Here is a 288,358-nt window from a genome sequence, read left to right as displayed (position 1 = left end):
TGCGCTGTGCAGTGTATAAAGAGGAGGCGTGTTGCAACTGAACATTGGTTGCAATTCGCAACGTGCCCTTTAGGACACACGTATACCCTTCTAGTCCCGGCAAGTGGCATGCAATGTGAACCTCCCTAGTTGCGCGAGGTGTCTTGACTACATCTTTTTTCTAGATACTTCTTTTTGGGTTAGCTTTACTCTTCCATTTATTGGTCTTTTGGCACTTCCCTAGATCTTCACCTAATCTGCTATCTTAATTGTTGTGCGTCGGAGGGGGTCGGAGAGCTTTTCCCTGGCCCTCATGTGCCTCTGATATTGTGGTGTCCGAGATTGGGGCTATTGCTTCCTCCAGACGGTCTATGTCAGGCCTTGTGTGTTTGCTGATTGCTATGCCTGATAGGAGGGTAAGCATATTTCCGTGTTCTATTCTTGCCTGGAGCTGTGATGGATCTTTTCATACTCCCTTTCCCCTGCTGCCCCTCCCTCGGACCACATCTTTCCTAGACTTTGAAAACTTTAAGAGAAAGGAGGAGGCTAAATATTGCTGAATGAAGAGTCCGGTGCAAGGCCAAGAACTCATGAAAATGTGCCCAAATAATAGGAATTAACTGGGACAGCTGGTTGTTCTGGTGAGCTTCCTCTACTGACTCTGCACTGTGCAGTACTTTGCAATCTGTCAGATTTTGTGCATGTACTATGGATGTTCTGGGGTCTTCACTATCCGAAGCTTGCAGAAAATCTGGCTCCTGATATTGGAGGACATCTTCATTTTGGAAATAAAAGAGGGTCTCCATTTGGCTGGACACTGCTAACTTTCGGGGGGTGCTGTTGGGACCACAAGCCATAAAGGAATTTTGGTCTCAGGCAAAGTGGCTGAGATTGGGACTTTCTTACCTGATGACCGAACCCATCCCAAATGACTTGTGAGTGCGGGGATCTGGCTGCCTGCTTTTAAGCGCTGGTCAGGGAGCTGCCCTGACCCCCCTCTTCAGATCACTGTCCCCCTGGGGTGTGGCCAGTCAACCCCACCTTGGGGTATCAGCAGCAGAGTGTGACCTAGGCTCCTGCTGGCACCCTCAATTGCAGACTCTAGTGAGGATACCTGATCGACAAAACACATACAGCAGCCTGAATGTAAGTAAATGCATTGTCTCCCTAATGTTGTCTCATTGGTCCTTCGTTTGAGTTTTGGCATTGTGAATTTTGAGGTGTGTGTGAAATGGATGCTTCGCCTTTGGGGTTTTAAGTTACTATACATTTGGATTCTGCGTTTAAGTGTAGGCATTACTTCCTCAAACAGTTACCACTCCCTGCCTTGGTTGTGGCCCCAGTTTTTGTTCAATTAATCAGTCAATATGTATTTGTTGAGCACCATTTATCACCCGTTAGGGTATCCAGGTATTATGCTCTGGAGTCCGTTGAAGAGTTAGGCCTTGAGTCCCTTCCTAAAGTGGTTCATCGAGGGTGAGGTGCGGAGGAGAAAGGAGGGGGTGTTCCAGTACTTGGTGGCAAGGATGTAGAAGGACCGTCCTCCAGTGCACCAGCTGCAGATGCATTGTACCTGTGTGAGTGCAATGTGAGCAGACCGGAGGTTTCCAGGAGCTGGGTGAAAATTCAGGTGGTGGTTCATGTAGGTGGCTCCTTTGTCATGGAGGACTTGGTCAGGAATTTCAATTGTCATCCTTTCTGGATGGGGAACCAGTGGAGGTCTCTCAGATGCTGGGTGATGTGGGTGCTCTTTGGCAGGTTGAGGATCAATCTGGTTGCTGCATTGTAGATCATCTAGAGTCTCCTCATGAGTTTGGTGTTGGTGCCTGCATAGAGTGCATTGCCGTAGTCTAGTTGGCTGGTAATGAGGGCCTGCGTCACCATTTTCCTAGTGCTGATGGGGAGTCACTTAAAGACTTTGCAGATTATTTGGAGGGTGTGAAAGCAGGATAAGGAGACAGCATTAACCTCAAGTTTCATTGAGCGTTTGCTGTCCAGGTTGATGCCGAGGTTTACGGGTGTGGTCTTTCAGAGTGGGGTTGGGTCTGAGTTCTGATGGCCACCAGGAGTCATTCCAGAGGGAGGTGCGTCTGCCAAAGATCAATACTTCGGTTTTGCCCATGTCGAGCTTTAGGCAGTTGTTTTGAATCCATGCTGATACATTCTTTATGCAGTTGTGGAAGTTCTCTTCATCGTTGTGTGGTCCGCTGAGAGCGAGAAGACGAGCTGTGTGTCATCGGCGTAGGAGACGATGTTGATGTTGTGGGCTCTGAAGAGTGTCTGCAAGTGGTGTCATGTAGATGTTGAAGAGGGTTGAGCCTTGAGGGATGCTGCAGATGGTACTCTTGGGTTGAGAGGAGAAGGGAGGTAGAAAGATTCTATGGGTAGACACCAGGAGGAAGGAAGCCATCCATTTGAGTATGTGGTTTGTGATTTCAATCTGGATGCTCGATAAGTGTGTGATGGGAGACGGTGTCAAAGGATGCAGATAGGGCAAGTAGGATGAGGGTGGCTGATTCTCCTCAATCAAGTAGGGTGCGTAAGTCATCTGTTGTGGTGATCAGGGCTGTTTCGGTGCTATTACTAGCCTTAAAATCTGATTGGGAAGAGTCCAGCAGGTTGTTTCTCTCCAGGTGTTCTACAAGTTGGAGGCTGTGGCCTTCTCCAGGACTTCGGTAGGAAACAGGAACAGTGGGATAGGACAGTAGTTCTGGAGCTCGCTGGGGTCTGTAGAGGGTTTCTTGAGGAGCAGTGTCTCCTCTTCGTGTTTCCAGGTGTTGGGAAAGGTGGCTGTGGTGATGAAGGAGTTAAGTATGTTGTTGGGCTCCCAGCTGATTTTGTCCCTTATGAGGTTGAAACGTTGGTGGGGGCATGGGTCTGTGGGTGCTCCAGAGAGGATGGAGTTCATTAGAGTGTTTGCGTTTGGAGTACTGAGTTGCTCCCATGTGGTGGGTGGATGGTCGTCGGCGGTGGTTGATGGGATGTGAGGGGGTTGGTGGGTTGGGGATTGTAGTTCTATCTTGCTGTGGAAGTGTTCAACAAGGATGCTGCAGAGTACTTGTGGGAAAGTGATCAACTTTTGGTGGCGGACAGGCAGGTGAAAGCTTTGACAATGGAGAAGAATTCCTTGGTTTTGTTGGTGCTGGTCTCGATCTGGTGTGTCAAAGCCTCCTTTTTTGTAGCTCGAGTTGGCTGTAATAAATTGTTGAGGGCCAACTTGAAGATGGCGCTGTCCATGTTGTTCCTGCTGGTTTGCAACTTTATGTTCAGTTGTTTGCATCTGTGTTTTGCTGTTCTACGTTCCGAGGTGTACCAGTTCGCTTGTTTGGTGGATCTGTGCATTCGGGTTGGTTTGATGGTAGTGACTTGGTCTGCAGCGTTTGTGATCCAGGTGTTGAAGTTCTATACTGCCAGGTTCAGGTCTGTGGTGAGGGTGGGATGGGTGGCACTGAGGGTGACAGCCCATTGGCACTGGGTGACCTTGGCCCAGTTGTGGGGATGCTATGGAGGTTGGGGATGGTGCACAAAGGTCCAGTGAGTTCAGTTGTGTGGCTGTACCTGATTCTGTTGTTAAACATGAATATAGGGTCAAGGGTGTGTTCTGTTTTGTGCATGGGGCCATTGACCAGCTTCTTGAGGCTGGTGTTTTCCAGTCATTCCAGGAGGATGGTGGAGATGGTGTCAATGGGGTCGTCCAGGTGGAAGTTGAGGTCTCCCAGAAATACAAAGTGTTGGCGAGCAGGGTGATGAATTCCATGATGGTGTCACTGAGGCCGGTTCGTGGTGCTGGGGTTCTCTAGACAAGAGTACCTTTGATGGTGTTTTTGTCATCAGTGCGGAGCTGGAAGTTCATGTGTTCCATGATCAGTGTGGGCTTGTCATCTGTAGTGGTGTCGGTGATTGATTCTTTCTGTAAGATGGCAATGTCTCCTCCGTGTCATTGGCGCTGTCGCAGTGTTTCATCTTGTAGCGGGATGGGTGTTGCAGTGGCGATGTCTGGGGCAGATGTGGGGGTGAACCAGGTCACTGTGATGAAGTTCACATCAAGGGCCAGGGTGGAGATGGCGACTTCAACAGAGTGTTTGCAGAGTGTTCTGGCGTTGATCAGGAGGCATATGACTTGTTTGGGTGAGGTCTCTATTGCCTGGGGTGGTGCAGGTCTGATTGCTGTGATGGTGGTTGGTGTCAGATTATCGGTGAACCGCCAGCGGCTGCAGGTGAAAAATCCCACTGTGGAGCGAGGTGATGCAAGGCAGCAGTTGTTGTTGCATCCAGGATACAGGGAACAGATCTCTGCTGTGGAGTAAATGTGGGCATGCCAAGGGCCAGTGTCCCTGGCACTGGGAACAGTCCAAGTGTGGACAGATACAGACGGGCTTGCCTTTGGTGTGCCTTTGTCAGGCCAGTGCTGCAGCAACACAGCATTCTCCATAAGTAGTCCTGGGAGGTGGGAGGGGATGTCAGGGGGGGTGGCAGGGCAAGGGGCTGGGAACTGCAGGAAAGTGGCATGGGGGAAAACAGTAAAGCACAATAACAATGGCCTCCATAATTAGTCCTGGGAGGGGCTGTCCAGGATGCGGGAGGCGCGGGGGCAGGAATTAGCAGGGAAGCAGCATGGGCAAAAACAGTAAAACACAATAACAACAAGCAGTGAGGGGGTAGGAGATACTGCAGAATAGTATTTTCAATGCAAACAATTCTAATTAAATTAAAAGCAAACACTCAGAAACAGACAATACCAAAACTGTAGGAGATACTATGACACAAACCACAGTTCGAGGAGAGCTCGAGGACCGAAACTGTGCCTATGGGCTACGAGGAGCAACATCGGGGGGAGTGGCATGCAGGACCTAAAAGGTCAAGGGCTACTCCAGGGCTGGGTTCCCTGTCTATGGTTGCTGTTTATCCAACTAATGACCCTCTTGCAATGGTTTGGCGGGGGACTGACTTCCCTGCAGTGTAAGGCGCATTCAAGTTTCCCTGGGCTTGGTTTCCTGGAAGGAGATTTTGCGGAGACTGGCCTCAGACTGGCCTCAGATCATCGACCTCCATTTGTGATATGCCTTTTGCCCGTATCTGTCAGTCATGTGACCCATTCTAGGGCAATAGTGACATTCTCTAAGATCTGGCTGCTGTCAAACCTCCCTGGTTTCTGCCATTGTAGAAAGGCTGAAACTCTCTGGGTTTTTGTGGTAGAGCTCCCTTCAGAACTGGTACCATTTACATGCTTGCGGCCCATGCTGCCCCTCAAGGGCAGTCTTTTTTCATTCGTATTGGACAAACTTAGCGGTGCCTCTCTGGGCTAGCTCCTGTCTTACCCTGACTGCTTCTTGTTTCATTTTATGATAACATAATATGTGAGCTTGTATCCTACACTAGGATTTGTTTTCTAGCCACATTACCCTGTCCAATCCACTTTGTATTTCGGTGGGCAGCCCTTCTTTGAGGACATTGGAAAAGAATACGACCTTGGGGCTCGTATCGGTCAATGGCTGTCCTGTCTCTTTTCCTATTCGTTCTCTCATCCTATCTAAAATATCGGTATGGTCTCCCTAGGTTTCATCGTTTTTGCCATTAATCCTCCTAAATCTTTGCTGTCAGGGAACATTTCCCTCAGGGCCGTCCATATTTGATGCCTGTTTGAATTGAATGTGGGCCATCATGCTCAGTGTTGGTCTGCGGGATTTCTGGGATGCAAGCTCAGACGAACACCCCATTAGTCTACTCTTTGATAAGACTACTTAGCAGATTTTTGACATCGTCTATCGCTAGGTTTATTCCTGTGGTGTTCTTCTCAAAACATGAGATACATTTCCCTTCCCCATTCAACAATGGTGGCAATTTGGTCCTTAGCCGTTCTTTATCCATCTGGGCCCATGGCAAATAGATGGGACCTGATATGCCATTCTGCAGTAGTGGCTACATTAAGGTTTTGGGTAGACTCCATGATAGGTTGGGCAGTTTTTAGGGGACAGATACACCTCTAGCTTTTTGGTTTTAGGGAGCCTTAAATTCTACTCTGGTCGTGGGGAAATATATACATGTAGATTGTTAGTTCTAACTACTTTACTATGAGCTCAGTGTTATTTACAGATGCATTAACATGAACATTTCACAAACACAAATAGAAATGCACATGAAGGGTCACAACCTAGAAGAAGGTGCAATTGTTAGTTCAAACAATATGAAATTTGGCAACAAATAGCAAACTTTACTTTGGGATTAAATAGCGATTGTGACAAATAGCAATGCCTTCATATAGCACGAGTCATTGACAAACACAATAATCAAGACAAAATACAGTTGCAATAATGTACCAGCACCACAAATCAAAGGTACATCAATTTTCAACATTAATAAATTTTAAAAAACTGACAGAGTAAAAATTATGACTTTGCCAAAAATACTTTAACCCGCTCCGAGTGCATGCTATCCTGTGGTCAAGAGAAGCTCTGTGCAATACACAGGACTCAGTAAGCCTGATTGTCTGTCAATATTGGCTCCGTACAGAGATAATAACAATTTATGCATAGAAAAGGAATAACTCGACAACCACAGGCCCTTCTTGGCTGAACACAAGGTACACCTAATCTCCAAGATCCAAATATTTTTCCTAACCGTCCAAATCACACCCTGCTTCATACCCAGGATCAGGCATACCATCTGTGTGATGCCCAGTGGTCCAGGCAAACAACATTTCTCACTTCTTTCAGATACCAACAGTGTTAAGAAACTGGTAGCACTGAGAAATGCCTTTTAGAGTAAAAGAATAAGATTGAGGTGCCGGTCCTATATCACACCCAGGGTCCATGGATACCATCTGCATTACTCCCAGTGGTCCAAGTGGTGAAACCTCAAACCCTATATCACACCCAGGGGACAAGTGTACTATCTGTGTCATGTCCAGTGTTAGGCCCAGCGGTCCAAGCGGTGAAATCTCAGTCCTGTATCACATGCCCAGCGGTCCAAGCGACAAACAACAATCACCTTTCTTAGCATGCTAACTATTGAAAAAGGATGACTTCTGCAGAAACACGTCTGAGGGTGCCTTGCCTTGTGACTGCTCAGTTTGAACACATAAAATAGGGAGCATGACAGATTTCTGTCAGTGTCAGGGTGCTCAGATTACATTTTTACACTTCTTCCTAGTTTGCCATATGCCAAATTCTGGGACTAAGGTCCTCATTACGAGTCTGGTGGTCACTTGACCACCAGACTCGGGATGGCGGTCAGACCACTGCCAATGCGGCGACGAGTGCCATATTAGGACCATGGTTTACTGTGCCACGTGGGACCGCCAGCTCCACCAGGATTGGAGATCCCAGCAGTCTGAGGATTGTGGGGGTCCTGCAAACAGCGCTGGCCTGAGAATTACAACCTTGTTCTTCACCAGTCCTTTTATTGCGGCAGCACCGCCATGAAAAGGCTGGCAGACAATGGGTGCAGGGGGGCCCAGGAGGGCCCCTGCATTGCACATGCACTTGGCATGGGAAGTGCAGGGCTCCCCTGGCCAGCACCCTTGCAATGTTCACTGTTTTCTTTGAAGACAGTGAACATTGCGAAGGTGCTGGTGCACCCTATATCCTACAGCATTGCTGCTGACTCGATTACAAGCCGGAGACAATGCTGTAGGATGTTTCCCATTAGGCCAGCAGGAGGAAAGTCAGGTTTCTGCCTGCTGATTTAGAAGGAAACCCTTAAGGGGCCTGGTGGGGAGGTAGCCACTATGGCGGCAACCTCCCTGTCAGACGTTTGGCGGATGGCCTAAACCATCCGCCGAGCTCGTAATGAGGCCCAAAATCTCTGACGTAGTCTCTTACCCTCTGACATTGACTTCAGGACAGACCTCCACCCCGTGGATTCAGCAGAACTTCCAATCAATTGCGGATTCTGCTCACCTTCCTTGTTGAGCAACTGTGAATGTGTCTGCGCAGGGTCCCCTTCCTTCGGCTGCAGTCGGTTCGAGGTACCAATCAACTCCAGGCTGGATGATTTAATTAAACACTAGGGCTGGGAGAACAGTAACAGGAACCGGGTTTGATACATTTCTCTGGGCCCCATAAAACATTTTCAGCATTCCTTTTTAGGTAAGGAATGTGGGCTGCTGTCTTGGAGTCGTAAATAATGGGTGTGATAACAAATGCAGGTGGGCCTCGACCTTGTGTGTATAGAATGATGGCCAGTGGTTAACATGTCCAGATGTCCGGCCTGAGCGGCGCATGATTGCTGTGTCCTGATTGGCTGAGCGTTCCTAACTTCCTGTGGCATCTTACTTTATGGTGTGCTTCATCGGGGACAATTTCCCTGACCATTCTTGTGTTGCTGTGCCTATCTGTGGGATTGATCTGAGTTTCCTGTTCACGCATTTGTCTGCTGGCTACGTGCCACCCCACCTGTGGCCTGTCAATCAGTAACCTAAGACATACCTACGTCAATTATTTCTGAGTCATGGTTGATGGAGAGTTCATGACTGGTGAATTCAATAACAGTGATGCAATTTTTTTTCATATATGAATGTTGACATCAACTTTTTCAACATATATATATATATATATATATATATATATATATATATATATAATACATATCTTTGCAAGCTCTAAAAATATGTTATGGAGGGTAGATGTACATAAAAGTGGTTTATTAATCCACCACAAGGAGTAAAACAACGAATGGGTCAGAGTAAAACACAGGTCCAATAATTTAAACCTGAGCAAAGCCCCCTCATAGATAGCTATGGGACAGAGTGCTCAGACTTCACTTTGGAAAAATATGTAAAGTAATTAGCAGTAATAAAACATCTATAAAGTCACAACACAACACAATAAAAACTCCACAATCGCTTTCTAAAAATAGAGAAAAATATAATGAGCAAAATAACATAAAAATAACAAAAATCCAATAAGGAAATCCACGATCTGGAAATTGTCATCACAACTTATGACTGTCTTTTTCTCTCTAGATCAGGGGTAGTTTCGTCTGTGTGTTAATTAAATTCGATTTAATTCACTAATTTATCCTAGCCATTTTCCATTCACATAATTCTCTCAGCCTCCTCATTATATCCAGCCAGCAAAGACCTATTGTCATTACAGCCATGCTGGTTCATGCTATTTCTGCTACAACTGCAGAAAGAGACCCGAGACTTAACAGGTCTGTGCTGAGTTGTCTTTAAGAGTCTCAGGCTGACACTGGAAAATAATGGAATCGTCTGGATGTTTATCCGTGCAATTTAGAGTGCATGGCGAGCGACTTAGGGGCCAGGTGTACGTAGCTATTTTCTGCTTGAAAACAGTCTGATTCACAGAATTGGGCCGTTTCCGACCAGAAAATATAATTTTTGGTATGTAACAAAGCTGTTTTGCTATTCTGTAACATATTTACCAAATCGCAAAAGAGGTCCGCAAGTCACTATTTGGAAGGGGTGTGCTGAGGGCGTACCTTCCAAATAGCGAGTTGCAATGCCATGCATGATTATTTTGTGATAGTGAATGCAGTCGCAAAACCTTCGCAGTTTCCACCAACTTCAAGTTGGTGGTAACCCACTCGCAAAAGGAAGGGTCCCCAAGAGCCCCCTTCCCCTTTGTGAATGGGACGCCAACATTTTTCAGACTAGGCATTGATTCCACGAACCACTGCTTGCTCTGAAAAAATGAAAAGTAAACGTTTCATTTTTTTGTTTGTAATGCAGCCTTTTTTCCTCCAAGGAAATCGAGCTGCCTTACAGCTAAAGAAATCCTGCTTTATTTCCAAAGCAGTCACAGACATGCTGAGGACAGCAGATCACCATCTCTGTGAGTTCAGCCATTCCCAATGGGGTTGCAAATTACGACCTACCTCATGAATATTAATGAGGTAGGTAATTTGCAACCTGACTGGGAACACTTTATGTGTCTGAGACACATTTGTACATTTAATTTCACATTTAATTCTGTGAGTCTCTAATTGCGATTCCCAATGAATGAGACTCTCAAAATGAAATGGTCGTACATCTGGCCCTAGTAGCTTTAGTGGTCCTTTCAGACATGTTTTAGGATGTAATTACAAATTAAGGACTACATTCTAGATTTAAAAGATGGGTCTAAATACATGTCACGATTTGTTTTGTTGGTTGTTAGGAAAGAGATATGACGTAAACAAACTCTTTCCCTTTTTATTTTAAACACTGAATAATTTTCCCATTGACTTTAGCACATATGGTTCCCTGAGCTCTCACCAGATGGCGCAGAGCAATTTATCAAATGTACTGACCGAATTTCTCCCTTTTTTATATAAATGGTTTTCTCAGTGTTGTGTTTGAGGTTGGTAAGGGAGTATTTCTACTTTTGTTGACAGTATTAGTCAATATCAGTTTTAGGTTATTACTGTAAAGACATTTTTAACATTTGTAAATGTATTTAAAGGGGACGAGTTCTGGGATTACATGAAAGGCCTGCGCGCTCCAGCTTTAGATAATTCCTGAGAATTTATTTTTAAAAACCGGTAATAAAGTGTTCTTATCAGGTAACATTTGTATTTGTAGAAGATAAACATTTATCTTTCGTACCCCGTCTTTATGTATTTGAAGCACAAAAGGCATAACAAAGTTTTCAAGTTATACCAAAAACTAATGCAGAAGTCGAGGACCAATGTTAAGTCAAAACTGCGTGACTGCGTGCTTGCATATATTCTTAGTATATGAGACAGATAGTGATATGAAGAACACATGGATGAGATTAAGGACTCTTGAAGAATATTGGGAATTTCAAATATGGTCACGGGGATTTCTGATTTGTCTTTCAGCGAGAAAAAATGTAAGTACTCGATGTACGGCTATTCACTGCACATCTTTTTGATTTTTTTACAGCCCTGTCCTATCTGTTGTAGCACGTGCAGTGCTGTAAAAATGATGTGCTATCAAATGTTGGAATCAATTACAAGTTATCTTGAGGAACTGTCTGTGGGTGGTACGCGATTATGACTTGTCCTACTTCAGGGGCTTATCTAAAAACAGGAGCACATCTGTGTTGTTTCACCCCTATGGTGCAGCACACAATCACCACTCACATACTCATTAAATAAATAATCCGCTTTCCTGCTTACCAATGCTGGAAGACATATCGGTGATTGATAGGCTTTTTGTCACTAAAGTGTTGAGAAACAGGCGAGATGTCAGTCCTCTGCCTTTGTCATTTTCCCATACACAATATTGGGACAACTGAGATGCTGTTGTTCGAAAGATGTATTTTTCTCCACCCAAATGGGGATGCAATGTTAGTGGTGTCAGTGGGCTATGGATCTCTTCTCACATACTTAACTCTATAACCTCATGAGTTTCATCCTTGTTTTGATGGTATTAACACGTTTCTTAAACAGTGTTTTTGTCTGCCTCAGTAATGTATATCATTCTGTTTTTTTCAAAAGAAAGATACTTTTGGGAGTGACACTAAACAACAAGTCCAGTTCAACCAGCATCCTTCCCATGAGCCAAAACACTGATAGTGAAGAGAAGGATAAGATAGAACAGCAAATGTTAACAGACCGCTTACTATGTACTAACCTGACAATCCCTCGACTCTTTATACCCGCTGGCTGGACCATAGGGCCCTTCACCTAAGATGAAGGAAGACAGAACTCTGCTTCCTGTTTTATGCAGTAGTTTCATGCTATATATCTGAGGACTGGTTTCTGAAACCTGCTAATATGTTATTGCAAATTTAGAGGAGTCCTCCAGCATTTGTGGGGCCTAATTGCATGGTTATACTATGGTGCACAATCTGAAAGTGTTCTCCTAAGATTCAAGCCATTAGGATTTACTAAAGTTATTTATTTAAATCTGGAACCTAGGACATTTGTAGCTCTGCATACTGTTTTAATCCTAGGGCAGAGTTGCTTGATGTACTGAAGTTTCTTATTAAATCTCTGGTAAGGGTGCTTGATGCAACAGTGTTGTCTGTCTCGAGGAAGAGGTGATGAATATACAACTCAATGTTCAAGGCTAGCATGTCTTACTGCTTTGAGATGTTTTTGCCTCAGGCTGAAACACCCTTTATAGCCCATATGAAGATACTATTTTCTGACATGTGTGCCTAAAGGTTTGAAAGAAGTTTCATATCATCTCCAATGAAAGAGTTCAGATAGAGAGAAATATTAAACTAGGAGGTTACAGTGCTGACAGTTTTTTCTGTATGCCTGGACTTTAGCATTTGCCACATCAGTTTCGGGAAACACAAAAGATGGTGTATTGTTTTAAAGAGAGGTTCTTTATGTGGTCGTCACTGGTGCTGCACTGGGCTTTGGTTGCCACTTGAATCCAGTTAAAAATGTGGGCCTACCTTTAGATTGGATTGATAGCGGAATTGGGTGGGCAATAATTTAAATGTTTTAATGTTTTGGGGCCTGATTAGGAGACTAGAGGTCCGACTGCCAGACCTCCAATACGGCGGTAGGGAGGCCACCGGCAAGTCAGTGGCCTTCCCACAGCTGTACTATGATGTTTCTGCCAGCCTAGCTGGCGGAAACTGTGGCAGGACTGGCCTAGGCCCTCAGGGAGAGCTGAAGACAATGCCACTGCACAGAGGGTGCTTCCTGTCAGCAACCTCAGAATGCGCACTCTCTGCCGTGGCAGACAGTGCACATTTCGAGGCTGCTGACAGGGGGGCTCCTGCTCTGCCCACAACATGGTCATGGCTCCGTCTCTGCCTTTCGGCTAGCCTTTTCATGACATTGACCCCATCATGGAATGGCTGGCCGAAAGGCAAGTTGTGATCAGCACGGTGGTGCAGACAGCGTCACCGCCTCGCTTGAGGACAACTTGCACCACCACCAACCTTTCAGGATCCATAATCATGGCAGTGGCGGTGGTGTGCTGGAGGTCCAACCACCAGCATCGTAACGTGGTGGTCTGACTGCCAACGTTGCGACGGTCCGACCGCCACTGCAGGGTATGGTCATACTCAAAATGAGGGTCTTAATTTTTATGTGTAAAATAGTTTTCTTTTTCTTTTTAATTTTTAAAGAATTTAACCTGTATATGTTTTATGAAATGATATTTTAAGTTATGTTTTATCATTATGTTTTTTAATTATGTAAATTTTATATTTTCATATTTAATATTTATTTGCTTTTTTGAAATTGTGTTTTAATAGTGTTACATGTTTGGAAATTCTAATGAGCGTTATAAATCATTTAATTTAAATATTTTGTTCCTTGACAATTATTTTTTTAATTTAATTGATGTTAATAATTTTATTGGGTTTAAATATGGGTGTTTTTATAATTTGTGTATTTTTTACATTAGCAAATTTAAATTATGTACTTTACATTTATAATGTTACATGTCAATCATTTCTTTTACATTTAACAATGTTTTTTCAGTTCATCATAGTTAATAATTTGAATGTTATAGCATTTTTTTGGGGGGGCAGCACTCTCAATTTAGTTTTTTGTGATGTGTGGTTTACTTTTCTGTTCCTAATTAAAATTGATATCTCAAATATATGCTGCTTAGTTTGATGTCTATTATAGCGTTGTAGTACTAGTTCAATTTGAAATAAAGAAGGTACATCAAGGTACTCAATGTGGTTAAGTTTGAGGAAATAATAGCAAATGTGCCCCTTGCCTCCCTCCCACCCAAAGTCCAACGCTTTTGCCAATGTGGTTAAGTTTTGAATGCAAGAATTAAATTAGACTTTTCCCAAGCTATAGCACTTTCTTCAACTTGGCTAAGTTTTTATTGGGAATCGTAAATATTATATCTATTAACTGGTACCATTTGTTTGTATATATTATTTTGTACATGTAAGTGTTATATACTTATTTACAGCATATGTTTGTTTAATAATATGGCATTATAAAGTATAATGTTTTACATTTTATTGTTATGTGCATCATTTAAACATCTCTTTTAATATATACCTTTTTTTATGATGAATTATTTTCCAATAAACAGGTTTGTTGTATTTTTTCCAAGAAAAAAAAATCAGAATAAAATGCAATCATGATATAGATGTAGTCTGCATACAGTTCTCCTGGTAGTTCTGCATATTATGTAGACGTGTTGTATGGTAATTTTAACAGACATGTAATTTTTTTTACATTACTTGCATTTTTTTAACATTATAAAATAGTGAAAAACGCTGAGAAAACTGTTATTATTTTTTAAAGTATTTTGTAATATGTATTTATACATAAAACATTTTGTACATTTTTTAAACACAATTTTTTTATATGCTGTTTATTATTTTATAAACATTATGAAAGTCTTCTTATTTTCCATTTTTTCAGTTATATGTGAATTTGTGGTGAATTTTTGGTTGTTTGTGGAGTTTTTGCATTTACGGTTTCCCATCGTTGATCTCCTCTTTAAGTAAAACTGTCTTAAACTCATTTTCTAAGCACTTATTGTTAGTATAGGATTCTTTAGACATAGGGCCTGATTTAGATCTTGAAGGTGTTAGAAATGGTGTCTCTGGTTAGCAGTCAATTTGTACTCTGTCCAAACAGGGACCCTGGTTCGAGTCAGGGCAAGGGAGATACTCACTTAAGAAAACCCCTGCTCACCCCCTTGGTAGCTTGACATGAACAATCAGGCTTATCTCAGAGGCAATGTGTAAACTATGTCTACCAACACACCGTAATACAGAGAAAACACTACCAAATGGACACCACACCAGTTTAGAAAAATACCCAATATAAATCCAAATCAAACAAGACCAAAAATGACAAAAATCCAACATACACAAGTAAAGTTGTGAATTTTCAAAGTAATAGAATCTTACTCCATGGAAAAAAATGGAAACGTTGTTGTTATACAAAGCAGCTGGTCTGCATAAAAAATAAAGCAGCACGGGCGAGCGTGCATCGAAAAAGTAAACAATACATCGTTCCTTACACACAAGTGAGGCCGTGTGTCGTTTCTTCTCCGGTCGGGTATGAGTTGTTTTTCTCTCCCGAAAGAGAGTGATGCGTTGATTTCTGAATGATGATGTGTGTGAAATCCAGCTGCACAGTGATGGAAAACCATGCTGCATGGGGTTTGTGTCATTTTCAGCAGCCGCAAGTGGGTGTTGAGTTAGTTCTCCAACAGCAATGTAGGAGACGCGTTGATTTTCCATCCGCGATGCAGATGGTGTGTCGATTTCAGCTCTGAGGCGGGCAGCGCATCATTTATACAACTGCATTGCAGGTGGTGCATCAAAATTTCCCCGTATGACTCCCTGTGCGTGGATTTCAGTCCTTCACCAGCTTCAGCTTTCAAGGGCTCAGGGACTGAATAGGGCACCACTTGGCAGGGGAGGAGTCTCAGCAGAGAGTCCAAGTGCTAGTATAACAAGTCTTTGATAGCCCTGAGACTTCAAAATAGGAGGCAAGCTCAGTCCAAGCCCTTGGAGACACTTCAAAAGCAGGAATATACCACAAAGACCAGTCTTTGTTCTCTTTCAGGTATAAGCACTAACTGCAGGCCAACCCTACAAAGCACAGCCACAAGCAAAGGGGAAATACTCCTCCTCCAGCTCTTCAGCACTTCTCCTTTGCAGAGGTTCCTTTTGATTCCGGAAGTAGTCTGAAAATCTGGGGTTATGGGTCCACTTCTTATACCCCTTTCTGCCTTTGCAGTAGGTAAACCTCAAAGGAAAGTCTCTGCTGTTCACAAGATCCGGCCTTGCCCAGGCCTGGCTCCAGACTCACACCATGGGGATGGAGACTGCATTGTGTGAGGGCAGGCACATCTCTTTCAGGTGTAAGTGACCAATTCTTTCTCCACTCTACCTAAGATGGCCCAACAGGATATGCAGACTATACACCAGCTCCCTTTGTGTCACTGTCTAGAGGGGTTTCACAAACAGCCCAACTGCCAGTCTGACCTAGACAAGGAATACAGAAGCCTGAAAATTAACACTTTCTAAAAGTGGCATTTTCAAACTGACAATCTAAAAACCAACTTTACCAAAAGACTTATTTTTAAATTGTAAGTTCAAAGACCCCAAACTCCATATCTCTATCTGCCCCCAAACATAAAGTGCACTTAAAAATATTGAAAGGCAAACTCCATGTTAGCCTATGAGAGAGATAGGCCTTGAAACAGTGAAAGAACAAATTTGGTAGTATTTCACTTTTAGGACATGTAAAAACATCAGTACATGTCCCATCTTCAACATACACTGCACCCTGCCCACAAGGGGTACCTAGGGCCTACCTTAGGGGTGACCTACCTGTGTAAAAAGGGAAGGTTTAGGCCTGGCAAGTGGATACACTTGCCATGTCGAATTAGCAGTTTAAAGCTGCACACACAGACACTGCAGTGACAGGTCTGAGCCAAGTTTATAGTGCTATTCATGTGGGTGACACAATCAGTGCTGCAGGCCCACTAGTAACACTTGATTTCCATGCCCTGGGCACCTCTATTACACTTTACTAGGGACTTACTAGTAAATTAGATATTGCAATCATGGATAAACCAATCACACATGTAATTTACACAAGGAGCACTTGCACTTTAGCACTGGTCAGTAGTGGTGAAGTGCCCAGAGTACCAAAACCAGCAAAAACAGAGTCCAGCACACAGTCAAAACATAGGAAGCAGAGGCAAAAAAGACAGGGGAGACAACGCCAAGGATGCCAGGTCTAACAGGCGGTAATGGTCCCACCGCCGTTTTTTGGAATAATAACCCTCCCGCCGCCATGACAGCCGACCTGTCAGATTTAGATGTGAGCAGGGGCATAGGTGAAAGATCGCCAATGGTCTGCCGTCACCACCAAGAATCACTGCCCCCATGGACAGGGCCATAGGCAAAAGTGGCTGGTGATGGACTCCAGCCCATTTTCCCACCACGCCTATCATGATTTGCAGTCCCACCAACGCAGATGTGGAGGTTAAACCTGAGTTGGTGGATTGAGGGGGATAAAAGGAGGAAACTCACCTTTTTTTTTGCATTTTTCTCCTTCCTGTCGAAATGAATCCATTATTGCTGCTGGTCCCATTGCTGGACCAAGATTACAACCCACACCGGCGTTGACAGAATGGGAGGTAAGTCTCCATCTTACCTGCCAACCTCAGACTTGCCGCAATACAATAGCATTGGACTGGAATCTCTTTACCAAAGGACCCCAGACAACAATATAATGACGTGTAATGTATACCCCTGCAGTTATACACTCATAGGTGTCTTTAGTACCCATCAATCTAGCAATAACTGCCTGCATAGCATGAAACACCCATACCATAAGGCACAACAATCACTATGATAATTCTGACCATACAGGTACGAGCAACAATCTTCCAAAATAATAGCCCCAAATATAAACGGTATTCCCTTTAGGAATTACTCTGCACCATGGCACTGTAGCAATTGCAGTACAAAATGCTACAAGGGAGTGTACACACAACTTACAATCAATTTCCCCTACAAACTGCAAATATGTCAGAGATCTTTGAAGCTTACATGTCTTCTTGGTGTCTGCAATTGATGCCAACATGACGTTGAACTCCAAATTGACATGTGCCCTGGGTAATACATATGTGCATATTATTGACAAAAGATTGCAAAATAAGCACACATGCATTCTCCAGTCACTATATCAGAACAACACATACGTTTGGTATAAGTGATCAGTAACATGATGACTGCTTACACCCAACTCACCCTGACAAACACTTATGTATGCATTTAGAAAGAAAAGTCAAATATGCAACCTGTATTTGTAACTCTCACAAATGAAAAGAAGTGCATGGCTCACACATTAGCAGAAATAACATTTTCAGCAATTAATCAGTAACAATCATAAATAAGGCCTGGACAAAGGAAGTGCCAAAGTTAAAATATTTTTATGTAGGCATGAGATACTTCTCTCAAATGTTTCAAATAAATTAGACAGAAATAAACAGCAAAAATATATACATGTGTACAATTTTGCAATGTCCAGGTTGACCCCAATGGCTGTCAGGTCACACTTGCCTCCTACACGCTCTGCCAGAAAGGAACCTCTTCAGGAAGGGGCATCTATGGGACAGGAAAGAGCAGGCACCTCAATGATCTCACTGGGGGGAGTCCTTGGGTTTGGGAGGGGTGGTTTTGGGTTTGGGAGGGGTGGGTTGAGATTTGGAAGGGGTGGTGTGGGTTGCAGAAGGACTAGGTTGAGATTTCAAAGGGGTAGTGTGGGATTTGGAAGGGGGGCAAAGATGTCAGGGTTTGGAGGTCTTAGGTTTGGGAGGGGTGGTCTGGGAGGTAGAAGGGATCAGGGAAGGGCAAACATTACTTTCTCCTTGGGGAAAATGGCAGGGTGATTAGGGGGGCATTTGGGTTAGAAGGTAGAGGTAGTGGCTGTTGTGCGTGTGTGTTCAAGTTGTGGGAGCATGAGGGTCAGGTGTATGTGCTATATCTTTTTATTTATGTCTCTTACTGATTGTCTGTTCGGTGGGTGATTGTGGGTGTTTGTCTTTAGTATGTGTGTATGTAGATGTGTCTGTTGTGGTTGTGGAGTGTGTGCAGTGGTGTCTGGTGGTCTGTTGGTGGATGTGATGACTGGGTGTGTGTTTGTGGTGTGTGGGTGTTGGGGTCATGGTGAGTGCAATGACTGGGGGAGTCCTGGTGGTGTGTGATGGTATGTAGTGGTGGGTGTTGTGTCTGTGGGTATGGTAGTGGTGGTGGTGGTTTTGTGTTTGTTTTTTTGGCATGCATGTGTCTGGATTATTTGCTTTGTCTGTGTGAGGATATGATGCATATTGCTGCTGTAGTGGGTGTGTGCAAATGTTTGTGTGTGCTTCAGGGAGGCCTGGGTTGAGGGATTGGGGAAGGAGTGGGAAGGTGGGCATGAGGTTGGGGTGGGTTGAAGGCAGTACTCAATGAGGAGGCCAAAGCTTGACCACTGTAGGCCAGACAGGGCACTGTGAATGCCTTCCAGGTAGGCCAGCATCTGTGTGTTCGGCCAGCCAGCCCCTGGACGGCATTCAGTAGTGCAGTCTGGCCTACAGCGATCGTTCTCAAAAGGTTCATGGCCTCCTGACTGAGCGCAGCCTGGGACACTGGGGTATGGGCAGAGGTACTTGCAGCAACGGTGACACTGCCCCATTTTGGAGGATGGATCCGGGCAAATGGGGAGAGCAAAAGGGAGGGTCGTGTTCACAAGGGGGGGTGGATGACGATGCAGGTGTCATGGTTGCTTCAGGATCTGCGCCCACTAGGGACTGGTCTTCATCGGAGCCCTTCGAAGATGGTGTAGAATCCATCATGACCTCCTAGCCAGTCCCCTCACCCTCTATGCCACTGGGTATCTTGATGACGATGGTCTCCACACCTGTTTCCCAGTGGCCTGCTTCATCCCCGTTGACATGGCCCTGTCACCTTCACCTTGCCCTGTTGATGCTAAAATGACAGATACAGCAGTTTGAGAGCATCTGTGCTAATACAATTATACATCAATGTCCATTACAAAACAGTTGCTCAAATGTCAAAAAAGCACTAGCCAAACTCCCAAAGCATGTGTGCCTTTATCTGGTATGCACTTGTAGTTCCCTGCATGACAAAGGATTACAACAGCATTAGTAAACACATAGGCCTAGAGACATTTCTGAACCACCGTAGTGCAGAGTTGACATTCTTTCACTTTTCCAAAAGGGCAAGTTGATAGGCTGGAAAGTGACTGATTTAGAGGGAACACCACAACATCTACATGATGTAACCTGCCATCTGTAAATGTCTCTTTAAGTACCACATTGCTCCCCATCATTATTTGCTCCTCTGGGCAGTACTAAGGACACCAAAATGTTGTTGGGAGATGTATAACACAATCACCAATGTGGATACATTCATGTTTTTTTTACAAACAAATACAGTTTGGCATACATATTGTCATTGTTTGACACAAACTGACTTACATGCACATTTGGGAATGACTAAGGACTCAACTCAACCTGCAACTGTCCACATGAAGCGTTAGAAGTTTGCAGGACAAATTGGTTTCTAACATGTTTCAGATAAGGACTAATGCCACTGTTCACAGAATTCCAGTACATTTGGTGCAGATGCACATTCACATAATGTACTTGCACCAGCTTACCAAGGTCAAGTCTGATATCTCACCTGAATCATGATTGTGATGTTTTTCACAGTTACTGAGAAGGGGGACTTCATTCATTCACTATTCACATTTGTTAAGAAGCATCCCACCTGATCCAATCATGATATGGCCCATGTTTCGTACAAGTGTCCCTCATGTAATAGAGAAAATGCAGGAAACCCCCTTATTTGTATGCAGCTATGTGTCTGTACTTGCCTTGTGAGTAGGAATCTACTGGCAACCTGAAGTACAAAGCATTACATAACACACAGCATCAGACACTGTCTGTTCAACTTACACCTCCAGAAATGCTCTTTGGTTTTGGATGTCTGCCATCGTCAAAGTTGATGGCATACAACATAGCAGGAAAGCAAATAGGTTAACTCACAACAATATCTACAGACAATCGTTCACCCCTTTGTTGCTACTGTAGGTACCTCAAATGGCCATCAAGCTCTGGGTGAGCCACTATCAGGACGCGGGCCATTAGGCAGGGTCAGAGTGCGGCGTACCCACCTAGAGCATTGGGAGAACTGCCTGACTTGGCCCTCAGCTGACTTCTTGGTTGAGAGGCGCAGGTCCTCCCACCTCTTCCTACAGTGCAAGCTTAGCCACTTGCAGGCCCCCAGGGTCTGCACCTTCTTGGTGATGGCATTCCATTTATCACGCTTCTGATTGATGTTGACCTGTATGGATGAAAGACAAGATGCACAAAAGGTTTTAGGCTGAATTTGTTTGGCAGTACTGCTGTGACATAAGAATTTGGCTATTCAAACATGCATTCACCAAATAGTGACTACATTTTTGCCGATAAACAGGTAGAGGGAGCTTGGAATTACTGATTTGCGGTGATCTATTTAATACAGTCAAAAGCTTCAGACTCCTCATGTAATCAAATCTTACCTGCCACTTCATCTAGACCAGAGCTATGAAACCTGTCCTGTTGTGAGAGTCACCCCTCATTATTTACAATCATTGTGAGCTACTAAAGGCTAATCAAAATGTCAATCCTTACACATAACACCACACACAGCTACATTGACTTCCTGCCCAAACACGTATAAGTCAGAACCCATGGTCTGCATCACATACATTGAGTAAGGGCAGTATAGGAGGGCAGCTCTGTGTTAGTGAGAGCAGGGACGTGGGCGATACATGGAGAAGTGTGTGTGGTAATGTGACATCTTGGGCTGCATGATTGTGAGCCAATGTCATCTGAACTTGCTGCACAAGACCTATGCATCCCTATATGTGGGTCCAGGACCTGTTTAAACCACAGGCCTGATATACATTATATACCATTTGACTGGACAGAATCAGTCAACTCCTGACTAGGCCTGGGCGGAAAACACTGCTCCACTGGGGGAGTGTGCGGAATCCGACAACTTCGCATTCCGCGGAAAACGCAGAGTTACCGATCGACTCCACACTCCGCAATGTAGCAGAGTTTTTTTCTGTTTTTCCCCCGTTGATGCACGCTTTCTATCATTTTGCGAATGTAAGAAGTGAAACAGGAGACTTCTGGTCTCTTGGAAGCACAAACAAGATTTTTTACATGCTCGCAAGAGTTAACACCATGCCAGAGACTTCCGGCGCATCTTTTGTGACGTAGGCGAGCGCGAGTGGGCGCGATCGACTTCTGAAGAAACCTGGTGAGGCTGAAGCAGCCAAAATCTACAACTTTGAGTGAAAAATCTTCTCTAATTGACCATTCACATTGATATTGTTATGCGACCAGTACTTTTTTGTCATTTTATTTTTCCAACAACAGGAAGTGACCCATAGGCTCCAACTTCCTGTTCCTGTCCAGCAGTGCTCCCACTGCTTTGTCCATCTACTGGTCACTTTTCACTTGGATTTCGAGCTGGAAGGTTCACTTATTTTTTGTCTCCTAGATATATCATTGGATTTAAGGACTGAGATTTCATTAGTAAGTTAAAAACACTTGTATAAGGGTATTGTACAACTTCTTTGTTTGGTAGGGGCATGCACCAGGATTTATCTGTACTTTCATTCAATTTTTTACATTTATTGTGGTGGGTGGCCTGCATTTCTGTCCTAGTTATAGTTTTGCTTGTAATTGTTGCTCTACAAAGGAAAAATGTTTTACACTTCACTACATTTTCTACATGTTTTGTTTTGTAAATTTGCAAATTAATTAAATTGAATGTTTGTGGGGTCTATGGAACCGAAACACCATGGATGGCATTGGACTAAAGATAACAAAATGTTGTTTGGTGGTATTTCACATTTCTTTTCTGCAAACAGTATATGGTGGGGTTATAGTACTTGATGCCTGCATATGATTTGTGTTGTTGTAAAATTTTTAGCCCCTTTAATTTGAGGTTTTGGAATTACTGACTTAATGCTTTTTTTCTCCTATACCAATGCCTTCTTTGTCTGGCCAGTGCATGAGAGTGTTTGTCATAGGCCTCCATCTGTCTTTGTTCCCCATGCCATGTGGCCAGGGACCTTTTTTGTATAGTCAATCATAGTCCTATACCTATATGTGTTTTTTGTTTTCTACTCATCCTGCTTGTTGTTTGACCTTGTGGCTGGTGGCCATTTTGTTTAGGCAGGCAGTAGTCCTGCATGTGTTCTTTGTTGTGGTGGCCATGCCTCCTCGTTGGTTGTTGTTTGACCATGTGGATGGCGGCCATTTTGGGTATGCAGTCAGTGTGCTTTAGGTCTACATGTGTTCTTTTTTATTGTGGTGGCCATGCCTCCTCGTTGGTTGTTGATTGACCATGTGACTGGTGGTCATTTTGTGTAGACAGCCAATGTGTTTCAGGCCTGCATGTGTTGTTCTTTGTTGTAGTGGCAATGCCTCCTTGCTAGTTGTTGTTTGACCATGTGACTGGTGACCATTTTGGGTATGCAGTCAGTGAGCTTTAGGTCTACATGTGTTCTTCTTTGGTGTGGTAACCATGCCTCCTTGGTGGTTGTTGTTTGACCATGTGCCTGGTGGCCATTTTGGGTATGCAGCCATAGCGCTTTAGGCCTGCATGTGTTCTTCTTTTTTGTGGTGGCCATGCCTCCTTGTTGGTTGTTGTTTGACCATGTGGCTGACGGCCATTTTGGGTATGCAGTCAGTGTGCTTTAGGTCTGCATGTGCTCTTCTTTGTTGTGGTGGCCATGCCTCCTTGCTGATTGTTGGTTGACCATGTGGCTGGCGGCCATTTTGTGTGTTAGGCCTAGTAGGTCAATGCTTATTACTAAATGAACTGTATGAGCAGTTTTTTATATTTTATTACATACTTTTTTGCATTTTTCACCTTCACCACTCCTTGCCTCCCACAGTCCAGTGGTTTTTCATGCTAGTCCCCTTCCCCTAGTGCATCAGCAATTGAAATCTATTTTTAAAAGTGTTTAGCCTTTTTTCTAATTTGTTTTGCAAACTTTATTTTATTTACATTTATAACAGTCTAATATTAATAATAATAATTAAATATTTGTACAACTTTTTTCTTGCTTTTAATTTTTTTTTAAATAAATTACAATAAAATAAAAAAAAACTCCCTTTTTCCCTTTACGCCCCATGTCTGCCATAGGCGTACAGTTGCACTACAATAAATAACATTGCACTATTCAATGATTATTATTCCATTTGTCACCAGCACCTCCCTGGGTGCCATATGCCAACTTGATGCAGACAGATAAAGCTAACAGTTACATTCTGTATGTTGTAGTTGTTGCTCTTTCTTATTCTTCATAACTGTACATGATAATGAAAGTTGATGTTGGTGTTGGGGTTTTACGAATGGATACATTGTATTTCATAATTATTTATAAGCTTATTTAAGTAACCATTAAATGATTTTGTATGTTTCTATTACTAATGCAACTGCAACAATTCCATGTTTCACTCTTTCTTCTTGCACGTCTGCTTTTAGGTGCACGAAGAAAAAGAGACATCACCCACAGTACTACCAGACAGAAGGTCTGTACACGATGTAACACGTGACCACACTCATGACGACACGGACATGTCTTCAGCTTGCGAAGCTAACTGTTACTGCCAACTGTCAGCTTCGAGATGGCCCCAAGAAAGGGGCCAGCGATAACAAGGAGCTTCTCACCACTTGTATGTCGCTCCAGAACTTTTTTGCGAAAAGACGTGTGCCTTCTCACCAGCATCTGGGGAGCAAGCTGGGGGCACCACTCCCACATCAGCGGCCTCATTCCAAACGAGGCCCAAGCCCATGTCTGGCACAGAGACAGCCTCTCTAATCACAGGAACGCCGTCGAGCAGTGATGCAGAATTGGACTCTTTCTCAAAGTAGTATCCAATCATTGCCGGAAACTCAGGCCAGTAGACAACAGCAGCTGTAGCCAGCAATAGCAGTTCCCCCCGAAGTAGGAGCACATCAGGATGTTCATGCAGAGGAAGCTGAAGTATGCCCTCTTTCACAAGATCCACTGTCTTCCAGATCTCTGCCACCTTCTTATTCAAGCCCCCCTTCTGATGATCAAGACTCCACTTGGATGCCACCTCAGTCTGAGGCATGCCAGGGGAGGCAAGGAGTGAAAAGGAAGGTTCCTGAAAGCCTAAGAATTATGGATGAAGAAGAAGAGGATGACAAGTCTGACAACTAGCCAGTCATTATGAATGCTAGCCCAGCCCCAGTGGAGTCAAACATTACCCCATCTTCTCAACCTTCTCCGAGGGATGTGGTACAGATGCCACCACCTCCACCTCCACCAGTTTCCATATTTACAAGGTCCCGGGTGTGATCTGCATCCACAGCTACCTCAGTAGAAGGGTCTGCAGAGAAGCAAACGTCATCAAAACAACATCCACCTACCACCCCATCTTCAGACATTGGCAGTGGCAGCAGTGTTAAAAAGTTGACCTCCCCAGTTTGGACTTAATTTACGGTTAGTGAAAAGGAGCCAAACATTTCCATATACTCCATTTTTCAAGCCAGTGTTAGTCAGGGTAAGCTTGGTACAAACGATGGAACTGGAGGCAAAACAACCCATTTGAGAAAACACAATGCAATCTGGTGGTAGGTGACCGTAGCGGCCAAAAAGGAAAGACTGCAAGTGATGTTAGTGAAGGTGTTGAAAGCAGGTAATCTGATCTGATCATGGTGAAAGGTGAAGGTGAAGAAGAGGGTGACATTTTTGTTACACAAATCAGCCCTGTCCCCAGCAGTGTAGTATTATCGTCGCATACATCAGCTACAGCACAATGGCAAGGAAGACTCAGAGTCAAGTCGAAACACCATGGCAATGACCTACAGTGGCTGCCCCCCCCGAGACTCTCATTGAGCCTACCACCACCTTCTAAATTGCCTGCATCAGTGACACCAGAAAAGAAAAAAAGTCTAGGCTACTATTACTGCTATGTTTAGGCAGGAGGGGCAGTATAAACGCATTCACCTAATGGCACGTTTGTACTACGGGAAGCTGGCTAAAATGTTAGCGTTGGACCTCCTCCCTTTTTCCTTTGTGGAAGGAGTGGGTTTTCTACAATTTGTGGCGCCTGTCCGCCCAAAATGGAAAGCTCCCAGCCAGACCTATTTTGCCAGAGCTGCTGTTGCAGCGCTACATCACGGTGTGCTGGAAATGGTTGGACAAGCTTTGCAGCAAAGTGCTGTCCACACAATCCACCGGACGACAGACATGTGAACCAGTTGCCAAGCCACTCAATACATGTGCGTCACTGCACACTGGATCTCTTTTGTTGGGTTAGAGAAAAGATATCTGCAGGTGTTGACACAGCTGAAATTTTGAATGGTGTTTGGAAGCATGCAACGGTAGCTGTGTCCGCCATGGAGAAATCCCATACAGCTGCAAACATCTTGGATGACTTTAACAACAAGTTCTTTGAATGGTTGCACGCGAGAGGGCTTAACATTGGATGTGTTGCAACGGACAATGGCAGTAATATAGTTAAGGCCATGTCAGATGGTGGCTATTTCAGGGTCCTGTGTTTGGCGCACTTCATAAACCACATTGTACAGGACTTCCTCAAAAAAGAACCCAGAGTCAGAATTTACTGTACACCTGCAGAAGAATTTGCACTCATTTTAGTCATTCTTTTAAAGCCCACAAGCTGTTGAGGATTGTCCATTGTGATAATATCATGCCAGTTAAAGCCCTCATACAGGAGGTGCCAATACATTGGAAATCTACTTATTATATGTTACAACGTCTATTTGAGCAGTGCACACCGATCAATGAATATGACATGCAAAGAGGGGATGCAACTGTGAAAGGCCTGATCATTGAAATGGACCAACGGGGCCTGGTCAAATGCGTGACAGAGATGCTTCTTCCTTTTGAAATTTTCACACTGGAAGTCAGCAAGGAGGACGGTACCATAGGCCAAGCTATCTCATTGGTGCTCATGCTGCAGAAACAGCTAAAGGAGGTGTCTGAAATGTACATGGATGTGGATGAAAAAAAAGATGCACGGAAGTTGGCGGAGAGCTTAATTCTTCACTTATCTGTTAATACAAAGCTTCAAAGAGACATTGTGTCATCCAAACATTACATCTGTGCCTCAATTCTTGACCCACGGTACAAACAATTAATGGCCACTTTCATTCCTTTTTCAAATGGGAACGTTTCAACCAAGACATGGATTGCTTAGCAAGCCAGAAGAGAATGGCTGGAAAATAGAGGCTCACTTACAGGCAGAATTTCAAGGGTGCAGCCTACACCTTCCATAAAGCCTGCGGACAGTGCTGCAGCAGCCAAAATCAACACCAGCAACAACAACAGGAACTGGAGCAGCAGGCCCAAAATCTGCATTTGATTGGTTTCTAAAGGCAGGGATTAAGTCCACTGCAGAGGCAAAGGCAAAAGAGCTTTAACAAGGTGGAGCATCAATGAATATTGAGAGGATGGTCCAGGCCTACCTGGATGACCCAACAGAGGTCTATCTGGATCAAAACCCATTGGTGTATTGGTATGGGAAGAGGCGCCAATGGCCAGTGCTCAGTATCTGACATGCCCTGTAGCCAGTGTATCTGCTGAGCATGTTTTCAGTGCAGCTGGTGCAGTTGTGACAGTGAGAAGGACCAGTCTCTTGCCCCAAATGTTGAGAGATTGACCATGATCAAAATGAATCAGCACTCTATACCACCAAATTACAGCACACCTGAAGTACAACAGGAGGTGAATGAGGGTGATGATTGGTTGGAATAAGCTCATGGTAGTGTGTTAGCTTATCAGCTTCTGGGGAAACCACCTGAGGTTTGAGAATCAACTCTACTTCCTTGAAAAGACCTGGGGCACCATAAAACTTTCTACTTTCTACTATTGATGAACTGCTTTGAGGAAAAAATAGCTAGATGGGGGAACCTTATTATTTTATATTGTTTGTTTCTCTCTAAATGACTAATGAACTGCAACTGTTTCAGTCACATGCAGAGCTGAATTTGAGTTGGACTAGTGTGCATTGAAGAAGCCCCCAAGCCCTCCAAAATCACGTAAAGGAGATTTGAGAGACAATGCCTGCCTCCATTCCGTGCCTATCCTTTCTTTTGTCCCCTAGCATTTGGACTGCCCCTGATATTTGATTTACAACTTACTGGCCAACGTGTGCTTTGTTTCCTGAATCAAAGAGGATCAGCAATGTGCCACTGTGCTTGACTGGAACAGGTAAGTGGTAATGCTGTGTGCCTCAACAATTGATATGAAGGATACTTGTTTCAATGTTGAGATGGTTTGTGTGACTCATCTCTAGTGCTGGCAGATAGTGAGAGTGGGTGTTTAATTTATATTGTGTAACTATATTATTATGCTGGCTTGTGTTTGTGTTGTGATCGATTTACAATGTTGGTGACATATTAATAATGTGTGATGATTTTTTTCCTGAAGGTGTTTTTTTCCCTTCCCCTTTGACACTTCACAAAACTTGTTTGTTGGCATTTTCACACTCCTTTGTATTCTGGTGTTTTTTTCGGGTTTACATTTGTCAAACAAGAGAAGACCTGACCAGTCAATTAAGCTAACAAACAAAATTCTAGTCCACAAAAAAACGACTCAATGTTTTTCGTGTTGTTCAACACAGCTATGCGCTAAGGTCGCTGTATCTCAATTGGGTCGAGAGATTGTGACTCTCAGGAGCTGTTGCTATGGAGTTGGATATAGTATTCTTTACAAGAGTCTAGAGGATGATGGAAAGAATCAGAGCATGATTTGACAACTTAAACAACTGCCAGAAGAAGAAAGTTATCAACTTCATGGAAATAAACATGGATGATGTGAGGATGAATCTAAGAGGCCTACTCCAATCTGTGGACTGGTGGTGAGAGGTGCGTCGATTACTTGATTAGGAAAATGCAATATTGCTGTGTGTGTCTGCTGGCTGGCACAAACTTGAAACTATGCGCAGGTTGGGTGGAGGGCCTGTTGCAGGAAACTGGAGGTGACAGAAATGTGATGGATGATAATGTCCCATTATGCTCGTGCTCCAGGCTAAATGTTATTTATGATGATCGTGCCAGTTGCGAGTTTGATCATCCCGAAACATGCTGCCACTAGTCTGTGACTGTTGGTTGTTGTAATTGCTCTTACTTAATTGATCAAAAATCAGTCATAAAATGAATGATCGCAAAGGTCTTTGTTCTTGCTCTGCCACCTCTGATTCTTCTTGGTAACGTACTCTTCATGAAGCTTACCTTCCATTCCATCCTTCTTGAATATGCAATATCATGATAATAATTCCTGTTTTACAATCTGCAGGCCTTCTCTTCTCTTACACACTAGCACTCATGCTTACCTTATGGGACTACTTCAGGCAGGCACTCAAGAAGATTGACGGGCCAATCCAAGAAGATTGCAGATGCACCACCCAATTTGGCAAGCTAGACTAGTATCATTTTTTTATTTCCATATTCTTGTTTTTAAAACTGTGGCCCTCATTACAACCGCCCGCCAAGGTTGGACCACCGGGCGGCCGCCAATGCAGCTGCACCCCTGCCACGTTCATTTTGAGATCTCTGCTGGGCCGGCAGGTGGAAACCTGGTATCTGCCCGCCGGCCCAGCGGGGATCACGGGCGCAACACAGGAGCCGGCTCCAAATGGAGCCGGCGGTGTTGCGGCTGTGCGACGGGTTCAGTTGCACCCGTCGTGCTTTTCACTGTCTGCTGTGCAGTGAAAAGCTGCACGGGGCCGTGGCAGGGCCCCACCCAGGGGCCCCGCGACTCCCCTTACCGCCAGCCTTTTCATGGCGGTTCAAACCACCATGAAAAGGCTGGTGGTAGGGGGACTCGTAATCCTCTGGGCAGCGCTGCAAGCTGGAACCAACGTGGCGGGAAACCGCCGGTCCCGGCGGTGCAACTGCGGCACTTCCACCACGGTCGTAATTCCCTGTGAAGCACCGCCAGCCTGTTGGCGGTGCTTCCTCCAAAACAGCCCTGGCGGTCTTTGACAGCCAGGGTTTTAATGCCCCCTGTATGTGCTAGCTTTATCCCAAGATTGATTATATGTACTATGTGGCAAAAGTAGTTGACCAAACATTTTTAACTATATACAGCTTGGGTCTCACTGGGGCTGGCAGAATGTAAAACTTATCTGCATGTCATACACATTCATGTTTTTCTATCCCTCCCACAACAGGCTGCTGATCATCCTTTCCCAGATAACTATTGTGTTTGTGAGGTGTTTGTCTTTTCATCACACCTTTCCTAAAATCCCTTTCCCATCCATTCATCAATTCCCAAACCCTCTTCACCTGGGCTGTGTGATTTATTGAGGTGTTAATTAATAATTTACACCATTGATTAATCACACACTTGGTGGGACGGTTGTGGTAGAAGCAACCTCAACTCAGGGTGCAGGATCTTCATTTGAGTTCATCAACATGGAGTGAGACCTTGCTTCCGATGCCTTCACTACAACTACACCATCATGGTACCTTGAGAAATCATGCAGCCCTCGCTTCATCCATTCAGGTAAGAGAATTATGGATCATTGTTACACTTTTAGTTCAGGCAATATAATTGTCAATGGCAAATCTCTCCCGCCCACTCTTATGAGTCAAAATTTGCAGAATGCACTACAGAGACTAGAAGAGTATTAGGACAAGGTTACCCATACCTAACCACATAAATAATTAGTATTCACTGTCAGCAGATTTTTAAAACGTGCTGTGCTAAAAGGAATCCACTATCAGCAGATTGGAAAAACACGCTGTGAGAAAGCTGCAATGTCAAGTTAAACACCCCAAAAAGATTGTAATCATAAAGAACTGTAAATGACTATTTATTTTCCCTGTCCCTAACAAAAAGAATAAATACCCATCCCTTCCACCCACAACTGGTCCACCCCATCCACAAACAATGACCCTTTCCCCAACCAATGTTCCAAAAACAACAACTGTCCATTTGTCCATGGTGAAAAAAAAAGAAAAGTCCCACAAAAAACATTCCCACCCTTTCAACCCACAGCAAGTCCCACCCACCTGAATAAAAGGTTACAAAAGGGGCAGAGGGGGGCACTTGACTAAAGGTGGGCCAGGATTTTTCTGAGGAGCCCCTCCATATTTGCCCGATGGGCCTCAATCAGTGCCAGCATCAGAAGGATGCAGCGTTTGAACACAGTGACCGGAAGGGCAAAAGGAATGATGTGATTGCGGGTGGCTGCCCTGGCACTGTGGCGTAGGTGTTGCTGGGCTGGAGGCGCTAGGTCCTGGCTGGGACCCTGAGTACTGCCAGCAACTGCTGCCACTTCCTCCTGCTCCTCCTCAAGGATCACCAGCTGCTAGTACTCAGCTCGTATGGCCTCCAGCTTCATCCACCACAGCTGGGCAGCTCTTTACTGCCATGATGGTGGACCAGCAGGAATAGCTATAGCAAGAAAGAAAAAACTGAAATTGTAAACAATGCTCAGAGCAAAACACTTGTTTAAAATTATGTAGTGTAGTGGCACAGTAGCAGCACATTTGGAGGTCACCTCAGGCCATTAAATTTTAAGGTGATTCTGTCACAGCCATAATATGGAGCCACTATGGAGTACAATTATTCTTCTGTCTCTTGTTGCTAAATTAATGGTGTCTGGCTCCCTAGTCGTACTCATCTGCAGCTGGGGCAGCTGTACTAGAAAATTATTTTATTCCAATGGCGCTGTTTCTCTTTGTATCTGGACTACAAGGCCGATGACTACTAAGAATGAACCACACCACATAATAAAATATAATCAAGCCATGAACGAGACTCTTCGGAGTTGAAATACGTTGGTATTTGTTGCCATGGATTAAATACTGTTATTCTTTTGGAGAAACGGATTGCAATGGTTTCCTTTTAGATTTATATTATAATCAATCATGCAGACATTCTGTCTGCCAGAAGTAGGCGGTGAGAAAAGCGATGTACTGCAGTACAGGGAAAGGATTAAGGAATGGGACATAGATTGTATTTGGCACATTCACATCGTCACGGACTATCCCATTATGGAAATTCAGACACTTACTTATGGACCACTTTACTCACTGGGCCGGTGCTCCTCCTTTACCACACTTTATAATAACTACTTTTTCCCCCAAAAAAATACATTTTCTTTGCAGTAAGAAAAGGAATGTTCTTAACGTACTCAACTGCAGGGTAAGGTAGCGGGGATTAGGATGGGAAGGTAGAATACACACTTTACTGATTAATCAATTCCTTATCATCATGTGCCTAAGGTTTGGCTAGTAATGTGACTCACTGTGGTTGGCAAATGTTGAAAGGGAAAACCTAGAACAGAAGTAAATCTGTTATGGAAGGCATAACGAATTATATTGATCACTTGGCTTGAAAAATGTGGAGCAAGCAAAGATTGGATTTTTCAAGTTATTCAAAGTCTAGGACAGAACTTAAGAAAAAGTAAAGGAGTCAAGTACTAGGAAGTGACTGACACAGTGGGCACTTGAAGGAAAGGGAAACACACCTTGTTTTTGCATTACCATGCATTGAAAAGTATTTGATACATTATCTTATCTTAAGCTGACAGACACACATTGCACAGCCAACACTGGAGTGCTGATTCTACCAAATTGAACCATGCAGCTGTTAGGTCATCATGAGCGGCACTGGGGAAAGGCCATAGTGAGGGAGGGAGGAGATGGTAAATTGATGCTGGCCTGGTATGCACATTACCTGCCTCGCTTGAAAAATACTGTGAGTCAAGGGAATATTCTGAAATACCATCCAAACCTTTGTGTCAAACCTTTGATAAAAACCATTTCAAGCAAGTAAAGTAGGTGAGAAGAATGCCCATATCCAGAACAGCTCCCCTATTTCTTCATTCCAAGCATTTATCTATTCATACAAATTGGTTCTTCTAGTACTCTTATGCTTCACCCTTGGCTTCAATACACACCATTTAAACTAAGCTTTACATTATCTCTTCAAGTCCTTCACCATTTAAAACTCTCCAAATTCCAAACATAGCTCTCTACTAACCTTTCACCAACATCCATTTACCCAATAACAACCCATGCATCCTGTCAACCATTCACCCATCCAGGAGCTCTAACCCACCCGAGGAGTCTGTTCACCCATCCAGGCATGGAATCCTTTCACCCATACCCTTTTACCCAACTGGGCTGGCATCCTTTCACCCGTTTACATTTTCATCCATCCTTTACCCACCCATGCATCCTATCATCCTCCTCATCACCCACCTATATGATTATTATGCACCCTTTCATCCACATGCATATCCTTTTACTCATATTTTATTTCACCCATCCATTCTACTTCTATCCTTCTTTCAATTTTCCAAAACACATCATGGTTCAAGTGCATTTTATGAACCTTAGTCTGCTGAGTTGCAGATAGAAGAGGCTATTAATACTTACTTAACTTTCACTGCATCTGGTAAAGCAGGGTATTTACGAGTGAGTCAACAACAACACCATTACACACTTGTAGTGACTATATTACTAATTGTCAATAAGCAAGTAATAGGACTTACCACTGCCGTCACTGCCACCGTAGAGACTGCCCCCTCATCCGCTCCTGCAGCTGCATCTGCATTGGCGGTGCTGGCCCCTGCACTGGTGGTCGGTGTGGCTAGCAAAAAACATTACACATTTTAGATGCCACATATGCGTCCCCCTATTATTTTTTTGTGATAGCAAAATACAACCTCCATACATCACTGTATTTTGATTACAGACTTCTCTTCTATCTAAATATCAGGTGGGCTTTTTTGTTGGTTGGCAATTTTTTAAAAGCAGGTAGTCAAGTAAAAAAATGGTAACGAAGGGGCAGAACTAGTTATTGATGAATCTAGGTTTTTCAAGAGAAATAAAAGTGTCAATGAAGGACATATGGTCTTGATTGGCTGATGCAATGGGGCCATCTTCCTCATACTTCCAGCCATGGTGAACAATCATCAACTGCTAGCATACTAATAATACATACACAACATTGGAGGGTACAAACAATTACATGGCCATGTTCAAAAACAACTTTTTTCCTTTTTTTAATGATTGAGCTGCAGCAAGAAGAAGAACCCTTCTCACGAAACATGTGTAGAATACCTAACATGGGCATGCAATCTTCAGTATAGGTGTTCTCTGAGCCTTACCACCACTCCACAAGATAAGATACATAAAGGGAGACGGAAAGCTCGCTGACAAAGCAGAAGAAAGGAAGCAACAGACAGACTAGTACAGCCAGACAGCTTGAAGTAAAGGAACTTGAAATATAGAAAATAAGTAAATAGGATAATGCAGGGTTAAGAAGAATTTACGAAACAGATAAATCGAAGTGGAGTTGGAAAAAAATTAGAAGGCAGACACAGTAAAAGGCAGAATATAATTCTAAGTGTGTAGCTGTAAAACTTAGGTAAATAAATATTAATATTAACAACAACAGGAGAACTTGCTGGGGCCAGCAGAGCCATCTGCCCTGGCACTTGTGGAAGGGCCACCTTCAGCTGACTCCCCCACCTCATCACCACCAGCCCTCCTTCTGCCCCTAGATGCTGGATGATGCAAAAAAAAAAAATAGAAAAGATTAGTGGTACTGTTAATAAATATTCTCTCCAAGAATATAATTTTTTTTAAAGGAAAAGGCAAACACAATAACATTTCTACATCAGAGGTTCAGAGCACCTGTATAATCATAATAATAATAATAATAATAATACTAGTATCTTGGACCATCCTATTCCAATTTTCCTCATCCTATTCCAACTTTCCTAAACTACAGTTTCGAATTACTAATAAATTGCAATTAATGGGTTCTACAGTTCTCATCTCATTCTGAATCTCTCAATGCATAGATTGGATGCATGCAAATCTACTAAATATCACTGAGAAATTGCTTGGCAATTGGCACTGTACGAGTTACAAATAAAAAACTAAAGGCACAGAAAAGTGAGAGAAAATGCAAACTCACTAATGCTAAGAACAGTCATAAAACACCCCCTTTGTGCAGATCACTGGCACTGCACAACAAGGAAGACTTCAATGTGGAAAGGATGGGTTGGGATGTGGGTGGGGGTCTCTTGGGTTTAGGAGGTGGATGGAAGCAACACGGGAAAGGGTAAGGTCAGAAAGGAAACCTTTGAGAGAGCGTATCTTATATAATTTATATTAACATGAGATGTTTATGAACTAATGTATAATGATGCCGCATAGAAATTGTATTAACATGTTTTGTTAAAACTTGCATTTGAAGTGTACCCACGGGGAGTGGCCGCCAATGTATACAGGGACTAATGAAACTGACTCATAATGGTGAAATGTTTTATTAAATTGTGCTTTTACGTTAAAGTTGAAAGGCTGAATGTATTAGATTCTTGCTAATAAAGCACTAGGCCTTATTTAGCATGAGTCGAGGCCTAGCTGTCTGACTCTCATATTAAATGTATTTTTCTAACGTGCAGTGTGCTGACTTGCTAAAGGACATGAACTCTTGTTTTTTGCAAAAGCTAGAAGTTGAATGTAACTGTAGTAGATCCATTCTCATGAAATTCACCCTGCCTATAGTAAAAAAAAATTAGCTGAATGCAACAGTGTAGATTAATGCAAAGTACAAGGTCTCCTAAACCGGTACGGACAATGGAGCCACTTACCGAAGATGTGCAAAGGAGCACAAGACGATGAAATCATACCGGACATTCTACCCGCTAAAGACGTCAATCATAAGAACCAATAAAATACATGGGAACTGTTGTGGGGTAACAAATTTGATGAGCTAATGTGTTTTTAATTGATTATAGATAGTGGGGTGCAACCCCTCGTCCAATAAGATTTTAGGGGAATGTACCACGAAAAGGGATAAAAAACCCTTGTCACCAGGAAGTGAATTAGACTTTAGGGAGCAGGATACTAGGAGAGGGGGAGATGCTGATGCTATTTGCTATGACCCAGACACTTTGTCACTCTGCATAGAGACTTTGCTGTTTGGTTCTTAAAACCATTCTGTCCTTAGATTGACCATTTACACTTTACCTCCTTATGAGGGAAGTGCCCCTATTTTCCCTTTGCTGGAGCTGAATCTATTTTGATGGCAAATCCACTGATGTCCTGAAGACGAAGACAGAACCTGAGTGCTGACCAATCTTGGAGGGTAACTATATGACAATGAAATTGTGATTGTCTGTTTGCTTTTCCTTTCTAGGTACCAACTGCTTTTCTTTTGACAGGAGCCATAGTTAGATGTTTTCCAAATTGGTGTTGCAAAATTGTTTTGCATGAAGCCCAACATGCCAATGCAAATTAGAGGTTAGTTGAGAGGGTTTCACTAAACGGACGCAAATAGACAAATGACTGAATCTATGCTTTGTTGAACAATGAGATGATATACTCTGCTAATGACAGTCTATGTTCACGCCGTGCTATATTCTAATGTTTGTGATTCTTGCTTTGATGAAATCTTATCAGAGTTGTCATATTCTGACTATGCTATTGTGTTTCTTGGTTTTGAGACTAATAAACTTGCTAGTAGTATTGTAACCAATAGGGAATAAATATCACTAAATTCATACTAAACTGGTGTGGTTATTCATGACTGCAAGGTCATGGTGGTGTCTTGAGTTTGATTAATGTATTTGACTAAGGTGAAATGCATTTTTGTGATAAATATTGATGACATTATTGACATATTAATTGAAATGTTGATTAGCTATCTCGTCCCAAGGTGTCTCTCAACAGGGTCAAAGATTCATTGGTCTAAAACGAGTCCCAATGTGTAATAATTTATCATAAAGGGATGCGTTAACACCTTCTTTGGGAAAACAGGTAGGGTCATCAGAAGAGATAGCAAGGATAATGTGGTGGTCTTGTCTGTGGGTTTTGATGTTGTTGGTATATATGTGTGTGAGTTATGCTTGGGTTTGGGTGGTGTCTGTTCCATGTCTGAGTGTGGGTGTTTGCGTGTTGATGGGGCTGTGAGGTGAAGGTGCTATGTGATGAGTGAGTGGTGGATATGTGTGTATCTGTTAAGGTGTGTCTGTGGGTATTGTGGGTGTTGTGGATGTCGCTGTGTGCATTGGGCTAGTGTCTATCGGTATGGTAGATATGGTGGATGTGTCTAAGTGTGTTGGGGTGGTGTCTGGGGTATGGTTGATGTGGTGGATGTGTCTGTGGGTGTTTTGGTGGTATCTGGAGGTATGGTGTCTGTGGCGTGTGGGGTTGTGTGTTGTGAAGTGTTTTCTGCATGTATGGTGGTGTGGTGGATGTGTCACTGGGTGTTGTTGTGGTGTTTGTGGATATGGTGCCTTTGGTGTGTAGTCAGTGGGGCTGGTGGGGGTGTCTGTCAAAATGGTGGCTTTTGTGGTGTCTGTGGGTGACTGTTAAGTGCTTGCATGTCAGTGTGCCTCATGGAACTTGTATCTATGTGTGCTTCTTGTGTGTGTTGAGGTGGGTGCATATGGATGTGACTGTGTACTTGGGACAGGTACGGGAATAGGGAATTTGAATTTTGAAGAGGGAGCTGATGGCAGGGGGAGGTTTGTTGCAGTTGGATGGCAGCCATCAATGAGGAGGCCAGAGCCTGATAAAGATCTCTTTAGGCAAGACATGTCACTGTGAATGTCTTCCAGGTAAGCATTTGTCTGCTGAAGTTTGCTGGCCAAACCCTGGATGGCATTCACAATGGAAGTCTGACCCACAGAGAAACTCAATAGCCTCCTCACTCAGAGCAGCAAGGGTAACAGGACCTGGGTGTGAGGTGCCTGGGGCAAACAAGATGCCCACCTTCTTGAGTGAGTGGGTATGGCCAACTGAGTGGGGAGCAACAGAGAGGGTGGTGATAGAACGGTGGTGGCGGAAAAGGATGGAACAGGAGCAGGTCCTGGTGGATCTGCTACTACTGGGGAGTGGTCACTAGAGGTAGAATCCAAAGATGATGAACTTGATCCCGTGTTCTCTGTGGCACTCACCTCATCCTTTGGGCCACTAGATCCCTCCGTGATGGTGGTGTCATGACTAGAGGTACCGTGGACAGATGCTTCCCCACTTGGTTCCACCCTGTCTCCTTCACCTTCCTGGTATGATGCAGAAATACAAAGAGAATAGGGTCACTACATGTTACTGATCACACCTGAACAACAGCTATAATTAGCAAACATAATCATAACATAAAGAGGGCCTCAGTAACAAACTCCATCAAAGTGACTCCTACATGTACCGCACCATAAGCAAGCAGGCCACATGAAAAGTCAATAGTTGCTCACTGGAAAATCAGAATCTCAGGCAACTCCATTTGCATGGGTGAAGTTGTGAAACACAGTAATCAATGAACAAGTATTAGGCCTTATCACCTTCAATGGTTTGCCTCATGTAGCACACCTCAGTTACCTGTTTTCATACTATAATAGGTCAATGCCAAGTTCATTCCCACAGATCCCACATAAGATCATGCATATGTTTATTTGTCACATACACAATACCACAATATTAAGAAATTATGGTCTAAAATCCTGGCATGTTGCTGACAGAAGTACAGTAGCCTGAAGAAGGGGACATAGAAATACCCATGTCACACTGGAAACAAATCAACAATGCTCACTTTAATATGTGTAAATTGTCATAATGGAGTAATGGAGGTTGTACTAATGTTGCTCAGATATACTACACATCTAGTATGGAAATGTACACTGTCAACAAATTGTGCATGATGTCAAGGAGATATGTCTCAAAAATCCACAACACAATTAATCAATTCACAAATGATCTGTCTTGTATGGAACCCCTTACAATGACATACTCTGATTGCATCAGCATTAGCCAATAATCCTTTGAATGTTGGAGAGGCCCAGGGATTCTGAAGTACTTGTAGAAGGCCCTCAATATGTTGCCCTATGGTAAGGTAAATCACTGTCTCCATTTTGGTCCTGCAAACTCCGGATTTCCGTGGATGAAGGGCTGTACACAATCACATGTGATTTCCACCTAACTGCAAGTTATTCCATGATGCATGCCACCAGTCAGGAAATGAACCTTCCACATTTCACACATGCAGAGCACTTTGCTACATGATGCCACATCAATGGCATGGAAGTGCACATTGTGGGTAAAACTGTAGTACTACCTGGCATGTCTATCATTGCTACTGCAGTTGTACATGTCAAATGACATGCAACGATAGGCGAGGGCATGTGTCACTACTGTCTGTGGCACCACATGAAATGTAGCTCCATGACATATGTCCAATTCCAAACACATATTGGCATGGATACACATGTGAGGGAATACAGATAATCAACCCATGAATACAGGTAGAAAATGAATGAAACAGCATTGAAAATAATTTGTCTAAAGTTAAAGGAACACACAATGGATGTTGTCAACAGTGATGTCACACAAATCATGTCATTGGACATCCCACACTTACCAAGGGACAGCACTGATCTGTGGCTGCACCCAAAGAATAATGTATTCTCTGTCACATGTATGATGGCCACCTTCATGTGGCAGGCATCAGTGAGGCACCAGCACTTGTGGCATACCGAAGACAAGTGGCCTCTGGGGGACAGATGCCAATTTATTCACTTGAGCAGATACATGGCTGAGGACAGTGATCATCACTTCATTTTGTTTGGGCTGCCACACTGGAAAGTAGTGGACTGTTGTGTATAAATTACACCCACATCAACAACCAACATTACTTGATTGATTGCTGTACACAGCCATGTGTTGGCCCTGGAGAACAAATTGTGAACTGCAATCGGTTGTGTCCTAGGTCCATGGGCTAGTAGGCAAGGCACAGCAGTATACTCCAACTTCCATACCGACAAAGTTACTTCTCTTCTGTGTCACACATGGCCCATCCCTAATCGTCAGGGGGAGATGTCTGAACCCAACACCTCAACTTGGCAATGTGATAGGCAGGAATATGCCCTGTACTCACCCCCTTTGGCTGCTGTGCTCCACTTAAATGCCCTTCAAGCTCCCATTAGGCCACCACCAGAATGCAGGCCATTTGGGTGTCAGGCTCCAAAATGTCCCCCATACATTCTAGGAGGACAGCCCCAGCTGGACCTCTGCAATCTTCTGTGCCCAGCGTCTGAGGTCATCTCACCTCTTCTGACAGAGGGTGCTCTGCCAGCTCTGGACCCCCAGACTCCACACCTTCAGGGTAATGACTCTCCAGATCTCCTTCTTCTGATGGGCGTTGACCTGTATAGATAACACACCATTTTTCAGACATTTTTGTGTCACACACATGTCAGAAACACCAAGCACAACATTTGCAACTCATCAACACACCACAAGTGTAAAGCACACATGCTGATACGTACATGGACATGACTACACACTTTTGGAGTTATCTGCAGACTGACCCACTACGCTACTCGTGGCCTACAATGATTGAGCAAGCCTACTGACATCAGGTAACCCAGGCTCCAGCAACATGTACTATGATGCAAACCACAAGGAAACACTACACACCAATGTGGCTTCTGAAGGGTGAACGCCTTGGGCCAGACTGGACAAACGCATTTACACTCAGCAACATTAACTCAATGCATACAGTCCATACAGGCTACTCCCATAGTACAGACTTCACCCTAAGACAAGTGATAATGAAAGGGCTGGCGTGATAGGCATGGAAAGTCTCTACCCTGTGCATGTGTGGACATATGGCCCACCAAATGTTGACTCATGTCACTTAAGGGTGGGTTTCTGTGGTATATACCTGTGCCACATAAAATACCTTTGAACATATGTAGCAAATCTACAGAGATGGTATCCAATATACCAAGTTATCTTTGGTTCCATTTCTGCTATGTAACCAAGCTATTTAGTCACATGTAGTGGCCTCCCTGGAATCAACACTGTGGGTTTGTCCATTGTGCAATATTCCTGAACTAGACAAATACGACATGTGAACATGACAACAGAGCTGTGGGAATAAGGGACCTGTCATGAGTCAAAAACACACATTGACAATGATGCAAAATGCACACATGGACTAGTTCAGGCATTTAACTCAGTACCCATTCCTAATCTAGTCAATGGACTGAGGTATTCAGGGCATGTTTTGCCACTAGAGCCTCACATTGGCCACATGACAGGATCTTCAGATCTGCAGGCCTACAGGGAGTGGGCACCATGCCACAGTTGCATAGCCACAGTGACTCTCCCATAGCCTGGAGTATATCCCATTCTGTGAGATACATTTGGCGTGCCTTGGTCTCCCCAGGCTGAGCATACAGAACCTACATGACATGCATATCTCTCTTGCTTCCTTGCATGATAGTACATCATGTGGCAATCATCAATGTGGCATGTGGCTTGTGTGTCAAACTGAAAGGCACAGTGAGTCATGATATGTCTTCCAGACAACAGTATGGCCATGCCAGATGTGTGGTGTATGATATGTGGCACAAAACACATTGATCATTAGATCCTCCAGTGACTCAAACAAGATGCATACACAGCACATGCTGTCATGCACATACATGTTGTCTGACATTTACAACCCTCATAAGCAAAGAAATGTCATTGTATGGTGGTAAAGTCTCCTTGCCTAGTTATATGCATCCAACACAAGGAGGATCTAGGGCCTCAGATTGCGTCACACAACACAAAATGAATGTCCACATCATATAGTACTGGTCTCCAATACCTGAACCATGGACATCTCATTGATGACACACAAACAGCAACAATAGGCACACAAGAAGTCTAACTGGCACACAGGGGCACATTGTAGCCTGTGACGAGGAAAAGGATGGTGTTCAACAGTTACTTGTGTCTATGAGGTACTTCGGTGCTCCTCAGCTGAGCTATAGAGCTGACCATAAAGGGGAAGGACCTCATCTACAAGCTGGAGAGAAAGCAGGGGCCCTTCCATCTACTGGTCGCAGTATAATTGCACCCAGAGGTATCACAGAGCAGCTGTAGTGGCAGAGGTTTTGCTAACAGCAGGGTCAGGAGTTAGTGACTGAATCTGCAAAACGTGGCATACACGTATGCCACATATGCGGTCATCACTGCCGACAGCCACAGCCATTGGGCTGCGATTGTCACAGACAACAATGTTAGACAATGACTGTGTCTGCTGAGGCTGGTACTGCCCACCACGTGGGCGACTTCCGATGGCAGTCAAGGCAATTCCTAACGTCCAGTGGAATAGGTCAGGCATCTGCCATTTTGGAAGTCAGAAATACAATAAATGACCCTGTTAAATGTGTCAACACTACAATATATGTGTGTGATCATCACAAACATCCTAAATCAGTCTTGTTGTGTAGGTCCTACCACACAATCACCAGTGTGGTGTGTTGCCAGGCACAGATGGCATGTGATGGCGGTGCACTGTCCACTGACACTGAGGGTTTGTTTATGGTTTGAAAATACTGTTAAATTTAAAGAGGAAATTGAGTAGCAGATGGTTGGGTGTTGCATGATTCCATGTTGTAGACACGCCTTGTCAACCAGGAGGGTCACATTTGACTCTTGTGTAGTTGACAGCTGTAACGTGTACTGGTTGTAATGTATTTCAACTCTGAAGTGCTTTGTCACATGATTTTGTTGGAATTTGTCATGTATGTTGGTGTAGACACAGTGACTAGTGCTACCACTCATGCATTTTCACACATAGGTAACCAGGTAGAAGGAGGATACAACAAGTTCCAGTGTACCGCTGGTGGAAGCTGGCTCTCTACATAGTGCACTAATCTGAAGTACACTGTGCAGAGTCCAGTGGATCCACAATTGGTATTGCAGAAGCAAAAGTAGATAGGACTAAAGCTCTATTTATGGTAGTGTGGGTGAGTAGTTAGGCTTATCAAAGAGTCATGTTAGGCAATAATTGAGACACACACTTAATGAATAACTCTGAAACCAATTTAGAAAAATAAAATGTGCTTTTGTATATGCTTTGAACCAAAGAACTTCATTATAAGGTAAGCAGTTTTTAAAAGATAAACCCTTTGCAGTTTTAAAAATCAACACAGAGCATTTTTTCAGTTCATCGATGTTGGCCAATGGTAGAAAAACAAGAATGCAGTTTTGCATGTAAGTACACGACTTACAGATCCAGTTGTAGGCCATCTCTAAGCAATGAGAAGAACTTCCATTCCATCAAAGTACAAGTTGTCTGCTTAGCTGATCTGTACACCTTAAGTGTGTGTGGCTGCTTTCCTGGGTCAACACATGATTCATTTGTACAATGCAACAGCACGATTTCTCTGCAAATGTCACAATTGGGACCGGAGAGGGCCTGGCTTGGTTTAAGTATCCTAAAGACCATGGTTCTTAGCCCTGCTGAGGAATCCAACAATGCCAAGAAAAAGTCCACTTCATTGATGGATGGATTCATAGGTTTACTGGACTTGAATATTCCGCTTGTTTATCTTTTACCTACATGCATGATTTTCATGGTTTTTGCATATTTTTATATGTGATAGAAAAGTGTTTGTTCATTTAGAATAATGTTGGTTATTTTGCATTGTAGTTTTATTTTTTAAATTAAAATAAATATTGCAGTAAATTTATATTTTTTGTCTTTTTAATTAATGATGAATTTTCATTCAGTGTGTTGTTTTAAATTTGCTTAAATAATATTTAGAAATATTTAGAAATAAATGTGTTGGGCCTGCAAACCAGAATATGCTCCAGAAGCCACATTGGGCGTTTAGCAAATCATGCGCCTAAAGCAAATCACCTGCCCTTGCATGGGTCAAGGATTGTTGTTGCCTTTGAGAAATGTATACTTGAGCCAATGCTTGTTTTAAAACTCATGCAGGAATGTGGGGCACGTGTCAATTTGTTGCCTCAGCTTGTGGCACCCACATGATTGGGTGTGGCCAGGTACATCAGTCTCATGACTCAGATTGGGTGTGGCCAGGTGACTCAGACTGGGTGTGGCCAGGTGCAACAGGTATTTAAAGCCACACCAGTCTTGAGGTGATTGCTTGATGTCAGAGGTCTTCAGATGCAGAATGGGATTCTCTGCTCCTCCGCACTTATTCCTGGATTGTCTATTCAACAGCCCAGTGTCACGGATGCTGATCCTAGAAAAGAAGAGATCAAGACGATTAGTATCATAAAAGGTGGTAACTCGCTGCAGAGCTTGAAAGGCTTCTTACCTTACCTTTGATAGTTGATTGCTGGATGTTCAGACTGGCAATGCGAACTAGAAGGGCATGTTATCAGTGTCCTTGGTTACTTGAATACTTGTTGCCTGCAGAACAATAATGCTCATTGTTTTTAGCTTGCAATGACAGTACATTTGGGTGCATGTTGGACAATTGTTATTTTAACAATGTACTACGAACATGTTTGTTTTAGTTTGGTTTTATGTTGCATTTTTGGGATACTAATCATTGCATATGATAAAGAACATTCAGTGCTTGGCACATGCTAGTTTCAAAACATGAATCAAAGGTCTGTTATGTCCATGTTCAGTTGTCACCGTGATGTAACAGTGATGACACCAATTACATATGAAAGTGAGCTTAAGTATATTAACCCTATGCTCTTAGTGTGAATAACACACTGAACTGTGTTCTTTCCGACACTCTGCACGGATGAATCCCTGAATATTTGAGAAATCTAAATACTTAAGAATTGATTTTCATTCTTTATCGCCTGTTATATGTCTATGATTGTGAGTGTGACTGTGCTTTAGAAAGTCCCATCAAGATCCAACAAGCAAGACACCCACTGAATTCCAGGAACACTTTAAGTAGGTCTTCCAGTGGGGCCACATTGACTTACAACAAGGAGGGAATGCATGTGGATAGTATAAAAGGCTAAACATTGTATCTGATTGCAGGTTCCATGCTGTTTTATGAAGATCCCTAAAGAGAGGGGAGAGCCATCAAATGAGGGAAAGGGAACCCTGGCAGGTACACCTAGTTTGTGGGAATCGGGATAGAGTAGTTTTAGTATATTGGTTACATGAAAATAATTATTTGGCTTATGTTTCATTCATCATAGGAGATATCTGCTCTTTGTAGACCACCGCTAGCCATCCTGTTACTGCCAGGTGATGTCCTTTTTTCTCTCTCTCATTCATCCCCTTTACCTTTGAACGTTTCTGTGCTGATCACGCACGTAAAAGTAAGTGGGAGGCATGCATCGTCTAGGTGGAGTTGGGAGCAAGCAACTTGGATAAGCATTGTGTGTCCGTGGGACAAACATATTAGTGTTTGACAGTACAGCAACTTCCCACCCAGACACAATGGAGATGCAAGAGGTCACCCTGGCTGATTTGGCACACATGCTGGGAAACTTACAACACAAAACCCAGGTGCTCTCACAACGACTGGATGCTCTGCTGGCCTTGCCCACAGCCCAACCAACTTCTTTCTATAAAACTGCATTTTTGTAGAGCCAAACCAAAGCAAGCCTCAGATAATGTAAAGTTTCAACAGTTCTTTGTGGGGGATGGTCAGGAACAGTGACCAAGTAATGCCCCAGTAATCCAGGTCACTATGCCACCCCGGTACCATTAGCCCCTCCAGAGCATAATGCAGGGGATCCTGCAAAATTTGTAACATTTTTAAATCAATTGCCACCTTCAATTTTTAAGTTGACCAGCCACTTTTCCTGATGAGCAGTCTAAGGTAGCATTTGTCCTCTTGTATCTGGCTGGTACTGCTGTTTCATGGTCCATTCTTTTATTAGAGTGGGATGACCAATTATTATATGACTTTCAGGCCTTAAAAGCAGAAATGAAAAAAATATTCAACAAGCATACATTTATGTAATCAGTAGACTCAGAACTGATTAATCTAAAGAAGGGGAATAAAGATCTGCTGACTATATATCTGCATTTAATAGATTGGTGGCTGAGTCTGAATGGTCACAAAAAAAAGAGGGGGTCCTTGTTTTATAGAGGGCTGAAAGATGAACTCAAGGACCTATTAGCGCTAGTGTAAATCCACCCAACTCTTATGAAGAGGTAACTGATGTAGGTTAAACTGGACCACCGTTTATCCGAGAGGTTGAGTGACAAAGGTCATACTGACAACAAGCTGTTCATAATTAGAGATAAGAAACACAAGTAAAGGCACAAACGAAAGCGATCCAATGCAAATTGGTACCATTAGAGGTCCACTTACTAAGTAAGAACAACAACGAAGACGTGACAAAACGTTGTGTTTGTATTGTGGGAAGAAAGGTCACTTTTTGAAGGATTGTACAGTCAAGATTAAAAAACTGTCTATAGGGGCTGAGAGCTCTGAAAGCGAAAAGTTTAAGGTAAACTAAAACACCCAACCATTGGTGGAGACTGGTTGTTCGGTGTAGAAAGATCAGAAGTCTCCCACTTTTTGGCTCAAACTAGCCCCCATGGAGAATTCCACCATTTATATATCCTTGAGGATAGAATGGGTCTCTTCAGACCATCCAGTTTCTCTCGAGCTCGTTGTGGATTCAGGGGCCACCGGAAATGTTATGGACATTGCAGTTGCTGAGAAGCTAGGGATTTCACTTCTGCCTAGGATCAGTCCAGAGGTAGTTAAGACTATTGATGGTAGCACCTTGTCTTCTGGCCCAATCACAAAAACTATTTGTGAGACAATGTATCTTTTCTCTAATCATCTAAATAAAATAGAGCAATATCATAACATAGGACAACGAAAATAACAAAATAAACATAACAGGGCCTGATATATCAAAATCTAGGGTGTAGCATGACAATAATAAAATGCAAGAACAAACCAAAAACAACACAATACATCACATCACCACCACAATAAAACACCACACAACAAATATGCACAAATATTGTTATCACGTACTACTACATCCAGAAACCTTTTTTCACAGTACTGAGGGTGCTAAAAGCTGTTTTCACCAAGCACTATCATACTTACCATCAAGGAAAGGTTTTCGCCCTAGTTGCAAATATTTTATGGGCTAGCCCCATGACTTTTAGGTTTATTTGGCCACTCTTCCTTCAGCTAAGACATATGCTAGCCCTTCCTTCACATCAAGCCAAATGTATCCACCTCAGCTCGCATCCAATACCCATGTGTAGAAAATTCAACCTCTTTTATCTATTGTATACCTTAACAGTTCAGCATACTTAAGACAAGGCATGGGTTGATTCATTTCAATTAGCCAACTGTTAAAAATGGGGTCTTTGGTTGGCAGTCAGGTTACCCCCTGTCTAAGCAAGGACCCTTACTCTAGGCAGGGTAAGTCACTCACAATCCAAATATCCTGTGCCCACCCTCTGGTAGCTTGGCACAAAGCAGTTAGGCGTAACATAGCAGGGAATGTGTAAAGTATTTGTGCAATAAATCATGCAATAACACAGCATAACACCACAAAAATACACCACACAGTGTTTAGAAAAACATAGAATATTTATCTGGATAAATGCAGGTCAAAACGGTAAAGATTTGAAAAGTGCACGTTGAAATTTCACTTTAGAGAATGATAAAAAGAGTCTTTGGTTTTTAAAAAGCAACAAGTATCTCTTGCAAGCCCAAAGTACCTGGTTTGTGTTCAAACTCTCCGCAAGGAACTGCAGAGGAGGAGATGTGTGGAAAACGGTTTCTCCGGGTGCACACAGACGATGCTTCGATAATTTTCCACGCACTGAAGGCTTTGCGTCGATTTCCGGTGTGCTGTCTTGGATCCTCTTCGGATTGCGGAGTATTCGGATGCCCTGGGGATGATGCAGAGAAATCCTGGGCGTGCAGGACGAAGTCAACAGGAGCTGCGTTGATCCGGTGGGTGATGCAGGGAAATTTCTGTCGCACTATTTTGATTCTTCTCGAAGGAACTTGGCCTGCTTCGTTCCAACTCGGCTATGCGTTGATCCAGTGGGCCATGCATCAAAGTTCCGGTCACAATGCTGGCACTGCGGTACTCTCCTCTTGGGGAGCCAGGCTGCGTCATTCGGGTTTGGCTTGCAGTGATTTTCTCACTGCGATGCAGGCTGTGCGTCGTTTCTGGCAGGCTGTGTGTCAAATTTTCACCACACAAGGATTTCTCTTCAGGAGGAAGTCTTTTTGGCCCTGAGACTTCAAGCATCAGGAGGCAATCTCTATCCAAGCCCTTGGAGAGCACTTCTCAGCAGAGCCAGAGAGCAGCAAGGCAGCAGGGCAACAGCAGGGCAAAAGTCCTTTGCAGAAAAGCAGTTATGTGAGTCCTTTGGGCAGCCAGGCAGTTCCTCTTGGCAGATTGCAGGGTCTGGTTTAGAGTTTCTTCGCCAGTGGTATCTTGTCCAGAAGTGTCTGATTTGGTAGGGTCAGAGGCCCTGTTTAAATACCCATTTGTGCCTTTGAAGTGGGGGAGAGTTCAAAGAGTGGATTAGTAGTGCACAAGGTCCCCTTTCAGTTCCATCCTGTCTGCCAGGGTCCCAGTAGGGGCTTTGGCAGTCCATTGTGTGAAGGTAGGCTACTGTCCTTTCAAATGTAAGCGTCAGGCCCTCCACGCTCCCAGCCCAGGAAGACCCATTCAGTATGCAGATGGGTGCAGGTGTGACTGAGCATCCTGTGTTTGGGGTTGTCTGGGTGAAATTCACAAGGGAGCTGTCAACTAACCTAGCCAGAGGTGGATTGTCAGGCATAGAAGGATTTAAGTGCAGAGAAATGCTCACTTTCTAAAAGTGGCATTTCTAAAATAGTAATATCAAATCCAACTTCACTGCAAGATTTTGTATTACCATTTTGCCCACATTAAATATGACCTTGTTACTCCTTTCAGATAAGAATCTACAACTCAAACAGTATATGAGGGTAGCCTTAATCTTAGCTTATGAAAGGAGCGGGCCTCACAGCTGTGTAAAACTAATGTAGGAGTTCTACACTACCAGGACATATAAACCACACAGGTATATGTCCTGCCCTTTACCTACATAGCACCCTGCCCTATGGGTTACCTAGGGCCTGCCTGAGGGGTGACATATGTAGAAAAGGGGGGTTTAAGGCTTGGCAAGTACTTTTAAATGCCAAGTTGAAGTGGCAGTGAAACTGCACACACAGGCCCTTCAGTGGCAGGCCTGAGACATGGTTAGAGATCTACTTATGTGGGTGGCACAACCAGTGCTTCAGCCCACTAGTAGCATTTCATTTACAGGCCCTAGGCATATGTAGTTCACTTGAATAGGGACTTACAAGTAAATTAAATATGCCAATTGGGTATGAGCCAATGTCACCATGATTTAAGGAGAGAGCATGTGCACTTTAGCACTGATTAGCAGTGGTAAAGTGCGCAGAGACCTAAAGCCAATCAAAAATGAGATCAGAAAAAGAGAAGTAGGAAGGTAAAACGTTTGGGAGTGACCTTGCAGAAAGGCAATTTCCAACACCAAGCAAACACAAAATCAATTGATCTGCTTCATTATACATTTGCAACGCACACCAAAACCCACTACAGTTAGCTTGAAGGAGCCGTGAATTATGTACGCCACGTACTCCGTAAACCTAACAAGGTGAAACATCCACATTGCTAATGGTAAAATGCTGGAGTCAAGTCGCTGAAAGTGTGGTCACCCCAAGCCAAGTTGTCATCCTCTTATTAAACAACCACACAGTTTATCGCAACTCGTTTCTGGAGAGGAGGGATAACTCTGTTCCTTCATAAGAGTTTCATAAGTCAAGTCCATTAGATCACCCCACTTACGTTTTTGTGTGTGCTTTGTACCGTTAGGCCCCTGAATATGTCTTGAACCAAATTACTGCATATGTAGCAATCTAATTCTCCAAAACATCCGTTTCAAAGAGAGGGTTCATAATGCTCCTCAGGTGAGCAGATATTTTGTCAAGTGATGCCTCTTTTGTGCCTTCTGCTATAACTAAATGGCTATTTAATGACTTTCCAGGCCCCTTGGTTTATATTAAAAAAGAAACGTAACCACCAGAAGTTCTAACACAAAATGTATTATTAATTTGCTATTTGGCAGTTAAATTGCTTGCCAGAAACATTCCGGGATTGTTAACGTGTAAAATATTTTGCTTCCGGCCCAGAAAGGAGTCCTCTGACACCTACATAGAGTCAGATTTTATTTAACCTTTTGAAAGTAATTGGAGCAGGCAAGAAACTATTGAGCCGCAGAGCACATTTTGGGCCAGATGTAGCAAGCTTTTTGCGAATCTCGCTGTTGGCGCCATGCAAAAAGCACATCGCGATGCTCATTCCCATTTTGCTAGTCAGTAACCTGGTAACCGACTCGCAAAATGGGAATGCGACTTGCAAATAGGAAGGGGTATTCCCCTTCCTATTTGCGATTCGCATCGCAATGTAGAATTGCTTTGTGACCGCGAACGCAGTCGCAAAGCAATTCGCAGTTACCACCAGTGTCACAATGGGGTAACCCATACGCAAAAGGGAAGGGGTCCCCATGGGAACCCATCCCCTTTGTGAATGGCCCTGAAAACATTTTTTCAGAGCAGGCAGTGGTCCTATGGACCTCTGCCTGCTCTGAAAAAATTAAACAAAAACGTTTAGGGGCATATTTATACTCTGTTTGCGCCAAATGTGCGCCAATTTTTTTTACGCATAATCGGAGCAAACCCTGCCCCATATTTATACTTTGACGTCCGACCCCGCGAGCGTCAAAATTCCACCATGTGCATCATTTTTTGGAAGGGGGAACCAGCCTTGCGTTAATTATATGCAAGGTAGGCGTTCCCTTCCAAAAAATGACTTTAAGGCCTGTGCCCCATATTTATACTCTGACGTCATTTTGACGCACAGGAGGGGGTGGGCCTTAAAAAACGGCGCACAGCCTGATGGGCGCCGTTTTTTAACGCCTGGGTCAGGGCAGGCGTTAAGGGACCTGTGGGCTCGGAAGGAGCCCAGAGGTGCCCTTCCCTGCCCCCAGGGACACCCCCTGCCACCCTTGCCCACCCCAGGAGGACACCCAAGGATGGAGGGACCCATCCCAGGGAAGTTGGGGTAAGTTGGGGTAAGTATTATTTTTCGTTTTTTTTAAGTGTCATAGGGGGGCCAGATTTGGCCCCCCCTACATGCCACTATGCCCAATGACCATGCCCAGGGGACATAAGTCCCCTGGGCATGGTCATTGGGCAAGGGGGCATGACTCCTGTCTTTGCTAAGACAGGAGTCATGTCAATGGAGGTTGGGCGTAAAAAAAAATGGCACAAATCCGGTTTGAGGCCTGAATTTTGCCTCAGACCTGACTTGCCCCATTTTTTGATGCACAACCCCCATTTTCCCACACGCCGGCGCTGCCTGGTGTGAGTAATTTTTTTTGACGCACACCAGTCCGAGGCGCCGGCTAACATCATTCCATAAATAAGGCGCCCGCATGGTGCGTTGGAATGGCGTTAGCCGGCGGTAAAAATGTTTTACGCACAACTGCGTTGGCGCAGTTGTGCGTCAAAAAGTATAAATATGGGCCTTAATTTTTTGTTTGTATTGCAACTCGTTTTCCTTTAAAGAAAACGGGCTGCAATACACACAAAAAAAAATGCTTTATTTATAAAGCAGTCACAGACATGGTGGTCTGCTGTCTCCAGCAGGCCACCATCGCTGTGAGCGCTGCAAATTGCAAGGGGATCGCAAATTGCGACGCACTCATTAAAATTAATGAGGTGGGTCTTTGCGACCCCGTTGCGATTCGCAGATGGTGTCAAAGACACCATCCTGCATCTGGGTTTGCGACTCGCAATTTGCGAGTCGCAAACTCGGAAGTTGCTACATCTGGCCCTTTGTGTCTTCCTGCAAAAATGCGCATATCTAGCAATTCTTAGTGATCTGACCTAAAGACAAACAGGGGGCTCAACGAGTGCAACCTTGTCATATCTTTGGTAGCCTGGCCTGAGTGACAGTACTGGTTTATTAGAAACTGTGTGTAAGTTGTGTACTTCACGAGCCAACTATTTCTAAAATGCAGCAACAAATACATACCTTCAGTGACAACATCAATTGTAGGGAAAACTATTGATGAATAAATGAAAAAATAGAAAGACATAAATATTTCAAACGCTGAATAAAAAGAACATGAGAACATTAAAATGTTATCACCATCCAACATAAAATAATGGAAAATGGAACCAATAAAACCTAAAGATGGAAAAAAAAACGTTATAGGTCAGTTGAACACAAAATATAGTGAAGAATAATAAAACCTTTACTGGGGTCGTCCATGAAGTTGACCAGGACTTACGTATGTTCAGCAGCTGAGTTTTGATCACTAGTTTTTAGATACAACATGGCAGTTAAACATTTACCCTAACAATTCAAAACAATGGTCAGCAGTATCAGCCTGGCAACCGTAAGCACTTTAACTGCCAGAAGTCCGGCTATCTCAAGCATGAGACTTAGGGCCAGATGTAGCAAACTTTTGCGAGTCGCAAATGGCCCGAATAGCTATTTGCGACTCCGCAAAATCGGAAATGGGATGCAAAAATCCCATTTCCGACTCGCAAAATGCGATGCGAGCCGTTACCGACTCGCAAAATTTGCGACCCCATTTTGCGACCCACTAATAGGAAGTCGCAATTTGCGAGTCACAAACCATATGCAATAGCAACTCGCAAATTGCGACTAGTCGCAAAAAGCCCAGTTTGCATGTCCAAATTACCACTAACTCAGAGCAGGTGGTAACCATTACCAAAGTATAAAAGGAGACCCAGAAGGCATCTGGGTTACTCAAGATGGCGGAGATATACCTGATAGCAGTGAGGAGGAGAGCCCACGCAGCCCAGCAGAGGAGGAGGAGGAGCCAGAGACAGGAGAAGATTTACAGAACAAGGCAGACTCTTTTCCAGCAAACTGAGGAGGAAATCTATGATAAATATAGACTTAGCAGCGCAGCTATACTAGATTTAATAGATTTACTCAAACCACAGCTAGAACTCCAGACTGTGCGCGGCTGCGCCATCCCAACGCATGTGCAAGTGCTATGCTCACTGCACCTCTTGGCCTCGGGGAGCTATCAGGGGGTCATTGCTGTGGCAGGTGGGGTATCCCAAAGTGCACTATCAAGGTTCTTCAGGGCATTCCTAGATGCCATACTCACACACAAGTCCCGATACATATACCTACCCAGGAATGAGCCAGAAATTAACAGCACCAAGTTGGACTTTTACCGGATTGCCAACTTTCCCCATGTCATAGGGTGTGTAGATGGGACCCATATTCAAATATGTCCTCCTGCAAACCTGGAATATCTGTTCCGCAATAGAAAGTGTACCCACTCACTCAATATTCAGGTGGTATGTGACGCCCATTATGTCATCACTGACATGGTTGCTAAATTTCCAGGCAGTACTCATGACTCCTACATTTTTAGGCACAGTGGGATACACCAACGCCTGGAACGTGGGGAGTTTGGAGACGGATACCTCCTAGGAAGAGCAGCATACACCTTGTAGACATGCACACAGAGCAATGTGCAAACCAACCATGACTTGCTAACAGTGTACGTTTTGTGCCCAACAGGTGACAGTGCATATGTACTACGGCCATGGATACTGACTCCTTACTTAACACCCAGCAATGAATGTGAGAGGCGATACAACAGTGCACATAAGAGGACCAGGAACTTGATTGAAAGAACCTTCGGATTGCTGAAAGCACGGTTCAGATGCCTCCACCGAAGTGGGGGTGCCCTCCAGTATACCCCCATAACGGCATTCAAAATAGTTGTGGCATGCGCTATCCTGCACAACATTGCCACCCGACGTGGGCTACCTCTCATCCCTGCAGACCCAGATTCTGAGGATGAAGAGCAAGAGCAACCACATCGCCATCATGGGGATAGGAGCATCGCAAATCAAGACAGACTGAGACGGGAACACATTGCAACCCAATACTTTGGAAGGTACGTGCCAACTTCTACCATACTCACCAATTGAACAAACACTCCATGTGTTAAGTGTAACGAACAAATTATTTAATATGTGCAAAAACCAAACTATATACAAGGAAAAACTGTCCAGGGACTTGAAAAAGTCCACCTGGCATGGGACATATTGCCATCATGTGCCCCAACATCAGGGACAGTGGTTAGTTCACAGCCTACGGCGGGCTCTGCCAGCCTGGCTGGTACCAGGTTGCTCAGCAGTACTCTGCCTTGTACTCCCACTCCGTGGCACCCTGGTGTCACCAGCAGAGACACTGCTGACAGTGGAGCCCTCCTCACTGTCTTGTGGGGTGTCCCCTGTACCCCTGGACACCTGCCGTGCCTCCATGAGGTCTATTGCATGGGTGATCCGGCCCAGACCCCGTGCCACATCAACCGCAAAGTGGCCCATGTCAACCTGGAGGCTGACTGTTCTCCTTGACAGCCCAGTTGTGTTCACTGCCAGTCTGACAATAGAGGAGGCCATTCTGTCCAGCCTTTGGAGCAGCAGGCGGTCCCTGCGCCGCGCACCCTCACTCTGCATTAGCAGTCCAGCCACCAGTTCGCGCATTGACAGGGCTAGGTCACCTGTGTTGTTCCCAATGACCTCTAGTTGTGCATGAACCTGCTGCATGCTGTTGGCATGGTTCCTCTCGAAGCGCTGCAGAACCCCACTAATACGCCCTAACTGTTGATTTTGCAGGCGCTGACCACGTAGCAGTTGGGCCTCCGTCGGTGTTGTGGATGGAAGCCCTGACTCTGCCTGCTGCCCTGCTCTCCTCATCCTGCGTCGCCTGCGCAGAGGTGGAGGCCCTGTGATGTCTGAGGTGGCACTCCGGCTTGTAACTGGTGCAGGCTCCAAGACCACTGTTGCAACGGGTGTTGCCAGAGAGGGGATGGTGTTGGTGGTGCATGTGGGAGTGGTGGCTGCTCCTGTTGTCTACTCTTGGGGCTGGCTGACCATTGGCACCTGGCTGCTTTGGCTAGTGGGGGTGTCTTGTGGGAGACCTGTGGGACATAGGGAACACACTGTCAGTGTCTACTATCAGTTAAAAACTTCCTAATAAACAATTGCCTATAAACTGCCTACTTGATTACATTGCCCATAATGCATCATGCTGGTGTTTGCTACTCTGAAATGGAGCTATCTTGGTTGTGCATGCCCCTGTGTACATGGTGGGTGGGGGTATGGCATTGATGGGGGTACAGGCATATCACATGGTACTCACCGGTTGATGGTCCGGGCTCAGAGGTGTCCAGTTCTCCAAATCCAGTTACAGACTCCGGCTCCAGGGTCTCCTCCACCCTTTCCTCCAGGGGTGTGGGTGGTGGTATGGTAGATGGTCCCCCTCCTGTGCCTCTCATCTCCCGGAGCCTTTCTGCCACACTCTCCTTGGTCCGGGAGTGGAGGTCGAGCCACCTCTTCTTTAGTTCATCCACACTCCTGTGGCTGACCCTCAGGGAGTTTACCTTCTCCTGGATTTCCTGCCAAATTCGTTTTTTGGCAGAGTCTGGCACATTGAGGGCTGCCTTCCCAAAAAGCTCATCATGGTGCTGACAGCACTCATCTGTGAGCACCTCCAGCTCCTTCTCTGCAAACTTGAGCTTTCTCTTCCTGGGAGTGTCAGCCATGGTTGCTGGTGCTCTGTTTGCTGTGCTGCAGTTAAAAAGGGTGTGGTCCTCCCTCCTCCCAGGTGTATTTGTAAACTTCCTGGCTGTGATGTCATCATCATGTGCCAGGAAGTGTTTTCCTGAGTGTTCTGGAGTGGTTTCTGGAGTGTTCTGCAGCACCTGCTTTCAATTTTCAGCACAGTCGCAATTTGCGACACCCACTCGCAAATTGCGAGTCTGTTTTTTGCACGGTCGCAAAAAGAGACCTCGCAAACAGCGGACTCGCTATCTGCGGTGCGACTCCGGGTGCGAGTCGCAATTTGTCCACGCAATTTCCACCTGCATTCCAGTTAGCGACACGCAAATTGCGAGTCGCACATGCTCGCAAATTGCGAGTCGCTCATTTTTTTGTACCTACATCAGGCCCTAAGTCATACCAAAAGCGCCGGATAGTTGTTAGAATCAGCAGTCCTTACCTGTGATATGGGCCTACACGCTTACCTGTAAGTATTGCTAAGAAACATACTGGCTGTTCGTCGAGTAATAGATTTGCTGCACAACAGCATCAGTGTTGTTTCTGGCACACATGGTATGGTCAGCAACTCAGAAGAGGACTTGGCCTTAGCAAGAAGAAACATTTCCAATCCGTGAGTATGCACAGACACTTTCGGGGTACCATAGGCAGCAGCACCATAGGCAGTAGGAGCATGGAATAGGGAACTTCTGATTGGAGCATGCCTGGCAACAGTGGAATGAAGGCCACTTTCAAGTCTGATAGTTCACGCTTGCACCTTTGTTATTACGTTTGTCTAAAGTATTCTTGGGGTTAGTTACTCAAGTGAAGTATATTCTGTTTTTACCTATTCCCTTCTTACAAAACTTAAGTGATCTCCCTTGGTAATCCGTTGGAAATGACGAATTGCTTTTTTTTTTAGAAAGTGATGGTTTTTGGGCTGATTGCACATAGCCCAGCACTCAGTTACAGTGCCCTCCATTCTGAAATTTTGCAGGAACGTGTCTCGTTTTGAATGGGTTTTGGACACTGTATTTGCATACTATGATGGTATCTGGTTTATTGCTCACATTATTGTGTCACAAGAATCCTACTGATCCCGACCCGGTAGGGAAGTATATTGAGGAATGACACAGATCTGATCTGACACAGTGCCAATCTGAGTTCTTTAATATAGTTTTGAATGTTCTATTCTTATAACTTTCTAACCCCTATAATTCCCCTACCTCCCTTTACTTCTACCCACTACTAAACCCTAAAATCACACTTACTTCCCTTTACCTCTACCCACCCTTAACCCTAAAATCATGCTTGCCTCCTTTAACCTCTACTCAACCTTAATTCCTAAAATCAAACTTACCTCCCTTTACCTCTACCTCCTTTTAAACCCTAAAGTCACCCTTACCTCCTGTTATCTCTACCCACCACTTAACCCAAAATCCACCCTCACCTCCCTTTACCTCTACCCCATCCCTCAAACCCTAAATCATTCTTATTCTCTTTACCTCTACCAACCTTTAAACCCTAAAATCACCCTAACCTAACTTGACCTCTTTCCACCCATAAACTTTAAAATTACCCTTGGCATACTATCCCTCTGCCCACTCCTTAACCCTAAAATCACCCTTACCTCCCTTTATTTCTACCTGTAGCCAAAACCTTTTTTTAAATAACATAAAAATAATGTTATTTTAAAAAACGTATCCTTGTGGTAAAATACCACGTTATGTGTGGTAAAAGTAAAAACATCTTGTATATATGTACCTGGTTATCTGCATGGTAGACTGTGTGGTAAAGATCATGCATGGTAAAGGGTGCATACCCTGGTCCCACCCAGGTCAGAAGCCTCCTGGTCACAAGACTGGTGGCAGGAATCATTTGGAGCCGTGCCAACTCCATCCCATCAGTCATTTAACTTTGGAAGGCGGGCTCAGATCTATCTTTTAAAGAGCATATTAAAATCATCTGCACAACACAACTTAGGGCCTCATTATTAGTTTGGCAGTCGGACCACCAAATCATCATGTTGGCAGTCCTAAAAAAAACTGCCATGTTGACGGTCTTACAGACCTCCGTATTACGAGTCAAACAGGTTGTACTACTGACCACAAACCAAAAAAGGCAGACCACCAGCGTCGCAGTGGCCCAGAAATAGGCGGTCGGATGCCCAGTCACGACAGCACAGAGACCAACCACTGACCACATTACAAGCCCAAAGTCACAGTGGCGGGCACCTATGATGGTTAGACGAAGGCTGTCAGAACCACTGCAATTCGCTGTCACCAAAGTAATACACAATGGCACATTGGAAGGATTTGAAAACAACAAAGCTGACACAAATTGCCACACTCACCACACCTGCAAAGGACACTATAAAACACACTACACTACACACCACAATCCTTTGCATGTATACTGCAAGACAACGAAGCCCGAGCACCTTTTTTTTGAAGAGTGCATTGATTAGGCACCCCCTTTTTCAACCATCATATTGAACACCCTGCACACACTTGTGTCCATCTACACCCTATTTGACTTCACCTCTTTAGTAAGTCAGTCTCACCTGTTTTTTTAGTTCCACCATGTCACATTCCAAAAATCCCTGTTTCTCTGAAGACAAGTTAAGAGTCATGGTGAATGAGCTCATAAGAGCTCATAAAAGTAGAGCCACAATTGTTTGCATACTCCTCTCAGTAGGAAAATGGAAATGTGGGAGAGGATTGTCAACAGAGTGAACTCTGTAGGCACCACCCTGCGCACAAGAGAGGCCATCAGGGAGAGATGGAATGATCTCAGGGGCAAAGCCTATTCCCTGGCCTCCAGGCTCCAGCTGTAGGCCAGAAATAATGGTGGTGGCCCTCCCAGTGGCCCATTACCACTCTGTCTTGGCCATCCTGCATCCTGAGGGCTTGACAGGAAGTCCTGGGGGAGTGGAGTATGCTAAATCACAGCACTAAAAAAGTCCCAAAAACCTATGTCATGAATGCTGATAGCTCACCTTTTCCCTAATTTACTTTTACCCCACTTACCAGCCCAGTGTTCTCCCCTCCTAATACAACTGTATGTGAACTCCAAATTGTATGCATAGAGTGTGTAGTACAGAGGGTGACAGGACTGCAAATCCCAGCAGGCACTGTTGCTGTAACTCCAAACACGAGCACAGTGTTCTTTTGTCCAAAGCCGCTTTGGGTAATCTCTCAAATGAAATCTACTCACCTGGGGGAACAACATTTGTATAGCATGTGTACTACAAGGACTGACAGGACTGCAAGGGCCAGGAAGGCCCTGTGTCTGTGAATCCAAACACCATCTCAGTGTTCACTGCTACAGGTACTCTTCTCTAGCAAGTCTCAACTGAAGTCTACTCACCTGGGGGAACAACATTTGTATAGTGTGTGTAGTACAGGGACTGACAGGACTGCAAAGGCCAGGAAGGCTCTGTGTCTGTGAATCCAACCACCAGCCCAGTGTTCACTGCTACTAATACCCTTGTCTGGCAAGTCTCAAATGAAGTGCACTCACCTGGGGGGTTCACATGTGTATACTGTGTGCAGTACAAGGACTAACACAACTGCAACTCCCAGCAGGCACTGTTTCTGTAACTCCAAACCCCAGCCCATTGTGTACTGCTACAAATACACTGGTCTCGCAAGTCTCAAATGATGTCTACTCACCTGGGTGAACAACATTTGTATAGTGTGTGTACTGCAGGGACTAGTAGGACTGCAAAGGCCAGGAAGGCCCTGTGTCTGTGAATCCAACCACCAGCCCAGTGTTCACTCCTACTAATACCCTTGTCTGGCAAGTCTCAAATGAAGTCTACTCACCTGGGGGGTTCCCATATGTATAGTGTGTGAACTAGAGGGACTGAAAAGACTGCAACTCCCAGCAGGCACTGTTTCTGTAACTCCTAACACCAGCCCAGTGGTCACTGCTACAAAGATGCTTGCTTGGTAAGTGTCAAATGAAGTTTATTCGCCTGGGGGAGCAACATTTGTATAGTGTATGTACTATAGGGACTGACAGGACTGCAAAAGCCAGGAAGGCCCTGTGTCTGTGAATGCAACCACCAGCCCAGTGTTCACTGGTACTGATACCCTTGTTTAGCAAGTCTCAAATAATGTCTGCTCACCTTAGGGGGGTTCACATATGTACAGTGTGTTCACTGCAGGGACTGACAAGACTGCAATTGACAGTAGGCACTGTTTCTGTAACTCCAAACACGAGTACATTTTTCGCTTGTCCAAAGACCCCTGTCTTTCAACTCACAAATGATTCGTACTCACCTGTGGGGATAACATTGGTCAGGTGTGTCAAGACTTTGACTTACCTAACTGCAACTCACAGGGGGCACTGTTACTCTGAATAGAAACACCGCAACAGTGTACATACGATCAACAAGCACAGTTACCCAACTTCCAACATCGGGTTACTCAGATGTGTGGATACCATTTGTATAGAGTGTATAGTAGAGGGAGTGACAGGACAGCTTAGGCCAGGGGCCTATGTAGCTCAAACTCCAGTCACAAACACAGGGTCCATATGGATAAATAGCCATGTCTGTGAAATCCCAATTGATGTGCACTTGCCTCGGTGGATACCATTTGTTAAACAATGTGGGATGTACAATGTGCAGGTATTGGTCGGCCAGTGCCATATATTGAGTTCATTCACATTGTAGGGTGTGTGTTTTTTATGTTCCTAAATCCACCTTGTGTGGGATGCACATACCTATAGGAGGTGACATTACAGCCATCCACTGATCTCCCTTTTCTCATGATTGTTGTATATGTGAGACAACATGTATGTGCATGACAGCATGAGCTGACTATGCATGTTCTATGAGTCAGTTGAGAGTAATGTGAGCAATGTGTATGGTGCCACAGAGATTTCTTTACACATCTGCCCTTGCTAAACTGTTGTTTGGAAGGCATATCATGAGTCACTCTGCTCTTCAGGTTGCTACACACACCACATGCCAAATTGCTATTGGCCTCATGATTCACTGTCATGCATAGAAGCGATGGGAATGGAGTTTCATGTAGGTTCTGTCTCCTCAGCTTGCAGAGACCAGGGCTGGGCAAATGTATCCTAGTCTAGGCTTGGATTGAGTCACTGTGGCTATTCAACTGTGGCACTGTGCCCACTCCCTGTATCCCAGCAGAGCCTGTCATGTGGAAAATATGAGGTTGTGGGGTAAAACCTGTCCAGAATGCCTCATTCCTTTGTTTAGATTAGGAATGGGTAAAGAAGTAAGGGCCAGATGTAGCAAAGACATTGCGACTCGCAAACGGCGAAAATCGCCGTTTGCGAGTCGCAAATGCGTCTTTGCTATGTTGAAATGCATTTTGCGAGTCGGAACCGACTCGCAAAATGCATTTCCGAGTCGCAAATAGGAAGGGGTGTTCCCTTCCTATTTGCGAGTCGCAATGGTATGCATTTTCATTTGCGACCGCGATTGCGGTCGCAAATGTAAGCGCAGTTACCATCCACTTGAAGTGGATGGTAACCCAGGCGCAAACGGGAAGTTTTGTGTCTGGCACAAAAAATAATTTTTCGGAGCAAGCAGTGGTCCAATGGACCACTACCTGCCCTGAACAATACCGAAACAAAAGGTTTCGGTTTTATTTTCAAAGTGCAGCTCGTTTTCCTTTAAGGAAAACGGGTTGTACTTTGAAAAAAAAAAACTGCTTTATTTAAAAGCAGTCACGGACATGGTGGTCTGCTGTTCCCAGCAGGCCACCATCCCCGTGAGTGCCCTGAATCGCTATGGGGTCGCAAATTGCGACCCACCTCATTAATATTAATGAGGTGGGTCTTTGCGACCCCATAGCGACTCGCAGAAGGTGTCTGAGACACCTTTCTGCATTCCAAATTGCAAGTAGCAATTTGGAAGTTTTCTACATCTGGCCCTAAGTCCTTAAGCTAGTCCATAGGTGCATTTTGCCTCACTGTCAATGTGTGTCTGTGACTCATGACAAGTCCCTTACTCTCACAGCTCTGTTGTCACCTTACCACAAGTCATATTTGTCCTATACAGGCTTATTGCATAAATGACAATCCAACAGTGCAGACAATGTGTTGATTCCTGGGAGGCCATGAAATGTGACTCCGTAGTATGGTCACATAGCAGAAACTGGACAAGCATCCCTTTGATTTTGGATGTCATCTCTGTGGGATGGACACATATGTCCAAAGGAGTGTTCTGTGGTACAGCTACATACCGCAGAACCCCTCTTTGAAATGGCATGAGTAAGCATTTGTTAGTCTACATGTCCACATGTGGACAGGGATGACACTTTCTGTACCCACTATTCCAGTCCTTTCATTTTTATGCATGTGTGATGTTTGAGTTTGTACTCTGGCAGTAGCCTGTAAGGACTGTATTCAGAAAGTCATCCTCACAGACTGTGAATGTGTTGATCCATTCATGCCTCAGGAGTTTACCCTTTAGAAGCAACAGAGGTGTGATGTGTCTCATAGTGACTCACATCTCAGCCAGGTTGCTAGAGCATGGGCTACATGATGTCAATAAGCTTGCTTAGTCATTGTAGGGCCTGAGCAGGGTGTTAGGTTGGTCTCCAGATTGGAAAAAGTATGTCTGTAGTCATGCCCCTGTTCTTCTTGGCTTGTATGTGTCACAAGTGGGGTGTATTGGCACATAGGAAAATTCTGTCTTACTGTACATGACATGTATGTGACTCAACCATTTTTGATGAAACTGGTGATCATAATCTCTTGATTTGTCTTTTGCATCAATGCAGGTCAACGCCCATCAAAAGAAGGGGATATGGCAAGAATGAAGCGGACCCTGGGGGTCCACAGCCAGAGGAAAAAGGTGGGAGGACCTGAGACACTGGGCCCGGAAGATCACAGAGGCCCAGCTGGGGCTGTCCTCCCAACATGGCGGGCTGCCTATCTAAACATGACCCACCTAATGGCCTGCATCCTGGGCAGGGCCTATCTGGAGCTTATTCCTACCTGTCCCATTGCCAAGTGATTGAGTTATGTTCTGACAGCTCCCCCTGACAATTAGGGATGAGCCATGTGTCACTCAGTAGATGAGAGATTGTTTTGACATGTCACTTGCTGTATACTGATGTGCATTGCCTATTGGACCAGGGACCTAGTACACAACTGGGTGGAATCTACAAACTACTTGCTCTGTAGGAACCACATATAGCTGTGTACATTGATCAATCATGTACTGTTTGTTGTTGTAGTGGGTATAATTACTATGCAACAGACCGCTATTCCTCATTGTTCCAGGTCAAAGGTAAGTAGGTAAGGGGTCACTGTCCTCTGCTATTTGGCACCTGCCACCCAGAAGCTAGTTTTCCTCAGGAAGTGATATCTGTGCGGTGCCTCTCTACAGTCTGTAATGTGAAGATGTCTAACATACATGTGACAGGATTTACATTCTTCTTTGGATGCAGTTATAGGTCACTACGTTCACTTGGTAAGTGGAAAATGTCCATTGGCATGATTTATGTGCCATTACTGTTGCCAACATTCCTTGTGCTTACATGTCAGCATATGTCCCTTCATTATTAGAAAACAACTGTGAGCTGCAGTTTCATGTATGGTCTACCTATGTTGATGGAATAATGTCTGTATTCCCTCTCACATATGTGCCTGGCAAACAGTGGAAAAGTACGTGTATGATGGGGGTACATTTAAAAATAAATAAATAATTTTATAGAGAATTAAGAAAATATACAAAATAATACAAAATACAGTACAGGGCAACATCCATATGAATTTGACATAGGTTGAGTTCTCAATTGACATGCCCATTATTTTAGCAGAGATAAAGCATATATATTGTATGTTGGGATATGAAATATAAAATAAAATAGAGAGACATGTGAGAGAGGGGGGAAGGGGGGGATTAGGGTTGGGTGTAAGGGGAGTGGGATGGGAGAGTAAGGGGGGTAATTAGGGGCAGCGTGGGAGGGTGGGAGGGAGGGAGAGAGAGAGAGGAAAGGGAAAGGGTTCAGTGAACGAAGATGGGTCTATGCATCAGAAGGGCATAAAGAATGTGGTAATGATTTCTGTCGTGGTGTGGGCTGTCATGTTGATTATTATGTAGATGTTGACATAGTTGCCTATGGTACAGAAAAATAGAGTTCATAGTAGAGGAGTAGAATAGTAATTGGAGGAGTAGTCGGGTGAAGCCTACATGTGTATCTTCGAATCGTGTGAAGCTCAGATTTTCTTGTGGGCTAGTCCTATGAGTCAGTGCTAATGTATCTGAAGATAAATTAGATATAGAAGAGGGTGGGTTGGGGAAGAGGGGGGTAGGGAGCAGGGACTCTGCGATTCAGAGGGAGAAGAGGGGGTTATGAGGTTATTGGTTACAGCTTGGAGTGTCACAGAAATGGGGAAGAGTCGTCCAGTATGTGAGAGTCGGGCATCTGAAAGAGGGGGGTGGGAAAAATATCTTAGAGAAAGAAAAAGAGGGAAAATTAGAGCAAGAGGCCGAGCTGTATGGTGTACTATATATATATATATATATATATATAGAGGGGGAAAAGTAGGCGGGATGGGGGAAGGGATGAGGGTGAGGGTTATGTTGGCATCCATCAGTTATCCACCATTCGAGGCTCCTGGATGGGATTGGAGTGAGGGAGGAGGTAGCGCAGGCAGTGGGGACCCCTATGGCCCTGACAGGAAGGGGTTCCAGACTTCCATAAATAGAGCCGCTTGATCTTGTAGATTGTAGATCATTCGTTCATGCATGGCAGTTTGTATCATAGCCGTCATCCATTCTGCCGGTGTGGGGGCAATGCTTGATCTCCAGTGTCGTAGTATACAGATTTTGGCTGTGGCTAGTGCAGTGTGCAATAATCTTTGTCGTGTGCGCGGTATGGGAAGATACGGGTGCATGTCGTGGAGGAGGTTGAGCGATAATGGGAATGGGCATGGTATCTGGAGGGTGTCCTTTAGAGCGTGACGCACGGTATCCCACAGGGATTGTATTGAGGGGCAGAGACATAAGATGTGCACTAGATCGCAGTGAAGGTCTGTACATCTCCAGCAGTTTGCATACGGCATAAGACCCGCCCTGAATAGCCTCATGGGGGTCCAATACCAGTCCTGGAGGATTGTAAATAGGCATAACTTCAGCCGAGCTTCCCGTGTGCCTCTGTCGAGTGCTTCCAGAAAATCTGACCAATCTTCCTCGGTGTATGTCGTTGCCAGCCGGTCTTGCCACCTGCGGCGCAGGCCGTCAAGAAGGGGTTGCAAATAAAGGTGATTGACTAGTACTCCGTACAAACCTGCCATTACGCCTCTATAATGGCCCCACGTCTGCAGGTAGGCGACAATTGGTGAAGTTTTGACTTCCCATGAAGGGGTTCCTAGTATTTTGTGTAGACAATGTTTAAGCTGCAGGTATCGCCATTCCTGACTCTTATGTATGTCAAACTCGGCTCTTAAAGTGGCGATGTACCGGAGTTGGTCACCTTGTACGATTTGGGCTATACTGTTAATGCCGGCATTACTCCATTGGGGCCATTTTAGGGTGTTACCCCCAATTTTAATGGTTTTGTTCCCTTCTATAGGGGCTTAGCGAAGTCCTGTTTAATTCAGTATATAAGGGGGGTCTAGGTTGTCCTTGATCATATGCTCCAAACCTCGGTTGACAAGTGTCCCCAGGTATTTGAGGTGTGACAGTGTCCATTTAAATGGTAGCCCATGGATTGCGGCCCTCATTGTCATTCGGGAGAGGGGTAATGAATTGCTTTTGTCCCAGTTCACTCTGTATCCTGACAGGGATGCAAAATCCCCTAGGATCGAGAGTAGTGCTGGGAGAGATCTGTCCAAATCAGATAGGGTGAGCAAGATATCATCTGCATAGAGGTAGATTTTGGAGGTTCCTCCTGTTAGGGGGATGCCTTGTATCTGTTGGGAGTTTCATATGGCGGTCGCTAGGGGTTCCTTTGCTAGCAAAAACAATAACGGGGACAGAGGACAGCCCTGCCTCGTGCCTCTTCTGATAGGAAATGGGCCCGATATGAACCCCCCCAATTCACTTGTGCTGTGGGGTGGTCGTATAATAGGCGGACTTTGGAAATTAACTGTTCTCCGAGGCAGAAGTGCTTCATGGTAGCAAAGAGGTAAGGCGATTCGATGCGGTCAAACGCCTTCTCTGCGTCAAGGGACAGGGCCAGGGCTTCAACCGGTATGTTGAGAGATTTGTGGAGAGTAGGGCAGAGGGTACGCATATTGTTTCTAGAGGTGCGGCCCGGTACGAATCCCATTTGTGTGTTGTGGATCAAGGACGGTATCACTTTCCGTAGACGGGCTGCCAGCACACTGGCCAAGAGCTTGACTTCCCCATTTAGGAGAGAAATAGTACGATAGCTACCACATAGTAAGGGATCCTTGCCTGGTTTAGGCAGGACAACGATGGTGGCATTATTGGATAGGACACCAAGGGAGCCCTCCTTGCATGCCTCTGTGAGAGCTTCATGCACTGCGGTGGTCGCCTCTTATCCCGCCCATTTTTAGAATTCAGCCAGAAAACCATCCTCTCCTGGGCATTTATGGTGGGGGAGGGTTTTGATGTCTTGTGCTAATTCTTCTCTGCTGATATCACCCTCCAAGAGAGCCCTGCCGGCCTCAGAAAGGTAAGGCAGATTGGCCGCAGCGAGAAAGGCCTCTGTTTTCTCTGTGGTGGTTGCTGTTTCGGGGGTATAGAGATGACGGTAAAAGGCTGCAAATTCGTTTGCTATGTCTTGCGGTCGGGTTATCACTGTTCCCAATGGGGACGTAATAGCCGGGATGCTGGAGGCAGCCTCTCGCTGCCGAAGTTGTGCCGCCCGAAGTCGGCCCGCTTTCTCTCCCTGTTCATGATGATGGCCACGCAATCTTTGCAGTGCATATTCTGTCTGCGAGATATATAGCTCGTTGTGGTTCATGCGGGCTTGTTCAAGAGAGCGGCGTAGCGCTAGGGATGGTTGAGCGCTGTATTGTCTGGTGAGTCTCCGGATGTCCTCTTCGAGGGTTCGTTGGCGCGATTGCTTCTCCTTATTAGTTAATGCTGCATCGCGCATCATGTTACCTCTCAGGGTTGTTTTGCTGCGGCCCATAGGACTCATTTCAAGGACACAGTGCAGGCGTTGTCGGCCATGTAAGTGGATATGTGGGCCCTTAGGTGTTCTTTTCCTTGGGGGAGCGGTACCTATGTACCACAAAGCGCCATGGTTTACGACCAGGGAAGACGAGGCCCGTCTGGATCTGAAGGAGGACAGGAGAATGATCAGAGAGTCCGCTTTCAAGTATACTAGAATCATGAAGTTGGGGGACTATGTTACGTGACACCAAAAAATAGGGGGGAACCGAGGTGCGGCCGCCTTCGTCTTTTATTGGGAGGCTTTCTATCTGGCATGTGGGGGAGGAAAATGGAGTTTGATAAATGTAGTGCGAGTGGGTCATGTGGAGGGATGGTCACACTGGAGTCGTTGTTTTCTGGCAGGGGTGGTGGGAGGGTGAGGGGAAGGAAGAAGGGGGAGAGGGAACAGTAAAGGGGAGGGAGTAAGTGTATTTCTGGTCATTATCTAATTAGAACCTCACAATATCAATGGTGAAGGGGGGAGCGGCTAGGTGTGGTCTGAGATGAGATAGGGGAGACATTCTGTTGGTGAGGGAAAGCTATTTCTATGTATGTACATTTATATTGACCTTATAGTCTAGTGGAGGATCTTCTTATCCATATGTTGTTACTGTGCAAGGTCCTATGTTGTGGGGGTGGTATGACAGATGGGGGGAGGGAATAAAGGGAAAAGGAAGGGGGAGGGGTCAGGGTGGGGAGAGCAAATCAGACCCACAGTGGGACAGGGGAGGGGGTTGTAGAATATTCAAACTTTTACGTGTATACGCATTACATTATATCCCATACTAATAACAATAGTATCATAGCTTTGTATGTATAATTTTGGGATGGGTTTTGGGTCTATCCGAGGTCTATAAGTAAGTAAGTAAACAGTGGGGGGAATGTCAATTCTGGGTCTCGATATAGACAATATAAACAATGTAAACAACATAAACTCCACAATGGGACATGGATAGGTTCTATTATAGTATTTCTTCATACTATTTTGTAGAGAAAAGTAGAGGCTAACAAGCAATAATATCTCGGAATCTGCATTGAGTATAAACCGTAAGCCTGTACTTTATGTGAGCAGCGGTTACCTCTAAGATCTGACTTGGGCATTGAAGAAGTGTGCAGTCTTTTGAGGCCCGATCGTGCCCATGTGTCTCATCCTGCACACATAGGTGGTCATTCCGACCCTGGCGGTTTCAAACCGCCAGGGCCGGGGACCACGGAAGCACCGCCAACAGGCTGGCGGTGCTTCCAGGGCCATTCTGACCGCGGCGGTAAAGCCGCGGTCAGAAAAGGGGAACCAGCTGTTTCCCGCCGGTTTTCCCCTGGCCCAGGGAATCCTCCAGCGCCGCCATGGGGATTCCGACCCCCTTCCCGCCAGCCTGTTCCTGGCGGTTTTTACCGCCAGGAACAGGATGGCGGGAACGGGTGTCGTGGGGCCCCTGGGGGCCCCTGCACTGCCCATGCCACTGGCATGGGCAGTGCAGGGGCCCCCTAACAGGGCCCCACAAAGATTTTCACTGTCTGCTTAGCAGACAGTGAAAATCGCGACGGGTGCCACTGCAACTCCATTCGGAGCCGGCTTCATTGTTGCAGGGGCTTTCCCGCTGGGCCGGCGGGCGCTCTTTTGGAAGTTGGAATGGCCGCCGCGGTCTTTTGACCGCAGGGCCGTCATTCGGCGGCCAGATATTGGTCGCCGTCCGCCAATATCAGAATGAGGGCCATAATGTCTCTCTGGGTTAGTCCATTAATAATATCTAGAGAACATTTTAAGGTATATTTTAATGATAGTCCCTATGGGCATTGAAGAAGTGTGCAGTCTTTTGAGGCCGGATCGTGCCCATGTGTCTCATCCTACACACATAGGGGGTCATTCTGACCCTGGCGGTCATGGACCGCCAGGGCCAACGACCGCGGAAGCACCGCCAACAGGCTGGCGGTGCTTCAGGGAGCCAGCGGTTTCCGACCGGCTTCCCGCTGCCCCAGGGAATCCTCCACGGCGGCGCTGCAAGCAGCGCCGCCATGGGGATTCCGACCCTCTTCCCGCCAGCCTGGTTCTGGCGGTTTTCATTGCCAGAACCTGGCTGGCGGGAACGGGTGTTGTGGGGCCCCTTGGGACCCCTGCAGTGCCCATGCCACTGGCATGGGCACTGCAGGGGCCCCCTAACAGGGCCCCACATTGATTTTCAGTGTCTGCGTGGCAGACACTGAAAATCGCGACGGGTGCAACTGTACCCGTCGCACACCAGCAACTCCGCCGGCTCCATTCGGAGCCGGCATCCTCGTTGCTGGTGCTTTCCCGCTGGGCGGGCGGGCGGCCTTTTGGCGGTCGCCCGCCCAGCGGGAAAGTCAGAATCACCGCGGCGGTCATTTGACCGCGCTGCGGTGTTCTGGCGGGGAACTTTGGCGGGCGGCCTCCGCCGCCCGCCAAAGTTAGAATGACCCCCATAATGTCTCTCTGGGTTAGCCCCATAATATTATCTAGAGAACATTTTAATGTATATTTTAATGATAGTTCCTAGTCTACATACAGGCTTTGGGGATACCTATTTCGTGAATTTAATATAGACAGTAGGGACCCAGCTTAGGGTCATGGGGACTTCTACTATACTGATGCTGCATCCTATTTCTTATTTCTTATTGGGGGTATACGCAAACAGATTGATTATGCATTCAGCATTTCAGTGCCTGACAAGTGCTCAGTCTACGTTTGATTAACAGGTAGCAGCAGAGCTTAGTCTAATTACTGGTAGTGATTTTGCTAGGTCAGACCGTAGGTGGGTACATTTTAACATGCTAACATTCTAACATTCTCAAATTGCCCTGCAAGGTCTCCTAGTACCGTAGAACAGGGAGAACGTATTAGCAGCATGGTATTGTTTATATCAAAGGGTATAGAGGATATACAGAACAGTGATATAGGGTCCGAACAAATACTCATCTGTCCGCCGAGTAGGTGGCCATCTTACTCCATGGCCCTTCTCGTTGTCTCGGTGAGACCCCTCTATTGACCCTGGGGCAAGGCGGTAGTTCACGGGGGTGCAAGAGTCGGTTTCAATGGCGAGCGGGATATGTCTCTTTCCGAGAGCTGGGTGTGTGCTACCGCGGCATGCAGGACTTGTCCCCTATCATCATGTGCCCTAGTTAGTCTTTCCAAGTCTCTACCTCTGGGACAAGTATCTGGATTGTGCCGGTCCCTGCTTCCCTTCTCAAGCCCAGGGGAAGGCGTGTGTCGGTCTTCTTCCATGGTATCCTGTGACCAATTCGGGGCAACTGGTTCTTTGGTCTGAGTTTGGAAGGAGTCTAGAAAGAGTCTTAGGTCCTCTGGGTTGTAGAAGTCTCTGGAGACCCCATTTTTGGTGATCCACATTCTCGCGGGGTCGAAAAGACCGTATTTTATCTCCAGTTGGCAGAGTCGAGGTCTTAAGGATAAAAAAGCCTTCCTGTGTTCGGTGGTATCTTTGGAGTAGTCGGCCGTTATGCGGACCTCGGATTTATCTATCCGGAAGGGCCCGTGAGTTCGTGCTACTTGAAGAATCTGGCGGGTCTGGGAGTGACGTAGCAAACAGACGATGATCGGCCGGGCTCTCGAGGCCCCGTCCTGATGCTTCAGGCCCACTCTGTGTGCTCGCTGAAATTCCAGCGGTGGTTGAAAGGACAATGATGTTAGTTTGGGTATAACTGAGCTGAGGAAGGCCTGTACGTCTGTGCCCTCTTCATTTTCCAGGATTCTGAGAAGGCGGATATTGTCCCTCCTGCTTCTGTCTTCCAGGTCCGTCACTTTGCTTTGTAGGTAAGAAAGATCTTGGTCTCTATCCTGGGTTGTGGAGATTTGAGTTTCCAGAGTCCCCACACAGTGTTCCAACCCCATCACCTGTGAGTGAAAGCCTGCGATGTCGGTTCATATGGATTTTGGTCTCCAGCATCAGAGAGGAGATGGAAGCGTCCAACCCCTCTATCCTGCAACTGACAGCGGTAATTTCCTGCAGTATCTGTTCCATAGTTGCAGGTTGGTCTCCGTCTGCCATCATGGAAGGTTGGTTTGGCGTTGGGGCTGTGGCCGGTCCTGCCATTGGGGACGCGATACGTTTATGTTGGAGCGCTTCTGAGAATAATAATTGACGTGCTGGTTTACCTGTGGGTTTTTGACCTGATTTGCCTCCGGGCATCTCAATGTCAGTCTGTGGAGAAGGCCTTATGAATTCTGAGGCCCTTGACCCCTATTTCCTATCTCTCTGAGGGTTGGTGGGGGGTCTGGCCCGTGTTCAATCCCCCCGTTGACGTTATAGGAGCATATTCTCCATAGTGGGACTGCACTTATTTTGGGATGCTTCTTTGTACTAATTTGTAGAGCTACAAAGGGCTGTTCGGTGAGGTCCGCGTCTTGCCTTGCCCTTAGTTAACCATAGGGACGGTGCCACTGCACCCGTCGCACCTTCCCACTACGCCGGCTCAATTCTGAGCCGGCGTCCTCGTGGGAAGGTTGATTTGCCCTGGGCTGGCGGGCGGCCTTTTGGCGGCCGCCCGCCAGCCCAGGGCAAATCCCAAAATACCCTCAGCGGTCTTTCGACCGCGGATCGGTATTTTGGTGGGGGAACTGCCGAAGTTAGAATCACCCCCTATATGTGCCACCAAAGGGTATCTCACATCAACATTCTTGAGTGCCCTCATATGTTCTCCTATTCTAATTTTAAGTGGTCGTATAGTACTTCCAACATAAATTTTAGAGCATTTGCAGCGTATTATATATACAACAAAACAGGAATTACAGTCCATGGTGTAACAAATTCCATATGATTTACCCTCATGAGAGTATTCCTTTATCTTATGACAAGCCCAGCGACAAACCCCACAAAAACCACATTTAAAGAAACCAATACTTTTTTGGGATAGCCAAGTTATATTTGGGGAGATTGTGGTAAAGCTAGGACTTAATAAAGTTTTGAGGGTTTTACCTCTACGAAATGATGTAACTACTGTTCCAGACACCACATCCTTGAGTGATGCATCATGCAATAGTAGATTCCAATGTTTGATGATAAATTTTTTCAAAATCAAGGATGCATCATTATGATCAGTTATGAGTCTTACCAAATTGGATCCCATTGATTTCTTTGGGTTTCAAAGTTATATTTCTATCCAAAAACCTTGCTCTGTGTCGAGCTTTCCTCAGAATCTTTTTTGAGTAACCGCGAGTTGTGAATCTCCTCTCCATGTCATCCATTTGGGCAGCAAATTCATCATCTCTACTGCAATTGTGTCGTGCCCTCAAAAATTCACCAAAAGGAATTGCTTCCACCTGATATCTAGGATGAGCACTTTCGGCATGTAAAATACTGTAGAATTACAAGCAATTGTTCTCCGAAAAAGTCTACTATGGATTTTATCATCAATGGGAAAAAGTTCTACATCTAAAAATTCAATCTTAACAGCACTAAATTGATATGTGAATCTCACATTCATATGGTTAGAATTTAAAAAATTACAGAATTCAACAAGTTTTCCTTCGCCACCAGTCCAAATCATTAGACAATCGTCTATGTAACGACCCCAGAATAGAATATAAGTTTGCCAGGCAACAGCACCAGGGCCCCAAACCCATATATGTTCAAACCACCCCATGAATAAATTAGCATAGGATGGAGAGAACTTAGAGCCCATAGCTACACCTTGTTTCTGTCGAAACCACATATTGTTGAACAGAAAGAAATTGTTCTTAGTAATTATGTTGATCATATCCAATATCATTTTAGTATGATCCCACAAATTTGCTGATCGTTTGTGTAAAAAATATTTTAAAGCTTCTAAGCCTAGATCATGTTCAATACAAGTGTAGAGTGATACAACGTCTAAAGTTACTAATAGCATATTACTGTCCCATTCCACATCACTCAAAATACTCAGAATATGTGTGGTATCTCGAATATATGAAGGAAGATTATGCACCAGTGGCTGTAGGAAACAGTCTACAAATTCTGAAAGTCTTTCTGTGGGACCAAGTATACCCGAAACAATGGGTCTCCCTGGTGGGAAAGGTAACCCCTTATGTATTTTGGGTAAAGTATATAAACACGGATATCGAGGATGGTGTACCTTCAGGTATAAGTATTCATCTTTATTCAATAATCCCTGCTGTTGCCAGGCAAATAGGTTCTTATTAATCATGAGTGTAAGGTAAGGGATGGGATTATGTACAATTTTCTCATAACAAGACAAATCATTAAGTTGTGACAGAATCTCGTTATCATAATCCACCTTATTCATAATGACCACGTTTCCACCTTTGTCTGCCTGTCTAATAATAATGTCTTTATTGCGTTTCAATTCTTGTAAAGCAGCTAGTTCCTCCGTGTCTAAATTCCTTGATAAATGTCGAGATTTATTCTTAGCCAGATAGTTGTCATAATCTTGGCATACCACATCAAAAAACTTGTCTAGAGAATTAGTACCCAAGGATCTTGGAGTCCACCTGGATTTCGTTTTTAAACCACTTGAAACACTTGTATTAGAGACAACATCTAGATCGTGTAAAATTCTCTATGTAATGTCAGGATCTTCATCTTGTTCAACTAAAGATACTAAGACTGCTATATCATGTACATCCTCTATAGACAAAGTACTGGCGGAAGACTCAATAGCCTCAGAATCCATGACCCTATCTGGAATATTTTGAAAATGCTGTTTCAATTTAAGTTTGCGTACAAACTTAAATAGATCAATTTTTGATCTACAAGGGTCGCCAAAGTTACTAGGACAATAACTGAGACCTTTAGATAAAAGACTTTTGATCCCTGTTGTCAAAACCAAACTTGATAAATTAACTATATTGATTGATGATTCATCCTCAGAGTTTACATTCCCAGCCCTTCCCCTACTCCTCCCAGGCCTCCCTTGCAAATACCCTTACCTCTCCCCCAAAGTAGAAGCCCACCCCTTCCAAAAAGAAGACCACCTCTATCAAGCCCAAGCCCATACACCCCTCCTAAATCCAACCCCCGCCACGCCCCTGAGAATCCCCGACATCCCTGCCTGCCACATTGATGCCCCTTCCTGTGGATGTTCCATGGCAGTTGGGAGTCAATTTTACGCATAGCACTTTGCTATTATTGTAAAGCTTTTGGACTGGCCAGTGGACTTTGGACTTCAAATATTTATTGTTTATTAAACCCAAACAGTTTTATTTGTTTCAGTGTACATTTTTCATGCAATCCCTTTTCTACCTTACTGTTGTTCCTGTGTAACGTGTTGTGTGGCTACAGTTGCATGTGTTTGAGCCTGCTTGCTGCTCCATTAGCTTTTGTTTGCAATGTCTGAATTTGTTGGCAGTGCTGGTGTCCCTCAAGAGAAGGGTATATGTTGGGTGTATGAATATGTGGGTGTAAATGCAATTGTGGGGTTAAAGCACTGTGTACTGTTTGTTATGGTAAGTATTTCATCTTCTGTTGTGCCATGTTAGCATGTATGGTGTTAGACTTGCCCCCTGATATGATGTATTCATCTGATGTGTGCCAGCTTGAGTTGTGTTTGTGCAGACACAGAATGTGTTCAGTTGTGCTAGGTTTGTTTGCATTTGAGTGTGCATGTGCCCATTTAGCTGTGTGTACCTTGCAGCTAGTTCTTGTAGAGGTATGACCCATGCAGTTGGAGTTGCATGTGTTTTGTTGACTTGCTCTTCCACATTGTGCAGATGTGCCATTCATCTGTGTCTAGTACTGTTTGTCCATGAGACACATCTAGGGCTATTTCCTGTGCATATGTTGTTTTAGGGTCCTGTGCAAAGTGATGTGTGACCCAGTGCAGCCTCCTTCCATAAATGCTCCTGGTGTCCCATCCCTATTGTGAAGGTATTGTTGGCATCGTGCTCTTTGTCTATTTGTCTCCCTGTCTATTGTGTAGGATATTGTCCTTCCATTGTGCTGTGATGTGTGTGATGTGTGTGTCCATTGCAGGGCTTGTTACGGGAATGCTGTTTGTGTTCCATGCCACATCGCTACATATGTGTGTTGTAGGTGATGACAGTCCATGGCCTGTATGGAATGTGAGGGTGTGAGTTGTATTGGAAGATGTGATGTTTGTGTGTTGTTGGTGATGTGTGAGACAATGTTGGATAGCCTTCACTATCCCTGAGCCTGAGATGTGTAGACGTGTGTCTTGTGCAGTGTTGCTGTGCAATGTGAGTGACCAGCCCAAAGGGGGTGTATTGTAATTGTGAATGTGTCTATCTTCATATATGATTTGGGCTGTGTACACAGTGAGGGATGTACTTGGTGCCCAAAGCATGACCCCTGTATGATGTGGATAACGTGCTATGATCTGTTGTTAAGGTTGATGGCACAGGTAGGTGTGGGTACTTATGGTCAGTTGCTCCAATGCCAGTGTTGAATTTATGCTTCTTCGATGATCAACAACAGCAGCAGGACATGAGTGATGGGTTCCATGGAGGCATCAGACACGTGAGGCTGTCTGCAGGTGAGTGTCTCCCTTTATAGTCCCCGTTTCTGCTTTGGTGTTTGAACCATCATATTGGGGGTGTGCAACCTCATAATAAGTCCTGCAGCAACTCAGGCTCCGCCGCCTGCTGGTGCTGCTTCGTGACCATGGTGGTCTGTGCTGCCTGGCAGTGCTGGCAGGACCACACCGTTCTTTGCTTCATAGGCCTGCTTGACTCATAATCCGGCGTTCTGACCACCATCCCGACAGCAGTCGGACTGCCACTGCAGCCATGGCAGTCGACAGAACCCCAAACTTGTAATGAGGACCTCAGGCTCTTGAAAGTCACCAGGAAGCTGCTTCCTTCTATATTGGCGTCATCCATCCTATCTAAAATGGACTATTGCAACATGTCATATGTGGGCCTGCTAAAATATTTCCTGCATAGATTGCAGCCGCTACAAAATGAATCTGCTCGACTGGTTTGGGCTCTCAAGAAATATATACCTATTTCTAACGAACTGGCAAAATTGCACTGGTGCCTTTCCTGAACAGTGTCAATTAAAAAGCTCTCTGTCAGTGTCAGAAATCACTTTATAATCATGGCTAGCTCTCTTATATGGCATAATTGTTTGCCTGGTATCAGTCAGCATGGGATTTGAGATCCCAGTATGCTCATATGATCAAAATCCTGAAGTTCAATCAAGCTAGTTTCAGAGCATCCAAGATGAGACTAAGGACTGAATTTAAGAAAAGTGGCGCTGCATCCAATATAGCGCTGCTTTTCTTGCGCCCCCTTAGTGCCCTCCTAATGCCACCATGTATGTGCGGTTTTTAATTTACAGTTAGGGAACTAGTGTCAACATTTTTTATGCTAGTTTGGCGCTTTGCAGGATTAGCACCAAACAATTTAAAGCTAATCCTGCAATGCACATTGAAGCCCATTGGAAAACAATGGTGTGCATTTTTTAACGCCTGCTCTGTGCAGGCATTAAAAATGCTGCTAAAAACGGCGCAAAGAAATCTTCAAGATTTCATTGCACCATTTTTTCGGCCCCCCCAAATGGGGAATGCCCTCCTTGCATACATTATGCCTGGTGCAGGCAAAATGTGGCGCATGGGGTTACAAAGTGGCGTACCACTTTATAAATTTTGTGTGGCATTTTTACCACATCCCCACATTAGCGTAAAAACAATTATGCTAATGTGGCGGTATATGGCGCTAGGCCCTTCTTAAATTGGGGTCTAAATCCGAAAGAAGAAATCTTGATTGGGCTATGGTTTTTGGTCCAAAACCAACTTTTTTAGTGGGACCTCATCCAATAGCTATCTGAATTCAAGAGGACTTCCTCATATACGTCCTGCAACCTTGCTCTGCTGGAGAGTTTCAACTTTCATTTTCAAGTCCCAAGGTGAAATATTTGACAGGAGAAACTGAACAATGTAGCTGACCTCTCCATCACAATCTACCCTAAAATTCCTTTTTGGTCCCAGTCAACTACGATCATAGACTATCATTGGTACTTTACTTTTTCTTGGTGCATTTTTATCTCTACTTTTACTTGTTGGATTTTGTTGTTTTGGCATCATTTTGCTTATTAACCCCTTCGCTGCCAATCCTTTTCCCCCTCAGGTGCCAGGCCTTTTTTTTAGTTATTTGGGTCAGTTTGTGCTGAGGCTCTCATAACCTTTTGTCCACATAAGCGACCCATGCCAAATATGCGTCCTTCTTTTGCAAAATCCTAGGGATTCTACAGGTACCCAGAGTTAGTGGGTTCCCCTGGAGGAGACCAAGAAAATAGCCAAAATACACCACAATTATTTTTTTTTAAATGGGAAAAAAGGTCTGCAGAAGAAAGCTTGTGTTTTTTTCCCTGAAAATGGCATCAACAAAGGGTTTGTGGTGCTAAAATCACCATCTCCCCAGCTTTTAGAAACAGGCAGACTTGAATCAGATAACCACATTTTTCAAGACAACTTTGGCATTTTACTGGGACATACTCCAGTTTTACAATTTTTTGTGCTTTCAGCATTTTTCCAGTTAGTGACAGAAATGGGTGTAAAACCAATGCTGGATCCCGGGAAGCTAAACATTTCTGAAATGTAGACAAAAGTCTTAATTCAGCAAGGGGTCATTTGTGTAGATCCTTCAAGGTTCTCCTACAGAAAGTAACAGCTAAAATGAAAAGAAATTGAAATTGAGGTGAAGAAAGAGCCATTTCTGTCCACGTTTTCTTCTATAACTTTTTCCAGCTATGTCAGATTTTTAAAAGCAATATATTATTACGTCTGCTGGACACTTCTGGTTGAGGGGATATATAGGGCTTGTAGGTTAATCAAGAATCCTAGGTACCCAGAGCCAAAAAATGAGCTGCACCTTGCAATGGGTTTTCATTCTATACCTGGTATACAGCAACTCATTTGCTGAAATATAAAGAGTGAAAAATAGGTATCAAGAAAACCTTTGTAATTCCAAAATGGGCACAAGATAAGGTGTTGAGAAGCAGTGGTTATTTGCACATCTCTGAATTCCGGGGTGCCCATGCTAGCATGTAAATTACAGGGCATTTCTCAAATAGACGTCTTTTTTACAAACTGTCTTACATTTGGAAGGAAAAAATGTAGAGAAAAACAAGGGGCAATAACACTTCTTTTGCTATTCTGTGTTCCTCAAGGCCTAATCCTCGTGACAGGAAACCCGACATGGACATATCACATTTTTACATTGAAATCTGACGTGTTTTTTGCAAAGTCCCCAGCAGCAGATTTTGGCCTCCAGCTCAGCCGGCACCTAGGGAAACCTACCAAACCTGTGCAATTTTTAAAACTAGACACCTAGGGGAATATAGGATGGGGTGACTTGTGGGGCTCTCACCAGGTTCTATTACCCAGAATCCTTTAAAATCCTCAAAATGTGGCCCAAAAATCACTTTTCCTTACATTTTGGTGACAGAAAGTTCTGGAATCTGAGAGGAGCCACAAATTTCCTTCCACCCAGCGTTTCCCCAAGTTTCCCGATAAAATTGGTACCTCACTTGCGTGGGTAATCCTAGTGCCTGCAACAGGAAATGCCCCAAAACACAACGTGGACACATTACATTTTCCCAAAGAAAACAGAGCTGTTTTTTGCAAAGTGCCTAGCTGTGGATTTAGGCCTCCAGCTCAGCTGGCACCTAAGGAAACCTACCACACCTGGCAATTTTTAAAAACTAGACACCTAGGGGAATCCAAGATGGGGTGACTTGTTGGGCTCTCACCAGGTTCTGATACCCAGAATCCTTTGCAAACCTCACAATTTGGCCAAAAAAACACTTTTTCCTCATATTTTTATGCCAGAAAGTTCTGGAATGTGAGAGGAGCCACAAATTTCCTTCCACCCAGCGTTCCCCCAAGTCTCCCGATACAAATGGTACCTCACTTGTGTGGTTAGGCCTGGCGTCCGCAACAGGAAACCCCCCAAAACACAACATGGACACATCACATTTTCCCAAAGAAAACAAAGCTGTTTTTTTGCAAAATGCCTAGCTGTGGATTTTGGCCTCCAGCTCAGGCTGGCACCTAAGGAAACCTACCACACCTGTGCATTTTTGAAAATCAGACACCTAGGGAAATCCAAGATGGTGTGACTCGTGGGGCTCTCACCAGGTTCTGTTATCTAGAATCCTTTACAAACCTCAAAATTTGGACAAAAAAACACTTTTTCCTTACATTTCGGTGACAGAAAGTTCTGGAATCTGAGAGGAGCCACAAATTTCCTTCCACCCAGCTTTCCCCAATGTCTCTCGATAAAAATGGTACCTCACTTGTGTGGGTAGGCCTAGTGCTCGCAACAATAAATGCCCTAAAATACAATGTAAACACATCACATTTTCCCAAATAAAACAGAGCTGTTTTTTGCAAAGTGCCAAGCTGTGGATTTTGGTCTCCTGCTCAGCCGGCACCTAGGGAAACCTACCAAACCTGTGCATTTTTGAAAACTAGACACCTAGGGGAATCGAAGATGAGGTGACTTGTGGGGCTCTCACCATGATCTGTTCCCCACAATCCTTTGCAAACCTAAAAATTTGGCCAAAAAACACTTTTTCCTCACATTTCGGTGACAAAAAGTTCTGGAATGTGAGAAGAGCCACAAATTTCCTTCCACCCAGTGTTCCCTCAAGTCTCCCGATAAAAATGGTACCTCACTTGTGTGGGTAGTCCTAGTGCCGGTGGAAGGAAATGCCCCAAAACACTACCAGACACATCAAACTTATCAAATACAAAACTACCTGTTTTTGCGGGGGGCACCTGTGTTTTTGGTACTGGGCTCAGCAGCTATACAGGGAAACCTACCAAACCCAGATATTTCTGAAAACTAGACACCCGAGGGAGTCCAGTGAGGTGTGACTTGTGTGGATCCCACAGTGTTTTCTTACCCAGAATCCTCAGAAAACCTCAAATTTAGCTGAAAAATCACATTTTTCCCACAATTCTTTGTGGGATACCTCACTGGGACAACTTCCTACCAACCAACGTTCCCCTCAGTCTCTCGGTAAAAATGATACCTCACTTGTGTAGGTGGGCCAAGTGCCTGTGACAGGGAAGAGACAAAAACATGTTGAAATTGAGGGGGAACCAAAGCGGGTCCAAAAGGGCAGATTGAAAAACAACATTGTTAGGCTGACAAGTGTGGCAGAATTTTTTTTCGGTATAGATGAGACAATGGTGGGTGGTAGGAACTTTGTGGATTCCTGCAGATTCCGAAAGGTTCCATCACAAAAATGTAAAATAATATGTGATTTCCTGCAAAGTTGGAGATGTGCAGGGCATTGTGGGTAAGAAAATGATGCAGGGTGCATCGAAGCATACCACCCTGGACTCACCCATATGTTTAGTTTTCAGATGTGTCTAAGTCTTGTGGATTTTTCTACATGGCAGCATCCCAAAGTCCAAAAAGAGCAGCCTTCATCATTCCAAGTGGGATGATTTTGAGAATTAGCCAAGCTCTAATGGTCCACATGTAAAACCAAAACCCAAAATAATCAAATGTCCTCTAGCTTGCCATGGGATAAGATGTTTTAGTGTGTGGGGTGAGAGCTGAAAGACTGTTACCCCCTTCATCAGATGCCACAGGGAGGACAGGGGGGATGGACGGGGCGGGGTGGAAGGGGAAGCACCCCACACCATTTTCTTACCCACAATGCCCTACACATCTCCCCTTTGCTGTTTTAATAACAGTGTTCCAGCAACAGGATCATGAATAATGGCAGAAGAACAGTGTTTTGTTTGCTTTGTGTTTGCTTTGTTTGTTTTCAATAAATTAATCACAATTTAGTTGAAGGCAGCCATTCAATAATTTCAAATTGTTGATATTCTCAATTTCCTTCTCCACATTTACACCTCATGGCGATGACTATTGTTAAGGTTATACCTACTTGGAGGTGGAAGCTGCTTGACAAACAAGACCAAGGCCCTTATTACACCAAACTCGTACCGCCATCTGACCGCCAGTGCGGCCAGAACACCCTCGGCACTATTACAAGTTTCCCACTGGGCCGGTGCTCGGAAACAGCGTTTCTGCCCACCAGCAGAGTTGGAAACAGGGCCTTAAGATTGACGCTGGCTTGTAATCGAGCCGGCGGCAATGTGGCAGTACGGCAAGTGCAGCAGCACTCCTGCACTTTCCACCTCCCATAATTCAGGCAGTGGGAAGCATGACAGGGCAATCCTTGGGGGCCCCTGCACTGCCCATGCCAAGTGCATGGGCAGTGCAGGGGCCCTCAGGGGGCCCGACTCCCCCATTCCACTAGCCTTTCCAAGGCGGTCCAACCGGCATTAAAAGGCTGTCAGAATGAGGAGTCGTAATCCACAAGGCAGCGCTGCATGCAGCGCCACCCTGGTGCATTCCAACTGCTGAGACCTCCAGGCTGTCGACTGGCGGCAACCTGGTAGTGTTGGCGGTCGGACTACCACGACTGCGGCGGTCCGACAACCACCACAAGTCTGGTGGTCTTAAGACCACCGAGACTCGTAATGAGGGCCCAAGCCTGTGGGCACACTGTATGTTTAATGCTGAGGATACTGGTAGATTCTGTAGTTTAGGAAGAAAGGTTTGACAAAGTGAGACTGGATCAGAACCTTCCATCCCCTCAGCAAACCATAAATATGTAAGCTATTTTGGCAGTTTCTGTTTTCTAAATATTCGACTTGATTTTGAAGCAAGGAGATCTGCAATTGAAGGTGTGGAACTGTGTGAACTGTGGCAGTGAGGTCTTTGATGCGTTGCTCAGCAACTACCATTCTTTCTTCCACTTTAGACCACCTATCACCTAGGCTTTGAAGTTCCGCATTGGTCTCCCCCATACAAAGACATAGAGCTCTAATCTCCTCCAAAATAAGATCTATGGAAACTGAAGAAGTGGATTTTGTAGAAGGAGGGTATTTTTTAGTCTCTTGGTCCAAGCTTTCCCTACTGCCTGCGAAAAAGTAGCACCACCTGAGGATGTAAAAGAGGTGGAATTTCTTGCAGTCAATGTGGTTGTGTCCTTAATCTCCAGTTGTGATGCCCAAAGTGAGAGTGAAAAAATAGTTGATTTAGAAAAGCAAGGAAATGCTTTATAACGATGTTGAAATCCTATTGGTCTGGTCATATATCAGTTGACAATTACTCAATAGCATGCAAATTGAGAAAAGCACAACAATACCTGTGTATATAGTGAGACACTGTGTTGTTGATTTAAAGTAAGTCAAGTTACAAGCTTTATAATGTGTTAAAGTAAAATTTGTTTTACTATTATTAAGAAGGAAGTCTAGGAGGAGGTATTATACATTTATGCATTGAGAGACATCAATTATAAATCTTCACAGTAGTTTTAACAGAGGCAAGAGTCTATTTCATATTAGTGAATGCTTGTTTCATATATGTTATATTGAGTATCAGTTTACATGCTTTAGTAACCTGAAATGGTGTAAAAAGAAGTGATGTAGCGAGAAACCTACAGAATAAATATTCAAAATCAACAAAATTGGAGCTTCATTAGATGGCAAATGTAGGCGGATGCAGGTCCTTCATGAACATTCCAAAGCAGCCTCTCTGTCAGGAGATGTGTGCTGTGAAGAAGAAGAAGAAGAGCATGTTATACTAAAGAATGCATAAACATAGCCACAAAAATCAATCATTACATTCTAGTGCACTTTGCATTGCCTCCGGAGTGAAGAATGGCCATCGGTATTTAGAAAAAACATCACCACAAGAGGAATACTCCCATTATTCTTTGGAGAGCTAACAGGTTGCTGCCATCCTCAATGGGTGCAAGCATGCCTTATGCACAGTTTTCACATCAAATTTTGAATTGGGCATGCTGCAGTGATATTATCAATGATGTCATGGAAGTTGCTATGAGTAATGTAATATGTGGGGTAATTAACAGTGCATGGCGAGGGGATGACTTCTAGTTAACTTAGGGCAAGAGTCATAGTTATTTGAGATAACTATAAATATAACTGGTGAATTTCTGTGTTTTCTGTTTAAACCATTATGGCGCTCATTACAACCCTGGCGGTCGGTGATAAAGTGGCAGTAATACCGCCAACAGGCTGGTGGCAACTACCACCAAATTATGACCATGGTGGTGAGAACTCCCATAGACAGCCACTTTACCACACCGAACACCAGGGTGGAAACAACAGCCACCACGGTGGTATCCGCCTACAGCCAGGTGGAAGACAATGTTCCACCCACTGTATTAAGACACAGTAAACCGCCACCTTTTCGGGGGCAATACCAACAACATCAAAAGCCAGGTGGAAACACAGCACAGAACAGAAAGGACTCACCTTTGGAGACACAGAGAACAACCACGCCGTATGGTGCCCAAACTTCAGATATTCCTAATGATTTTCTATGTCCTGCTCCAGCACGAACACCAACAACGGAAAAGACAACCATGGTGAGTACAGCCACCTAGCACACAGGCGAGGGAGGGAGGAAAAAGAGAGTGACACACACACGCAACACACCCACCCCCACCCCCACACCATACACACAATCAGCTGCAGTAAGAAAACATTTTAACCCCATACCCCTGAGGAATAATGCAAGGACTACAGGAATGTGATAAAGTGAGTGTAATAATATAAATACAGTATAAATAAGAAAATTAAATCTAATGATATATACATATGTACAGTCCAAGGCCCCACTTGTCACCTGTACCAACATGGATAGAATACTGCAGGGGCATCAGTTAGAAAATAGGCAGGTACCTCAGGGGGACGGGGGATGGGGAGACCTCAGCTGGCAGATGGAACAAGACCACTGGTTCTGTAGGGGGCAACATGTCCTGTGCTTAGTCCTGGGGAGTGCAAGGCCACAATCACTTGAGTGGGTGACTTTCCCACTGGTTCTGGAGGGGGCATTGTGACTTATTCTCTTGATCCTGGGGAGGCTGGGGCGGGTGGGTGTCTTACCCACTGGTTCTGGAGGGGGCAGCGTGTCGTCTGCTCTTGATCCTGGGGAGGCTGGGGTGGGTGGGTGTCTTACCCACTGGTTCTGGAGGGGCATTGTGCCCTGTTCTCTTGATCCTTGGGAGGCTGGAGTGGGTGGGTGTCTTACCCACTGGTTCTGGAGGGGGCATCGTGCCCTGTTCTCTTGATCCTGGGGAGGTTGGGGTGGATGGGTGGGTGTCTTATCCACTTGTTCTGGAGGGGGCAGCGTGCCTTGTTCTCTTAATCCTGGGGAGGCTGGGGTGGGTGGGTGCCTTACCCACTGGTTCTGGGAGGCAAGGGTGCCCTGTGCTTCTGATCCTGGGGATTGCAAGGTCACAATCTCACAGCTGGGTGTCATTCCCACAGGAGTTGTAGGGTGCAAGCCACACAGCAGCCCATGGAGGCAGGACTACATACCGTCCGCCGGTGGTGACGGCTGCTCAGTGGTGCTGCTGCTGATGGTGGGAGGCTCCAGTCCATCCCCTGTAGCCTCGGACAGCAGCCCACTGCTGGTGGTGATGGTGGCTCCAGCCCATCCCCTGCAGCCTCGGACGGCTGCCCACTGCTGGTGGTGGTGCTGCTGCTGGTGGTGGTGGGGGGGGGGAAGCTCCAGCCCATCCCCTGCAGCCTCGGACGGCTGCACAACCATGGTTGGTGGTGGGTGCTCCGACTGAGTCCCTGCACCAGGCCCCTTGTCCTTCCTGGCAGCACTTGGGGCAGCCTCCTTGCAATTCCGGGAAGCACTTGGGGCACACTCCTTGCCCTTCCTGGCACCACTTGGGGCAGGCTCCTTTTTCTTCTGGGAAGCACTTGGGGCAGAGACCTTGCCCTTCTTGGCAGCACTTGGGGCAGGTTGACTTTCTTTGAGGATGGCTGGTGCCCTGGATCCTTTCCCACCGCGAGTGGGTGTGGAGACTACTGGGCCCGTGGACTGAATGGATGATGTGCTTCCATGGGGTTTTGCCACCCTGGCCAGACGTGAAGGACGGGGGACAGAAAAGGTCAATGGTGGAGAGGAAAAGCTTCTTAGGGACATTGGGGCGGGAAGAGGGAGAATGTTTGGGAGAGGAGGAAGAGGGAGTAGTTGCAGGTGGTGTCCGCTGTGTTTGGGTGCAGGTGCATGGGCTAGATGCTGTTGTGAGGTAGATAGCTGTTGGGTGTCTGAGTGCTTGCGTTTGTGTACCTTGGGAGGGGGTGGCAGGCACAGTGGGAGGGGACACAGGGGACGTGTGCATGGCTGTTGTAGAGGTGTCTTCCAGTGAGGTGTGTGTTCTGCTAGGTGTTGTGGTTATGCTGGTAGTGGATGAGGATGTAGTGCATGCAGGTTTGAGTGTAGATGCAACTTGGAGGGAGGTGGAGGAGGAGGGGGACACAGTGGAGGCAGTGGATTTTGGTATGTCTGCATCTGGATGGTGTTTGTGTGAGTGCCTGTGGGATAATGTGTGGTGCTTGTGTTTGCCTGTGCCACTCTTGTGTGTTACCTTGTGTGAATGCACATCTGCCTGTGTGCTTGGGATAGGTTGGGGTTGAGGGAAATGGGACTGGGAAGAGGAAGTTGGAGGGGGAAGGGTAGAAACAGAGACAATGGCTTCCATTAGAGAGGAGGCCAGAGCCTGGATTGATCTCTGTTGGGTCGCCAAGCCAGTGTGAATGCCCTCCAGAAATGCATTTGTCTGTTGCATTTGGGCTGCCAGCCCCTGGATGGCATTCACAATGGTTGACTGCCCTACAGAGATGGATCTCAGAAGGTCAATAGCCTCCTCACTCAGGACAGCAGGGCTCACTGGGGCAGGGCCTGAGGTGCCTGGGTGAAGGAGATGCCACCCTCCTGGGTGAGTGGGTACGGGCAAATCGATGAGGGGCTGCTGGGAGAGCAGTGCTGGTACGGGGATTGGTGGTTGTACCTGTAGCTGGAGTGGCCACAGAAGTGTCCGCCACCACCAGGGAGCACCCATTGGAGCAGGTATCTGTCTCTGAAATGTTCCCTCCAGTTTCCGCCATGGTGCTCCCCTTGCCCTCCGTCCCACTGGTGCCCTCAGCATCGGTGGACTCTGCCTCCTGGGTCCTGTGGGATACAGCTCCTTCCGTCACCTGTGCCTCTGCTCCTTCGCCAGATGAAGCTAATGCACACAAGGACAGGATGACAAAACAAAAAGGGGGGAAACACTTGGTCAGTGGCTGCACCAACACCACCGTTGGCGTACACACCACCGTCACACACAGGGAACAGCCCTACGCACTATGCAATGCACTACCAGTTATAATGCTAGCCACCAAGGCATGGGGAGGGGCACATACCGCCAAATGCAGCACACCTTGGACCCACGCAGCCCTGACCAGTTATGGATGCCTACAAGCTAGGTAGCAGGATCATCACTTCCTAACCCTGCCCAACATGGGACCTACTCTGCAATGTCAGGCCTGGCCTGGGGGCACCCACTGACACACATCCCCCACTCGGGTACCCCCGTACCATGCACAAGTAGTGATGATGGGCACTGTACTCACCCCCTTGTGGCTGCTGTGATGCCCTCGAGCTCCCATCCAGCCGCAGATCGGCCACCACCAGTATGCGGACCATCAGGGGGGACAGGGGTCGACGGGCACCCCTTCCTCATTGGGAGGCCACCCCCAGCTGGGCATCTGCCATATTCCATGCCCAGTGTCTCAGGTCCTCCCACCATTTCCGAAAGTGGGTTCTCCACCTGCCGTAGACCCCCAGGGTCCACACGTCCTTGGCGATGGCACGCCATATACCCTTATTTTTATGGGCGCTGACCTGCAGGGAAATCCACACAGGAAATGGTATCATTCATGCCATCCTGCCTGTTACAGTTATGGCCCTTCACATCACCATTTGTACACACAGGGCCCAGCACACAAGCTGCACGCCACCCAGGGGACATCCACCACCCCCTCTATACGAGGCCTTCACACACATCATTCCATGCAATCATGCCACATGCATTGTGCTCACAGTGTACTCACTTGTTGGTCTGGAGGCCCATACAGCAGTCCGTAATGGGGTAGGACCCCATCCACCAGTCACTCCAACTCCACTGAGGTGAAGGCAGGGGCCCTTTCCTCAGTCACATGGGCCATGGTAGGTTCCAGACACAAGTCACAGCAGCATATGCAGTGTAGGTCCGCTCCTGTTGAAGGTCAGGTAGCAAGTGAGGGATCAGTTAGAAAACGGCGGTCACGTCCGTGGCAGTGTATACTGTCACTGCTGGCGTACATCACCATTGGCCACTGTGCCCCATAGGGCCCAATAATAACCAATGAGAAGTTGCATGATGGTTCCCGACCGCCTCCTGCAACGGCGCACAACATCAGTGGAATTACCTCACTTCCACCTGTGCCTCCACACAGGAATGGTGTATGCCATTTCAGGGGGTGGCAGGCCCTGGATAATAACTGCACAACAGTTCAAAATAGGACATACTGGACAAATACCACTTATACATTACAGATTAACATCATGCATTGTACTGTTGTGGCTACAATGTTTAGTTTGTGACCGGCTCCTCAATCTTTTGTCCCTTAGACTGCAAATGCTGTGGGTAAATAGGAGGTGGAGACATACCCCAGTGTACAGCCCCTTGGTGGACTTGGCAACAATGGAGGACAGACACGTTATCCTCACCTATAGACTTGACAGGGCCGCAATCACGGAGCTGTGTGCCCAAATGGAACCTGACCTGATATCTGCGATTTGTCCCCCCACTGGGATCCCCCCTTGTGCAAGTCCTATCTGTGCTCCATTTCTTGGCAACTGGTTCTTTCCAAGTGACAGTGGGCTTTGCAGCAAGAATGTCACAACCAATGTTCTCAATAGTCCTGACAAGAGTGTTGTCTGCCCTGATAAAACACATGTGCAGCTACATTGTTTTCCCCCAGATGGAGGATTTGACCACAGTGAAGGCTGACTTCTGTGCAATGGGACATATCCCCAACATAATTGGGGCAATAGATGGAACACATAATGCATTCCCCCCCCAGGCAAAATGAACAGATGTTCAGAAATCAAAAGAGTTTTCACTCCATGAATGTACAGATGGTGTGCTTGACGGACTAGTACATCTCCCATGTCAATGCTAAGTATCCAGGGTCTATGCATGATGCTTTTATCCTGAGGAATAGCAGCATCCCAAATGTGATGGCCCAACTAAAGAGGCACCGAGTGTGGCTAATAGGTGAGCCCTGGTAGAATTTGCTGTATGGGTATGGTGTGGGCCATATATGATAGTGTGTGGCTAATTGTTGTCCCTCGATATTTGCAGGTGTACAGGTTACCCCAACCTATCATGGCTACTGACCCCTGTGAGGAATGCTAGGACAGGGGCAGAAGAATGTTACAATGAGGCACATGGGCTAACAAGAAGGATAATCAAACGTACCTTCGGCCTCCTGAAGGCCAGGTTTCGGTGCCTCCATCTAACTAGTTGATCCCTATGCTACTCACCCAAGAAGGTCTGCCAGATAATCGTGGAATGCTGCATGTTGCACAACCTTGCCTTGAGATGCCATGTGCCTTTTCTGCTGGAGATGGCAGTGTGGCAGCAGTGGACCCTGTGGACAGTGAGGAGGCAGAGGATGAGGATGAGGACAGCAGAACTGCAGTGATACGACAATACTTCCAATGAAACACAGGTAAGACACATTTCATTGTCATTTTTTGGATTATCTTTGTCACTGGCATGCTGTTATTTCCCACTTCTATTCCCACTCACTATTCCCTTTGGCAACTCATTTTGAAGATGTTGGTGCCTCACTATCGCTCCTGGTGTGATCACTGCAGCCAACTGCAGGTCTTTACTATGTGAACATTTCTGTACAGGTGAATTGCAATGTTTCAACCTCGTTAAACGAATACGTACTTAAAGCATCTGACATACTCCATACTTGTATTTTTTCAAAGTGTGTTTATTGACGTGCTAAGAAGAAGAGGGGCAAGTGCAAGGGGATGGGGTGATGATGGACGAACGTCCAGGGTATTGTTCCATTCTATTTGTAGCACAGGTTCATTGTCCAAGGGGACATAGGAAGGGGAGCAATGGCAGATCAAGGTGGACAGGGTGACAGAGTGGGACACAAGGTTGACAATCAAGAGAGTCTCATTTCCTGGAGGGGGTCTTGGCAATAGTCTCTGGCTTCTGCCAGGTGCTGGTAGCCTGTTGGTCCTATGGCCTCCTGTCCACTAGCGGCAGCGGAGGTGGAAGGCAGTTCTGATGTCTGACTAGTGGCAGGGGCCCGCTGTTGGCCATGTCTGCCAGCCCCTCTGCTGTGAAGACCAGGGTGGTGTTGATGGCCTGCAAGTCCTCCCTGATCCCCTGGTACTGTCCCTCCTGCATCCGCCTGTTCTCATGCATGTTGTCCAGGATCTGGCCCAGCGTATCCTGGGAATGTTGGTAGGCTCCTAGGATCTCTGCAAGTGCCTACTGGAGAGTCGGTTCCCTGGTCCTGTCCTCCCCCTGGCGCACAGCAATCCTCCCAGTTTCCCTGTTGTCCTGTGCCTCTGTCCCCTGAACCATGTGCCCACTGACCCCAAGTCCCTGATTGTCTTGGGTATGAGGTGGGCCCTGGGGTCCCTGTAGTGGTGGACACATTGCTGATTGACATGTCCTGGGGACAGAGGTATGGGTACACTGGGTGGGTGCTGTGGTGGTGTTTCCTGATGGGGAGGCTCTGTGGTGGTGGGTGACTGGGCCTGGGTAACCGGCTGTCCAGAGGTCCCTAATGGGCCAGGTTGGTCATCTAGATCCAGGCGGCCAGAGTTGCTGTCATCACTGTGGGCCTCTTCTGTGGGGAGACTGGATAGTGCTGGCACATCTTCGCCACTGACATTGGCTGGGGTACCTGTGGGGATGTAAATGCAGTGTTATTGTTTCTGTGTGTTACATATTGTGCATCAGTGGGTTGCCCTCTTTGTTTGTATTTGCTCTGGCAGCTTTCACTTGTGTACGTTGGTGTGTGGTGGTATGATTAGTTCTCCCTAGTGTTCATGCATTAGTGAAAGGTGTCCATGCAGGTCTGTGAGTGGTGTCCATGCATTGGTATGGCATGAAGGACTTGGCATTGGGATGAGTGATATGTGATGGTGGGGTGTGAGGGAGGTGGTGGAGTGATGGAGTGAGGGTGGCGGTATTTGATGGCATGCAGGTAGAGGGGTGATAGTAGTATAGAGTTGACTTACCAGAGTCCAGTCCTCCTGCTACTCTGGCCAGGCCCTCAGGATGCATGATTGCCAAGACTTGCTTCTCCATGTTGTTAGTTGTGGTGGAGGAGGTGAGGGTCCACCGCCAGTCCTCTGTACAGCGAGTTGGTGTCTTGCTGCAGTGGAACTCCACCTCTTTCTGATGTCGTCCATTGTTCTGGGGTGCTGTCCCACTGCGTTGACCCTGTCCACGATCCACCGCCATAGCTCCATCTTCCTAGCAATGGATATCTGCTGCACCTGTGCTCCAAATAGCTGTGACTCTACCCTGATTTCCTCCACCATGACCCTTAGCTCCTCCTTTGAGAATCTGGGGTGTCTTTGTGGTGCTGTGGGTGCTGTGTGAGTTGTGTAGGTGAGGGTGTGTAGGGTGATGTGTTGGTGTGTGTGTGATGTAGGGTATGTGAGTTGTATATGGGTGTGAGTAGTGTGTGACTCTGGTTGTGTCAGTGGTCTTGCTGTCTCTTTCTAGTGGCAGTTGTTTGTAGTAGTAAACGATTGTGGGTGATGTGGGTGTGTGTTTCATAGTGGTATGGGTGTGGTGTGTGTATGGGTGTCAGGTATATGTTGTTTGAATTGTCCAATGTGGTGTTGTTTTGTTTGTGTGTGAGTATTTTGAGCACGGCGGTATGTACCACCAATGGTTTACCGCCATTGAATGTCCGCCGTGGTGATTCGTGGGTCATAATGTGGTGGGCGTAGTTCTGTTGGCGTAATGGTGTGGGTTTGGATACCCCCAGTTTATTACTGACCTTTGGTGTGGCGGACTTGTGTCTGTGGCTGAATAGTGACGGACTGGTGTATGTGTGTCATATTATGGTGAACGGGTATCCGCCGCGGCAGCGGTATGTTGGCAGCAGTCAGCATGGCGGTAAGTGGGTTTTACCACCAATGTCATAATGAGGGCCTATGTTTTTTTCAGAACCTTTCACCTAATGATAATGTTACATTAACCTTTGTTTTTCAGCGAATATCTAGGGTTTCTTTAAACATTGCGTTGGGCCTTCAGTCATGCGTGGCAGTGTGTTGGCGACATCCCAAACCCACTTGAGGCCATGGGTACCCCAGGGCATGTTTTTTTTATTTTAAAGGGAAGGGGTGGAACGTGGCCCCACTCCCAGCACTTATTATGGCCTTGGGCCCCCCATTCCCAACCACCCAGGGCCATACACATACATTAAAAGGGCAGGGGATCCATACTGCCCCCCACCCAAAGCCGTATCTGACACCAGGGACCCCATCCCCTGGGGCCCACATTATTTTAAGGTGGGTGCCCTGGTGCCCAACCATTGCACCCACCATACACATGGGAGCAGCAGAAGGCAGCCCAGGGCTACTGCAACCCCAGCTGGATCCCGCATGCTCGGGGAGCCAGCATTGCTTTAGTCTGGAGGGGGAAGCTATTTATAATGCTTCCTCCGGCCGGGAGCAATATCTTGATCTGCTTCCCTGCCTGCATCCCTGGTGGGAGCAAACACAAGTTTCCCTGCATGTGCCAGTGTGGGCAGGGAGACTGCTGTGTCCCAGGAGTGGGCTTCCTGGAACATAGCATGTGGGCCAGCCCTGGGGGATGTGGTCTCTGGTGCAATTAATGATTCAGGGTATGCACCCCCTCCCTTTTAAGATGTTCAGAAGCCACAGGATATGTGGTCCCCTCCCTGTAAATAATACAGTGGGCCCTGGGGAATGGGGCCCCTAGGGCCAAAAACAGCCTGGGGGAGGCTACGCATCCCCTTCCCTTAAAATAACTTCAGGCACTAGGGAATTGGGTCCCCAGGGCCAAAAACGGCCTAGGGGGCCATGTGCCCTCCTACCTTTATAAAATACTTTTTGTCACATTTTGCTACGAGTCCTGAGTTGTGAAATGGCTGCCACCACTCGATATGGTGGCAGTCAATCAAATCTCAACAGGCGATTTATCACATCTGTGGAGGCTCCAAGTCCCTAGATATGCAAAGATTTTGAGCATTAATTGCTCAAAACTAATGATTTACACCTGATTACAAAAAGCACTCTTTCTGAACTGAGATCTAGCTTTCTGCCAAATTTTATGTAATTCTTTTCAGCTGTTCAGGGGTAGTGCTGAAATTTCCTATGGGAAAATAAGTGGGGAAAATGTGTTTGGGGACCCCCCTTTCTCTTGGGCCCTGCTTGATGAATCACTTAAAACGTGGCATGCACAAAGTAGTCAAAGAGTAGCACTTTTTTGGAATGTTTCGTGGAGATTTGTCAAACGGGGCCAAAGTTATTAGCAACACAAAAAATGAATTTTCAATAAAAACACAATCCTAACTGTAACTACCCAGTGGCAACCACCACAAAATGAGTGCTATAGGGGTGAGTATGGATTTAGGGTGGGAAGGGTATTTTTTAAGTTTAGGGCACGGTAAGGGTAATGGCGGTGAGAGTATTTTTAGGGTTTAAGGGTTGATAAGGGTATTGTGTTGTAAGGGTATTTATAAAGTTTAGGTGTGGGCAAGGGTATTGAATTGTAAGATTATCTTGGGGGTTTCTGGGTCAGTAGGAATATTGGGTGTAAAGGGTATTTTTAGGGTTGGGTAGTGGTACTGGGTTGTAAGGGTGTTTTTATTGTTTAGGGGTCAGTAAGGTTAAGGAGTTGAAAGTGTATTTCAGGGTTTAGTGGTGGGAAAGGATATTGGGTTTTAATGGTATTTTTAGTGTTTAGGGGTGGGTGAGATTATTGGGTTGTAAGGGGTTTGTAGGTTTTATGGGTGGGTAAAGGAATTAGGTGGAGATGGTACTTTTAGGGTTTAGGAGTACCTAAGGGTTGTTTAGATGTTTTTAGGATTTAGAGTTGGGTACGGGTATAGGGTGGTAAAGGTATTTTAGAGATTAGCAATGGGTAGGGCATAGGGTGGTAATAGTATTTTGGGGCTTTAGAGGTAGTAAGGGTCCTCAATAAAGGGGAGTATTTGAGGGGCAATTCCCACCAATAGAAATACTGGGTGGTTCCCCTGCATCTGGTTCAATGTATGTGCCCTGGTGAGTTGGCAGTCCCCGGGGCTGCAGGGGGTGGGGCGGCAGCTCCCCTGCATCTATTTTTGTAAAAGCCCCGGGGAAGTGGTGTTCCCTGGGGCTGCAAGACAGCTGGGCAGCCCCTCACATTCAAAAATCCAATGCTCTCGAGACCTGGCCCACCCAGGGGCTTGTAAAATAAAAACAAGCGCATGAGCCCACGCTTGGGTTTTTAATAATTTTTGGCATGGATTTGGTACTCTGTCACAATTTCACAGCAAAATTATTTGAAAAATGTGCATTTTAGCTCTTGGGGGAACTCTAGCATCAGGGCTAAGGGGGTCAGAGTGTCCCCACCCTGGCCCGATTCTTTTTTTTAAACATTTTTTCTGGGACTTGGCTGAAGCTGAGTCCCAACATGGCTGCCAACACTTCCTTGTTGAAGTGTTGACAGCTAATCAGATCAGATCGGGAGAGTTTGCGAAGCCTTTGCGTCTCTATATATTCAAATTTGGATTTTCTTTAAAATCTCAAAAACTTCTAAATGGATTTACACCAAATAACAAAAAGTGCACTTTCTGGACCAAGAGCGCACTTTCTGCTAAATTTGGTGTAATTCCATCCAGTGGTTTGGGCGTTATCGTTGTTCAAGATCCCTATGGGCATTAACATGGGAAATGCTCCTTTTCTGACCCCCTCTTTTTGTCTTCCGCCCCTTGACGGATCACCTCAACACTTTCCAGACAGTAGCTGATGTGACTATCAAATTTTTGGGGAAAATGTCATGAAGATTTGTCAAGCAGCTCCAAAGATATAGGCAAGTAAATACAGCTTTTTCTATAGAAACTACTTCCTAACCATTGCTTTTCTATAGAAACTAGGTCCTAACTGTATAAACCCTCAGAGTACACTTTGGAGCTCAGGAAGTGTTGTGCACAACCCTCCAGGCCATCTTGCTCAGGAGAAGAATACCCTTCCCCACAGCCGGGGCCCTTATGCCCCCTGTCTGAAAGGAATATACATCACACCAACGGAGATCCATTAACAGCCATGACACTAATTTAAAGGCACATGTATGTATGCAGGGAAATTCCAACTTTCTAAAAGTGGCACTTTCACAATAGTAAAGTAAAATCCAACTTTACCTCTAAAGAAGATTTTAAATACAAGTCAGGTGACTGAAAGAAGTATTTCTCTATCAGCTCCCAAACTGCAGTTATCACTTATTAAGTGAAAAAATAACCCTGTGTTAGTCTATTGGACAGTTAGCCTTGCTACAGTTAAAAATGTCATTTTCACTGCTAGGACATGTAAAACGTATAAACACACTTTTTAAATACATACCCCCTACCCTATGTGCTTTTACAGCTTATCTTACAGTGACTAGAAGTATCAAAAAGAAAGATTTTTTTGCCAGGTTAAAATGGCAGTTAATAACTGCACTACCGGTGGCAATGGCAAGTTGTAGTCATATTTTACTGTGCTACTTTAGTGGGTGGCACAATGAGTGCTGCAGCCTACTTGTCGCATTTAATTTACAGACCCTGGGTACAGGTAGTACCATATACTAGTGGCTTATATGTAAATTAAATGTACCAATCCGGTGCACACCAAATTTACCATTTTTATAGGGGAGAGCACAAGCAGTTTATCACTGATCAGCAGTAGTAAATTTTGCAGAGTCCTACAAGCCAACAAGCCAACAAGAATGGGTTCAGCAGTGGAAGGCAAAAATCTAGGGTTACCCTGCAGAAAGGGCTAGATACAACAACTGTATTATGTTGCATTACCATTTTATGATGTATTGTTTGTGTCTTTTTTACAATTTGACTTCAATTTCTGTCAATATATATTCAAATTAGTTTATGATTTAATTTTCCATTGTATTTAAAATGATCAGCCATTCAATCTCCCTAGCTGGACAATAAATTACTGATTTGATTATCATGGCTAGTATAATATTCCGCAGAAACAGGTGATTAGGAGCCACTTGAATTTCGATTTCTAGGTCTGGGAAATCCGCTTTACTTCACTTAGTAGGCCAGGTCTCATAGAAGTAACGCTTGTATAATTCGGGCAACAGAGATTGGTGGTTGGACGTAAATGGTCACTGCAGAGAAAGCTAAAAAGGTTCTGGAACTAGAAGCCTATCTAACATCTGCATGATTTATTTCATGGCTGGCACCACAAAGTAGCTCATACACTGTAAGTGTTACGATTTACGCTGACTTGTGTCTGGTGAAACATAATAGTGAGTTGGTTGCAGTTAGTCAAATGAGCAAAATAAAAGACCTCACTCACCTGTTCTCAAGAAAATCCTAGATAGCACAAACTGGTGAAGAAAGTGGATTTAAAAAGTGCTTTCTTTAGGAGATCACATGTTACAGCAAAACTACTACATTTATACTTTTTTTGCGCCGCATTTGCGTCGCTTTTTGACGCAAAAGCAGTGCAGACTTACAATATACAATTGTATTTTGTAAGTTTGCGCTGCTTTTGCGTCAAAAAACGGCGCAAATGTGGCACTAACAAAGTATAAATATGGGATAAAGCAGTATCATAAGAGTAAGACAGCGATGAAATTATGCAGTGTCTGCATTCCTAGGTCATTTTGCGGGGAAGCCACAAAGAACACTCAAGGTTAACTGGAAGCTTGTTCACATTGAAAGAGAGTTAAAGATGTCTAATGCGCGGGAGCATGCCGAGCCAAAAGATTCAGAGAAGTAGAATTAAGCTGTACCATGGAATTGCAATTTGTCCTGGTACTTGCGACCCAAACTCTGGGTGGCGACCTCGACCATATGAATGAGATCATCAGTGAAAATGTTTCAAGATCCACTTACTTTGAAAACAGGATCGGTCTAAAGTGATGGTGGCTTTCACACTTCGTTGAACACGCAGCCATCTTCTTACTGCTACCTTGCAGGTTAACAGTAAACCTGGAGAAAGTGGACTTGGACAAGGGAGAGAAAGAGAAACAGGCCCATATTTATACTTTTTGAAGCAAAACTGCGCCGACGCAGTTTTGCGTTAAAAATATTCCCGCTGGCTAACGGTATTTCTTTGCGCTGTGCGGGTGTCAAATTTATACTATGATGCATGGCGGCACAAACCACAGATGCGAGTCATTTTTTTTTTGTCAAACCAATGCGTCACGTCGTAATGGAAAACTACGTTAACGCAGCGAAAATGACTGTGAGCCGGTTTACGACGTCGCAAACCGGATATGCACTGTTTTTTGACACAATTGCGTCTAAAAGCGCAGCAAACATTGCAAAATGTGCATAGGAGAGCCAAAATGGGTCCCAGATGCTTGCACAGACCCCAGGAAGATGATATCAGACCAGGAACCAGCCAGGAGGACCACAGAAGACCCAGGATAGGGAGAAGAAGAAAAGAAAGTGTCGCTTCAATGCAGAGGAGCAGGAAATTCTGGTTAAAGAGGTGACAGAACCCCAGCACCAACTGTTTGTCACCTCAAAGTTGCCCATCAGAAGAAGAGAGGCAATATGGCAACAAATTGTTGACAAGATCAACAGTGTGGCAGAAGTACGGAGAACAATCATCGAGTGCAAGAAACGCTGGCATGACTGCAAGCGCAGGACCAAGGAAAAGATGGCCAGGAACAGGAAGGCAGCACTGCAGACTGGAGGTGGGAGTCCAACACCGCAGGAGGCCCTGGACCACGTGGAAGAGATGGTCGCATCCGTCATCTCTGAGGAGATCGTCACAGGGATTCAAGGACAGGACAGCACAGACTACTAGGAGACAACACACATGCAGGGTAAGTTGCATGGGGAATTAAATTACACAAATGTTAACTGTAAGCAGGGGGGTGGACATACCTACTACACAATGCATGTAAGTCATGATATTCAGGGGGTGGAATGAGTAAAGGGGCACGGCATGGGGGGCATGGCCCATTCTGAGGAAACCTGGGGCACACTACTCCACAACACCAACAACCTTTGCATGGGGGTATGCTGCATGCCAAGGATGTTGCAAAGGTAAAGCCAGGCCAGGAGGGCAGGGTACAATGTAAAACTGGCAGCCCATCACACGTCAGCCAGTATTCTCCCTACAGTAACTAGGGCCCAATTAACAACCTCTGGCCATACCTGCAAGTGGAATGTAACATTGACAACAGTTGCCACTACCACCTCTGCTGTGTGTGCAGGTCAAGTAGGTAATGGCAGTAACGTCCCCATGGATCAAACACACCCAAATTAGAGGGTTCAGGATGACAACGTTATCAATCCCCTGAAATCAAGACAAATGTTCCAATCCAGTCAAATGTGATTGTACAAAGTTGCTACAAACATCAACCATTGTCATTAACATTAGGAGATGCACTAATTCCATAGCCATGCTGCATATGTCAGGGTCCCCCCTGTGCCTGGGTCACAATAGCTCCAATGACACCATGCAAAATCCCAAATGTCATACTGCTCAGACAATAGCACTGAGGGGGAGGATACATGTAACTGGTTACAGAAATACACCTGCACAGTCAGAGGAGGAAATAGAACACTGCTACGACTATCAGTGCAATCCAATGAACCACACATTCCCCAACATCAGCAGTACACATTACCAATGCTGACATCCATATTGTACCAGAACAAAGCTATACATAGTATATGCTACATCTGAACTACATATAGGTGGATGTGAAAGATCAGAGACTGGGGCAGGTCCAGATTGTTAAGTGTGGTGCTAGTGCCATCAGAGCACCCACAGCCAGTGAAAGGCCTCACCATGAGAATGGAAGTAGACAGAGGGTTGAGTAGGACAAGAAGGTGGCAATTCACAATTTGGCCTGAACCAACACGTGGAGGATGTGATGCTGACAAGTCCACAAACTGACCACAATACATGTGACATGCAGGTGGTGCATAGGACTGGGAGAATGCTAATATGAAAGACAGGAACAATGAACAGGAACCAAGATCACAAGGTGAAAATAATCGGAAGGCAGGCATGCCACATTACAAAGCCCACAACACAGACACACTAATTGTACTGTATCTCATTGCAGAGGACGATGGCTCTCCTGCGGATATGCCTGTCCAGGACTACCCTGATGACATGGATGACGAGCTGACAATCATCAGCCAGCAGACCCTCCAAGATGTCCTTAGAACCCTCCAGACCCCCCTTCAGTCACAAGGAGGAGCACAGATACAGCAGCCATCACAGAGGAACCACCCACCACCCCAATTGTACGATCTGCCAGCTCCAACACAGCTGAGGACTACGATGACCCTGGCACCAGCTTTGAGAGAACTGTAGTCGGAGTACAGCGGGAGCTGGCCAAGGAGGTGGGGGTGGGGATGCAAACTATGGCAGCCAGCCTATAGAGGGTACGTTCATGCATGATGTCAACTGAAGAACAGGCAGCATCTATGCAAGGGCGAACAACAATACAATGGTTCAGGAAGTTGAAAAAAGGTTGATGGAAATCAGCACAGCTGTAATAGAGTTGACCCAACACTTACAACAACAATCCTGTCAACGCGTGCACGAATGCAATATTGAACCCCTCAGGGCCGACCTGGCTACCTACCACCGTGATGTGGCTGCTATTCTTAAGAACCAGCAGCTCCTGCTTGCTGCAGTACTGCCCTTAAGAGCCCCACAGTTAGAAGCTACCAGGATGTCTGACTCTACGCCTTCAAACATGGAGGTGTGTGTTGCCCCTTCACAACCATCACCACCAAGGGCAGAGGAGACTACACACACATCAGAAGATGAAGACGTGGAACTGATCACCTTCACCCGTAAGAGTACCCGGTAGCACTAGTCCCTGCCACATGGCCACCTATTACCAAGGTCCTGTGCTTTGTAACATGCCAGTCTTGCAACAACTGTACTCAAGCACTGTTCTTCAACCCACTATTTATCTTGTCACCCTGCCCTGTGATTGTCTCTCACTAACTCATTGCCAAATCCTGTCCCTCTGCACTGTCTGACACTTCACCCCAGCATGTCCAATGACATGTCCTTTTGCACTTGTGTAGGATCACAATGGAAGATGTCACACTAATGGACTCACAATCATGGACAATGTAGATATAGCACTACAGCACTTTTAAATAAATAGCACTTACACAACAACTTTGTCTCTGTGTAATGTGACACATCAACCGTGATGGCCATCAGTGATGTTAACCTCAGGTCAATGATCATTGATTGTCTATACACCTGACCTGAACAAATCTTGGCTGATAACTATGCACAGTGGCCTGGATTGTACCATCATCTGCCCTCCCTGAGGGTTATTTCAGAGGAAAATATAAACGATACACCAAAATGCTGTGTTGTACAGAATAACGCCTCCTCAAGGGATGTCTAAGCCAGAAAACAGTGCCTTCAATTTTTACTGAAATCAAAACTTACGTATGTGACATTTTTCCCACTTTTTACCTAACACATACCAAACAGCATGAAGGGATGTGTATGAGTTTCCATACAAATAAGTAACCGTGCTGAACATTGTAACAAATGATATGTGTGAGTTATGTATACCATACTACATGAGAGCATACTACCACTCACCTTATAAGGATTTGCTTGGACATCAGGCTGCAGGCAGACTTAACACAGTGTCCCCAATACCAAATCAGTTAGCAAAGTATGTGACATTGAAAACGTACATCACAAAATAACCACACTTTGGGATCCATAGTAACCGTGAGTGGTGGGTGCAATGGATGGCCGAATCTTAGCTAAGTAGCTTTGGTGTAGCTGCCAATGTAACAGCTCAGTTGGAATATGGTTGCAGCATGGGACACAAAAGCTAATACAAAAGAGACACTGTTCACTCATGGCAAGGCCCTGATCTACAATCATTTGACACATACTGTAAAGGGTTACCTAGATTTTTATTAAACAGTAAAAACAGAAGCTAAAACCAGGGGAAAGACCTTACCTAACCTAATCTACTCTAACTACACATTACCCACAACTGTCCCTAACTAACCTAAGCTAAACTTGCTTATCACCTTTAACAAAACGATCTAACTATCAACCCACAACCCCCCTTATAAGACGGGACACATGGAGGACAACAGATACTAACCTAAACACATACTATCTTATACAAAAAAAATAAAATATATATATATATATATATATATATATATTTATTTTTCATTTTTTCTTTTTTTAAAACACCAAAACCCCAACATTGTCCCCCACACCCACACACATAATAAAAAACAGTCGAAAAAAAGATGAAACCCCGACCCCCACCCACTCCCACTAACTAAACTAACAGCCTATACTAACCCAACATTAAGCCCCCTAAACCTGCTAAGTTAAAGAACCATGAAAGAGGAGGAAGGGGAGGGAATCATGGCTGAGTATAAGCCTACAAGTTGGCCCTCCTCAGGGTCTTTTTGATGGCACACACCCTCCGGTTTACTTGTGCCACCTCCTGCTGCAGCCTCGTCATTTTACGTTTGACACGGTCCAAGTTCCATTACATCTGACCAAAAGCTGGAGGGTCTATGGCTGCAGCAGGGGTGGTCTGGGTGCCAGTGGATAAAGTATGGGCCCTTGTCGGTGCCATGTCCGTAGACTGAAGTGCAGGTGGTGCTGTGACAGGATCTGGAGCTGTTGCTGTTGATGGTCCAGCAAAGGTCCCTGCTACTGTTGGTGCCACCTGGGTGGTAGTGGTGGTGCTGGTGGTGGTGGCTGTGGTGGACACAGAAGGGCCCCCTTGGGCAAATGCCCTCCACACTCCGGAGGCTCTTTCATGGCGATATCGTCTAGCCATGTTGCGGTACCCAAACTCCACATCCAGAATGTGGCGGTAATGCATTGCCCTGTGCTGAAACTCTCGAATCTGAATGGGAGTCATATTGGCAGCTGTTAAGACAAATAGAAAATCAAACATAAGGTACTTCTTTGTGTGAAATGGCTCAAGAAGTAGATCAGACAATACATCTAATGTACCTGTAACAGCCCATATCATCATACAGATCACTGATTGTCCCTGAGGAAGTACATGGCAAGCCAGCCTACACATGTCCTATCATCAAACAGCACATCAAAACCCTACAAGATGGGTAGCAACTGGAATGACTTTGGCATCATTTTTCTGCCACTTGTCTGGTAAAAATCATGCTGCAAATCCTCCACCACTGACAGGCCAACAAATTTCTATGTTCTTGATGGCAATCTAGGGTCACAAGATCTGCGAGTTGTAAATGGAATTGTCAGTATAGAATGCAAGTGCTAATCATGAGTGGGTATCCTAGGTTTGGACAAGTGATTTACAGATTTACATGTCTGTGTACCAAACTTGGATCATCAGTCCTAGGTACACTATTCACAACCCTACGCCTGTGCCTGGGGGGAAGGGGTGGACAAGCAACTAATAATTTCTAACAACAAGGACACCCAGGAAGCTTTGGAAAGCTGTACATGAGTTTGGCCAGCACACCACAGGTAAGGAGGAACCCATCAACACTTATCTTTGGAAATGCAGACCATTGTCAACATCATTTTCTACCAGTAACCCATTATGTACAACAAACAGATAGATGCAAGCACACCTCTGGCCATGAACTGCATGCACACCTAGGCCATTGTACTCAAGTGCCTCATACTCGTAGCACAATATGTGGAGCTACATGCTGCTAGGAAGTTAAACATACAGTCAAACATGTTCGTTAGTGTATAGGGAAGCTTAAGTCTGTGGGTAAGACTTTGGCATCCCTATTCTGGGAGAATCAGGGTCTGGCTGGTTGACTAATTCACTAATATGGTCCACTGCTACATTTTCTGATTTTAAGTTTTATCCACATAACCCATCCCTAATCACACTGCCATGCCTACAGGACTGACCTAGAATCCCAAATTATGACAATACAAAAAGGATTGGCCAACCTAAAGATGGGGAAAAAATGATACTCCACTCAAGGAACAAAAGAGATCATTGACCAGCGCATCACACCTTGCTATGTGTCCAAAACACAGGAGTCAATCACACATCATCAGCAAACACAACACAGAACAGAAATATCAACACTTACTGGAGATGTCTGGGTCCGCATATCGAGCCACCTCTCTGATAGTGTAGGGTGCAGGTCCACCTGTAAGGCATCAAAGGGAGAAATGTGCTCAATGTCTGTGCACTGTACAGCACTTCCAAATACAAATACTATGTGTACTATTAACTCAGAAAGTAAAGCCTCTCAGACATGATGATACTGCATCCTACATACCACTGCAAACATGTACACACTCTGGGACTCCAGTGAGTGATACACACATATCTGCACACATGCAGTGGCCCTAACTATCATGTGGTGGCAAACATGCTCCTTCATTAGTGAGCAGACAAAATCATGGAGTGTATTCCTCTCATCATGTATATCCATGAGAGACATGCAAAGCCACTTTCCGTGAGGACTGCAATACCAGTCACCCAAACATTCAAATCATTAACATTTTTTATAAAGCGCGCTACTCACCCGTGCGGGTCTCAAGGCGCTAGGGGAAAGGGGGGGTTACTGCTGCTCGAATAGCCAGGTTTTTAGGAGTCTCCGGAAAGCGGAGTGGTCCTGGGTGGTCCTGAGGCTGGTGGGGAGGGAGTTCCAGGTCTTGGCAGCCAGGAAGGAAAAAGATCTCCCACCCGCCGTGGAGCGGCGGATGCGAGGGACGGCAGCGAGTGTGAGACCAGAGGAACGGAGGAGGCGGGTGGGGACGTAGAAGCTGAGGCGTCGGTTGAGGTATTCCGGTCCCTTGTTGTGGAGGGCTTTGTGTGCGTGGGTGAGAAGTCGAAAGGTGATCCTTTTGCTGACTGGGAGCCAATGCAGGTGTCTCAGGTGTGCGGAGATGTGGCTGTTGCGGGGTACGTCGAGGATGAGGCGTGCCGATGCGTTTTGAATGCGTTGCAGGCGATTTTGGAGTTTGGCTGTGGTCCCGGCGTAGAGGGTGTTGCCGTAGTCCAGACGGCCCGTGACGAGGGCGTGGGTCACGGTTTTTCTAGTGTCGGCGGGGATCCAGCGGAAGATCTTGCGGAGCATGCGGAGGGTGAGAAAGCAGGCGGAGGACACGGCGTTGACTAGCTTGGTCATGGTGAGAAGAGGGTCCAAGATGAAGCCGAGGTTGCGGGCGTGGTCTGTGGGGGTCGGTGCGGTGCCGAGGGCCGTGAGCCACCAGGAGTCGTCCCAGGCGGACGGGGTGTTGCCGAGGATGAGGACTTCCGTTTTTTCAGAGTTCAGTTTTAGGCGGCTGAGCCTCATCCAATCTGCGACGTCCTTCATACCCTCTTGTAGGTTGGTCTTGGCGCTAGCGGGGTCCTTGGTGAGGGAGAGTATAAGTTGGGTGTCGTCGTCGTAGGAGGTAATGATGATGTCGTGCTTGCGAACGATGTTGGCGAGGGGGCTCATGTAGACATTGAAGAGTGTCGGGCTGAGCAATGAGCCTTGAGGTACGCCGCAGATTATCTCGGTGGGTTCTGAACGAAACGGAGGGAGGTAAACTCTTTGGGAACGGTTAGAGAGGAAGGAGGCGATCCAGTCCAGGGCCTGGCCTTGGATCCCAGTGGAGCGGAGGCGGGTGATTAGGGTGCGGTGACAGACAGTGTCGAAGGCAGCCGAGAGGTCGAGGAGAATGAGGGCGACTGTTTCACCATTGTCCATCAGGGTTCTGATGTCGTCAGTGACTGAGATGAGGGCGGTTTCTGTGCTGTGGTTGCTTCGGAATCCGGTTTGTGAAGGGTCTAGCAGGTTGTTGTTTTCCAGGAAGGTGGTCAGCTGTTTGTTGACGGTCTTCTCTATTACCTTGGCTGGGAAAGGCAGAAGAGAGATGGGGCGGAAGTTTTTCAGGTCGCTCGGGTCAGCCGTAGGTTTCTTTAGTAGGGCGTTGACTTCGGCGTGTTTCCAGCATTCAGGGAAGGTAGCAGAAGAAAAAGAAGAGTTGATGACGGTCTGGAGGTGCGGGGCGATGATGTCGTCGGCTTTGTTAAAGATGAAGTGAGGGCAGGGGTCCGAAGGGGCGCTGAAGTGGATAGAGTTCATGATGGATTTGGTTTCTTCAGTGTTGATGTGGGTCCAGTTGTTGAGGGTAATGGCCGGGGGTGCGGGTTCGGTGGTGTTATGTTGGGTCTGGTGTCCGAAGCTGTCGTGGAGGTCACTGATCTTGCGATGGAAGAAAGTGGCGAGGGATTCGCACAAATCCTGTGAGGGCGTGACGGCGTTGGCGTTGGCGTTGGGGTTGGAGAACTCCTTGACAATGCTGAAGAGTTCTCTGCTGTTGTGGCTGTTTTTGTCCAGTCTGTCGGTGAAAAAGTTCTTTCTAGCAGCGCGGATCAGGCGGTGGTGTTCGCGGGTAGCGTTCTTGAGTGCGGTCATGTTGTCAGCGGTGTGGTCTTGCGCCAGGCCTTCTCGAGGGCGTTTGTGGGGAGCAAGGTTGTCTGCGCAGTTGGAGATCCAGTTTGTGAGGCTGAGGGCTGCGTCGTTGGGGTCGGTGGTGAGGGTGGGTTGGTTGGCGGCGAGTGCTGAGAAGAGTTGCTCTTCGGGGATCTTGTTCCACTGTCGACGAGGGATGGGTTGAGTGCGGAGGTGGCGGATCTCGTGTCGGAATGTGAAGTGGACACAGCTGTGGTCGGTCCAGTGTAGAGCGGGGGTGTGGCTGAAGAAGACGTGTTTGCTGGCGGAGAATATAGGGTCAAGAGTGTGTCCGGCGATGTGGGTGGCGGTGTTCACCAGTTGTTTGAGGCCGAGGTTGGCGAGGTTGTCGAGCAGGGTGATGGTGTTGGGGTCGTTGTTTTGTTCCAGATGGAAGTTGAGGTCGCCAAGGAGGATGTAGTCCGGTGAGGCGAGGGCGTGCGGGGAGATGAAGTCGGCGATGGCGTCTCTGAAGGGGACGCGCGGTCCGGGAGGACGGTAGACGAGGGATCCTCTGAGGGTGGTCCTCGGGTCGGTGCGAATCTGAAAATGCAGGTGTTCAGCGGCGAGAGGGGTGTCTTCGGTGGAGGTGGTGACGCTGATGGAGTCTTTGAAGACGATGGCGATACCTCCTCCTACTTGGTTGGTGCGGTCTTTTCTGAAGATCTTGTAGCCTTCGGGGATGGCGGTGGCGATGTCTGGAGCAGAGGAGGCGTTCATCCTGGTCTCCGTGATGAAGGCGACGTCCGGTGCTGTGGAGTCCAGGAGGTCCCAGAGTTCAACGGCGTGCTTGTGGACGGATCGAGCGTTGACCAGGATGCACTTGAGGTGGTTGATGGCGCGTGGGCTTGTGGTAGTTGCGTGGTGGAAGATGCGTTTGCAGGAGTTGCAGGCGAAGGGTCCATGGGTGCGTTTGGGGTGAGCTTGGAAGCAGGTGTTGGAGCGTACTGGGTTGAGGGCGAGGAGGGCGGTGGGGTCGTAGCGGATTAGCGGGGCTTGGGAGAGCTGGGGACCAGGGGTCGTGGCGCTGGGCGCGGGCCAGGCGCGGACGGGCGCAGACAGGCTTGCCTCTGGCGCGCCTCCGGCGCGCCCGCTGCACCGCCATATGAGGTAGGAGGGGGGAGGGGTCAGCTGGGGTCGAATGGGAGCTGGGGGGGCGGGGGCATGCAGGAGGTCGCGGCGGGAAAGCGCGAGGGAGGGGGGACAGGTAGAGTGAGAAGAGCTGGGGGAGGAGGGTTTAAGGGTGGAGGTGGGAGAGTGTTAGGATGTTTGGGAGATTAGGAAGAGAGATAGGAGTAGGGTTGTGAAGATAGGGGAGGGGGGGTTGTAGAGGTGGGTGAGGGTGAGAGGTAGAGTGAGAGGATAGGAAGAATAGGTAATAGAGGGGGTGGCGGGAAGGGGGAGAGATAGAGAAATAGATAGAGAAACTGGATAGATAGAGAAATCGATAGAGAAATAGATAGAGAGATAGGTAGATAGGAGGAGGTGGAGAGTGAGGGAGTTAGATAGTGAGACAGAGAGATAGAGAGATAGGTGGATAGGAGGAGTGAGGGAGGTAGATAGCGAACGGGGTAGATAGGGGTGATAGAGAGGGGGAGGCGAGTGAGGGAGGGGGATGAGGCAGGAGCAGGAGGGCAGGCGCGGGGAGAAGAAGACGGAGGGGGCAGAGGAGCCGAAGACAGAAGATAGAAGACAGAGGAACAGAAGACCGGAAGAACAGAAGAACAGAAGAAACAGGAGTCCAGAAGAACTCAGAAGAGCAGAAGTTCACAGAAGAGCAGAAGATCACAGATGAAGATACGAAGAACAGAAGGCAGAGGACAGGCAGAAGACCTCAGAAGAAGATGAAGAAGAAGAGAGGCGACAGGAGAGGCAGAGAAGCACACAGAAGAAGATAGAAGACGGGGAGAAGAAGAGTACAGAAGAAGATTACAGGCGAGGAGCGAGGAGGAAGAACAGAGAAGAAGAAAAGAAGCAGGAGCAGGAGAGAGGGTGAGTAGCGCGGGGCAGGGCGAGGGGCTGGGAGGTGGGGGGTACTTACTGTGAGGTGGGTCTCAGGAACTCAGGAACCTGGAGGAGCTGGAGGAGCTGCAGCGGCAGGGGAAGCGACCTACCATTGGGTCAAGGGTCGCTACCACTGTCGCGCAGCGGTCGCCATATGAGGTAGGAGGGGGGGAGGGGTCAGCTGGGGGCGAATGGGAGCTGGGGGTCGGGGGCGTGCAGGAGGTCACGGCGGGAAAGCGCGAGGGAGGGGGGGACAGGTAGAGTGAGAAGAGCTGGGGGACGGGGTTTAAGGGTGGAGGGGGGAGAGTGTTAGGAGGTTTGGGAGATTAGGAAGAGAGATAGGAGTAGGGTTGTGAAGATAGGGGAGGGGGGGTTGTAGAGGTGGGTGAGGGTGAGAGGTAGAGTGAGAGGATAGGAAGAATAGGTAATAGAGGGGGTGGCGGGAAGGGGGGGAGAGATAGAGAAATAGATAGAGAAAATGGATAGATAGAGAAATAGATAGATAGAGAGATAGGTAGATAGGAGGAGGTGGAGAGTGAGGGAGTTAGATAGTGAGATAGAGAGATAGGTGGATAGGAGGAGTGAGGGAGGTAGATAGCGAACGGGGTAGATAGGGGTGATAGAGAGGGGGAGGCGAGTGAGGGAGGGGGATGAGGCAGGAGCAAGAGGGCAGGCGCGGGGAGAAGAAGACGGAGGGGGCAGAGGAGCATAAAGACAGAAGATAGAAGACAGAAGAACAGAAGACAGAAGAACAGAAGACCGGAAGAACAGAAGAACAGAAGACCGGAAGAACAGAAGACCGGAAGAACAGAAGAACAGAAGACCGGAAGAACAGAAGAACAGAGGAACAGAAGACCGGAAGAACAGAAGAACAGTAGAAACAGAAGTCCAGAAGAACTCAGAATAGCAGAAGTTCACAGAAGAGCAGAAGATCACAGATGAAGATACGAAGAACAGAAGGCAGAAGACAGGCAGAAGACCTCAGAAGAAGATGAAGAAGAAGAGAGGCGACAGGAGAGGCAGAGAAGCACACAGAAGAAGAGAGAAGACGGGGAGAAGAAGAGTACAGAAGAAGATTACAGGCGAGGAGCGAGGAGGAAGAACAGAGAAGAAGAAAAGAAGAAAAGAAGCAGGAGCAGGAGAGAGGGTGAGTAGCTCGGGGCAGGGCGAGGGGCTGGGAGGTGGGGGGTACTTACTGTGAGGTGGGTCTCAGGAACTCAGGAACCTGGAGGAGCTGGAGGAGCTGCAGCGGCAGGGGGAGCGACCTACCCTTGGGTCAAGGGTCGCTACCACTGTCGCGCAGCGGCCGCCATATGAGGTAGGAGGGGGGGGGAGGGGTCAGTTGGGGGCAAATGGGAGCTTGGGGGGCGGGTGCGTGCAGGAGGTCGCGGCGGGAAAGCGCGAGGGAGGGGGGGACAGGTAGAGTGAGAAGAGCTGGGGTAGGGGGGTTTAAGGGTGGAGGGGGGAGAGTGTTAGGAGGTTTGGGAGATTAGGAAGAGAGATAGGAGTAGGGTTGTGAAGATAGGGGAGGGGGGTTGTAGAGGTGGGTGAGGGTGAGAGGTAGAGTGAGAGGATAGGAAGAATAGGTAATAGAGGGGGTGGCGGGAAGGGGGGGAGAGATAGAGAAATAGATAGAGAAAATGGATAGATAGAGAAATCGATAGATAGAGAAATAGATAGATAGAGAGATAGGTAGATAGGAGGAGGTGGAGAGTGAGGGAGTTAGATAGTGAGATAGAGAGATAGAGAGATAGGTGGATAGGAGGAGTGAGGGAGGTAGATAGCGAACGGGGTAGATAGGGGTGATAGAGAGGGGGAGGCGAGTGAGGGAGGGGGATGAGGCAGGAGCAGGAGGGCAGGCGCGGGGAGAAGAAGACGGAGGGGGCAGAGGAGCCGAAGACAGAAGATAGAAGACAGAAGAACAGAAGACCGGAAGAACAGAAGACCGGAAGAACAGAAGACCGGAAGAACAGAAGAACAGAAGACCGGAAGAACAGAAGAACAGAGGAACAGAAGACCAGAAGAACAGAAGAACAGAAGAAACAGGAGTCCAGAAGAACTCAGAAGAGCAGAAGTTCAAAGAAGAGCAGAAGATCACATATGAAGATACGAAGAACAGAAGGCAGAAGACAGGCAGAAGACCTCAGAAGAAGATGAAGAAGAAGAGAGGCGACAGGAGAGGCAGAGAAGCACACAGAAGAAGAGAGAAGACAGGGAGAAGAAGAGTACAGAAGAAGATTACAGGCGAGGAGCGAGGAGGAAGAACAGAGAAGAAGAAAAGAAGAAAAGAAGCAGGAGCAGGAGAGAGGGTGAGTAGCGCGGGGCAGGGCGAGGGGCTGGGAGGTGGGGGGTACTTACTGTGAGGTGGGTCTCAGGAACTCAGGAACCTGGAGAAGCTGGAGGAGCTGCAGCGGCAGGGGGAGCGACCTACCCTTGGGACCATTGTGACTAAGACCAATTTTAGACACAAAGGTACTATGTACAGAGGGCCAGGGACAGTTGTTAGCCCTCAATTTGTATCATTTTCTTCATTTGATGTGCCACAGCTATGGTGAGTTGCACCAACCATAGAGCTATGAACTTGTGTGCGTACCTTTTGCCAGCCATCCCTAATTGAAATGTGGCACTACAAACTCAAAATATCAGTCTAAGATGTTACCTAAGGTAAGCTATAACTTGTTACGTATGTGTCAGAATCCAGTTCAGACATGTGTCCGAAAACAATTGAGGGACACAATATATCTTGTAAATTTCTGGCATTCCAAGATAGGTTTCCTGATACACTCACCGACCACACATGAAACATATGTTTGAGCCACATTGCCATCATCAATTGACGTGAAGCCAGCACTAAATTTCAGGCTCCTGTTGTGTTTAGAAAGTTAGTCTAGCTGTTTGTGGGAAAACATGGCTGATTGCAGAGGCCCCCTAACTTTTTGCCCCCATTTTCCACTTTTTGCTGGTGTTTTCCTGACTCTGATGGTGCCCTGGGTACTGCTAACCAGTCCCAGGGCCTGTGCTCTGTGTAAAATGGATATGCAAATTAGGCTAATTATAATTGGCTAAGTTAACCTACCTATAAGTCCCTAGTATATGGTAGGGCATGTAGGTTTAGGGACCACAGCATAGGTAGTGCACCCAGAGGTGCACTGCTGAGGTGCCCAGTGTCATATTAAAGGCAGGCCTGCCTTGCTGTCTGCTTTTAAATTAAAGTTATATGCAAATTCGACTTTGGAATTAAAAGTAGTTCCAAAGTCTTAAACTACCTTATTTTTACATATAAGTCACCCCTAAGGTGTGCCCTATGTGCCCCTAGGGCTGGGTGCCATGTAACTATAAGCAGGGACTTTATAAAAATAGTTTTGTAAGCCCTGGTGAGGTAAAAACAGCCAAATTCGTTTTTTCCCTCATTGTAGTAAATGGCCTTCATAGGCTAGAATGGGGAGACTTTATTTTAATTTTTAAAGTCTCCTTAAATGATGCATACCAAGAGTATGGTATCAAATTAGTTGTTGTAATAAATCCCACAACTTCCAGTTGTTGGATTTAATATAACTTGTTCAGGTAAAGAGTTTTAAACTTTACCTGAAAAGTTGCCAATTTCAGCCCTGCATTGTTTTTGCTGCTGTGCTCTGATTGGCCAGCCTCTAGGAGCTTGGCTAAGCTGCCTTGATGAGGTGTGAAGTGGCCTGGCTTCACACAAAGGAATGTGCCTGTCGGAAGGAATCTCCCCTCAGCAGATGGTGAGGCAGGAAGGGGGAGGGCTGCCAAACTGGTCTTCAAAGGCAGAGAAAGACATTTGGAGCAACCAGCAACACCCCCACATCCTGCAACCCCAGACAACTAGGTGCCCCCTTAATAAGATTAGGAGAGGGCAAGAGAGGGGTGTGTTTATGATTTATAGCCACACCAGTGGGTGGGCTCAGCCAGATGTAACCTTCAAAAATCAGATTCAGCCATGATGGATTTTTAGAGAATGTTGCCTCCTGGGAGTGATTTTTGCCACACTTCCCAGGAAGTGGTCATCACAGGGGGAAGGACCCTGCACCTGATGGGAGAACTAGGACCCCCCTGCTTTTCACCCAAGAGCAAGGATAAAAGTGGCAGACCTGCACCCACACCTCAGTTCCCTACCACATCCAACAAGGAAGAACAACAGAAGAAGAAGGACTGCCCTGCTGGACCCCTGGCCTGCACCTGGAACCTGCACTCAGAAGGACTGCACCAGCTGCACACTTGGGCTTCACCACAAGAAGGACTTTGCCTGGCTTCAACTGGTTCAAGGAGGGACTCCCTGTTTGCTACAGGTGAAAAATTGCTATCCAGAGTTCCCTGCACCAACTCCTGAAGAAAGCGACCAGCTGACCACTGTCCAGTGGCCAAAAAGGAGTTTGCACCAGGTGCATTCTGGGAGTTGTAGTCTGCACCCCCCAAGGACTATCTCAGAACTTCTGGACCCTTGGGGTGAGCTGTGGACCCCAAAAGAACCTTAAAAGGACATCTGGGAGAAGCCCCAGAAGTTTGGAGAAGTTTGGACAACTTTTGTAAAAAAGCTCCATAGAGGGACCGACCCGCCGCAGCAACTCTAGCCGGCTTGCCTCAACCGCGACCCGGCCTGATTTGCTGGTTCGTCCCGGTAAAGAAAATCTCAGAAAAAGAGACTAAGGGGGTCATTCTGACCCTGGCGGGCGGCGGGAGCCACCCGCCTGGAGGGAACCGCCGAATGACCGCACCGCGGTCAAAAGACCGCGGTGGGGGGGCGTGGTCTGGCCGCGATCCATGATGGCCGCCTGAGAGCCGAGCTCCGTACGGCGGCGGGCCACGCGGCGGTGGCGGTGGCGCTGGGGGCGCCCCGAGGGACCCCCGAGCGCAGCGGGGGTCGACATAGGAGCTGGGGACGACGAACGTCCGACACCTGTGACGCGGGGGGAGCGCCCTCCCCGGAGTCGCCGGGCGGAACGAGGGGAGCAGGCTTGAGGCCTACAGCAGGCCTCTAAACCACGGCCTCTAGTGAGGAAACACCCCGACACGGAGAGACGCGTCCCTCGCTGAAGCCCGAAGTGGGGGGGAGCGCCCTCCGTCCCTACCTGCGCCTTGACAGCGGCACATCTGCGGCTCCCGGAGCAGGCAACCGGCCGGGACGCCGCCTGCCCCCTCTCTCCCTCCCGATCGCCGATCGATCGCTGCCGAAGGGGGAGAACGGATCTGACCAACCTCACGGCCCGGAACAACAACGAGGCTGACGACGCACCTCCCGGTGCCTCTCCACCCTTTTCCCTTCTGCCGGGGGTAACGGGACCGGCGACAAGAGGCCTCACCACCAGCGGTGCTCAACGCACGGCTATCCCCACCCCCCCCAGCCTTACCTGCTCCAGAGAAGTCCCCCCTGAGGAAAGACAGAGGCGCCGGAGAGGATGGAGAGGTGAAGGCCGAGCCGGTGAGTCAGAAAGGATGAGAGATGTACGGAGATGAGGGTGGTAGATGAGTGAGAGAGGGGCCGCGAGTGAGGAGAGAGGGAGAGGAATATAACAACGAGCGGAAAGAGGAGGAAAAGTCACTGAGGCACGGACAGCACCCCCTTGGATCCCCACCTGCAGGGAGAAACCCGCAATGCCCAGAGGCAAGACGGCGGGTAAAGTACCGTGCAAACCCGCTCACCAACTTCTCTTCTCTGAAGCCCTGCGCCAACAGAAACATCCTGCTACCGCAGACTCTTCACCCCCCTCACACGACACCATGTCAGACAACACTCAAGGAGCATCAATGGATCGTATACTGCAGGAGATATCGGCAGTAGGCCGCAAACTGGAAGGTATGGACACTGCCATGTCAGCATTAACAGCGGAAACGAGATCCATGCGCTTGGAAATAGCGGGCTTCCAGTCACAAATCTCCGGACTGGACCATCGAGTAGCGGCTGTGGAAAGTCAAGTGGTTTTACAGACTGACAGAGATCAGGAACTCTTGTACCTTCGCAGCAAGTTAACCGACCCTGAGGACCGAAGCCGCAGAAACAACATCCGCTTCCTTGGATTTCCGGAAGGCATTGAGGGTACAGATATCCTCTCTTACCTGCGAGATACGCTTCCCAAACTAGCCGACATAACATTTGACCCCCCTCTGGAATTTCAAAGAGCGCATAGACTTGGTCTCAAGAGACAAAACGGAAAATATCGTCCTCGTCCAATCATAACCTGCTTCCTCCGGCATGGGCAGGTCCGCCAACTGTTACAGCTATCCCGAAGACAAGGTCCACTCCGGCTCGGTCCCCTCGAAATCCGCCTTTCAGCAGACTTCTCCAAAGAAACAGCGGATCGTAGAAGAGCCTTTCTCTCCCTCCGCCCTCGCCTTCGCCATCTGGACGTTAAATTCGGCCTCTTCGAGCCAGCCAGGTTGTGGATAACTAAGAACGGAGAGTCACGAACCTTCTATGACCCAGAGGACCTGAAGTCATTCCTAGAGGGGTTGCATGATCCGACACAACCCATGGAATCAACAACCCTATCCCCCCAAGACACACAGAACCAAACTAGGGGAATGGGCCAATCGGAAATTGCTCTGGACACCGACGGAAGACCTACTACAGACCCCCAAACCAGGGGCAGAGACCTGGAGAGATTAACAAAAAGCTTTGATGACAGGGGCCAAGTTCTACAGGCGGTGGTGATGCACACACAGCTGCCGGACAGAGACAAGTCCCGATCCCCTTTGAAACCCTAGGTGCCTACTATCTGAAACCAACATGGACACAGTTTTCCTACAAGCCCTCGATATCTGCAACCACAGACTGTCATAGAAACGCTGCAGGAAACATAGGAACTTTGATGAAAGAGTCCTGACACAGAGAAATGATGAGTACTCTATTTTAATGTATACTCTTCAGACATTGTACCACGGAGAACCGCCCCCAGAAGGCTTTAACCGCCTCGGACTGCTTAGACTGTTCAGATTGTGTGATAGTTTTTGTTGGCTCCTGATTACATTTGTTTCTCAACGTCCCCCCCCTTCATGCCGGGTAACACTTACCATACCCCACAACACTTCTCCCATCTAGAATCAGGATCCATAACGTCCTCTGGAAAATATGGGAACTGGCGCAGTACCCTCGCACATTACTGGCTTGCCCTGGCAGGGTTGGGGCAAAATGATTCTGAACTGGGTTTTGAGCTCTAGACCCCGGTCTACTAACAAACGCAATAGTGACATAATGATAGGCGCTGGTGCAAAGCAGAATAGACCACAGATACCAAGTCCCAGAGCATATACATGCCGCAACCCCTCAGAATAACCAAGGGGAAGCGACCTCAGTAACAACAATATCTGCCCCTGCCCTTCCCTCGCGCTTCTCCCATCCCCTCCCCCCCCGCACACAGGGACACGGCCAACATGTGACCTCCCCTCCTCCCCCCCATCCTCTGTTCACAAACACATACTACATCCCCCGGACATAATTGGAGGCATCCACACGGAGGCCTGGGGCGCCTCGTGGGCACCGTCCCCGTCCCCCCCCCCCCCGGTGCGGGCCCGCTAGCCGGGCGTCGAAGCTCAATCGGCCTAGGTTTTAGACCTGCCGGTTAAAGTTCGTGTACTTCGGGACTTGTATCCCGGTCTCCCTTCTTTACCCTCTCTTTCTTTATTTCTTCCTTCCTCCACTGTCTCCTTTTTATTCTCTTTTCAACTCCTCTTCGTACCCGACGCGCCCACCATCCTTCCCCCCCTCTTCCCCCTCCCTGACATCCTCTTCAGTTCACAGAGTCCACCCCACTCCCCCGAGCTCATACCCCGGGATGGGCGAACACAGGAAACGAGGATGCCCAATCGGATGGGAGCACCGGTAGTTCCCCTCAGGGTGATATCGTGGAACGTAAACGGTCTTACCCACTTTATCAAACGGAAGAAAGTCCTATCCTACCTTAACTCTAAGCAGGCAGACATCGCCTTATTACAAGAGACACACCTAGACAGTCTTGAATCTGATAGACTACGACGTGACTGGGTGGGAACCGTCCTGTTTAGCTGCACCCGACCCTCACCCGATACGGAGAATGTCCCAAGAAAAAGCAGGGTGGCGATCCTCTTACGCAAAAACCTCCCTTTCACAGTCGTCAAATCGTGGAAAGACCCCGAGGGTCGATACATATTTACCCAAACTGAAAATCGGGGACTCAACACTGTGTGTGGGATCAGTCTATGCACCAACAGGTCCCAAACGCCTCTTCTTCCTCCAGCTCAATCGACTTCTAACCGAGATAGGGGCATCCCGTTATGTTATAGGAGGAGACTGGAACCTAGCAAGGGACGCAGCATTGGACAGGACGGGGCCTCTAGACACGAGTAACAATGCAGACAGGGCCATCCAGTCTGATATACTCGCGGATAATGGTTTGGTTGACCACTGGAGGCTGACTCACCCAACGGACAGAGAATTTACCTTTCTCTCGCCGGTGCACGGTACCCAATCACGGATCGATTACTTTCTCCTTTCCCACAATCTTGTGGCCCACACCTTGGGGGACGACATACTGGAGAGAGGCCTTTCAGACCACTCGCCAGTCCTTATAACCATCCGATTAGGCCTGGTATCCCCGGGCCGAAAACCCTGGAGATTAGCGATCCATCGATATCGATCCCCCCAGGGTAAGCTGCAGCTACAGGATCATGCGACCACTTTCGCCCAAGACAACCTCGGTACGGTTGATTCAAGTCGAACTATGTGGGCCGCAGCCAAAGCCTCGTTACGGGGACAGCTCATGCGGGATGCGGCGATAGAGAACAAAGTCAGAAAAGAGCAACAAGCGGCTCTGGAACTCGACATACGCCGACTAACCAGACAATATACAGCGCACCCCTCCCTTCCAGGCCGCCGAAGTCTAGAGCAAGCCCAAATGGCCCTTAATGAGCTGTACTCCTCCCAGGCCGAATTCGCATTACAGAGACTCCAAGGGAGACACTACGAACAGGGTGAGAAGGCGGGACGACTGCTTGCAGCCCAACTCCGTCAAAGAGCAGCTGCTCTAGCCATCCCAGCCATTCGCTCTCCCTCCGGGGACATACTGACCCACCCGCAGGCCATCGCAAACTAATTTGCCCAATTCTATAAACACCTTTACACGCTGGAAACCACGACCAACCTAGCGCAAGCTACAACCTTCTTAAAGAAGCTAGACCTCCCCTCCCTAACAGACGAGGGCCGTAGCCTACTAGAAGGGGAAATAAGCAGACAGGAGATATATAAAGTCATCTCTGACCTCCCGTACCACAAATCACCCAGAGAGGACGGATACCCTGCAGAATTTTATAAATGGGTAGGGGCAGGGGCGATTGATATCTTATGCGAAGCCCTCAATGAAGCCTGCGAAACACAGACATTAGGGGCCATATCTAATAATGCCACAATAGCTGTCATACCGAAGCCTGGGAGAGATCCTTTATTATGCAGCAGCTACCGACCCATCTCTCTACTAAACGGGGACATCAAAATTCTAGCAAGCGTCCTGGCAAACAGATTACGTAAAGTAATCCCGTCCTTAATACACTATACACAGGTGGGGTTTGTAACGGGCCGCACGTCTAGGAACCACCTACGAACCCTGTGCCATACCTTATGGGCGGCCAGAGACTCCCCGGAGTCGGCGCTGGCCCTGTCCTTAGACGCAGAAAAAGCATTTGACCGCATAGAATGGCCCTACTTATTTGCAGCCTTAGAGAGATTTGGTCTAGGCAACAAATTTATCTCCATGGTACGACTGCTCTATGATCAACCCGCGGCCAGAGTCAAATGCAGAGGCTTCCTCTCAGACCCTTTCCCTATCCGAAGGGGTACACGGCAGGGGTGCCCCCTTTCACCTCTCCTGTTCCTTTTGGCAATGGAGCCCTTGGCGGCAGCTATCCGGTCCTCCCCCTCCATAACCGGCCTACCACCACCCGAAGGCACCTCCAAGATATACCTCTACGCTGACGATATCCTCTTAACACTCACGGACTTGGAAAGATCCATACCGGCCCTATTAGAGGTAATCGAGGACTTCGCAGCCCTATCGGGATACCGAATTAATTGGGACAAAAGCGAGGCACTTCCGCTATCGCGAGTAACCACAAAAGCGGCACTCCTAGGCTACCCATTCCGGTGGATGCCAAAACATCTTAAATACCTAGGAGTGCTTGTTAACCCTGGACTGGCACACATGGTGGTGGACAACATTGACCCTCTCATCACGCGGGCGAAACTGGACTTTGCGAAATGGTCCCAGTTAGGCCTTTCCATGTGGGGCAGAGTACAGGCGGTTAGAATGGTGACGGTACCTCGCTTTACCTATATCCTAGGTCTCCTGCCCTTACAAGTGCCCCTTTCCACACTAAGAGGCATTGATGCACTAATTAGATAATTTGTGTGGGGCACAATGCGACCACGGCTATCACCAGCCAAGCTTTTGGCCCGCCGCATAAACAGGGGAATGGGACTCCCATCGGTGGAACACTACTCTTTAGCCCTCCAAATGTCACAGCTATCCAATACACTATCGAAAATACCAGATCCCCCCTTGTGGATAGCAGTGGAAAAACGACTCCTGGCTGCGAACGAAGGACTCCGTGGACCCTACCGTGCAGACCTCCCAGCCACTAACTCAGTGAATCCTATCCTGGCGGCGACCAGGGCATCCTGGCAAAGGGTCCACCGACTGTTTGGGGTCCACCCCCTCATACATGCCCAAGCGCCCCTGTGGCACAACAGTGGCCTACGCATAGGTGGCGAGGTACTCCATTGGCCGCAATGGAAACAGGCAGGCATCCTCATCCTCTCACAGGTCCTGGAGAACGATGTGCTCAAACCCTTCCCCAAGTAACGGGAGGAGTTCGGCCTACACCCGAACCAGGAATGGAGATACATGCAACTTAAGCATTGCCTCTCCCAAAGGAATACACCTCCACTGCGGGGATCCCTCCCCTCACCGATAGTGGCTTACCTGCAGCAATGGGGACAATACAAGGGAGTAATGTAGGGTCTCTATGATCTAATTATTCGACGGCTTTACTCCCAACCGCTAATGGACAAACTACGTCTACGGTGGCAAACCAGGCTGCAGCAGGATCTAGACCCAGATGATTGGGAAACTACCCTAGAGACACTAGACAGAGGCACCCGGGAAGCATGCTTGAAATTCTACCTCTTCAAAATCTTACATGAATGGCACTGGTCACCAGCGAAACTGCATAGGACCGGACTCCTCCCGCATGCGAACTGCTGGTGATGTCCAGAAAAATCCTGTGACCTGATACATATCTTAGTAAACTGTACAACAGTACGACCACTCTGGGATGCGGTGAGCTCCACTCTGGCTGAAGTAATGTCACTTCCGTCACCACTTCCTCCTGCCCTCATACTTCTGCAAGATACGACCTCCCTACCAGACCTCCCTAGACCACACAAGAGACTGTTGCACACAGCGTTAGCTACTGCAAACATTTGCATACTCAGACATTGGCGGTCAGAGACCCCCCCAAGCCCGGAGGAATGGATTACAGCCATGATCCGCACTGCTAGGCATGAACGGATCATCTATAACTTACAAGACCAAGCTCAAATATTCCTACAGGTATGAGCTCCCTTCCTAACAAGGGAGCAATAGTGCCCTACCCGGAACCACCATTGTTCCCTTCTCCCTTCCCTTTCCCTCCCCTCCCCCACGTGCGTCTATTCCCCCCTTCTCCCCCTCGCTCCCGTACCTCCCCCTCCCTCTGTATTCTCCCCCTCTACCCCTTCTTATCTCCCCTTCTCTTTCTTCTCTTTTCTCTTCTTTTCTCCTCTTCCCCTCTTCCCCTTCTTTTCTCTTCTACCCCTTCTCCCCCTCCCTTTTCCTACTGTTTCTTCTTCTTCCTTCCTTTTTCCCTCTTTCTTTCTTTCTATCCTCTCTCTCTTTCTCTTTCTCTCTCCTCCTTGCCCCTTATCCCCACGTCTCTTTCTACATACCCACTAGAGTCCGAACGTCGCCTTCCAGCAACGCTCCAAACAGATCTCCATGGTAGATCCTCTTCCTATGTCGTCTGATAGTCACCTGATCCCAACCGAAACTGACCACAGAGTTGACATGAGCTGCAACACCCATTATCCGCGCAGCGACATCCCCCGCTTCCCAAGATAGCACTCCCCGGTCCTCTCGTCTGAACAGGTACAACCTACCCTTTACCCTTATATCTTTATCCTCTTTAAACCCCCCCCACATAGCCTAAAACATGTTGGAAGTGAACTCTACCTCAGGTTTTAATATTACGATTGCTACCTTGTTTGTGCCTTATGCGCTTTCTCTTCTTCTTTGGTTTTCTAATATCACTGATGTGCAACTACTCGCGATTGACGGGACCCTGATCCCACTGACTCTGTATCATATTGTGTTATTAACAATAAAAGAAAAGTTATTAAAAAAAATTAAAAAAAGACCGCGGCGACCATTCTGGCTTTCCCGCTGGGCCGGCGGGCGACTGCCAGAAGGCCGCCCGCCGGCCCAGCGGGAAACCCCTCTCAACAATGAAGCTGGCTCCGATTGGAGCCGGCGGAGTTGTAGGGGTGCGACGGGTGCAGTGGCACCCGTCACGGTTTTCAGTGTCTGCAGAGCAGACACTGAAAATCTTCATGGGGCCCTGTTAGGGGGCCCCTGCACTGCCCATGCCATTGGCATGGGCAGTGCAGGGGCCCCCAGGGGCCCCACGACACCCGTTCCCGCCATCTGGGAAGGGGGTCGGAATCCCCATGGCGGCGCTGGAAGCAGCGCCGCCATGGAGGATTCTCTGGGCCAGGGGTAAACCGGCGGGAAACCGCTGGTTGCCCTTTTCTGACCGCGGCTTTACCGCCGCGGTCAGAATGGCCCAGGAAGCACCGCCAGCCTGTTGGCGGTGCTTCCGCGGTCCCCGGCCCTGGCGGTCATGGACCGCCAGGGTCGGAATGACCCCCTAAGTCCGAAGGTAAAAAGTAGACCGGGACCTCCCAGCCAGCGTATCCGAGGAGGGCTCCATGGACGTCGGATCAAGATCCAGGTTTACCCCGGTCGAAGGATTTTCACCTCGAAAAAATGACTTAGTCCGAAGGTAAAAATCTCCACCGAGGATTCCAGCATTGCGTATCCGGAGAAGGGCTCCAGGAGGTCGGATTGGACTGGCAGGTTCTTACCGCTGAAGAAAATCTTCGAAAAAGGGACTAAGGGGGTCATTCTGACCCTGGCGGTAAAAGGCAGTTACCGCCGGTCAGAAGACCGCCATAACACCGCCGTGGCCGCGGTAACCCGCCAGGGTCATTCTGACACCACAACTGCCAAACCGCCAAAAACCCGACCTCCACTGAAGGCCGCCACATCAGCGGTCAGCGATAAACTGGAGATGACCAAACCTCCACCGTCATGCCAACAGAAATACGCCCATGCCATTACGATCCACGAATCCACGCGGCGGTCTTTCAACCACGGTATCCCATTGGCGGTACACACTGCCGCGGTCAAAATACACACACCTTTACAAAACACAGCCACATTGGATAATTCAAAATACACACACCTGAGACACATACAAACACCACTCCCACACAATCAATACGATATAAAACACACACCCACATCACCCACAAACCCCCACAAATCGAAATTCAGAGACAAGGCGCAATACACAGAGAGAGAGCACAGGGAACGCAAACGACAACACACACAGGAACCCAACATCATCCCCCACACTACATCTACGCACAAAACACCACACACCACTACACTCATCACCACAAACACCACCCCACACCTCATCCACACCACCCCATGGCACCCCAAAGACACCCCAGGTTCTCGGACCAAGAACTCAGGGTCATGGTGGAGGAAATAATTAGGGTAGAGCCCCAGCTCTTCGGCACACAGGTGCAGCACACCACAATAGCCAGGAAGGCGGAGCTATGGCAAAGGATCGTCGACAGGGTCAACGCTGTGGGACAGCATCCCAGAAATCGGGAAGACATCCGAAAGCGCTGGAACGACCTACGGGGGAAGGTGCGGACGATGGTGTCAAGACACAGCATCGCTGTGCAGAAGACTGGCGGCGGACCCCCACCCACTCCACCCGAATTCACAGCATGGGAGCAAGAGGTCTTGAACATCCTGCATCCTGAGGGCCTCGCTGGAGTAGGCGGAGGAATGGACTCTGGTAAGTCTAATCTCAACTACTTCACCCCCCCCAACCACCAGCATGCCAACCCCCACCCCCACCCTTACCCCCAACCCCCCAGCACATATCCTCCCTGCTAATGTCTCACCAGCACAACCCACCCAAACCAACACCAACCCCTGAATGCCAACACAAACCATGGACACCCATCACCTAAGCATGACCACTGCACATACCCATCCCCCCCCCAAACCACCCTCACAACTCCTCCCACAAGGGAAGGCCAGCACTGGGGGACAAGGGCACCCACAAATCGCATGCCATGGCACACACAGAAGCAATAATCATACTCTTTTACCCCTGCAGGGCCCGAACGCCAACACACCGGCCCGGAGGGTCCAGAAATGTCCATCCCACCCCCAGAACAGGCCCCCAGTGATGACAGCAGCTCTGTCGACCTAGAACCTGATGACCAGCCCGGACCATCGGGGACCTCTAGACAGTCGGTTCCCCTCAGGCAGCCAAAGGCCCCAGCAGACCTACCCCACTCTGGAAACCCCAGCACAGCACCCACCCAGCGGGCCCATGCCTCTGTCTCCAGGACAGGTCAAGCAGCGGTGTGTCTACCACTACAGGGCACCCAGGGCAACCCACCACCCCAACAACAACAGGGACCTGGGGGCAGTGGTAGTGGGCACACCGTCCAGGGGACAGAGGCCCAGGAACAAAGGGGAACTGGGAGGGCTGCTGTGCGACAATGGGAGGACAGGCCTAGGGAACCCACTGTCCAAGAGGCCCTCACCACCATCATGGGAGCGTACCACCACTCCCAAGAGACGATGACGACGGTCCTGGCCAGGTTCCAGGAGATCCAGGCCATGCAGGAGGGCCAGTACATGGGGTTCCGGGAAGAACTGCGCAGCATCAGTTCCGCAATGGGTACAATCGTGGTGGCACTCAACCAGATTGTCACCACATTGCGGGACCATGTGGCCCCCCAAAGGGCCCCTGCCACTAGCATGGAGGAAGAACAGCCCACCACCTCCGCCGGCGCTAGTGGTCAGGAGGCCCGACACAACAGCAACGGGCCACCCGGACCCCACCCCCTGCAGAACATGAACCACCCCGCAAGAAAGGCCTGAGATCGAGGAAGAAGACAGAGTAGGATGTCAAGACCCCTGCCATGCACAGATCCCCCCGGATGTCATCCCACTGTCCCACTTGTTCACCCTGTCCAACCTTGAACTGCCCCTGCTCCACCTTCCACAGGCATATGGACAATGCACCTGTGTGAACGTGAGTCTGGACTCTGCCATGGACATGCCTCCACCATCACCCATCACCCTTTTTGAACTATACATCAATTTTTGCACTTCAATAAACACAATTATTGCACAAAAACCATCTGAAGTCTGCTATTTATTTTTTTAAACCAAATGTATTCGATATAACCAACCAAAAATGTCCAAATACATTGTGATGACAACATACCAGTGTCACACATCGGTAGTCCATGGGTAAATAAACCAGAGGGCACTCCGTGGGGACCAGATCACTGAAATAGGAAGGCAAATTCACAACTAAGTTACCATACATAGGGGTGAAAGGTCAGACAGTAGAGAGCCAGTACTGTTACAGATATAATAAAATGCAGCAGTAGATTCTTACCTGTGTGTTACTGGAAATACTGCAGTATCACTCTGTCCCTGTTGTCTGTGTCGTCCTCTTCGTCTTCCTCCTCTTAACTCTCCGCAGGCTCCACAGCTGCCACAACACCACCATCTGGACCATCCTCCTGCAGGAAAGGCACCTGGCGTCGCAAAGCCAGGTTGTGAAGCATGCAGCAGGCCACGATGATATGACACACCTTCTTTGGTGAGTACATTAGGGATCCACCTGTCATATGCAGACACCTAAACCTGGCCTTCAGGAGGCCGAAGGTCCGCTCGATCACCCTCCTAATACGCCCATGGGCCTCATTGTACCGTTCCTCTGCCCTTGTCCTGGGATTCCTCACTGGGGTCAATAGCCAAGGTAGGTTGGGGTAACCAGAGTCACCAATTAGCCACACACGCTGTCTCTGTAGCTGTTCCATCACATAAGGGATGCTGCTATTTCGCATGACGTACGCGTCATGCACTGACCCTGGGAACTTGGCATTTACATGGGAGATGTACTGGTCAGCCAAACAGACCACCTGGACATTCATGAAATTATAACTTTTTCGGTTCCTGTACACCTGTTCATTGTCTTTTGGGGGGACCAAAGCCACATGGGTACCATCAATGGCACCAATGATATTGGGAATGTGTCCAAGGGCATAGAAATCACCCTTCACTGTAGTCAAGTCACCCACCTCAGGGAAAATGATGTAGCTCCGCATGTATTTCATCAGGGCAGACAACACTCTGGACAATACCCTTGAAAACATAGGCTGAGACATCCCAGATGAAATGGCCACTGTAGTTTGAAATGATCCACTAGCCAAAAAATGGAGTACTGACAGAACCTGCACTAGAGGCGGAATCCCTGTGGGTTGGCGGATGGGTGACATCAGGTCTGGCTCCAGCTGGGCACACAGTTCCTGTATAGTGGCACTGTTGAGTCTGTAGGTGAGTATGACATGTCGTTCTTCCATTGTCGACAGGTCCACCAGCAGTCTGTACACGGGAACATTCCTCCGTCTCCTCGCAAGTCCCAGCGGATGGTGCCTAGGAAGGACAACATGGAGCACAGAGTCAATCAACCCACAGGTAAGTTCCCACAGCCTGCACAGTACACGAATCTCTCTGGATTGAATAGCTTGTATGAGTGTCGATGCAAGGCCTAGCCATGTGTGACGCAGTAGGAATTAAGCCATGTGGGCCCTTGAAATGGCGGCTGCCTGACCTGTGAAGTGTGACAATGTGAAGTGAGGTCATTGCGCTGGCGTGGCACGCCGTGGCGGTAGGCGGTCGAAGACCGCGGCGCAAAGCAGCATTGGTTAACATTGAACCCTATGGGTTTCAGGAGCCAATGACGATGTGCGCCGGCGGTCGCGGTACGCACAGCCGCAGTACGCACCGCCGCGGGCGTGACCGCCATTTTCTCTCTGCTTAATCACACGAGACCTGAGCATCCACAGGAGAGGACCTATACTGCAAGTGCTGCTGTGACCTCGGTCTGGAAGTGACAATGGCTGCTGCGACTGGGGAAAGGGCCCCCGCCTTCAGTTCCGAAGAGTTGGAGAAGCTCGTGGACGGGGTCCTCCCCCAGTATGCGCTACTCTACGGTCCTCCAGACCAACAGGTGAGTACACGGGGCCAATGCATAGTGGGCAATGCCTGTGATGAGTGGGGTGGATGTACGATGGAGGGGAGGGGAGCGAATTACGAATGCATGGCACGACAGATGAGAGCATGTGCCACCTGGCAAGTTTGGGGAGGGGGGGCCACTCACATCGAGCATGCAGAAAAGTGATGATGTTTCTTTTCCCCCCCCTGTACATGTCACATAGGTCAGCGCCCATCAGAAGATCGATATTTGGCGTGCCATCGCCAAGGACATCCGGGCCCTGGGGGTCCACAACAGACGGGGCACCCACTGCCGCAAGAGGTGGGAGGACAACCGCCGCGGGAGCAGAAAGACCGCCGAGGCTCTGCTGGGGATGGCCTCCCAACCTAGGAGGGGTGCCAGTCGTACCTTGACCCCCCTGATGTCCCGGATCCTGGCGGTGGCCTACCCCGATTTAGATGGGCGCTTGAGGACATCACAGCAGACACAAGGGGGTGAGTATCAGCACATTCAGCTATATTTGCGCGCAGTGGAGGTGCCTGGGTGGGGGAGGAGGGCTGTGGGTATCCCTAGGCCAGTGCGATTTCTGTAGGCTAGGCCCCTCCGTGAGGTATGGTCCTGTGCCCTGCCCCCCACCTCTGTAGGGTGCCTAGTAACGCTATTCATGGACCTGTGTATTCTGTGTGGGCAGTTGTCGCCCATAGGCTTGTAGGGCATGTCCCAGGGAATGAGTAGTGTACCCCAAGTGCGCAGCGTAGTGCAGGGGGCTTCTGTGTCTGTCCTCTCCGCCAACGGTGTCCCCAATGCATGCACTCAACTTGTCTTTATTTCTCCACCCCCCCCCATTTTCTTTGTTTTTCTGTGAATGTGTGCATTAGCATCATCAGGCGGAGGAGAAGTGGCATCGTCGCAAGAGGGAGCTGCATCTCACATGGCCCCGGAGGGCCATGCAACGGACTCCGACATGACCAGTGAGACGGAGGGCGAGGGGGGCTCCACCACGGGGACCCGTGCAGACGTCAGTGACACCGACACGTCCTCGGATGGGAGCTCCCTTGCGGTGGCGGCAACATCCACCGATACTACAGGTACAGCCGCCACCCAGCGCACCAGCTCCGCCCTCCCAGCAGCCCCTCGGCCTTCGGCCCGTGCCCGCACGGCCAGGAAGGCGGCCATCTCCTTCGCCCCAGGCACCTCAGGCCCTGCCCCAGTCACCCCTGCTGCCCTCAGTGAGGAGGTCATTGACCTCCTGAGGACCATCATTGTTGGGCAGTCTACCCTTTTGAATGCCATCCAGGGTGTGGAGAGGGAGGTGCATCAAAGCAATGCATACCTGGAGGGCCTTCATTCGGGTCAGGCTGCCCAGCAGCGATCGTTCAACGCTCTGGCCTCAGCACTGACGGCAGCGATTGTCCCTGTCTCCAGCCTCCCTCTTCTAACTCCCTCCACCCAGTCCCACTCCCCTGTTCCTCTGCCTATCCCATCCACACCTACAGACCAGCCTGCAAACACCTCAACACCCAAGGGAAGCTCATCCAGAACAGGGCCCGCCGTGAGGAGCACCGCTGAACAGGACCCCGCCGTGAGGAGCACCGCTGAACAGGGCCCCGCCAAGACAGGCACCGCTGAACAGGGCCCCGCCGTGAGAAGCACCGCTGAACAGGGCCCCGCCGTGAGGAGCACCGCTGAACAGGGCCCCGCCGTGAGAAGCACTGCTGAACAGGGCCCCGCCGTGAGAAGCACTGCTGAACAGGGCCCCGCCGTGAGGAGCACCGCTGAACAGGGCCCCGCCGTGAGGAGCACCGCTGGACAGGGCCCCGCCAAGACAGGCACCGCTGAACAGGGCCCCACCGTGAGAAGCACCGCTGAACAGGGCCCCGCCAAGACAGGCACCGCTGAACAGGGCCCCGCCGTGAGAAGCACCGCTGAACAGGGCCCCGCCAAGACAGGCACCGCTGAACAGGGCCCTCCTGTCAAGCACCGCTCTGCTGGGCCCTCCTGTCAAGCACCGCTCCGCTGGGCCCTCCTGTCAAGCACCGCTCCGCTGGGCCCTCCTGTCAAGCACCGCTCCGCTGGGCCCTCATCTCAAGCACCGCTCCGCTGGGCCCACCTGTCAAGCACCGCTCCGCTGGGCCCTCATCTCAAGCACTGCTCCGCTGGGCCCTCCTGTCAAGCACCGCTCCGCTGGGCCCTCCTGTCAAGCACCGCTCCGCTGGGCCCTCCTGTCAAGCACTGCTCCGCTGGGCCCTCCTGTCAAGCACCGCTCCGCTGGGCCCTCATCTCAAGCACCGCTCCGCTGGGCCCTCCTGTCAAGCACCGCTCCACTGGGCCCTCCTGTCAAGCACCGCTGGCCCATTGGCAGGCCCGGTTCTGTGTTGGGCAGGGCTTCACGAGGCACTCTGCCCACCATGCCTCCTCCATGACCAGTGGACTCTGTAATCCACCTGATGGACTGTGGCTTTGCACCCCCCAGTATTTGATTTTTGTGATGCCCCAGCAGTGTTCTCTCCAATGGAATCGATCTCGTGTGTGGGCTTTGCCCATGTGTTGCTGCACATTGGCCCACGGACATTTGAACTTTGCATAACTGTGCCGGACTTTTGCTACTTGTATATATATATAGTTCTAGATGTGTAATAATTCTTTATATATTGCTAAGTTCGCTATACTTAATTCTTGCTATAATATAGTTCTATTTTTACAATCATTGCCTTTTGTCTTTGCTTTTTTGTTTTGGGGGTTTGTGGTGTCACTCTGACTTTTTAATCTGCATTGGTGTGTAGGTATTTCGGTGGGGGTGAGGGTGGGGGTGGGTGTGTGGCGTATGTGTGTGCCCGTAAGCTTTCCTCCTCCCCCCTCCCCTGTGTCGTAGGTGCAGTACTCACCGTTGTCTGCGGCGACGTTCGTGATCCTGGAAGAAGAGCAGGAAGGCAATGGCTGGGAGAATGTGGAGTTCCGGTTCCATGCTGTCCCGATTCCGCGTGGAGTGTGTCGAGGTGAGCGTTTTCCATTGGAAATGTCTGTTTCTGCCGTGTTTTTATCGGCGGGGCTCCCGCCCCGGAAAAGGTGGCGGATTGGTGAGTCGTGATAGGGTGGGCGGTACATTGTCTGCCGCCTGGCTGTTGGCGGTGACCGCCGCGCTGTTTGTTTGTGCCGCCGTGGCGGTCGGAGTGTTAAAGCGGCGGCCTGTGTTGGCGGTTCCCGCCAGGGTCAGAATTCCATTTTTTGGACCGTCAGCCTGTTGGCGGGTTGGCCGCCGCTTTAACACTGACCGCCAGGGTCAGAATGACCCCCTAAGTGTGAAGGTAAACTTTTAACAGAGGCCTCCCGCGGACTGTAGCCGAGCAGGGCTCCATCGCGGTCGGCCTGAAACTTTGACTTTGCCCCGGTCAAGGTGCAACCAGATGACCCGATTGGCGCTTTTTGTTTCTAGGCGCTAAAAAAAAATAATTCTTTAAAAATTCATATCTCCGGTTCCCCTTATCTGATTTTATTCGTTTTGGTGTCATTTTAAAGATAAAAATATAATCTATTTTTATAAAGTGGTTTTGGATTTTTGAACTGTTTCAGTTGTTTTATTTAAATACTGTTTTGTGATATTTGAATGCTTTACACTCTGTCTCCTAAGTTAAGCCTTGACGCTCGTTGCCAAGCTACCAAGGGTTGAGCTGAGGTTAATTTACTGAGACCTAACTGGACCTTAGTGGAGGTTAGTGGCTTATTGCTAATTGTAGGTACCTACCTGCCCTTACCAATAACCCATTTTCCAACACTGTTGCATCAACAAATGACGGGAATGTGTAGGAAATTTGTATACCTCAAAGGCAACTGCGGCCCATATCTATACATATTTTGCACTGCATTTGTGTTGCTGTTTGACACAAAGGCGGCGCAAACGTACAAAATACAATTGTATTATGTAAGTTAGCGCCGCTCTTGCTTCAAAACAGGTCGCAATTGCGGCGTTAACAAAGTAGAAATATGGCCCTGTATGTTTCACTAGCATTCCACATGTTCAAAAACATTGCCAGCAGATTATGAACAAATCAGCTACTGTCACTACAGAGCATTTAAACAGGCACATTACTCTGATTTGTACTCACCAACAGGGCCACCAATCACAATCCCCAGGTGGTCCAGCAGGTCTTGCCCCTTGGCAACAAGGTCAGCCCAGCGGTGCTTCGGCTGCTGGTCATTTTGTGGTGTGTTGCATATTCTCTGCAGATGGTACAACACCTTTGCCCACCGGAGACTCCTTGCCTCTGTGTGATAGCCTTGGATCACACGACCACCTGCCTCTATCATTAAGGGTAGGAAGTGGCACACCAGCAAAATAAACCCACCCAGCTCCTCCTCTCCCATCCTGCCAAGACGAGGCCTACCCAACATTATTGCACCAAAAATAAAGAGGGGATAAAGGGGTACAAAGGAGAATAGAGGGAAAGTAGGACAGGAAAATGCAAAATAACTGAGAACACAGCCCAACTATACCAAAACTACCACTACCCACAACAGATTCCCAACACAACAAAGACAAATGTTGACAACACAAATGACCAAAAAAACACTCAGACAGGATACCACAGACAGTTACTATACACAAAAAGACAATTTAAAGACCACTCTGGAGACAAAATCACAAAAGGCACAAAGAGACAAGTCTAAACACAGCCACACAGTCAGGAAATATCACAGACTGCAAAGTGAAAGTGAAAGTACACCCACCATACCTATTCTGTAAACAGGATATCCTATTGCATCACTTCCTGCCTCAAATGCGGTGTGTTTTTCTTGTTATCCGTCAAAATATTATGATGCTTACAGTCTGTGCGTCATTTTTTTTGACACACATGATTAGAAATAACCCCGCATCCATATTGTTAAATATGTTTCATACTTAACCAATTTCTGGGGGCACAGTGTGGGAATTACCGCTCAGGGCCACTGGATGTTTCATGGCATTGTGCGTCATATTTCGATGCATATGCGTCATTTTTAGACGCATGTTCGTCTTTTTTTGATGCGCATGCTTCAGAATTTCTGGCATTAACTCGGTTTCGGTCATTTCTCATTTGTAATGGGACATGACAGTTGTGACAATATGGTGATAGGCTGATTGCACCCACATTGGGCATTACGGTGCATGGGCACATGTGACAGATCATACTACTGCGGACCATGATCCTCTACTTGGTGTACCGGATTTTCACTCTTTACTGACGCAATAGATGGCCAAACGTGTGGGATACAATTATGTATTACCCAGTTTGGGCATGTTTTGCATCAAGAGAGGATAGCAAGGTGACGCAACTCACTAAAATAACTCAATGCCTATGGGTCAATGTGTGTGATTTGGCTACTACAATTGTTGTTGAACCACTGTGTGAGCATCACAAGATGCATTTTTGAAAATCTGCTTGTATGCATGTGGAGTCAATGTGTCCAACCCTCAGATGCAAGTCAGTGTGGAAATGAGAGAGGACATGTGTTAGTCATAAACATAGCAACAACTGCTGTGTGCACTTCCTAGGTTTTTTGGAACATAAACACCACCAATGACAAAGCATGCACTGGATAGATAGCAGACGGTTGTCAATGTTCCAAAGCTTAGCCATCACATGTCCTGGAATGTTCGATACTACTTCCTAGGCACTTGTTTGTTAACCCACCATGAGTCAGGCATGGGATCATACTATGTGGGTACTGTGTTTGTGACACGGAGTCCCAAATATAATACACAATTGTAATGTTACGCCACAGTTGAAGTCATATAACTGAGCCATGTCTCTCCTGTGGCAGTGGAGGACCAGCAGACCAAGCAGCACGTGTTCACATATTTCCAGTGGTAAAATGCACAGAGGTGTCTGGTTCATGTGTGTGGGCCAATATTTAGCCTGTATAATTATTGGGGTCTATGTTGTCACAGTTACGTGCAGGTCTAGTCATGAGTCTGTGGAGCCATTTCCTGTATCTACAAAGTATCCTTCGCAGATCAATAGAAGGAAAGCCAATGAGGAATTGAGAACACTCATGGGGATGGTCCAACCCTGTCACCGCAGACGTGTTATGAGACTGTCAACAGGGCAACGTTGGTGTGCTGACAAAGTAAATGTCTCAGGATTCTTATACCGGCAGGTGTCCTCACAACATTTGTACACAGGTTTGCCTTTAAAATTCCCACTGCATCTGGGAACATCAGTGCCTCTGTGCTGATTAATCTCACAGCTATTCACCACACAAGCCCCATCCATAGGTTGGGAGCAATGTGAATCAGCGTGTGGACTTTCTGGGTCCTAACATGTGTAGACATTTCATGCACATTATCTGACGTTGTTTGTTGTGCTGGAGGCCCCATACCCAATCCATGCATACAGCCATGGTACACTGTCACAATTTGTCACTCATGAATACATGAAACCCAGACTAGGGATAGGCCATGATTCGGCTATTTGGAGACAAGTTCACCCCCATGGTACAATAAATAAACTGATTATGTTATACAATGTATTTGAGTATGCATTGTAGACCCACCTGGCACAACACCCCAGGAGGAATATAAGGGCTGGGAAAGCAACTATGATACAAATGTAGGCCCAAGGAACCTTTAGGGTAACGCAAAGACAGGAGCCAGTCAGGCTAACAGGATGCAGGGTCAATCAGGATCTAAACATTTCACAAATGTAAATACACAGTGGTCAGACTGAGACTGGTCAAAGGTGGAACAAGACTGTGGAAACGGAAAACTGTGTTTGTCCTGTGTGTTGGAACGTAACACATTAACCACAGGGCTTTGTTACACAGCTATTTATACGGCAATGCATAACAGTGTTATAGATAACTTGGCTGCTTCTTTGCTGTTCCACGCAGTTGCAAAGGCAGTGCATGTTCAAATAGCTGGTCTCCATGGAGGTGCTCACAGGTGTGTGCAGCAACAGTCTCTCACAAGTCTCACAAGTGAGATTCAAGTTCAAAGGGCCAATAGTACCTTTCACATGGGAAGCAATGTACAGGTCATTACAGGTCCTACAGACTACAAGCCAGTGCATTATTTAACCTGATTTCCATGCAGACAGAAGTACAATGACTATGAGATACCATACGAAAGAGGGAAGCACACTGGATTTACATTGTGAGTCTGGGAGTGTGTAGAGGAGGGATTATCTGGGGATACATATTCCCATTCCAGGGACCTCTGACGAAGGGTGGGGTGAGACAGGGAACATGGGTGTGTCTGGACTTAGGACATGGGCTGCCATGTGCAGGGGATGTCATGTGAGAAATGCTAGCCATACCTGGGGCACTTGTGATATGAATATGCTGCTTATATGGAAATCTAGTCACACATAGTCCTTGCAAAGATAGGTGATGTACGACTTACTGCTGTCAAGGGTCTGGTCATACATTCCTGTAACCAATGCAATAGCACATCCACTGCCTCATGTATGAGGCATTTTATTTTACCTTATTGACAGATGGTGTCTTAGTTGTGTGCCACATGCTGCAATGAACCATTTTGGCAACATGTATGCGTGAAATGGGTGTGGTCCTCTGCTATTGCCCTTCAAATGTGAAATGTACAGGATATATGTCATTTACAATGTAAACTTCGCACTTGTATAGTGCTCTACTCACCCGTTAGGGTCTCAAGGCACTGTACGCATACCGCTGTGGAACCCCTCCTGGCTTTTCCCTGTGAGGCGCCCACTCCTGGGCAACCCCCAGGGTGAAGCCGGGCATCCACGCACTCTCAGGGCCGTTGTGGAGATTAATCAAGCTATTGCCCTGAGTTACAGAGTGGGACCCATTAATTAGATTAGGCACTGAGGCAAAAATTATCAGGTCCAAGCGAATTGAGCCCAAAACCCGCTGAGGCAGGAATTGAGCCCTGGTCCCGGGATAGATCTCTGCATCAGGGTCTGCCACTCTAACCATTGTGCCACACTTCTCCACAGTGTGAGTGAATGTGAATGTAGCTATACATTCATACGCATCAAACTAGTTTAGGAATGTTCTGTGTCCTAATCAGTATTTCAGCAATGCTCCATGAGGCTACACACTGATTCTGATAGTTAGAGATATTGTTATGCTAAAATGATTATCCAGACCATGATATAGTGATTAGTATAGGTGTTTATTTACATATGGTAAGACAGTGGTGTGGGTGAGTAGAGTTAAAAGAAATTTGGGACAATATGTTGTCTCCGACGCAATCCTGCAGATGTGTTTGGATGGTCCCCCTCATGTTGATGGACAGCATCCTCCTCTTCCTCCTCTTCAGGCATTTGTGGGTCAGGTTCTTATAGGGGAATCTTCCTTCTTACACATATGTTGTGCAGGATGGCACAGGTCAAAATTATTTTGCACACCATTTCTGGTGAGTATAGGAGGCTGCCTCTGGTGATGTTGAGGCACCTGAATCTTGACTTCAGGATGCCAAAGGTCCTCTCGACTATGGTGCGTGTCCTCCTATGTGCCTCATTATAGGCACGCTCTGCTGCAGTGCTTGGGTTTGCAAATGGGGTCATGACCCATGGCTGGACCCATACCCCTGATCAGCTGAAAGAGAAAATGAGTGAGAACATGTTGATGTACCTTGCACCATAAATATCACTTTGCATGGCAGTTGTTCTTTTGTGTTGTCCGTGACTCATTGGTGTTTGTGTTATTGTGTGGAATCCTAGGCTTCTAGGATGTACCATCAGCATTGGGTTGTTTCCTTTTCTGAACGGGTGTTTGGCTGTTGACCGGGTCAGCAGTATTTTTGTAGAGTTGCAGTATAGTGTGTACTCCCTTGCATTGTGACTTGTGAAATAGGTGTCCCTGTGTCTTAACTGGGGGTGAGATGATACTTCCATACACAGAATCAATTCGACAGTGGTGGTAACACGGTTGCATCTATATTCCCTGGACATCCCATACAATTTCACATATGCAATAGAATTATTTAACCATCAGTGAGACCCTTAGATTTTGCAAGGTGACAATGTGCAAAACATCTCCGTACGTTGTGAGCACTGACGTGTTAACAATTGACTATGCGCTAATTTCACATGTCAGACAAGTTCACTGCAGACCTATTTCTCTGCCCTTGCCAAGTAACGTGCACCTATACTACTGAACATGTTCGGGTTCCGATGGCTAACTTAGTTGTGAGGTTGGCATTTAGGGGGTCATTCCAACCCTGGCGGTCGGTGATAAAGCGGCGGCCAACCCGCCAACAGGCAGGCGGTCAAAAAAATGGAATTCTGACCCTGGCGGGAACCGCCAACACAGGCCGCCACTTTAACACTCCGACCGCCACGGCGGGACAGACAAACAGCGTGGCGGTCACCGCCAACAGGCAGGCGGCAGACAATGTACCGCCCACCCTATCACAACTCACCAATCCGCCACCTTTTCCGGGGCGGGAGCCCCGCCGATAAAAACACGGCGGAAACAGACTACGAACGGGAAAACGCTCACCTCTATACACTCCACGAGGACGGAGGACAGCATGGAACCCAAATTAAACATCCTACCAGCTCTTGTCTACCTGCTCATCTACCACAAGTACGAACTCCGGCGCAGAAGACAACGGTGAGTACTGCACCTACGACACAGGGGAGGGGGGAGGACGAAAGGTTACGGGCACACACATACGCCCCCCCCCAACTATCAACATACCAGTGCAGAGCAACAACTGAGTGACACCCCCCAAACTCCCCTGAAAAATGCAAAGACACAATAAAATGTTAATTTAAATTTATGTATAAATTAGGTTCATTGAAGTCATGGAAAATTATCGTAATGAAATATCAAAGCAAAAATCATGAACAGTGCGAAAGCTATGTACATAGTCAATACGTCATGCTCAGTGTGTCAATTATCCACAGTCCGTGGGCCAATGTCTACCAAACACATGGGCAAATCCCACACAGGAGACCTGAGTCCGTTGGAGAGAACACTGCTGGGGCATCAGATGACAAAACTACAGGCACCTCAGGGGGAAGGGAAGGGGGGGCACCTCAGCCACAGGAGTCCACGACGCCAGAACCACGAAGGGGCCACCATGCCCACTGTGCCGTCCTGGGGAGTGCAAAGCCACAGTCCATCAGGTGGATTACAGACTCCACTGGTCATGGAGGAGGCAGGGTGCCCAGAGTGCAGCGTGAACACTAGCTCGACACAGAACCGGCACTGTTAATGGGTTAGCGGAGCGGTGCTTGAGACGGCGGGGCCCAGCGGAGCGTTCTTGAGACGGCGGGGCCCAGCGGAGCGGTGCTTGACAGGAAGGGCCCAGCGGAGCGGTGCTTGAGACGGCGGGGCCCAGCGGAGCGGTGCTTGACAGGAAGGGCCCAGCGGTGCCTGTCTTCACGGCGGGGCCCTGTTCAGCGGTGCCTGTCTGCACGGCGGGGCCCTGTTCAGCGGTGCCTTTCTTCTCGGCGGGCCCTGTTCAGCGGTGCCTGTCTTCACGGCGGGGCCCTGTTCAGCGGTGCCTGTCTTCACGGCGGGGCCCTGTTCAGCGGTGCCTTTCTTCTCGCCGGGGCCCTGTTCAGCGGTGCCTTTCTTCTCGCCGGGGCCCAGTTCAGCGGTGCCTGACCCGAAGGGCCCTGTTCAGCGGTGCCTGTCTGCACGGCGGGGCCCTGTTCAGCGGTGCCTTTCTTCTCGGCGGGGCCCTGTTCAGCGGTGCCTGTCTTCACGGCGGGGCCCTGTTCAGCGGTGCCTGTCTTCACGGCAGGGCCCTGTTCAGCGGTGCCTTTCTTGTCTATCAAGGGAGCCAGACCTGGCCAGGACTCCCTGCTTAGTCGCCCTCCGACCGTGCAGTTGCTGGACCCTCCTGTGACGGAGTCCTGGGCCCGTGGGTGTCCTCCGTCACACCCGGGATGGGGCTTGTGGGGCCCTCCTGGTCCGCGTCCCTGCTGGCTGACTTCTCCGCCCTGCTGCCCTTGCCCTCCTTCGATGAGGCTCTCTGGCCCTTGCCTGCCCTTGATGTTGTGGCAGGTGACGGGCCACAACTTTGCTCCTTGGGGGCAGCTGTGTCAGCCTTCTCACGGCGGGCCTTGGTTTTACGGGTTCTCTTTCCAGGGAGGGGCTGGCTGTTCCCTTGCTGCTGGCCGATGTATCTGTGCTGGGAAAGGGTGGACTCCAAAACCCGTGCACAATGGTCAGACTTGATGCAGGGCTGGTGGTGGCTGAGGTGCTCTTTGGACTCTTACCAGATGGAGGGGGTGGGTCAGGTGGTGCAAAGAGGTCAAGTTTGGAGAGGAAAAGTTTTTTAGGAGCAATGGGAAGGGTAGGTGCAGTGGGTATGGGAGTGGAGGGAGAGGATGTGGTTGTAGGAGAGTCAGGTGTACTGTCTATGGGCGCAGGTGCTTGTGACGTAGGCTGTCGTGTGGTTGGCTGTTGTGTGGGTGGCTGCCTGCGTTTGTGTGTTTTGGAAGAGGGGGTGACAGACACAGTGGGAGAGGACACAGGGGACGTGTAAATGGCAGTGGGGGTGGTGACTGAACGTGTGCGGACTGTACTGGAGGGTGTGGTGGTGATGGAAGTACTGGCTGATGGTGGTGTGCATGCAGGTGTGAGTGGAGACGTCACAGGGAGAGGGGAGGGAGACGAGGAGGAGGGGGACACAGAGGTGGTAGTGACTGTTGCCATGGCTGCATCTGGATGTTGCTTGGGTGAATGCTTGTGGGATCTGTGGTGCTTATGTCTGGATGAGCTGCCCTTGGGTGTTGAGGTGTGCGCAGGCTGGTCTGATGGTGTGGATGGGATATGCTGAGGAACAGGAGACTGGGAGACGGTGGAGGCAGTTAGAAGAGGGAGGCTGGAAACAGGGACAATGGCTGCCATCAGTGCTGAGGCCAGAGCATTGAACGATCGTTGATGGGCAGCCTGACCCGAATGAATGCTCTCCAGGTATGCATTGCTCCGATGCACCTCCCTCTCTACCCCCTGGATGGCATTCAAAAGGGTAGACTGCCCAACAATGATGGTCTGTAGGAGGTCAATGACCTCCTCACTGAGGGCAGCAGGGGTAACTGGGGCAGGGCCTGAGGTGCCTGGGGCGAAGGAGATGCCCGCCTTCTTGGGCGAGCGGGCACGGAGCGAAGGCTGAGGGGCTGCTGGGAGGGCGGAGCTGGTGCGCTGGGTGGCGGCTGTACCTGTTGAGGCGGGGGGCACGGATGTTGCCGCCACCGCTAGGGAGCTCCCTTCCGAGGACGTGTCAGTGTCGCTGGTGTCACCACGGGTCCCCGTTGTGGAGCTCCCCTCGCCCTCCGTATCACTGGTGACCTCGGTGTCTGTAGCATGGCCCACCGGGGCCTTGTGAGTTGCAGCTCCCTCGTGCTCCGATGCCAATTCTCCTCCGCCTGATGATGCTAATGCACACATGCACAAGAAGATAAAGAAAAAGGGTGGGGGGAGAAATAAAGACAGGTTGAGTGCATGCATTGTCAACACCGTTGTCGGAGAGGACAGACACAGGAGCCTCCAGCACTACGCCGCGCAATCGGGGTACACTACTCAGTACTTGTGACTAGGCCTACAGGTCTATGGACAACAAATGCACACATAGGTGATGCTGGACCATAGATTGCTGTACTTGGCACCCTACAGAGGTGGGGGGCGGGGGCACAGGGCCATGCCTAAAGGAGGGGACTACACTACAGAAAGCGCCCTGGCCTATTGTCACCCCAGCCCTCCTCCCCCACCCAGGCACCTCCACTGCGCGTAAAGATAGCAGAATGTGCTGGTACTCACCCCCTTGTGTCTGCTGTGATGTCCTCACGCGCCCATCCAAATCGGGGTAGGCCACCGCCAGGATCCGGGACATCAGGGGGGTCAAGGTACGACTGGCACCCCTCCTACGTTGGGAGGCCATCCCCAGCAGTGACTCGGTGGTCTTCCTGGTCCCGCGGCGGATGTCCTCTCACCTCTTTCGGCAGTGGGTGCCCCGTCTGTTGTGGACCCCAGGTCCCGGACTTCCTTGGCGATGGCACGCCAAATGTCGACTTTCTGATGGGCGTTGACCTATTTGACATGTACAGGGTGGGAAAGGAAATTTCAACATTTTTCTGCATGTTAGATGTGATTGCCCCCCCCAACCCTGCCATGTGGCACATGCTCTCATCTGTCGTGCCTTGCACTCCTCATTCGCTCCCCACCCCACCATCTTACATCCACCATACACAACCCAGGCATAGCCCATTCAACGTGCACCCAGTGTACTTACCTGTTGGTCTGGAGGACCATAGAGTAGGTCATACTGGGGCAGGACCCCATCCACAAGTTTCTCCAACTCTTCTGAAGTGAAGGCAGGGGCCCTTTCCCCAGTCGCAGCATCCATTGTCTCTTCCAGACTGAGGTCACAGCAGCACTTGCAGTATAGGTCCTCTCCTGTGGATGATCAGGTCTCGAGTGATTAAGCAGATAGAAAATGGCGGTCACGCCCGCGGCGGTGCGTACTGCGGCGGTGCGTACCGCGACCGCCGGCGCACATCGTCATTGGCTCCTGAGACCCATAGGGTTCAATGTTAACCAATGCTGCTTTGCGCCGCGGTCTTCGACCGCCTACCGCCACGGTGTGCCACGCCAGCGCAGTGACCTCACATCCCACTGTCACACTTCACAGGTCAGGCAGCCGCCATTTCAAGGCCCCACATGGCATGATTTCTACTGCGTCACACAGGCCTAGGCCTTGCACTGCCACTCATACAAGCCGTTCCATGCATAGCGATTCGTGTACTGTGCAAGCTGTGTGAACGAACCTGTGGGTTGCTTGACTCTGTGCTCCATGTTGTCCTTCCTAGGCACCGTCCGCTGGGACTTGCGAGGAGAAGGATGAATCCTCCCGTGTACCGACCGCTGGTGGACCTGTCGACAATGGAAGAACGACATATTATACTTCGATACCGACTTGACCGAGCCACTATACATGAACTGTGTGCCCAGCTGGAGCCAGACCTGATGGTCCCCATCCGCCAACCCACAGGGATTCCCCCTCTGGTGCAGGTTCTGTCAGTACTCCATTTTTTGGCAAGTGGGTCTTTTCCGACAACAGTGGCCATGTCATCAGGGATGTCTCAGCCTATGTTTTCTAAGGTTTTGTCCAGAGTGTTGTCTGCCCTGATGAAATACATGCGGAGATACATTGTTTTCCCTGAGGAGGGTGATTTGGCCACTGTGAAGGGTGATTTATATGCCCTTGGACATATCCCCAACATCATTGGTGCCATTGATGGGACCCATGTGGCTTTAGTACCCCCAAAAGACAATGAGCAGGTGTACAGAAATAGAAAACATTACCATTCGATGAATGTCCAGGTGGTCTGTTTGGCTGACCAGTACATCTCCCATCTAAATGCCAAGTTCCCTGGGTCAGTGCATGACGCGTATGTCATGCGAAATAGCAGCATCCCTTATGTGATGGAACAGCTACAGAGACACCGTGTGTGGCTAATAGGTGACTCTGGTTACCCCAACCTGCCTTGGCTATTGACCCCAGTGAGGAATCCCCGGACCAGGGCAAAGGAACGGTACAATGAGGCACATGGGCGAACTAGGAGGATTATAGAACGGACCTTTGGGGTCCTGAAGGCCAGGTTTAGGTGCCTGCATATGACAGGTGGATCCCTAATGTACTCACCAAAGAAGGTGGGTCATATCATCGTGGTCTGCTGTATGCTTCACAATCTTGCATTGCGACGCCAGGTGCCTTTCCTGCAGGAGGATGGTCCAGATGGTGGTGTTGTAGCAGCTGTGGAGCCTGTGGAGAGTGAAGAGGAGGAAGACGACGGGGACGACACGGACAACAGGGACACAGTTATACAACAGTATTTTCAGTAGCACACAGGTAAGAATCACCCACGCCATTTTACATTTACTTCTGCCCTCCTGCATCTCTACTTTCTGTGTTTCCCCCCAGTTCCTTTTAACTGATTTTTGACTTTCCCTTCCCTTTTCAGAGCTGTATGACCCACAGCGTGACTTCTGCTTTGTTTGCCCATGGACTAATGCTTATTGACATTGGTATGTTGTCATCAAAATGTAACTGAACATTATTGCACCGTTATGTGTAATACATTTGTAAAGAATACAAGCAGACTCCTGAAATTTGAAGTGCAATTGGTGATTTATTTTAAGTGCTGCATATAGGTCCATGATAGTAAAACGGTGATGGGTGGGGGTGGAGTAATGTCCATGGCAGAGTCCAGTTCTCAGTAGCACAGGTGCATTGTCCATATGCCTGTGGAAGGATGGAGCAGGGGCAGTTCAAGGTTGGACAGGGTGACAATGTGGGACAGTGGGATGACATCAGGGGGTATCTTATGCTGGCGGGGGTCTTGGCATCCTACTCTGTCTTCTTGTGTGATCTCAGGTTCCGCTTGCGGGGTGGTTGATCTTCAGCAGGAGGTGGGGTTCTGGTGGCCTGTCGTTGTGTGGGGGCCTCCTGTCCACTAGCGCCGGCGGAGGTGGTAGGCTGTTGGTCGTCCGGGCTAGTGACAGGGGCCCTTTGGGGTGCCACATGGTCCCGCAATGTTGTGACTATCTGGTTGAGGGCCAGGACGATGGTCCCCATTGCGGTACCGATGTTCCTGAGTTCGTCTCTGAACCCCATGTACCGTTCCTCCTGCTGTGCCTGGATCTCCTGGAACCTGGCCAGTACCGTCGCCATCGTCTCCTGGGAGTGGTGGTATGCTCCCATGATGGTGGTGAGGGCCTCTTTGAGAGTGGGTTCCCTGGGCCGGTCAACCCCCTCTCGCACAGCAGCCCTCCCAGTTCCCCTGTTTCCCCGGGCCTCTGTCCCCTGGACGGTGTGCCCACTACCACTGCCCCCAGGTCCCTGTTGTTGTTGGGGTGGTGGGTCAGCCTGGGTGCCCTGTAGTGGCGGACACACTGCTGATTGACGCGTCCTGGAGACAGAGGCATGGGCCCGCTGGATGGGAGCTGTGCTGGTATTCCCAGAGGGGGTTGGGTCTGCTGTGGCCTCTGTCTGTGTGTGGGGAACCGACTGTCCAGAGGTCCCCGATGGTCCAGGCTGGTCATCAGGTTCTAGGTCGACAGAGCTGCTGTCATCACTGGGGGCCTGTTCTGGGGGCGGGATGGACAAATCTGGACCCTCCTGGCCGGTGTGTTGGCGTTCGGGCCCTGCAGGGGTAAAAGAGTATGGTTATTGCTTCTGTGTGTGCCATGGCGTGCGATTTGTGGGTGCCCTTGTCCCCCAGTGCTGGCATTCCCTTGTGGGAGGAGTTGTGAGGGTGGTTTGTGGGGGGGGATGGGTATGTGCAGTGGTCATGCTTAGGTGATGGGTGTCTATGGTTTGTGTTGGCATTCAGGGATTGGTGTTGTGTTGGGTGGGTTGTGCTGGTGAGTCATTGGCAGGGAGGATGTGTGCTGGGGGGTTGGGTGTGAGGGTGGGGGTGTGGCTTGGCATGCTGGTGGTTGGGGGGATGAAGTAGTTGGGATTCGACTTACCAGAGTCCATTCCTCCGCCTACTCCAGCGAGGCCCTCAGGATGCAGGATGTTCAAGACCTCTTGCTCCCATGCAGTGAATTCGGGTGGAGTGGGTGGGGGTCCGCCGCCAGTCTTCTGCACAGCGATGTTGTGTCTTGACACCATCGACCGCACCTTCCCCCGTAGGTCGTTCCAGCGCTTTCGGATGTCTTCCCGGTTTCTGGGATGCTGTCCCACAGCGTTGACCCTGTCGACAATCCTTTGCCATAGCTCCACCTTCCTGGCTATTGTGGTGTGCTGCACCTGTGTGCCGAATAGCTGGGGCTCTACCCTGATTATTTCCTCCACCATGACCCTGAGTTCTTGGTCCGAGAACCTGGGGTGTCTTTGGGGTGCCATGGGGTGGTGTGGGGTGGTGTTTGTGGTGATGAGTGTGTTGTGTGTGGTGATGTGTGGTGTTTTGTGCGTGGATGTAGTGTGGGTGATGATGTTGTGTTCCTCTGTGTGTTGGGGTTTTCGATAGCTGTGCTCTCTCTCTCCCTCTCGCCTTCTATCCGAATTTCTAGTAGTGGGGGTTTGTGGGTGATGTGGGTGTGGGTTTTATAGTTGATTGGATGTGTGGGAGTGGTGTTTGTATGTGTATCAGGTGTGTGTATTTCTAATTGTCCAATGTGGCAGTGTTTTGGAGCTGGGTGTGTATTTTGACCGCGGCGGTGTGTACCGCCAATGGAATACCGCGGTTAAATGACCGCCGCGTGGATTCGTGGGTCGTAAAGGCATGGGCGTGTTTGTGTTGGCGTGACGGTGGAGGTTTGGTCATCTCCAGTTTATCGCTGACCGCTGATGAGGCGGCCTTCCGTGGATGTCGGGTTTTTGGCGGTTTGGCAGTTGTGGGTCAGAATGACCGTGGCGGTTTACCGCAGCCGCGGCGGTAGAATGCCGGTCTTCTGACCGGCGGTAAGAGCCTTTTACCGCCGAGGTCAGAATGACCCCCTTAGAGTTTCAGAAAGTCCGTATGCCAGTACATCTGTTGTGTGTTTGTTAATTTGTCGAAATGCGTATGTGTAAGAATGTGCACTTTCAATATTGTCCCATCAATATGTGTTCTTCGCACAGTCCAGTTGCTTCTTGGTAGTGGGCAATGTGAGAGCAGGAGTGATGTGAGATATTGGTATAGCCTCAATGATTGCACGTGACCTTCATTGGAGTCATCATCATGCTATGTGTGTCATGGTGTTTCATCTGCAGCAAAAAACATTACACACCCCTTACACAGTATGCATTGGCTTGACGGGTGTTGGATTGAGTGTTATTGATGTGATATTGAAAGATTAATCTTCCCAAATGTGCTGCCAGTTGGGGCCATGTCTTTGTCATTGTGTTGTTTTAAATTTTTCCCTTGTGTCTGTGGAGTGGCATCTGTTGTTATTTGGAACTGTCATTTGTCCCTAGTTGTGTCTCCCATTGTGTGAGGATATCAAACATGCCTAGTGGTGTCACAACCTCAGTGTGTTCCTGTCCACGTGTCGATGTCATGGTGTATGTGTTGTGTGTCCTAGAGGGCTGCTGTGCAGTATGTATATAAGTAGGTTTCGGAACTAACCAAAAAGTAGGCCATTTCCACATTGTCCATCCTGGAAGTGTTGATTGATGGTGCAGTGACAGAAGATGAATGAATCATGTAAACTCCCAGGATACTTTGCCACGATGTTGGTGATCAAACCCCGGTGATCGACAATGGACTGCACATTAATGGAATGTGTGTGCTTCCTGTTGCGGTATAGATGTTCGGTTGTAGCAGGTGGCACAATGCGTACATGTGTGCAGTCAATGGCACCAAGGACGTGTGGGAAGCCATTAATTTGGTAAAACCCTTGTTTTGTCTCCTGCTTCTTCTGCTGTGTGTTGGGGAAGCTGATGTGGCGGGGTGTGAGGGAGATGATGCCATCCAGTACCTTGGGTAGGAAGGCGGAGAATGATGGCTGTGAGATCCCAGCAACCAGGGCGCCAGTGGTTTGAAAGGAGCCACTTGCCAACATGTGTAGTACATCTAGCAGCTTGGTTTCTGGTGGAATGGTGCGGGGTGTCTGTAAGCTGGGTGCCAACTGTGGGTCAATGGTGTGCAGCAGCGGCTGAATGGCTTGCCAGTTAAGCCTGTACCTCTGAATGATGTCTTGTTGGCGGAGTCCCAGAACGGTTGTCTTGGTGCGGAATAACCTCTCCTGCCTTCTGCGTTGCCTTTGGGGTCCCTGCTGGTGTTGTGGAAGCTGCTGTTGTTGGTCCTGTGCTCTGAGTCTGCGTGCATGCTGGATGAGAAGCACCTCCATGTCTTCCTTTTTGAGCTCTGCTGTTGCTTCTGTGAGTTTTCATTAAGTACAGGTGTGTTTGCCCCATTTTAATGCCTGCCCTGACCCAGGAGTTATTTTTTTATGCAAATCGGGCCTCCCAGCCGTGCGTCATTTTTGCGCGGTAGCATAAATAAGGCGCACAGGTGTTTACGTCATTTTTGGGACGAACGACTACCTTGCATGTCATTAACGAAAGGCGATTTCCTGCATCCAGAAAATGACGCACACGGCAGAATTTTGGCGTTCACGGGCGTCAAAGTTTAAGACGCACATTCGGCGCAAACAGAGTATAAATATGCCCCACAGTCTCTGGGGAGTGTCACACTGAAAACGAAGTTATGGGCGGACCACACTGTAAAATGTGATTGTCAGTTACTATTCACTCCATACGTATATAAACAAACCAAATATTCATTATCGTACGTATTTCATGGAAAAGAGAAATCATTCTACATTTTCTTCTCTTCTCATTGATAAAAATATTTTATTGTAGATCTATTATAATCATTGTCAACCCAGCGAATGAGTTTCATTCCCTTCTTGGAACTTCCTTAGGGCTCACTGTGATTGTGGAGGATTTGCTTGAGTGTTTGAAAAAGTCTTCTAAACTTCACTGCCAATTACAACACATTCGTTTAAATAATTTCATAGTGATACATCTAAATCAGTTTGGTGCTCCTATTTTTTTAAATAAGGTATGATCCAATCAGTGATCAAACAGTGCTTGTTCAAAAAAAACTAGCTCTGAGATGCTAATTCCATTTTTTATCAAAGACCTTGTGTTACTCGTCAAAACAGAGGGTCAGCCACGACAAAGGCACAATTCAATTGCACAGCAGAGTTTGCATAGTGTCACATTGCCTGGTTGCATTGCTTAATTAACACAGCAGGAACGTTGATATCTTAAAGACAAGAGGGGAATTTTAGCACAACTATAAAGCTGACTTTGGAAGTTAAATTCTAATATTGTGTATGGTATACCTAATGAGACTGTTTTCCCACTGTTGATTAAACTGATAAAGTAACTGCGAACAACACATCAAGTTATTTTATGTTGTTTGCTAAAGAGAACCTCATCAGTGATATGAAATGTCTTTCCCTGCCTATGCTTACATTCAGTGTCACAAGTTGATAACTGTAATATGAAAGGATTAATTAATATCATGTAACTCATCTAAAGCCTTCATATACTTGCAATTATTGACATATGCATGCCATACTTGTCTAATTGCTATAATTACGTGCAAACATGATTCAAAAAAATTGTCAAATAAGTTTTTACTTGTGATTAATTCTCACTTGGAGAGTTGTCTTATATTGCTTACTTTATGACAGCGCTGAAGCGAAAACTTGGGCCCAGATACTCAAAGGTTTAGCGTCGGGTTAGCATTACTTTTGTAGCGCTAAACCGAAGCTAAACTTTTTTGGGGATTCACAAACCAATGCAAATTTGTATTTGCATTGGTTTGTGTGGCAAAGTAACGCAAAGCCTTGCCATATGCTGCTTTGCATTACTTTGTGTCAAGGGGGTGTTACATGAGTGGTACATGGGCATACCCCTGCTAAAACCCACGCTTTTTGGCGCTAAACCCTATTCTGAAACATAAAAACAAAGGGTTTTGCGCCAAAAATGAACACCACTAAAGAGCAGTCATTAAATGGAGAAATGTTTTTATTTCTCCCTGCTTTTCCGCCTTTGCATGTGTGCTGCCCTATACCACACACATATAAAGTCGGGGAAGCATTTCCACTTTTCTAGGCATAGTATTTTGTACAGGAAGGGTGCCCTTCTGTAGAAAACCTATGCTAGACTCAAGCACACAGTCAAGCACTATGGCGCTAAGGTGAAATCAGCGTCGGTGCTAGGGAGAGCGGAGGAGAGTGTCATATCTATGTGAATATGGGGCTCTCCTGCTCTTGCCTTATCATGCACAGCAGCGCAGAATTTTTAGGCTGTCGCACTGCACTTCTTGACACCTTTCTAAATCTGGGCCATGGAATAAATAATTATTAATCCCTATCATTAAAATCCCCACTTACTACTATTCCCAGTTTATCATTATATTATAGTCGATAATGAGAGTTTTAGGCTCTATTTTTAAAATTGTATTAAAATCATTAGTTCATCTATATCTTTATTAGCGCATCAATTAAAATCAATGCAAATTACAGAAAAATGCATATAGAGTGTCCCATAAAGATCTGATCACTACTCTAATCTAATCTCAGGAAAGCAAAGTTCAGTGGAACCCTTAAAAGGTTCTCTTCTCAGATGTGAAAGCATATAATTTTCTAGTCAAGTATCTCACTGCAAATTTCAGTAGAGTGTCTCAGTAATAGGTTCAAGCATGATGAAGTCAGTCTCAGAATAAATCCAAGACATCAGCAGAGAGAAATAGTACAGAAGGTGTCAGAGGGCTCGCAGACAATTCTAGCGAGTCATGCCAGTCTAGCGAGTATAGTGAGTCTCAGTGCATCTGAGAGCCTAAGGGTGTCTCTACTATCTTAGTATGGGAACACATTTTATAACATTATGCAAGGAAACAAATTACAAAGCCTGAGTAAATAATCTTTGGCCCTAGCCAATGAGGATTCAAACTCTTCATCTGAACAGAACAGCTTCTGGTAATATGGCTTCCCATGGGTAAAAGAGAGGAAAAGAACAGTAATGTGAGCACAATACATTTCTTAAATGATCTCATTTCCATCTTTACACATCATTTTAGAAAAGCCCTGTTCATAAAGAAGCATTTTCTAGATTAATCTAACATTGCAATAATTCCTTTAATTTCTTAAATGGTCATGAAACAAAGCACTAATATTCTTTCTATTCATTTGTTTGTTACTATAGGGCATTTGCGTCATGAAATGTTATACTTATGGCCATGAAACAGGTCAAATCTATCAAAGAAGAAAGAACAAGGAAAAAAGAGAAAGGAATTTGTCCTTGTTAGCGAGTCACCCAAGTGCATGTCGTCATGCAGACTTCAAGTACAAAACCCATGTTTAAATGCAGTATTTTAGTTAAGGCCTACAAAAATCCTTCTCTACAGGTTAGTAATATAGGTGGTTATTATGACATTGGAGGTCTATTCCAAAGACTGTCGTGGTGATGGTTGCCAACAGACCGCCGTGGAGGCAGAAATCTGCCAGCCAGATCATGACACACAAACACAAAACTGACAGATACCAGCCACAACCACAAGTCCGCTTGACCCAACGAAGGTGAAAGACTGTCAGACCCACCACCTCACCACTATGCCACAGTAATACAAGGCCCTCCAAATTATGACCCACGAATCACCATAGCGGACATTCAACGGCAATCAGCCATTGACAGTGCACACCACCGCCGCAGAATTGGGCACCCAACACTAATTGAAGCTAACCCACACCTGACATATACACACACCCTACACACTCACCAACAGCACTATAAAACACACCAGAGATAACCCACACTCCTTTGGAAACACAAAAAGACTGCTACACCTTGCCAGGCCAATCCCTTAGAGAACTGTGCACAGACACCACATCTACCTAAACATCCATCACACATCACACACCACACACCCTACCTCAGCACTGAACACCCTCTGCACAACAGACACAACACACAATAGCCATGTCCTCACAAAAGCACTCCCGTTTCACAGTTGAGGAGGTGCGGGTGATGGTGGAGGACATCGTCTGGGTAGAGCCAAAGCTGATTGGTGCACAGGTACAGCAGATCTCCATTGCCAGGAAGATGGAGCTATGGCGGAGGATCGTGGACGGGGTGAACTCCATGGTACAATATCCACGCAGAAGGGGCGACATCCGAAAGAGGTGGAACAACCTACGGGGGAAGGTGCATTCCATTGCATCAAGGCACCAGGTCACCAATCAAGGCACCAGGTCACCATCATGAGGACTGACGGTGGACCCCGACCTCTGAAAGCATGGGAGGAGCAAGTCTTGCCAATCCTGCATCCTGAAGGCCTAACTGGAGTCACTGGAGGGCTGGACACTGGTAAGTCACCATTAATAACCTACCTCCACCGATACCTGCATGGCATGTCACCCCTCTCACCCCGACTCCCTACACCCCACTCAATCCCACACAGTGCACCACCCCAATGACCACACTTAAATGTGTACCCCTGCATGCCCTACCCACTGCAAGCAGACACCTCCCAGCTCTACATGCACACCTACCAGCAATGCATGGACAGCATGTAGAACTACCAAAGCCACAATCCATCACCATACACTACCAAAGGTGGAAGTACAACACCAAACCCATAGTGAAAAGTAGAAATGCAGAAAATGTGACAGACAATGACCCTAACTAATCACTTACATACCCACAGGTGCCCCAGCCAATGTCAGTATCGAGCAGGTGCCACGGCAAACCAGTCCTCCACCAGAAGATGCCCTCAGTGATGACAGGAACTCTGGATGTCCCGAGCTGGATTAACTCCCTGGCTCACGTGGGACCACAGGTCAGTCCACCACTACCCCCCGACTCCAACATCACAGCACCACAGCAGCCAGTCAACATCCCTAGACCCCTGTCCCCAGGACACGTCGATCAACAGTGTCACCCACCTGTACAGGGACCCGAGTCAACAAAACACAGGCAAGATGGTGAGCTCCTGGTGTAAGTGGGAGTGGGCACACCGTTCAGGGGACACAGACACAGGGGGCCAGGGACAGTGATAGGTCAGCTGTGCACCAGGGGGGTGCAAGGCCCAAGGAACCAACTGCCCAGGAGGCACTCACACATGTCCTGGGGGCATACCAAAAATCCCAGGACAGGATGGGGAACATGATCACCATCATGCAGGAGAACCAGCGGCTGCAGGGGGTACACTACCATGAGGTCATGCAGCAGTTGGGGGGCCTAAATGCCAACATGGTGTCCATTGTAGGGTTGCTAGGTGACATGGCCAACACCATGCGGGAGAACAAAGCACACCAGCGGCCCACTTCCACTAGCCATTGCACTCACCAGCCATCAACATCTGCTGGAGCTAGTGGACAGAAGGACCTGCAATACCACCCACAGGCCAACAATACACCTCCCTCTGCAGAAGGTGAACCACCCCACAAACATTGCCTGCATCCTAGACAGACACCAGAGACTGTTGCCAAGAATGAGACCAATGCCAGGAAATGAGCCTATCCAGAATGTCCTCCTTGTGGTCCACTGAGTCACCTTGTTCACTTTGGACTGCCATTGCTCCTCTTCCTATGGCCCCATGGACACTGGACCTGTGCTACAAACCAACTGAGCCACTACACTGGAGTTTTCCTCAACCATCACCCCACTCTATTGCACTATCCCTTCTTTATTGTCACTTCAATAAAGACCCTTGAACACGACTGGAGTCTTAGTGCTTTATTAGACATAAATGTGCAATGCATTGAACTGCATTATCCTGTGCAAATGTCCTGTAATGTGTGAATCCATCCAACAAATGTGTTCTGTAGCCATCACGTCAGTACCCAGTTGTGACAACATCAACATCTGCAAAAGGGAAGGCATAAGTGACAGCCAATTGAAATGTAAAGGCAGTGATTGGCACAACATAGCTGGCACATGTCCACTGCTGCCACAGGTGCATTGTCTCCCCCTCCTCCATCAGGAAGGGGCATGGCACCTGAGGGCCAAATTGTGTACCATGCAACAGGCCACCACAATCTGGCAGACCTTCTTAGGGGCGCAGCATAGGGACCTACCTGTTAAATGGAGGCACCTGAACCTGGCTTTCAGTAGACAAAATGTGCATTCTACAACCCTCCTGGTACGGCCATGTTCCTCATTGTACCGATTTTCAGCCCCTGTTCTTGGTTTCCTCACAGGGGACAACAGCCAGGACAGGTTTGGGTAGCCGGATTCACCTGGAAGTAGTGAGGGACACACATTACCTATGTACAATTGCATGGAGTACAACTCCAGTTGGCATGCACTGACATACACTGTGTGAAGACTCAAGCTCACCTATGAGCCACACTCTGTGCCATCACCTGTGGGACTCTGCTATTCCTCAATACATAGGTATCATGCACAGATCCAGGAAACTTGGCAGTGACGTGTAAGATGTATTGATCAGCATCGCACACCTTCTGGACATTTACTGAGTGGAAACTCTTCCTATTCCTGCAGACCTGCTCATTTGCCCTGGGAGAGACCAAGGTAATATGGGTCCCGTCAATGGCCCCAATATGTGTCCCATGGTGTAGAATCCAGCCTTCAGAGTGGGCAAATCTTCTCCTTGAGGGAATGAGATGTAGCTGCTCATGTGTTTGAGCAAGGCAGCCAAAACCCTTCCAAGCGCTATCGAAAACATTGGCTGTGACATTCCTGCAGCCAAGCCCAGGGTCACTTGGAATGAACTACTTGCCAGGAAGTGGAGCACTGAGAGTACCTGTACTACAGGGAGAATTGCTGTAGTGCTACAGATAGCAGGAATTAGATCTGGCTCTAATTGTTGACACAGCTCAGTATTTGTGGCCCTGTCCAGATGATAGGTAAGTATGATGTGCCGGTTCTCCAGTGTAGCCAACTCCACTAGGGTTCTGTACAAGGGTGCTTGCCTCCTCCTCCTCTACAGTGGTTGGTATCTAAGTGAGCCAAACATTTGATGTGTGTGACTACAGGAAGTATGGACACACAATATTACAGTACACGGAGCATGTATGTATGTAGAAGACTTGAACTGTCTAGGTGTGGACAATCGATACCAATGACGCACATATATTTGTCCACCATGAGTACTAGCATTTGGAAATGGGAACCGCCTGTCCTGTATGGAGGGACAGGTGGAAGTGACCTCACTCCACCGGCGTTTGGCGTCATGACTGAAGGCGGTCTGCACCACCGTGCAACTCCTCATTGGCTAACATAGAGCTCTATGGAATACAGGAACCATTGATGACCAACGCCGGTGGTGACCGTCATTTTTTCCCTGTATCACTTCACTTGATTCCTGACTCTCCCCGGTTCAACAGCTCCGCTGCATGTGCTGCTATGACCTGTATCTGGAATCTGTGAAGGCCAGTGCTACAGGGAAAGGGCCCCAGCCTTCATATCCGAGGAGCTGGAGAAGCTTGTGGATGGGGTCCTACCCTTGAATGGGAAGTTGTATGGGCCTCCATACCAACAGGTGAGTACATCATGGGTACGTTGGATGTGACATGGATGCATTAAGATGTATATGTGTGCTGGCAGTGTGTCATTTGGGGGGGGTGTTTGGCTGCATGCAATGTATATGCAGAGTTACGGGTCATATGTGTGCTTAATGTGGGTCATATGCAGTATGTAAGCCATCTGTGTAACAAAATGGATTGTTACATTCATGTTGTCCTGTCTGTGTCTCAGCACCCATCAAAACAAAGGGTTGTGGCGTGCCATCACCAAGGACATGAGGGCCCTGGGGTCCAGAGCCAGGGGAGCACCCACTGCAGGAATGGTGGGAGGACCTTAGATGTTGGGCCCGGAAGACCACGACAGTCCAGCTGGGATGGCCTCCCAATGAGAGAGAGGTGCCTGTCAGAGCCTGAGCCGCCTAATGACCCGCATACTGAAGGTGGCCAATCCTGAGTTGGATGGGCACTTGAGGGCAGCACAGTAGCCACAAGGGGGTGAATACAGACTGTGTGGTATTATTTATTTGTTGCCTGCCATGGGGTTTGGGTGCAAGGTTCTAGTCAGTGGATTCCCCAATATGCCAGTGTAGCTTTTCCTGTGTGGTCCTGCTTAGCTACGTGGGGTGGTATGCATCTTTGGTATTGGTAAGTAGCTAGCATACCATGGCAGACAGGGCTTAGTGAGTCCCAGTAGGTGTGCAGACAGTAGTGTTTGGGTTCTTTACTGCTGTTGTACCCCGGTAATGGTTTGTCATTGTGGTCCATACTGTAGAGTGTTGGCTCCTGTGAGTGATTGTGATGTGTATGCCATATGTGCAGTTGGTGCTGTGATTGACCCAGTGCTCCCTTTCTTTCACACCCACCACACTCTCCTTTTCTCATCCTATCCTTGTGTGCCTTAGCATCATTTGGCAAAGGAGCAGGGGCACTGGTGAGTGGGGGAGCTGCAGCCCACAGGACCCAGGAGGTGGAGAGCACAGATGCCGAAGGGACCAGTGGGTTGGAGGGCGAGGGGAGCACATGGGCGAGACAGGAGCAATGGCTACAGACTCTGATTTCTCCTCCGATGGAAGCTTCCTGGTGGTGGTGGACCCCTCTGGGACCAGCCCAGCTACAAGATCTTCCACAACCCCTGTACCAGCACCGCTCTCCCAGTAGCCCCCCACCGAGTTGCCTGTGCCCGCTCACCTAGGAAGGTGGACACCTCCTACGCCCCAGACACCGCAGGCCCTGCCCCAGTCAGCCCTGCTGCCCTCACTGAGGAGGCTATTGACCTCCTTAGATCCATCTCAGTAGGGCAGTCAACCTTAGTAAATGCCATCCAGGGGCTGGCATCCCAGATGCAGGAATGCAATGCCTACCTGGAGGGCATTCACGGTGGCTTGGCGGCCCTACAGAGATCGTTTCAGGCTCTGGCCTCCACTTTGATGGCAGCTGGTGTCCCTGGCTCTTCCCTCCTCCCTCCAACTACCTGTTCCCAGTCCGAAAGCCTTCTCCCCCAACCCATCCCACGCACACAATCTGACAAGCATGCACCGAAAACAACAGTCAGGACTCACACAGTCAAACAAAGGCACTACACTTCACTCCACAAGCACACAGCCAACACACAGATGCACATAATGTAACAGCCACTGCCTCCACTGTCTCCTCCTCCTCCGCCTCCCTCACAGGCACATCAACACTCACACCTGCAAGGACTGCATCATCAGTCCCAGATCCTGCCACCTGTACAGTCTTGCCCACAGTCACCACAACCACAGAGGTGCGGACATGCACCCCCACACACCAGAGTCTCTGCCACCACCATCACAACCTCATGCAGCACACCCACCTTACTTGCAGACACCACCACAACATACATACACACGTCCTGTTTGTCCTCTCCTACCCTCTCTGCCCCCTCCAATAACACATAAACTCTCCCACTCAGACACTCAACAGCCATCCACCTCACACACTCACACTGTCCATGCACCAGCACCCAAGTGTAGCACACTTACTCCTCCTACAACCACTCCCTCTACCTTCACTCCCAATCCACCTCCCGCAACCTGCCCCATTGGTCCTAAGAAGCTTTTCCTTTCCTGTCTTCACATCTCCCCACCATCCTGCCCATAAGGGAAAGTTCCCTCCCTCCCAGCCCAGTACCTCCACCTCCCAGTTGACTCCTGTTCCTCCCCCTAAAGCTACACCTGCCACTAAGGTGTACAAGAGTGGCACTCTGGCCCCCGCCCCAAACCCACTCCTCCACCCCCTAAACAGAAGGGTAAAGACCCGCTCCCTCCAAAACCCAAGCCCAAGGACCCCCTCCCAAGAAGAAATCCCCCAACTCCCTGCCCCTGGAGGTGCCTACCTAACATCATCATGATGCCCCTGCCCAGTGGAGTGACTTGGGCTGTCAGCAGTCAAGTTGGGCCTGGGACGTTGCCCTGTGGCTATTCATTGACAATGGACTGGCCAATGGCCCTTTCTTTATATAGGTATATATATATATATATATCCTATTTGCGAGTCTCATCGCGATGCAGAATTGCTTTGTGACCGCGAACGCGGTCGCAAAGCAATTCGCAGTTACCACCAGTGTCACACTGGTGATAACCCATTCACAAAAGGGAAGGGGTCCCCATGGGACCCCTTCCCCTTTGTGAATGGCCCTGAATTTTTTTTTTCAGAGCAGGCAGTGGTCCTATAGAAACTGACACATTTCATTTTTTCGTTTGTAATGCATCTCGTTTTCCTTTAAGGAAAACGGGCTGCATTACAAAAAAAAAACTGCTTTATTTAAATGCAATCACAGACATGGTGGTCTGCTTTCTCCAGCAGGCCACCATCCCTGTGAGTGCTGCAACTCGCAGGGGGGTTGCAAATTGCGACCCACCTCATTAATATTAATGAGGTGGGGCTTTGCGACCCCCTTGCAACTCGCAGATGGTGTCAGGGACACCATCCTGCATCCGGCTTTGCGACTCGCAATTTGCGACTCGCAAAGCTGGAATTTCCCTACATTTGGCCCTTAGAAACAGTGCTTAGTTGCACATCTCTGAATTCGGGAGTCCCCATACTGGCATGTGAATCAGAGGGCATTTCTCAAAAATTACTTCTTTCTTACACAATGTCTTACATTTGGAAGGCAAAAATGTAGAGAAAGACAATAGGCATTTACACTTGTTCTTCTATTCTGTGTTCCCCCAGGTCTCCCAATAAAAAAGGTACCTCACTTGTGTGGATGGGCCTAGTGCCCGTGACAGGAAATGTCCTAGAACGCAATATGGCCACATCACATTTTTCCATTGAAAACTCACCTGTTTTTTGCAACGTGCCTAGCTGTGGATTTTGGCCTTTAGCTCAGCTGGCACCTAGGGAAATACCAAACCTACACTTTTTTGAGAACTAGAGACCTAGGGGAATCCAGGATGGGGTGATTTGTGGGGCTCTCACTGGGTATTGTCTCCCAGAATCCTTTGCAAACCTTTTGATTTGGCTAAAAAACACTTTTTCCTCACATTTCGGTGCTGAAAAGTCCTGGAATCTGAGGGGAGCCACAAACTTCCTTCAACCCAGCATTCCCACAGATCTCCAGATGAAAATGGTATCTCACTTGTGTGGGTAGGCATAGTGCACGCTACAGGAAATGCCCAAAAACACAACATGGACACATCACATTTTTCCAATGAAAACAGATGTGTTTTTTGCAAAGTGACTAGCTGTAGCATTTTCTAAAAACTAGACACTTAGGGAAATTCAGGATGGGGTGACTTGTGGGGCTCTCAATGGGTTCTGTCTCCCAGAATCCTTTGCAAACCTGAAGATTTGGCAAAAAAACACTTTTTCCTCACATTTCGGAGCTGCAAAGTTCTAGGTTCTGAAGAAACAAACTTCCTTCCACCCATCATTTCCCTAAGTCCCCTGACAGAAATTGCACCTCACTTGTGTGGGTAGGCATAGTGCCCCCGACAGGAAATGCCCCAAAACACAACGCGGACACGTCACATTTTTCCAATGAAAACTGATCCGCTTTTTGCAAACTCACTAGCTGTGGATTCTGGCCTCTAGCTCAGCCGGCACTTAGAGAAACCTACCAAACCTGTGCATTTTTTAAATCTAGATACCTAGGGGAATCTAGGATGGGGTGACTTGTGGGGCTCTCATTGGGTTCTGTCTCCCAGAATCCTTTGCAAACCTGAACATATTGCCTAAAAAAATACTTTTTCCTCACATTTCGGTGCTGCAAAGTTCAGGGATCATAGGGGAGCCACAAACTTACTTCCACCCTGCATTCCCTCAGGTCTCCCATTGAAATTGGTACTTCACTTGTGTGGGTAGGCCTAGTGACCGTGACAGGAAATGCCCCAAAACACATTGTGGACACATCACATTTTTCCAATGAAAATGGATGAGTTTTTTGCAAAGTTACTAGCTGTGGATTTTGGACTTATGCGGCACCAAGGAAAACCTACCAAACCTGCATTTTTTTAAAATGGACCCTCAGAGAAATCCAGTATGGGGTGATCTGTGGGGCTCTCTCTGGGTTCTGTCTCCAAGAATCCTTTGAAAGCTGACAATTCGGCTACAAAAACAAGTTTTCCTCATATTTCAGTGCTGCAAAGTTCTGGGATCTGAGGGGAGCCACAAACCTCACTCCACACAGCATTCACCCATGTCTCATGATAAAAATGGTACTTAACTTGTGTGAGTAGGCCTAGTGCCCATGACAGGAATGGATCACACAAGAGTCAATGGTTGTCCTTGCATGAGGGCTACTTTTGACCCTGGAGTGATCCATTCCTGACGCAGACACTAGGCACAGGCACACAAGTGGAGTTGTGTTTTTATTAGGACGAGTGGGGAAACACTGGGTGGTAGGAATTTTGTGGATCCCTGCACATTCCTGTAGTTTATGTGATGAAAAAGCAAAGAAAATATATTTTTTTTATCAGAGTTTCACTTTTGCAGGGTATTCTGGGTAAGAAAACTTTATGGAATTCAAACATGCCACACTTCTGTGGACTTCCCCAGGTGTCTAGTTTTAAAAAATGTCTGGGTTTCGTAGGTTTCCCTATATGGCCACCAAACTCAGGACCAAATACACAGGTGACTGTCTTACAAAACCATGCTGTTTTGTGGTAGGTAATTTTGATGTCTCCACAATCTGTTTTGGGCACTTCCCTGTCACGGTCACTTGCCCTCCCACACAAGTAAGACAACATTTTTCTCTGGAGACTTAGTGGAATGCTGAGTGGTAGAAAATTTGTGGCTGCCTGCAGATTCCAGGACTTCACTGAAATGCAAGGCAACTGTTTTTTTTTAAGCAAAGCTTGTGATTTCAAGGGTATTCTGGGCGAAGGAAAACTGGTGAGAGTCACGCAAGTTCTGCACCCTTGGACTCCCCTGGCACTAGTATATTAAAGTTAATCCACCACTCACACTGGTTGGTTTTAGCACCTCCAGAAATTATAGGTTCAAAGTATGAATACTTATCAAAGTATTTGAATATTGAAACCAAGCGTTCTGAAGGTGAGCCATAAAGCCACTTCAAGGCACCATTGCTTTAAAGTTCATTCACACACCGTCCACGCACAACAAACAACACTTTCAGACCTCTGGCCTTGAGTCCAATCCAATCAATCACTGCACTCACATCAACTTACCGCTGCCAGAAAATGGCCCATCACATTCATATGCCACAGGACGGAATAAGTTTGACTATATTTTACCACCCGTCAAGTAACCGCCTCAGTCTTCCTGAACATTACCGAAGGCATGTGTAAGGAACCTTTACTAATGACTCCCACGACAGCTAACTGAGGCTCAGGAAGACATGTTTTTCATGCACCTTTAGCGCACTCAGGCCCATATTTATACTTTTTTAGCACCGCTTTTGCGTCATTTTGTGACGCAAAAGCGGCGCAAACTTCCAAAATACAATTACATTTTCTAAGTTTCTAAGTAAAAAAAATGACGTAAATGTGGCGCTAAAAAAGTATAAATATGGGCCTCATTGTGCAAAATCCAACTCCTTCCAGTTTGTGGATGCAAGTTGGGGGTGTCCGAGTATGCCTTGAGAGGTCTATTCCTTGATTTGAGTGAGCATATTTACAGTTGAAACTAAGGCAGATATGCTGGTGAATACATCCTAAGGTCTCTAAATTAAAAAATCAAACAAATATCCTGTGGGACTCATTCACCAACACCACAACTTTTGCTCTAAAAGTGAAGATACAGATTGAATTTGCATACTTTCAAACCAAATAGAAATATTACACTTAGGCCCTCATTTTGACATTGGCGGTAAAAACCGCCTACCGCTGCACGACGGCCGCCCAAAGACCGTCGCCGCAGCTACTAGCCATCTGCCATATTATGACCACATCCTGATTTCTGTCACAAGAATGGCGGAAATCTGGCTGTGGCCATGTCGGATGGCGGTAAGGTACAGCGGCTGCCACCAGCAGTGCAACAGCAGTAGACCTCCGCCAGCTGTATTACGACCAATAATACGGCCTGGTGGTGTTCTGCTGGTGGGTGCTTCTGGCGGTAGCAGCGCCCCATCCCGTTCCCTGCCAGAGGACCCCCTGGATCCAGGTAAGTCGGGTCTCTGACAGGGGAGGGGTTGGAGGGGGTTGTGTGTGTGTGGGAGGTGTGTGCATGTTTGTGTGTGTGTGGATGCTGGTGTGTGTTGTGTATTGAATGCGTGTGTGCAAGTATGGAGGTGTGAGTGCATGATTGTTGTGGTATGTGAATGCATGTCTGCGTATATTTTTTTAAGTGTGTGTGGATGTGAAGGTGAATGGATGTATGCATGTGTGTAAGCATGTGGGAAGGGGTGTGTGAATGCGAGTGTGTGTGTGAATGCGTGTGTGTGTGTGAAGGGGCCGTGAATGTTGGAGGAGTGAGGGGGGTCTGGAGAGGCAGGGGGGTGGGGGATTACTGGAAAGGAAAGGGGGAAGGAGACCCCTATGAGTGACAGGGAAGGAATTCCCTGTCACTGATATGGCCTACTGCCATGGTTTTCGTGGAGTTACGAATGCCACGAAAACCATGGTGGTAGGCGGGGTCATAATCCCTCAGGCGGAACAATGGAGGCCACCAGGCTGGAGATGGATATCTCTGGCCCGGCGGCTGTTACCGCCGTGGTGGTCGGAGTGGTACGTTGGCGGGTTGGCTTCAGCCAGGGAGGACTTGGCTTGGCAGTTCAGGCTGGACTGTTCCCTTGAGGGACAGGGTCAAGACTGATTTGCATATGGCTGGGTCCAAACTGGGGTGGCATGGTGAGCAAAAGAACGATGGATTAAACCCAGATCTGTGACTGGGGTGAATGTTTGAAAAGTTTCAACACTCCGTCCATCATCCTTTTGTGTTGCTAAAGTTGCCCTAAGTGGGAAGGGTATGCCCAGACGTGGGTCCCTTGCTCACTGTACCACTGGATTCAAGCTAGCCTAGCTGATGAAGGGTGATACCCTGAAGCCGGTCCCAGGATGCTTGTTTCCGGTCCAGGGAGGACCTGGCTTGGCAGTTCGGGCTGGACTGTTCCCATGAGGAACAGGGTCAAGACTGATTTGCATATGGCTGGGTCAAGACTGGGGTGGCATGGTGAGCAAAAGAACAATGGATTAAACCCAGATCTGTGACTGGGGGTGAGTGTTTGCATTGTTCAGCACTCCGTCCATCATCCTTTTGTGTTGCTAAAGTTGCCCTAAGTGGGAAAGGTATGCCCAGACTTTGGTCCCTTGTTCACTGTCTCACTGGATTCAAGCCAGCCTGGCTGATGAAGGGTGAAACCCTGAAACCGGTCCCAGGATGCTTGTTTCCGGTCAAGGGAGGACCTGGCTTGGCAGTTCGGGCTGGACTGTTTCCATGAGGAACAGGGTCAAGACTGATTTGCATATGGCTGGGTCCAAACTGGGGTGGCATTTTGAGTAAAAGAACGATGGATTAAGCCCAGATCTGTGACTGGGGGTGAGTGTTTGAAAAGTTTCAACACTCCGTCCATCATCCTTTTGTGTTGCTAAAGTGCATTTCACCTGAGGATTTTTAAAACCCCTACCTGGCATCGGCCACTGTTCGTGACCCACACCAGGGAGGGTCTGCATGAGTTGTCCGGTGGCCTACTCTCACTTTTATAGGGTTAACCCTCCTCTGTGTCCTTCTAAATTATTATCCGTACTCTTCTTCTGCTGCCTCAGCCTATGCACGCTTCTTCTCTTCTTTTAGTATCTTTATCAACATTTGTAGTTCAAACAGGTCATTCAATAGATTTGTCACAACTGAATTTTGCTTTGAGTAATTACAAGGAGGTTCAGGGAACTCTTTATTCGAGTCAAGAAAATCTAGGATTGGAATGTTTAGCACTTGGCTCACATTGTACATCCATTCAGGTGCTGAATATTTTCGACCGGGTACTGTAGTTCTTTTGGATCTTCTAAGTGCTTGTTAATCTCCTTCTGTGCCACCTATACCCCTTGCTTCAGTTTCTTCATCAGCTGTTGGTGGTATGGCTTCAACTGACTTCAACTTCTTTTGATTGTAAGTCTTTGGCCATTTAGTATTGTGGGTGTCTTTCATTGCTCTTGATCCAAAATGTTTTCCTTTTCCCGGATCGTCTTGTTATTCTTTGGGTATGTCCACTGTCACTTCAGCTTCATTTTCTATTTCTTAACTTTCTATGTCAAGAGCTCCAATGCCACTTAGTGAGATATTGACAATTGGGTTTCTTCGCCCATCTGCAGATCTTCACCCCGTACAAGTGCGGTGTTACATTCACCAGTATTCTTGGTTGTGGTTCATAGAGCACTAGTTCGTCTTAAGGATCTGTTGTTCTCTAGGTATGAGAAGCATGTACCCAGTTTGGTGCTCCATCTCACTTGACAGCTGTATTCGTGATCAGAACCACCTGATAGGAGCCTTTCTCCCTTGGTTCCAGGCAGGACTTTCTCAAATGTTTCTTGATAAGGACCCAGTCGTCTGGACTGCAGTCATGGCATTCCTCTTGATGTGAAATTACAGTGGCAACTTCAACCTGCTGGGAGACAAAATGCACGTCACACCTCTGCTTTGTAGTAATCAAGTATCATGCTATCTGATGTGTTCACAAGTGCATTCACAGGACCAGCAGGCAATCTCATTGAACTCCCCATAAGTATCTTGAGTGAGGATAGGTCAGTCTTTCTATCAGGTGTACTTTGCATACTCATCAACACCAAAGATAAAGCATCAGGCCACTTTAATAAAGTTGAAGCACAAACCTTTGCCAATATGGACTTATTGGTTCTGTTGATCTGCTCAACTATCAGAGATGCTCCAGGTTGATAACTGCAGTGTGGCTTCTGTTCAATTTGCACGCTGCTCACAACAACATCTTAATGATCTCACTGTTGAAGTGAGTTCCTCAATCTGACTCCAGAGAAACTGGCATGCTGTATCTCAGGACCAACTGCCTCAATAATAGCATGGCTTCAGTGAGGCTGTCATTCCTCCATGTTGGATAGGCTTCCACCCATCTAGAGAAAACTCACATTTTAACCAGGACATATCTCAGCCTGTTACAAAAAGGAATTTCAATAAAGTCCATCTTCATTCTGTTGAGAGGACCTCCTGATCTCCCTACAAGACTCATTGAAACTGGTGTTCATTTTCCTACATTTATCCGTTGTTATGTTACACATTGGTGACACAATTCTTCTGCATGGGCTCTGAATCTGGAATTAAACCAATTATGTCTAAATGGCCTATTCATAGTGTCCCTGCCTAAATGTATAGGTCCATGGAAATGCCCTGTCATTGGGGTCCAGCAATCACCCCATTTCTTAACCTGGACACTGATGAGGTCATAAAGCTTCTTTGAGACCATGACTGTCCAAAGTCATGGACTACACCAAAGCCATATTGACTAACTGTAGAAACTCTGATTAGGATGGTTAAGCTGCAAGCTCCAGTAAGAGCAACCAATTCTGCAGCTTTCACTGAGTAAACTCCTTGAAGCCATGTAGCTTCTTTTATTTCTTAAATAGCACAGACAGCATATGCTGCTCTCAGAAAACAATAATTTGTCCTTAAACATGAGCCATCCACAAAAAGGACTTATCTATGTATCATCCTTCATATCAGGTCTTGGCTTGGTGCATAAGTCTGTAACAGCAAGACGGTCATGCTTAAATTGATCTAGGGCTTCCTCTTCAAGCAGAGGCATGAGTGTGCTGAGATTTAAAATCCGACAACCCCTCAAAGTAAGCTTATCAGAAGCAAGTTTCTGCTGCTCATTCTTAGTCAACCTTAAACTGGGCATATGCTGTGTTTTTGTTCTGGTAAGAAAAACTGAATGAGGCACCATAACAATTAAAGGATGTCCTATCACTATGCCTTCACATCTTTTGAGAGTAACACTGACAACTGATACCACTTTAAGACAGCCAAGCAATGCACCAGCTACTGGATCAAGTGTTACTGAAAAATAGGCCACCAGCCATCTTGTATCACCATGCATTTGTGTAAGCAGTGATAGAGAGCAGCTCTACTTCTCACAGCAAAATAAGGTAAAATCTTTGAATAATCAGGCGTTCCCAGTGCCAGGGTACAACAGAGACTTTCTCTTAGCTCTAGGAAAGCTTTAATTCATTCATTGTCCCATGGAGTCAGGTCAGACACATCTCTGTGTACCAGCCTCATTAAAGGCTTTGCCACCAATGAACAGTTGGGTATCCACTGTCTACAGTAGCCATCTATTCCCAAAAACATCCTGACGTCTCTTTGTGTTTTTGGAGGACCCATTTGAAAAATGGCTTCCACTCTTTCTCTCAATACTTTCTTGTTCCTTTCTCAATGATATGTCCCAAGTATTGGACCTCTTTTTGACACTATTGTAACTTGCTTGCGTATACTTTAGCCTATATTTAAGAAAAAATAGCACATCAGAGCTGATGCACCACCTTTTCTACGCTCCTCTACGGCACCTAATGACACCATGGTTATGACGTATTTTTAATACAGCGCACCATGGCAGTCATTAGCACAATAGAGTCAACATTTTTGATGCTATTGTGGCAATTTGCTACACTAGCGTCAAAAATGTTGACGCTTGTGTAGCAAAATGCAAGGAGAACCATATGTTTCTATGGGAGCATTACAAATGATGCCAAAAGTGGTGCAGTGAAATCTGTTAAACTTCACTGCGTGATTTTAGCTGGCCTCCAAGACCTCCTTGTATACATTATGCCTAATGCAGGCATAATGTGGCACAAGGGTTTACAAAGTAGCATAATGCATGCATTTCGCCACTTTGTAAATGTGGCACAGGAAAAAAAACACTTTAGCGCTGCCTTAGTGCAACACAAATGATGCTATGGTGGTGCTAAAGTGGCGCTAGGGGCTCTTAAATATGCCCCTTTATGTCCATTCTCAGTCAAATGATTCAGCAAAGCAATGGTGTCTTGTTTGCAAGAGTCTCTTGTTTCTGATGTCACCAATAGGTCATCAATATTCGGTGCAAGAACTGAGTTACAAGGCTTGAGCAATGTCTCCCAATTTTTCTTTAAAATCTGATTAAAGATAAAAGGACTTTAAGTATAGCATTATTGGACTCAACACCATGGTAATACTTTCTCTCAAAACTCAAAGTAGAAAAGATATTGACTATACTAGTGTAAAGAAATCGAGAAGAAAGGTTGGCAAAGATCTACAACAGTAAACCACTCTGCTGTACATAGAAACTGGTGAAGTATGGTGCCTAGATTCTGTACAACAGGACAACGTGGGATTACAACATCATTAACCGTTCTCAAATCCTGAACAATCTTAAACTTCCTATTAGGCTTTTGTAACCCTATTACCGGTGCATTGTATAGGCTACTGATTATTTTGTTTACAATTACTTTTTGTATCATATCTTTAATTATTGGTGTCATCATGCTATTATTTCTAGAGTCATTTGATAAAGTGGTGTTCCTGGAAAATAGCATTTGTTTTTGATTTACCCAAACTGGTTCTACACCTTTTATTAGTCTGATATATTTTCCTTTGGAATCCCATACCTATTGATTCACTATCTCTTTTAAAACCTGTGGTAAATCGTTTACTGTCATCATTGGGTCAAACCCTATTGTCTCTTGTTGAGACAATTTAAAATTGGCATCATCAGAATGAGTTTAAAATTAGACCCCATCTGGTGACTATAAATGGTACAATTTAGTTTGCATAATAGGTCCCTTCACAATAGACTTACGTGACTTGAGTCACAGACCATATATTGATGATTTTCTTCAAATTAATCTATTTTTGCAGGAACATCCTTTGAGATTGGATTTGTAATGTGTCTATTTGTAACACATGCAACTGGAGCTTCTTTCCAAAGAGGGGTAGGTCTGGGACTTCTGCTGTCCCAACAGTGGAACGGGTAGCTCCAGTGTCAATCAGGAATGACACTTGCTGTCTATTTACTTTACCTTCTATAAATGGTCCACTCCGGTCTACCTCTAAGACTGGGCCAAGCATGCACTCTGCCTCCCTTCTCAGGGACCTTCTTTGAGGTGGGTCTGAGTTCAAGTGCTCTCATCATTAAACATAGGAATCTACTGAATAATATTTAGTTTTTGTATCTGCATTGTATTTCTATTTACTCAGGGCAAATTATTTTGATCCAGTTTTGTGCTACTCACATTCTGATGACCCATAAGGGCTTGGGGGACTGGCATCATTTGAACTTGATTCTGCATCTGTTGTGCGGGCACATTTTGCCTTTGCTTCTGATTTCATCCCTGTACTTGATTATTTATTTTCTGTCTGCATTGAGTCTACATTCATGCTTCCAATGGCCCATTCTTTTACAAAGACAAAAAGGAGTCATTTTCTTCAGTGTAGCAACATCAATTGTGACTCCTTGGCATTTACCCTGCATGACAACCATTCCTCCTTGAATGCCTTGCATTCCTGCTTGAAATCCAAATTCTTGTGCACCACCTCAAACACCAACATCTAGCTGTACACCACCATTTCCTGGAAACAACTGTTTCCAAAAACTTCTCCGTGCAACGTCTTCTGGGCTAGCATGACCTGCTCTTTAAGCTTCCTCTGTTTCATCTCCTGTATAGCACTACAATACTTTACATTTCTGTTTTTTTTTCTCTCTCTATGTGTGCTGCAGAATGTAGCACACTTGGAAAAAAAGAAAAAAAGGAGGAGGAATAAAAGTATTCCTTCTTGTTGCACCATGTTAGTTTTTGCAGCTACCACAAATTTACACCTTCTTATGCATCTGGGCAGGATGAAAAGCAATGGGTGTTGCAGTTGAACGCCCACAGCAAAACTTATTGCACGTCCCTCTGCAGCAGAAAATTACATCGGAGGGGCCCATATTTACAAGGTGGTGTTAAGCCACAAAAGGTGACTTAGCGCCTCCTTGTAAACGTGGCGCACTACACAGCACCACCGAAATGTTACAAAAAGTGATGCTTCGGTGGTGCTAGGGCTTTGTAAATATGGCCCTTAGTATTCCAACAAATTACTTCCTGTTGTATGTGCTTACTAACCTCAGGTCTCATACCAAGCATGAACTGTGAAATAAAGAATCCCATATCATTCTGTTCAAGATGTGTTTGACCCGTATACTGATGAAATGTCTTCAACAATCTCTCATAATACATATGTGCTAATTCCTTTAGTTCTTGCTGAATTTGATTCAACCTCACATATTTCAGGTCATTCAGAGGAACTTGGTCTTTCAGGAAAGTAATCACATTTTTGTAGTTTGTCATCACAAGAGGTAAAGATGAATTACTAAGACGATCTCTTGCCAGCTCTGCCTTTGACCACTGAACAGCAATCTTACATTCAGTCCATAAATCGTTTGGAACAAAAATGTCAAAGAACGTGTTCGAATCGGTCCATAAGACCTTTGAAATCTTAACAAACATTTCCACTTATCTGTACAACTGCAAAGGGTTCTCTCTTAATTTAGGAGAATTGTTTGTAAATGATCAAGGTTTTCCCTTACTCCAAAGCACATGCACATACCCTCCACCTGGGATTTCTCTTAAGTGGTAAGCTGTAGTTTGCTCATCAACTGGAGGCTATAAAGGTGGCTTTCTTTTTATTTCAGTCATTTCTATCTGTTTCTTTTTTTTCTCATATTTCTTTGTTCACACGCTTTCTAATTTCTCAGTCACTCCATCCATGAATACATTTTACCAATTCAGTGATTTGCAATTGCATTCCTGAAGAACAAACAATGTATTCATCATCCAGATGTACCTTGAAACATTTCTGCAATGGGATACTTTTAGAAAAATTTACTTCATATTTATTTGCTAACTCACTTAGTCTATCATGTAAAGCTACAGCTCTTCTTGTAATTTCTTCGCACAAATAATTATTTCTTCTAATTCTATTTTTAATCTTGAGACATTCAGTGGTCTTTCAGTCTCTGAACCTGAACAAGTACTTGGTCTCTCTCTGTCCTCTGTATTTGTACCCTTCCTAAAAGCTTCCTTAAACCATGGAGGAACAACCCCATCCTCAAACAGATTAAGCTTTCCCTGTTCAGTTTGCGTTGTAAAAACAAATCTTCTTCGGTCTCCTAATACTTGGATTGTTTGAGGTGGTGTCCACACAACAATCTGAGAACTTTGTGAAGTCAGAAATCGGTGTACTCCCAACAGTTCCTTGAGACAATTTGTCTGGGGCTCTAATGCATTTGTTACACATGTCTCTACTGGTTGGGCTGTAATCATCTTAGTAATGGGTGCTGGTACAGTCATCACCGAAGCAGTAACACCTGTAGACATCACTACTTGAGCAGTCCCTACTTGAACTGGGACATTTGGAATCACTTTCTGAACAACAGGCTGCATCATAACAGGCTGTGCTACAATCAGTTGACTTATAAGAGGCTGTGGTATTGTTATGTGAGTTAACATTGATTATGTAACATCAGGTTGTATTGCTTGTGATAGTCAGGTAACCTGATACGCATTTGGATCAACAGGAGGTGAATTTACTTTTACATTAATATTTTCTGTCATGTCAGCACTTGCTTCACTTCCCATATATGGTGGTAGACGTTGAGCTAATACTTCTTCCTAAATATCATCTCCCAAATCTGTTTCAGAATCTGTTTTTGGTTCAACATGTATTTCTTGTTCACCTTTAATCTTTTTCCTTTTAAGTCTCTCATGTTTTTCTGACTTCTCATTTTCATATTTTGTAATGGCAGGATATAATCCAGTTTCCTCTAGTATGTGTTTTCTCTCTTTCTGCTTATGTTCATCCCAAATTGCATCTGCATAGTTTTGCATAGCTCTTTTTGTTCATCTTTGATACCTGTGGCTATCACTATTCCTTGCCATCTTCTCCGAAGTGCCTAAGGCTTCAAATTGTGTGGTTCTAGGAGATGGCTTCATTAGGCAAAGAATTACTCAGAATCTATCTATAATCCTTAAATTAAATGACCCCAATCTAGGAAAGTTTAATGAACCCTGTTTTCAGTGATCTTGCAGCATACATAAAGCCATACACATTTATGTAACCCTACATCATATGATATGAAGGCGTACCCTCAGGAGGACCATCTTCATCTCCCGAATAGCAATAGTCACATCACGTCTTATCAAATTTTTAATAGCTTTAAAATTTCATGATTTTGAAATGTATTCAACAAATAACAACAAATCAATACACAGAACTTCAGTGTTTTGATTTTGTTCTTCATACTTCAGATTCAAAAAAGTCCTTTTTCCAATCTTAGTGTGGCTCAGTAGTCAATCAATCAATGACTGCGTGGCTCTCTTGCACAACTTAACCAATCTCAGTGCAGCGTTTACATCAACTGACCAATTCCAGCCTGGCACAATATGATGCCACACCTCTCTCCTAGCAGCTCACCCTCCTTTACAATTTCTTCATACACACACAAAGTTTTAATTCATTAATTCTATAAAACATAAAATAAGTCGTTGTCTGCTTCCTCTAAAGAAAAGTAGAGAACAATCAACAACTAGAGTTTTAAGGTTTTTACACCTTCTGACTTTTCAACCAAAAAGAGTTTTACACCCACAATGGTGAACTCTCAACCAGTGGGAAATCACCTAATCACCTTTGCATTTTTGGCTTCACCAACACTGATCAGTATTAGTACATCCACCACACATGTTATCACTGCCCCCTATCTCAATTGTGCAGTTGACAATGTCTCACAACCTGCACTTCAAATCATTAGCACAAAAAATACCATAAAATCAACTCTTATTTAGCTATCTATCTCTGGATCTTAGGCTACTTCAAGATCAAGATACAATTCACAAATCACCCTAATCATGACAATTGTGACGCATAAGTCTATTTATACTCACACTGAAACTGGAATTTGCCAATCGACAACTAGTACCAGAAAACGCTTCATGAACCTCACTCTGTTAGTTTTCAAACACAGGCTTTGGGCACTTGGGGCTGGATTTAGATCTTGGCGGTGTTACCGCCAAGCAGCTTTAACAACGGACCCGAAGAGACCGTCAAGCTAACTGTGTTCTGCCTGCTGTGTTTAGGTGTCACAGTTCTACAAGTGGATTGACTGGCAACGAATAGTTAACAGTGGCAAGACTCAATTGACTTTGTATAATGACAAGGCCTATGGAATAGAGGTAAGTGACACACACACTGTCCCTTAGACATATGTGTACCCCTGTACTGCCTACTACACAAAACACCACAAACACACAATAACCCATTTCCATTCCAACACAAGAGAACCTGTACATGCTTTAAAACACACATTGACATACATCCAGGCCACAACATACACACATCATTGACACTGTACCCACACACGACACAACCACAACACCCAAAACAACTACACACTCAGCTACATAAACACACTCAGCTACATAAACACACTCACACACAAGCACAACCACACGCAACATGATAACGTCTGCCACACAACAACAGTCACCTAAATGTGTCACATGGCAACACAACATACACAACAACATTGGTCTCACATGCAAGTGACACACATAAAGACACAAACCACACTACCCACTTCAGGCCCCTCAACCTCAAATAGCTAATACACACATATGCACATACGTATGGGACAGACACACATACACAACAGATAGCACAAATCTACCCATACAGTTCCTCCTGTACACATAGACACCATTGTCCAGTGTGAGTGTACTGTCATTGCGGTGGCAGCATTTTTTTTTGCAATGAATGATGACACCACAGTTACAGAGTTGTGTATGTGTGTGATATGCATGTTGTGCCAGTGTGTCCCCATCCATGGTGAAATCATCATGTACTCCAGATATTCATGACACAGTAATTTAAAAAAAATACTGTAATATGTATATATCTGCAGTGGTCCTGACCTCGGGTGCAGGGCCCACCCAACGTACCCTGGCAATTCGACATCCCTACCTTTGAGCCCGTCAACGCGGGGAGGGTCATGTTTGCTCTGTGGGATGGTGGCTGCAGTGAAGGCATGTGTAGAGGGAAGGAATTCCCTGTCACTGATATGGCCTACTGCCATGGTTTTCGTGGAGTTACGAATGCCACGAAAACCATGGTGGTAGGCGGGGTCATAATCCCTCAGGCAGAACAATGGAGGCCACCAGGCTGGAGATGGATATCTCTGGCCCGGCGGCTGTTACCGCCGTGGTGGTCGGAGTGGTACGTTGGCGGGTTGGCTTCAGCCAGGGAGGACTTGGCTTGGCAGTTCAGGCTGGACTGTTCCCTTGAGGGACAGGGTCAAGACTGATTTGCATATGGCTGGGTCCAAACTGGGGTGGCATGGTGAGCAAAAGAACGATGGATTAAACCCAGATCTGTGACTGGGGTGAATGTTTGAAAAGTTTCAGCACTCCGTCCATCATCCTTTTGTGTTGCTAAAGTTGCCCTAAGTGGGAAAGGTATGCCCAGACTTTGGTCCCTTGTTCACTGTCTCACTGGATTCAAGCCAGCCTGGCTGATGAAGGGTGAAACCCTGAAACCGGTCCCAGGATGCTTGTTTCCGGTCAAGGGAGGACCTGGCTTGGCAGTTCGGGCTGGACTGTTTCCATGAGGAACAGGGTCAAGACTGATTTGCATATGGCTGGGTCCAAACTGGGGTGGCATTTTGAGTAAAAGAACGATGGATTAAGCCCAGATCTGTGACTGGGGGTGAGTGTTTGAAAAGTTTCAACACTCCGTCCATCATCCTTTTGTGTTGCTAAAGTGCATTTCACCTGAGGATTTTTAAAACCCCTACCTGGCATCGGCCACTGTTCGTGACCCACACCAGGGAGGGTCTGCATGAGTTGTCCGGTGGCCTACTCTCACTTTTATAGGGTTAACCCTCCTCTGTGTCCTTCTAAATTATTATCCGTACTCTTCTTCTGCTGCCTCAGCCTATGCACGCTTCTTCTCTTCTTTTAGTATCTTTATCAACATTTGTAGTTCAAACAGGTCATTCAATAGATTTGTCACAACTGAATTTTGCTTTGAGTAATTACAAGGAGGTTCAGGGAACTCTTTATTCGAGTCAAGAAAATCTAGGATTGGAATGTTTAGCACTTGGCTCACATTGTACATCCATTCAGGTGCTGAATATTTTCGACCGGGTACTGTAGTTCTTTTGGATCTTCTAAGTGCTTGTTAATCTCCTTCTGTGCCACCTATACCCCTTGCTTCAGTTTCTTCATCAGCTGTTGGTGGTATGGCTTCAACTGACTTCAACTTCTTTTGATTGTAAGTCTTTGGCCATTTAGTATTGTGGGTGTCTTTCATTGCTCTTGATCCAAAATGTTTTCCTTTTCCCGGATCGTCTTGTTATTCTTTGGGTATGTCCACTGTCACTTCAGCTTCATTTTCTATTTCTTAACTTTCTATGTCAAGAGCTCCAATGCCACTTAGTGAGATATTGACAATTGGGTTTCTTCGCCCATCTGCAGATCTTCACCCCGTACAAGTGCGGTGTTACATTCACCAGTATTCTTGGTTGTGGTTCATAGAGCACTAGTTCGTCTTAAGGATCTGTTGTTCTCTAGGTATGAGAAGCATGTACCCAGTTTGGTGCTCCATCTCACTTGACAGCTGTATTCGTGATCAGAACCACCTGATAGGAGCCTTTCTCCCTTGGTTCCAGGCAGGACTTTCTCAAATGTTTCTTGATAAGGACCCAGTCGCCTGGACTGCAGTCATGGCATTCCTCTTGATGTGAAATTACAGTGGCAACTTCAACCTGCTGGGAGACAAAATGCACGTCACACCTCTGCTTTGTAGTAATCAAGTATCATGCTATCTGATGTGTTCACAAGTGCATTCACAGGACCAGCAGGCAATCTCATTGAACTCCCCATAAGTATCTTGAGTGAGGATAGGTCAGTCTTTCTATCAGGTGTACTGTGCATACTCATCAACACCAAAGATAAAGCATCAGGCCACTTTAATAAAGTTGAAGCACAAACCTTTGCCAATATGGACTTATTGGTTCTGTTGATCTGCTCAACTATCAGAGATGCTCCAGGTTGATAACTGCAGTGTGGCTTCTGTTCAATTTGCACGCTGCTCACAACAACATCTTAATGATCTCACTGTTGAAGTGAGTTCCTCAATCTGACTCCAGAGAAACTGGCATGCTGTATCTCAGGACCAACTGCCTCAATAATAGCATGGCTTCAGTGAGGCTGTCATTCCTCCATGTTGGATAGGCTTCCACCCATCTAGAGAAAACTCACATTTTAACCAGGACATATCTCAGCCTGTTACAAAAAGGAATTTCAATAAAGTCCATCTTCATTCTGTTGAGAGGACCTCCTGATCTCCCTACAAGACTCATTGAAACTGGTGTTCATTTTCCTACATTTATCCGTTGTTATGTTACACATTGGTGACACAATTCTTCTGCATGGGCTCTGAATCTGGAATTAAACCAATTATGTCTAAATGGCCTATTCATAGTGTCCCTGCCTAAATGTATAGGTCCATGGAAATGCCCTGTCATTGGGGTCCAGCAATCACCCCATTTCTTAACCTGGACACTGATGAGGTCATAAAGCTTCTTTGAGACCATGACTGTCCAAAGTCATGGACTACACCAAAGCCATATTGACTAACTGTAGAAACTCTGATTAGGATGGTTAAGCTGCAAGCTCCAGTAAGAGCAACCAATTCTGCAGCTTTCACTGAGTAAACTCCTTGAAGCCATGTAGCTTCTTTTATTTCTTAAATAGCACAGACAGCATATGCTGCTCTCAGAAAACAATAATTTGTCCTTAAACATGAGCCATCCACAAAAAGGACTTATCTATGTATCATCCTTCATATCAGGTCTTGGCTTGGTGCATAAGTCTGTAACAGCAAGACGGTCATGCTTAAATTGATCTAGGGCTTCCTCTTCAAGCAGAGGCATGAGTGTGCTGAGATTTAAAATCCGACAACCCCTCAAAGTAAGCTTATCAGAAGCAAGTTTCTGCTGCTCATTCTTAGTCAACCTTAAACTGGGCATATGCTGTGTTTTTGTTCTGGTAAGAAAAACTGAATGAGGCACCATAACAATTAAAGGATGTCCTATCACTATGCCTTCACATCTTTTGAGAGTAACACTGACAACTGATACCACTTTAAGACAGCCAAGCAATGCACCAGCTACTGGATCAAGTGTTACTGAAAAATAGGCCACCAGCCATCTTGTATCACCATGCATTTGTGTAAGCAGTGATAGAGAGCAGCTCTACTTCTCACAGCAAAATAAGGTAAAATCTTTGAATAATCAGGCGTTCCCAGTGCCAGGGTACAACAGAGACTTTCTCTTAGCTCTAGGAAAGCTTTAATTCATTCATTGTCCCATGGAGTCAGGTCAGACACATCTCTGTGTACCAGCCTCATTAAAGGCTTTGCCACCAATGAACAGTTGGGTATCCACTGTCTACAGTAGCCATCTATTCCCAAAAACATCCTGACGTCTCTTTGTGTTTTTGGAGGACCCATTTGAAAAATGGCTTCCACTCTTTCTCTCAATACTTTCTTGTTCCTTTCTCAATGATATGTCCCAAGTATTGGACCTCTTTTTGACACTATTGTAACTTGCTTGCGTATACTTTAGCCTATATTTAAGAAAAAATAGCACATCAGAGCTGATGCACCACCTTTTCTACGCTCCTCTACGGCACCTAATGACACCATGGTTATGACGTATTTTTAATACAGCGCACCATGGCAGTCATTAGCACAATAGAGTCAACATTTTTGATGCTATTGTGGCAATTTGCTACACTAGCGTCAAAAATGTTGACGCTTGTGTAGCAAAATGCAAGGAGAACCATATGTTTCTATGGGAGCATTACAAATGATGCCAAAAGTGGTGCAGTGAAATCTGTTAAACTTCACTGCGTGATTTTAGCTGGCCTCCAAGACCTCCTTGTATACATTATGCCTAATGCAGGCATAATGTGGCACAAGGGTTTACAAAGTAGCATAATGCATGCATTTCGCCACTTTGTAAATGTGGCACAGGAAAAAAAACACTTTAGCGCTGCCTTAGTGCAACACAAATGATGCTATGGTGGTGCTAAAGTGGCGCTAGGGGCTCTTAAATATGCCCCTTTATGTCCATTCTCAGTCAAATGATTCAGCAAAGCAATGGTGTCTTGTTTGCAAGAGTCTCTTGTTTCTGATGTCACCAATAGGTCATCAATATTCGGTGCAAGAACTGAGTTACAAGGCTTGAGCAATGTCTCCCAATTTTTCTTTAAAATCTGATTAAAGATAAAAGGACTTTAAGTATAGCATTATTGGACTCAACACCATGGTAATACTTTCTCTCAAAACTCAAAGTAGAAAATATATTGACTATACTAGTGTAAAGAAATCGAGAAGAAAGGTTGGCAAAGATCTACAACAGTAAACCACTCTGCTGTACATAGAAACTGGTGAAGTATGGTGCCTAGATTCTGTACAACAGGACAACGTGGGATTACAACATCATTAACCGTTCTCAAATCCTGAACAATCTTAAACTTCCTATTAGGCTTTTGTAACCCTATTACCGGTGCATTGTATAGGCTACTGATTATTTTGTTTACAATTACTTTTTGTATCATATCTTTAATTATTGGTGTCATCATGCTATTATTTCTAGAGTCATTTGATAAAGTGGTGTTCCTGGAAAATAGCATTTGTTTTTGATTTACCCAAACTGGTTCTACACCTTTTATTAGTCTGATATATTTTCCTTTGGAATCCCATACCTATTGATTCACTATCTCTTTTAAAACCTGTGGTAAATCGTTTACTGTCATCATTGGGTCAAACCCTATTGTCTCTTGTTGAGACAATTTAAAATTGGCATCATCAGAATGAGTTTAAAATTAGACCCCATCTGGTGACTATAAATGGTACAATTTAGTTTGCATAATAGGTCCCTTCACAATAGACTTACGTGACTTGAGTCACAGACAATATATTGATGATTTTCTTCAAATTAATCTATTTTTGCAGGAACATCCTTTGAGATTGGATTTGTAATGTGTCTATTTGTAACACATGCAACTGGAGCTTCTTTCCAAAGAGGGGTAGGTCTGGGACTTCTGCTGTCCCAACAGTGGAACGGGTAGCTCCAGTGTCAATCAGGAATGACACTTGCTGTCTATTTACTTTACCTTCTATAAATGGTCCACTCCGGTCTACCTCTAAGACTGGGCCAAGCATGCACTCTGCCTCCCTTCTCAGGGACCTTCTTTGAGGTGGGTCTGAGTTCAAGTGCTCTCATCATTAAACATAGGAATCTACTGAATAATATTTAGTTTTTGTATCTGCATTGTATTTCTATTTACTCAGCGCAAATTATTTTGATCCAGTTTTGTGCTACTCACATTCTGATGACCCATAAGGGCTTGGGGGACTGGCATCATTTGAACTTGATTCTGCATCTGTTGTGCGGGCACATTTTGCCTTTGCTTCTGATTTCATCCCTGTACTTGATTATTTATTTTCTGTCTGCATTGAGTCTACATTCATGCTTCCAATGGCCCATTCTTTTACAAAGACAAAAAGGAGTCATTTTCTTCAGTGTAGCAACATCAATTGTGACTCCTTGGCATTTACCCTGCATGACAACCATTCCTCCTTGAATGCCTTGCATTCCTGCTTGAAATCCAAATTCTTGTGCACCACCTCAAACACCAACATCTAGCTGTACACCACCATTTCCTGGAAACAACTGTTTCCAAAAACTTCTCCGTGCAACGTCTTCTGGGCTAGCATGACCTGCTCTTTAAGCTTCCTCTGTTTCATCTCCTGTATAGCACTACAATACTTTACATTTCTGTTTTTTTTTCTCTCTCTATGTGTGCTGCAGAATGTAGCACACTTGGAAAAAAAGAAAAAAAGGAGGAGGAATAAAAGTATTCCTTCTTGTTGCACCATGTTAGTTTTTGCAGCTACCACAAATTTACACCTTCTTATGCATCTGGGCAGGATGAAAAGCAATGGGTGTTGCAGTTGAACGCCCACAGCAAAACTTATTGCACGTCCCTCTGCAGCAGAAAATTACATCGGAGGGGCCCATATTTACAAGGTGGTGTTAAGCCACAAAAGGTGACTTAGCGCCTCCTTGTAAACGTGGCGCACTACACAGCACCACCGAAATGTTACAAAAAGTGATGCTTCGGTGGTGCTAGGGCTTTGTAAATATGGCCCTTAGTATTCCAACAAATTACTTCCTGTTGTATGTGCTTACTAACCTCAGGTCTCATACCAAGCATGAACTGTGAAATAAAGAATCCCATATCATTCTGTTCAAGATGTGTTTGACCCGTATACTGATGAAATGTCTTCAACAATCTCTCATAATACATATGTGCTAATTCCTTTAGTTCTTGCTGAATTTGATTCAACCTCACATATTTCAGGTCATTCAGAGGAACTTGGTCTTTCAGGAAAGTAATCACATTTTTGTAGTTTGTCATCACAAGAGGTAAAGATGAATTACTAAGACGATCTCTTGCCAGCTCAGCCTTTGACCACTGAACAGCAATCTTACATTCAGTCCATAAATCGTTTGGAACAAAAATGTCAAAGAACGTGTTCGAATCGGTCCATAAGACCTTTGAAATCTTAACAAACATTTCCACTTATCTGTACAACTGCAAAGGGTTCTCTCTTAATTTAGGAGAATTGTTTGTAAATGATCAAGGTTTTCCCTTACTCCAAAGCACATGCACATACCCTCCACCTGGGATTTCTCTTAAGTGGTAAGCTGTAGTTTGCTCATCAACTGGAGGCTATAAAGGTGGCTTTCTTTTTATTTCAGTCATTTCTATCTGTTTCTTTTTTTTCTCATATTTCTTTGTTCACACGCTTTCTAATTTCTCAGTCACTCCATCCATGAATACATTTTACCAATTCAGTGATTTGCAATTGCATTCCTGAAGAACAAACAATGTATTCATCATCCAGATGTACCTTGAAACATTTCTGCAATGGGATACTTTTAGAAAAATGTACTTCATATTTATTTGCTAACTCACTTAGTCTATCATGTAAAGCTACAGCTCTTCTTGTAATTTCTTCGCACAAATAATTATTTCTTCTAATTCTATTTTTAATCTTGAGACATTCAGTGGTCTTTCAGTCTCTGAACCTGAACAAGTACTTGGTCTCTCTCTGTCCTCTGTATTTGTACCCTTCCTAAAAGCTTCCTTAAACCATGGAGGAACAACCCCATCCTCAAACAGATTAAGCTTTCCCTGTTCAGTTTGCGTTGTAAAAACAAATCTTCTTCGGTCTCCTAATACTTGGATTGTTTGAGGTGGTGTCCACACAACAATCTGAGAACTTTGTGAAGTCAGAAATCGGTGTACTCCCAACAGTTCCTTGAGACAATTTGTCTGGGGCTCTAATGCATTTGTTACACATGTCTCTACTGGTTGGGCTGTAATCATCTTAGTAATGGGTGCTGGTACAGTCATCACCGAAGCAGTAACACCTGTAGACATCACTACTTGAGCAGTCCCTACTTGAACTGGGACATTTGGAATCACTTTCTGAACAACAGGCTGCATCATAACAGGCTGTGCTACAATCAGTTGACTTATAAGAGGCTGTGGTATTGTTATGTGTGTTAACATTGATTATGTAACATCAGGTTGTATTGCTTGTGATAGTCAGGTAACCTGATACGCATTTGGATCAACAGGAGGTGAATTTACTTTTACATTAATATTTTCTGTCATGTCAGCACTTGCTTCACTTCCCATATATGGTGGTAGACGTTGAGCTAATACTTCTTCCTAAATATCATCTCCCAAATCTGTTTCAGAATCTGTTTTTGGTTCAACATGTATTTCTTGTTCACCTTTAATCTTTTTCCTTTTAAGTCTCTCATGTTTTTCTGACTTCTCATTTTCATATTTTGTAATGGCAGGATATAATCCAGTTTCCTCTAGTATGTGTTTTCTCTCTTTCTGCTTATGTTCATCCCAAATTGCATCTGCATAGTTTTGCATAGCTCTTTTTGTTCATCTTTGATACCTGTGGCTATCACTATTCCTTGCCATCTTCTCCGAAGTGCCTAAGGCTTCAAATTGTGTGGTTCTAGGAGATGGCTTCATTAGGCAAAGAATTACTCAGAATCTATCTATAATCCTTAAATTAAATGACCCCAATCTAGGAAAGTTTAATGAACCCTGTTTTCAGTGATCTTGCAGCATAAATAAAGCCATACACATTTATGTAACCCTACATCATATGATATGAAGGCGTACCCTCAGGAGGACCATCTTCATCTCCCGAATAGCAATAGTCACATCACGTCTTATCAAATTTTTAATAGCTTTAAAATTTCATGATTTTGAAATGTATTCAACAAAAAACAACAAATCAATACACAGAACTTCAGTGTTTTGATTTTGTTCTTCATACTTCAGATTCAAAAAAGTCCTTTTTCCAATCTTAGTGTGGCTCAGTAGTCAATCAATCAATGACTGCGTGGCTCTCTTGCACAACTTAACCAATCTCAGTGCAGCGTTTACATCAACTGACCAATTCCAGCCTGGCACAATATGATGCCACAACTCTCTCCTAGCAGCTCACCCTCCTTTACAATTTCTTCATACACACACAAAGTTTTAATTCATTAATTCTATAAAACATAAAATAAGTCGTTGTCTGCTTCCTCTAAAGAAAAGTAGAGAACAATCAACAACTAGAGTTTTAAGGTTTTTACACCTTCTGACTTTTCAACCAAAAAGAGTTTTACACCCACAATGGTGAACTCTCAACCAGTGGGAAATCACCTAATCACCTTTGCATTTTTGGCTTCACCAACACTGATCAGTATTAGTACATCCACCACACATGTTATCACTGCCCCCTATCTCAATTGTGCAGTTGACAATGTCTCACAACCTGCACTTCAAATCATTAGCACAAAAAATACCATAAAATCAACTCTTATTTAGCTATCTATCTCTGGATCTTAGGCTACTTCAAGATCAAGATACAATTCACAAATCACCCTAATCATGACAATTGTGACGCATAAGTCTATTTATACTCACACTGAAACTGGAATTTGCCAATCGACAACTAGTACCAGAAAACGCTTCATGAACCTCACTCTGTTAGTTTTCAAACACAGGCTTTGGGCACTTGGGGCTGGATTTAGATCTTGGCGGTGTTACCGCCAAGCAGCTTTAACAACGGACCCGAAGAGACCGTCAAGCTAACTGTGTTCTGCCTGCTGTGTTTAGGTGTCACAGTTCTACAAGTGGATTGACTGGCAACGAATAGTTAACAGTGGCAAGACTCAATTGACTTTGTATAATGACAAGGCCTATGGAATAGAGGTAAGTGACACACACACTGTCCCTTAGACATATGTGTACCCCTGTACTGCCTACTACACAAAACACCACAAACACACAATAACCCATTTCCATTCCAACACAAGAGAACCTGTACATGCTTTAAAACACACATTGACATACATCCAGGCCACAACATACACACATCATTGACACTGTACCCACACACGACACAACCACAACACCCAAAACAACTACACACTCAGCTACATAAACACACTCAGCTACATAAACACACTCACACACAAGCACAACCACACGCAACATGATAACGTCTGCCACACAACAACAGTCACCTAAATGTGTCACATGGCAACACAACATACACAACAACATTGGTCTCACATGCAAGTGACACACATAAAGACACAAACCACACTACCCACTTCAGGCCCCTCAACCTCAAATAGCTAATACACACATATGCACATACGTATGGGACAGACACACATACACAACAGATAGCACAAATCTACCCATACAGTTCCTCCTGTACACATAGACACCATTGTCCAGTGTGAGTGTACTGTCATTGCGGTGGCAGCATTTTTTTTTGCAATGAATGATGACACCACAGTTACAGAGTTGTGTATGTGTGTGATATGCATGTTGTGCCAGTGTGTCCCCATCCATGGTGAAATCATCATGTACTCCAGATATTCATGACACAGTAATTTAAAAAAAATACTGTAATATGTATATATCTGCAGTTGTCCTGACCTCGGGTGCAGGGCCCACCCAACGTACCCTGGCAATTCGACATCCCTACCTTTGAGTCCGTCAACGCGGGGAGGGTCATGTTTGCTCTGTGGGATGGTGGCTGCAGTGAAGGCATGTGTTTTCCCATTGTGTCCAGTTAAAGACGGGGGTTGAATGGGGAAAAAAGGTGAGTTTTCACCTTTTTGCCCCCGAGTCTGCCAACTTAAACATGGAGGACAGACCGTCAATTTTTTCTTGGCAGTAAGACACATCCAAATCTGCACGGCGGGAAGGGTGTCTGGGGTTCCACCGTCAGCCACTTTTCCCTCTCCCGTTTTTGATGCAGCAGTGTTTCTTGGCAGAGACTTTGGTTTCAATAAGGGCTTTCGTCTATGGGATTGCCAAAATCCAAATACACCAGGCAGACAGTTGCTGCGGCTGATTGTTTTTCAGTTGAAAAGTCGACAGTGGGACCATTACCACCAAGATCTAAATCAGGCCATTAGACATTTATCGATTTTGGGCACTTTTTAATTTTTGTAGCGCCTTTTGCTCATTATCTAAATCTTCCAGCTGGTACCAATTTTGTTAAAATGAAGACTTGGAATAAATAACTGTTAATCCCTCTCATTAAAATCCCCACTTTCTACTGGACCCCAAGGCAATGACCTTTGAGGCAAGTGAGAAGGGAAATAGCTGCAAATCAAAAACATAAAATAGTCTCAGTTTATCACTTGTATTTTCTTCTGAGAGTCAATGATGAGAGACTTGGGTTCTGTTTTCCTAATGTAATTAAAATAATTAGTTAATCAATATCTTTATTACCACATTAGTTAAAATCAATGCAAATTGCAGAGCAATTCATATAGCATGTCCCATAAAGATCCGATCCCTATTCTAATTTAGTTTCAAGAAAATTAAGTTCAGCAGAGCCCTTATAGAGTTTTCTTTCAAATGTGAACACAAATAATTTTCTAGGCAAGTGTCTCACTGACAATTTCAATAGAGTCTCTCAGTAATAGCTCAAGCAGGATAAGTCAGATTCAAAATGAATCCAAGACATCAGCAGAGAGAATAGGATAAAAAGTGTCAGAGTCAGACAGCTCTCAGAGAAGTCTAACAACACATGCCAGTCTGGTGACTATAGTGAGGCTGTGTTTCAGAGAATCTAAGTGTGTCTTTACTACCTTAGGACCTTAGCTCTGGCGGTCCGACCACCACATTATGAGGTTGGCAGGCAGACCCACCAACCTACTGCCGCCTCTGCCTGGATCAGTGATCCCAATGGGCTGACGGTGTGGCTGGTTGTAATCAGCCAGGGCTTTGATGAACTCAGCGCCACCCTGCTGATTACAACCTTGTTCTCCGCCAGCCTTTTCATGGTGGTCTACTGCCATGAAAGGCTGACAGATAACAGGTGCAGTAGGACACAAAGGCCTCCCTGCACTGTCCATACCCATGTCATGGCATGGGCAGTGCAGGGCCCCCCCTTGCCCAGTACCCTTAGAAATGTGCACTGTCTGCTGGGCAGACAGTACGCATTTCAAGGGTGCTGGTGCCCCTTGTGTGCTGCAGCATTGCAACCAGCTCTATCATGAGCCGGTGACAATGCTGCTGCACCTTTCTCACTGGGCTGACCGGCGGAAACCTTGGTCAACCCAGTGGGAAAGTCTTAATGGAGCCGGTGGGGATGTCACCAGCACTGCAACAACCTCACCGTCTAGAGTTTGGCAGACAGATGATTCCGTCCGCCAAACTCATAATCAGCCCCTTAGTCTCAGAACACATTATATAACATTATGCAAGGAAACAAATTACAAAGAATAAGTGGATAATCTACGGCACTAGCCAATCAGGATTCAAAGTCTTCAGGTCAGGGCAGGACAGCTTCTGTCAATACAGCAAATATTACCAAAGAACTTTGTAAATATGCAATACATTTAACTATTTTCTAATCTGCAATGAAACACTTGAGTTTCTTTCCATGGGTAAAGGTCTATGGGTGTAAGAGCATGTATGTGATTATGATACATTTCCTAAATTATCAAATTTCCATTCTCACAAATCCATCTAGCAAAGCCTTATTCATAAAGAAATATTTTCAAGATTAATATAACGTGTCAATAATTATTTTCATAGTTTAAATGGTCATGAAAAAAAGCATTCATATTCTCTCTATTCACTTGTTTGTTACTAAATGGCATTTGCATCACAAAATGTTATACTTATGGCCACGACACAGATATAAACTAACAAATAGAAAAGAACAAGGAAAAAAAAGAAATTGGATTTTGTCCTTACTAGCAGAGTTGCCCTGTAGACGTTTAAATGCTGTGGTTTTAGTTAAGGCCTAGAAAAATCCTTCCGTACCGGTTGATGATATAATGCTTTTCTTTTCATAAAAGACTCTCAACAGCAAGGTATTGTAGTGGAATGGTTGGTCACAGATAATAAATAATGCTTCTCTAAAACACATGCAAAAGTTGGAGGCAGCCTTGCCTTATCTAGAATGAACACCAAGACCCCCTTTGATGAGGTCCCACGGAAAAAGAAATGCACATGCCGCTCATGGCAAGGACTTTCTTTTCATATGTAATGTTTCACACAATAAAGGGGCAGATTTATGAAAAGTGGAGCTGCACCTAGTGCAGTGCCACTTTTCTTGCGCCCCTTAGTGCATCCCTAACACTACCATGTGTGCACCGTATTTGATATACGGCGCACCATGGTGGTGGTTAGGGAACTAGCGTCAGAATTTTTGATGCTAGTTCTGAGCTTTGCAGGATTTAACCTAATCCTACAAAGCCCATTGAGGCCCATTGAAAACAATGGTGTGCATCCTTTTAACGCCTGTTCTGAGCAGGCATTAAAAGTGCCAAAACAAATCCCATTCTTTTGCCCCCCCTAACGGGGAACATCCCCCTTCCATATATTGTGCCTGGTGTGAAGGGTTACAAAGTGGTGCAATGCATGCATTGCACCACTTTGTAAATTTGGTGCAACGATTTTGGCCTCGTTGGGCCACATTAGCATAAAAAAATGACTCTAAGGTGGCGCAAGTAGTGAATAGGTGCTCTTAAATCTGCCCCAAAGTCTTTCATAAATGGACTTTCACAGCTCTGAAGCAGCATCCCCCTCACACAGGGCTTGTTCATTTACAAGTTTGAATATTTCTACCGATTTAAAGATAATGCCTTCAGTTTTATGTTCTTTTCTCTAATAACTGAAAAACATGATGCTTCAGGAGGTCCTAGTATATTCCCTTCTCTTTGTTTTTGCTTAATGTCTGCTGTTCAGCTCTGCCATTTAACCCCAGGTAATCTACCTTGCTGTCTTTTTTTGCAAGTTGCCCCAGACATGCATGACAAGAGCTCAATGGAATGTGCAGACAATTTTTTCCAAATAAAAAAGTAAAGGCTCTGCCATTGTCAATGGAAGCCATTATATAGGGAAGGATCGTGCAACAAAGCACATCTCTAACGCCAAAATATAGTCTTAACTCAATATATTTCAGAACTTTCACTTTTTTATCCGATGTAAACTTTAAATTGTAGAATGGGTTTGAAAAGTCTCAACTCCTCCTACAAAAGGCAGGGTGCGGTTTTCTAATTCCATATTTCATTATAAAATTCGTCGATTTAACAAATTTGGCAGGATTTATGGAATAACCGTACACTCTACTTTCCTAATCTCCTTCTGTATCTATCTAAAGAAGCCACGACTACATGGAAAGAACGTCATGCGGGAGGCAAAAGATATTTTGTGAGAGCAAGTTATTTCTTTATAAGACTTGTATAGTGGCTCTTGTGAAAGGGAGAAACAATAAATTGCGTAGTTTATATTTTGATTTGAGTGTGATCCCAGGCAGTGGAGAAACAAGGTATCAAAAATTCCATAGCGATCCATCATCAATGAATGCCCTGCTTACGAGTGTAGGTAATTTTTAGCGCACCTGGTAAATAATCCCACGGGGTACTTTATTTATCAGGTGTAATAAATAGCATTTATACACGAGTTTGGGTGGAATAACATGCAGACTTTGGTGTTTAACTCCCCAAAATCCACATGGTATGGTAAATAACTTATTTCCCCTGTTAAATTTACGCAGGTTTGACTTGCCAAAATAAATGAAGATTGCGGTATTTAATGCATCCGATAATTATCAGATATGATAAATAGCATTTAACTCATAATACCAAACCATGCATAGACAGTGGTTGTTAGGAATTGGGGTTCTGATTGGCAGAGGTATGAACCCTGTCCAAAAAGGAACCACAATCTTAGTATAAATCTGATATGCACCATAAATTAACCTGTCCTCACCCTCTGGTAGCTTTTCACAGAGTAGACAGGCTTAACATAGGAGTTAACATATAAAGTATGTGTGCAACACTTCAAACAGTAAAAACATCACACAAAAAGATGCTACCCTTGGTTAGAAAAATAGAGCAGAATGTTATGAGTAAAACAAAGCCAAAACAACAAACATCCAATAAGTAGAAGTCAAGATAAGAATTTTTAAAGATTAAAATGGGGTATAGTACTTGGAAGACTAAAGTTCCAACCGGGGTTATCTGGTCATGATGGAGCATGGGTCCGATCGAGTCCCAGACCAATACCACTTAAGTTTTATCTTCCCAATGTTGAGCCAAGATCCCTGTTTGTGGGGAAGAAGTTCACCGGGAGCATGGAGAGCTTAACTGACGGTTGTCTGTGGACGTGAAGAGTCGGCCGGGCGTCACAGACGGGTAGACACAAGCTATGTGATCACGAGCAATGATGCTTGCTCTGCAAAGAGATGTACTTGTGGCGGCGCATTCTGATTCTTTGTGCAAGCAGCATGGTTCTGGTGCAATCGGGCCCATTTGCGGTCGCAAAGAGCCCAAAAGCTTGATTTCAGGAGTCATAAAAACACTTTTAAAGTCCCAAGACTAGAGTGGTGCCTCCTGAGGGTCAGGAGCTGGTTGAAGATGGGCCCAGGAGCTGTAATAGATGTGTTGGAAGACTTTAAGTGTACCTGAAAGTCCAGAAGAACAGGAGGAAAGCCAGCAACCCTCAGAGTCACTTTGGTTCTGGGTTGGAGAGATTCAGGCCCATATTTATACTTTTTGACGCAAAACTGCGCCAGTGCATTTTTGCGTCAAAAATAGTACCGCCGGCTAATGCCATTTCTGTGCGCTGTGCGGGAGTCAAATTTATACTTTGATGCACGGCGGCACAAACCACAGGAGTAAGTAAAAAAAATTACGCGCACCGCAGCGTCAAGTCGTAAAGCAAAACGACGTTAACGCGGCAGAAATGACTGTGGGTCGATTTAGGACAACGCAAACCGGATAGGCGGCATTTTTTGACACAATAGCGTCAAAATTCCCTGCAAACACATCCATTTCAGCAGAGGAGAGCCAACATGGATCCCAGATGCCTGTACAGACCCCAGGAAGATGAAAACAGACCAGGAACCAGTCAGGAGGACCCACACAAGACCCAGGACAGTTTTAAGAAGAAAAGAAAGTGTCGCTTCAGTGCAAAGGAACAGGAAATTCTGGTTAAAGAGGTGACGGAACACCAGCACCAATTGTTTGTCACCTCAAAGTTGCCAATCATTAGGAGAGAGGCAATATGGCAACAAATTGTTGACAAGATTAACAGTGTGGCAGAAGTACGCAGAACAGTCATCGAGTGCAAGAAACAATGGCATGACTGCAAGCGCAGGACCAAGGAAAAGATGGCCAGGAACAGAAAGGCAGCACTGCAGACTGGAGGTGGGAGTCCAGTACACCAGGAGGCCCTGGACCACATTGAGGAGATAGTCGCAGCCCTCATCCCTGAGGAGATCATCACAGGGATTCAAGGACAGGACAGTGCAGACTACCAGGAGACAACGCACATGCAGGGTAAGTCGCATGGGAAACTAAAATGCACAAATGTTAACTGTAAGCGGGGGGATACGGACCACAAAATGCATGGAAGTCATCATATTCATGTAGTGGCATGGGTAAAGGGGTATTGCATGGGGACATGGCCTGCACAGGAAGAAGCTGGGGCGCACCATTACACTACACCAACAACAGTCCCATGGGGGCATGCTGCCATGCCAACGATGGAGCAAAGGTAAAGCCACGCCAGGAGGGAAGGGCACAACATCAAACTGACATCCTGGCACACACCAGCCACTATACCCCCTACAATAACTAGGGCCCTATCAACAACCTCTAGTCATACCCACAACTGGAATGTAACAGTGACAACAGTTGCCACTTCCACCTCCGCTCTGTGTGCAGCTCAAGTAGCCAATGGCATTAACGTCCCCATGGATCATACACACTGAAATTAGAGGGTTGAGAATGACAACTTCAACAATCCCCTGAAACAAGACAAATGTTCCAGTCCTGTCAATTGTGAATGCCCATAGTTGCCGCAAACATCAGCCAATGTCATCAACATTAGGAGCTACACAGCACTAAGGACACACCCATGCTGCATATGCCCGGGTCCATCCTGTGCCTGGGTCACAATGCAACATTCCAAATGTCATACTGCTCAGACAACAGCACTGAGGGGGAGGACACATGTGACTGGTTAGTGACATACACCTGCACAGTCAGAGGAGGAAATAGGACACTGCTACGACTATCAGGGCAATCCAATGTACAACACATTTCCCAACATCAGCTATACACATTACCAATGTTAACATCCATATCCATATTTCCCCCCCCAACCCTTCATCTCCCTTCCTCCCTACTCCTAAGAGTGTGACTACAAGGGAATACCCCTCCCCCGGCGCTACCCAGACCAGAGGCCATCCGCCACTTACTCCGGGGTAAGTCATTAGTGCATGTGTGTGTGAGTGTCTTTTCACCTTTTCCCATACATTGTCACTTTATTTTTGCTGTGTTGTGTGCAGTGGTGTGCCACCTCTCACCCTTATTAATCTGTGGGTTTTTTATTAGCCATTACAGACTTACCACAGTATGAACCACCTGTTCAGGTAGGCTCCTTATGATTCACTTTGAGCACTTCACTTATTGTTAGTGCTCCGGGATCCTAGACCCTGACGAATGCCCCTGACCTACCAGCACTTTAAGAGGGCAGAAACATGTTGGTCATACGTATTCCTTTTTAGACTCTAAGAGACATTATTCTCCAGTGAGCCTCCTCCCCTGTTCTTAATCTTACCAACATGCACCCCCATTAAAATTTAACTAGTAGCAATTGGTGACATGTATGGTAATTTTATCTCCACCTCATCTGGATCCCTGTAATTTATCCAGCCAGTTTAATTTCAGCACTCCCTCTGGTTCTTTTAACCAAGAGGTTGAGTCCGCCCAAGTAGTACCATCTTACTTGGGTGGGGCTAGGTGGTCAAATGATGAAGCAAGACACTATTATGTGTGTGAGACCACCTAGTCGGTAAGGGAACTCCCCCCACCCCCCCTAGGACAACACATTGTTTCGTCCTTGGGACACCCTTCACTCATGCTTTCTCCATCTCGTACTTCAAGGCGACCTAATTGATACCGCTAATTGAGGGAACACTGGTCCAGTTCCACCCTCAACCCCTACTACCCCACACCCTTAGTGGTTATATAGATTTCTCTTGGGAGGTGGTGTGGGATAGCAACACTCCCAGTACTCTCCTTTCGTGTTTCATGAGTTAGCGCAGCGGCCAGTTGTGAGAGTCTATGTTATATACTTGTTTACCCAAACCCTGTGACACACTTACAGGATTATTAGAAGCCCTTCTTACCCTACCCTACCATGGCTGAAGGGCTAGCCTTTAGCGAGGAAGAGCTCCAGGCCATACTCTCACCACCCTCACTTTTAGGAGATTCTTCTCTCTCTAAGACAATAGCCCTATTAGGGGACTGGGACACACTGATTGAACTAAAAAGGACACAAGTAAAAACAATATTACACGGGGCCGTCCTAACAGAGTATCTGAGAAAAAACGCGGCACCCAACGGACTGATTGTTACCACTGAGCCACGTATCTTCCTAGAAGACAAAGAATTTAGGAAAGATTGGTCACTGATAGCCTGGAAGTGCACACGAGATTGATTGATCTTAATCATCAAAACTGCCTCCAGACTTTCAGATACCTGATGATCCAAATTAAAGCGGCTGAAAGCAACTTAAAAACTGGACTCACAACCGCTGCATTTGAAAAGAAGCTAGAGGAAACAAACAAGACAATCAGTGAATTTAAAGATTACTTAACTCAATGCAAAATTGCTAAATTCCAGAAAGACCTAGATAGGTTCTCTCTAGAAAAAGTACATCCTTGCTCAAAGGAAGACTTTGCAGCCCAACCCTCTCTACTCTCTGACACATCTTCCGGGGGTTACTCCAGCTCCGATTCTGACAATAGACGGACACAACCCTCACGTCCAAGGCGCAGCAGGAGGGGGAACTTACGGAACAATTGGCCTGCCCCATTTACAGGCCCTCCGCCCCCACTGCTTAATATGCCACCCTGGACCTGGCCCTCTCCCTATGGGCCACCTAACCAATTCCAAGCTCTGCTGTACCCCCAACCACCGACGACTTGGACCTACCCAAATGTTCCTTTTTTTGGGAGAGACCCCGGACGTGGAAGGGGAAGGAAAAAGGGAGTAAGTTGGAACCTAAAGGAGGGACCAACAGACGACGAGACCCCCAGCACAAGCAGAACATAAGTAGGGGATCAACCACTGTTGTAAACTTGAGCACAAAAGTATTGAATGAAAGTGAGCTGCAAGCATTAGAGAAAGGCTTGGGCTTCGTCCCCACTCCCAAACTTGACATTTTCAAACTAAGGATTGAACTGGCCGAGTTCTTCTGCAAGATCAGGCTAAGAACTTTCTTTCTCCAGAACCCTGAATCCAACGCTGAACAAGAAAAGAATGCAGGGCTACGTCCAAAATCTAAGTTCACTCCAACCTCCCACTTAATGCCACCCGAAGTCCTGGCTTTCGAAAAATCAGTAAGCAGGAAAATCGATGATCTACAGAATAAACAAAGGGAGGTCTTCCATAATATCAGCACCCAAGAACTTACAGCCCTTAACAATTTAAGTAAAGACCCCTCTATCACTATTAAACCAGCTGACAAAGGCAGGGCAATAGTGATAATGCCTACGGCTATGTACAATGCGGAATGCCTATGCCTATTAGACAACAACCATCACTATAGTAGACTGTCGAAGGATCCTACAGAAGATGTCAAGGAAGAAATCACCTTTCTGGTTAGCAAGGGTATTAACAATGGCTGGATTACCAAGCATGAGGCCGCCTTCCTCATCCAACCCGACACAAAAACACCATACTTCTATATTCTACCTAAGATCCACAAGAATAAACATCCACCCCCAGGAAGACCAATAGTTTCCGGGATTGGCTCCATTCTAGAACCATTGTCTCAATTCTGCGACTGGTTCCTCCAACCATTTGTAAAACAGATTCCCACGTATCTTAAAGACACCACAGATGTGCTTGCATTACTAAGCACTCTTGAATTTGACAAGGAAGAGAAACAACTAATGACCCTGGATGTGGAGTCATTGTATACCAATATCCCACAGGAGGCAACTCTAGAAGTGATCAGTGATTTACTGAACAAGAGTGCCTGGCACTACATTACCCCACCAGAATTTATCCTAGATCTGGCCCATTTGACCCTTACCAGAAATTTCTTTGAGTTCGACAAGAATTTCTTCCTACAGATCTAGGGTACCTCAATGGGGAGTACTTACGCACCGAGTCTGGCATGCCTATATGTGGACCATTTCGAAAAAAAAATGGTACTCACAGAAGATAATCCTTATGTCAATAACATCAAGTTATGGAAAGATATATTGATGATATCTTGATTATTTGGAAAGGCACAAGGGAAGAAGCAACTACTTTCGTTACATGGTTAAATACCCTAAACCCTTTTCAAAGATTCACAGCCACCCTGGGAGACCCAGCAGTCTCTTTTCTTGATCTTTTAATAACTGAAAGGAATGGCTCCCTCGTAACAGAGGTGTACTACAAACCTACTGACCGAAATACCCTCCTTCAGTTCCAGAGTTTCCACCCACGTTCTCTCAGGGAGAACCTTCCAGTGGGCCAGTTCCTCCGCCTCCGGCGGAACTGTACCGAAATAATGGACTACAAAAGACATGCACAGCAACTCACGAACAAACTCCGAGCAAGAGGGTACCCAGATCACCTCCTTAGGAGAGCCGATAAACGTGCCCGCGTCAGCCCTAGGGAAACGCTACTCCAACCCACCACCAGAACCAATAAGGGAGACACACTGATCTGTGTGACCACTTTTAACCCAGCATCCAATATGATCAAAAAAATAATAACCGAGGACTGGAAAATCCTTACCTCTGGTGGTCTCCCCTTTCAGGTACCTATGAATGCCTATAGAAAGGCCAAGAGCATCCGGGATACGATCATACATACCCGTCTGCGGGCGATCCCCGCTGGGTGCAGACAAAAGACCCTGTGGGGTCTCCCTCCCCCCAAAGGACACTTCCCATGTGGCAATTGTAGTGTATGTGCCTTCACCAAAAAAAAAATTACAGTAGACTTGGGCCTACAAACACCATGGGAACTAAGACAACTAACAAATTGCAATAGCAAAAATGTTGTCTATATGATCACATGCCCTTGTGGTTTAAAATATATTGGGATGACAACAAGAAGAGTGGGTACACGCATCTGCGAACACAGAAGCACCATTCGCTGCAAAAGAGATGCCAAGAGACTCACGGAACACTACGTCACCAACAATCACCATCCCGACCACATGCAATGGGTGGTATTGGACCAACTAAAATCTACAGCGACCAATGCAAAACAGAAACTCTTACTATACGAACAGAGATGGATATGGAGGCTGCGGACCGATACCATTGGACTCAATGACAATATCCAGTGGTCAGCCTTAGGCTAATGGCTTTATCATAAAATATATCCTCACTGAGATATACCATGCACCGTTCTGATCTCTATCCAGCAGATTACCATCTCGTCCAATGGCAGTATCCAAACGACCTCTTTATGTCCTCAACTTCAGAACTTCTTGCCTCTGACAACCATCTATCGTCATTGAGCATCTCACTGTCCTCGGTTCAATCGAACAAACCCTTCTAGCAACTAGCTATTGTCATTTCTTCTTTCTTTCTTTTTCCTCCTCTCCTCCATTTTTCTTTCAAAATAGAGGAAAAAAAAAAATGAAATAAACAAAAACTCCCCCCTCTGTCTACCCAGACCTTCTTCCTTTCCTTTTCTTTTTTCTTTTTTTCTTTTTCTTTTTCTTTTTACTTTATTATTATTTTTTCCCCCTTTTTGCTTTTCCCAGTCTCTTTTTCCCGCCCCCCCACCATCCCCCTTTTTTTCTCTCCTCTTTTCCCCCCCCCAACCCTTCATCTCCCTTCCTCCCTACTCCTAAGAGTGTGACTACAAGGGAATACCCCTCCCCTGGCGCTACCCAGACCAGAGGCCATCCGCCCCTTACTCCGGGGTAAGTCATTAGTGCATATGTGTGTGAGTGTCTTTTCACCTTTTCCCATATATTGTCACTTTATTTTTGCTGTGTTGTGTGCAGTGGTGTGCCACCTCTCACCCTTATTAATCTGTGTTTTTTGTATTAGCCATTACAGACCTACCACACTATGAACCACCTGTTCAGGTAGGCTCCTTATGATTCACTTTGAGCACTTCACTTATTGTTAGTGCTCCTGGATCCTAGACCCTGACGAATGCCCCTGACCTACCAGCACTTTGAGAGGGCAGAAACATGTTGGTCATACGTATTCCTTTTTAGACTCTAAGAGACATTATTCTCCAGTGAGCCTCCTCCCCTGTTCTTAATCTTACCAACATGCACCCCCATTAAAATGTAACTAGTAGCAATTGGTGACATGTATGGTAATTTTATCTCCACCTCATCTGGATCCCTGTAATTTATCCAGCCAGTTTAATTTCAGCACTCCCTCTGGTTCTTTTAACCAAGAGGTTGAGTCCGCCCAAGTAGTACCATCTTACTTGGGTGGGGCTATGTGGTCAAATGATGAAGCAAGACACTATTATGTGTGTGAGACCACCTAGTCCGTAAGGGAACTCCCCGCTCCCCCCCCTAGGACAACACAGTTTTTCGTCCCTGGGACACTCTTCACTCATGCTTTCTCCATCTCGTACTTCAAGGCGACCTAATTGATATTTCTAATTGAGGGAACACTGGTCCAGTTCCACCCTCAACCCCTACTACCCCACACCCTTAGTGGTTATATAGATTTCTCTTGGGAGGTGGTGTGGGATAGCAACACTCCCAGTACTCTCCTTTCGTGTTTCACAACATCCATATCGTGCCATAACAATGCTATGCCTAGGATTTGCTACATTTCAACTACATATAAGTGGATGTGAAAGATCAGAGACTGGGGCAGGTCCAGGTTGTTAAGTGTGCTGCTAGTGCCATCAGAACATCCACAGCCAGTGAAAGGTCTCACCTTGAGAATGGGTGTAGACGGAGGCTTGAGTAGGACAAGAAGGTGGCAATTCATTATTTGGCCTAAAACAATACTAGAGGAGATGATGCTGACAAGTCTAATAACTTAATACAATACATGTGACATGCAGGTGGGCCATAGGCCTGGGAGAATGCCCATCTGAAAGACTGGAGCAATGAACAGGAACCAAGATCACAATGTGAAATCATATCAAGGCAGGCATGTCGCATAACTAATGCCACAACACAGACACACTAATTGTACCCTATTTCATTGCAGAGGACGATGGATCTCCTGCGGATATGCCTGTCCAGGAATACCCTAATGACATGGATGATGAGATGACAAACATCCCCCAGCAGACCATCCAAGATGTCCTTGGAACCCTCCAGACCCCACCTTCAGTCACAAGGAGGAGCACAGAACAAGCAGCCATCGCAGAGGATCCACCCCAATTGTAAGACCTGCCAGCTCCAATTCAACTGAGGACTCAGACGACACAGGCACCAGCTTTCAGAGAACTGTGGTTGGAGTACAGCGGGAGCTGGCCAATGAGGTGCGGGTGGGGATACAAACTATGGCAGCCAGCCTAGAGGGGGTGTGTTTGTGCATGATGTCAACTGAAGAACATGCAGCAGCTATGCAAGGACGAACAACTATCTTGCAGGAAGTAGAAAAAAGGCTGAAGGAAATCAGCACAGCTGTAATACAGTTGACTCAACACCTACAACAGCAATCCTGTCAATGCATGCACGAATTCAACATTGAACCCCTCAGGGCCGACCTGGCTGCCTACCATCGTGATGTGGCTGCTATTCTTAAGAATCAGCAGATCCTCCTTGCAGCAGTACTGCCCTTAAGACCTTCACAGGTATCAGCGACCGGGATGTCTGACTCCACGTTTTCTAACACTGAGGTGTGTGTTGCCCCTTCACAACCACCACCACCAAGAACAGAGGAGGCAACACACACATCAGAAGAAGAAGACATGGAACAGATCACCTTCACATTGAAAAGTACCCAGAAGCACTAGTCCCTGCCACATGGCCAACTATTACCACGGTTCAGCGCTTTATAACATGCCAGTCTTACAACAACTGTACTCAATGACTGTTCTGAAAACCAGTGTTAATCTTGTCATCCTGCCCAGTGATTGTCCCTCACTTACTCATTGGCAAATCCTGTCCATCTGCACCGTCTGACACATCACCCCAGCATGTCAAAAGCATTGTCCTTTAGCACTTGTGTAGGATCACAATGGAAGATGTCACTATAAGCACTTTTCAATAAATAGCACTTACACAACAAATTTGTCTCTGTGTAATGTGACACATCAACTGCAGTAGATAACTGAAATGTGCCTCCTGTCAAATTACGTAGCTTGTCAATACAACTGTCCCGAAATTGTGTGGTCAGATAACTTTGCACAGTGGCCAGGATTGCATCATACTCTGCCCTTCCTGAGGGCAATATCTGATGAAGTGAGAAAACATACACCATCATGCTGTGTTGGACAGAATAATGCTTCCTCAAGGGATATCTAAGTCATCAAATAGTGGCAGCAAAATGTTGTCACCATGCATTACTAACACATATAACAGTGCCCACAAATCTAAGCAAACACTCCAAAACCTGCATGAATGAAGGTGTCTGAGTTTCCATCCAAATAAGTAATCATGCTGAACAGTGTCACAAGTGATGTCTGTGAGTCATGAAGACGATACTACAAAGGTGCTTACGACCACTAACCTTATAAGGGTGTCCTTGAACATCACACTGCAGTCAGACCTAAACCAGTTCTCCCAGTACCAAATCTGGAAGCACTGTTTGCAACTTTGAAAACATACTTATTGACAAAAACACGTTGGGATCCACATTAACTGTGATTGGTGGTTGCAATGAATGGTGAAATCTTTGTGAGGTAGCTCTAGGGTAGCTGCCAATCTTACAGCTCAGTTGGGATTTGTTCGTAGCATAGGACACAAATGTAATAGAACAAAATTCATGTACACTTACGCCAAGGCCCTGATCAACAAGCATTTAATACATACTGTAAAGGGTTCCCTATATATTTATTAAACGGTAATAATAGAAGAGGAAACTCGGGGAAAAGTCTTACCTACCCTAATCTACCTTAACTACTCATTACCCACAACTGTCCCCAAATAACCTAAACTAAACTTACTTATCACATTTAACGAAACGTTCTAAACATCAACCCCCCACCCCCCTTATGAGACGGGACACATGGAGGACAACAGATACTAACCTAAACACATACTATACTATCCTAAACAAATATATCTTTTTTTGTATTTTTTGATATTTAAAAAAAAACTTTTTTTTTTGTAAACACACAAGAACCCCAACATAGCAATTACCCACCCACCGACACACTCAAAAAGAAAAAATAGAAATAATCAGGACCCCCCACCCACTAACACTAACTAAACTAACAGCCTATACTAACCTAACATTAAGCCCCCTAAGCCCACTAAGTATAAGAACAAGGAAAGAGGAGGGAGGGGAGGGAATCATGTCCATTTTTAAACGTCTAGAGGTTGGCCCTCCGGAGGGTCCGCTTTAAGGACCGCACACGCCTGTTCATATGGTGAACATCCCGCTGCAGGTGACCAATTTTCCAGAGGACACGGTCCATGTTTCTTTCCATTGCCTGAAAAGCTGCAGGGTCAACTGTAGCAGCTGAGGCAGTCTGGGTACCAGCTGAGGATGTGTGTGGGCATGTAGTCTATGCCTGTAGGCTGCCCTGAAGGTGTTCCACTGCTAGGGCCTGGAGCAACTGCAGAGGTTGGGACAACAGTCCCAGCTGTGTGGTGCCACCTGGGTGGAAGTGGTGGTTGTGCTGGTGGTGGCTGTGGTGGGCAAAGTAGGGCCACCCTGTGGGAAAGCCCTCCATGCTTCGGAGGCCCGTTTGTTCCGGTATCTTCGGGTCATCCGTCTGAACCCCGACTCTACCAGCAGGATATGCTGGTACCTCATTGCCCACCTCTGGAACTCACGGACCTGGATGGGTGTCATGTTCGCAGCTGTGAAGACAAAGGCAAACAATTTACATTAGGAACTGCATTGTGTGAAATGGCACAAGAAGTAAATCAGACAGTACATCTACTGTACTTGTAACAGCTTATATCATCATACAGATCATTGAATGTCCCTAAGGAAGTACATAGCAGGGCAGCCTACAAAGGTCATATCACACATAGCACATCCAAACCCTACAAGATGGATAACAAATGGCATTAATTTGGCATCAGAGTTCTGACAGTTGTCAGCTAACAATCATGCTGCACATCCTCCGCCAATGCCAGGGCTACAATGTCAGTGTACAGGATGGAAATCTAAAGCCACATGATCTGCAAGTTGTAAATGGACTTGCTAGTATAGTACTCATGTGCTATACCTGAGTGTGTATACTAGATTCCGACCAAACATTCACTGATTTACATGTCTGTGTAACATACTGGTAGCATCAGTCCTAGGTACACTATTCACAAACCCATGCCTGTGTTTGAGGGTTGGGGGGTGGAGAAACAACTAACAATTCCAAACAACATGGACACCCAGGAGTCTATAGAAAGCTATAAATGTGTTTGGCTCTACACACACACCACAGGTAAGGTCTATCAACAAATACATTGCAATCATTAACTGACCTGAAGACAGCACTCATTTTCTGCATCATGTAGTGTTTCTAAAGTCAGTCTAGCTATTACGTCAACAAAGGTTGCCAATATTTTGGAAAATCTATACTTCACTGTCAAATGTGACCTATATAGACATGATTGGCTCCTATTTTGTGTTGCTGTCTGACACAAAGTGGCACCAAATTACATTAAGCAAAAGTATTCTGTAAGTTTGCAGATCACGTGCTTCCTGACAGCTAGCAATTGTGGTCCTTCACATAGTCCATCAATGACCCTGTATGTTTCCGCAGCATTCCACACAGTCAGCAACTTAGCTGGCAGATATTGTACAAATCATCTGATGTCAATACAGAGCTTTTAATTGTGCAGATTTACATGATTTGTACTCACCAACAGGGCCACTAATCACTATTCCCAGGTGGTCCAGTAGATATTGCTCCCTGGTGATGAGGTCAGCCAAGAGGTGCTTCAGCTGGTGGTCATTCCTCTGGCTCCCATACACACGCTGCAAGTGATGCAGCACCTTTCCCCACCGGATTTGTCGCGCCTCAGTGTGATACCTCTGTATCACCCTGCCCCCTGCCTCGATCATTAGTGGGAGGAAATGGCACACCAGCCATATAAACCCATCAAGCTCCCCCTCACCCATCCTGCCAAGACGGACGTGGCCTACCCAACTTCTCAGCAATGAAAAGGGGAATAGGGGATAAAGAAGAAGAAAGGAGAAAAGGGGGAAAGTAGAAGTACAAAAAATAAGTAAACTTAACAACTAAAAGAGCCCAACTATCCCCAAACTAGCACTACCCACAACAGACTCCCACAAACAACAAATACAATACAATACCGGACAATTGTAACCAAAACACACTCAGACAGTATACAACAACAATATTTATTTCACAAAGTAACAAGTAATGTAGCACACAGGACACAAACGTACAAAATCACTGGACAACACTCCTGCAAGGTGAAAGTGAAAGTACACCCACTGTACATAATCTGTAAACAAGATATCCTATTACATCACTTCCTGCATAAAATGGCCGCCGTTTTTTATCGTTATCGTAAATAGTCTTCACAATTATTTGGATGTGGCCTAATTTTCACTCCTGTGCATCAAAAAATCTGACACACAAACTGTATGCGTGAAAAACATAACTATAAAAACATCAAAATTTCAGGACATGAACTGGTTTTGGGTATTTTTTCCATTTTAATGTAATGTTACATTTGGGGCACAACTGGTGTATGTTCACATACTGCAGCGGACCATGACCGGCTACTTCCTTAACAGGATTTTGATGCTTGGCTGACGCACTAGATGGCCATATGTGTGGCCTACATATATGTATTGCACAATTTGGGCATGTTTGGCATCAGGAGAGGATAGCAAGGTGACACACATTAGTACAATACCTCAATGCCTATGGCTCAATGTGTGTGCAGTGGCTAATAATGTATTAGTCGACCCAGTGTGTGTGCATCACAAGATGCATTATTGCAAATATGCTTGTATGAATGTGAAGTCAATGTGTTCAAACCTTAGATGCAAGTCATTGTGGAAATGAGAGAGGACATGTGCTAATCATACATGTAGCAACATCTGTTGTGTGCACTTCCAAGATTTTGGGTAACGTAGACACCACAAATGACAAAGCTTGCACCAGATAGATGGCAGACACTTGTTCATGTCAATGGTGAACCACAAATGTAATATGATGCCACAGTTGTGGTCATATGACTGAGCCACAACTCTCCAGTGGCTGTGGTGGACCAGCAGACGAGGCAGCACATGTCCACATTTTTCCAGTGATGAATTGCAGAGAGGTGTCTTGTTCATGTGTGTGGTCCAATGTTGATCCTGTATATTTTTAGGGGTGTATGTTGTCACAGTTACGTCCAGGTCTCATCATGAGTCAGTGGCAGCTATTCCTGTATCTACTGAGTATCCTTCGGAGATCAATGTGAGTAAAGTCGATGAGGACATGAGTACCTACATGGGGATGGTCCCAACCTGTTACTGAAGACGTGTAATGAGACTGTCAACAGGGCAACCGTGGTGTGCTGAGTGGGATAATGTCTCAGGTGTCATGTTACGGCATGTGTCATTACAACATTTGTACACAGATTGGCCTCTAAAATTCCCACTGCATCTGGGAACATCATAGCCTCTGTGCTGATTATTCTTGCAGCTATTCACCACGCACGGCCCCTCAATATGTTGTGAGCAATGTGATTCAGTGTGTGAACTGTCAGGGTCCTAACATGTGTGGACTTTTCATGGACATTATCAGAGGTAGCTGGTTCTGCTGGAGGCACCGTACCCAATCCCTGCATACGGCCCTGGTACACTGTCACACTTTGTCGTTCATGCATACATGAGACCCAGACAAGGGATGGGCCATGATTTTGGTATTCAAAGACAATTTAACAAATATGGTACAATTAAAAGGCAGATGATGCTATACAATGTATTTGGGTATGCATTGATGAAGCACATGACAAAATACCCTCTGAGGAATGTGAGGTTTGGTAAACCAAGTGTGGTACATATGTAGCCACAAGGAATCTTTAGGGTAACGCACAGGCAGGTGCCAGTCAGGCTGACAGGATACAGGGTATATCTGGATCCAGCAATTTCACAAGTTACATAATCAGTCATCTGACTAAGACTGGTTGGAGGAAGAACAAGACAGTTGACATGGAAAACTGTGTATGTCCTGTGTTTTTGAAGGTGACACATGAACCCAAGGGCTGTGTTACACGGCTTAATTACAAGCAATGCATAACGGTGTATTTGACAAAATGGCAACTTCTATGCTATTCCAGGCATCAGCAGGGGCAGTGCATTTTCAGATGGGTGGTGTGCATGGAGGTGAGGTGCTAACAGGGCTAAGTAACTATAAGCTAGTGTATTAATTGACCTGACGTCCATGCAGTCAGATGTACTATGACAATGGTATAACATAGGAAAGGGTGTAGCACACTGGATTACTATTGTTTGTCTGTGTGTGTAGAGGAGGGAATATCAGGGTACACATATTACTATTCCAGGGACCTCTTCAGACAGGTGTGTTGTGACCAGGAGCATGGGTGTGTCAGGAGTTAGGAAATGGGCTGACATGTACATGGAATGTCATGTGTGCAATGCTTGTCATATGTGTGGCACTTGTGCTGTCTATGTTCTGCTTATATGGAACTCTAGTCACAGATAGTCCTTGCAAAGACTGGATGCAGTTGGACTTACTGCTGTCAAGGGTCTGGTCATACATTCCTGTTACCAATGCAATATCACATCAACTGCCTCATGTATGAGGCTTGTTTTCCCCTTATTGAGTGATGGTGTCTTAGTTGTGTGCCATATGCTGCGATGAACCATGTTTCCAACATGTATGTGTGAAATAGGTGTGGTCCTCTGCTATTGCCCTTCAAAGGTGAAATGTACTGGATATATGTCATTTACAGTGTTTGTATATGTGACTGTTGTATGATATGCATCACAATTGCTCTGGGAGTTTCTGTGTCCTGATCGGTATATCAGCTATGCTCCATGAGGCTAAACTCTTATTCTGATAGTTAGAGATAAAGGTGATCAAAAATGATTAGCCAGACCATGATACGGTGATTATTATCGGTGTTTATTTATATTAGTTAATACAGTGGTGATGGTGATTATTTTTAAATCCAGCAGCCGTGTTTTGTTGTTCCCCCTCATGTTGCAGGCCACCATCCTCCTCTTCCTCCACTTCAGGCATGTGTGGCTCTGGTTCCAAGAGGGGAATGTTCCTTCTTATGCAAATGTTGTGCAGGATGGCACATGTTAGAATGATCTCACAGACCATTTCAGGGGATTATAGGAGGCTACCACCAGTGAAGTCGAGGCACCTGAATCTCGACTTGAGGATACCGAAGGTCCTCTCGACTATGCTGCGTGTCCTCCTATGTGCGTCATTGTAGGCACGCTCTGCTGCAGCGCTTGGGTTGCCAAATGGTGTCATAATCCATGGCTGGATCCCATACCCCTGATCAGCTGAAAGAGAAAATGATTGGGATCATGTTGATGTAGCTTGCCCCATTAATTTCACCTTGCATGGCAGTAGTTGTCTTATGTTGTCTGTGACTCTTTTGTGTTATTGTGTTGCTTCATCGGCTTCTAGGATGTACCATCTGCATTGGGTTGTTTCCTTGGCTAAACGAGTGTTTGGCTGCTGACCGATTGTCAGCAGTATGTTTTGGGATTTGCAGTACAGTGTGCACTCCCTAGCATTGTGACTTGTGATACAGGTATCCCTGTGTCTTCACTGGGGGTGAGATGATAGTTCCATACACAGATTCATTTTGACAGTGTTGTTAACACATTAACATCTATGTACCTGGACATCCCATACCTTTAGACTTATGCAATGGATTCATTTAAACATAATTGAGACGCTTACATTTTGCAAGGTGACAAATAGGCAAACCACTCAAAACGTTGTGATCATTGACGTCTTAACATTAGACTGTACACCCATTTCAGATGTGTGACAGGTTCAATGCTGACCTATGAAACATGGCTAGCGATGTCACGACCTCAGTGTGATCCTGTCGACATGTTGCTGTTGTGGTGTATGTGTTGTGTGTCCTAGAGGGTTGCTGTGCAGTGTGTATATAAGTAGGTTTTTGTACTTACCAACAAGTAGTCCATTGCCATACCGTCCATCCTGGAAGTGCTGATTGATGGTAGAGTGACGGAAGATGAATGAGTCATGGACACTCCCAGGATATTTTGCCACAATTTTGGTGATCAATCCTTGGTGATCGACAATGGCCTGCACATTGATGGAATGCGTGTGCTTCCTGTTGCGGTAGAGGTGTTCAGTTGCAGCAGGTGGCAAAAGGCGTGCATGTGTGCAGTCGATGGCAACAAGGACGTGTGGGAAGCCACTAATGAGGTAAAACCCCTGTTTTTTATTTCCTGCTGCTTCTGCAGTGTGTTAGGGAAGCAGATGTGGTGGGGTGTGAGTCCAATGATGGCATCCAGTACTTTGGGCAAAAAGGCAGAGAATGATGGCTGTGATATTCCGGCAACCAGGGCAACCAGGGCACCAGTTGTTTGAAAAGAGCCACTTGCCAGCATGTGAAGTACGGCAAGCAGCTTGGTTTCTGTTGGTATGGTGCGGGGTGTCAGCAAGTTGGGTACCAACGGTGGCTCTATGTTGCGCAGCAGCTGCTGAATGGCCTGCCAGTTCAACCTGTACCTCTGGATGATGTCACGTTCCCTGAGGCCATGAAGGGTTGTTCTGGAGTGGAATATCCACTCCTGCCTTCTGCGCTGCCTTTGGGGTCCCTGCTGGTGATGTGGTAGCTGCTGTTGTTGTTGCTGGGCTCTGCGTCTGCGTGCACGCTGGATGAGAAGCACCTCCATGTCTCCCTTTTGCTGCTCTTCTGCGCTGCTGTTGCTTCTGTGTGTTCTGATTAAATACAGGTGAGTTTGCCCCATTTTAACGCCTGCCCTAACCCAGGTGTTAATTTTTTACGCAAATCGGGCTATGTGTCATTTGCCGGCTCCGCCTCCCGACCGTGCGGCATTTCTGCCCGAAAGCATAAATACGACGCACGGCCGTTCAAGTCATTTTTTGGATGGGAACGCCTACCTTGCATATGATTAACGCAAGGCGGGTTGCCGCATCCAAAAAATGACACACACGGCGGGATTTTGACGTCCGCGGGCTCTGGCGTCAAAGTTTAAATATGGGGCAAGGTTTGCGCTGAATGTGCATCATAATTTTTGACGCACATTCGGCGCAGACAGAGTATAAATATGCCCCTCAGTTCCAGTCCCTCTCACTACCCGGCAGGGAGGGCAGCAGGTCAGCACAGCAAATCAGGAGTCCAGCAGAGTAGAACAGAGTGACAGTCCTTTCAGCAGCACAGTAGTTCTTTTTCCTGGCAGAGTATCCACAGGTCCATTAGTGTACTGAAGTGGTGGTGTCTGAAGTCCAGCATTTTTACCCAGTTGTGCATCTGAAGTTGGGGAGGCTTCTAAGAGAGGCCCTTGAAGTGCACAGAGTCCCTGCCCTTCCTGTCCTGGCTCAAGACTTATTACAGGGGGTATGCAGCCCTTTGTGTGGGGACAGGTGTAAGTGTCAGCTCCTCACTCCCATCCTGCCCAGGATGGCCCATCAGGATGTTGATGCCCTATCAGTCACACCTTGGACCTCATTACGTGTTTGAAGGTCTTGTTCCAGGACCGCTGTGGTTGCAGGCGCTAAAAGACCACCAGTGCTGGCGGTATCCCGTCCGCCATATGAAGAGTTCACAAAGTAAACAGGCACAAATACGACACTGCCAGGACAAAGGAGGACGGGGAAGAGGCGTTTCCACCACCAGCACCGCCACACCAACAACTTCCCACCCACCATATTACGATCCACAAACAAGCACAGCAGTCCTTTCATAGCGGGAAAACATTGGTGGTCTGAACCACTGTGCTCAGAACTCACTCCTGTCAGAACACAAAACCACACTGGACAGTTTGAATACCACACACTAGAGACCAAAACAAGCAACAAACACCTACCCACTGCACTATATAATACCTCCCACATCCATAATCCTTTGCAACCAGAAAAACACACACTGACAGCAAGGAGCGCACAAACAGAGGACACAGAACTGTAACACAATAGCCACCATCACACTTCAAATGAATCACACACCACACAACTGCACCAGCCGCACAATACACACTGCACACAAACATCACATACAACCAGAGCACTCAACAAAACACCCTCCACCCCACCAACCACCCACACTGCATCCTTACTCACAACACATCTTGCCACCCACAACACAACCACCAAGTCATGTCAAAAGCACCCATGCTTCACAGATGATGAGCTGAGGGTTATGGTTGGTGAAATCATAAGGGTAGAGCCCCAGCTGTTTGGTGCACAGGTCCAGCAAATGCCCATTGCCAGGAAAATGGAAGCAAATTGTTGACAGGGTCAACTCAGTGGGCAGCCATCCAAGTACAAGGGAGGACATCAGGAAGAGGTGAAACGACCTGCGGGTGAAGGTCCATTCCATGGCACCCATACACTAGATAGCCGTTCAGAAGACTGGCAGTGGGCCACCACCACCTCCCCCAGAGTTCGCATTGCGGGAGGAGAAGGTCTTGGCAATCATGCATCCTGAGGGCCTGACTGGAATACCCTGAGGACTGGAGTCTGGTAAGTAACCATCACTCCTCTGGCACCAAGTACATCTGTCCAGCATACCCCTCACCACCCTGTCACTCCCCAAGTCACCCCATCTATCACTCCACCTCACACCCAATAACCTAATACCCCTCCCCTGCATGCCACTCCATCACCCAAGTGCACGGATAGCATTCTCAAGAAACAAGAACAATCACTACAACTCCCACAAAGCAGCTGTTCACTCACATCAATACCTGCTAACAGCACTGCACAGTACAACTCCTGCATGTCCTCCATTACACCCCCCACACCAACTGGATGCTTAGAATGAGGACCAACTCATGCCAATGACAGCAATACAATCCCCATGCCCCAAACTCCAGTATAACATGTCATCTCGCTCACAATCCTCTATCCACAAACAATGCCTGCAGTATTGTATCTGTCATTGCCATACCTGGAAATCAAGTTTAGCCACTGTATGCATCAGACAAACAGACAATCAATCACAACTACACCAGATAACAATCTTCCACTCCTTTCACAGGTACCCCAGCCACTGGCACCATGGAAATGATGTGAGAGACTGCCTTTTCTCTCCAGGATGAAGGACCCAGTGTCGAGTACTCCTCATGATGCCTTGACAGTGGCGACCTACCTGGCTCATCGGGCACAACTGGTCGGTCTACCACACCCAGCCTAACCCTGCCCACATCTAACCCTCCCCACCTTGTTGCAATTACAACACAGCCAACCACTCATCCCCAAACCTGTGTTACAAGGACTGGACAATCAGTTGTGTGCCCCATAGTACAGGGACCAGGGTCTAACCCACAATCACAAGACAATGAAGGTCCTGATGATGCTGGGAGTGGGTACACCGTGCCTGTTGCACAGTCAGGTGGGGGAATGGGGTGAGGGAGGACACCTGTGGGCCAGAGGACGGGGTAGCTAAGAGACCCGACTGATCAGGAGACCATCTCCCAAGTCCTGGGAACATACCAGCAATCCCATGACCGATGGGTCAAATTTTCAATACCTTGGGGGAAATCCAAATACTGCAGTAGGAATACCATCAGGCGGCCATGCAGCAGTGGCAGGCACTCAATGTCTCCATGGCCACCATTGTAGGTGTGCTCAGGGACCTCCCCAACATCCTTCGTCCCACCCCCACCCACCAGCAGGCCCCTTCCACTGGAACCCCCTCATCAAAGCCATCTGCATCAGCGGCTGCCAGTGGACGGAAAGCCCTGCCAGAGGAGCTATGGACCACTGACACCCCTCCCTCGGTAGCTGAGGACCACCCCCCTCACAAACGTGGTCATCCGTTCAGGCATCCGGCTGGAGAAAATGCCAAGACCAATACTACTGCCAGGAAGTGAACCTCTCCTGAATATTCTCCCTTGTGTGCCACTGACACACCCTGTTGATTGTTCATTGTCACAACTCACCTTTTCCAATGGCCCTTGGACTCTGATCTGTACTAGCTACAGCTAGGCCATCTACTCTGAAGAAAACATGCACTATGACCCCACTCATTAACTATAGGACAATATGTGCACAATAAACAATGTAGAGCACAACATATGCATTTGTGTCTTTATTGTATGATGTGGAAATGTGAGCAAACTGAAATGGCATATGTTATAACATCCATCAATCTACAGCCAGTGCAAATCACAGTAGAGAGTACCTCAGGGAACATAGGACACCCGAGATTTTACATTAGACTTCTCAAGGAGAGTTAGCAGTCCAGCCACACACCAGAGTAGATCCAGTCATCCAATCTGTAAAAAGACCAACACAGGGACACCAATCAGGATGTGAGCCATGGTGTCACCCTATGCACATATGCAGTAATTTGTAGCAGTGCCCCATGTGCTTTGGCAAGGAAACAGGGCACAACACTTTACACCTCTACATCAAGAAATACAAGAATGACATAACTAAAACCCCATAGCTGACATCTGGAATGGGCTCAGCACAACTCTTCCAACTATTAGGAGACCCAACTTGCCATGAAAGACTCAGGCAACAGTTAGGGTATTAAAGGAAATATTGTACAAAACGTATATGTCTGGACAGGAGATGACATGAAACATAGCACACTAAAGGACTGTAGTCAGTAGATGTCAAAATAGCAAACTGGATATAGTACAAATGGCAGTGTTTAGACCAATGGCAATGCTCCTGACATAAACTCAGTTGTCTATCACCACTACATGTGGTAAGTGTCAAAGTGGCATCCCCACTGATATACCTGGCCAAGAGGGGCTGTATATTGAATCCAAGTGCAAATATATCACCTGCTACATTGCACACACCACATAACTGTATGTCATTGGAAGTACTGATTGATCAACTCCATCCAAGACTCTGCTGCACCATCATCATCTGCCTCCTCATCACTTTCCATGTGTCCATCACCACCCACTGGTCCAGTGGGCATCTCCTCATCTGTCAGTAATGGGTTCTGACGTCTGAGGGCCAGATTGTTGAGCATGCAGTAGGCAACAATGCTCTGGCAAACCTTTTGGGTACTGTGAAGGAGGTGAAGGAGGGCACCTCCTGAGACGTGGAGACATCGGAATCTTGTCCTGCCGTGGGCCTCATTGTAACATGTCTTAGCATCCATGGTAGGGTACCTCACTGGTGTCAACAGCCATGGAAGGTTAACATATCCTGGGTTGCCTGTATGAATAAAGGCAGGACCAGTTGGTAACCAAGGACAGGGACAGAGAAGGTAGAGTTGACAGGTGCAACAACAGAGACACATATCCACACCAATACCTACCAATGAGCAAAGCTCTCTCTCTTTGTAGACGTGCCATCATGTTTGGGACATTGCTGTTCCTCAAAATGTAGGTGTCATGGACAGATCCTGAAAACTGGGCAGTCAATTAGGAGATGTACTGGTCCGCCAAGCACACCACCTTCACTTTAATGGAGTGAATATTTTTCAGGTTACGAAGCTGGCAGTACATCCCACAACACGATGCTGGATATGGGATGTGACATCCCTGCTGCCAAGCCCTCTGTGACCTAAACGGACCCGGTGGCAAGAAAGTGCAGCACCAACAAAACTAGGACCGAAGGGCATAGGAATTGTAGATGGCAGGTAGTTTATCAGGCTCCAACTGAATACAGAGCCCCATTATGGTGACATGATTCAGACAATAGGTCTGCATGATATGTCTCTCTTCCAAGGTGGCGAGGTCGACTAGCGGACGGTACACAGGTGCATATCTCATCATTCTCATTGCATGGAATCTAGGATGTAGAGGAGAAAATGTAGCAGGTGATGAGCACTTCCAACATGTTAGCAGGTCAATATCTCGTGTGACACACTAAACAATGAAGACATGCCTGAACGGGTGACAGTTACTACACTGTGTATGCAGGAGTGCCATTAATGCCATGCGTACTGGCCATTCTTGGCCCTGTACATGGTTTGTGCCACTCAATACATGTGTTATGTTCCATGTCCTGTCCACATATGTGTACCGTACAGACCATGCATGTAGATATGACAGTGATCTAGGGAGCAACACTGCCTGCGGTGCAGCATGTATTGGCAAATGAACTTCAGGTGACATCCATGTTGAATGTGACATGTATGTGCCCATATATGATGTACATATATGGGCCTGTGCAGAATTGTGGAAATTTCACTCTCATGACACACTTACATTTAATACGATATCCCATTACCTATAAGTGAAATGGGTGACCTGTGAGTAGTCCACTGCTGCTGATCTGTTGCCCCCCTACATGACTTTTTCCTTCTCTCTGTGTCACCCATGCAGGTCAGCGCCCATCAGAGGAAGGGGATATGGCGTGCCATCACCAAGCAAGTGCGGACCCTGGGGGTCCATAGTTGGCAGAGCACCCACTCCAGAAAGCGGTGGGAGGACCTGAGGTGTTGGGCCTGGAAGACCATGGAGGCCCAGCCTGGGGTCATCCTCATAACGAGAGAGGGGTGCCTGTCAGGCCCCAACCCCCTCTAATGGCCCCCATCTTGGCAATAGCCTACCCTGAGGTGGATGGGCGCTTGAGGGCAGCACAGCAGCTGCAAGGCGGTAAGTACTTGCTAACACCTCTCACACGATGGGCCTTGTTTGGAACTGGGTAGCTTGTTTGTGGGCAGAAGTGCATGTGATCAGTGGTAGATGCACATCGACAATTGGAATCAGTCACCCTGCCAGGCTGTGTATCGATTGTGTGTGGCAATACAATGCTGTCAGTATATATCCAATTGACAATTTCAATGGCTGGGTGAGTGTGAACACCCTACGCATTATGTCAGACCAGCTTCTTCCATCTGCATCAATGTTCCTGTGGTGTAAGTGCTATCACATCAGTATGTGTCTCCCAATATGACTGAGGCTATCTCTATCTTGCATAGTAGCTGCCATGGACTGGTTGTGGGGATGGCATCAGGGGTCCTCTACATGGATGGCTTCAATGGGACATATTTTGGACACAATACTTTTCCATGCTGACATATGTTGACCCCAGAGTGTAGGATATATGTGGGAAAACAACCATGGAATTCTGCTACAGGTGACTCTATGTGAGCAAATAGCACAGCAAAATCTATTGTAGAAGATAACATTCTGTGGTCTAGCCTTTCCAACTATGGTATGGTAGTAGATTTGGTAAATCCCCTGGCTGGTCCCTGGAGTCTAACCCTGTTGTTCACATGTCATGTATGATATCGCCCTGGCAATCACAACACTGATATGCAGTGTTGCAGCCTTGACTAATTCACTAAGTCAAAATGTTTCCACAATAGCAAGTTTATGAACATTGCATCTTGCTATTCACAATGTGTATTTTCTGAAATGCAGTGTGATTGCAAGGGCATGGCATGCCATAATGTAATTGGAGAGATGTACATGTTGATCTGTGTTAATGGTAAATAGGTAATGATCCTTTTCCACCCTATCTTTCTCTCTCTCTCTCCCTCTCCTCCTCTGTTTTTGTGTGCATCAGCATCATCAGGTGAAGATCAAAAGGGCACTGGTGAGTGGGGAAGCAACAGCCCACCGGACCAAGGAGGCTGACACCAGCGAGCTGAGGGTATCAGTGGGATAAGGACCAGGACAAGGGGAGTGCCAAGGGGGAGACAGGATCATCTGTATCATCTTTGGATTCCTCTTCCGATAGATGCTCCCTGGCGGTGGCGGACCCATCTGGGACCAACCCAGCATCATCCTAGTCTGCCATCCCCCTTACCAGCACCACCCTCCCTGTTGCTCCTCACCCAGATACCTGTGCCAGCTCATCCAGGAGGATGGGCGTCGCATTCGTGCCGACACCGCTGCTCCTGCCCCAGTCAGCCCTTCTGCCCTTAGTGAGGAGTCTATTGATTTCCTGAGGTCCATCTCTGTGGGTCAGTCAACCATCCTGAATGCCATCAAAGGAACTGGCAGCTCAGGTACAGCAGAGCAATGCGTTCCTGGAAGGGATTCACAGTACCGTGGCTGGCCTGCAGAGATCCTTTCAGGCTCTGACCTCCTCGCTGACAGCAGCTAGTGTCCCTTTGTTTTCTGTCCCCCCTCCAGCTCCCTCTGCCCAATCCCATACCCCTCTCCCCACACCCACCCAGAGCAAGCAATCAGACCGCCATTCATCCACCTCAACAGACACAGTTCGCAGTGACAAACACAGCCAACACAAGACCCACCACTGGCATGCATACAGACAAAACCCACCTGCACACACAACAACATCCACTACTTGCACTGACCCCCACACCACCCCCTCCTTCGCAGACACTACACCACTCACACCTGCTGATATGACACCAACACTCCCTGATCCAGCCACAAGTCCCATCATACCCACAGTCACCACACTTCCAGACCCGTTTACATCCACCGCATGCGCACTGACTACATGTACCAACACCCCTACATGCAGCACATCCACCTTACCTGCAGGTACCACCTCAACAGACAGTCACCCATTCACCATGGCATCTCCCTGCACCTCCTCCCACTCCTCCTAAAACACCTACATGCCCACAATCACACACCCCTCAGACACCCAGCATACACATGCCTTCCACCCACACACCTACACCCAGGACACCTACATGGACATAACTCACAACCACCACCTATCTCTCCACTCCCAAATGCTTTTCCTATGCCCTTGTGACCCTAAGAAAAGATTAATGTAGGAGTTTTCCCTCTTCCCTACCACTCTCCCACCCTGTGATTCCCCAAAGCACACTGTGTCCCTTTTCAACCCAGTGCCCTTCTACCTCCCAGTCCTCCCTTGCCCCGCCTGGTGTTGCCCATGCACCTCTCCCTGCCAAAAAATCAACTCCCCCAAACCCAAGCTCCCCCCTCCCAAGGGCAAAGCTAAAGAACCTCTGACTAAAGAAAAAGCCAAGTCCAAGCCCCCTCAAACCCAAGGACCCCATCCTAAACCCAAGCACCCCTTGACCAACACCCCATCTCCCCATCTCCCCTGAGGTTTCTGCCTGCCCCCTTGATTCCCCTACTATGTAGTGGCCACTTTACAGTCAGGAGTCAAGTTGGGGCATTCACAAGTGCCATATGTGCCTGGTGACACTTGGACTGTTTGGACTGGCCAGTTGGCCTACTTTGTACATACATTTTCATATTTTCAAACAACGACTAATAACCGCCTGTTGGTCTTGATGGAGACATACTTGTCCTGCCTTTCCTTCATGATGGATGTGTTGTATTTGTGCAATTTGGACTGTGTTAATTTGGTGTATGTGATGTGATTGTGTTGCAGCATGTGTTGTGTGGTTTCCTTGTGCATTATGCTCAGTGTGATGTGTGGTGATAGTGTTGTGTGGCATTGTGTGGTTGTGTGTGCATGCATGTGTGGTATTAGATTTGTCATGTGTGTTGTGTGTTGTGTGGACGTGGTGTGACATCTGACACATTGTGTGGCAGTGTTTTGGTATAGATTGGTTGTGTGTGGTTCTTATGTGCTATGTCAGTATGTGTTTTCATGTAGAGTGTGGTTCCTTGCCAATGCCTTTGTGTGTTTGCGGTAGTGATGTTGTTGTTTGAGTCTGTGGTGTTGTGTATGTTAGACATTGGCAGTGATGTGTGTGTGCGTGGAAGTGTGTGGATGTCACGTGTATGTTGACCATGGTATGAGTAGTTTGTATGTGCATGTGTGTTGGTACGGGTGTTTATTTGTGTGTGTGGCCATCACTAGCCATCTTGGATGTCTGTGTTGTGTGCTGGTGTGTACTAATGCCTTTCCCTCCAGTGTTTGCAAGATGGGTGAACTTACACTCATTGTCTTTGTCACTGGTTCTGGAGTCATAGGGGGATCAGGAGCAGTGGGAAGATTTCGAGTTCAGGTTCCCTGGCGGCTCCGGAGGTGTCTGTGTTCCTGAAGGTGAGTGTCTCCTTTTATACTGTTCATTTCCGCCAGGGTTTTGGCGGCGGTCCAACCGCCCTGGAAACACTGGCGCTGTGCAACCTCGTAAAATGCTCAGTGGTAACATGGTCACAGCCGGACTTGAGATGCCTTTCCGCCGGCCGCGGTGGTCTCTTCGCAAAGCGGTACTGGCGGTGTATTGGCTGTGTCTGTTGGGAACCTAGCCATGGTCATAATATGGCAATCTTGTCCACTGGGCCTGTGGCAGAGCAACCGCCACTTCCATGGTGGCAGTCCTCAGACCACCAAACTCATAATGAGGGCCCTAATGTCCTTTTATTTGTGGCTGTCTGAAGGGAATGCACAAAAACCTGCTGTCACCTGCCCCAGATCTGTATTTAGAGACAGGCAGAAGGCACAGCCTGGTTAAAGTAAGAAAATCCCAGCTTTCTAAAAATTTGAGTTTTATAATCACAATTTAAAATCCAACTTCACCATAAGTTAGGAATTTAAATTGTGATTAGAGAGGCACGAAACTTAGGGGTACCATCTCTTCAGAATTAGAAATCAGACTTATAAAAGGTAATGAGATAACCCTCGGGTTATCCTATGGAAGTGATAGGCCTTGCAGTACTGAAAAATAAATGTCAAAGTTTTTTCACTACTAGGACAGGTAAAGCTTAAAATTACATCTTACTTTTTAACTCCTTCGCTACCAGGCCTTTTCCCCCTCAGGTACCAGGCCTTTTTTTGGCTATTTGGGGCAGGGCGCACTTAGGCCCTCATAGCGTTTTGTCCACATAAGCTACACACGCCAAATTTGCGTCCTTTTTTAACATCCTAGGGATTCTAGATGTACTGAGACTTTGTGGGTTCCCCTGAAGGAGGCCAAGAAATTAGCCAAAATACAGTGAAAATGTAATGTTTTAAAAAAAAAATTGAAAAAAGGGCTGCAGAAGAAGGCTTGTGTTTTTTCCCTGAAAATGGCACCAACAATGGGTTTGTGGTGCTAAAATCACCAGTTTCCCAGCTTTCAGGAACAGACAGACTTGAATCAGAAAACCACACTTTTCAACACAATTTTGGCATTTTACTGGGACATACACCATTTTTATGATTTATTGTGCTTTCAGCCTCCTAGAAGTCAGTGACAAAAATGGGTGTGAAACCAATGCTGGATCCCAGAAACCCAAACAATTCTGAAAAGTAGACAAAATTCTGAAATCAGCAATGGGTAATTTGCATAGATCCTACAAGGGTTTACTATAGAAAATAACAGCTGAAATAAAAAAAAAATTAAATTGAGGTGAAAAGAATTGCAATTTTTCTCCACGTTTTACTCTGTAACTTTTTACTGCGATGTCAGATTTTTTAAAGCAATATACCGTTACGTCTGCTGGACTCTTCTGGTTGCGGGGATATATAGGGCTCGTAGGTTCATCCAGAACCCTAGGTACCCATAGCCAATAAATGAGTTGTACCTTGCAGTGAGTTTTCATTCTATACTGGGTATACAGCAATTCATTTGCTGAAATGTAAAGAGAGAAAAAAGGTATCAAGAAAAACCTTTGTATTTCCAAAATGGGCACACAAGAAGGTGTTAAGGAGCAGTGGTTATTTGCACATCTCTGAATTCCAGGGTGCCCATATAAGCATGTGAATTACAGGGCATTTCTCAAATAAATGTCTTTTTACACACTCTCTTATGTCTGGAAGGAAAAAATGTAGAGAAAGACAAGGGGCAATAACACTTGTTTTGCTATTCTATGTTCCCCCAAGTCTCCGATAAAAAGGATACCTCACTTGTGTGTGTAGACCTAGTGCCCGCAACAAGAAATGCCCCAAAACACAACGTGGACACATCACATTTTTCCCAGAAAACAGAGGTGTTTTTTACAAAGTGCCTAGCTGTGGATTTTGGCCTCTAGCACAGCCGGCACCTAGGAAAACCTAACAAACCTGTGCATTTTTTAAAACTAGAGACCTAGGGGAATCCAAGATGGGGTGACTTGTGGAGCTCTCACCAGGTTCTGTTACCAAGAATCCTTTGCAAACCTCTAAATTTGGCAAAAAAATTACTTTTTTCCTCACATTTCGGTGACAGAGAGTTCTGGAATCTGAGAGGCGCCACAAATTTCCCTCCACAAAGCATTCCCCCAAGTGTCCCGATAAAAATGGTACCTCATTTGTGAGGGGAGGCCTAGTGCCCGCGACAGGAAATGCCCCCAAACACAAAGTGGACACATCACATTTTCTCAAAGAAAACAGAGATATTTTTTGCAAAGTGCCTACCTGTGGAGTTTGGCCTCTAGCTCAGACGGCACCTAGGGAAACCTAGCAAACCTGTGCATTTTTGAAAACTAGAGACCTAGGGGAATCCAAGATGGGGTGACTTGTGGGGCTCTCACCTGGTTCTGTTACCCAGAATCCTTTGGAAACCTCTAAATTTGGCTAAAAAAACAAGTTTTCCTCACATTTCGGTGACAGAGAGTTCTGGAATCTAAGAGGAGCCACAAATTTCCTTCCACCCAGCATTCCCCCAAGTCTCCTGATAAAAATGATACCTCACTTGTGTGGGTGGGCCATGTGCCTGCAACAGTAAAAGGCCAAACACTTGTAGAGATTGAGGGGATAGCACAGTGAGTTGATAAGCACATAGGTGGTCATTACAAACCTGGCGGTCGGTGTTAAAGCGGCAGTAAAACCGCCAACAGGCCGGAGGTAAAAAAAAATTGAATTACGACCGTGGCGGAAACCGCCAACATAGACAGCCACTTTAACACTCCGACCGCCACGGCAGTACAAACACCGTGGCGGTAACCGCCAACAGACAGGCGGATGACAATGTACCGCCCACAGAATTACAACAGTCCAATCCGCCAACTTTTCCTGGGCGGATTCCCCGCAAACGAAAACACGGCGGAAACAGGACTTGGAAGGGAAAATGCTCACCTCTACACACCCCACGAGGACCCAGGACGCCATGGAACCGGAACTTCAGATACTCCCAACCTTTATCTTCCTGCTCCTCTACCACGAGCACGAACGCCGGAGGCGAAGACCACGGTGAGTACTGCACCTACGACACAGGGGAGGGGGAGGGAAAAAACAGTGACACAAAAACGCAATACGCAACACCCCCACCCCCACCCTCACCCACTACAACACACACACTAATACAGCATGATACATAACAGTTACACCTCCCAACCCCCTCTGGAAGAATGCAAGGACAAAAGGAAATGTGTCGAATAATTGTTATGTATTCAATTACATAAATCAAACATATTTACATATCTATACATTTACACTATAAACAATTAAATACACCAAGAACACAAGTCCAAGGGATTCCACCATCATAGTCCGTGGACCACTGGGCCCAAAAGGCATGGGCGAGGCCCACACTCAATAACCGAACAAAACGGAGAGAACACTGCTGGGGCATCAGATGGAAATAAAACAGGCACCTCAGGGGGGAGGGAAGGAGGGGCACCTCAGCCGAATGAGTGCACGACGCCAGATCCACGAGGGGGCTCCATGCCCACTGTTCAATCCTGGGGAGTGCAAAGCCACAGTCTCTCAAGTCTCTACAGTGGGTGGGTTGCCCACTGTTCAAGCCTGGGGATTGCAAAGCCACAGTCTCTCAAGTCTCTACAGTGGGTGGGTTGCCCACTGTTCAATCCTGGGGAGTGCAAAGCCACAGTCTCTCAAGTCTTTACAGTGGGTGGGTTGCCCACTGCCTTATCCTGGGGAGTGCAAAGCCACAGTCTCTCAAGTCTCTTCAGTGGGTGGGTTGCCCACTGTTCAATCCTGGGGAGTGCAAAGCCACAGTCTCTCAAGTGGATAACAGTCTCCACTGGTTCTGGAGGGGGCTTGGTGCCCAGATTTATTCATCCTTCCAAGGACAGAGGTAGTGGATGCCTTTCTCCACTGGTTCTGGAGGGGGCTTGGTGCCCAGATTGCTTCATCCTGCCATTGACAGAGGTAGTGGATGCGTTTCTCCACTGGTTCTGGAGGGGGATTGGTGCCCAGAGTGCTTCATCCTACCCGCTCAGTAGCGTTGTAATCATTGGCGCTCACTGTCCTGCGGTAGTGCTGGCGGTCTTGTCCTGCGCAGTGGGGCTGCTGGCGGTCTTGTCCTGGGCAGCGGGGCTGCTGGTGGCGGTCTTGTCTTGGGCAGCGGGGTTGCTGGTGGTCTTGTACTGGGCAACGGAGCTGCTGGTGGCGGTCTAGTCCTGGGCAGCGGGGCTGCTGGTGGCGGTCTTGTCCTGGGCAGCGGGGCTGCTGGTGGCAGTCTTGTCCTGGGCAGTGGGGCTGCTGGTGGCGGTCTTGTCCTGGGCAGCAGGGCTGCTGGCGGTCTTGTCCGCCGTGCTGATCTTCCCAGACTTGCCGGTTTTTCTGTGCCCCTTTCCCGCCTTTTATGGTGTCGCAGCTGCATCCACACTCCCAACTGTACCCCTGGGAGCGGCTTAGGTGGCTGATTTCTTTCCCCTCTCCCGATGGGCACGGGCCAACTTTTTATGGTTGACAGGTGGGGGACTGTCCGTGCTCTGGCTCCTTGCCACACTGGCTGCCCTGCTGCCTGGTGCACTCCAGAATCCGGTGACTACTGGCACCACTGGTCCCGCCGATGTTGTGGCTGAGGTGCTAGGTTAGGACCTGGAGAGTCAGGCCCCAGGAGACTGAAGGGGTGGGGGCGGTGAGGGAAAGAGGTCAATGTTGGCCAGGAAAAGTTTCTTAGGAATACTGGGAAGGCCAGCTGGAGGGGGTTTGGGAGTGGAGGAAGAGGTAGTGGTTGAAGGAAGTGTACGTTTGCTGACTTTGGGTGAAGGTGCATGGGCTGTAGGCTGTTGTGAGGTGGATGGCTGTTGGGTGGGTGTGTGGCTGCATTTGTGTACATTTGGAAGGTGGCCTCACAGACACACTGGGAGAGGACACAGGGGACGTGTGAATGGTAGTGGGGTGGTGACTGCACGTGAGCGGGGTGTGGTGGTGGGTGTGCTGGTGATGGACGTAGTGGCTGAGGATGTAGTGCAAGCAGGTGTGAGTGGAGACGAGACAGGGAGGGAGGAGGGAGACGAGGAGGAGGGGGAAACAGTGGAGGCAGTGGATGTTGGTGGGTCTGCATGTGTCTGATGCTTGTGTGAGTGCCTGTGGCATGGGTGGTGCTTATGTTTGCCAGAGCTTCCCTTTTGTGTTGAGGTGTGTGCATGCTGGTCTGATGGTGTTCTTGGGATAGGCTGAGGTACAGGGGTGTGGGTCTGGGTGGAGGAAGTTGGAGGGGGAGGCTAGAGACAGGGACAATGGCTGCCATCAGTGCTGAGGCCAGAGTCTGAAAAGCACGCTGAAGGGCTGCCTGACCAGAGTGAATGCCCTCCAGGTATGCATTGGTTTGTTGCAACTGCCTCTCTACACCCTGGATGGCATTCAAAATGGTAGACTGCCCAACAGTGAGGGACCTGAGGTGGTCAATGGCCCCCTCACTGAGGGCAGCAGGGGTGACTGGGGCAGGGCCTGAGGTGCCTGGGGTGAAGTTGATGCCCACCCTCCTGGGTGAGCGGGCACGGGGCAAACACTGAGGGGCTGCTGGGAGGGCGGTGCTAGTAGGGGGGGTGGTGGCTGTACCTGCAGATGTGGGGGGCACGGATGGGCCCACCACCGCAAGGGATCTCCCATCAGAGGAGGAGTCTGTATCGATGGTGTCAGCTCCTGTCTCCGCCGTGGAGCTCCCCTCGCCCTCCGTCCCACTGCTGAATTCAGACTCCGTAGTGTCGCCCTCCAGGGCCATGTGGGATGCAGCTCCCTCCTGCTCTGGTGCCACTGCTCCTCCGCCTGATGATGCTAATGCACATAATAACAGGGAGACCACAAAAAGGGGGGGGGAGACAGAAGAAAGACATGTAGAGTGCATGCAATACCGCTTCCGTAGGCGGACCCGACAGACACAGAAGCCCCCTGCACGACGCTGCGCACTTGGAGTCCATTATTCAATCCCAGGGACATGGGTTACAAGGCTATGCCCGATTTCTGCACACATGGATTTCACAGGAGCCTGACTAGGTGTGGTTGGCACTGTACACAGGTGGGGTGTGGTGCCACAGGGCCTACCTCAAGAAGGGTCCTTGCCTACTAAACTCGCGCTGGCCTAGGGGAATGCACAGCCCACCTCCCGCACCCAGACACCTACAATGCGTACTGAATCAGCAGAATGAGAGTGTACTCACCCCCTTGTGTCTGCTGTGATGCCCTCAAGCGCCCGTCCAACTCCAGGTACGCCACCGCCAGGATCCTGAACATCAGGGGGGTCATGGTGCGACGGGCACCCCTCCCACGTTGGGAGGCCATCTCCAGCTGGTCCTCCGCCCTCTTCTTGCTCCAGCAGCGAATGTCCTCCCATCTTTTCCGGCAGTGGACGCTCCGTCTGTGGTAGACCCCCAGGGTCCGGACTTTATTGGTGATGGCACGCCAAATGTCCTTCTTCTGGTGGGCGTAGACCTACAAGAATTGTACAGGGGAAAAAGAGAAGTAATTACCATCTGCACTGTCACAGTAATTGGCCCGCATCCCTACCCTTGCCATGAGGCACATGCACTCACCGTCGTTTCATGCACTCCTCATTCTCACCCCCCCTATCTTTCATCCACCCCACTCTACACAGGCATTGCCCATACAGCATGCTCACAGTTTGTCTGGAGCTGTTCAGCTGTTTGTCTGGAGGACCCTAGAGTAGCGTCTACTGGGGGAGGACCCCATCCACGAGTTTCTCCAAGTTTCTCCAACTCACGAGCCATTGTCTCTTCCAGACTGAGGACACAGCAGCACTTGCAGTGTAGGTCCTCTCCTGTTGAAGATCAGGTATCGAGTGATTGAACAGATAGAAAATGGCGGTCATGTCCGCGGCGGTGGGTACCGTCACCGCCGGCGTACATCGTCATTGGCTCCTGGGACTCATAGGGTCCAATGTTAACCAAAGCAGGATTGCACCGCGGTCTTCGACCGCCTACCGCGACGGTGTACAATGCCAGCGCAGTTACCTCATATCCCCCTGTACCACTTTACAGGTCAGGCAGTCGCCATTTCAGGGGCCCACATGGCATTATTTTGGACTGCGTCACACATATTGCCTAAACACTCATACAGGCATATTTCGATTTGCTAATATTTTCAGAGTAAGCTGTGTTTACGTACATCAGAGTTGGTTGACTCACTGCCCGCTGTTCTCCTCCATAGGCACCGTCCACTGGGGCATGTGAGGAGATGGCGGCATCCTCCGGTGTACAGACCGCCGGTGGACCTGTCGACAATGGAGAAGCGACATGTGATCATCACCAACAGGCTTGATCATGCCACAATCCAGGAACTGTGTGCCCAGTTGGAGCCAGACCTGATGTTAGCTATCCACCATCCCACAGGAATCCCCCCTCAAGTGCAGGTGCTGTCAGTACTCCATTTCCTAGCAAGTGGGTCTTTTCAAACAACAGTGGCCATAGCATCAGGGATGTCCCAGCCTATGTTTTCCAACGTGTTGTCTAGAGTGTTGTCTGCCCTGCTGAAACACATGCACATACATCGTTTTCCCTCAGGTGGAGGATTTGCCCACAGTGAAAGGTGATTTCTATGCCCTGGGACATATCCCCAACATCATAGGTGCCATTGATGGGCCACATGTGGCCTTGGTACCCCCCGCAGGAGTGAACAGGTGTACAGAAACCGGAAGAGTTACCATTTCATGAATGTGCAGATGGTGTGTTTGGCAGACAAGTACATCTCCCATGTTAATGCAAAATTCCCTGGCTCAGTGCATGACGCTTACATCCTGTGGAATAGCAGCATCCCTTATGTGTTCGGGCAACTCCAGAGGCACCGGGTGTGGCTATTAGGTGAGGACATGGACCTAATACAGTGGGAATAGTTGTCTGGGTTTGTGGATGTCCCTATGAGTTAGTTTGTGACTAACAGTTGTGCCTCGCCATTTGCAGGTGACTCTGGTTACCCCAACCTGTCATGGCTACTGACCCCAGTGAGGAATCCCAGGACAAGGGCAGAGGAACGCTACAATGAGGATCATGGGTGAACTAGGAGGATTATAGAGCAGACCTTCGGCCTCCTGAAGGCCAGGTTCCGGTGCCTCCATATGACAGGAGGTTCCCTATTGTACTCACCAAAGAAGGTATGCCAGATCATCGTGGCCTGCTGTATGCTTCACAACTTGGCTTTGCGACGACAGGTGCCTTTTCTGTAGGAGGATGGTCCAGATGGAGGTGTTGTGGCAGCTGTGGACCCTGTGGACAGTGAAGACGAGGAAGCAGAAGAAGAGGACATCGACAACAGGAACACAGTGATCCTGCAATACTTCCAGTGAGACACAGGTAAGAAGACAACACTGCCTGCTACATCTGATTTACATCTACTACCTCTCTACTGTCTTTCATTTTCACCCAGTGTATGGTCACTGAGTTGTCACTTTCCCTTACGATTTCACAGATGTGGGTCCCACTGTGTGACATCTGCTTTGTTTCCTCATGAACTAGAGCTGTGTGACATAGGTACGTTGACATTACATTTATAAGAGAATTTTGCCACTGTAATTGCTAATACACTATTTCAAAATCACAGACAGACTCCTGATTGTTTTGTGCTTTAAGGGTGTTTATTTAAGTGATCAATATTGGAGGGGGTTGTAAAATGGTGAGGGGTGATGGTGGAGGAATGTCCATGGCTGAGTCCAGTCTATTAGTCTCATAGGTGCATTGTCCAAAGGGGCATAGGAAGTTGAGCTGGGGCATTTTAAGGGTGGACAGGGTGACACGGTGGGACAGAAGGATGACAATCAGGGTGGTCTCATTTCTTGGCGGGGATCTTGGCATTGTTCTCTGTCTTTGTCCTGGATCTCAGGGACCGTTTGCGGGGTGGTTCTCACTCTGCAGGGGGTGGGGTGCTGGTGTGGTGGTCCTGTGGCGGTACCTCCTGTCCACTAGCGCCGGCGGAGGTGGTGGGCAGTTCATCGTCCAGGCTAGTGTCATGGGCCCCTTGTGCCACAGTGTCCCCCCTGGTGTTGACGAGTTCCTTCAGCACCCCTACAATGGTGCCCAGGGTGGAATTGATGGATTTGAGTTCCTCCCGGAAGCCCCAATACTGTTCCTCCTGCAGCCGGTGGGTCTCCTGAAACGTGGCCAGTACCGTTGCCATCATCTCCTGGGAATGGTGGTAGGCTCCCAGGATGTTGGAGAGGGCCTCGTGGAGAGTGGTTTCCCTGGGCCTGTCCTACCCCTGACGCACAGTAGCCCTCCCAGTTCCCCTGTGTTCCTGTGCCTCTGTCCCCTGAACCGTGTGCCCACTGCCACTGCCCCCAGGTCCCTGGTGTTGTTGGGGTGGTGGGTTAGCCTGGGTTCCCTGTAGTGGTGGACACACTGCTGATTGACGTGTCCTGAGGACAGAGGTATGGGCCCGCTGGGTGGGTGCTGTGCTTGTGTTTCCAGAGGGAGCAAGGGAGGGCTGGTCCCAGATGGGCCGGCCTGGTCATCTAGATCCAGTTGGACAGAGCTGCTGTCATCACTGTGGGCCTCTTCTGTGGGTGGAGTGGACATATCTGGACCCTCCTGTCCGGTGACATTGGGTAGGGGTCCTGCAGGGGTGTAAAAGCATGATTATTGCATCTGTGTGTGCCATGGTGTGCAATGGGTGGGTGACCGTGTACCCCAGTGCTTGCATTCCTCTGTAGGACCTTGTGTGATGATGGGTTAGGGGGGTGTATGGGTATGTGCAGTGGCCATGCTTTGGTGATGGGTGTCCATGCTTTGGTGTTGCATGCAGGGCTTAGGATGTGTGGTTTGTGCTATTGGGACGTGTGAGGAGTTGGAGTGATGGAGGTGAGGGCGAGGGTGGGGGTATGTGATGGCATGCAGGTTGGGTGGAGGATGAAGTAGTAAAGATTTGACTTACCAGAGTCCATTCCTCCAGCTACTCCTGCGAGGCCCTCAGGATGCAATATAGCCAGGACCTGCTCCACCCATGTTGTTAGTTGTGGGGGAGGAGGTGGGGGTCCTCCGCCAGTCCTCTGAACCACGATGTGGTGTCTTGAGACCACGGAACGCACCTTCCTCCGTAGGTCGTTCCACCTCTTCCTGATGCCATCCCATGTTCTTGGGTGCTGTCCCACTGCTTTGACCCTGTCCACGATTCTGCGCCATAGCTCCATCTTCCTAGCTATGGAGGTGTGCTGCTCCTGTGATCCGAATAGCTGTGGCTCTACCCAGATGATTTCCTCCACCATGACCCTGAGCTCCTCCCCAGAGAACCTGGGGTGTCTTTGCGGTGCCATGGGGTGGTGTGGGTGATGTGTGGGGTGGTGTGTGTTGTGATGCGTGGGGTGATATTTAGAGGTGTGATGTGCGTGGATGTTATGTGAGTGATGGTGTTGAGTGCCTGTGGATGCTCGTTTGTAGATGGTGGTGTCTCTCTCTGGCCGTCAGTCGCAATTGTGGTCGTAGGGGTTTGTGGGTGATGTGGGTGTGTGTTTTATATTGTATTGGATGTGTGGGAGTAGTGTGTGTATGTGTATCAGGTGTGTGTATTTCGATTTGTCCAATGTGGGAGTGTTTTGTAAATGTGTGTGTATTTTGAGCGCGGCAGTGTGTACCGCCAATGGAATACTGCAGTTGAAAGACCACCGTGTGGATTCGTGGGTCTTGATAGTGTGGGCGTATTCCTGTTGGCGTGATGGTGGAGGTTTTGTTACCGCAGTGTATCACTGACCTTTGGTGTGGCGGACTTGTGTGGGTGTCTAGATTTTGGAGGATTCCGGGCTTTGGGTCATAATGACCGTCGCGGAATTCCTCGGCCACGGCGGTGTGTTGGCAGTCTTCTGCATGGTGGCAAGCTGCTTTTACCACCAATGTTGTATTGACCCCCATAATCTTCTTTTATACATCTTTTGGTTGACTCTGCTGGGACCCACGCAAGGGAGGTGTCGTTTTACTTGGGAGACCGAGGGGAACACTGGGGAGTAGAAACTTTGTGCTGGAGCGGTGATCCTACTAAGAAAAGTCAGGAAAATATGTTTTTTTAAGCACATTTTGAGGTTTGCAGAGGAGTCTGGGTAAGAAAATGTTGGGGGATCCACGCAAGCCACACCTCCCTGGACTCCTTGGGGTGTCTAGTTTTGAAAAAATGTCTGGGTTTGGTAGGTTTCCCTAGATGAAGGCTGCACCCAGGACCAAAAACATGGGTGCCCCCTCCCCCCCAAACACAGGCAGTTTTGCAATATATCATTTTGATGTGTCCACTTACGTCCGTGATGTGCCAAACACTAAAACTGGGAAAAGAAATGCACTTAGGTTATGTGAAAAAGACCCCTCACCCACTAACCAAGTTGGTGGCATGCTTCATCATGGGGGTCCCACATGAGACACCTAGCGTGTCACAAGTGTGCTGCGATGCCTGATTACAGCAGAGCAGGTTTTGTCATTTGTACCACACATACTGGTAGGATTTGGCACGAGGGTGAGTGATGGTTCAAAACATCAAATTTTATTAACGAGAGATTTCACAAAAGTGAAATGCACTGTTAAGAATTGAAAGGCCAAAAAACTGAACCAATGACTCACACCCCGTGAGCTGTAAAGCCGCGTCAAGGCACCAACAGTTTTACAGTCCATTCACACACCTTTCATACATGACATGCACAAGACCATTCATGCCGCCAGCCATGGGCCCAGCACATTACAACACTCTCATCGACAGACAGCACCACTCAAGGGCCCATCACTTACATATGTCCACATGCCTGATACAGCAGTCACACCAGCTGATGAGTGTGTGGACTGACATTTGGCTGGCACCACCAGCCTAGCGCCACCCCATGCACACCACCAGCCAAGTGCCACCCCAAGCACACCGCTAGCCAAGCGCCACCCCACGCACACCGCCAGCCAAGCACCATCTCACGCATACCGCCAGCCAAGCTCCACCCCACGCACACTGCCAGCCAAGCACCATCCAACGCACACCGCCAGCCAAGCGCCACCCCAAGTACACCGCCAGCCAAGCGTCACCCCACGCACACCGCCATCACTTTTTTTGTTTATAAACAACAAAGAAACCACTAACTAATTATAAAATAAGTACAAAACTACAAACACAAAAGATCTAACTAAATACATGACAGTACTGCCAACCATGAAACTGAACATATGAAAACATAAAATAGGCAGTTTACGCTCATGGTATTTTTCTTAGTGTGGTAATTTCGGAAACAGCCGGCCACCCACAGCCCAGCCTTTGAAAGGCAATTGGGGCAGTACATTTGGCTCTCCCTCCAGATACCTCTTCGTGCACATACTCTACATTTCTTAGTGGGCAAGTCTTTTTTGGGAGTGGGAGGAATGTGATCTGGAAAATGGCAATCTTTCAATCTAGCCACATCCTCCACCACTGCTACTCTAGGAACTCTTGCCTGTTCCACCACAATAAGGCTCTCCATCACCGACTCCAGAAATTCAACAAATTTCATCCTTGACTCAGGTGAACAATCCTTGAACACAATAAAAGCATTAAAAGTTGCCAGGTGAAATAAATGTAGGGCTAACGTTTTTATACCACACGTAAGACTTACGGAGAGCAGTGTAGGGTTCCAACCACTGATCTACACTATCAACACCACTCATGTGCCTATTGTAGTCCAAAATGCACGCAGGTTTGCGCACCTCGGCAACCTGACCCCAAACAGTCACAGGGGAAGTACTCTCATCATGGATGGTAGATAGCATGTACACATCCCTCCTGTCTGAATTCCGCAAGGCACTGCACTATCCCCTCTCAAGTTTTTTACAGACAAGCTATCTTGGATAGCCTTTCGAGTTAGAACGGATTATGCCACAAGCAACAGTGTCCACTGTAAACAACTCCTTGAACAACTGCACTCCTCTGTAGAAATTATCCACGTACAAATGGTGACCTTTGTTAAACAGTCATCTACCAAGTTCCCACACAATTGTTTTGCTAACTCTAAAGGTGGCTGGACAACCAGGAAGGTCAATACTGGAATCCCTACCATGTATCCTGTACTGCTTTCTGACAGCATTTGCAATTTAATCCCATACCGTGCCCTCTTACTAGGAATGTACTGCTTAAAAACTAAACGCCCCTTTAAAAGGACCAAAGACTCGTCCACACGTATCTCTTTGCCTGGAACATTGAACTCTGAAAACAGATCTACAAAATAATCAAGGAAAGGCCTAATCTTAAAAAGACGGTCACAACCAGGGTGATTTCATGGCAAGGCTAAAGCATTATCTACAAAATGCAGCATATGAAGAAGAAGCAAATAGCGATTACATGTCATAGTTGCAGGAAATATAGCCATTGCCATCAAGGGACTAGTAGACCAATAAGAAGCCAGTGACGGCTTCCTTATCAACCCCATCAAAAAAGTCAAACCTAAAAACATTTTCATCTCTTTCAGATATGTGGGAACCCACTGAGTAGCACTAGACTGAGGCCTAAGTCTGGCAGCGTTGTCCCTCAAATATTGCTCTGCATACAAATTAGTCTGCTCAACAATCTCTTCCAAAAATACATCGTCCATAAACAAGTGAAAGAAATTGACAGGCAAAAAGTTTTCCGTATTGACTCTACACCCTGGGAGACCAGTAAATGCAGGTAACTGTGGCTGCTCCATGTTTGGGGCAATCCAGGTGTCAGGTCTTCTAATGGGAAACCCTTCAGCCCCAGGCTGCTGCACTCTTGGCACATCAATGTCCTCCTCTAAAACAGGCCCTTCATCTGCACTGAGTGTGGCTTCCTCATCAGAAGAATCCTCTCGGACAGAAAACTCACTGCCAGAATCTTTCAATTTCTCCTCTGCCTCAGATGCAGAGTCAGTCTGGTAATCATGGTCTGAAGATGACTCAAAAAGCATGCCAACAACCTGCTGAGCGGTCACTCTGCGGCTAGCCATGATCCTCACTAATACGAATGGATTGCCAACAACAACCAGCACTAAAATAAGTAATAAACAAAGTGTAGCTTTATCACAAAGAGTTATGTACTAAAAAAACTATGGGGCATATTTATACTCTGTTTGCGCCGGAATTGCGTCATTTTTTTTGACGCAATTTCGACGCAAAACTAACTCCATATTTATACTTTGGCGTTAGACGCGTCTAGCGCCAAAGTCCATGGAGTTTGCGTAATTTTTTAGCGTGGACACCTACTTTGCGTTAATGATATGCAAGGTAGGCGTTCCCGTCTAAAAAACTGACTCCGAGGCATGTGCGCCGTATTTACACTCCCGGGCAAAATTCACGCCCGGGAGTGGGCGGGTCAAAAAAAATGACATACGGCCGCTTTTGCGCTGTTTTTTAGTGCCTGGAAAAGGCAGGCGTTAAGGGACCTGTGGGCTCTGAAGGAGCCCATAGGTGCCCTCCCATGCCCACAGGGTCACCCCCTGTCACCCTTGCCCACCCCAGGAGGACCCCCAAGGCTGGAGAGACCCATCCCAGGGACATTATGGTTAGTTCAGGTAGGTATTATTATTTTTTTTTTTTTGTGGCATAGGGGGGCCTGATTTGTGCCCCCCTACATGCCACTATGCCCAATGACCATGCCCAGGGGACAGAAGTCCCCTGGGCATGGCCATTGGGCAAGGGGGCATGACTCCTGTCTTTGCTAAGACAGGAGTCATTTCTATGGGGGTTGGGAGTAAAAAAAAATGGCGCAAATCGGGTTGAGGCGAAAAATTTGCCTCAGCCTGACTTGCCCCATTTTTTGGCACCCAAGCTCCATATCCCCCTACGCCGGCGCTGCCTGGTGTACGTCGTTTTTTTTCACGCACACCAGGCAGCGCCGGCGGCTAACGTCATTGAATAAATACGGCGCCCGCATGGTGCTTCAGAATGGCGTTAGCTGGCGCTAATTTTTTTGACGCAAAACTGCGTGAGCGCAGTTTTGCGTCAAAAAGTATAAATATGGCCCTATGCCACTCACTTGCCTGAAAAAGCTACTCACCAGCAACTACTCTGCACAGACACAGCAATCACCAATGATATCCCACTAAAAAGAAAAAAGAGAATAGCAAATTAGACATATGACAACACAAATATAATTGTGCTCAAATCTAAGGACAATTTCACACATAATACTGAATTTAGTACACCACCTACAAACATGTCATTCATGCATGTCAACAGTACTCCTTTGGAGTAAATTGCTTCCACTTACCTAAAACATGCAACTATGCAAACCGCAGGACAACTACTGCCAAAACCGCAAGGATCCACGGCAAAGGAAGCAAAAGCTTTGAACTAGAACAAAAAGAAGAAATAAACTGTCATAATCACAAATACAAATACTTCAGCAGTTGACAAACACCCGCCACCAAGAACTTAGAAATTGTCCCTGGTGCCTAAGGGGCTTCTGCCCCCCTTGGGGGCAGATGGGCCTCAAAAAAATAGCCCGATCTGCCCCCAAGGGGAGCAGAAATGGTCACCAGTAATGTGCCCCCCTTTGGGGAATGACGCTTGCCAAAGGGGCCGCCCACCCACACAAAACACACACAAGATCCCTGGTGCCTAAGTGGATTCTGCCCTCCTTGTGGGCAGATGGGCCTAAAAAAATAAGCCAATCTTTCCCCTTCGGGGGGAGACCCTTGTCAAAGGGGGCACCCCCAGCACACAAAATAACAAAGGGAACCAAACAATTAAAAATCCCTGACATCTTGGTGCCTTCTGCCCTCCTTGGGGGCAGATGGTCCTAAAAGAAATAGGCTGATCTGCCTCCAAAGTGGGCAGAAATGGCCATCAGTAACGTGCCCCATTTGGGGGGGCGTGCCTTGCCAAAGGTGCCGCACCCACACACAAAACACACACACAGGATTCCTGGTGCCTAAGTGTATTCTGCCCCCCTTGGGGGCAGATGGGAGTAAAAACAAATGGCCGATCTGCCCCAAGGGGGAGCAAAAGTGGCCAGCAGCTCTGTACCCTGTTTGGGGGGGTGACCCTTGCCAAAGCGGGCAAAAGGGGTCACCACCAGCACAAAAAAACTAAGGGGAGCAAAAAAAAAAAATCCCTCCTGTCTTGGTGGCTTCTGGCCCCTTGGGGGCTGATTGGCCTAAAAAATAAATAGCTCGATCTGCCCCCAAGTGGAGCAGAAATGGTCATCAGTAATCTGCCCCCCTTTGGGGAGCAACGCTTGCCAAAGGGGCCGCCCCCCCACCCACACAAAACACACATACACAAGATCTCTAGTGCCTAAGTGGATTCTGCCCCCCTTAGGGGGAGATGGGCCTAACAAAATAGGCCAATCTGCCCCCAAGGGGTGCAGAAATGGCCAACAGCTCTGTGCCCCCTTCGGGGGTGACCCTTGCCAAATGGGGCAAAAGGGGGCACCCCCAGAACAAAACAAAACAATGGGAACAAAAAAAAAATCCCTGGCATATTGGTGGTATCTGCGGGGGCAGATGGGCCTAAAAGAAATAGGCCCATCTTCCCCCAAGGGGGTGAGATCAGTCAAAAACATGGCCGATCTAGCCCCAAGGGGGGCCAAAAAATGTAAAAAATTTGTGCCCAGGGGCAGCGACCCTTGGCTAAGGGGTCGCTGCCAAAAACGTTTGAAAACAAAATCCCTGGTCGTCTAGTGGTTTTTGCCCCCCCGACCACCCCTGGGGGTAGATCTGCCAAAAAAGCAGCCGAACTGCCCCCGGGGGGGCCGAAATAGGATAAGTAATAGCCCCCCATGGGAGCGACCCTTGCCCAATGGGTCGCTCCCAAAAATAAAACTGAAAATAATTCCCTGGTGCCTAGTTGGGATTCCTGGTCCGCAGGAATCCACTGAAAACAGGCATGGGGGAAAGAAAAATCTCTTTCCTTTCCCTGTGTCTTTTTCCCACCCCCAAACCCCTTAAAAGAGAGAGACTTACCTCTTGAAGTCCTCTCTCCCCTTGGGCTGGAAGCAAATGGCTTCCAGCGCATCCTCAGCAGCTTCTGATGATGTCGGTGCGCTGTGAGTGCGCTGATGTCATCGGATTGACGAAGGGGGGTCGGGGTGGAAGGGGAAGGGATTCCCCTTCCATCCTCGACTTGGGGGTGTGGGTGGGAGCCCCATGGGGGGAGTGCTAGCACACATACTCTGTTCATGGTGTTTTTAGGTGCCTTTTGGTTATTATGGTAGGGCCGTCGCATGCTTTCGTCATACTCAATATTCTAAAGAGTTTTTTTTAACAACGTATCATACTTTCGGCGTTAACACAGTTAAGATTTACTCTTTACTCTTCCCTACGTTAACTGGTATGCATCTGGTGATCCTTAGGCTCTTACCAACTAGTCCACTTTTCTCTTACTTTTCACCTGCACTCTTTGGGGTAATCCATAATAGTCTAATAGCACAACCCAGCATGAGAGTATCTCTTTTTCAGATTTCTCTGAGCTCTCTCTGGTTTTGCATTTTTGGAATATATTCCTTTTATTTTTATTTTTAATAAACCATCTTGTGTTTGATGTATGTTTCACTTACCAGATGTTGGTTTTTGTTAAATGTAAGAGATACTATCTTTCCCTTGTTTCAGCCTTGAAAAAGTCCTGCTGGACGAAACACGTGTTGGCTGTCTCTGAACATTGATGTGTTTATGTTTCTCAACATAAGGAAATAAATAATTCTGTATTTTTCTTCAATGTGGAATCCTTACTCGGAGTGCCCTGGTTTTGTTTGCTTTCATATTGTTTATACAGCACGGCACAGAGGAGGCATTTTTGTATCCTTCCTTGTTCTGTTCACTTTAGTACCCGTGGCGGTTGGGTATTTATACCAGGCTGGCACCCTTCTCATGACTTTGCTTCTTCTACATGGACATTGCTGTTTCTGTTTCAGATGTGCGATCTGCAAGCATCAACCACTTTTCAGTAATCTTCACCAGGAAAAAACATGAGGCTGCTCTGCTGCAATCCACTATTACAGCTAGGAGTAACAATAAACTTCCCCATTTTAACCTATGAGCCGAGCAACTCTCATAAGTAGTGAAAACACACATGAGAATTCTTCAGTCCCTGGTTGTAAGTGCCCTTGTGAACACACAAGCCTATATTGGCAGGCTGGACATTTGTTTAAGAACACCATACTTGCCAGTGCGCACACATAGGCCTGCTATGACAAGCTGGATTCATGTTTAAGAACACCACAGGGGCAAGTGTGCACACACAGGCCTGCTATGACAGGCTGGACTCATGGTTAAGAACACAGTAGGTCCAAGTGAGCACACACAGGCCTGCTATCGCAGGCTCATCCCCTATGTGAAACACCTGCACATACTGGCCAGCACGACTTCATAACATAGGTAGGAAATGTGAGCACACTTTCACACTGTACTTACAGTGGGTAAGTGCCAAGGGCCCTAAAACCACTGGATAGGGAATCAGCAAAACCTATGGGAAGAGGCAATCCCCTAGGCAGGGAAAACCCAAGTAGGGGGTTTTCATTACTGGGGCATGGGACACCGAGGTGTACCTGCACAGCCTTTTCGTCTACCACCTGCCATGCCCTTCAGGGAGTGCTTTAGGGGTAGCGAAGGGCCCACTCAGGATTGGCTATGGAGTTAGAAGTGCCAACCGGAGCACAAGCACAATTGCACGTCCACAGGCCTGCATTTTCAGGCCAGATATATGCTTGACAGGCTATTCTGGTAGGTGGCACAGTCACTGTGTAATGTCCTACAAGTAGCCAATGCTGTACTGCCCCAGATATGTGGTGTACGTTTTTACAGGGCTCGTCTGGGTACAGCACCTGAACTAATCACATAAGTGCCCTTACATGGCATGTGGAGGAAAGGAGTGCCCAGAGTCCGAAGGCCACTCAAAGAGAGTCAGCACAAAACTGGGAGGAAAAAGCAAAAAAGTTTAGGGAAATCCCCTAAGAAGTGCCTTGTCCAGCACTCCAGTTTTTGTGGAATTTGCTTTAGCTGGCTTTAGGATTCTGAGCAATTACCACTTTTAGTCAGTGCTAAAGTGCTGGTGATCTGGCCTCTAAACATGGTGATATTGGCTTATCCACAACTGGCACATTTAATTTACTTGTGAGCCCCTAGTGAAGTGTGTTATATGAGCCTGGGCCGGTAAATTAAATGCTACTAGTAGGCCTGCAGTACTGATTGTGCCACCCACAACAGTAGCCCTTTAAACATGTCTTAGGCCTGCCACTGTAGAACCAATGTACATGTTTGTAAACTGCCATTTCAACCTGACAAATGCACCCACTTGCCAGGCTCAAAAATTCATTTTTCTTATATGTAAGTCACCCCTAAGGTAAGTTCTTGTTAGCCCCAAGGGCAGACTGCACTGGAGATAAAAAGTTGACATATACTTTTAAGCTTAACATGTCCTGGTAGTAAGAAACTACCAAATTCATTTTTCACTACTGCAAGACTCCTAATTTAAAATCACAACTTATGGTGAAGTCGGATTTTAAATTGTAAGTCTGAAAATGCCACTTTTAGAAAGTTTAACCATTCTGTGTCTTTGCCTTTCTCTGTCTGTCTTGGAATACACGCCTTGGGTGGGTGACAGCTGGGATTTGTGCATTCCCTCTAGACAGTCAGACACAAAGAGTACTGCGGTGTGACATTTACATCCTGTAGTGCAGCGAAGACAACCACGGTGAGTACTGCCACCTAGCACACAGGGGAGGGGGGAGGAAAAAGAGAGTGACACACACACCCCCAACACACACCCCCAACACCAGACACACAAGCAGATGCAGTAACATTACATAGTCACCCCGTACCCCTCAGGAATAATGCAAGGAGAAAATGATTTGAAGAAAGTGAGTGGAAAACGTAAAAATACTATGAATAAGTGTATCAAAATCCAAATATATATACATATTTACAAATGTAGGGACACTGCCCAGGCCTCAATGACTGTGTTCCACAGGGCCACAACACATAGGCCAAGGCCCCACCTCACTCTTGCAACAACACGGAGAGAAGACTACAGGGGCATCAGGTCAAAAACAGACAGGGACCTCAGGGGGACAGGGAATGGGGGGGCACCTCAGCCGGAAGATGGTACAACGCCACTGGTCCTGGTAGGGGCTACATGCCCTGTGCGCTGTTCTGGGGCGTGCAAAGCCACAGTCTCTCAAGTGGGTGGTTTGCCCACTTCTCGGTCCTGGGGAGTGCAAGACCACAGTCTCTCAAGTGGGTGGTTTGCCCACTGTTCGGTCCTGGGGAGTGCAAAGCTACAGTCTCTCAAGTGGGTGGTTTGCCCACTGCTCAGTCCTGGGGAGTGCAAGGCCACAGTATCTCAAGTTGGTGGTTTGCCCACTGCTCGGCCCTGGGGAGTGCAAAGCCACAGTCTCTCAAGTGGGTGGTTTGCCCACTGCTTGGTCCTGGGGAGTGCAAGGCCACAGTCTCTCAAGTGGGTGACTACTTCCACTGGTTCTGGAGGGGGCATTGTGCCCAGTGAGCTTCATCTTGGGGAGGATGGGGAGAGTGGATGGCTTATTCAACTGGTTCTGGAGGGGGCTTTGTGCCCAGTATTCCTCATCCTGGGAAGGATGGGGTGAGTGGATGGCTTCTCCACTGGTTCTGGAGGGGGCATTGTGCCCAGTGTTCCTCATCCTGGGACGGAGAGGGTGAGTGGATGGCTTCTCCACTGGTTCTGGATTGGGCATTGTGCCCAGTGATGCAGATCTTTGAGAGTGCAAGGTCACAGTCTCTCACCTGGGTGTCAGACCCACAGGATTTGCTGGGGCCAGGCCGAACAACAGCAAATGGATGCAGGACTACACATTGTCCGCCAGCAGTGACAGCTGCTCAGTGGTGGCACTGGTGGTGCTGCTGGTTGAGCTGGCAGTGGTGGGGCAGGATCCAGCCCATCCCCTGCAGCCTCGGACGCCTGCCCACTGAGGCTTCTGCTGCTGGCAGTGGTGCTGGTGGCGGTGCTGGTGGCGGTGCTGGTGGCAGTGATGGCAGTGATGGGGGGAGGCTCCAGCCCTTCCCTTGCAGCCTCGGACAGCTGAACCACCATGGTTAGTGGTGGGGGCTCCGAATGAGTCCCAGCACCAGGCCGCCTATACTTCCTGCCTGCAGGCCCCTTGCCCTTCCCTGTAGAAGCTGGGGGTGCCTGTAGGAAAGTACCATCTGGCATGTTACCCCCATATTTCACTGTATATATGTTTTTTTAGTCTATGTGTCACTGGGTCCCTTTGGAAAAAGGTGTGAGAGCCTCCCCCAGCCTCTGGAAATGCTTTGATGGGCACAGATGGTGCCCATCTCTGCATAAGCCAGTCTACACTGGTTCAGGGATCCCCCAGCCCTGCTCTGGCACGAAACTGGACAAAGGAAAGGGGAGTGACCACTCCCCTGACCAGCACCTCCCAGGGGAGGTGCCCAGGGCTCCTCCAGTGTGTCCCAGACCTCTGCCATCTTGGAAACAGAGGTGTTTGTGGCACACTGGACTGCTCTGAGTGGCCAGTGGCAGCAGGTGACGTCAGAGGCTACTTCTGATAGGCTCTTACCTCTCTTGGTAGCCAATCCTCCTTCCAAGGTAGCCAAACCTCCTTTTCTGACTATTTGGGGTCTCTGCTTTGGGAATCTCACCAGATAACGAATGCAAGAGCACATCAGAGTTCCTCTGCATCTCCCTCTTCACCTTCTACCAAAGGATTGACCGCTGACTGCTCAGGAAGCCTGCAAAACCGCAACAAAGTAGCAAGACGACTACTAGCAACCTTGTATCGCTTCATCCTGCCGGCTTTCTCGACTGTTTCCAGGTGGTGCATGCTTTGGGGGTAGCCTGCTTCCTCTCTGCACCAGGAGCTCTGAAGAAATCTCCCGTGGGTTAACAGAATCTTCCCCCTGCAACCGCAGTCACCAAAAGACTGCATCACTGGTCCTCTGGGTCCCCTCTCAGCCCAATGAGCGTGGTCCCTGGAACTCAGCAACTCTGTCCAAGTGACTCCCACAGTGCAGTGACTCTTCAGTCCAAGTTTGGTGGAGGTAAGTCCTTGCCTCCACACACTAGACTGCATTGCTGGGTACCGCGTGATTTGCAGCTGCTCCGGCTCCTGTGCACTCTTCCAGGATTTCCTTTGTGCACAGCCAAGCCTGGGTTCCCAACACTCTAACCTGCAGTGCACAACCTTCTGAGTTGTCCTTTGGCGTCATGGGACTCCCTTTTGTGACTTCACGGGGACTTTGGTTCACTCTTCTTCCAAGTGCCTGTTCAGGTACTTCTGCGGGTGCTGCCTGCTGCTGTGAGGACTCCATGACTTGCAGGGTGCCCCCTCTGTCTCCTCCTCCAAGTGGTGACATCCTGGTCCCTCCTGGGCCACAGCAGCACCCAAAAGCCTCTACCGCGACCCTTGCAGCTAGCAAGGCTTGTTTGCAGTCTTTCTGCGTGGGAACACCTATGCAAACTTCACTGCGACGTGGGACATCCATCCTCCAAAGGAGAAGTTCCTAGTCCTCTTCTTTCTTGCAGAACTCCAAGCTTCTTCCAACAGGTGGCAGCTTCCTTGCACCCTCAGCTGGCTTTTCCTGGGCTCCTGCCCACTCTCAACACTGTCGCGACTATTGGACTTGGTCCCCTTGTCTTACTGGTACTCAGGTCCGGAAATCCACTGTTGTTGCATTGCTGGTGTTTGTTCTTCCTGCAGAAACCCCCTATCACGACTTCTGTGCTCTCTGGGGGTAGTAGGTGCACTTTACACCTACCTTTCAGGGTCTTGGGGTGGGCTACTTTTCTAACCCTCACTGTTTTCTTACGGTCCCAGTGACCCTCTACAAGCTCACATAGGTTTGGGGTCCCTTCGTGGTTCGCATTCCACTTTTGGAATGTATGGTTTGTGTTGCCCCTATACCTATGTGCTCCTATTGCAATCTACTGTAATTTTACACTGTTTGCATTACTTTTCTTGCTATTACCTGCATAATTTTGGTTTGTGTACATATATCTTGTGTATATAACATATCCGCAAACTGAGGGTACTCACTGATATACTTTTGGCATATTGTCATAAAAATAAAGTACCTTTATTTTTAGTAATTCTGTGTATTGTGTTTTCTTATGATATTGTGCATATGACACCAGTGGTATAGTAGAAGCTTTACATGTCTCCTAGTTCAGCCTAAGCTGCTTTGCCATAGCTACCTTCTATCAGTCTAAGCTGCTAGAAACACCTCTTCTACACTAATAAGGGATAACTGGACTTGGCACAAGGTGTAAGTACCTTTGGTACCCACTACAAGCCAGGCCAGCATCCTACAGTGCCTCCTTGCCCTTCCTTGAGGTAGCTGGGGGTGCCTCCCAGCCCTTCTTTGAGGCAGATGGTGGTGCCTCCTTGGACTTCCTTGCAGCACCTGGTGCAGGCATCCTTTCAGTGTGGCTGCCTTGTGCCCGGTATCGTATCCCACCTGGAGTAGCTGTCGACACTACAGTGGCCATGGACTGGGTGGCTGAGGTGCTCGCTTGGGTTCTGACCACCCTGGCCTGATGTGAAGGACGGGGGAAAATGGTAGGGAAGAGGTCAATGCTGGAGAAGAAAAGCTTCTTAGGGACATTGGGGCGGGAAGAGGGTGAAGGATTGGGAGTGGAGGAATAGGAAGTGGTTGTAGGAGGTGTTAGTCTGCTGTGTTTGGGTGCAGGTTCACAGGATGGATGCTGTTGTGAGGTGGATGGTCGTTAGGTGTCTGAGTGCTTGAATTTGTGTACTTTGGGAGGAGGGGCCACAGGCACAGTGGAAGAGGACACAGGGGATGAATGCATGGATGTGGGGGTGGTGACTGCCAGTGAGGGGTTTGTAGTGATAGGCGTGCTGGTGGTAGTGAATGAGGATGTAGTACATGAAGCTGTGAGTGGAGGCGCAACTGGGAGGGAGATGGACGACAAGGAGTAGGGGGACACAGTGGAGGCAGTGGATGTTGGTATGTCTGATTCTGGATGGTGTTTGTGTGAGTGCCTGTGGGATGATGTGTGGTGATTGTGTTTGCCTGAGCCACTCCTGTGTGTTGGCTTGTGTGCATGCTGCTCTGCCTGTGTGCTTGGGATAGGTTGGGGTTGAGGGGAATGGGATTGGGTAGAGGAAGTTGGAGGGGGGAGGCTAAAAACAGGGACAATGGCTACCATCAGGGAGGAGGCTAGAGCCTGGATTGATTTATGTTGGGCCGCCATGCCAGTGTGAATGCCCTCCAGGAATGCATTTGTCTGTTGCATTTGGGCTGCCAGCCCCTGGATGGCATTCACAATGGTTGACTGCCCAACAGAGATGTTTCGCATGAGGTCAATAGCCTCCTCACTCAGGGCAGCTGGGCTAACTGGGGCAGGGCCTGAGGTGCCTGGGGCAAAGGAGATGCCCACCCTCCTGGGTGAGTGGGCATTGGAAACTCACTGAGGGGCTGCTGGGAGGGTGGTACTGGTATGGGGGTGGCAGCTGTACCTGTAGTTGGGGTGGGCACAGAGATGTCCACCACCACCAGGGAGCTTCCATCGGAGGAGGTATCACTGTCAGAACTGTCCCCTCCAGTGTCTGCTGTGGTGCTCCCCTCGCCCTTCGTCCCACTGGTGCCCTCACTGTTGGTGGATTCGGCATCCTGGGTCCTGTGGGATGCAGCTCCCTGCGTAGCCTTTGCCTCTGCTCCTCCACCAGATGATACTAATGCACAGAAGGACAGGAGGACAAATCAAAAAGTGGGGGAAGAGATAAAGGATACACTTGGTCAATGGCGGCAACAACACCACCGTTGGCGTCCACAACACACTCACACACAGGCAACAGTCCTACGCACTAGGCAATGCACTACCAGTCACAATGCTAGTCGCCAGCCCATGGACAAGGACACCTAACACCACTTGCAGTATACATGAGACCCACAAACCCCTGCCCAGTAGTGGATGCCTACTAGCTTGGTTGGAGGAAGTTTAAATCAGACCCTGCCCAACATAGGACCTACCCTACATTGTCCGCCCTGGCCTAGGGGCACCCACAGGCCCACATCCCTCACCCGGATCCCACCCCACCACACGCATGTAGTGTATTCGGGCACTGTACTCACCCCCTTTGGCTGCTGTGATGCCCCCAAGAGCCCATCCAGCTCCGGAGAGGCCACCTCCAGTATATGGGCCATCAGGGGGGTCAGGGTTCGACGGGCACCCCTTCCTCATTTGGAGGCCATCCCCAGCTGGGCCTCCGCCATCTTCCATGCCCAGCGTCTCAGGTCCTCCCACTGTTTCCGACAGTGGGTGCTCCGCTGCCGTAGACCCTCAGGGTCCGCACGTCCTTGGTGATGGCACGCCATATATCCTTTTTCTGATGGGCGCTGACCTGCAGAGAAATACACATAGGCAAAGGTATCAGTCAGACCATCCTGCATGTTACACTCATGGCCCATCATGCTCCCTTCACATCCCCTTACGCACAGACATGCCCCAGAATACATGCTGCACGCTGCCGAGGGCCCATCCACCAACCCCCCCTACACGAGGCCTTCACACACAGCACTCCATGTATTCATGCCGCATGTATCGTGCTCACAGTGTGCTCACCTGTTGGTCTGGATGCCCATACAGCATTCGGTACAAGGGTAGGACCCCATCCACCAGTCTCTCCAGCTCCGCCGATGTGAAGACAGGGGCCCTTTCCCCAGTGACACGAGCCATGGTCGGTTCCAGACAAAGGTCACCGCAGCACATGCAGTGTAGGTCCTCTCCTCTTGAAGGTCAGGTAGTAAGTAAGTGAACAGATAGAAAATGGCGGTCACATCCACGGCGGGGTCAATAGGGGTCAATAATGAGGAGAAGTTGCATGGCGGTTCTCGACCGCCTCCTGCAACGGCGCACAACGTCAACGGAATTACCCCATTTCCACATGTCCTGCCATACAGGAAAGGCGGACGCCATTTCAGGGGTGGGGGGCAGGCCATGGATCCTAACTGCATCACAGTACACATAAGCACCAATTTGACCTCGCCAACAATATACTGTTACAATCACAACATGCAATGAAGTGTAGTGGTTGGAAAAATGAGATACTGATCAGCTGCTCACCATTTTGCCCCATAGATTGCAACCGCTGTGAATGAATAGGAGATAGTGACATCCCCCCATGCACATCAGCCTCACCTATAGACTTGACAGGGCCACAAGCACAGAGCTGTGTGCCCAATTGGAGCCTGACCTGATATCTGCTATCCGTCACCTCACTGGGATCCCCCCTCTTGTGCAAGTCCTATCTGTGCTCCATTTCCTGGTAACTGGCTCCTTCCAAATGACAGTGGGCTTGGCAGCAGGAATGTCTCAGCCAGTGTTCTCACTAGTGCTGATCAGAGTGTTGTCTGCCCTGATTAAGCACATGCTCAGATACATCCTTTTCCTCCAGGTTGAGGACTTGACCACAGTGAAAGCTGATGGTACACATATTGCATTTGTCCCCCTAACCAGAGAAATGAATGGTGTTCAGAAATTGAAAGAGCTTTCACTCAATGAATGTGCAGATAGTGTGCCTAGTGGACCAGTACATCTCCCATGTCAATGCAAAGTATCCTGGGTCTGTGCATGATGCCTTTATCCTGAGGAATAGCAGCATCCCATATGTGATGGCTCAACTTCAGAGGTACAGGGTGTGCCTAATAGGTGAGCCCTGGTTCCCACTCAGTGGATGTTGGTTTATGGGTATGGTGTGGGCCATATGGGTTAGTATGTGGCTAACAGTTATCCCTCGATATTTGCAGGTGACTCTGGTTACCCCAACCTCTCATGGCTACTGACCTCTGTGAGGAATGCAAGGACAAGGGCAGAGGAACATTACAATGAGGCACATGGGCGAACAAGTAGAATTATAGAGAGGACATTCGGCCTCCTGAAGGCTAGGTTTCGTTGCCTCCATCTAACAGGTGGTTCCCTGTGCTACTCACTCAAGAAGGTCTGCCAGATCATCGTGGCATGCTGTATATTGCACAACCTAGCCTTACGTCGCCAGGTGCTTTTTCTGCAGGAGGATGAGGCTATGGCCACTCACTGCACCCTTTGGCATCTCTATTTGCAGATATTTGTGCCCCACTCTCGCTCCTGGTGTGTTGACTGCAGCCAACTACATGTCTTTCCTATGTATAAATTACTGTACAGTTGAATTGCAATGTTTAAACCTTGTTATACGGTTACATACTTAAATCATTTGACATACTCCATACTTGTACTTTTTCAAAGGGTCTTCATTTAAGTGCTGAGAAGTGGAGGGAGATGTGCAATGGGCTTGGGTGATGATGGAGGAAAGTCCAGGAGAGAGTCCAGTCTTTTTGTTGCACAGGTGCATTGTCCAAGGGGGCATAGGAAGTGGAGCAATGGCAGTTCAAGGTGGACAGGGTGACAGGGTGGGACACAAGGGTGACATTCAGGAGGGTCTTATTTCCTGGCGGGGGTCTTGGCAATAGTCTCTTGCTTCTGCCTGGATTGCAGGGAACGTTTGCAGGGTGATTCTCCCTCTGCAGGGGAGGGCTGCTGGTGGTCTGTTGGTCCTGTGGTGGTGCCTCCTGCCCACTAGCGGCAGCGGAGGTGGAGGGCTGTTCATCGGTTTGGCTAGTGGTAGGGGCCCGGTGGTGTGCCACTGCCTCCCTCATGGTGTTGGCCATGTCTGCCAGCAACCCTGCAATGGTGACCAGGGTAGTGCTGATGTCCTTCAAGTCCTCCCTGATCCCCAGGTACTGTCCCTCCTGCAGTCGCTGGTTCTCCTGCATCTTGTCCAGTATCTGGCCCAGCGTATCCTGGGAATGTTGATATACTCCCAGGATCGTGGTGAATGCCTCCTGGAGACTCGGTTCCCTGGGCCTGTCCTCCCCCTGTCTCACAGCAGTCCTCCCAGTTTCCCTGTTGTCCTGTGCCTCTGTCCCCTAGACCGTGTGCCCACTGACCCCAGGTCCCTGATCGTCCTGTGTTTGTGGGGTGGCCTGGGGTCCCTGTAGTGGTGAACACACTGCTGATAGACGTGTGCTGGGGACAGAGGTATGGGCCCACTGGGTGGGTGGTGTGCTGGTGTTTCCTGAGGGGGGGCTCTGTGGTGGTATGGGACTGTGCGTGGGTGACCGACTGTCTGGAGATCCCTGAGGGGCCAGGTTGGTCATCCAAATCCAGGCGACCCGAGCTGCTGTCATCACTGTGGGCCTCTTCTGGGGGGGAGGACTGGATGTTGCTTGCACCTCTTCTCTGGTGACGCGAGCTGGGGGACCTGTGGGGATGTAAATGCAGTGTTATTGTTTCTGCATGTGACATATTGTGCATGGGTGTGTTGCCCTCTATGGTTGTTATTGCCCTGGCAGCTTTGCCTTGTGTGAGTTGTTATTTGGTGGACTAGGTGATTCTCTCTAGTGTGCATGCAGTGGTAATAGTTTTCCTTTGCAGGTCTGTGATGGGTGTCCATGCATTGGTGTTGCATGCAGGGCTTGGCATTGGGATGAGTGGGTTGTGATGGTGGGGTGTGTGGGATGTGGTGGAGTGATGGGAGCGAGGGTAATGGTGGGGGTATGTGATGGCATGCAGGTAGTGGGGTAGGAGTAGTATAGATTTGACTTACCAGTGTCCAGACCCTCCTACTCTGGCCAGGCCATCAGGATGCATGATTGCCAATACTTGTTCCTCCCCTGTTGTTAGTTGTGGGGGAGGAGGTGGGGGTCCACCGCCAGTCCTCTGTACAGCTATTTGGTGTCTCTTCCTGATGTCATCCCTTGTTCTGGGATGCTGTCCCACGGCGTTGACCCTGTCCACGATTCTGCAACTGTGATCCGAATAGCTATGGCTCTACCTGGATGATTCCTCCACCATGACCCTTAGCTCCTCCTCTGACAACCTGGGGTGTTGTTGTGGTGCCATGGGTGTAGTGTGAGTGGTGTGGGTGTGTAAGGTGAGGTGTTGGGGTGTGTGATATAAGGTGCGTGGATGGTGTATGGGTGATGGTGTTATGTGGCTCTGGTTGTGTGGGTGCTCTTGCTGTATCTCTCTCTGTTGGCAATTGTTTTTAGTTGTAAAGGTTTGTGGGTAATGTGGGTGTGTGTTTTATAGTGGTATGGGTGTGTGATTGTGGTGTGTGTATGTGTGCCGGGTCTGTGTTATTTAAATTGTCCAATCTGGTGTTGTTGTTTTGTATGTGTGTGTGTATTTTGAGCACGGCAGTATGTACCGTCAATGGTTTAGTGCTATTGAATGTCCGCAACAGTGATTCGTGGGTCATAATATTGTGGGCGTAGTTCTGTTGGCGTAACGGTGTGGGTTTGGATACCGCCAGTTTATCACCCACCTTTGGGCTGGCAGACGTGTGTCTGCGGCTGTATTGTGATGGATTGCTGTGTGTGTGTCATATTATGGGTAGCGGTAATCTGCCGCGCCGGCGGTATGTTGGCGGCAGTCGGCATGGTGGTAAGCAGAACTCACCACCAATGTCATAATGAGGGCCTATGTGTCTCAGGATCAATGCATTACCACTAGCCCCAGAGCATTGTCTTTGCTGAGCGGCTCGATGACAGTGCATCGCCTTCAAGGGGTTTGACGTCACACCTCAAGGACACCACTTTGACGACTGCATGACTAGGCAAAGACACATCCTCCCGATTGCATAGATCGGAACTGACGCATCACCTTCGCATCGCCTCCTTCATGTGGACGCAGCCCTCCATCCAAGATATTTTTCAGCAGGACCTGCATGGGTCCTGTAGTTGGCCTGCCCTTCATTACGGTCTGCCTTAACTTTGGATTTACATTGGTCTAGCGCAATCTCAAATAGCCTTTTAGCGCTATTGACTTCTAAGCACTACATTGCAGTTTATTTTTAAAAATGTATACCTTGAGTTCTACTTATTTAATTTTACTCATTGTGGTCTTATTTTACTCATTAAAATATTCTCTATTTTCCTAAACTGATGTGGAGTCTTTTTGTGGTGTTTTCACTGTGTTACTGTATTTTAAGTGTTGCACAAATACTTTACCCATTGCCTCTTAATCTAACGCTAACTGCTTTGCGCCAAGCTCCCAGAGGGTGAGCACAGATTAATTTATGGTGTATATCTGACTTACTCTGACTACAATTGTGGTCCGTACTTGTACAAGGTGCATACTACTGCCAACTAGAGATCCAATTTCTAACAATATTCAAACGCATTTTTCCATGACTCCATGACTGTTGTGTTGCTTTTATATTATGAATCATATTAACTTTAAGTTACCACGTTATTACGTTAAGTTAACTTTAAGTCCTGAACATGTTCCAACATCCTGAATCATTCCATCTGATCCCACTGCCATAGCTTTCCTAGGATATTATATTACAGTGAGCATCTGATACATTTGTGGTAGTAGAACTAGGTGTGTATGTGAAAGTAAGTGTGAATGAGTCTGAATATCAAAAAATGTGGGATCAGTTTTAAATGGCCCTGGATTAGCCTGGCACAAGACGGAGAATGAGGACTGCCTCCCCAGACTTCTTGATGTAAGAACCAGCACTTTACTGAAATGCTGTGTCTGGAAGAGCAGCCTAAGGGCACTTGAAAGAGAACCACCTCAAATCAGTTTTGAAGTTTAAGACAATAGATCCTCTCCCCCTGTCTAAGAATCATTGGATCCAAACCACCCCCAATTGGAGCTCCTGTGCAACCACAGCTGGTGTCTGACAGTCACTCTTTCAGAGATGAGGGGAGTTCCCAGCTTCTCTGTGCAGTTCCTACCTGAGATTTACACCCAAAGACTGCATCAATCAAACATGGCTGTACTTGTACCTGCTGCTGTGAACTTGACCATCTGAAGTAGCCACCTCCACTGGTGAGGCCAGGAGGTGACACTCGGAACTTAACTATATCCACATAGCGACATTTACGGTGGAGAATGGCTACCACAGGTGCAGGCTGTGCTTGTCTTACCACCTAACCTGGGATGATCAGTGTGCAGACCTTGTGAGTCTTCCTCAACAACCAGTGCACATAGCCTACAATGTGCTCCAACTTGAAATGTCATACCCAAAAGAAATCAAGGGTAAGATTGAGCAACTGAGCTGCACTTCTAAGGGTCATGGAAGTAACTGTGAAAATCTGTACTTCTGCCTAATTTGTGCCTCTGTCACTAGATACTAGGGACTATTTTCTGTTTATATGTCTGGGGTGGGGAGGGAATATTAGAGAGGGAGTGTGTATTGCCCTTAAAGAATGCAGTCAGAGATTCAACTATATATTATTGAGCATACTTGGACTGTGTAGTACTTAGTTATGTTGTGTAGTTAAAGTACTTGCTTTTAATAAAAGACATACATTATGGCCCTCATTATGACATTGGCAGTAAATCCCACTTACTGCTACGGTGGTGGCCGCCAACATACTGCGGACGTGACGAATATCCATTCACTATGTTATGACACACACACACCAATCTGACAGAATACTGCCACATACACAAATCCGTCATCCCAAAGGTCATTGCTAAAGTGCGGTCCCAACACCCATACCGTTTCGCCAACAAAACAACGTCCACCACATTATGACCCACGAATCACCACGGCGGACATTCAACGGCGGTAAGCCATTGGCGGTACATACTGCCGCACTCAGAATGGACACCCACGTACAAAACAATACTACATTGGCCAGTACTAAATACACACACCTGACATCCATATGAACACCACCCCCACCCACCCACAGCACTATAAAGCACACACCCACAGTACCACGACCCTTTATGAACAACAATTACTGCCAGGAGATTGACACGAACAGCACAGAGCCAACTAGACACACACACCAAATACGCCCATACATCCCTCACGCACCTCACATCACACACACCACCACATTACTCAACAACCTCTCACCAACACACACCACACAACACCCATGTCCCCACAAAGGCACCCTCATTTCAATGATGAGGAGTTAAGGGTCATGGTGGAGGAAATTGTCAGGGTAGAGCCACAGCTGTTTGGAGCACAGGTACAGCAGACATCCATTTCAAGGAAGATGGAGCTATGGCAGAGAATAGTGGACAGGGTCAACGCCGTGGAACAGCACCCAAGAACAAGGGACGACATCAGGAAGAGGTGGAACGACCTACGGGGAAGGTACGTTCCGTGGCAGGAAGGCACCAACTTGCCATACAGAGGACTGGCGGGGATCCCCACCTCCTCCCCCACTGCTCACAGCATGAGAGGAGAAAGTCTTGACATTACTGCATCCTGAGGGACTCACAGGAGTAGCCTGAGGACTGGACACTGATAAGTCAAGATTGACCACTTATCACCCCCCATACCTGCATGCCATCTCACCCCCTCACCCTCACACCCACCACTCCACTACATCCCACACAGTGCTCCTACACATGTGACTAACCCCAAAGCCAAGCCCTGCATGCCATACCAATGCATGGACACCCCTTCCAGCCCTGCATGAACACCCATCACCAAAGCATGCACAGCATAGGGAAATTAAGAATCACACAATACATCACCATACACAAGCAAAAGGTGGCAGGGCAACACCAACATTAGAGGGGAAGCCAGGGATGTACAATATGTCACAGACATGAAGCATGATACGTCATTTATATTTCCACAGGTACCCCAGTCAATGTTAGCAGAGAGGAGGTGCCACGACTATCCAGTCCCCCAACAGAAGATGCCCCCAGTGATGACAGTAACTCTGGTCTTCTGGATCTGGACCAACAACCTGGCCCATCAGGGACCACGGGACAGTCAGTCGTCCAAGCCTACTCAGAGCCCACCACAGAGCCTCCCCATTAGTATCCAATACCACAGCACCCACCCAGCGTACCCACACCTCAGTCCCCAGGACACGTCAATCAGCAGTGTGCCCACCTGTACAGGGACCCCAGGCCAACCTCATACCCAAGACAATTAGGGACCTGGGGTCAGTTGCAGTGGGCACACTATTCAGGGGACAGAGATACAGGCCAACAGGGACACTGGGAGGACCGTGTGTGCCAGGGGGAGGACAGGCCCAGGGAACCGACTCTCCAGGAGGCACTCACAGAGATCCTGGGAGCCTACCAACATTCCCAGGACACGATGGGCCAGATCATTGACAACGTGCAGGAGAACAGGCAGCTGCAGGAGGGACAGTATCGGGATTAGGGAGGACTTGCAGGCCATTAACACCACCTTGATCTTCATAGCAGAGGTGCTGGCAGAAATGGCCAACATCATGAGGGAGGCAACAGCACAGCACCAGGACCCTACTACTAGCCAGTCCATTGACCAGCCCTCCACCTCTGCTGCAGCTAGTGGGCAGGAGGCCCTGCCACAGGACCCACAGGCCACCAGCACCCCTCCCCCTGCAGAAGGCCAACCACCCCGCACACATTCCCTGCGACCCAGACAGAAGCCAGAGACACCTGCCAAAACCACCGCCAGGAAATGGGACTCTCCTGGTTGTCCCCCTTGTGTCCCACACAGTCATCTTGTCAATTTAGAACTGTCTTTGCTCCACTTCCTTTGGCCCCTTGGACACTGGACCTGTGCTACAAACAGACTGAAACAATACCCTGGACCTTCCTCCATCATCACCCCATGCCATTGCACTTTTCCCTCAACTTCATAGCACTACAATAAAGACCCATGAACACAACTTGCCTACTAGTATTTTATGTTTTGAAAATGTGTATTTATGGAAACAGTCACATCTAGTGCAAATCATCTGAACACTGTGAGAGCATAGAAATAATGACCTGTAGCTGTCTGTAATCAGCACATCAGTACACAGTTGCGATATCAACAATGTCTGTAAAATGACAAGCCAAAGGTGACAATAAGTAGAGATGCAAAGGAAGTTAATGCCGTCATGCTACAGCCACACAGAATACATCAATAGTCAGAGGAATGGTCAGTTGCACTGTCTCACCTGTGTGTCATTGGAAGTATTGACGGATAACTGATGTTCTGTTGTCCTCATCTTCATCCTCAGCCTCTTTATCCTCACTGTCCTCAGGGTTTTCTGCTGCCACAGGGGCATCTCCAGTCTCTTCCTCCTGCAGAAAGGGTACATGCCATCTGAGGGCCAGGTTGTGCAACATACAGCATGCCACTGTTATCTGGCAGACCTTCCCGTGTGAGTAGCACAGGGATCCACCTGTCAGATGCAGGCACCTGAACCTGGCCTTCAGGAGGCTGAAGGTCCTCTTGATGATCCTTCTGGTTCACCCATGTGCCTCATTATAAAGTTCCTCAGCCCCTGCCCTGGCATTCCTCACAGGGGTCAGCAGCCACAATAGGTTTGGGTAGCCAGAGTCACCTGCAAGTATTGAGGCACAACATTTAGCCTCACTCAGTGCTATGGGGATGACACCTGAAGGCATACACTAACATACAGTGGGTGGGTACCATGGTTCACCTATTAGCCACACCCTGAGTCTCTGTAGTTGGGCCATCACATTTGGGATGCTGCTATTCCTCAGAACAAAGGCATCATGCACCAACCCAGGATACTTAGAATTGACATGGGAGATGTACTGGTCCACCAGGCACGTCATTTGCACATTCAGTGAGTGGAAACTCTTCTGATTCCTGGACACCTGTTCATTCTGGCGGGGGGAAGGGACAAACGCGATATGTGTTCCGTCAATTGCCCCAGTTATATTGGGGATCTGTCCCATTGCATAGAATCCGGCCTTCACTGTGGCCAAATCTTCCACCTGGGAGAAAGCTAAGTAGCTGCACGTGTTTTATTAGGGAATACAAAACTCTTGCCAGCACAATTGAGAACATTGGTTGTGACATTCCTGCTGCCAAACCCACTGTCACTTGGAAAGAACTTGTGGCCAGGAAATGGAGCACTGATAGCACTTGCACAAGATGTGGGATTCTAGTGGGATGACGGATAGCAGATATCAGGTCTAGCTCCAATTGGGCACACAGCTCAGTTATTGTGGCCTTGTGACACAAGAGTGAGTAGGATGTCACAATTTGAACATTGGAACCACAGCGTCAGTGTACATAGTGCATTTATGTGATGGGAAAGTGGGAATGGCGAGGTATGTGCTAATTTAGGCTGTGACGTTAAGGTTGATATGACCATTGTCCGCTACCGTGAAATGGCAACCGCCTGTCCTGTATGTAGGGACAGGTGGAAGTAAGGTAAGTCTGCTGACGTTGAGTGTAGTGGCGGAAAGTGGTCTTGCACCGCCATGCAATTGCTCATTGGATAACATGGGGCTCTAATGAGTAAAGTGGCCAATGGGGATCTGCACCAGTGGTGACGGTGTACACCGCCACAGATGTGACCGCCATTTTCTATCTGATTCCTCACTTGCTTCCTGACCTTCAACAGGAGAACACCTTCACTGCGTGTGCTGCTGTGACCTGTGTCTGGAATCTACCATGGCCCGATTTACCGGAGAAAGGGCCCCTGCCTTCACTTTGGAGGAGTTGGAGCGATTGGTGGATAGGGCCCTACCCTAGTATGGACTGCTGTATGGCCACCAGACCAACAGGTGAGTACACTTTGGGCAAGATGCATGTGGGAAGGATGCATGGAGATGTGTGTGCAAGCATTGTGTCATCGGGGGGAATGTCTTGTGGTGGTGTACATGGTGTGAGCCGGCTGAGGGGTATGCCAATGGTGACGGAAACAGGATTGGTGGGCCATATGTGTGACAGGCTGGATTGTATGGTTACTGGTGTTCTACTGTCTGTATTACCTCTGCAGGTCAGCGCCCATCAAAAGAAGGGATCATGGCGTGCCATCGTCAAGGACATGCGGACACTGGGGATCTATGGCAGGCGGAGCACCCACTGTCGGAAACGGTGGGAGGACATGAGACGCTGGACAAGGAAGACTGCTGAGGCCCAGCTGGGGGTGGCCTCCCAACGAGGAAGGGGTGCCTGTCAGAACCTAAACCCCCTGATGGCCCGCATACTGGTGGTGGCCTACCCAGAGCTGGATGGGCGCTTGAGGGAATCACAGCAGCCACAAGGGGATCAGTACAGTGGGCATTACTAAAATAATTGGCAGGTGGCATGGGATCGGGATGGTGGATATGAGTTAGTGGGTGCCCTTAGGGCCAGGCCAGACATTGCAGTGTGAGTCAACTCTAGGGTAATGTTTGTATGGCGAATGCAGGTAACCCAGCTTGTTAGCATTCCATGTCAGTCAGGGCTTTGTGTGTCCCAGGAGGGGTGCAGTTGGCGGTGTGTGGCCCTCATTTGCTGTGGCATCTAGCCAAATCACTGGCAGTGCAATGCATAGTGCTCAAGCCTGATCCCTGTGTGACGGTGCTGTGTATGCCAACTGTGGTGTTGCTACAGTAATGACCCAGTGTTTCCTTTTTCTCTCTCCCCCCTTTTTAGGGTCGAGCCTGCGTCGCATGCACTCGCGCATGTGTATCGCTAGCGAGACGCTTTAGGTATTAGAAATGGGCTCAGAGCCCCGTCGATGTCACGTCAGTGTCTTTCATTGGCAAGTTGGCTTGCCTGTTAGAATCTGCTTCTTTTGATTAGTGGAAGGCACACATACGTCATGCCTTTTCCGGTTAGCCCTCCTAGAGCGCAGCGACCAAGTACAGAAAACATGCGAGGCTCGCTGGGTTTGTGGACTACTTTTTCTCTATTTTCGCAGCTCGATCTCGCTGGGCAGAAGTTGAGCACTTCGCATACCATCAACCTTGTTACACAGTTAATTGCACTTTTGCCGGTCACGTTCATAATTGCACTTTTGCCGATAGGTATTATTATGTGTGAACTGTAGAAGCACAATTGCGCAGTTTTTTTCTTTTAATGCAAGAAAAATCCAGTTGGGAGTTTACAACTGTGAACAGCTGTAACTCTGACAAATGTGAGACCCTAGTGCATTGCAAATGCTTGTTTCTTCTGTCATCCTGTCCATGTGTGCATTAGCATCATCTGGTGGAGGAGCAGGGGCACCGGAGACAGGGGGAGCTGCATCCCACAGGACCCAGGAGGCAGAGTCCACCAACACCGAGGGAACCAGTAGGATGGAGGGTGAGGGGAGCACCACGGCGGAGACAGGAGGTGACAACACAGACTCAGATACCTCCTCTGATGGAAGCTCCCTGGTGGTGGTGGACACCTCTTTGACCACCCCAGTTGCAGGTATAGCCGCCACCCCCATACCAGCACCGCCCTCCCAGTAGCCCTTCAGCGAGTTGCCCGTGCCCGCTCACCCAGCATCTCCTTTGCCCCGGGCACCTCAGGCGCTGTACCAGTGAGCCCTGCTGCCCTGAGTGAGGAGGCTATTGACCTCCTGAGATCCATCTCTGTAGGGCAGTCAACGATTGTGAATGCCATCCAGGGGCTGGCATTCCAGATGAAACAATGCAATGCATTCTTGGAGGGCATCCATGGTGGATTGACGGCCCAACAGAGATCGATTCAGGCTCTGGCCTCCTCTCTGATGCCAGCCATTGTCCCTGTTCCTACGGTCCCCCCTTCAACTACCACTTCTCAGACCCAGTCTCCTCATCCCCAACTCACATGCAGACGAGCATGCACACAAAACAACACCCAAGAGTGGCACAGTCAAACACAGGCACTACACTTCATCCCACAAGCTCTCATGCAAACACCAGACAGTTGCAGACACAACCACATCCACTGCCTCCAGTATCTCCCCCTCCTCCTCCTCCACCTCCCTCACAATCTCGTCCACACTCACACCTGCATGCACTGCTTCAACATCCACCACCAGCATCACCACACCAAGCAGCACACATAACTCACTAGCAGACACCTCCACAACATCCATGCATGTGTCCCCTGTGTCCTCTCCCACCCTGTCTGTCCCCCCTCCTAAAGGACACAAACACAAACACTCACACACCCAACAGCCATCCACCTCACATCAGCACACTGCCCGTGCACATGCACCAAAATCCAGCAGACATACACCTCCTACAACCACTCCCTCAGCCTCCACTCCCATCCATCCTCCCTCCTCCCACCCCCATCCCTAAGAAGCTTTCCCTTGCCCAACTTGACATCTCCAGAGACTGTGGCCTTCCACTCCCCAGCACAGAGTAATGGGCTTGGAGCCCCCTCCAGAACCAGTGGGCTTGTTCCCAACTTCAGCTGAGGTGCCCCCATTCCCAATCCCCCTGAGGTGCCTGCCCACTTGCAAACTGATGCCCCTGCAGAGTTCTATCTGGATGAAGTCAGGATTCGAGTTGGGCCTTGGACTGTGCCCTGTGGCCATGTGGGCCCTTAGTACACTGGACTGGGCAGTGGCCCTTTGTGTACATTTGTACACATCTGTTTTACGTAAAAATTGGTTTATTTGGTAGATGTTTATATCAGTACATTCTCATTACTGCATTCTTGTTGTCCTTGCATTATTCTGCCGTGTATCGTGTGCCATTGTTTTTCCTGTGCAGCTGGTTGTGTGTATGGTGTGTGTGTGTCGGATGTGCGTTGTGCGTGTGTGTGTCACTCTTGTTTTCCTCCCTCCCACCCTTGTGTGTTAGGTGGCTGTACTCACCGTGGTCATATTCGTCAGCATTGGTGTTCCAGGTGGAGCATGACGTATGTGATCATCGGGAAGAACTTCCAGTTCCGGTTCCATGGCGGCGCTGTTCTTCCCTGTGTCTTCGATGGTGTCTTTGCTCTTCTGTGATGTGTTCCCACCAGGCTTTTGATGGCGTTAGTACTGCCCAGGAAAACGTGGCGGATTGATGGGTCAAAATATGGTGGGCGGTACTTTGTCAATCACTTGGCTGTTGACGGCTACAGCCATGGTGAGTGTTGTTTCCGGCCTGGCGGTTGGTGTGGTACATTGGCTGTCTATGGGAGTTATCACCGCTATGGTCATAATTTGATGTAATTACTGCCAGCCTGTTGGCGGTATTACCGCCACTTTATCACTCACCATCAGGTTCATAATGAGGGCCTGTATCTTTTGTTTGATTATTAGTCATTCTGGCAACTCTTGCTTCCCACACTACCTCCCTGAGAAGCCTTGGACTTCTCAGCCTCACTAACCTCTGACCTGAGTATCAAGTGTGGAAAGTACTGTACCTGACATATTATGGTTAGTCATAGTAGGATAGACCTCCAGACACCAATACAAATAATCGTATTTAGCATTGTTGTGGCCCTGTAGCCCCTGACTGTCCTGTGCCCCTTCGAATGGGACTGAAAGGCTGATTTTGTTTTTTCATCCCTTGAGGGAGTATGCAGCTAGCTAGATTTTTGTTGTGGTTACTTACAAAGCTAGCTTGTGTGTGGACACAGGGGATAGAGACAAGTGTAATTAACACTATGGGGGTCATTCTGACCCTGGCGGCCGGTGACCGCCAGGGTCACCGACCACGGGAGCACCGCCAACAGGCTGGCGGTGCTCCCAAGGGCATTCTGACCGTGGCGGTTCAGCCGCGGTCAGAAAGGGTAAACCGGCGGTCTCCCGCCGGTTTACCGCTGCCCCATTGAATCCTCCATGGCGGCAGAGCGCGTTCCGCCGCCATGGGGATTCAGACACCCCCTACCGCCATCCTGTTCATGGCGGGAAACCCGCCATGAACAGGATGGCGGTAGGGGGTGCCGCGGGGCCCATGGGGGCCCCTGCAGTGCCCATGCCAATGGCATGGGCACTGCAGGGGCCCCCGTAAGAGGGCCCCACAAAGTATTTCAGTGTCTGCTTTGCAGACACTGAAATACGCGACGGGTGCAACTGCACCCGTCACACCCCTGCAACTACGCCGGCTCAATTCTGAGCCGGCGTCCTCGTTGCAGGGGCATTTCCGCCGGCCCAGCGGAAATGTTTGAATGGCCGCCGCGGTCTTTTGACCGCGGTGCGGTCATTTGTCGGCGGTACCTTGGCGGACGGCCTCCGCCGTCCGCCAAGGTCTGAATGACCCCCTATACTTTTTAATCTGTAAAGGAAATCATGAAATAAAGGTTTGCAATTTGGCATGAGGCTTAACATTTGACATGTTAGTGATAGAGTTTCATTAACAACTTTGAGGGTGGGTTGGTTATGAATGTCAACTATTTTGAATGTCTAATGGGCATGGTGATGACTTGTGGGAATGAAGCAAATGAAGTTTTTTCCAACTGTTAATGATCTTTCCTATTTTGTACTAGGATGGCTTACAATAAAAACCTTGGATTAAGCTACTCAAGATGTTGTGTTTATGTGTGTTGGGTGCATGCTGATTTAGGAGAAATGATTATAGGAACATATCTATAATCTGTTCAACTTTAGTAAGATAGTCTGCATGGTAGAATGACATACCTGTACATAACTCGGGGCCCAAGCGAAATCTACTGTGTATGACCACAATTTCTTGATAATGCACAAACTAGTTTACTTTCAAAGGATGTCATATTTAGGAGATATTGCTGGTATTGACGAGGTTTATGGTCTTATCTAGAGTTTGGTGAATGGGATACTCCATTAAAAAGCATGACGTATAATCTGTTCACCACAATGCAAATGCAATAGGCCACAATGTACTTGGACAGTGGACAATAAATGGGGCATCTGCCACATTTTCAACAGAAGATCCCATTTGGCAAACTCTACATAATGCCCTTAGTATTTTAATGATCTAGTGGAAGAACTAGTTGTTAGTATGCTCCAAAGATTTCTGTGAATGCACTGTGATTTCCGTTACTATAATTTTCACAATTTGTTAAAGTGATCTCAGAAGAAGTCATTATTAGAGTTCAGTTCTTTAGTTGAGTTTTCAGTGATTTTCTTGGGAGTGGAATACCTTTACAAACTATGAAGTGCAAGGAAGATTTGAAGCGAGGAAACAAGACTAAGTGAAAGAGAGAAAATTATGTTTTGTAAAAAAAAAAAAAGGAGGCCTTCCTAGAGTGTTTCTGGATCTGGAAAATAGTCTTGCACCCCAAAATGAGCATGGCGATGGGTGCAGCTGTGCCTTTAACTACAGACCAGACCCCAGCAATTTAGTATCACGTGTCCAATTCCCTTCTTGTGTGGACAAGCTAGTACCTATTTCTATTAACCCATTAGAAAACCACAGAAAGTGTACTACGAATGCTTACTTCGGGTAGTATGCATAGACAGTTGAGAGAGCGAAGATTCCTAAAATTATTAAAATACTCTGGCCCTCTTAGGGCCCCCCAAGAGGGAATCTTGGGTATGAGTATAGGGCGAAAGCTTCATTTCAACATTAAAAATAAATGTAATAATCTTTCAGGAGTCATAACAAGAGTTTTAATTACAGTTTAAAAGGTTTATTTTCTCATAAAAGTTTAGTTCATCTTTATAAGTCAATCAAAGTAACAGAACATTGCATGAAGCGTGTCCCACAATCTATTCCTATTGTAATAATTTAAAAATCAGTATAAGTAAATCATTTATTCCATGAATAACTAAAAGAACAGACACTAGCATCAGTCTAGTCTGCGTGAACTGTCAGTACTCTTAAAGAATACTGTAACAAACTGCTAAATAGAAAATAGTCTAGGCAGAAAACAATCAGTTTGTGTGAAGAGCTCTTAGAGATAGAGAGTCTGGGTCTGCAGCTGCTCTCACTCCTGCGTCCTATCACTACCTCTACTAACAGCCCCATACCCTCCGTCTTCCTCACACTTTCCTTGGACCACATTTTATACATATAATACAAAGAATACATTTTAGCAAGTAGTTTCTGTATTGAAGGCTGCATTTTCATATGAATGGAACACTTTCCATTGATACGATTTTCTTGAACATAAGAAGTTCCACAAAGCATTAGTCTGGATACATAAGCATTCTTTCACATACACTTTACTCTCTGAAAAACTAGACACTTGCATACGTTTAAGTTTCCCTTATACGTTTTCACTTCATTCTCACACATCTCTGCACCATAAAAGTATTCATAAAGACGCAAGTTTCAGATTAGTTTAGCAAGTTTTGAAATTCCAGTGCAGGTCAGTAAGATAGAAAAGTATGAATTAATACAGCTTTCTTTGTTAAAACGGAGGAAGTTTGTGTCATGCATAGGCCATGCAAAGATTACAATAGAAACATTTCCGTTGCATTTATTCTGAATAATGCTGAAAGGAATAGTCAAAGTTAGCAACTCAAGCAAGTCAAACCAACACAGCTCATGAAAAGTTTAGTTTTCAATAAGAATCTCTAGCAGAGTCCAACATGGTGGAAGACCCAACTTTTATGGATGAGGAAGGGTGAGGTCCCCCTTAGAATTGTTTGCTGCTACTCAGCATACGCCTACATATTATCTAAAATCAACTTCTACCTGCAGATTTTATACTGACTAACCAATATTTATATCATGGAAATAGGAGTCTGCAGTTAACCAGATGGCTGGGAGACTTAGGGGCTTCTTATGAGTTTGGTGGTCTTACCGCCTTTGCAGCAGTACGAAGTTCTCCATGGAGTCAGCGGTCTCTTGCCTGCCATATTTAGATGTCCCTGCTGCCCAGCGGTGGTATTTCTGCCAGCAGGGGACTGGCGAAGGATGCAGTCAGCAACTCATGAAATATTTTTTCATGTGTGTTGATGCAGGTTTTTAATTTTTGACTAAATAAGTGTAAAATGTACACATATGCTTCACGTATGTGAAAAAATACCTTGTACAAAGTACTTCAGCAGGCAGACTGCCAGGTTGGCAGCCAGAGAGTCCAATGCCGTTTTGATGACGGTACCCTTTCCGCCGAACTCGGAACCAGGCCCTTAGTTTTGATTACAGCCAACTGGTGTTTCCTCGTGTGGTCCATTGCTGGTCCCAAACTCACAGAAGACGCCTCCTACTGAAAATTCTTCTAACTATGGAAATAGCCTCTTCAAGAGCTCAATAGCTGAGCACTCCAATCTCTCACTACTATGATATATCTCTAATCCTCTTTGACTTGAATCCAATTCTGTTTTACTCTGGAGTTCTCTGTGCCTTCTATTGCCTTAATCCTTGATTCCTGTTTCGATGAACTCCATACAAAACACGTTTGACATGATAACTAAGCAACTGTCAAAGCAGCTCACAGTCCAGGATCATTCTCTCATTGTTTTCACCACAATTCTTCATGCCTTAGTTGAACCTGGTTTTAAGACCACAGTGCTTGTGTTGGCCAATATTTCAAAATACCTCTATTTCAACATTTTCCTTCATAATTAAGCGGTGCAATGTGAGAGAGATACCTAATTAAGTACAGTGAAAAATGGAACCACTCATTGCTATTTCATTTTTTTCTCTCCAAAAGCTACCTACGTAAGTATCATACTTATAGCTTATGGCAGCCCAAAACAACTTCTCCATTTACTGCCAATAACCATCCTCCAGAATATAACTCCGTGGAAGTGGCTCCTAACATCACATCAAGGAGCAATGAATGGAAAAATATAAAGGAGGCACTTGACAACAGCTACCCTTCTTCTAGCAAGATATTAAAGAGCACAAAGCCTACATGAGGCCCTATATTGAGATATATGCATCCAATATTTTAAAGAAACATTTGTCTCTGGTGAGGCATCTTGTTGCCTCATCATTTTCATCTTGTGATGTTCTCATCCCCAATGGCATATTGACTAATTTGCAATTTACTTGATCCTCCCTTTTATCCTGTGAATAATAGATGATCGTAAGACTATGCATATGACTTAGGAAGAAGGCAGTGCAAACTATGTGTCCTACACACTTTGCAGGTGTGCATTGTTATAATGAGTGAAAGTCCACAGTGTTCTGTTACCAGTGAGCAATGTCTAACATTATGACTCATGCCTATGGCAGCTATTTCAAGTAGTTCGAAGTGGAATTCCCATGTTGAATTCTGCTTTGCACTATCAATAGTGGGCCTGGTGTCCCTTACCATGTTTTCCCATGCGAGGAGCACATAAATCTATTTTGCCACATGAAAAGCCCAACTAGCACAAATATTTTGAAAAACGCTGTATTGAAGCATGGACCGATTTCCCGAACCCTATCTGACCCATATCAACCAAGGCACAGCGGGAGCAGGTAATGTTCCACTCAGGGACCCATTATTATTATTAACCAATCTCCCCTCACAGTCCTCCCAGCACAGAAGTCCTCCAAACATGTACCACCTGCTAAGTGCAAGTGGTAAATGTCTGCTTTAAAGCCCCGGAATAGGGAAGTCTAGCCAGAATTTGGGTTTATCATACTTTATTTGCAGGTGAGTAATAATACCAACATTGCAAAGAGATGATTTAGCTTGTGGTGTCAATATATTTAAGGCATGTATTACTTTTCTCAGTATGAATACATAGCTTTCCGAACTTAAACAGTTTTACATTGATTCATTCGGGTTCACTTCACAAGTCGAGGTTGAAACTGGTTTAAGACATCTACCAGCCACAATATATAAAAGTGCCATTATATACATGTTAGGGAAGCAGTGTTTCCGTCTCAGGTGTAAGTGTATTTTCATTGTTGCTAATAAGACGACTTCGAAAACATTCACAGATTTTTAAGACACAACTAATTAGGAATATTGTTCATTTTTTCATAAATACAATTTAAAGCATTTGGCGTGAAAAGAAAACCTGATATTGGACATTCAATGTGTTGTGAACTAACTTTTGAAATCTTCAGTACTTTTTACCTTATGAAGTAATTGTTTTGAACCCTAGGCTCTGCAGTGACTCAATCTTCATTTTAGGTGTTTTTCTTGATTTTTTTCGTGTTTGGCATTCATAACTACCTTTGGGATCCAGTAGCCTCAATGTATTCAACATCCTCTCGCCTTGACGTTTGGCCTTGGGTTTACTTAAATATTGTTTATCTTCTATCCTTTTAGTGATTGCTACATAAACAACCATTTCCTCTGCCCTGGCTAGGATCTATCCGCGTTTAACTTTCCAAGGCGATGTTAATCTTAACGAGACCTTACAAGAACAGTTAAGAAAGCAAAAATAGTCATTTTCCACCGTGTGAGAGGGTTGGGAGCGGACTGCAGCCAGTTAGCCTGCTTTGTAGTTGTAACTATTGCAAACACTATGGGCCTGATTCTAACTTTGGAGGACGGTGTTAAACCGTCCCAAAAGTGGCGGATATACCACCTACCGTATTACGAGTCCATTATATCCTATGGAACTCGTAATACGGTAGGTGGTATATCCGCCACTTTTGGGACGGTTTAACACCGTCCTCCAAAGTTAGAATCAGGCCCTATTTTTCCAAGAAACACTGTATATGAAGTGACAAGCTCTAAATAAAGGTAGCCTCTCATCAAGTGGATAGAGATAAATACAGGGGCCCGTATTTATACTTTTTGACGCTAAACTGCGCTAACGCAGTTTAGCGTCAAAAAATTTAGCGCCGTCTAACGCCATTCCGAAGCGCCATGCGGGCGCCGTATTTATGGAATGGCGTTAGCCGGCGCAAGCAGACCGGCGCTGCCTGGTGAGCGTGGAAAAAAACCACGTAGACCAGGCAGCGCCGGCGTAGGGGGAAAATGGCGCTAGGGCGTCTTAAAATGGCGCAAGTCGGGTTGACGCTAAAAAATCGTCTTAACCCGATTAGCGCCATTTTTTCGACGCCCAGACGCCATTTAAATGACTCCTGTCTTAGTAAAGACAGGAGTCATGCCCCCTTGCCCAATGGCCATGCCCAGGGGACTTATGTCCCCTGGGCATGGTCATTGGGCATAGTGGCATGTAGGGGGGCACAAATAAGGCCCCCCTATGCCACCCAAAAAAATTTGAAAAATAACAAAAATTATACTTACGTGAACTTACCTGAATGTCCCTGGGGTGGGTCCCTCCATCCTTGGGTGTCCTCCTGGGGTGGGCAGGGGTGGCAGGGGGGGTCCCTGGGGGCAGGGGAGGGCACCTGTGGGCTCATTTTGAGCCCACAGGCCCCTTAACGCCTACCCTGACCCAGGCGTTAAAATGTGGCGCAAATGCGGGGTTTTTTGACCCGCCACCTCCCGGGCGTGATTTTTGCCCGGGAGTATAAATACGACGCATTTGCGTCGCCGTCATTTTTTTAGACGGGAACGCCTTCCTTGCATCTCATTAACGCAAGGAAGGCGTTCACGCTAAAAAATGACGCTCTTTGCCAATACTTTGGCGCTAGACGCGTCTAACGCCAAAGTATAAATATGGCGTTAGTTTTGCGCCGAATTTGCGTCGAAAAAAACGACGCAAATTCGGCGCAAACGGAGTATAAATACGGGCCAGAGTTTGGGATAGTTAGTGAGTAAAGACAAAATAGTATTGTTACTGTTGGAAACTGTAATATTGTGCGGCCAGAAAACGTAATAGTTCTTCATTTGTCCTCAGTGTGAACCAAACACCCCCTTTGAAGCGCTTGACTCTCACAGAGTAGGGAGGCAAAGCAGTCTGAGACCTACTCAAGGGAGGTGGTGTGGGCTATTAATCATCAATCACTGGCATGCAGTAGGAACAATTAATAAATTATTGTCCACTCTACTTTTTCCTCAAGAAAAGAAGTACATTTATTGGTCAAACACTACTAAATACTACACAGTAATTTACAAATAGACATTGGCAGATGGGAAACAGCATAGATTACATTGTGAAATCACTGGCGACCCTCTAGAGAGGTCACTCCAAACATATCAAGTGAGTTTCAACAGCCATTGTTTAATAACTATGGGGGTCATTCTGACCCCGGCGGGCGGCGGGAGACGCCCGCCTGGAGGGAACCGCCAGAATCCCGCTGCGCGGTCACAAGACCGCCGCGGGTATTCTGGGTTTCCCACTGGGCTGGCGGGCGACCGCCAAAAGGCCGCCCGCCAGCCCAGTGGGAAACAGCCCTCCATGAGGATGCCGGCTCCGAATGGAGCCGGCGGAGTGGAGGATGTGCGATGGGTGCAGTGGCACGCGTCGCGAATTCCAGTGTCTGCAAAGCAGACACTGGAATTCAAAGTGGGGCCCTCTTACGGGGGCCCCTGCAGTGCCCATGCCATTGGCATGGGCACTGCAGGAGCCCCCAGGGGCCCCACAACACCCCTCACCGCCATCCTGTTCCTGGCAGTCGGAACCGCCAGGAACAGGATGGCGGTGAGGGGGTCGGAATCCCCCATGGCGGCGCAGCAAGCTGCGCCGCCATGGGGGATTCCCAGGGCAGCGGAAAACCGGCGGGAGACCGCCGGTTTTCCTGGTCTGACCGCGGCCAAACCGCCGCAGTCAGAATGCCCTGCGGGGCACCGCCAGCCTGTTGGCGGTGCTCCCGCATCCCCGGCCCCGGCGGTCCTTGACCGCCGGGGTCGGAATGACCCCCTATGTCACTTTGGCATGAATCATGGACATAATTGCAATACTAATTCAATAAACCCTATGCAATCATCATGAACATCCATAAACATTTATCAGGAATTAACTTTGTGGTTGTGCATTTTTTCATATATGTGACATTAATCTATAGTGATCAAAACAACCCCTAGGGGGCATCACAGTATTCAACATAATGAAAATGCATTAATGTAACCATACAATCGGCCTCTAGAGAGTGTAACCACCTAACAGTACATTAAACATTTTGAGACCTTCCAAGCCTTGCAAAATGTTACCACACACAAGACCCAGGAGGACAAACTGCTGCCACCTGAAGAGACAAAGCTCTAGCTATGGGACAGCTTAATAACACCTTCAAGAGTAGGAAAGATGATGATTTTGGGGTCGCCCCCAAATTAGGATGGGGACCCAGAAGATGACCTGAGGAGAGAGGGCATGTCGTGTTGAGTAAGTTGGTAGTGGTCTCATCGTCCTAGGACCACCACAGGCTAAGTTAGGGGCAAAATGTGTTCAAACTAAAAGGTCTCTCCAAGCATTATTGGACGTGTCTCCATAGTGCAGTGAATATTATAGCAGTGGCTCTCCGGCTGTGCTGGAGGAGAGCCACAATTGGGTTTTTCTTTGTTTTATTTTACCATGCCACCTCGCACCATGTATTTCATCTTCTTTTTTCATTGATGGGGGTGCCAGGTCCCACCCGGGCACCCTAGAGCTGACTGACGTTGGAGGGCAGAAAGGGGGGCCCACCCCTGGCTGGTCTCGCTGGCTACCTGGATGGCCAGCACTCCTGTGTACTGCCATGGAAGCCCGCAATCCTTCATGGTGTCTGCCCACTTCAGTGGTCAGATTTGTGTAGGGGTTTAGCATTCCGCTGTATCTCAAAGTCCAGATATGGGGTCCTGGGCCCCGCCTGCCTTGGTGGGGTAAAGCATTACGGCTCTTCCCCAATATTCTGCATATCCTGGGGCCCAAGGATGGGATGCTGGGCCCCTCTTATCTTCAACAGTGAAGCTCAACAGCACTTCTCCACAAATCTAGCAGTGCTGTGTGGTCTGGTGATGGGGTCCTTGCACCCTTTTAATAAATTCATACTGGGGATCTGAGAGAACGGGCGGCCCACGCATGCCCTCTCCCCCAACTTGTTTTCTCCAGCTTCCTGCACCATCCCCGGAGCCAGGTCCACCCCAGGGGAATTGGATCAACATGGCTGCGGAGCCCCAGGCCCTCTGAGAGAGGAAAAATAGCTCAAGTATAGAATGTCATAACCCAGGCCCCGTTGAGTCAGTTTGGAAATCCTGGGCTCATTTGACTCCTGGTAGCAAGCTCTATCCACCAGGGGCAGTTGCTTTGCAACAACCCTCTTCACCTTCAAAGTGGTGTAGTCCTGCATACGCTGGTCCTCTTGGCTCCCTGAACAAGTTGTCCTTAGTTGCTTTGTTGGTGAGCACAGAAAAGTCCAGGGCTTCCCTCAATTGGTCCTCAGGGGGAGTAAGGGGGCTAGCCTCACTGGCCCTTGGGGAGACCCACAAGTGCTAGGCTCAACTGGACAGAGTCCTGGGTCCTGAGTGGCGGTCAGGGGGTTCCTACCTCCAGTTCTCTATGGCAGTCTCAAGATCTAGCAGAGAAGCAGGTAAAACATTTGAGGCAAGAAGAGTGTTCCCCTTGTCTCCATTGCGCCAGGCTACCTGTGCACTCTTACCAGGCTGTGCACAACAGTAGTCAGTGTGCACACATGTTTCTGTGTAACCAGCAAAGTGATCCTTACCCTTGCTGCATCGCAGCAGCCTTATCTTAAAAGGTTGACACTAGCAGTAAACACGTGCAGACCATATACCATGTGATTACCATGGGTGAGACACCAGTAGTGCTGCTCACCCACAGTAAAATGTGCAAAATTTGGGTGATCAGAAAAGAAAAAAATCTGGGCGTAATGCAGGGGCAGAACCCAGTGCAACAGTTACAAAGACATAAAAAACAGATAATGCAATCTTTGTTCACCATGCCATTCGAAAAGTTTTAAGGCTGGGACAAAGTGGGACCTGGCCCAGGGCCCCAGCCTTTCAAGGGCCCCCATGATAGAGCCTCTGTTCTTCGCCATAAGACCTTTCAAAATTATCAGCAGATTTTTTTTTCAACACTGTATTCCTTTAATTTATTGTTTGTGTGTGTGATGTATCGGAGTCTATTATAACCATTTGGCAGAGAAATGTTTGTTTTTCAACACCATGAAATATCTGTAAAATAAGTTTATTTTAAATCAAAACAGGACCTCACATTTGAGAAAATTGCAGGGGATTATGACGATTTTCAGCAATAATATTAGTGAGCTGCTGCTGAATTATAATATTAAAAATTGTTGGACCTGGCCTTTTTTGCAGGGTAATACCTAAACTTTTTGCCTCCTTCCTCCTAATTTTTCTGACCAGTTGCTGTTGGCTTTAGGACTCTGGGCACTTTAACACTGCTAACCAGTGCTAAAATTCATATGCTCTCTGTGTAAATTGTATGGTTGATTGGTTTATCCATGATTGGCCTATCTGATTTACTAGAAAGTCCCTAGTAAAGTGCACTAGAGGTGCCCAGGGCCTGAAAATCAAATACTACTAGTGGGCCTGCAGCACTGGTTGTGCCACCCACATGTGTAGCCCTGTAAACATGGCTCAGACCTGCCAGTGTCTGTGTGTGCAGTCTTGCACTGCCAATTTGACCTGGCAATTGTACCCACTTTCCAAGCCCAAACTCTCCCTTTTTAGACATGCAAGGCACCCCTAAGATAGACCCTAGGTAGCCCATTGGGCAGAAGGCAGTGTTTATTAAAGGGGGGACATGTACTGATGTGTTATACATGTCCTAACAGTGAAATACTGCCAAATTCGATTTTCAATGTGCAAGGCCTTTCTTTCTCATAGGTTATTATGGGGGCTGCCTTTAACTATCTTTTAAGAGCAGATATTAACATTGAGTTTGGTGTTTATGAACTTGCAATTTAAAAATACATTTTTTGGTAAAGTTCTTTTTTAAATTGCCAGTTTACAAATGCCACTTTTTAGAAAGTGGACATTTTCTCGCTTAAACCATTCTGTGACTCTGCCTGTTTGTGGATTCCCTGTCTGGGTCAGACTTACAGTTGGGCTGTTTGTGAATCTCTTCTAGACAGTAAGACAAAGGGGGATGGGGTGTAGCCTGCATATCATGATGAGCCATTTGAGCTGGAGGGGAGGGAGGAGAGCTCACTTACACCTGAATGGGCTCTGCCTGCCATCACACAATGCACTCTCCAACCCCCTGGTGTATTCTGGGGCCTGGCCTGGGCAAGGCAGGATCCTGTAAAAAAACAGAGACTTTCCTTCGAACTTTGAACTACTTCAGAGGCAGAAAGGGGTATAAGTAGTGGACCCAAAACCCCAGACTTTAGATTTCTTCAAGATCACTTTGTGAACCAAGAGGAACCTCCGCCAAGGACAAGAGCTGAAGAGCTGAGTAGAAGTGTTGCCCCTGCCTGTGACGGTGCTTTGTTTGGCTATCCTGTAGTTGCTGCTTCTGCCTGTGAAAGGGGAAAAAGACTGGACTTTATTGTACATTCCTGCTTGAGAAGAATCTCCAAGGGCTTGGACTGACCTTGCTTCCTGTTTTGAAGGTTCAGGGCCATCAAAGACTTCCTCTGCTAGCACCTGGACTCTCTGCTGAGACTTCTGCCCTGCCAAGTCCCTGGACCCTTGAAAGGTGAAGTAGGCAAAAGAAGAGCTGAAATCCATGCACTGAACACTGTGCAGGGAAATGTTTGACGCACCATCTGCAACGCGGCTGATAAACGATGAGCCACCTGCTTTACGGCTGAAATCGATGCTCCACCTGAATTGCGGCTGGGAGATTGATGCATCATGGCTGGAGAAACGACACCACACCCACTTGCAGCTGCTGATAACAATGTAAACCCCACGCAGCATGGTTTTCTAGCATCTTCCAACCAGATTTCTCACGCATCGTCCCTGGAAGTCAAAGTCATTGTGAACCTGCACGGACCCGAAGTGCCCCATCCGAAAATCAACGCATCGCTCTCTTGTGAGGGAGAAAAATGATTCATCGCCTTCACAATCGGAGAAGAAACAATGCGCAGCCTCACTTGCGATTAAGGAATCGACATATCGCTGACTTTTCTGACACACACTCGCCCGTGCAGTTTTATTTTTTATGCAGACCAGGTACTTCATGTAAAATCAACATTTCCATTGTTTTCTATGGAGTAAGACTCTTAGGCCCTCATTCTGACCTTGGCGGGCGGCGGAGGCCGCCCGCCAAAGTCCCGCCGTCAGGTTACCGTTCCGCGGTCGAAAGACCGCGGCGGTAATTCTGACTTTCCCGCTGGGCTGGCGGGCGGTCTCGTTCAGACCGCCAGCCAGCCCAGCGGGAAAGACGCTTCCACGATGAAGCCGGCTCGGAATCGAGCCGGCGGAGTGGAAGCTGTGCGACGGGTGCAGTTGCACCCGTCGCGTATTTCACTGTCTGCGCAGCAGACAGTGAAATACATGTAGGGGCCCTCTTACGGGGGCCCCTGCAATGCCCATGCCAGTGGCATGGGCACTGCAGGGGCCCCCAGGGGCCCCGCGACCCCCCCTACCGCCATCCGGATCTCGGCGGTCCGACCGCCGGGATCTGGATGGCGGTAGGGGGGGTCAGAATCCCCGCGGCGGTGCAGCAAGCTGCGCCGCCGCGGAGGATTCAATGGGGCCGCGGTACACTGGCGGGACCCCGCCAGTGGTGCCGGTCCGACCGCGGCTTTACCGCCGCGGTCGGAATCCCCATTGAAGCACCGCCGGCTTGTCGGCGGTGCTCCCGCAGTCCTCCGCCCTGGCGGTCAAAGACCGCCAGGGTCAGAATGAGGGCCTTATTCTTTTGGAATTCCATATCTTGACTTGTGTATGTTGGATTTTATTTTCATTTTGGTCTTGTTTGATTTAGATACATTTTGCCTATTTTTCTAAATTAGTGTGGTGTCCATTTTGTAGTGTTTTCACTATATTACTGTGTGTGTTGCTACATCATCATCAACACATCGCTTTAGTCGGTTAATTTTAAACCATCAAAGCATAAATATTACAATACAAGAATAAAATTTTAAATCATAAATATCTTACATTCAAAATACATGAAAGGTATAAAAACATAAACACTAAAATCAAGGAGGTATTTCTCTTCACACAGTGCATAACTACCAAACCTTGTTCCTCAAGATAGCCAAAATATCATCCAGCGAACTAACACCTCGTAATAGGGCCTCGTAATAATCAAAAATAATTTTTTAACTGGCAAATTCGTATATGCCATGCAGCCGGGAGGAACTTGCTAACTGCACAGAACAGGGGACAGGATGTGTCCCTCATCATAATCCTTAAGGCATCTATACAACATCTGATCCCCATGTTCTTGCAAACTGGACGTAGCAACCTCTGACGAGCAATCCTATATGCGGGGCATATGAACATAAAATGCACAATGGTTTCCAGAGAAGTGCTACAACTCAGGCATAAATCATTTCTCGGAGCAGAATCCCGCCTATTGCCAAAAGATTTAAGAGGTAGGCATCCATATCTGAACTGAATATACAAACTCTTGCTTAATGGATCAGTAATAAGATAAGATGTGTTGCTACAAATACTTTACACATTGCTTCTAGGTTAAGGCTTTCTGCTCTTGCCAAGCTACCAAGGGGGTGAGTGGGGATTAACCAGGTGTGTTTCTCCGTTGCCCTGACTAGAGTGAGGGTCCTTGCTTGGACAACCAATCAAAGACCCCATTGACTGCCAATCAAAAACCCAATTTCTAACAAAAATAAACATCATTATCCCTGAATATTAATGTGAATACATTTCTGGGCAGATTTATTAAGGTTTTGCTTTGCCCTTGCACCACGCAAAGGGATGCAAGGGCAATGCAAAGCCTAAATGAGATTTATCAAGCCATGCAATGCCACCTTTCGTGGTTTTGAATGGCTTGATAAAACTAGAGTATCGCAAGGATGTGCAAATTGCTGCCTTGTGTTACTCTGCTCCACAGAGGGTTTATGTGGGTGGAGTGTGGGTGTTCCCACCCATGTATTTTAGTTCATTCCCAGATTTACAAATAGTGCGAGACCTGCAAAAGCGTCAGAATCCTACATCTTTCCAGGAGAGGCGTAACAAGGAGAAGTATGTTTATTTTTCATCATTTTTGCCTCTTTCTAATTGTGAAAATGCGTCTGAGGATTATTTATGTGCAGGAAGGTACACCTTCCTGCACAAAATCAATCCTGCCTACAACACAGGCACCCGGACACTGTGATACAAGAGTGCCTGCATTGGTGCTAGGTAGTCAAAAGTGTTCTACTACTGGGAAAGGGCAGGAAAGTGGCATAAAATGTTAAATACAGATTATGACGAACCCTTCCCTTTCACGCAGTGCAGCACAGCACAGCAAAACAAGGTGGTTTGCTGAGTTGCATTGCATGAACTGTTGGTGAATATGGCCAAAGATGGCATGAGAAAGCTGAAACTTGGTCATAATTTCAAAGCTATTACGAACTGGGGCCACACAATATGTTTGGCGCAGGGCCCCCCAAATCTTAAGATATATGTGCATGTCATATTGAGGAAAGAAATGGGAAGAATAGAAGGGTCTACTGATGATTAGCAGATGTGAATGTTTGAATTGTGCTAATTCTTCATACTGGTGTTAAACACCTAAAGGGTTATTAAAACTCACAATTTGTCAGACATTAAGTTTGAGGTGGAGGGGCCTGAGAAGGGTTGGAATAATGGTGATGTGAACCAAGTTATGCGGTAATAATTAGATTGCGGTTGGTGTCAGGACTTCTATAGCTGGTTTATTACAAAAGAGGGTTTCAATGAAGTAAATGGTTGATGTTCTGAGACTAGTCCAATAATCAAGGATCAGTTGTTTCCACAGCACCCAGCTTTTGCGATCATCTACCCATGTGACTATCATATGAGGTGGAGGGTGTCTTTCAGTGGCATTTGAAGAACATACCAATAGCAAAGTTAAAAACTTTGTAATTTGGGAAAATACACACTAAGGTAGGCTTAAAAGGAAACTGTTAGGTGAGTTTCGGATGATTAGGGCTTTGATTTGAGCCTAGCTAGGCAGATTTTCTCAGGGCTAAAGCTTTAAATGTACAGGGTGAAAGGCTGCATGGTTTTGCGTTTATTCACTATTCATGTCTTTTACTGGTGAGATCAGCTAGAGATTCAATGAACATTAGGGATCACAATACCATATTTATCAGGTGGCAGTTAAACAGTCTAAGATATAAGATTGGAGAAGGGCAGTGAAAGATTGAAATGAGAAAAAAATATGAGTGGCAAATACATAAGGGCCATGAGAGAAAACAAAATATGGCATTATACTGCCATGGAAGGCAGTGCAGAGCGAGAAAATGAGATATCCAGAGCTAAATCAAAGTTGATACCAATAGAGCATCAGAAGAAGCCACAGTATTGAACGGAGAGGTAACACAGAGCCAACCGAGTGCTGAACCAATGACACAAGAAAGTCACCTGTAGCTAGAAGTCTTGTGTAGGAGACAAAGAGATTCCATTCTATTCTATGTGCATTTACAGAGCACATAGCGACCCATAGGCATCCTAGCACTAGTAACACAAGAAAGAGACCACTTAAGTGCACTGGGCCAGGTTAGTTATCAAATAGCCATGTTTTTAGGAGTTCATGGAATTTGAGTTCATTGCCAATGAGTATCATTGAGAGGGGGGGGGTGTTCCATAATTTGGCCTCCACATCCAAAAAACCGCCCTTCACTTCTCACTCTTTTTATAAATGGAACGTTGTTGGTAAACTAGGGGGTTCTATTGGGTGAATACAGGGATACCAGAGGTCTGAGGATTGTAGGGCCTTTTGTTTGGAGTACTTTGTGAGCTATGCATAAGTCTTTGGATGTTACCCTTTGTTCTACCACTAGCCAATGGGGTGTGGCCAGGGCTTGCTGGGGGGAGTTGTGTTTAGGAATATTCCACAGGACTCAGGCTAATGCGTTCCTCACCCCTTGTAGTTTTTTGATAACTAGTTTAGGGGCTCCCATGCAAAGTGAATTCCCATAGTCCAGACGAGGAAGGATAAATGCCTGGACCACAAACCTTCTAGAGTGAAAAGGGAGTAGATGGAATATTTAACAGAGCAATCTGAGGATGCCAGAGCAGCATGCAGAGAGTTTTGTGGCCTGTGCCTCTATGCCTAGGGATTTGTCCAGCCATACCCCCAGGCTTTTAATAACCACTGTGTGGAGGTTATTGCACAGTGCCATCAGCTATGTTTTCTCCCCATTTGTTATGAGATGGGAGTCTGCTATCCAGCTATCTACTCTCTCCAGACAAGGTCTTAGTGTAAGTGATTGGGAGTCACCTCCCTGGGTTAGGGAGAGCACCAGTTGGGTGTCATCTGCCTATGAGACCACAGATATCCCAACTGACTGTACTATATCTGCTAATGGACGCATATATATGTTGAAAATTGTCAGACTCAGAGACTAGCTCAACAGAACTCAGCACTTCACAGGGAACAAGATCTATGTGCAAGATCTATCAAAAACCTGGAAGGTCCTGTCTTTCAAGAAGGAGGTGAGCCATTTTAGTGCCGGATTCATAACGCCTGCATTGTGGTTTCTATCAATGAAGATATCATGGTTCACTGTATCAAATGCTGCACTGAGATTGAAGAGGATAATGGCTGCTATACCTCCTCAGTCAAGCAGCGTTTTTGACTCCTCTGTTAGCTCCAAAACGGTGTCTTTGTGCTGTGCTTAGAGTGGAACCCAGTCTGCATGGGGTGCAGGATGTAATTTATTTCAAGAAAGTCAGAAAAATGCTTGTTTACATGTTTCTCTACCCCTTTGCTCAGACCAGGTATTGAAGAGATGGGTCTGTAATTGGCTGGGCTGAGAGGGTCATGGTTAGCTTTTTTTTAGCAGTGCCTTCACCAAGGTATATTTCATGTGGGGGCACTATTCCTGTTGCTAGAGATAAGTTGCCCATTTCCATTATCACGGGGAAGGTGAGGTCAGCCACTTTAGAGAGAATATGCGGAGGTCTGGATCAAGTGGGGAACCTGGTTCGACTTTATTAAATGTAAGTGTGAAGATATCCGGGGTAAAATTGAGAAAGTCCATTAGGCAATTTTTCTCCACAGTTAAATTGTTATTGATTGAACCTAAATTAGAGTCCTTACTAGGTTCAGGAAATGTGAAGTAAACGTTTGTAATCTTTTTTTTAAAAAACCTTGCAAGGTCATTACAGCTTGCTCCTGAGGGTTCAGGGGTGGGGCTAGTGAGTTCCATCAGTGCTTTCACAATGAGGAACATTTTGAATAGGGCATTAGGGGGGAAGTTGATCCTTGCTTTGTAGTATGCCACCAGAGCTTCTCGGAGTTCAGAGTGGTGGGCCTTCATGGATTTTCTATATTCTAATTTACTGGATTCTCCATATTCTGTCTTCCATTTCCTCTACACTTTTTTACATGCTTTTTTATCATAAGGAGTGCTGTGTTAGCATTTTTAAGGGGATCTGAGGGTCCTGGCCTAAGTTAGGTTTAGATCCCCTTGGGGGATGCCTCCACTTTTAGCAGTTGAGTTTTACCAGCTGCAGCCTTTCCATGTTATTGGGCTAGGGGAACGTCTACCACTAGCAGAGTTCAACATGAAGGGGATTGAATAATGAGCTGACCACACTACTGGTTGTGGGTTCGAGACTTTGAGGTAAGGATCAGTGGAGAAAATGGGGTTGAGTAGATGCGCTTTATCATGTGTTAGCCCTGGCATTTTTTGGGAAATTTGTAAGGATGACTGTCAGGGCCCAATTCCTCAGGATCTTGCACGTTGCTGATCAAGGGGCCCACCTCCAGGCAACACCAACTCAGATATTGTTATGGCACCGAGGATTGGAAGGGGGAAGGGAAAGCAGGAAGGGAACGGCCAGGAAGGAGATCTGGAAAGGAAAAAGTTAAGTGCAAAACAACAGCAACAATAATGATATGTCAACTCACGTTATGCCAAGAAAAAGAAATCGTAATATATGATTCATGAAATTGCGGCAGCAGCGAAAGTCTCTAAATAACTTTAACCTCAGTTGAATATGCTCAAATCAAAGCCGCCAACTTTCACCAGCACTTCATGTTCTCAAATGAGCAAATGCCAGAAGCTCAGGAAAGAACTAACACAAAACTTCCGTGGCAGCTCTTGCGCACCGGAAAACCAAAAACGTACTCAACAACAAAAAATCCTTCTTTGGACTGATCGCGTCCCTCACAAAACTCACACATCAAGCATCACATTCGGAGATGTCTTGCAACACAGACTCTCCCAAAGAATGTGTCAATGCTGGGTTCGGCAGATAGCAGAAGACTACGATACACAGTAATCATAACGGTATGAGTAACATCACAAACAGTAATAACAATAGAGCGATCACATGTCTTAAAGATGAAAGGTCACACTGGGAGAAGCTGGAAGTAACACTAACTGCATCTGTTGCCTAGGAACGCTCAGGAGACAGAGTGGAAACAAAGTACCAACTCCGATCGCGGAGTTCAGGAGCCGGCAAGGGGGGAAGCCCCGTTGGAAAGATATTACCGTCTGCGAGTCCGGCCACTTGCTAGGAAGGCTTCCTGCCAAGATCTGGAGGTAAGGCACGAGGAGTCACGTGGAGCCAACAGCCCTCTGAGAAGTCTCAGAATAGTAAGCGCTGGGAGCAGGGTGTGGCTGGTATTTATGAACCGGTCACACCCCAAGATGGCTTCCATCCAGGGAAGCTGGGAATTGTAGTTTCAAGCATTGGTTGTTGGTGAAGGCACTGCAGCCACCAGCGACCGCTCCTCTCAGGCAGATGGATTATCCCACAGGGGGAGCTGTGGGAGCGTGGTCTGCAGCAACGGAGGGGACTCGATGAGGACACTTTTAAGGCATGGCAAGTGCACAGAGCAACTGGGATAGCGTTTGAAGGGGCGCGTTTGAGGCTGTGCGTCTCCAGGGTCTGACAATAACAAATCATTCAGAAGCCCTGTAGCTTGTGGGCCAGCTGGATCCAGAAATGAATGTTGAAATCACTCAGTATCATAAAATTTGGCTTATTGAGTTCCTGACTGGCAATCACGTCTGGAAGGGCTATATGCCCAGGGGGCTGTGATGGGCCACAAGAGTCATGACTGACGGGGGCAGACCCAGAGTGCCCTGGGGACACTCCTGGGAGTAGACTTCCGCACTTCCTGCCTGAGGGGTCCGACAAAGGTGACGACGTGGGAAGCGATGGGAAGTGCAGGATGGAGGAAGCTGAGCCAGGAAAAGAGGAGAGGAGACATGAAGACGAGGAGAGAGACAGCGAGCGGGACGCCCTCCGGAGGGAAGACATGCCGGAGACAAGAGGGGAGGTCTAAGGGAGAACAGCACAAGACCAGTCTGTGGGGAGGAGTGGAAAGAGTCATCAGAGAGAGCCCGGGAGAGAAAGGAGATGGACGAAGAAGTCAGCAAGGTTCTTGGAGGAGTGTGGCTTACACAGGTACGGAAGCGGAGAGGAGGAAAAATCCCATAAGGGGAGGAGGGAGGAAGGAGGAGAATACTGGACAGGGACATAGAGGAATGCCCGGCACAAACTCAATATAACAACACATGAGAAGAGAAGCACTGGGTGGAGGGAAGGAAAAGGAGGTGAATCACTAAACACAAGGAAAAGAAAAGAAAAAAAAGATAAACCACCACTAACACTTAAACTACATAAGGATCGCTGCCTATTAACCCAAATCCACAATAAAAGCACAAAAAGAGAAAGAGTTATACAACAAACCACAGAAAAGAGGTGAAACACTCACAGGAGGGGGAAATAGAGGCAGCAAAAGTACAAACCCATCCACTTACCTTTTCTCTCTCTCTGGCTTCGAAGTTACCATGACAACCTACCTGGAAGAAGAACAGAAGAGACATAAATAAGTGAACAGGAACAATGAGGAGAAGAGAATGAAACGCAAGAGGATAGTCAAAAGACATTGGAGTTATTGTCAGTACAAAGACTTATTGAATGAGGGTGCATTGAAGAAAGGAGAAAAATAAAACCAAATATTACTTGCTCTTACCCATACCCGATGAAAAGGTTCATTAAGAGTATAGGTTCCAAGGGATGATATATCCCTACATATTATCATACATGGCACAGGGGCATATAAAAAGTAATTCAGAAACGTTGTAAGTGGGGGTCAGGGATATGCCAAAAGTCATACTTTCACAATCAGGGAGGGGTGTAGATTCATGGAAGCAATTAAAAACATGTTTAAGAATAATAGCAATCCCCCTTATCTTTCTGGTCTGTCTCTTTGCCATATGTGATAGTCTGAAGGGAAATCTTGAATAATAGAGATGAAGAGATGAGACAAAATGAAACTGAGAAATTGATTGATGGTCTTTCCTATGTAGTGAAGTAGAGGTGTCACCCTCCTGCTTTTACTTTAACCTGTGATATACCACTAATAACATAATTTGGACTAAGTGGATGCAGCTATTCCTTACGCGTTGAGGCGGATGCATGGGAATAACTTTTCAGCAAATGTGGTATAAGTGGTTATGTGGTAAAAGTACCTGTAGCCATATGCTTTTTGTTTCCTATCAATGTGAAGGAACTTGTGTTCCCAGCCTCATCAGCTTTGAAGAGCTATTGGTAAGATTCCAGGGATTTTCTGGTGAAGTTGGATTGCTCACAAAGATACAAGGTAGGACAATTTAAGGGTTTTAGAGATGTTTCTTGTTTTGTCTGATATTTGTATAGTGTGAATTAATTTCACAACCAAAAATATATCAGGACCCGTGAACAAGGAGCTGCTTATCAAAATGCATCTCACATTATTGCTGCTAAATAAGTCATGTTTTGCTTCACTAGCACTCTCAGCGAGCATGCCCTTCCTTTATAAGAAGAGAAGCAGTCATTTATCTATATGTCGGGTCTCACACCCAAGTGCATACACCCACAGTTAGTGGCCGAAGGAGTTTGTGAGGAAAAGAAAGGACACTATTGATAAATAAAGAGCAATATATACAAACGCATATATGTATTCACTAAAAAAACAAAGCTTACAGGGACGTCACAGTTAGGTTCAGATTTTACACACACAGAACCATAGAAATTCAGCAGTTATTGTTATAGTTATCTCAAGAAACTGTACTCGTGCCCTCGCCCTGCAAAGTTTTTTCATCAATAATTTTGCTGTGATATTATCAATGATATGATAGAGGGTGTCATGACTGATGTAATATGTGGGGTAATTAGCAGTGCATGTTGATGATACAAGTTGTACTTACCTTAGGGCATGAGCTATGGTTTTTTGAGATAAGTATAACTATAACTATAACTATAACTATAACTATAACTACTGAATTGCTATTTGTTTTGGGTGTAAAATCTGAACCTAACTATAACGTCCCTGCAACCTTCCGTTTTTTGTGTGAATTTCTAAGGATTTTTTAATTCTATTTCCTAACTATAATGTCCCTGTACCCTTTTGTTTTTCAGTGAATTTATAGGGCCTTTTTTAAGGTAAAGTAATATTTAATTACCATATGTAATATTTAAATACCATATGTTAATCCAACTGCCATTGTGCAAGCCATCAGCCACCAACGGTAGGGGGCCAGGCCCTCTGACCAACCCCCCACATGCAGCCAACCCCACACTGCGGGGTCTGTGACTAGGTGTATGAGAGACTGTATAGGTGTGTGACTGGGTGTGTGTGGTTCTGTGGGTATGTAATTGGGTGTGTGACTGTATGACTGGGTGTATGAGTGCATACGTGAGTGACTGTGTGGATCTGTGAGTGGGTGTGTGAGTGCCTGTATGGGTGTAGGAATGGGTGTGTGAGTGGTTGTGTTGGTGTGTAAGTGGTGTATGTATAAGTGACTGTGTGCACCTTTGAGTGGGTGTTGGTGTGTGTGTGTGTGTGTGTGTGAGTGGCTGTATGGGTGTGTGAGTGGTTGTGTGGGTGTGTGAGTAGATGTATGAGTGGGAATGTAAGTGTCTGTGTGGGTCTGTGATTGGGTTTGGTAATGTTTTGTGGATCTGTGAGTGGGTGTGTGAAATGGGTGTATGAGTGGCTGTGTGGGTCTGTGAGCAGGTGTGCAACTGGTTTTGTGGGTCTGTGAGTAGGTGTGTGAGTGGCTGTAGGGGGGTGTCCGCTGTGTGGATCTGTGACTGGGTGTGTTAGTGGTTGTGTGACTTTGTGAGTGTGTGTGTGTGTGTGTGGCTGTGTGTGTCCACTGTGTGGATCTGTGGCTGGGTGTGTTAGTGCTTTTTAAGTCTGTGAGTGGGTGTGTCAGTGTGTGAATGGGTGTGAGTGAGTGAGGGAGTGAGCGAGTGGGTATGTGAGTGGGTGTTTTTTTATTGGGTTTCGATCCATGAATCTGTTGTGGTGTCTCATAGGGGGCCACACTGAGTGCCATGGAGGATTTGTGTATCCTCGTGTGCCCCCCAAAAAACATTGGGCCAGTTCCTTGCCCTTCATTTGTCCCTCAGGCACCCCTCCATCAATCCCTTGGGGTCAGGGTACCTCTATCCTGAACCTTATATCCTATGTAATCTCACCCCCATTACTGTGTCCCAAATCACAAAATGGCAGCCATAACGTTTCTCTAAGGTTGGGGCCAGGCAATCACTGCATTGCTGTTGGTGTGTGGATCCTTAAATATCCATACATTTTTATCCATACATTTTTTTATTTGATAACTCCAAAACTACTGAACAGATATACACTACATTACAAAAAGAGATCTTTCTGTGCCAAAATCTAGCTTTCTGCCAAATGTTGGTGTAATTCTATCTAGCAGTATGGGTTGCAGTTGTTTCTAAAATCCCTATGGGAAATTAAATTGAGAAAATGTGCTTTTAGACCCCCCCTTTTTTTTTTCAGTCCCTGCTGATGAATCACACTGAGCCAACACCCTCGCTCCACTCAAGAAAACCAACAACACCCGCATCAACAAGAAAGCCCTCTGGTTCTACGCAGACCTTCAGGCCTCCAAAAGAGAATGCCGGAAAACTGAGAAAACTTGGCACCATGAACAATCAGAGAGCAACTTCACCGCCATCAAATCAGCCATGCGCAAACACCACTAGCTCATCCGGACCATGATAAGATCTTTCTACAAAGAGCAGATAGACAACAATGCACACAACAGCAAGGAACTATTCAACATCATCAAGGAACTCACCAACCCCAAGTCCTGCTCCATCGACCCTCCCCTCTCACAAGACCTCTGGGACTCCCTCTCTATCTACTTCCACTGCAAAATCACAGACATACATGGAAGCTTTGCAACGCCGTCCCCCACCACTACCACCACTGACATGGTCAACCCCATCGCACCCTGCAGCACCAACATACTAAGCCCCTGGACCCCAACCAACAATGAGGAAACCACCAAAACCATGAGCACCATCCACTCCTGCTCCCTCACAGACCCCTGCCCTCACCATGTCCTCAATAAGGCCAGCCAAAACAGCGCTCCCCAGCTCCGGACCATCATCAACTGCTTCTTCGAGACTGCCATTTTCTTCGAAAGCTGGAAACATGCAGAAGTCAACGCCTTGGTCCAAAAGCCCAAAGCCGACCCGAAGACCTAAAAAACAACCAACCTATCTCCCTACTCCCCTTCCCCATGAAGGTCATAGAGAAGATAGTCAACCACCAACTTTCCCACTTCCTAGAGGACTACAGCCTACTCGACGTTTCCCAGTCTGGATTCCATAAAAACCACAGCACCGAGAAAGCCCTCATCGCCTGCACTGACGACATCAGGACCAGGCTCGACAAAGGTGAAACCGTTGCCCTCATCCTCCTTGACCTCTCCGCAGCCTTCAACACCGTATGTCACCAAACCCTTCACACACGCCTCTTTTTTGCCGGAATTCGGCACGGAGCCCTGGACTGGCTCACCTCCTTCCTCTCCGAAAGAACACAAAGAGTTTGCCTCCCCCATACCGGTCTAAGGCCACTGAGACCATATGCAGAGTCCCCCAGGGATCCTCACTCAGCCCCACCCTCTTCAATATCTACATGGCTCCGCTCGCCAACATCGTCTGACCCCACGGCCTCAACATCATTTCCTACGCTGATGACACTCAGCTCATCCTCTCCCTCACGAGGAACCCCGCAACCGCCAAGAACAACCTCCACACCGGACTTCTCGCCATTACCAACTGGATGACAGCAAGTCACCTCAAGGTGAACTTAGGGAAAACCAAGATCATCATCTTCGGGCTGAGCAAGTCAGCATGGGACGACTCCTGGTGTGCGGCCACCCTGGGGCCGCACCTAACACCCACCACCCACACACGCAATATCGGCTTCATACTAGACTCTTCACTCTCCATGACCCAGCAAGTCAACGCCATGTCGCCCTCATGCTTCAAAACCCTTTGAATGCTCTGCAAGACCTTCAGGTGGATTCCTGTGGAAAACAGAAGAACGGTCACCCACGCCCTTGATAGCAGCAGACTGGAATACGGCAACGCCCTCTATGCAGGATCAATGGCCAAGCTCCAGAAAAGACTCCAGGGCATCCAGAACACCTCAGCACGTCTCATCCTCAACCTCCCTGACACAAAATCAGCTCTGCCCACCTCAGAGCCCTCCACTGGCTACCCATCAACAAAAGGGTCATCTTCAAAATCCTAATCCATGCTCACAAAGCCCTCCACGACACCGCACCGGCCTACCTCAATGATCGACTTAACCTCTACAACCCGACACGCCAGCTCTGCTCCGCCGACCTCGCCCTCGCAACAGTCCCTCGCATTTACCGTACCACAGCCGGTGGTAGATCTTTCTCCCACCTCGCCCCCAAAACCTGGAACTCCCTCCCTACCAACCTACACAAGACCCAGGACCTCCTGACCTTCAGGAAGCGCCTCAAGACCTGGCTCTTCGAGCAGTAGCATCCCCCCCACCCCAGCGCCTTGAGACCCTTCTGGGTGAGTAGCGCGCTCAACAAATTAACTGATTGATTGATTGATTGATTGATTTACAGACAGGAGCTGAACTGAGTGGCAAACTGGTTTTAAAAGTTTGAGAATATTAAACAAATGACACAAAAGTTATTAGCAAAACCAAAAATGCTTTTCCTATGCTTTTCCTATGGAAACTTGGGGCCATATGTATGAACACATGTACCATAGACACAGAATGGGTAAAACCCTTTGATACATCTGGCCCTAGGTCCTAACTATAGCTAACTTCTAGCAACTGCCAGTAAGTAATATGAAGATTCAGATAGTTACGTATAGATAGATAGCTATATCTATGTGTATCTATGTGTATAAATATATATATTCACAATTATTAAACGTAAAGTAAAGATTATTTTAATTGTAAGAATGATATATTTTTATTTCTTTCATTTATAGTTCTGGAGGGCACAGAGATTATATAATGCAAACCCAATGTCATTAATGATAATTGTAATTGTATTTGTATTTATATAGCGCTTACTACCCCTGACGAGGCGCCGAAGCACTTTTCACAGAGTAGCACGCTACTCCAGAACCTAAAAGGATTAGTGGTGAATTAGTATAGGGAAATATAAGTATGGTATTGGTATTAGTATAGGGAAGCATGAGTTAATTTGAGTAGAGGACATGTGCATCTGTTAGCTGATTTTAATAGAACAATGGTGGGATAGAGGAGGGAAGACTCCAGAAGTGTTAAATGGGAGATCATTCTAGTAAGATAAGGTTTGGTATGAGTAAAGGAGAAGTGGAGGATGTAAGAGTCTGCAGAAAGGTACTGAGGAGATCATAGTAGTTAAATGGGGTTTGGAATTAGTCAAAGGAGAAATACATTATTGAAAATGTAATAGGGTTGTTTGGAAGGTCATAGTCATAAACTGAGATTTGGGATGAGACAGGAGGGGTAGAGGAGGGAAGGGTCTGGGAAAGGTTATTTTGGAGATCAAAGTAATAACATGGGTTTGGGTTGAGTCAGAGTGGAGATAGAGGATAGATTGAGAAAGTTATAGGGTGATGATCAGACAGAGTAAAGCTTTCAAGAGAGTATTTTTTTTCATTCTCCTGTACAGTAGGATTAGAGTAGTAATTATATAGATACATGATTACATAATCAAGGGAATAAATGTGTAAGGAATATAATATATTGAGATTTAAAGCTGTATCGTATAAACACAGGCTTTCAAGAGTTACAATATTTAAAGTTAATTTATTTGTGTACTTTTATAACCGTGTTTTTATATTTCCTCAATATTTCAAGAGTGAAATTCTTCTAGAGAAATAGTTAAGATCATATTTATCTATTGTGACGGATAAAATAAAAACAGAGTCATAAGCATCCAGTCAAGCAATTTATATAGAAACTATGCAATGACCTATGAACATGTTAAGTGTAGAATATATATATATGTGTATATATATATATATGTACATATATATATATATATATATATATATATATATAAGAAAAAAGCAACTAGTCGAACTGGATTTGTGCTGTCTCTCACAATTGCCTGAAAAACAGTGTGCAGATTGGGGCAGGCTTCCTGGGAGGGAACTATATATATATATATATATATATATATATATATATATATATTGTACATCAAAAATTAGCAGTGCACTCCAACAAAGTACGAGTAATCCTTAGTTTAACCCCTTCCCCGCCAGGGACGTAATGGTTACGTCCATGGCAGCGCCCGTGTGGCGCCATGGACGTAACCATTACGTCCTGAATGCTGCCCTCGGGAGAAGCTCTAGCGCTCCTCCCGAGGGCCGCCCCCCCACCCCCCTAGGTCAGGGCTGACAGGGGAATCCCTTCCCCTTCAACCCCCGACCCCCCCACCCCCCCCTGTGACGTCAGCGAACGAGCGCGCGCTGACAATCACACAACCTCCCCCATCGCGCTGGAAGCAGAGCTTCCAGCGCGATCGAAAGAGAAATGCTCAGCATTTCTCTTTCGATCACGTGGGGGAGGCCCGGAGGGGCTTCAAAGGGAAGGAAATGTATTTCCTTCCCTTTGAAGTCTCTCCGAGGGTTTCAAAAGCCGGATTGCTTGCAATCCGGCTTTTGAAACCCCACTAGACACCAGGGATTTTTTTTATTTTATATGTAATTGACAGAAGGGAGCGACCCCTTGGGCAAGGGTCGCTCCCAGGGGGTCATTTTTTTTTAAGGCCTTTTCTGCCCCCCCTGGGGGCAGATCGGCCTAATAATAGGCCGATCTGCCCCCAGGGGGGGCAGAAACCTCTAGACACCAGGGATACTTTTGTTTTTTTTGTTTTTTGATTTGTTTTCTTTTGTGTTTTAGGTGTGGGATGCGATCCCTTAGGCAAGGGTCGCTCCCATAGGGGGGGAATTATATTTAGGCCATTTCTGCCCCCGGCTTATTTTTATGAGGCCAATCTGCCCCCAAGGGGGGCAGAAACCACTAGACACCAGGGAGTTTTTTTTGTTTGTTTGTTTTTCACGTAAGGGGAGCGACCCCTTAGGCAAGGGTCGTTCCCATGGGGGGCAAATTTATTTTAGGCCATTTCTGCCCCCCATGGGGGCAGATCAGCCTATTTTTATTAGGCCGATCTGCCCCCACGGGGGGCAGAAACCACTAGGCACCAGGGATTTTTGTTGTTGTTGTGTTTTACAGATGGGGAGCGTCCCCTTAGGCAAGGGTCGCTCCCCTGGAGGGGCAAATTGTATTTAGGCCATTTCTGCCCGCTTTGGGGGCAGATCGGCCGATTTTAGGTCAATCTGCCCCCAAGGGGGGCAGAAACCACTAGGCACCAGGGATCTTTTTTTTGCGCGGTCACGCAAGGGGAGCGACCTTGTAGGCAAGGGTCGCTCCACGGAGGGGGTGAGGGGGGCAAATTTATTTTAGGCCATTTATGCCCCCCCTGGGGGCAGATCGGCCTATTGGTATTAGGCCGATCTGCCCACAGGGGGGGCAGAAACCTCTAGACTCCTGGGCAAATAGTTTTTTTGTGTTTTTTTTTGTTTGTTTGTTTTTTTTAGAGATGGGGAGCGACGCATTAGGCAAGGGTCGCTCCCCTGGGGGGCAAATTGTATTTAGACCATTTCTGCCCCCCTTGGGGGCAGATTGGCCGATTGTAGGTCAATCTGCCCCCTTGGGGGGCAGAAACCACTAGGCACCAGGGATCTTTTTTTTGCGCCGTCACGCAAGGGGAGCGACCTTGCAGGCAAGGGTCGCTCCCCAGGGGGGGTGGGGGGTCAAATTTATTTTAGGCCATTTCTGCCCCCCTGGGGGCAGATCGGCCTATTGGTATTAGGCCGATCTGCCCCCGGGGGGGGCAGAAACCTTTAGGCGCCAGGGCAATTTTTTTTTTGTGTGGGTTTTTTTTTTGTTTGTTTGTTTTTTTAGAGATGGGGAGCGACGCATTAGGCAAGGGTCGCTCCCCTGGGGGGCAAATTGTATTTAGACCATTTCTGCCCCCCTTGGGGGCAGATTGGCCTATTGTAGGTCAATCTGCCCCCAAGGGGGGCAGAAACCACTAGGCACGAGGGATCTTTTTTTTGCGCCGTCACGCAAGGGGAGCAACCTTGCAGGCAAGGGTCGCTCCCCGGGGGGGCTGAGGGGGCAAATTTATTTTAGGCCATTTCTGCCCCCCTGGGGGCAGATCGGCCTATTGGTATTAGGCCGATCTGCCCCCGGGGGGGGGCAGAAACCTTTAGGCGCCAGGGCAATTTTTGTTTTGTGTGGTTTTTTTTTTTGTTTGTTTGTTTTTTTAGAGATGGGGAGCGACGCATTAGGCAAGGGTCGCTCCCCTGGGGGGCAAATTGTATTTAGACCATTTCTGCCCCCCTTGGGGGCAGATTGGCCGATTGTAGGTCAATCTGCCCCCAAGGGGGGCAGAAACCACTAGGCACGAGGGATCTTTTTTTTGCGCCGTCACGCAAGGGGAGCAACCTTGCAGGCAAGGGTCGCTCCCCGGGGGGGGGGGGGGAGCAAATTTATTTTAGGCCATTTCTGCCCCCCTGGGGGCAGATCTGCCTATTGGTATTAGGCCGATCTGCCCCCGGGGGGGCAGAAACCTTTAGGCGCCAGGGCAATTTTTTTTTTGTGGGGTTTTTTTTTTTGTTTGTTTGATTTTTTAGAGATGGGGAGCGACGCATTAGGCAAGGGTCGCTCCCCTGGGGGGCAAATTGTATTTAGACCATTTCTGCCCCCCTTGGGGGCAGATTGTAGGTCAATCTGCCCCCAAGGGGGGCAGAAACCACTAGGCACCAGGGATCTTTTTTTTGCGCCGTCACGCAAGGGGAGCGACCTTGCAGGCAAGGGTCGCTCCCCGGGGGGGGTGGGGGGCAAATTTATTTTAGGCCATTTCTGCCCCCCTGGGGGCAGATCGGCCTATTGGTATTAGGCCGATCTGCCCCCGGGGGGGGCAGAAACCTTTAGGCGCCAGGGCAAATTCTTTTTTGTGGGTTTTTTTTTTTTTTTTTTTTTTTTTTTTAGATGGGGAGCGACGCTTTAGGCAAGGGTCGCTCCCCTGGGGGGCAAATTGTATTTAGACCATTTCTGCCCCCCTTGGGGGCAGATTGGCCGATTGTAGGTCAATCTGCCCCCAAGGGGGGCAGACACCACTAGGCACCGGGGATTTTTTTTTTTGCACCAATGTCACGCAGGGGGAGCGACCCCATAGGCAAGGGTCGCTCCCGGGGGGGCAGGGGGGTTGGGGGGTGGAGGACAAATTTATTTTAGGCCATTTCTGCCCCCCCTGGGCCCGGCTGAGCTAGAGGCCAAAATCCACAGGTAGGCACTGTTTTCTATGAAAATATTTGATGTGTCCACGTTGTGTTTTGGGCCATTTCCTGTCGCGGGCGCTAGGCCTACCCACACCAGTGAGGTATCATTTTTATCGGGAGACTTGGGGGAACGCTAGGTGGAAGGAAATTTGTGGCTCCTCTCAGATTCCAGAACTTTCTGTCACTGAAATGTGAGGAAAACATGTTTATTTAGCCAAATTTTGAGGTTTGCAAAGGATTCTGGGTAACAGAACCTGGTCAGAGCCCCACAATTCACCCCATCTTGGATTCCCCTGGGTTTCTAGTTTTCAAAAATGCGCTGGTTTGCTAGGTTTCCCCAGGTGCCGGCTGAGCTAGAGGCCAAAATCCACAGGTAGGCCCTGTTTTCTATGAAAAAATGTGTTGTGTCCAGGTTGTGTTTTGGGCCATTTCCTGTCGCGGGCGCTAGGCCTACCCACACAAGTGAGGTATCATTTTTATGGGGAGACTTGGGGGAACGCTGGGTGGAAGGAAATTTGTGGCTCCTCTCAGATTCCAGAACTTTCTGTCACCAAAATGTGAGGAAAATGTGTTTTTTTAGCCAAAATTTGAGGTTTGCAAAGGATTCTGGGTAACATAACCTGGTCCGATCCCCACAAGTCACCCCATCTTGGATTCCCCTACGTCTCTAGATTTAAAAAATGCACAGGTTTGGTAGGTTTCCCTAGGTGCCAGCTGAGCTAGAGGCCAAAATCTACAAGTAGGGACTTTGCAAAAAACAGCTCTGTTTTCAGTGATGTGTCCACGTTGTGTTTTGGGGCATATCCTGTCGCGGGCGCTGGGCCTAACCACACAAGTGAGGTACCATTTTTATCGGGAGACTTGGGGGAACGCTGGGTAGAAGGAAATTTGTGGCTCCTCTCAGATTCCAGAACTTTCTGCCACAGAAATGTGAGGAACATGTGTTTTTTTAGCCAAATTTTGAGGTTTGCACAGGATTCTGGTTAACAGAACCTGGTCCGAGCCCCGCAAGTCACCCCTCCTTGGATTCCCCTAGTTCTCTAGTTTTCAGAAATGCACAGGTTTGGTAGGTTTCCCTAGGTGCCGGCTGAGCTAGAGGCCAAAATCTACAGGTAGGCACTTCGCAAAAAACACCTCTGTTTTCTTCCAAAAATTTGGATGTGTCCACGTTGCGCTTTGGGGCGTTTCCTGTCGCGGGCGCTAGGCCTACCCACACAAGTGAGGTATCATTTTTATCGGGAGACTTGGGGGAACGCTGGGTGGAAGGAAATATGTGGCTCCTCTCAGATTCCAGAACTTTCTGACATAGAAATGTGAGGAACATGTGTTTTTTTAGCCAAATTTTGAGGTTTGCAAAGGATTCTGGGTAACAGAACCTGGTCCGAGCCCCGCAAGTCACCCCTCCTTGGATTCCCCTAGGTCTCTAGTTTTCAGAAATGCACAGGTTTGGTAGGTTTCCCTAGGTGCCGGCTGAGCTAGAGGCCAAAATCTACAGGTAGGCACTTCGCAAAAAACACCTCTGTTGTCTTCCAAAAATTTGGATGTGTCCACGTTGCGCTTTGGGGCGTTTCCTGTCGTGGGCGCTAGGCCTACCCACACAAGTGAGGTATCATTTTTATCGGGAGACTTGGGGGAACGCTGGGTGGAAGGAAATTTTTGGCTCCTCTCAGATTCCAGAACTTTCTGCCACAGAAATGTGAGGAACATGTGTTTTTTTAGCCAAATTTTGAGGTTTGCACAGGATTCTGGGTAACAGAACCTGGTCCGAGCCCCGCAAGTCACCCCTCCTTGGATTCCCCTAGGTCTCTAGTTTTCAGAAATGCACAGGTTTGGTAGGTTTCCCTAGGTGCCGGCTGAGCTAGAGGCCAAAATCTACAGGTAGGCACTTCGCAAAAAACACCTCTGTTTTCTTCCCAAAATTTGGATGTGTCCACGTTGCGCTTTGGGGCGTTTCCTGTCGCGGGCGCTAGGCCTACCCACACAAGTGAGGTATCATTTTTATCGGGAGACTTGGGGGAACGCTGGGTGAAAGGAAATTTTTGGCTCCTCTCAGATTCCAGAACTTTCTGCCACAGAAATATGAGGAACATGTGTTTTTTTAGCCAAATTTTGAGGTTTGCAAAGGATTCTGGGTAACAGAACCTGGTCCGAGCCCCGCAAGTCACCCCTCCTTGGATTCCCGTAGGTCTCTAGTTTTCAGAAATGCACAGGTTTGGTAGGTTTCCCTAGGTGCCGGCTGAGCTAGAGGCCAAAATCTACAGGTAGGCACTTCGCAAAAAACACCTCTGTTTTCTTCCAAAAATTTGGATGTGTCCACGTTGCGCTTTGGGGCGTTTCCTGTCGCGGGCGCTAGGCCTACCCACAAAAGTGAGGTATCATTTTTATCGGGAGTCTTGGGGGAACATAGATTAGCAAAACAAGTGTTATTGCCCCTTGTCTTTCTCTACATTTTTTCCTTCCAAATATAGGAGAGTGTGTAAAAAAGACATCTATTTGAGAAAAGCCCTGTAATTCACATGCTTGTATGGTCACCCCGGAATTCAGAGATGTGCAAATAACCACTGCTCCTCAACACCTTATCTTGTGCCCTTTTTGGAAATACAAAGGTTTTCTTGATAGCAATTTTTTACTCTTTATATTTCAGCAAATGAATTGCTGTATACCCGGTATAGAATGAAAACGCACGTCAGGGTGCAGCTCATTTATTGGCTCTGGGTTCCTCGGGTTCTTGATGAACCTACAAGCCCTATATATCCCCGCAACCAGAGGAGTCCAGCAGACGTAACGGTATATTGCTTTCGATAATCTGACATTGCAGGGAAAAGTTACAGAGTAAAACGTAGAGAAACATTTATGTTTTTTTCACCTAAATTTCAATATTTTTCTTTTTCAGTTGTTATTTTCTGTAGGAAACCCTTGTAGGATCTACACAAATGACCCCTTGCTGAATTCAGAATTTTATCTACATTTCAGAAATGTTTAGGTTTCTGGGATCCAGCATTGGTTTCATGCCCATTTCTGTCACTGACTGGAAGGAGGCTGAAAGCACAAAAAATTGCAAAAATGGGGTATGTCCCAGAAAAATGCCAAAATTGTGTTGAAAAATTGGGTTTTCTGATTCAAGTCTGCCTGTTCCTGAAAGCTGGGAAGCTGCTGAGTTTAGCACCGCAAACCCTTTGTTGATGCCATTTTCAGGGGAAAAACCACAAGCCTTCTTCTGCAGCCACTTTTTCCAATTTTTTTGAAAAAAACAACATTTTCCCGGTATTTTGGCAAATTTCTTGGCCTCTTTCAGGGGAACCCACAAAGTCTGGGTACCTCCAGAATCCCTAGGATGTTGGAAAAAAAGGACGCAAATTTGGATTGGTTAGCTTATGTGGACAAAAAGTTATGCAGGCCTAAGCGCGAACTGCCCCAAATAGGCAAAAAAAGGCCTGACACAGGAGGGGGAAAAGGCCTGGCAGCGAAGGGGTTAATGTACAAAAGCGTTCACTACAAAAGAGTTTTGCAGTGTGAATTAGATGTTTGAACTCGAGAAAGACCTAATGGTCGAAACGCGTTGTTCTGTTCTTTTTGTTTCACATTAAACTAAGGATTACTCGTACTTTGTTGGAGTGCACTGCTAATTTTTGATGTACAATATTGTTTATGGGTTGGTTCACCCAGAGCGGTAGCACCGGTACTTTTGAGCGCGGCGCCGTGCATACTGAACCGCTTTGTTTTTCATATATATATATATATATATATATATATATATATATATATATATATATATTGCCAAAGCCTCCGTTTCAGAAACATCCGAGCATTTATTCTCAGTCGAAATGGCAGCAAGCTCCTGACGCGTTTCGGCTGAATGCCTTGATCACAGGTGAGTGGTTCAAAGTGCACACAACACAGGTGTTTATCAATCAAATGCCACGTGACCCTGTAGTAGTAAAATACATCTCCCATAATGCACTGATAATGTTTCAGTAATGATGCAATGCACTGTAGCTTAGTATTTAATCCTGCTTCATAGCGTCCAAGACGCCAAGAGGGTTGGGGGCCCCGGTCTGGAGGTCGTTGTTGGTATATATATACATATATATATATATATATATATATAAATATATATATATATATATATATATAGAGAGAGAGAGAGAGATAGATAGATAGATAGATAGATAGATAGATAGATAGATAGATAGATAGAAATATATATCTATATCTATCTATCTATCTATCTATCTATCTATCTATCTATCTCTCTCTATATATATATATATATGGAAACATACATATATCCATAATATACATACACATACATACACCTACACATACAAATACATACATACATACATACATACATAATTTAATTGAAGTAAAATAATCATTTGTTAAACAGGCCTAAAGAGTATGTAGATATTTTAAGATACATTTTTTATTATATGTATTTGTACAAATAAATACACATAATCAAATTCTAACATGTTTACTTACACGGGGATATGCAGTCTATTGCTGTTTGAGTATAGTGGTTATGTAGGAAAGAACTATCTTCTGAAGATAAGATAGTTATCCATGGATCCTATACTTGGGAGTAATTAATTCCATAGTTTGGCCACTTGAACAGAGAAAGATGTACCACCTATTGTCTTGTATGGTGGTGTTTTGCGGCAGGGTGCCAATCTTGAGCAGAGGTTTCTTTGTTGAATATATTTGATGATTTTATTCCTGATGAACATCAGTCCTGTTCCATGTATTGCTTAGTGGGTGATACAGAGCATTTTGATGGTGGATCTTTTGGCAACTGGTAACCAATGTATGGCCCTCAAGGCAGAAGAGATGTGGGCTAGTAGCTTTACTTGTAGGAGTAGCCTGGCTGCGGAGTTCTGAATGCATTGTAGTTTTTTCATAGTAGATAGAGGTGATCCATGATAGAGGCCATTGGTGTAATCCAGTTTCATTAGTACAAAAGACACAGTAACCTGCACACTGTTTGGAAATCCAAGGTGGGGGAAGATGGTCACAGAGTTTTCATGGTGATGAAGCTTGATCTTGCTAAATTTGTCCACTTGAGCATTCATTATTATCTTGGATTCCATGGTAATTCTCAGGTTTCTTACTTCCTGAGCTAGTTTAGGTGGTGGTCTCAGATCGTCAGGCTAGGTGCAGAGTGCGTTATAATTTTTCCATTCATCACATGTGAGTATTTCAGTTTTGGAAGCATTCAGTTTGAGATGGCTCCATGTCATCTACTGGTCAACGGCTCTCAGGCAACTGAAGGTTTGTGAGTTTGTATCTTTGGGGCATTCCAGGTTAAGGAGTATTTGTGTGTCATCTTCATAGTTGTAGCATGTGATTTGAAATTCATTGATCATTGTTGGGAATGACCTCATGTAGATTTTGAAAGGCATCTGTGAGATGATTGAGTCTTGAGGAAACCCTGCTTTTGTAGAGTAGGGTTTGGGTGAGAAAAGAAGAATATGGATGGATGAAATGTGTTATGTTTTCAAGGTAGGATGTGTCCCAGTCGAGAGCAGTGCCCTCTATGATGGCTTATTAGAGTTTTTGTGCTAGAGTGCCATGTTCAACTGGGTCAAAGGCAGCTGAGAGGTTCAGGAGAAGTAGTGCAGCAACTCAATTTCAGTCTATTGTGTTTTTAAGATCATCGCAGAATGCGATGAGGGCAGATTCAGGGCCTCTGGCTAGGCAGAATCCAGCTTAGTGACAGCTCAGCAAAAGCTGTTCTTTCTATCACTTTGCCCAGGAGTTTGCCCAGGAAAGGACCATTTTAATTGGTCTTTAGTCATTGGGGTCCTGTGGGTCCAGGTTTGTTTTCTCTCATTTTAATAACAGGCCCATGTATGCCTTTTTAAGATCTTCAGGAAAGATCCCAGTAGTTAAAGATGTATTGGTGATTCTTCTTACTGGTGTACCAGCAGAGGTAGATAAAAGAATATTCCTGAAGATGTGTGGTGGACAATGGTCAGAAGGGCAGCTGGAAGGCCTGCTTGCTTTGACCATATCCATAAATTGTGATATTTGTTTGAAGAAGTGCAGAGGCTGGAGGGTCATCACTGTAGAAAATGAGTAGGATCAACATGAAAAATATCCTGATTTTGCAAGCTTCCTTCATTTTCTTCCCAGAGAACTGGAAACACACTGAAATGAGGCCCCTGCTGAAGAAACCGACAACTGACCCAGCATATCTAAAAAACTACTAGCCCACCCCCCTGCTCCCCTTTGCAGCAAAGGTTCTCGAACACGCAATCAACCAGTAACTCACAAAACACTTGGAACACTACAACCTCCTGGACCCCTCTCAATCCGTATTCCAAGCAAACCAGAGCTCAGAGAAAGCCCTTATTTCAGACACCGACAACATCAGGCCCCTTCTAGACCACAGCGAAACAGCAGTCCTCATCCTCCTGGACCTGTCAGCCACATTCAACTCTGTTGCCCACCACATCTTGATCCACAGACTACCAAATCAGAATCCAGGGAAATGCTCTCAAATGGATTGCCTCACCCCTCACTGGCAAAACCCAGAGAATCTGACTCCCATCATTCAACTCGGGATCCCAAGAAGATCAACTGTGGTGTCCCACAAGGATAGTCCCTGAGTCTCACCTTCTTTAACATATACATCACTCCCCTGGCTAACACCGTCAGATTGCACAGACTCAATATCATCTCCTGTGTCAACAAAACACCCAGCTCATCTTCTCACTGTCAGAAGATCCCTCCACTACCAGAACCGACTTCCACAGATGTATGATAGACATTGCTGGCTGGATGAAGGACAACTGTCTCAAGCTCAACAAGGACAAGACCAAAATCCTCATCTTTGGGAGCAATACCTCACCATGGAAAGACACTTGATGGCCTGCTGAACTTGGCCATTCCCCCACCCCAACAGACCACAGCTGCAACCTTTGCACCATCTTAGACAGCACATTATCTATGCAGAAATACAGTCTCATATGCCTGGTTCCATATCCTACGCATGCTCCATAAGATCATCAGGTGGCTTCCAATGAATACCAGGAGGACCGTCACTCAAGCCCTCATCACCAGCAGGCTGGGCTACAGTAACACTCTTTTCGGGAGAATCACTGCATGCCTCCTGAAGAGACTACAGAAAATACAACGCTCAGTGTCAAAGCTCATTCTTGACCTCCCCAGATGGACACATATCATCCCCCACCTCAAGAAGCTACACTGGCTCCAGATCCATAAGAGGTGCCAGTTCACGATGCTGAACCACACATACAAAGCCCTGCACAAAGAAGGACCATCATACAACAACAAACAAGTGACCTTCCACCAACTGACCAGATACCTGAAATCTACCTCCCTCTTCCTTGCAGACACCCCCTGGTATGCCGATGCAACAGCGAAGGATGGTCTTTCTCTCACTGGCGGCCAAAGGCTAGAATGACCTTCTTCTGCACATCAGGAATGTTGCATTGCTCTGGTACTTCAGAAAAGAACTCAAGAAATGGCTCTTCAATTGAAAAGACACTGCGGAGCAGCTAGCAGCTCCAATGCCTTGAGACCCTCACAGGTGTTTTGCCATGCTTTATAAATCCTAATTGATTCCTGACTGAATAAGCAAGAAGAAACTCAAGTTGCTGCTCCCAATACCAGCATAAGTGTCTGACATTTGTGACATAGGTGGTCATTACAACATCAGCGGTAAAAGCCGCTTACCGCCGTGCAGAAGACCGCCAACATACCGCCGCGGCTGCGGAATTCCGCCACAGCTATTATGACCCACATCTCGGAATACGCCAAAAGTCAGACACCCACACAAGTCCGCCATACCAAAGGTCAGTGATAAACTGGCGAAAACAAAACCTCCACCGTCACGCCAACAGAAATACGCCAACACTATCATGACCCACGAATCCACATGGCGGTCTTTCAACCACGGTATTCCATTGGCGGTACACACCACCGCGCTCAAAATACACACACATCTCCAAAACACCACCACATTGGACAATTCGAAATACACACACCTGAGACACACACACACACCACTCCCACACACCCATTACAATATAAAACACACACCCACATCACCCACAAACCTCTACGACCACTATTACAGATAGAAGGCCAGAGAGACACCACCAACCACAAACTAGCAGCCACAGGCACTCAACACCATCACCCACACAACTTCCACACACAAAACACTACACACCACTACATATCACCACACTTATCACCATACACACCACCCCACACATCACCTACACCACCCCATGGCACGGCAAAGACACCCCAGGTTCTTGTAGGAGGAGCTCAGGGTCATGGTGGAGGAAATCGTCCGGGTAGAGCCACCGCTATTTGGAACACAGGTGCAGCACACCTCAATTGCAAGGAAGATGGAGCTATGGAGAAGAATAGTCAACAGGGTAAACGCAGTGGGACAACACCCAAGAAATCGGGACGACATCAGGAAGAGGTGGAACGACCTACGGGGAAGGTGCGTTCCGTGGTCTCAAGACACCACCTGGCGGTTCAGCGGACTGGCGGCGGACCCCCACCTCCTCCCCCACAACTAACAACATGGGAGGAGCAGGTCTTGGCGATTCTGCGTCCTGAGGGCCTCGCAGGATTCGGTGGAGGAATGGACTCTGGTAAGTCAAACTTTTACTAATATATCCCCCACCTTTCCACCATGCCATCACACACTCCTACTCGTACCCTCACCCTCAGCATTCCACCAACTCATATATACCCCACTATCACAAACCACCCATCCCAACACCAAGCCCTGCATGCAACCCCAGCGCATGGGCACCCATCACTAAAGCATGCCCACTGCACATACCCATACAACCCCCTAAACCATCATCACACAAGTCCCCACATAGGAATGCAAGCACTTGGGTACACCGGTCACCCACCCATTGCCCACCATGACACACACAGATGCAATAATTAAGCTTTTACACCCCTGCAGGACCACTAACCAATGTCACCAGACAGGAGGGTCCAGACATCTCCACCCCACCCACAGAAGAGGCCCACAGAGATGACAGCACCTCTGTCCAACTGGATCCAGCTGACCAGCCCGGACCATCGTGGGCCTCAGGACAGTCGACTCCCCTTGCACAGGCACAGGCCACCACAGACCTTCCACCCTCTGGTAACACCAGCACAGCACCCACCCAGTGGGCCCATACCTCCGTACCCAGGACATGTCAATCAGCAGTGTGTCCACCACTACAGGGAACCCAGGATAACCCACCACCCCAACAACAACAGGGACCTGGGGGCAGTGGCAGTGGGCACACGTCCAGGGGACGGGGGCCCAGGAACACAAGGGAACTGGGAGGGCTGCTGTGTGACAGGGGGCAGACAGGCCAAGGGAACCCACTCTCCACGAGGCCCTCTCCTCCATCATGGGAGCATACCACCACTCCCAGGAAACGATGGCAACGGTCCTGGCCAAGTTTCAGGAGACCCAGCGCATGCAGGAGGAACAGTATCTGGGGTTCAGGGAGGAACTCAGAACCATCAGCTCCACCCTGGGCACCATCATAGGGGTGCTGAAGGAAATACTAAACACCAGGAGGGACACTGTGGCACTCCAAGGGGCCCCTGACACTAGCATGGACAATGAACTGCCCACCACCTCCGCTGGCGCTAGTGGACAGGAGGCACCGCCACAGGACCACAACACCAGCACCCCACCCCCTGCAGATGGAGAACCACCCCGCAAGCGGTCCCTGAGATCCAGGAACAAGACAGAGCACGATGCCAAGACCCCCGCCAAGAAATGAGACCACCCTGATTGTCAACCCACTTTGTCACCCTGTCCATATTGGAACTGCCCCAGCTCCACTTCCTATGCCCATATGGGCAATGCACCTATGAGACAAATAGACTGGACTTTGCCATGGACACTCCTCCGCCATCACCCCTCACCATTTAACTTCCCCCTCCAATATTTTGCATTTAAATAAACACACCTAAAGCACCAAGATCTGGAGTCTGTCTGTGATTTTGAAATAGTGTATTTGCAATTACAGTGACAAAATTTCCAGGAATTAGTAATGGCAACATACCTATGTCACACAGCTCTAGTCCATGAGGAATCTAAGCAGATGACACACATTGGGACCCACACCTGTGAAACCGTAAGTGAAAGTGACAACTCAGTGACCATACACTGGGTGAAATGTAAAAGTACATGTAGTAGGCAGGAATGTATTCTCACCTGTGTTTCACTGGAAATATTGCTGGATGACTGAGTCCCTGTTGTCAATGTCTTCTTCCTTTGCTTCCTCCTCATCACTGTCCACAGGCTCCACAGCTGCCACAACACCACCATCTGGACCATCCTCCTGCAGAAAAATTTAGCCAAATTATGAAGCATACAGCAGGCCACGATGATCTGACACACCTTCTTTGGTAGAATATGGATCCACCTGTCATGTGGAGGCACCTGAACCTCGCCTTCAGGAGGCCGAAGGTGCGTTTGATCACCCTCCTAGTCCGCCCATGGGCCTCATTGTAGCGTTCCTCTGCCCTGGTCCTGGGATTCCTCACTGGGGTCAGTAGCCATGACATGTTGGGGTAACCAGAGTCCCCTAATAGCCACATTCGGTGCCTCTGTAGTAAACCCATCACATAAGGGATGCTGCTATTCCGCAGGATGTAGGCGTCATGCACTGAGCCAGGGAACATGGCATTCACATGGGAGATGTACTGGTCTGCCAAACATACCATCTGTACATTCATCGAATGATAACTCTTCCTGTTTCTGTACACCTGTTCAATCCTGTGGGGGGGGGACCAAAGCCACATGGGTCCCATCAATGGCACCTATGATGTTGGGGATATGTCCAAGGGCATAAAAGTCACCTTTCACCGTAGACAAATCCTCCACCTGAGGGAAAACAATGTAGCTCCGCATGTGTTTCAGAAGGGTAGACAACACTCTGGACAACACGTTGGAAAACATAGGCTGTGACATCCCTGATGCTATGGCCACTGTTGTTTTAAAAGACCCACTTGCAAGGAAATGGAGCACTGATGACACCTGCACTTGAGGGGGGATTCCTGTGGGATGGCGGATTGCTGACAGGTCTGGCTCCAACTGGCTACACAGTTCCTGTATTGTGGCACGGTCAAACCTGTAGGTGATGATCAAATGTCTTTCCTTCATTGTCGACAGGTCCACCAGCGGTCAAACAACTCAGAGGTATGTACCCACAGTCTACACAGAACACCAATCATACACAAAATGTGGCCTGTATGTGTGTTGAGATTAGGCCTAGGTAATTAGGCCATGTGGGCCCCTAAAATGGCGGCTGCCTGACCTCTAAAGCGGGACAATGGGATGTGAGGTAACTGCGCTGGTGTTGTACACCATCGCGGTAGGCGGGCGAAGACCCCGGCGCAATGCTGCATTAGTTAACATTGGACCCTAGGGGTCCCAGGAGCCAATGACGATGTACGCCGGCGGTGATGGTACCCACCGCCGCGGTCGTGACCACCATTTTCTAACTGTTTAATCACTCGATACCTGATCTTCGACAGGAGAGGACCTACACTGCAAGTGCTGCTGTGACCTCGGTCTGGAAGAGACAATGGCTCGTGCGTCTGGGGAAAGGGCCCCTGCCTTCACTGCAGAGGAGTTGGAGAAGCTCGTTGAGGGGGTCCTCCGCCAGTACACTCTACTCTACGGTCCTCCAGACCAACAGGTAACTACACAGGGAGCATGTTGTATGGGCTATGCCTGTGTGGAGAGGGCTGGTTGTAAGAAGGAAGGGGGCAGAGTTCTGAGTGCATGAAAGACCGTGAATGCATGTGCCACGTGGCAAGGGTAGGGATGGGGGCCACTCACTTTGACGGTGCAGTTGTTAATGACTTCTCTTCTTCCCCTGTACATTTCATGTAGGTCAGTGCCCACCAGAAGAAGGATATTTGGTGTGCCATCGCCAAGGACATCCGGACTCTGGGGGTCCACCACAGACGAAGCACCCACTGCCGGAAGAGATGGGAGGACATTCGCCGCTGGAGCAAGAAGACGGTGGAAGCTCAGCTGGGGATGGCTTCCCAGTGGGAGGGGTGCCGGTCGAACCATGACGCCCCTGATGTTCCGGATCCTGGCGGTGGCCTACCCTAAGTTGGATGGGCGCTTTAGGGCAACACAGCAGACACAATGGGGTGAGTACACTATCATTCAGCTGACTTTGCGCGCAGTGAAGGTGTCTGGGTGGGGGAGGAGGGCTGTGGGTTCCCCTAGGCCAGGGTGAGTTCCGTATTCTAGGCCCATTCATAAGGTATGGCCCTGTGGCCCCCACCCCACCTCTGTAGAGTGCCAAGTACTGCTATTCATGCCCCAGGGTCATCTATGTGTGCAGATGTCGTCCATAGCCTTCTAGGT

The sequence above is a fragment of the Pleurodeles waltl genome, chromosome 4_1 (assembly GCF_031143425.1).
Source record: "Pleurodeles waltl isolate 20211129_DDA chromosome 4_1, aPleWal1.hap1.20221129, whole genome shotgun sequence".
Lineage (NCBI taxonomy): Eukaryota > Metazoa > Chordata > Amphibia > Caudata > Salamandridae > Pleurodeles > Pleurodeles waltl.
Note: the sequence above shows the minus strand (reverse complement) of the source record.